The sequence below is a fragment of the Camelus bactrianus genome, chromosome 12 (assembly GCF_048773025.1).
Source record: "Camelus bactrianus isolate YW-2024 breed Bactrian camel chromosome 12, ASM4877302v1, whole genome shotgun sequence".
NCBI classification, from domain to species: domain Eukaryota; kingdom Metazoa; phylum Chordata; class Mammalia; order Artiodactyla; family Camelidae; genus Camelus; species Camelus bactrianus.
Genome location: NC_133550.1, coordinates 1 through 288,358, shown reverse-complemented (window position 1 = coordinate 288,358; position 288,358 = coordinate 1). Strand labels below are relative to the sequence as shown.

The 288,358-nt window shown below is 43.1% G+C and overlaps 2 protein-coding genes across 48 annotated transcripts; one reads left to right on the top strand and one right to left on the bottom strand.

The window, feature by feature from the left end:
• Window positions 1-134,225: 134,225 nt before the first annotated feature.
• On the bottom strand, window positions 134,226-281,433 carry LOC141579332 (uncharacterized). 34 transcript variants are annotated; one of them, XR_012510483.1, is made up of 27 exons: window positions 281,195-281,432; window positions 279,390-279,768; window positions 276,080-276,166; window positions 275,573-275,733; window positions 272,559-272,687; window positions 272,082-272,215; window positions 271,627-271,678; window positions 271,147-271,340; window positions 269,678-270,343; window positions 269,258-269,370; window positions 267,313-267,858; window positions 261,629-261,746; window positions 259,834-259,993; window positions 256,062-256,782; window positions 250,443-251,964; window positions 249,793-249,972; window positions 226,599-226,823; window positions 219,789-219,912; window positions 195,711-201,150; window positions 195,108-195,244; window positions 190,207-190,779; window positions 188,656-188,823; window positions 168,236-168,421; window positions 165,533-165,757; window positions 159,219-159,418; window positions 158,793-158,916; window positions 134,226-135,269 (listed from the first exon to the last, which is right to left on the bottom strand). XR_012510483.1 is itself a non-coding variant. In XM_074374491.1 (27 exons), the coding sequence occupies exons 4-9, from the start codon at window positions 275,670-275,672 to the stop codon at window positions 270,218-270,220; spliced, it is 735 nt and encodes a 244-aa protein (XP_074230592.1). In that variant the 5' UTR covers window positions 275,673-275,733; window positions 276,080-276,166; window positions 279,390-279,768; window positions 281,195-281,417; the 3' UTR covers window positions 134,226-135,269; window positions 158,793-158,916; window positions 159,219-159,418; window positions 165,533-165,757; window positions 168,236-168,421; window positions 188,656-188,823; window positions 190,207-190,779; window positions 195,108-195,244; window positions 195,711-201,150; window positions 219,789-219,912; window positions 226,599-226,823; window positions 249,793-249,972; window positions 250,443-251,964; window positions 256,062-256,782; window positions 259,834-259,993; window positions 267,313-267,858; window positions 269,258-269,370; window positions 269,678-269,842; window positions 270,145-270,217. The 34 variants fall into 34 exon arrangements, 7 of the variants coding, with proteins under 7 accessions (XP_074230592.1, XP_074230588.1, XP_074230589.1 ...); XR_012510470.1 differs by lacking the exon at window positions 261,629-261,746 and adding an exon at window positions 229,300-229,485 and having other exon boundaries at window positions 281,195-281,431; XR_012510472.1 differs by lacking the exon at window positions 261,629-261,746 and adding an exon at window positions 156,821-156,981 and having other exon boundaries at window positions 281,195-281,431.
• A 111-nt stretch (window positions 281,434-281,544) lies between these two features.
• Window positions 281,545-288,358, top strand: LOC141579333 (GDP-fucose protein O-fucosyltransferase 2-like). Of its 14 annotated transcripts, none has more exons than XR_012510503.1 (6): window positions 281,545-281,771; window positions 282,100-282,161; window positions 283,161-283,393; window positions 285,535-285,636; window positions 286,529-286,658; window positions 288,254-288,358. XR_012510503.1 is itself a non-coding variant. In XM_074374496.1 (5 exons), the coding sequence occupies exons 1-4, from the start codon at window positions 281,682-281,684 to the stop codon at window positions 286,615-286,617; spliced, it is 402 nt and encodes a 133-aa protein (XP_074230597.1). In that variant the 5' UTR covers window positions 281,545-281,681; the 3' UTR covers window positions 286,618-286,658; window positions 288,254-288,358. The 14 variants fall into 14 exon arrangements, 5 of the variants coding, with proteins under 5 accessions (XP_074230597.1, XP_074230598.1, XP_074230595.1 ...); XR_012510500.1 differs by having other exon boundaries at window positions 285,535-285,701; XR_012510497.1 differs by lacking the exon at window positions 285,535-285,636.

The window sequence follows — 288,358 nt, the reverse complement described above, 5'->3', positions numbered from 1 at the left end:
TAGCTTGTTGAGAACACAAAGTTTCTTTTCAGTTGAAAGCTCAACTCCATACATATATATGGGGAGGTACTAGCTCCAACACGGTTTTACAGTGAAAACTGCAGGAATTTCAAACCGGCACTAGGAAACAGACTGAGAAACCAGAGTAAAACTTTCTCCTGCAATCCGTTCCATTTGTGCTAGATGAACGAACGTCTCTCCACATGCTCAGTTCTGAGAGATAACTGTGTGTGAAAGCCGTTCTCCACATAGCTTGTTGGGAACCAAAGTTTCTTTTCACATGCAAACTCCACTCCATAGATATATATGGGGAGGTAGTAGCTCCAACTCGGTTTACCGTAAAAACTGCAGGAACTTCAAACCTGCACTAGGAAACAGACTGAGGAACCAGAGTAAAAGTTTCTTCTGCAACCCGTTCCCTTTGTGCTAGATGAACGAACGTCTCTACACATGCTCAGTTCTGAGAGATAAGTGTGTGTGAAAGCCGTCCTTCAACTAGCTTGCTGGGAACACAAAGATTCTTTTCACTTTAAAACTCCACTCCATTCATATATATGGGGATGTACTAGCTCCAACACGGTTTTACAGTGAAAACTGAAGGAACTTCAAACCGGCACTAGGAGACAGACTGAGAAACCAGAGTAAAAGTTACACCTGCAACCCGTTCCCTTTGTGCTAGATGAACGAAAGTCTCTCCACATGCTCAGTTCTGAGAGATAAGTGTGTGTGAAACCCGTACTCCACATAGCTTGTTGGGAACACAAAGTTTATTTTCCCTTGCAAACTCCACTCCATACATATATATGGGGAGGTACTAGCTCCAACTCGGTTTTACAGTAAAAACTGCAGGAACTTCAAAACGGCATTAGGAAACAGACTGAGAAACCAGAGAAAAGTTTCTCCTCCAACCCGTTCCCTTTGTGCTAGATGAAAGAACGACTCTCCACATGCTCAGCTCTGAGAGATAAGTTTGTGTGAAAGCCGTCCTTCGCCTAACTTTTTGGGAACAAAAAGTTTCTTTTCAGTTGAAAGCTCAACTCCAAACATATCTATGGGGTGGTACTAGCTCCAACACGGTTTTACAGTGAAAACTGCAGGAACTTCAAACTTGCAGTATGAAATAGACTGAGAAACCAGAGTAAAAGTTTCTACTGCACTCGTTCCCTTTGTGCTAGATGAACGAACGTCTCTCCACATGCTCAGTTCTGAGAGATAAGTGTGTGTGAAAGCCGTCCTTCACCTAGCTTGTTGAGAACACAAAGTTTCTTTTCAGTTGCAAACTCCACTCCATACATAGATATGGGGAGGTACTAGTCCAACTCGGTTTTACAGTGAAAACTGCAGGAACTTCAAACCGACACTAGGAAACAGATTGAGAAGCCAGAGTAAAAGTTTCTCCTGCAACCCGTTCCCTTTGTGCTAGATGAACGAACGTCTCTCCACATGCTCAGTTCTTAGAGATAAGTGTGTGTGAAAGCCGTACTCCACATAGCTTGTTGGGAACACAAAGTTTCTTTTCAGTTGCAAAATCCACTCCATACATATATATGGGGAGGTACTAGCTCCAACTCGGTTTTACACTGAAAACTGCGGGAACTTCAAACCGGCAACAGGAAACAAACTGAGAAACCAGAGTAAAAGTTTATACTACAAACCGTTCCTTTGTGCTAGATGAACAAAAGTCTCTCCACATGCTCAGTTCTGAGAGATAAGTGTGTGTGAAACCCGTCCTTCACCTAGCTTGTTGGGAACACGAAGTTTCTTTTCACTTGCAAAATCAATCCATACATATATATGGGGAGGTAATAGCTCCAACTCGGTTTTACAGTAAAAACTGCAGGAACTTCAAACCGGCACTCAGAAACTGACTGAGGAACCAGAGTAAAAGTTTCTCCTGCAACCCGTTCCCTTTGTGCTAGATGAACGAACGTCTCTCCACATGCTCAGTTCTGAGAGATAAATGTGTGTGAAAGCCGTTTTTCAACTAGCTTTTTGGAAACACAAAGATTCTTTTCAGTTGCAAACTCCACACCATACATATATATGGGGAGGTACTAGCTCCAACTCGGTTTTACAGTCAAATCTGCGAGAACTTCAAAACGGCAACAGGAAACAGACTGACAAACCAGAGTAAATGTTTCTACTGCAAACCGTTTCCTTTGTGCTAGATGAACGAACGTCTCTCCACATGCTCAGTTCTGAGAGATAATTGTGTGTGAAACCCGTCCTTCAGCTAGCTTGTTGGGAACACAAAGTTTCTTTTCACTTGCCAACACACACCATACATATATATGTGGAGGTACAAGCTCCAACTCGGTTTTACAGTAAAAACTGCAGGAACTTCAACCCGGCACTAGGAAACTGACTGAGAATCCAGAGAAAAAGTTTCTCCTGCAACCCGTTCCCTTTGTGCTAGATGAACGAAAGTCTCTCCACATGCTAATTTCTGAGAGATAAGTGTGTGTGAAAGCCGTCCTTCACCTAGCTTGTTGGGAACACAAAGTTTCTTTTCAGTTGAAAGCTCAACTCCATACATATATATGTTGAGGTACAAGCTCCAACTCGGTTTTACAATGAAAACTGCAGGAACTTCAAACCAGCAGTATGAAATAGACTGAGAAACCAGAGTAAAAGTTTCTACTGCACTCGTTCCCTTTGTGCTAGATGAACGAACGTCTCTCCACATGCTCAGTTCTGAGAGATAAGTGTGTGTGAAAGCCGTCCTTCACCTAGCTTGTTGGGAACACAAAGTTTCTTTTCACTTGAATCTCCACTCCATTCATATATATGGGGAGGTACTAGCTCCAACTCGGTTTTACAGTGAAAACTGCAGGAACTTCAAACCGACATTAGGAAACAGACTGAGAATCCAGAGTAAAAGTTTCTCCTGCAACCCGTTCCATTTGTGCTAGATGAACGAACGTCTCTCCACATGCTCAGTTCTAAGAGATACGTGTGTGAGAAAGCCGTAATTCGCATAACTTTTTGGGAACACAAAGTTTCTTTTCACTTGCAAACTCCACTCCATACATATATATGGGGAGGTACTATCTCCAACTCGGTTTTACAGTGAAAACGGCAGGAACTTCAAACCGGCAACAGGAAACAGACTGAGAAACCAGAGTAAAAGTTTATCCTGCAACCCGTTCCCGTTGTGCTAGATGAAAGATCGTCTCTCAACATGCTCAGTTCTGAGAGATAAGTGTGTGTGAAAGCCGTCCTTCACCTATCGTGTTGGGAACACAAAGTTTCTTTTCACTTGCAAACTCCACTCCATACACATATATGGGGAGGTAATAGCTCAAACTCGGTTTAACAGTGAAAATTGCAGGAACTTCAAACCGGCACTAGGAAACAGACTGAGAAACCAGAGTAAAAGTTTCTCCTGCAAACCGTTAACTTTTTGCTAGATGAACGAACGTCTCTCCACATGCTCAGTTCTGAGAGATAAGTGTGTGTGAAAGCCGTCCTTCACATAGCTTTTTGGGAGCACAAAGTTTATTTTCAGTTGCATACTCCACTCCATACATATATATAGGGAGGTACTAGCACCAACTCGGTTTTACAGTCAAAACTGCGAGAAATTCAAACCGGCAACAGGAAACAGACTGAGAAACCAGAGTAAAAGTTTCTACTGCAAACTGTTCCCTTTGTGCTAGATGAACGAACTTCTCTCCACATGCTCAGTTCTGAGAGATAAATGTGTGTGAAACCCGTCCTTCAACTATCTTGTTGGGAACACAAAGTTTCTTTTCACTTGCCAACACACTCAATATATATATATGGGGAGGTACTAGCTCCAACTCGGTTTTACAGTAAAAACTGCAGGAACTTCAAACCGGAACTAGGAAACTGACTGAGAAACCAGAGTAACAGTTTCTCCTGCAACCCGTTCCCTTTGTGCTAGATGAACGAACGTCTCTCCACATGCTCAGTTCTGAGAGATAAGTGTGTGTGAAAGCCGTCCTTCACCTAGCATGTTGGGAACACAAAGTTTCTTTTCAGTTGAAAGCTCAACTCCATACATGTATATGGGGAGGTACTAGCTCCAACACGGTTTTACAGTGAAAACTGCAGGAACTTCAAACCGGCAGTAGGAAACAGTCTGAGAAACCAGAGCAAAAGTTTCTCTTGCAACCCGTTCCCTTTGGCCAGATGAACGAACGTCTCTCCACATACTCAGTTCTGAGAAATAAGTGTGTGTGAAAGCCGTCCTTCACCTAGCTTGTTGAGAACACAAAGTTACTTTTCACTTGCAAACTGCACTCCATACATATATATGGGGAGGTACTAGCTCCAACACGGTTTTACAGTGAAAACTGCAGGAACTGCAAACCGACACTAGGAAACAGACTGAGAATCCAGAGTAAAAGTTTCTCCTGCAAACCTTTCCCTTTGTGCTAGATGAACGAACGTCTCTCCACATGCTCAGTTCTGAGAGATAAGTGTGTGTGAATGCCGTACTTCACCTTGATTTTTGGGAACACAAAGTTTCTTTTCAGTTGAAAGCTCAACTCCATACATATATATGGGGAGGTACTAGCTCCAACACTGTTTTACAGTGAAAACTGCAGGAACTTCAAACCGGCAGTAGGAAACACTCTGAGAAACCAGAGTAAAAGTTTCTCCTGCAACCCGTTCCCTTTGTGCTAGATGAACGAACGTCTCTCCACATGCTCAGTTCTGAGAGATAAGTGTGTGTGAAAGCCGTCCTTCACCTAGCTTGTTGGGAACACAAAGTTTCTTTTCAGTTGCAAACTCCACTCCATAATTATATACGGGGAGGTACTAACTCCAAATCGGTTTTACAGTGAAAACTGCAGGAACTTGAAACCGACACTAGGAAACAGACTGAGAAACCAGAGTAAAAGTTTCTCCTACAACCCGTTCCCTTTGTGCTAGATGAACGAACGTCTCTCTATATGCTCAGTTCTGAGAGAAAAGTGTGTGTGAAAGCCGTACTCCACAAAGCTTTTTGGGAACACAAAGTTTCTTTTCACTTGCAAACTCCACTCCATAGATATATATGGGGAGGTAGTAGCTCCAACTCGGTTTTACAGTAAAAACTGCAGGATCTTCAAAATGGCACTAGGAAACAGACTGAGAAATCAGAGTAAATTTTCTCCTGTAACCCGTTCCCTTTGTTCTAGATGAACGAACGTCTCTCCACATGCTCAGTTCTGAGAGATAAGTGTGTGTGAAAGCCGTCCTTCACCTAGCTTGTTGGGAACACAAAGTTTCTTTTCAGTTGCAAATTCCACTCCATATATATATACGGGTAGGTACTAACTCCAACTCGGTTTTACAGTGAAAACTGCAGGAACTTGAAACCGACACTAGGAAACAGACTGAGAAACCAGAGAAAATTTTCTCCTGCAACCAGTTTCCTTTGTGCTAGATGAACGAACGTCTCTCCACATGCTCAGTTCTGAGAGATAAGTGTGTGTGAAAGCCGTACTCCACAAAGCTTTTTGGGAACAAAAAGTTTCTTTTCACTTGCAAACTCCACTCCATAGACATATATGGGGAGGTAGTAGCTCCAACTCGGTTTTACAGTAAAAACTGCAGGAACTTCAAATCTGCACTAGGAAACAGACTGAGAAACCAGACTAAAAGTTTCTCCTGCAACCCTTTCCTTTTGTGCTAGATGAACGAACGTCTCTCCACATGCTCATTTCTGAGAGATAAGTGTGTGTGAAAGCCGTCCTTCGCCTAACATTTTGGGAACACAAAGTTTCTTTTCAGTTGCAAACTCCACTCCATAAATATATATATGGATAGGTACTAGCTCCAACTCGGTTTTACAGTGAAAACGGCAGGAAATTCAAACCGGCACTAGGAGACAGACTGAGAAACCAGAGTAAAAGTTTATCCTGCAACCCGTTCCCATTGTGCTAGATGAACGAACATCTCTCCACATGCTCAGTTCTGAGAGATAAGTGTGTGTGAAAGCCGTACTCCACATAGCTTGTTGGGAACACAAAGTTTATTTTCACTTGCAAACTCCACTCCATACATATATATGGGGAGGTACTAGCTCCAACACGGTTTTACAGTAAAAACTGCAGGAACTTCAAACCGGCACTAGGAAACAGACTGAGAAACCAGAGTAAAAGTTTCTCCTCCAACCCGTTCCCTTTGTGCTAGATGAAAGAACGACTCTCCACATGCTCAGTTCTGAGAGATAAGTTTGTGTGAAAGCCGTCCTTCGCCTAACTTTTGGGAACACAAAGTTTCTTTTCAGTTGAAAGCTCAACTCCATACATATATATGGGGAGGTACTAGCTCCAACACGGTTTTACAGTGAAAACTGCAGGAACTTCAAACCGGCAGTAGGAAATAGACTGAGAAACCAGAGTAAAAGTTTCAACTGCAAACCGTTCCCTTTGTGCTAGATTAACGAAAGTCTCTCCACATGCTCAGTTCTCAGAGATAAGTGTGTGTGAAAGCCTTCCTTCAACTAGCTTGTTGAGAACACAAAGTTTCTTTTCAGTTGCAAACTCCACTCCATACATATATATGGGGAGATACTAGCTCCAACTCGGTTTTACAGTAAAAACTGCAGGAACTTCAAACCGGCAACAGGAAACAGACTGAGAAACCAGAGTAAAAGTTTATACTACAAACCGTTCCTTTGTGCTAGATGAACAAACGTCTCTCCACATGCTCAGTTCTGAGAGATAAGTGTGTGTGAAACCCGTCCTTCACCTAGCTTGTTGGGAACACAAAGTTTCTTCTCACTTGCAAACTCACTCCATACATATATATGCGGAGGTACTAGCTCCAACTCAGTTTTACAGTAAAAACTGCAGGAAATTCAAACCGGCACTAGAAAACTGACTGAGAAACCAGAGTAAAAGTTTCTCCTGCAACCCGTTCCCTTTTTGCTGGATGAACGAACGACTCTCCACATGCTCAGTTCTGAGAGATAAGTGTGTGTGAAAGCCGTCCTTCACCTAGCTTGTTGGGAACACAAAGTTTCTTTTCACTTGCAATCTCCAATCAATTCATATATATGAGGAGGTAGTAGCTCCAACTCGGTTTTACAGTGAAAACTGCAGGAACTTCAAACCGGCACTAGGAAACATACTGAGAATCCAGAGTAAAAGTTACTCCTGCAACCCGTTCCCTTTGTGCTAGATGAACGAACGTCTCTCCACATGCTGAGTTCTTAGAGATAAGTGTGTGTGAAAGCCATTCTTCACCTAGCTTGTTGGGAACACAAAGTTTCTTTTCAGTTGCAAACTCCACTCCATATATATATATGGGGAGTTACAAGTTCCAACTCGGTTTTACAGTGAAAACTGCAGGAATTTCAAACCGGCACTAGGAAACAGACTGAGAAACCAGAGTAAAACTTTCTCCTGCAATCCGTTCCATTTGTGCTAGATGAACGAAAGTCTCTCCACATGCTCAGTTCTGAGAGATAACTGTGTGTGAAAGCCGTTCTCCACATAGCTTGTTGGGAACCAAAGTTTCTTTTCACATGCAAACTCCACTCCATAGATATATATGGGGAGTTAGTAGCTCCAACTCGGTTTACCGTAAAAACTGCAGGAACTTCAAACCTGCACTAGGAAACAGACTGAGGAACCAGAGTAAAAGTTTCTTCTGCAACCCGTTCCCTTTGTGCTAGATGAACGAACGTCTCTACACATGCTCAGTTCTGAGAGATAAGTGTGTGTGAAAGCCGTCCTTCAACTAGCTTGCTGGGAACACAAAGATTCTTTTCACTTTAAAACTCCACTCCATTCATATATATGGGGATGTACTAGCTCCAACACGGTTTTACAGTGAAAACTGAAGGAACTTCAAACCGGCACTAGGAGACAGACTGAGAAACCAGAGTAAAAGTTACACCTGCAACCCGTTCCCTTTGTGCTAGATGAACGAAAGTCTCTCCACATGCTCAGTTCTGAGAGATAAGTGTGTGTGAAACCCGTACTCCACATAGCTTGTTGGGAACACAAAGTTTATTTTCCCTTGCATACTCCACTCCATACATATATATGGGGAGGTACTAGCTCCAACTCGGTTTTACAGTGAAAACTGCAGGAACTTCAAACCGACACTAGGAAACAGATTGAGTAACCAGAGAAAAGTTTCTCCTCCAACCCGTTCCCTTTGTGCTAGATGAAAGAACGACTCTCCACATGCTCAGCTCTGAGAGATAAGTTTGTGTGAAAGCCGTCCTTCGCCTAACTTTTTGGGAACAAAAAGTTTCTTTTCAGTTGAAAGCTCAACTCCAAACATATCTATGGGGTGGTACTAGCTCCAACACGGTTTTACAGTGAAAACTGCAGGAACTTCAAACTTGCAGTATGAAATAGACTGAGAAACCAGAGTAAAAGTTTCTACTGCACTCGTTCCCTTTGTGCTAGATGAACGAACGTCTCTCCACATGCTCAGTTCTGAGAGATAAGTGTGTGTGAAAGCCGTCCTTCACCTAGCTTGTTGAGAACACAAAGTTTCTTTTCAGTTGCAAACTCCACTCCATACATATATATGGGGAGGTACTAGTCCAACTCGGTTTTACAGTGAAAACTGCAGGAACTTCAAACCGACACTAGGAAACAGATTGAGAAGCCAGAGTAAAAGTTTCTCCTGCAACCCGTTCCCTTTGTGCTAGATGAACGAACGTCTCTCCACATGCTCATTTCTTAGAGATAAGTGTGTGTGAAAGCCGTACTCCACATAGCTTGTTGGGAACACAAAGTTTCTTTTCAGTTGCAAAATCCACTCCATACATATATATGGGGAGGTACTAGCTCCAACTCGGTTTTACACTGAAAACTGCGGGAACTTCAAACCGGCAACAGGAAACAAACTGAGAAACCAGAGTAAAAGTTTATACTACAAACCGTTCCTTTGTGCTAGATGAACAAAAGTCTCTCCACATGCTCAGTTCTGAGAGATAAGTGTGTGTGAAACCCGTCCTTCACCTAGCTTGTTGGGAACACGAAGTTTCTTTTCACTTGCAAAATCAATCCATACATATATATGGGGAGGTAATAGCTCCAACTCGGTTTTACAGTAAAAACTGCAGGAACTTCAAACCGGCACTCAGAAACTGACTGAGGAACCAGAGTAAAAGTTTCTCCTGCAACCCGTTCCTTTTGTGCTAGATGAACGAACGTCTCTCCACATGCTCAGTTCTGAGAGATAAATGTGTGTGAAAGCCGTTTTTCAACTAGCTTTTTGGAAACACAAAGATTCTTTTCAGTTGCAAACTCCACACCATACATATATATGGGGAGGTACTAGCTCCAACTCGGTTTTACAGTCAAATCTGCGAGAACTTCAAAACGGCAACAGGAAACAGACTGACAAACCAGAGTAAATGTTTCTACTGCAAACCGTTTCCTTTGTGCTAGATGAACGAACGTCTCTCCACATGCTCAGTTCTGAGAGATAATTGTGTGTGAAACCCGTCCTTCAGCTAGCTTGTTGGGAACACAAAGTTTCTTTTCACTTGCCAACACACACCATACATATATATGTGGAGGTACAAGCTCCTACTCGGTTTTACAGTAAAAACTGCAGGAACTTCAAACCGGCACTAGGAAACTGACTGAGAATCCAGAGAAAAAGTTTCTCCTGCAACCCGTTCCCTTTGTGCTAGATGAACGAAAGTCTCTCCACATGCTAATTTCTGAGAGATAAGTGTGTGTGAAAGCCGTCCTTCACCTAGCTTGTTGGGAACACAAAGTTTCTTTTCAGTTGAAAGCTCAACTCCATACATATATATGTTGAGGTACAAGCTCCAACTCGGTTTTACAATGAAAACTGCAGGAACTTCAAACCAGCAGTATGAAATAGACTGAGAAACCAGAGTAAAAGTTTCTACTGCACTCGTTCCCTTTGTGCTAGATGAACGAACGTCTCTCCACATGCTCAGTTCTGAGAGATAAGTGTGTGTGAAAGCCGTCCTTCACCTAGCTTGTTGAGAACACAAAGTTACTTTTCAGTTGCAAACTCCACTCCATACATATATATGGGGAGGTACTAGCTCCAACTCGGTTTTACAGTGAAAACTGCAGGAACTTCAAACCGACACTAGGAAACAGATTGAGAAGCCAGAGTAAAAGTTTCTCCTGCAACCCGTTCCCTTTGTGCTAGATGAACGAACGTCTCTCCACTTGCTCAGTTCTTAGAGATATGTGTGTGTGAAAGCCGTAATCCACATAGCTTATTGGGAACACAAAGTTTCTTTTCAGTTGCAAAATCCACTCCATACATATATAGGGGAGGTACTAGCTCCAACTCGGGTTTACAGTGAAAACTGCGGGAACTTCAAACCGGCAACAGGAAACAGACTGAGAAACCAGAGTAATAGTTTATACTACAAACCGTTCCTTTGTGCTAGATGAACAAAAGTCTCTCCACATGCTCAGTTCTGAGAGATAAGTGTGTGTGAAAGCCGTCCTTCACCTAGCTTGTTGGGAACACAAAGTTTCTTTTCAGTTGAAAGCTCAACTCCATACATATATATGTGGAGGTACAAGCTCCAACTCGGTTTTACAATGAAAAATGCAGGAACTTCAAACCGGCAGTATGAAATAGACTGAGAAACCAGAGTAAAAGTTTCTACTGCACTCGTTCCCTTTGTGCTAGATGAACGAACGTCTCTCCACATGCTCAGTTCTGAGAGATAAGTGTGTGTGAAAGCCGTCCTTCACCTAGCTTTTTGGAAACACAAAGATTCTTTTCAGTTGCAAACACCACTCCATACATATATATGGGGAGATACTAGCCCCAACTCGGTTTTACTGTCAAAACTGCGAGAACTTCAAACCGGCAACAGGAAACAGACTGACGAACCAGTGTAAAAGTTTCTACTGCAAACCGTTTCCTTTGTGCTAGATGAACGAACGTCTCTCCACATGCTCAGTTCTGAGAGATAAGTGTGTGTGAAACCCGTCCTTCAACTAGCTTGTTGGGAACACAAAGTTTCTTTTCACTTGCCAACACACACCATACATATATATGTGGAGGTACAAGCTCCAACTCGGTTTTACAGTAAAAACTGCAGGAACTTCAAACCGGCACTAGGAAACAGATTGAGAAGCCAGAGTAAAAGTTTCTCCTGCAACCCGTTCCCTTTGTGCTAGATGAACGAACGTCTCTCCACTTGCTCAGTTCTTAGAGATAAGTGTGTGTGAAAGCCGTAATCCACATAGCTTGTTGGGAACACAAAGTTTCTTTTCAGTTGCAAAATCCACTCCATACATATATAGGGGATGTACTAGCTCCAACTCGCTTTTACAGTGAAAACTGCGGGAACTTCAAACCGGCAACAGGAAACAGACTGAGAAACCAGAGTAAAAGTTTATACTACAAACCGTTCCTTTGTGCTAGATGAACAAAAGTCTCTCCACATGCTCAGTTCTGAGAGATAAGTGTGTGTGAAACCCGTCCTTCACCTAGCTTGTTGGGAACACGAAGTTTCTTTTCACTTGCAAACTCCACTCCATACATATATATTGGGAGGTACTAGCACCAACTCGGTTTTACAGTCAAAACTGCAAGAACTTCAAACCGGCACTATGAAACAGACTGAAAAACCAGAGTAAAAGTTTCTTCTGAAACCCGTTCCCTTTGTGCTAGATGAACGAACGTCTCTCCACATGCTCAGTTCTGAGAGATAAGTGTGTGTGAAAGCCGTCCTTCACCTAGCTTGTTGGGAACACAAAGTATCTTTTCAGTTGCAAACTCCAATCCATACATATATACGGGGAGGTACTAACTGCAATTCGGTTTTACAGTGAAAACTGCAGGAAATTGAAACCGGCACTAGGAAACAGACTGAGAAACCAGAGTAAAAGTTTCCCTGCAACCCGTTCCCTTTGTGCTAGATGAACGAACGACTCTCCACATGCTCAGTTCTGAGAGATAAGTGTGTGTGAAAGCCGTCCTTCACCTAGCTTGTTGGGAACACATAGTTTCTTTTCAGTTGAAAGCTCAACTCTATACATATATATGGGGAGGTACTAGCTCCAACACGGTTTTGGAGTGAAAACTGCAGGAACTTCAAACCTGCAGTAGGAAACAGTCTGAGAAACCAGAGTAAAAGTTTCTCCTGCAACCCGTTCCATTTGTGCTAGATAAACGAACGTCTCTCCACATGCTCAGTTCTGAGAGATAAGTGTGTGTGAAAGCCGTCCTTCATCTAGATTGTTGAGAACACAAAGTTTCTTTTCAGTTGCTAACTCCACTCCATACATATATATGGGGAGGTACTAGCTCCAACTCGGTTTTACAGTGAAAACTGCTGGAACTTCAAACCGACACTAGGAAACAGACTGAGAATCCAGAGTAAAAGTTTCTCCTGCAAACATTTCCCTTTGTGCTAGATGAACGAACGTCTCCCCACATGCTCAGTTCTGAGAGATAAGTGTGTGTGAAAGCCGTACTCCACATAGCTTTTTGGGAATACAAAGTTTCTTTTCATTTGCAAACTCCATTGCATACATATATATGGATAGGTACTAGCACCAACTCGGTTTTACAGTGAAAACGGCAGGAACTTCAAACCAGCAACAGGAAACAAACTGAGAAACCAGAGTAAAACTTTCCCCTGCAACCCGTTCCATTTGTGCTAGATGAACGAAGGTCTCTCCACATGCTCAGTTCTGAGAGATAAGTGTGTGTGAAAGCCGTTCTTAACCTAGCTTGTTGGGAACACAGTTTCTTTTCAGTTGCAAACTCTACTCCATACATATATATGGGGAAGTACTAGCTCCAACTCGGTTTTACAGTGAAAACTGCAGGAACTTCAAACCGGCAGTAGGAAACAGACTGAGAAACCAGAGTAAAAGTTTCTACTGCACTCGTTCCCTTTGTGCTAGATGAACGAACGTCTCTCCACATGCTCAGTTCTGAGAGATAAGTGTGTGTGAAAGCCGTCCTTCACCTAGCTTTTTGGAAACACAAAGATTCTTTTCAGTTGCAAACACCACTCCATACATATATATGGGGAGATACTAGCCCCAACTCGGTTTTACTGTCAAAACTGCGAGAACTTCAAACCGGCAACAGGAAACAGACTGACGAACCAGTGTAAAAGTTTCTACTGCAAACCGTTTCCTTTGTGCTAGATGAACGAACGTCTCTCCACATGCTCAGTTCTGAGAGATAAGTGTGTGTGAAACCCGTCCTTCAACTAGCTTGTTGGGAACACAAAGTTTCTTTTCACTTGCCAACACACACCATACATATATATGTGGAGGTACAAGCTCCAACTCGGTTTTACAGTAAAAACTGCAGGAACTTCAAACCGGCACTAGGAAACAGATTGAGAAGCCAGAGTAAAAGTTTCTCCTGCAACCCGTTCCCTTTGTGCTAGATGAACGAACGTCTCTCCACTTGCTCAGTTCTTAGAGATAAGTGTGTGTGAAAGCCGTAATCCACATAGCTTGTTGGGAACACAAAGTTTCTTTTCAGTTGCAAAATCCACTCCATACATATATAGGGGATGTACTAGCTCCAACTCGCTTTTACAGTGAAAACTGCGGGAACTTCAAACCGGCAACAGGAAACAGACTGAGAAACCAGAGTAAAAGTTTATACTACAAACCGTTCCTTTGTGCTAGATGAACAAAAGTCTCTCCACATGCTCAGTTCTGAGAGATAAGTGTGTGTGAAACCCGTCCTTCACCTAGCTTGTTGGGAACACGAAGTTTCTTTTCACTTGCAAACTCCACTCCATACATATATATTGGGAGGTACTAGCACCAACTCGGTTTTACAGTCAAAACTGCAAGAACTTCAAACCGGCACTATGAAACAGACTGAAAAACCAGAGTAAAAGTTTCTTCTGAAACCCGTTCCCTTTGTGCTAGATGAACGAACGTCTCTCCACATGCTCAGTTCTGAGAGATAAGTGTGTGTGAAAGCCGTCCTTCACCTAGCTTGTTGGGAACACAAAGTATCTTTTCAGTTGCAAACTCCAATCCATACATATATACGGGGAGGTACTAACTGCAATTCGGTTTTACAGTGAAAACTGCAGGAAATTGAAACCGGCACTAGGAAACAGACTGAGAAACCAGAGTAAAAGTTTCCCTGCAACCCGTTCCCTTTGTGCTAGATGAACGAACGACTCTCCACATGCTCAGTTCTGAGAGATAAGTGTGTGTGAAAGCCGTCCTTCACCTAGCTTGTTGGGAACACATAGTTTCTTTTCAGTTGAAAGCTCAACTCTATACATATATATGGGGAGGTACTAGCTCCAACACGGTTTTGGAGTGAAAACTGCAGGAACTTCAAACCTGCAGTAGGAAACAGTCTGAGAAACCAGAGTAAAAGTTTCTCCTGCAACCCGTTCCATTTGTGCTAGATAAACGAACGTCTCTCCACATGCTCAGTTCTGAGAGATAAGTGTGTGTGAAAGCCGTCCTTCATCTAGATTGTTGAGAACACAAAGTTTCTTTTCAGTTGCTAACTCCACTCCATACATATATATGGGGAGGTACTAGCTCCAACTCGGTTTTACAGTGAAAACTGCTGGAACTTCAAACCGACACTAGGAAACAGACTGAGAATCCAGAGTAAAAGTTTCTCCTGCAAACATTTCCCTTTGTGCTAGATGAACGAACGTCTCCCCACATGCTCAGTTCTGAGAGATAAGTGTGTGTGAAAGCCGTACTCCACATAGCTTTTTGGGAATACAAAGTTTCTTTTCATTTGCAAACTCCATTGCATACATATATATGGATAGGTACTAGCACCAACTCGGTTTTACAGTGAAAACGGCAGGAACTTCAAACCAGCAACAGGAAACAAACTGAGAAACCAGAGTAAAACTTTCCCCTGCAACCCGTTCCATTTGTGCTAGATGAACGAAGGTCTCTCCACATGCTCAGTTCTGAGAGATAAGTGTGTGTGAAAGCCGTTCTTAACCTAGCTTGTTGGGAACACAGTTTCTTTTCAGTTGCAAACTCTACTCCATACATATATATGGGGAAGTACTAGCTCCAACTCGGTTTTACAGTGAAAACTGCAGGAACTTCAAACCGGCAGTAGGAAACAGACTGAGAAACCAGAGTAAAAGTTTTTCCTGCAAACCGTTCCCTTTGTCCTAGATGAACGAACGTCTCTCCACATGCTCAGTTCTGAGAGATTAGTATGTGTGAAAGCCGTTCTTCACCTAGCTTGTTGGGAACACAAAGTTTGTTTTCACTTGCAAACTCCACTCCATACATATATATGGGGAGGTAGTAGCTCCAACTCGGTTTTACAGTGAAAACTGCAGGAACTTCAAACCGGCAGTAGGAAACAGACTGAGAAACCAGAGTAAAAGTTTCCCCGGCAACCCTTTCCCTTTGTGCTAGATGAACGAACGTCTCTCCACATGCTCAGTTCTGAGAGATAAGTGTGTGTGAAAGCCGTCCTTCACCTAGCTTTTTGGGAACACAAAGTTTATTTTCAGTTGAAAATTCCACTCCATATATATATACGGGGAGGTACTAACTCCAACCCGGTTTTACAGTGAAAACTGCAGGATCTTGAAACCGGCTCTAGGAAACAGACGGAGAATCCAGAGTAAAAGTTTCTCCTGCAACCCGTTCCCTTTGTGCTAGATGAACGAACGTCTCTCCACATGCTCAGTTTTGAGAGAAATGTGTGTGTGAAAGCCGTACTCCACAAAGCATTTTGGGAACACTAAGTTTCTTTTCACTTGCAAACTTTACTCCATAGATATATATGGGGAGGTAGTAGCTCCAACTCGGTTTTACCGTAAAAACTGCAGGAACTTGAAACCTGCACTAGGAAACAGACTGAGAATCCAGAGTAATAGTTTCTCCTGCAACCCGTTCCCTTTGTGCTAGATGAACGATCGTCTCCTCACATGCTCAGTTCTGAGAGATAAGTGTGTGTGAAAGCCGTCCTTCACCTAGCTTTTTGGAAACACAAAGATTCTTTTCTGTTGCAAACTCCACTCCGTACATATATATGGGGAGGTACTAGCTCCAACTCGGTTTTACAGTCAAAACTGCGAGAACTTCAAACCGGCAACAGGAAACAGACTGACAAACCAGAGTAAAAGTTTCTACTGCAAACCGTTTCCTTTGTGCTAGATGAACGAACGTCTCTCCACATGCTGAGTTCTTAGAGATAAGTGTGTGTGAAAGCCGTCCTTCACCTAGCTTGTTGGGAACACAAAGTTTCTTTCACTTGCCAACACACACCAAACATATATATGTGGAGGTACTAGCTCCAACTCGGTTTTACAGTAAAAATTGCAGGAACTTCAAACCGGCAGTATGAAATAGACTGAGAAACCAGAGTAAAAGTTTCTACTGCAAACCGTTTCCTTTGTGCTAGATGAACGAACGTCTCTACACATGCTCAGTTCTGAGAGATAAGTGTGTGTGAAAGCCGTCCTTCACCTAGCTTGTTGGGAGCACAAAGTTTCTTTTCAGTTGCAAACTCCAATCCATACATATATATGGGGAGGTACTAGCTCCAACTCGGTTTTACAGTAAAAATTGCAGGAACTTCAAACCGGCAGTATGAAATAGACTGAGAAACCAGAGTAAAAGTTTCTACTGCAAACCGTTTCCTTTGTGCTAGATGAACGAACGTCTCTCCACATGCTCAGTTCTGAGAGATAAGTGTGTGTGAAAGCCGTCCTTCACCTAGCTTGTTGGGAGCACAAAGTTTCTTTTCAGTTGCAAACTCCAATCCATACATATATATGGGGAGGTACTAGCTCCAACTCGGTATTACAGTGAAAACTGCAGGAACTTCAAACCGACACTAGGAAACAGATTGAGAAGCCAGAGTAAAAGTTTCTCCTGCAACCCGTTCCCTTTGTGCTAGATGAACGAACGTCTCTCCACTTGCTCAGTTCTTAGAGATAAGTGTGTGTGAAAGCCGTACTCCATATAGCTTGTTGGGAACACAAAGTTTCTTTTCAGTTGCAAAATCCACTCCATACATATATATGGGGTGGTACTAGTTCCAACTCGGTTTTACAGTGAAAACTGCGGGAACTTCAAACCGGCAACAGGAAACAGACTGAGAAACCAGAGTAAAAGTTTAAACTACAAACCGTTCCTTTGTGCTAGATGAACAAAAGTCTCTCCACATGCTCAGTTCTGAGAGATAAATGTGTGTGAAACCCGTCCTTCACCTAGCTTGTTGGGAACACAAAGTTTCTTTTCACTTGCAAACTCACTCCATACATATATATGGAGAGGTACAAGCTCCAACTCGGTTTTACAGTAAAAACTGCAGGAACTTCAAACCGGCACTCAGAAACTGACTGAGAAACCAGAGTAAAAGTTTCTCCTGCAACCCGTTCCCTTTGTGCTAGATGAACGAACGTCTCTCCACATGCTCAGTTCTGAGAGATAAATGTGTGTGAAAGCCGTCTTTCACCTAGCTTTTTGGGAACAAAAACTTTCTTTTCATTTGCAAACTCCACTCCATACATATATATGGGGAAGTACTAGCTCCAACTCGGCTTTACAGTGAAAACTGCAGGAACTTCAAACCGGCACTAGGAAACAGACTGAGAAACCAGAGTAAAAGTTTCTCCTGCAACCCGTTCCCGTTGTGCTAGATGAAAGATCGTCTCTCAACATGCTCAGTTCTGAGAGATAAGTGAGTGTGAAAGCCTTCGTTCACCTAGCTTTTTGGAAACACAAAGATTCTTTTCAGTTGCAAACTCCACTCCATACATATATATGTGGAGGTACAAGCTCCAACTCGATTTTACAGTAAAAACTGCAGGAACTTCAAACCGGCACTAGGAAACTGACTGAGAAACCAGAGAAAAAGTTACTCCTGCAACCCGTTCCCTTGTGCTAGATAACGAAAGTCTCTCCACATGCTAATTTCTGAGAGATAAGTGTGTGTGAAAGCCGTCCTTCACCTAGCTTGTTGGGAACACAAAGTTTCCTTTCAGTTGAAAGCTCAACTCCATACATATAAATGGGGAGGTACTAGCTCCAACACGGTTTTACAGTGAAAACTGCAGGAACTTCAAACAGGCAGTAGGAAACAGTCTGAGAAACCAGAGTAAAAGTTTCTCCTGCTACCCGTTCCCTTTGGCTAGATGAACGAACGTCTCTCCACATGCTCAGTTCTGAGAGATAAATGTGTGTGAAAGCCGTCCTTCACATAGCTTGTTGGGAACACAAAGTTTCTTTTCAGTTGCAAACTCCACTCCATACATATATATTGGGTGGTACTAGCTCCAACTCGGTTTTACAGTCAAATCTGCAAGAACTTCAAACCGGCACTATGAAACAGACTGAGAAACCAGAGTAAAAGTTTCTTCTCAAACCCGTTCCCTTTGTGCTAGATGAACGAAAGTCTCTCCACATGCTCAGTTCTGAGAGATAAATGTGTGTGAAAGCCGTCCTTCACCTAGCTTGTTGGGAACACAAAGTATCTTTTCAGTTGCAAATTCCAATCCATACCTATATACGGGGAGGTACTAACTGCAACTCGGTTTTACAGTGAAAACTGCAGGAAATTGAAACCGGCACTAGGAAACAGACTGAGAAACCAGAGAAAAAGTTTCCCCTGCAACCCGTTCCCTTTGTGTTAGATGAACGAACGACTCTCCACATGCTCAGTTCTGAGAGATAAGTGTGTGTGAATGCCGTCCTTCACCTATCTTGTTGGGAACACATAGTTTCTTTTCAGTTGAAAGCTCAACTCCATACATATATATGGGGAGGTACTAGCTCCAACACAGTTTTAGAGTGAAAACTGCAGGAACTTCAATCCGGCAGTAGGAAACAGTCTGAGAAACCAGAGTAAAACTTTCTCCTGCAACCCGTTCCATTTGTGCTAGATAAACGAACGTCTCTACACATGCTCAGTTCTGAGAGATAAGTGTGTGTGAAAGCCGTCATTCATCTAGCTTGTTGAGAACACAAAGTTTCTTTTCAGTTGCTAACTCCACTCCATACATATATATGGGGAGGTACTAGCTCCAACTCGGTTTTACAGTGAAAACTGCAGGAACTTCAAACCGACACTAGGAAACAGACTGAGAATCCAGAGTAAAAGTTTCTCCTGCAACCCTTTTCCTTTGTGCTAGATGAACGAACGTCTCCCCACATGCTCAGTTCTGAGAGATAAGTGTGTGTGAAAGCCGTACTCCACATAGCTTTTTGGGAACACAAAGTTTCTTTTCACTTGCAAACTCCACTGCATACATATATATGGGGAGGTAGTAGCTCCAAATCGGTTTTACAGTAAAAACTGCAGGAACTTCAAACCGGCACTATGAAACAGACTGAGAAACCAGAGTAAATGTTTCTTCTGAAACCCGTTCCCTTTGTGTTAGATGAACGAACGTCTCTCCACATGCTCAGTTCTGAGAGGTTAGTGTGTGTGAAAGCCGTCCTTCACCTAGCTTGTTGGGAACACAAGGAATCTTTTCAGTTGCAAACTCCAATCCATACATATATACGGGGAGGTACTAACTGCAACTCGGTTTTACAGTGAAATCTGCAGGAAATTGAAACCGGCACTAGGAAACAGACTGAGAAACCAGAGTAAAAGTTTCCCCTGCAACCCGTTCCCTTTGTGCTAGATGAACGAACGACTCTCCACATGCTCAGTTCTGAGAGATAATTGTGTGTGAAAGCCGTCCTTCAGCTAGCTTGTTGGGAACACATAGTTTCTTTTCAGTTGAAAGCTCAACTCCATACATATATATGGGGAGGTACTAGCTCCAACACGGTTTTAGAGTGAAAACTGCAGGAACTTCAAACCGGCAGTAGGAAACAGTCTGAGAAACCAGAGTAAAAGTTTCTCCTGTAACCCGTTCCATTTGTGCTAGATAAACGAAGGTCTCTCCACATGCTCAGTTCTGAGAGATAAGTGTGTGTGAAAGCCGTCCTTCATCTAGCTTGTTGAGAACACAAAGTTTCTTTTCAGTTGCTAACTCCACTCCATACATATATATGGGGAGGTATTAGCTCCAACACGGTTTTACAGTGAAAACTGCAGGAACTTCAAACAGGCAGTAGGAAAAAGATTGAGAAACCAGAGTAAAAGTTTCTCCTGCAACCCTTTCCATTTGTGCTAGATGAACGAACGTCTCCCCACATGCTCAGTTCTGAGAGATAAGTGTGTGTGAAAGCCGTACTCCACATAGCTTTTTGGGAAAACAAAGTTTCTTTTCAATTGCAAACTCCACTGCATACATATATATGGGGAGGTAGTAGCTCCAAATCGGTTTTACAGTAAAAACTGCAGTAACTTCATACCGGCACTATGAAACAGACTGAGAAACCAGAGTAAAAGTTTCTTCTGAAACCCGTTCCCTTTGTGCTAGATGAACGAACGTCTCTCCACATGCTCAGATCTGAGAGATAAGTGTGTGTGAAAGCCGTCCTTCACCTAGCTTGTTGGGAACACAAAGTATCTTTTCAGTTGCAAACTACAATCCATACATATATACGGGGAGGTACTAACTGCAACTCGGTTTTACAGTAAAAACTGCAGGAAATTCAAACCGGCACTAGGAAACAGACTGAGAAACCAGAGTAAAAGTTTCCCCTGCAACCGGTTCCCTTTGTGCTAGATGAACGAACGACTCTCCACTTGCTCAGTTCTGAGAGATAAGTGTGTGTGAAAGCCGTCCTTCATCTAGCTTGTTGAGAACACAAAGTTTCTTTTCAGTTGCTAACTCCACTCCATACATATATATGGGGAGGTACTAGCTCCAACTCGGTTTTACAGTGAAAACTGCAGGAACTTCAAACCGACACTAGGAAACAGACTGAGAATCCAGAGTAAAAGTTTCTCCTGCAACCCTTTCCATTTGTGCTAGATGAACGAACGTCTCCCCACATGCTCAGTTCTGAGAGATAAGTGTGTGTGAAAGCCGTACTCCACATAGCTTTTTGGGAACACAAAGTTTCTTTTCACTTGCAAGATCCACTCAATACATATATATGTGGAGGCACTAGCTTCAACTTGGTTTTACTGTGAAAACTGCAGGAACTTCAAACCGGCACTAGGAAACATACTGAAAAACCAGAGTAAAAGTTATTCCTGCAACCCGTTCCCTTTCTGCTAGATGAACGAACGTCTCTCCATATGCTCAGTTCTGAGAGAAAAGTGTGTGTGAAAGCCGTACTCCACATAGCTTGTTGGGAAGACAAATTTATTTTCACTTGCAAACTCCACTCCATACATATATATGGGGAGGTACTAGCTCCAACTCGGTTTTACAGTAAAAACTGCAGGAACTTCAAACCGGCACTAGGAAACAGACTGAGAAACCAGAGTAAAAGTTTCTCCTCCAACCCGTTCCCTTTGTGCTAGATGAACGAACTACTCTCCACATGCTCAGTTCTGAAGAGATAGGTTAGTGTGAAAGCCGTCCTTCGCCTAACTTTTTGGGAACAAAAAGTTTCTTTTCAGTTGAAAGCTCAACTCCATACATATATATGGGGAGGTACTAGCTCCAACACGGTTTTACAGTGAAAACTGCAGGAACTTCAAACCGGCAGTAGGAAATAGACTGAGAAACCAGAGTAAAAGTTTCTACTGCACTCATTCCCTTGTTCTAGATGAACGAACGTCTCTACACATGCTCAGTTCTGAGAGATAAGTGTGTGTGAAAGCCGTCCTTCACCTAGCTTGTTGAAAACACAAAGTATCTTTTCAGTTGCAAACTCCACTCCATTCATATATATGGGGAGGTACTAGCTCCAAATCGGTTTTACAGTGAAAACTGCAGGAACTTCTAACCGACACTAGGAAACAGATTGAGAAACCAGAGTAAAAGTTTCTCCTGCAACCCGTTCCCTTTGTGCTAGATGAACGAACGTCTCTCCACATGCTCAGTTCTGAGAGATAAGTGTGTGTGAAAGCCGTACTCCACATAGCTTGTTGGGAACAGAAAGTTTCTGTTCAGTTGCAAAATCTACTCCATACATATATATGGGGAGGTACTAGCTCCAACTCGGTTTTACAGTGAAAATTGCGGGAACTTCAAACCGGCAACAGGAAACAGACTGAGAAACCAGAGTAAAATTTATACTACAAATCGTTCCTTTGTACTAGATGAACAAAAGTCTTTCCAAATGCTCAGTTCTGAGAGATAAGTGTGTGTGAAAGCCGTACTCCACATAGCTTGTTGGGATCACAAAGTTTCTTTTCACTTGCAAACTCCACTCCATATATATATATGGGGAGGTAGTAGCTCCAACTCTGTTTTACAGTAAAAACTGCAGGAACTTCAAAACGGCACTAGGAAACACACTGAGAAACCAGAGAAAAAGTTTCTCCTGCAACCCGTTCACTTTGTGCTAGATGAAAGAACGTCTCTCCACATGCTCTGTTCTGAGAGATAAGTGTGTGTGAAAGCCGTGCTTCGCCTAAAATTTTGGAAACACAAAGTTTCTTTTCAGTTGCAAACTCCACTCCATAAATATATATATGGATAGGTACTAGCTCCAACTCGGTTTTACAGTGAAAACGGCAGGAACTTCAAACCGGCAACAGGAAACAAACTGAGAAACCAGAGTAAAACTTTCCCCTGCAAACCGTTCCCTTTGTGCTAGATGAACGAAGGTCTCTCCACATGCTCAGTTCTGAGAGATAAGTGTGTGTGAAAGCCGTTCTTCACCTAGCTTATTGGGAACACAAAGTTTCTTTTCAGTTGCAAACTCCACTCCATACATATATATGGGGAGGTACTAGCTCCAATTCGGTTTTACAGTGAAAACTGCAGGAACTTCAAACCGGCAGTAGGAAACAGACTGAGAGACCAGAATAAAAGTTTCCCCTGCAACCCGTTCCATTTGTGCTAGATGAACGAACGTCTCTCCACATGCTCAGTTCTGAGAGATATGTGTGTGTGAAAGCCGTCCTTCAACTAGCTTGTTGGGAACACAAAGGTTCTTTTCAGTTGCAAACTCCATTCCATACATATATATGGGGAGGTACTAACTCCAACTCGGTTTTACAGTTAAAACTTCAGGAAGTTCAAAACGTCACTAGGAATTATACTGAGAAACCAGAGTAAAAGTTACTCCTGCAAACCGTTCCCTTTGTGCTGGATGAACGAACGTCTCTCCACATGCTCAGTTCTGAGAGATAAGTGTGTGTGAAAGCCGTCCTTCGCCTAACATTTTGGCAACACAAAGTTTCTTTTCAGTTGCAAACTTCACTCCATACATATATATGGGGAGGTACTATCTCCAACTCGGTTTTACAGTGAAAACTGCAGGAACTTCAAACCGGCAATGCGAAACAGACTGAGAAAACAGGGTAAAAGTTTCCCCTGCAACCCGTTCCCTTTGTGCTAGATGAACGAACGTCTCTCCACATGCTCAGATCTGAGAGATAAGTGTGTGTGAAAGCCGTCCTTCAACTAGCTTGTTGGGAACACAAAGGTTCTTTTAAGTTGCAAACTCCACTCCATACATATATATGGGGAGATACTAACTCCAACACGGTTTTACAGTTAAATCTTCAGGAACTTCAAACCGGCACTAGGAAATATACTGAGAAACCAGGGTAAAAATTACTCCTGCAAACCGTTCCCTTTGTGCTGGATGAATGAACGTCTCTCCACATGCTCAGTTCTGAGAGATAAGTGTGTGTGAAAGCTGTCCTTCACCTATCTTGTTGGGAACACAAAGTTTCTTTTCACTTGCAAGATCCACTCAATACATATATATGTGGAGGTACTTGCTCCAACTCGGTTTTACAGTGAAAACTGCAGGAACTTGAAACCGGCACTAGGAAAAAGACTGAGAAACCAGAGTAAAAGTTTCTCCTGCATCCCGTTCCATTTGTGCTAGATGAACGAACGTCTCTCCACATGCTCAGTTCTGAGAGATAAGTGTGTGTGAAAGCCGTACTCCACAAAGCTTTTTGGGAACACAAAGATTCTTTTCACTTGCAAACTCCATTCCATAGATATATATCGGGAGGTAGTAGCTCCAACTCGGTTTTACAGTAAAAACTGCAGGAACTTCAAACCGGCACTAGGAAACAGACTGAGAAACCAGATTAAAAGTTTCTCCTGCAACCCGTTCCCTTTGTGCTAGATGAACGAACGTCTCTCCACATGCTCAGTTCTGAGAGATAAGTGTGTGTGAAACCCGTCCTTCACCTAGCGTGTTGGGAAAACAAAGTTTCTTTTCACTTGCAAACTCACTCCATACATATATATGGGGAGGTACTAGCTCCAACTCGGTTTTACAGTAAAAACTGCAGGAACTTCAAACCAGCACTAGGAAACTGACTGAGAAACCAGAGTAAAAGTTTCTCCTGCAACCCGTTCCCTTTTTGCTAGATGAACGAACGTCTCTCCACATGCTCAGTTCTGAGAGGTAAGTGTGTGTGAAAGCCGTCCTTCACCTAGCTTGTTGGGAACACAAAGTTTCTTTTCAGTTGCTAACTCCACTCCATACATATATATGGGGAAGTACTAGCTCCAAATTTGTTTTACAGTGAAAACTGCAGAAACTTCAAACCGGCAGTAGGAAACAGACAGTGAAACCAGAGTAAAATTTTCCCCTGCAACCCTTTCCCTTTGTGCTAGATGAACGAACGTCTCTCCACATGCTCAGTTCTGAGAGATAAGTGTGTGTGAAAGCCGTCCTTCACCTAGCTTGTTGGGAACACAAAGTTTCTTTTCACTTGAATCTCCACTCCATTCATATATATGGGGATGTACTAGCTCCAACTCGGTTTTACAGTGAAAACTTCAGGAAGTTCAAACCGGCACTAGGAAACAGACTGAGAAACCAGAGAGATAGTTTCTCCTGCAACCCGTTCCCTTTGTGCTAGGTGAACGAACGTCTCTCCACATGCTCAGTTCTGAGAGATAACTCTGTGTGAAAGCCGTCCTTCACCTAGCTTGTTGGGAACACAAAGTTTCTTTTCACTTGAATCTCCACTCCTTTCATATATATGGGGAGGTTCTAGCTCCAACTCGGTTTTACAGTGAAAACTGCAGGAACTTCAAACCGACACTAGGAAACACACTGAGAAACCAGAGTAAAAGTTTTTCCTGCAACCCGTTTCTTTGTGCTAGATGAACGAACGTCTCTCCACATGCTTAATTCTGAGAGATAAGTGTGTGTGAAAGCCGTCCTTCACCTAGCTTGTTGGGAACACAAAGTTTCTTTTCAGTTGCAAACTCCACTCCTTACATATATATGGGGAGGTACTAGCTCCAACTCGGTTTTACAGTGAAAACTGCAGGAACTTCAAACCGGCAGTAGGAAACAGACTGAGAAACTACAGTAAAAGTTTCTCCTGCATCCCGTTCCCTTTGTGCTAGATGAACGAACGTCTCTCCACATGCTCAGTTCTGAGAGATAAGTGTGTGTGAAAGCCGTCCTTCGCCTAACATTTTGGGAACACAAAGTTTCTTTTCAGTTGCAAACTCCACTCCATAAATTTATATATGGATATTTACTAGCTCCAACTCGGTTTTAAAGTGAAAACTGCGGGGACTTCAAACCGGCAACGGGAAACAGACTGAGGAAACAGAGTAAATGTTTCTACTACAAACCGTTCTTTGTGCTAGATGAACAAACGTCTATCCACATGCTCAGTTCTGAGAGATAAGTGTGTGTGAAACCCGTCCTTCACCTAGCATGTTGGGAACATAAAGTTTCTTTTCACTTGCAAACTCACTCCATACATATATATGGGGAGGTACTAGCTCCAACTCGGTTTTACAGTAAAAACTGCAGGAACTTCAAACCGGCACTAGGAAACATACTGAAAAACCAGAGTAAATGTTACTCCTGCAACCCGTTCCCTTTCTGCTAGATGAACGAACGTCTCTCCATATGCTCAGTTCTGAGAGATAAGTGTGTGTGAAAGCCGTACTCCACATAGCTTGTTGGGATCACAAAGTTACTTTTCACTTGCAAACTCCACTCCATAGATATATATGGGGAGGTAGTAGCTCCAACTCGGTTTTACAGTAAAAACTGCAGGAACTTCAAACCGGCACTAGGAAACAGACTGAGAAACCAGAGAAAAAGTTTCTCCTGCAACCCGTTTCTTTTGTGCTGAATGAAAGAACGTCTCTCCACATGCTCAGTTCTGAGAGATAAGTGTGTGTGAAAGCCGTCCTTCGCCTAACATTTTGGGAACACAAAGTTCCTTTTCAGTTGCAAACTCCAATCCATAAATATATATATGGATAGGTAATAGCACCAACACGGTTTTACAGTGATAACGGCAGGAACTTCAAACCAGCAACAGGAAACAAACTGAGAAACCAGAGTAAAACTTTCCCCTGCAACCCGTTCCATTTGTGCTAGATGAACGAAGGTCTCTCCACATGCTCAGTTCTGAGAGATAACTGTGTGTGAAAGCCGTTCTTAACCTAGCTTGTTGGGAACACAGTTTCTTTTCAGTTGCAAACTCTACTCCATACATATATATGGGGAAGTACTAGCTCCAACTCGGTTTTACAGAGAAAACTGCAGGAACTTCAAACCGGCAGTAGGAAACAGACTGAGAAACCAGAGTAAAAGTTTCCCCGGCAACCCTTTCCCTTTGTGCTAGATGAACGAACGTCTCTCCACATGTTCAGTTCTGAGAGATAAGTGTGTGTGAAAGCCGTCCTTCACCTAGCTTTTTGGGAACACAAAGTTTATTTTCAGTTGAAAATTCCACTCCATATATATATACGGGGAGGTACTAACTCCAACCCGGTTTTACAGTGAAAACTGCAGGATCTTGAAACCGGCTCTAGGAAACAGACTGAGAATCCAGAGTAAAAGTTTCTCCTGCAACCCGTTCCCTTTGTGCTAGATGAATGAACGTCTCTCCACATGCTCAGTTTTGAGAGAAATGTGTGTGTGAAAGCCGTACTCCACAAAGCTTTTTGGGAACACTAAGTTTCTTTTCACTTGCAAACATTACTCCATAGATATATATGGGGAGGTAGTAGCTCCAACTCGGTTTTACCGTAAAAACTGCAGGAACTTGAAACCTGCACTAGGAAACAGACTGAGAAACCAGAGTAATAGTTTCTCCTGCAACCCGTTCCCTTTGTGCTAGATGAACGATCGTCTCCTCACATGCTCAGTTCTGAGAGATAAGTGTGTGTGAAAGCCGTTCTTCACCTAGCTTTTTGGAAACACAAAGATTCTTTTCTGTTGCAAACTCCACTCCGTACATATATATGGGGAGGTACTAGCTCCAACTCGGTTTTACAGTCAAAACTGCGAGAACTTCAAACCGGCAACAGGATACAGACTGACAAACCAGAGTAAAAGTTTCTACTGCAAACCGTTTCCTTTGTGCTAGATGAACGAACGTCTCTCCACATGCTCAGTTCTGAGAGATAAGTGTGTGTGAAAGCCGTCCTTCACCTAGCTTGTTGGGAACACAAAGTTTCTTTCACTTGCCAACACACACCAAACATATATATGTGGAGGTACTAGCTCCAACTCGGTTTTACAGTAAAAATTGCAGGAACTTCAAACCGGCAGTATGAAATAGACTGAGAAACCAGAGTAAAAGTTTCTACGGCAAACCGTTTCCTTTGTGCTAGATGAACGAACGTCTCTCCACATGCTCAGTTCTGAGAGATAAGTGTGTGTGAAAGCCGTCCTTCACCTAGCTTGTTGGGAGCACAAAGTTTCTTTTCAGTTGCAAACTCCAATCCATACATATATATGGGGAGGTACTAGCTCCAACTCGGTTTTACAGTAAAAATTGCAGGAACTTCAAACCGGCAGTATGAAATAGACTGAGAAACCAGAGTAAAAGTTTCTACTGCAAACCGTTTCCTTTGTGCTAGATGAACGAACGACTCTCCACATGCTCAGTTCTGAGAGATAAGTGTGTGTGAAAGCCGTCCTTCACCTAGCTTGTTGGGAGCACAAAGTTTCTTTTCAGTTGCAAACTCCAATCCATACATATATATGGGGAGGTACTAGCTCCAACTCGGTATTACAGTGAAAACTGCAGGAACTTCAAACCGACACTAGGAAACAGATTGAGAAGCCAGAGTAAAAGTTTCTCCTGCAACCCGTTCCTTTGTGCTAGATGAACGAACGTCTCTCCACATGCTCAGTTCTGAGAGATAAGTGTGTGTGAAAGCCGTACTCCACATAGCTTTTTGGGAACACAAAGTTTCTTTTCACTTGCAAACTCCACTGCATACATATATATGGGGACGTAGTAGCTCCAAATCGGTTTTACAGTAAAAACTGCAGGAACTTCAAACCGGCACTATGAAACAGACTGAGAAACCAGAGTAAAAGTTTCTTCTGAAACCCGTTCCCATTGTGTTAGATGAACGAACGTCTCTCCACATGCTCAGTTCTGAGAGGTTAGTGTGTGTGAAAGCCGTCCTTCACCTAGCTTGTTGGGAACACAAAGAATCTTTTCAGTTGCAAACTCCAATCCATACATATATACGGGGAGGTACTAACTGCAACTCGGTTTTACAGTGAAATCTGCAGGAAATTGAAACCGGCACTAGGAAACAGACTGAGAAACCAGAGTAAAAGTTTCCCCTGCAACCCGTTCCCTTTGTGCTAGATGAACGAACGACTCTCCACATGCTCAGTTCTGAGAGATAATTGTGTGTGAAAGCCGTCCTTCAGCTAGCTTGTTGGGAACACATAGTTTCTTTTCAGTTGAAAGCTCAACTCCATACATATATATGGGGAGGTACTAGCTCCAACACGGTTTTAGAGTGAAAACTGCAGGAACTTCAAACCGGCAGTAGGAAACAGTCTGAGAAACCAGAGTAAAAGTTTCTCCTGTAACCCGTTCCATTTGTGCTAGATAAACGAACGTCTCTCCACATGCTCAGTTCTGAGAGATAAGTGTGTGTGAAAGCCGTCCTTCATCTAGCTTGTTGAGAACACAAAGTTTCTTTTCAGTTGCTAACTCCACTCCATACATATATATGGGGAGGTATTAGCTCCAACACGGTTTTACAGTGAAAACTGCAGGAACTTCAAACAGGCAGTAGGAAAAAGATTGAGAAACCAGAGTAAAATTTTCTCCTGCAACCCTTTCCATTTGTGCTAGATGAACGAACGTCTCCCCACATGCTCAGTTCTGAGAGATAAGTGTGTGTGAAAGCCGTACTCCACATAGCTTTTTGGGAACACAAAGTTTCTTTTCAATTGCAAACTCCACTGCATACATATATATGGGGAGGTAGTAGCTCCAAATCGGTTTTACAGTAAAAACTGCAGTAACTTCATACCGGCACTATGAAACAGACTGAGAAACCAGAGTAAAAGTTTCTTCTGAAACCCGTTCCCTTTGTGCTAGATGAACGAACGTCTCTCCACATGCTCAGATCTGAGAGATAAGTGTGTGTGAAAGCCGTCCTTCACCTAGCTTGTTGGGAATACAAAGTATCTTTTCAGTTGCAAACTACAATCCATACATATATACGGGGAGGTACTAACTGCAACTCGGTTTTACAGTAAAAACTGCAGGAAATTCAAACCGGCACTAGGAAACAGACTGAGAAACCAGAGTAAAAGTTTCCCCTGCAACCGGTTCCCTTTTTGCTAGATGAACGAACGACTCTCCACTTGCTCAGTTCTGAGAGATAAGTGTGTGTGAAAGCCGTCCTTCATCTAGCTTGTTGAGAACACAAAGTTTCTTTTCAGTTGCTAACTCCACTCCATACATATATATGGGGAGGTACTAGCTCCAACTCGGTTTTACAGTGAAAACTGCAGGAACTTCAAACCGACACTAGGAAACAGACTGAGAATCCAGAGTAAAAGTTTCTCCTGCAACCCTTTCCATTTGTGCTAGATGAACGAACGTCTCCCCACATGCTCAGTTCTGAGAGATATGTGTGTGTGAAAGCCGTACTCCACATAGCTTTTTGGGAACACAAAGTTTCTTTTCACTTGCAAGATCCACTCAATACATATATATGTGGAGGCACTAGCTTCAACTCGGTTTTACTGTGAAAACTGCAGGAACTTCAAACCGGCACTAGGAAACATACTGAAAAACCAGAGTAAAAGTTATTCCTGCAACCCGTTCCCTTTCTGCTAGATGAACGAACGTCTCTCCATATGCTCAGTTCTGAGAGAAAAGTGTGTGTGAAAGCCGTACTCCACATAGCTTGTTGGGAAGACAAATTTATTTTCACTTGCAAACTCCACTCCATACATATATATGGGGAGGTACTAGCTCCAACTCGGTTTTACAGTAAAAACTGCAGGAACTTCAAACCGGCACTAGGAAACAGACTGAGAAACCAGAGTAAAAGTTTCTCCTCCAACCCGTTCCCTTTGTGCTAGATGAACGAACGACTCTCCACATGCTCAGTTCTGAAGAGATAGGTTAGTGTGAAAGCCGTCCTTCGCCTAACTTTTTGGGAACAAAAAGTTTCTTTTCAGTTGAAAGCTCAACTCCATACATATATATGGGGAGGTACTAGCTCCAACACGGTTTTACAGTGAAAACTGCAGGAACTTCAAACCGGCAGTAGGAAATAGACTGAGAAACCAGAGTAAAAGTTTCTACTGCACTCATTCCCTTTGTTCTAGATGAACGAACGTCTCTACACATGCTCAGTTCTGAGAGGTAAGTGTGTGTGAAAGCCGTCCTTCACCTAGCTTGTTGAAAACACAAAGTATCTTTTCAGTTGCAAACTCCACTCCATACATATATATGGGGAGGTACTAGCTCCAAATCGGTTTTACAGTGAAAACTGCAGGAACTTCTAACCGACACTAGGAAACAGATTGAGAAGCCAGAGTAAAAGTTTCTCCTGCAACCCGTTCCCTTTGTGCTAGATGAACGAACGTCTCTCCACATGCTCAGTTCTGAGAGATAAGTGTGTGTGAAAGCCGTACTCCACATAGCTTGTTGGGAACAGAAAGTTTCTGTTCAGTTGCAAAATCTACTCCATACATATATATGGGGAGGTACTAGCTCCAACTCGGTTTTACAGTGAAAATTGCGGGAACTTCAAACCGGCAACAGGAAACAGACTGAGAAACCAGAGTAAAATTTATACTACAAATCGTTCCTTTGTACTAGATGAACAAAAGTCTTTCCACATGCTCAGTTCTGAGAGATAAGTGTGTGTGAAAGCCGTACTCCACATAGCTTGTTGGGATCACAAAGTTTCTTTTCACTTGCAAACTCCACTCCATATATATATATGGGGAGGTAGTAGCTCCAACTCTGTTTTACAGTAAAAACTGCAGGAACTTCAAAACGGCACTAGGAAACACACTTAGAAACCAGAGAAAATGTTTCTCCTGCAACCCGTTCACTTTGTGCTAGATGAAAGAACGTCTCTCCACATGCTCTGTTCTGAGAGATAAGTGTGTGTGAAAGCCGTGCTTCGCCTAACATTTTGGAAACACAAAGTTTCTTTTCAGTTGCAAACTCCACTCCATAAATATATATATGGATAGGTACTAGCTCCAACTCGGTTTTACAGTGAAAACGGCAGGAACTTCAAACCGGCAACAGGAAACAAATTGAGAATCCAGAGTAAAACTTTCCCCTGCAACCCGTTCCCTTTGTGCTAGATGAACGAAGGTCTCTCCACATGCTCAGTTCTGAGAGATAAGTGTGTGTGAAAGCCGTTCTTCACCTAGCTTATTAGGAACACAATGTTTCTTTTCAGTTGCAAACTCCACTCCATACATATATATGGGGAGGTACTAGCTCCAATTCGGTTTTACAGTGAAAACTGCAGGAACTTCAAACCGGCAGTAGGAAACAGACTGAGAAACCAGAATAAAAGTTTCCCCTGCAACCCGTTCCATTTGTGCTAGATGAACGAACGTCTCTCCACATGCTCAGTTCTGAGAGATATGTGTGTGTGAAAGCCGTCCTTCAACTAGCTTGTTGGGAACACAAAGGTTCTTTTCAGTTGCAAACTCCATTCCATACATATATATGGGGAGGTACTAACTCCAACTCGGTTTTACAGTTAAAACTTCAGGAAGTTCAAAACGTCACTAGGAAATATACTGAGAAACCAGAGTAAAAGTTACTCCTGCAAACCGTTCCCTTTGTGCTGGATGAACGAACGTCTCTCCACATGCTCAGTTCTGAGAGATAAGTGTGTGTGAAAGCCGTCCTTCGCCTAACATTTTGGCAACACAAATTTTCTTTTCAGTTGCAAACTTCACTCCATACATATATATGGGGAGGTACTATCTCCAACTCGGTTTTACAGTGAAAACTGCAGGAACTTCAAACCGGCAATGCGAAACAGACTGAGAAAACAGGGTAAAAGTTTCCCCTGCAACCCGTTCCCTTTGTGCTAGATGAACGAACGTCTCTCCACATGCTCAGATCTGAGAGATAAGTGTGTGTGAAAGCCGTCCTTCAACTAGCTTGTTGGGAACACAAAGGTTCTTTTAAGTTGCAAACTCCACTCCATACATATATATGGGGAGATACTAACTCCAACACGGTTTTACAGTTAAAACTTCAGGAACTTCAAACCGGCACTAGGAAATATACTGAGAAACCAGGGTAAAAATTACTCCTGCAAACCGTTCCCTTTGTGCTGGATGAATGAACGTCTCTCCACATGCTCAGTTCTGAGAGATAAGTGTGTGTGAAAGCCGTCCTTCACCTATCTTGTTGGGAACACAAAGTTTCTTTTCACTTGCAAGATCCACTCAATACATATATATGTGGAGGTACTTGCTCCAACTCGGTTTTACAGTGAAAACTGCAGGAACTTGAAACCGGCACTAGGAAAAAGACTGAGAAACCAGAGTAAAAGTTTCTCCTGCATCCCGTTCCATTTGTGCTAGATGAACGAACGTCTCTCCACATGCTCAGTTCTGAGAGATAAGTGTGTGTGAAAGCCGTACTCCACAAAGCTTTTTGGGAACACAAAGATTCTTTTCACTTGCAAACTCCATTCCATAGATATATATCGGTAGGTAGTAGCTCCAACTCGGTTTTACAGTAAAAACTGCAGGAACTTCAAACCGGCACTAGGAAACAGACTGAGAAACCAGAGTAAAAGTTTCTCCTGCAACCCGTTCCCTTTGTGCTAGATGAACGAACGTCTCTCCACATGCTCAGTTCTGAGAGATAAGTGTGTGTGAAAGACGTCCTTCGCCTAAAATTTTGGGAAAACAAAGTTACTTTTCAGTTGCAAACTCCACTCCATAAATATATATATGGATAGTTACTAGCTCCAACTCGGTTTTACAGTGAAAACTGCAGGAACTTCAAAACGGCAGTAGGAAACAGACTGAGAAACCAGAGTAAAAGTTTCTCCTGCATCCCGTTCCCTTTGTGCTAGATGAACGAACGTCTCTCCACATGCTCAGTTCTGAGAGATAAGTGTGTGTGAAAGCCGTCCTTCGCCTAACATTTTGGGAACACAAAGTTTCTTTTCAGTTGCAAACTCCACTCCATAAATTTATATATGGATAGTTACTAGCTCCAACTCGGTTTTAAAGTGAAAACTGCGGGGACTTCAAACCGGCAACAGGAAACAGACTGAGGAACCAGAGTAAATGTTTCTACTACAAACCGTTCCTTTGTGCTAGATGAACAAACGTCTATCCACATGCTCAGTTCTGAGAGATAAGTGTGTGTGAAACCCGTCCTTCACCTAGCTTGTTGGGAACACAAAGTTTCTTTTCACTTGCAAACTCACTCCATACATATATATGGGGAGGTACTAGCTCCAACTCGGTTTTACAGTAAAAACTGCAGGAACTTCAAACCAGCACTAGGAAACTGACTGAGAAACCAGAGTAAAAGTTTCTCCTGCAACGCGTTCCCTTTTTGCTAGATGAACGAACGTCTCTCCACATGCTCAGTTCTGAGAGGTAAGTGTGTGTGAAAGCCTTCCTTCACCTAGCTTGTTGGGAACACAAAGTTTCTTTTCAGTTGCTAACTCCACTTCATACATATATATGGGGACGTACTAGCTCCAAATTTGTTTTACAGTGAAAACTGCAGAAACTTCAAACCGGCAGTAGGAAACAGACTGAGAAACCAGAGTAAAATTTTCCCCTGCAACCCTTTCCCTTTGTGCTAGATGAACGAACGTCTCTCCACATGCTCAGTTCTGAGAGATAAGTGTGTGTGAAAGTCGTCCTTCACCTAGCTTGTTGGGAACACAAAGTTTCTTTACACTTGAATCTCCACTCCATTCATATATATGGGGACGTACTAGCTCCAACTCGGTTTTACAGTGAAAATTGCAGGAACTTCAAACCGGCACTAGGAAACAGACTGAGAAACCAGAGTAAAAGTTTCCCCTGCAACCCGTTCCCTTTGTGCTAGGTGAACGAACGTCTCTCCACATGCTCAGTTCTGAGAGATAACTGTGTGTGAAAGCCGTTCTTCACCTAGCTTTTTGGGAACACAAAGTTTCTTTTCACTTGAATCTCCACTCCATTCATATATATGGGGAGGTACTAGCTCCAACTCGGTTTTACAGTGAAAACTGCAGGAACTTCAAACCAGCACTAGGAAACATACTGAGAAACCAGAGTAAAAGTTACTCCTGCAAACAGTTCCCTTTGTGCTGGAAGAACGAACGTCTCTCCACATGCTCAGTTCTAAGAGATAAGTGTGTTTGAAAGCCGTCCTTCACCTATCTTGTTGGGAACAAAAAGTTTCTTTTCACTTGCAAACACCACTCCATACATATATATGGGAGGTACAAGCTCCAACTCGGTTTTACAGTGAAAACTGCAGGAACTTCGAACCGGCTCTAGGAAACATACTGAGAAACCAGAATAAAAGTTACTCCTGCAACCCGTTCCCTTTGTGCTCGATGAACGAAAGTCTCTCCACATGCTCAGTTCTGAGAGATATGTGTGTGTGAAAGCCGTCCTCCACAAATCTTGTTGGGAACACAAAGTTTCTTTTCAGTTGAAAGCTCAACTCCATACATATATATGGGGAGGTCCTAGCTCCAAAACGGTTTTACAGTGAAAACTGCAGGAACTTCAAACCGGCAGTAGGAAACAGTCTGAGAACCTAGAGTAAAATTTTCTCCTGCAACCCGTTCCCTTTGGCTAGATTAACGAACGTCTCTCCACATACTCAGTTCTGAGAAATAAGTGTGTGTGAAAGCCGTCCTTCACCTAGCTTGTTGAGAACACAAAGTTACTTTTCAGTTGCAAACTCCACTCCATACATATATATGGGGAGGTACTAGCTCCAAATCGGTTTTACAGTGAAAACTGCAGGAAGTTCAAATCGACAGTAGGAAACAGACTGAGAATCCAGAGTAAAAGTTTCTCCTGCAACCCTTTCCCTTTGTGCTAGATGAACGAACGTCTCTCCACATGCTCAGTTCTGAGAGATAAGTGTGTATGAAAGCCGCCCTTCACCTAGATTTTTGGGAACACAAAGTTACTTTTCAGTTGCAATCTCCACTCCATACAGATATATGGGAAGTACTAACTCCAACTCGGTTTTACAGTGAAAACTGCAGGAACTTCCAACAGGCAGTAGGAAACAGACTGAGAAAACAGAGTAAAAGTTTCACCTGCAACCCGTTCCCTTTGTGCTAGATGAACGAACGTCTCTCCACATGCTCAGTTCTGAGAGATAAATGTGTGTGAAAGCCGTCCTTCACCTAGCTTGTTGGGAACACAGTTTCTTTTCACTTGCAAACTCCACTCCATACCTATATACGGGGAGGTACTTACTCCAACACGGTTTTACAGTGAAAACTGCAGGAACTTGTAACCGGAACTAGGAAACAGACTGAGAAAGCAGAGTAAAAGTTTCTCCTGCAAACCGTTCCCTTTGTGCTAGATGAACGAACGTCTCTCCACATGCTCAGTTCTGAGAGAAAAGTGTGTCTGAAAGCCGTCCTTCACCTAGCTTGTTGGGAACACAAAGTTTCTTTTCAGTTGCAAATTCCACTCCATACATATATATGGGGAGGTTCTAGCTCCAACTCGATTTTACAGTGAAAACTGCAGGAACTTCAAACCGGCACTATGAAACAGACTGAGAAACCAGAGTAAAAGTTTCTCCTGAAACCCGTTCCATTTGTGCTAGATGAACGAACGCCTCTCCACATGCTCAGTTCTGAGAGATAAGTGTGTGTGAAAGCTGTCCTTCACCTAGCTTGTTGGGAACACAAAGTTTCTTTTCAGTTGCAATCTCCAATCCATTCATATATATGGGGAGGTAGTAGCTCTAACTCCGTTTTACAGTGAAAACTGCAGGAACTTCAAACCGGCAACAGGAAACAGACTGAGAAACCAGGGGAAAAGTTTCTCCTGCAACCCGTTCCCTTTGTGCTAGATGAACGAAGGTCTCCGCACATGCTCAGTTCTGAGAGATAAGTGTGTGTGAAAGCCGTTCTTCACATAGCTTGTTGGGAACACCAAGTTTCTTTTCAGTTGCAAACTCCACTCCATACATATATATGGGGAGGTACTAGCTCCAACTCGGTTTTACAGTGAAAACTGCAGGAACTTCAAACCGGCAGTAGGAAACAGACTAAGAATCCAGAGTAATAGTTTCCCCTGCTACGCGTTCCATTTGTGCTACATGAACGAACGTCTCTCCACATGCTCAGTTCTGAGAGAAAAGTGTGTTTGAAAGCCGTACTTCACCTATCTTGTTGGAACACAAAGTTTCTTTTCACTTGCAAGCTCCACTCAATACATATATAAGTGGAGGTACTAACTCCAACTCGGTTTTACAGTGAAAACTGCAGGAACTTCAAACCGGCACTAGGAGACAGACTGAGAAACCAGAGTAAAGTTTAACCTGCAAACCGTTCCCTTTGTGCTAGATGAACGAACGTCTCTCCACATGCTCAGTTCTGAGAGATAAGTGTGTGTGAAAGCCGTCATTCACCTAGCTTGTTGGGAACACAAAGTTTCTTTTCAGTTGCAAATTCCACTCCATATATATATACGGGGAGGTACTAACTCCAACTCTGTTTTACAGTGAAAACTGCAGGAACTTCTAACCGACACTAGGAAACAGACTGAGAAACCAGAGTAAAGTTTCTACTGCAAACCTTTCCATTTGTGCTAGATGAACGAACGTCTCTCCACATGCTCAGTTCTGAGATATAAGTGTGTGTGAAAGCCGTCCTTCAACTAGCTTGTTGGGAACACAAAGGTTCTTTTCAGTTGCAAACTCCACTCCATACATATATATGGGGAGGTACTAACTCCAACACGGTTTTACAGTTAAAACTTCAGGAACTTCAAACCGGCACTAGGAAATATACTGAGAAACCAGAGTAAAAGTTACTCCTGCAAACCGTTCCCTTTGTGCTGGATGAACGAACATTTCTCCACATGCTCAGTTCTGAGAGATAAGTGTGTGTGAAAGCCATCATTCACCTATCTTGTTGGGAACACAAAGTTCCTTTTCAGTTGCAAATTCCACTCCATATATATATACGGGGAGGTACTAACTCCAACTCGGTTTTACAGTGAAAACTGCAGGAACTTCAAACCAGCACTAGGAAACAGAGTGAGAATCCAGAGTAAAAATTTCTCCTACAACCCGTTCCCTTTGTGCTAGATGAACGAAAGTCTCTCCACATGCTCAGTTCTGAGAGATAAGTGTGTGTGAAAGCCGTCCTTCAACTAGCTTGTTGGGAACACAAAGGTTCTTTTAAGTTGCAAACTCCACTCCATACATATATATGGGGAGATACTAACTCCAACTCGGTTTTACAGTTAAAACTCCAGGAACTTCAAACCGGCACTAGGAAATATACTGAGAAACCAGAGTAAAAGTTACTCCTGCCAACCGTTCCCTTTGTGCTGGATGAACGAACGTCTCTCCACATGCTCAGTTCTGAGAGATAAGTGTGTGTGAAAGCCGTCCTTCACCTATCTTGTTGGGAACACAAAGTTTCTTTCACTTGCAAGATCCACTCAATACATATATTTGTGGAGGTACTAGCTCCAACTCGGTTTTACAGTGAAAACTGCAGGAACTTGAAACCGGCACTAGGAAACAGACTGAGAAACCAGAGTAAAAGTTTCTCCTGCATCCCGTTCCATTTGTGCTAGATGAACGAACGTCTCTCCACATGCTCAGTTCTGAGAGATAAGTGTGTGTGAAAGCTGTACTCCACAAAGCTTTTTGGGAACACAAAGATTCTTTTCACTTGCAAACTCCACTCCATAAATTTATATATGGATAGTTACTAGCTCCAACTCGGTTTTAAAGTGAAAACTGCGGGGACTTCAAACCGGCAACAGGAAACAGACTGAGGAACCAGAGTAAATATTTCTACTACAAACCGTTCCTTTGTGCTACATGAACAAACGTCTATCCACATGCTAAGTTCTGAGAGATAAGTGTGTGTGAAACCCGTCCTTCACCTAGCGTGTTGGGAAAACAAAGTTTCTTTTCACTTGCAAACTCACTCCATACATATATATGGGGAGGTACTAGCTCCAACTCGGTTTTACAGTAAAAACTGCAGGAACTTCAAACCAGCACTAGGAACCTGGCTGAGAAACCAGAGTAAAAGTTTCTCCTGCAACCCGTTCCCTTTTTGCTAGATGAACGAACGTCTCTCCACATGCTCAGTTCTGAGAGGTAAGTGTGTGTGAAAGCCGTCCTTCACCTATCTTGTTGGGAACACAAAGTTTCTTTTCAGTAGCTAACTCCACTCCATACATATATATGGGGAAGTACTAGCTCCAAATTTGTTTTACAGTGAAAACTGCAGAAACTTCAAACCGGCAGTAGGAAACAGTCTGAGAAACCAGAGTAAAATTTTCCCCTGCAACCCTTTCCCTTTGTGCTAGATGAACGAAAATCTCTCCACATGCTCAGTTCTGAGAGATAGGTGTGTGTGAAAGCCGTCCTTCAACTAGCTTGTTGGGAACACAAAGTTTCTTTTCACTTGAATCTCCACTCCATTCATATATATGGGGAGGTACTAGCTCCAACTCGGTTTTACAGTTAAAACTCCAGGAACTTCAAACCGGCACTAGGAAATATACTGAGAAACCAGAGTAAAAGTTACTCCTGCAAACCGTTCCCTTTGTGCTGGATGAACGAACATTTCTCCACATGCTCAGTTCTGAGAGATAAGTGTGTGTGAAAGCCGTCCTTCACCTATCTTGTTGGGAACACAAATTTTCTTTTCACTTGCAAGCTCCACTCAATACATATATATGTGGATGTACAAGCTCCAAATCGGTTTTACTGTGAAAACTTCAGGAACTTCAAACCGGCACTAGGAAACATACTGAAAAACCAGAGTAAAAGTTACTCCTGCAACCCGTTCCCTTTCTGCCAGATGAACGAACGTCTCTCCACATGCTAAGTTCTGAGAGATAATTGTGTGTGAAAGCCATCCTTCGCCTAACATTTTGGGAACACAAAGTTTCTTTTCAGTTGCAAACTCCAATCCATAAATATATATATGTATAGGTACTAGCTCCAACTCAGTTTTACAATGAAAACTGCAGGAACTTCAAACCGGCAACAGGAAACAAACTGAGAAACCAGAGTAAAACTTTCTCCTTCAAACCGTTCCCTTTGTGCTAGATGAACGAACGTCTCTCCACATGCTCAGTTCTGAGAGATAAGTGTGTGTGAAAGCCGTCATTCACCTAGCTTGTTGGGAACACAAAGTTTCTTTTCAGTTGCAAACTCCACTCCATAAATTTATATATGGATAGTTACTAGCTCCAACTCGGTTTTACAGTGAAAACGGCAGGAAATTCAAACCGGCAGTAGGAAACAGACTGAAGAACCAGAGTAAAAGTTTCTTCTGCAACCCGTTCCCTTTGTGCTAGATGAACGAACGTCTCTCCTCATGCTCAGTTCTGAGAGATAATGTGTGTGAAAGCCGTCGTTCGCCTAATATTTTGGCAACACAAAGTTTCTTTTCAGTTGCAAACTCCTCTCCATACATATATATGGGGAGGTACTAGCTCCAACTCGGTTTTACAGTGAAAACTGCAGGAACTTCAAACCGGCAGTAGGAAACAGACTGAGAAAACAGGGTAAAAGTTTCCCCTGCAACCCGTTCCCTTTGTGCTAGATGAACGAACGTCTCTCCACATGCTCAGTTCTGAGAGATAAGTGTGTGTGAAAGCCATCATTCACCTAGCTTGTTGGGAACCCAAAGTTCCTTTTCAGTTGCAAATTCCACTCCATATATATATACGGGGAGGTACTAACTCCAACTCGGTTTTACAGTGAAAACTGCAGGAACTTCAAACCGGCACTAGGAAACAGAGTGAGAATCCAGAGTAAAAATTTCTCCTACAACCCGTTCCCTTTGTGCTAGATGAACGAAAGTCTCTCCACATGCTCAGTTCTGAGAGATAAGTGTGTGTGAAAGCCGTCCTTCAACTAGCTTGTTGGGAACACAAAGGTTCTTTTAAGTTGCAAACTCCACTCCATACATATATATGGGGAGATACTAACTCCAACTCGGTTTTACAGTTAAAACTCCAGGAACTTCAAACCGGCACTAGGAAATATACTGAGAAACCAGAGTAAAAGTTACTCCTGCCAACCGTTCCCTTTGTGCTGGATGAATGAACGTCTCTCCACATGCTCAGTTCTGAGAGATAAGTGTGTGTGAAAGCCGTCCTTCACCTATCTTCTTGGGAACACAAAGTTTCTTTCACTTGCAAGATCCACTCAATACATATATTTGTGGAGGTACTAGCTCCAACTCGATTTTACAGTGAAAACTGCAGGAACTTGAAACCGGCACTAGGAAACAGACTGAGAAACCAGAGTAAAAGTTTTTCCTGCATCCCGTTCCATTTGTGCTAGATGAACGAACGTCTCTCCACATGCTCAGTTCTGAGAGATAAGTGTGTGTGAAAGCTGTACTCCACAAAGCATTTTGGGAACACAAAGATTCTTTTCACTTGCAAACTCCACTCCATAAATTTATATATGGATAGTTACTAGCTCCAACTCGGTTTTAAAGTGAAAACTGCGGGGACTTCAAACCGGCAACAGGAAACAGACTGAGGAACCAGAGTAAATATTTCTACTACAAACCGTTCCTTTGTGCTACATGAACAAAAGTCTATCCACATGCTCAGTTCTGAGAGATAAGTGTGTGTGAAACCCGTCCTTCACCTAGCGTGTTGGGAAAACAAAGTTTCTTTTCACTTGCAAACTCACTCCATACATATATATGGGGAGGTACTAGCTCCAACTCGGTTTTACAGTAAAAACTGCAGGAACTTCAAACCAGCACTAGGAAACTGACTGAGAAACCAGAGTAAAAGTTTCTCCTGCAACCCGTTCCCTTTTTGCTAGATGAACGAACGTCTCTCCACATGCTCAGTTCTGAGAGGTAAGTGTGTGTGAAAGCCGTCCTTCACCTAGCTTGTTGGGAACACAAAGTTTCTTTTCAGTTGCTAACTCCACTCCATACATATATATGGGGAAGTACTAGCTCCAAATTTGTTTTACAGTGAAAACTGCAGAAACTTCAAACCGGCAGTAGGAAACAGACAGAGAAACCAGAGTAAAATTTTCCCCTGCAACCCTTTCCCTTTGTGCTAGATGAACGAACGTCTCTCCACATGCTCAGTTCTGAGAGATAAGTGTGTGTGAAAGCCGTCCTTCACCTAGCTTGTTGGGAACACAAAGTTTCTTTTCACTTGAATCTCCACTCCATTCATATATATGGGGAGGTACTAGCTCCAACTCGGTTTTACAGTGAAAACTTCAGGAAGTTCAAACCGGCACTAGGAAACAGACTGAGAAACCAGAGAGATAGTTTCTCCTGCAACCCGTTCCCTTTGTGCTAGGTGAACGAACGTCTCTCCACATGTTCAGTTCTGAGAGATAACTGTGTGTGAAAGCCGTCCTTCACCTAGCTTGTTGGGAACACAAAGTTTCTTTTCACTTGAATCTCCAGTCCTTTCATATATATGGGGAGGTTCTAGCTCCAACTCGGTTTTACAGTGAAAACTGCAGGAACTTCAAACCGACACTAGGAAACACACTGAGAAACCAGAGTAAAAGTTTCTCCTGCAACCCGTTTCTTTGTGCTAGATGAACGAACGTCTCTCCACATGCTTAATTCTGAGAGATAAGTGTGTGTGAAAGCCGTCCTTCACCTAGCTTGTTGGGAACACAAAGTTTCTTTTCAGTTGCAAACTCCACTCCTTACATATATATGGGGAGGTACTAGCTCCAACTCGGTTTTACAGTGAAAACTGCAGGAACTTCAAACCCGCAGTAGGAAACAGACTGAGAAACTACAGTAAAAGTTTCTCCTGCATCCCGTTCCCTTTGTGCTAGGTGAACGAACGTCTCTCCACATGCTCAGTTCTGAGAGATAAGTGTGTGTGAAAGCCGTCCTTCGCCTAACATTTTGGGAACACAAAGTTTCTTTTCAGTTGCAAACTCCACTCCATAAATTTATATATGGATAGTTACTAGCTCCAACTCGGTTTTAAAGTGAAAACTGCGGGGACTTCAAACCGGCAACGGGAAACAGACTGAGGAAACAGATTAAATGTTTCTACTACAAACCGTTCTTTGTGCTAGATGAACAAACGTCTATCCACATGCTCAGTTCTGAGAGATAAGTGTGTGTGAAACCCGTCCTTCACCTAGCTTGTTGGGAACATAAAGTTTCTTTTCACTTGCAAACTCACTCCATACATATATATGGGGAGGTACTAGCTCCAACTCGGTTTTACAGTAAAAACTGCAGGAACTTCAAACCAGCACTAGGAAACTGACTGAGAAACCAGAGTAAAAGTTTCTCCTGCAAACCGTTCCCTTTTTGCTAGATGAACGAACGTCTCTCCACATGCTCAGTTCTGAGAGGTAAGTGTGTGTGAAAGCCGTCCTTCACCTAGCTTGTTGGGAACACAAAGTTTCTTTTCAATTGCTAACTCCACTCCATATATATATATGGGGAAGTACTAGCTCCAAATTTGATTTACAGTGAAAACTGCAGGAACTTCAAACCGGCACTAGGAAACAGACTGGGAAACCAGAGTAAAAGTTTCTCCTTCAACCCGTTCCCTTTGTGCTAGGTGAACGAACGTCTCTCCACATGCTCAGTTCTGAGAGATAACTGTGTGTGAAAGCCGTCCTTCACCTAGCTTGTTGGGAACACAAAGTTTCTTTTCACTTGAATCTCCACTCCATTCATATATATGGGGAGGTACTAGCTCCAACACGGTTTTACAGTGAAAACTGCAGGAACTTCAAACCGACACTAGGAAACACACTGAGAACCAGAGTAAAAGTTTCTCCTGCAACCCGTTCCATTTGTGCTAGGTGAACGAACGTCTCTCCACATGCTCAGTTCTGAGATATATGTGTGTGTGAAAGCCGTCCTTCACCTAGCTTTTTGGGAACACAAAGTTTCTTTTCAGTTGCAAACTCCACTCCATACATATATATGGGGGGATACTAACTCCAAATCGGTTTTACAGTGAAAACTGCAGGAACTTCAAACCAGCACTAGGAAACATACTGAGAATCCAGAGTAAAAGTTACTCCTGCCAACCGTTCCCTTTGTGCTGGAAGAACGAACGTCTCTCCACATGCTCAGTTCTAAGAGATAAGTGTGTGTGAAAGCCGTCATTCACCTATCTTGTAGGGAACACAAAGTTTCTTTTCACTTGCAAACACCACTCCATACATATATATGGGGAGGTACAAGCTCCAACTCGGTTTTACAGTGAAAACTGCAGGAAATTCGAACCGGCACTAGGAAACATACTGAGAAACCAGAGTAAAAGTTACTCCTGCAACCCGTTCCTTTGTGCTGGATGAACGAAAGCCTCTCCACATGCTCAGTTCTGAGAGATATGTGTGTGTGAAAGCCGTCCATCACCAATCTTGTTGGGAACACAAAGTTTCTTTTCAGTTGAAAGCTCAAATCCATACATATATATGGGGAGGTATTAGCTCCAACACGGTTTTACAGTGAAAACTGCAGGAACTTCAAACCGGCAGTAGGAAACAGACTGAGAAACTACAGTAAAAGTTTCTCCTGCATCCCGTACCCTTTGTGCTAGATGAACGAACGTCTCTCCACATGCTCAGTTCTGAGAGATAAGTGTGTGTGAAAGCCGTCCTTCGCCTAACATTTTGGGAACACAAAGTTTCTTTTCAGTTGCAAACTCCACTCCATAAATTTATATATGGATAGTTACTAGCTCCAACTCGGTTTTAAAGTGAAAACTGCGGGGACTTCAAACCGGCAACGGGAAACAGACTGAGGAAACAGAGTAAATGTTTCTACTACAAACCGTTCTTTGTGCTAGATGAACAAACGTCTATCCACATGCTCAGTTCTGAGAGATGAGTGTGTGTGAAACCCGTCCTTCACCTAGCTTGTTGGGAACATAAAGTTTCTTTTCACTTGCAAACTCACTCCATACATATATATGGGTAGGTACTAGCTCCAACTCGGTTTTACAGTATAAACTGCAGGAACTTCAAACCAGCACTAGGAAACTGACTGAGAAACCAGAGTAAAAGTTTCTCCTGCAACCCGTTCCCTTTTTGCTAGATGAACGAACTTCTCTCCACATGCTCAGTTCTGAGAGGTAAGTGTGTGTGAAAGCCGTCCTTCACCTAGCTTGTTGGGAACACAAAGTTTCTTTTCAGTTGCTAACTCCACTCCATATATATATATGGGGAAGTACTAGCTCCAAATTTGATTTACAGTGAAAACTGCAGGAACTTCAAACCGGCACTAGGAAACAGACTGGGAAACCAGAGTAAAAGTTTCTCCTGCAACCCGTTCCCTTTGTGCTAGGTGAACGAACGTCTCTCCACATGCTCAGTTCTGAGAGATAACTGTGTGTGAAAGCCGTCCTTCACCTAGCTTGTTGGGAACACAAAGTTTCTTTTCACTTGAATCTCCACTCCATTCATATATATGGGGAGGTACTAGCTCCAACACGGTTTTACAGTGAAAACTGCAAGAACTTCAAACCGACGCTAGGAAACACACTGAGAACCAGAGTAAAAGTTTCTCCTGCAACCCGTTCCATTTGTGCTAGGTGAAAGAACTTCTCTCCACATGCTCAGTTCTGAGATATATGTGTGTGTGAAAGCCGCCCTTCACCTAGATTTTTGGGAACACAAAGTTTCTTTTCAGTTGCAAACTCCACTCCATACATATATATGGGGGGATACTAACTCCAAATCGGTTTTACAGTGAAAACTGCAGGAACTTCAAACCAGCACTAGGAAACATACTGAGAAACCAGAGTAAAAGTTACCCCTGCCAACCGTTCCCTTTGTGCTGGAAGAACGAACGTCTCTCCACATGCTCAGTTCTAAGAGATAAGTGTGTGTGAAAGCCTTCATTCACCAATCTTGTTGGGAACACAAAGTTTCTTTTCACTTGCAAACACCACTCCATACATATATATGGGGAGGTACAAGCTCCAACTCGGTTTTACAGTGAAAACTGCAGGAAATTCGAACCGGCACTAGGAAACATACTGAGAAACCAGAGTAAAAGTTACTCCTGCAACCCGTTCCTTTGTGCTGGATGAACGAAAGTCTCTCCACATGCTCAGTTCTGAGAGATATGTGTGTGTGAAAGCCGTCCATCACCAAGCTTGTTGGGAACACAAAGTTTCTTTTCAGTTGAAAGCTCAACTCCATACATATATATGGGGAGGTACTAGCTCTAACTCGGTTTTACAGTGAAAACTGCAGGAACTTCAAACCGGCAACAGGAAACAGACTGAGAAACCAGAGTAAAAGTTTCTCCTGCAACCCGTTCCCTTTGTGCTAGATGAACGAACGTCTCCGCACATGCTCAGTTCTGAGAGATAAGTGTGTGTGATAGCCGTCCTTCACCTAACTATTTGGGAACCAAAAGTTTCATTTTAGTTGCAAACTCCACTCCATACATACATATGGAGAGGTACTAGCTCCAACACGGTTTTACAGTGAAAACTGCAGGATCTTCAAACCGGCACTAGGAAACAGACTGAGAAACCAGAGTAAAAGTTTCTCCTACAACCCGTTCCCTTTGTGCTAGATGAACGAACGTCTCTCCACATGCTCAGTTCTGAGAGATAAGTGTGTGTGAAAGCCGTACTTCATCTAGCTTGTTGGGAACACAAAGGTTCTTTTCAGTTGCAAACTCCACTCCATACATATATATGGGGAGGTACTAACTCCAACTCGGTTTTACAGTTAAAACTTCAGGAAATTCAAACCGGCACTCGGAAATATACTGAGAAACCAGAGTAACAGTTACTCCTGCAAACCGCTCCCTTTGTGCTGGATGAACGAACGTCTCTCCACATGCTCAGTTCTGAGAGATAAGTGTGTGTGAAATCCGTCCTTCACCTATCTTGTTGGGAACACAAAGTTTCTTTTCACTTGCAAGCTCCACTCAATAAATATATATGTGGAGGTACTAGCTCCAACTCGGTTTTACTGTGAAAACTGCAGGAACTTCAAACCGGCACTAGGAAACATACTGAAAAACCAGAGTAAAAGTTACTCCTGCAACCCGTTCCCTTTCTGCTAGATGAACGAACGTCTCTCCATATGCTCAGTTCTGAGAGATAAGTGTGTGTGAAAGCCGTCCTTCACCTAGCTTTTTGGGAACACAAAGTTTCTTTTCAGTAGCAAACTCCACTCCATACATATATATGGGGAGATACAAACTCCAAATCGGTTTTACAGTGAAAACTGCAGGAACTTCAAACCAGCACTAGGAAACATACTGAGAAACAAGAGTAAAAGTTACTCCTGCCAAACGTTCCCTTTGTGCTGGAAGAACGAAAGTCTCTCCACATGCTCAGTTCTAAGAGATAAGTGTGTGTGAAAGCCGTCCTTCACCTATCTTGTTGGGAACACAAAGTTTCTTTTCACTTGCAAATTCCACTCCATACATATATATGGGGAGGTACAAGCTCCAACTCGGTTTTACAGTGAAAACTGCAGGAAATTCGAACCGGCACTAGGAAACATACTGAGAAACCAGAGTAAAAGTTACCCCTGCAACCCGTTCCCTTTGTGCTGGATGAACGAAAGTCTCTCCACATGCTCAGTTCTGAGAGATATGTGTGTGTGAAAGCCGTCCTTCACCAAGCTTGTTGGGAACACAAAGTTTCTTTTCAGTTGCTAACTCCACTCCATATATATATATGGGGAAGTACTAGCTCCAAATTTGATTTACAGTGAAAACTGCAGGAACTTCAAACCGGCACTAGGAAACAGACTGGGAAACCAGAGTAAAAGTTTCTCCTGCAACTCGTTCCCTTTGTGCTAGGTGAACGAACGTCTCTCCACATGCTCAGTTCTGAGAGATAACTGTGTGTGAAAGCCGTCCTTCACCTAGCTTGTTGGGAACACAAAGTTTCTTTTCACTTGAATCTCCACTCCATTCATATATATGGGGAGGTACTAGCTCCAACACGGTTTTACAGTGAAAACTGCAGGAACTTTAAACCGACACTAGGAAACACACTGAGAAACCATAGTAAAAGTTTCTCCTGCAACCCGTTCCATTTGTGCTAGGTGAACGAACGTCTCTCCACATGCTCAGTTCTGAGATATATGTGTGTGTGAAAGCCGTCCTTCACCTAGCTTTTTGGGAACACAAAGTTTCTTTTCAGTTGCAAACTCCACTCCATACATATATATGGGGGGATACTAACTCCAAATCGGTTTTACAGTGAAAACTGCAGGAACTTCAAACCAGCACTAGGAAACATACTGAGAAACCAGAGTAAAAGTTACCCCTGCCAACCGTTCCCTTTGTGCTGGAAGAACGAACGTCTCTCCACATGCTCAGTTCTGAGAGATAAATGTGTGTGAAAGCCGTCCTTCACCTAGCTTGTTGGGAACACAGTTTCTTTTCACTTGCAAACTCCACTCCATACCTATATACGGGGAGGTACTAACTCCAACACGGTTTTACAGTGAAAACTGCAGGAACTTGAAACCGGAACTAGGAAACAGACTGAGAAACCAGAGTAAAAGTTTCTCCTGCAACCCGTTCCCTTTGTGCTAGATGAACGAACGTCTCTCCACATGCTCAGTTCTTAGAGATAAATGTGTGTGAAAGCCGTCCTTCACCTAGCTTGTTGGGAACACAAAGTTTCTTTTCAGTTGCAAATTCCACTCCATACATATATATGGGGAGGTTCTAGCTCCAACTCGGTTTTAAAGTGAAAACTGCAGGAACTTCAAACCGGCACTATGAAACAGACTGAGAAACCAGAGTAAAAGTTTCTCCTGAAACCCGTTCCATTTGTGCTAGATGAACGAACGCCTCTCCACATGCTCAGTTCTGAGAGATAAGTGTGTGTGAAAGCCGTACTTCACCTAGCTTGTTGGGAACACAAAGTTTCTTTTCAGTTGAAAGCTCAACTCCATACATATATATGGGGAGGTACTAGCTCCAACACGGTTTTACAGTGAAAACTGCAGGAACTTCAAACCGGCAGTAGGAAAAAGTCTGAGAAACCAGAGTAAAATTTCCCCTGCAAACCGTTCCCTTTGTGCTAGATGAACGAACGTCTCTCCACATGCTCAGTTCTGAGAGATAAGTGTGTGTGAAAGCTGTCCTTCACCTAGCTTGTTTGGAACACAAAGTTTCTTTTCAGTTGCAATCTCCAATCCATTCATATATATGGGGAGGTAGTAGCTCTAACTCGGTTTTACAGTGAAAACTGCAGGAACTTCAAACCGGCAACAGGAAACAGACTGAGAAACCAGAGTAAAAGTTTCTCCTGCAACCCGTTCCCTTTGTGCTAGATGAACGAACGTCTCCGCACATGCTCAGTTCTGAGAGTTAATTGTGTGTGATAGCCGTCTTTCACCTAACTATTTGGGAACCAAAAGTTTCATTTTAGTTGCAAACTCCACTCCATACATATATATGGGGAGGTACTATCTCCAACCCGGTTTTACAGTGAAAACTGCAGGAACTTCAAACCGGCAGTAGGAAACAGACTGAGAATCCAGAGTAAAAGTTTCTCCTGCAAACCGTTCCCTTTGTGCTAGATTAACGAACGTCTCTCCATATGCTCAGTTCTGAGAGATAAATGTGTGTGAAAGCCGTACTCCACATAGCTTTTTGGGAACACAAAATTTCTTTTCACGTGCAAACTCCACTGCATAGATATATATGGGGAGGTAGTAGCTCCAACTCGGTTTTACAGTAAAAACTGCAGGAACTTCAAACCGGCACTAGGAAACAGACTGAGAAACCAGAGTAAAAGTTTCTCCTGCAACCCGATCCCTTTGTGCTAGATGAACGAAAGTCTCTCCACATGCTCAGTTGTGAGAGAAATGTGTGTGTGAAAGCCGTCCTTCACCTAGCTTGTTGGGAACACAAAGTTTCTTTTCAGTTGCAAACTCCACTCCATACATATATATGGGGAGGTACTAGCTCCAACTCGGTTTTACAGTGAAAACTGCAGGAACTTCCAACCGGCAGTAGGAAACAGACTGAGAAACCAGAGTAACAGTTTCTCCTGCAACCCGTTCCCTTTGTGCTAGATGAACGAACGTCTCTCCACATGCTCAGTTCTGAGAGATAAGTGTGTGTGAAAGCCGGCCTTCACCTATCTTGTTGGGAACACAAAGTTTCTTTTCAATTGCCAACTACACTCCATACATATATATGGGTAGGTACTAGCTCCAACTCCGTTTTACAGTGAAAACTGCAGGAACTTCAAACCGGCACAAGGAAACAGAGTGAGAATCCAGAGTAAAAGTTTCTCCTGCAACCCGTTCCCTTTGTGCTAGATGAACGAACGTCTCCCCACATGCTCAGTTCTGAGAGATAAGTGTGTGTGAAAGCCGTCCTTCACCTAGATTGTTGGGAACACAAAGTTTCTTTTCACTTGCAAACTCCAATCCATACATACATATGGAGAGGTACTAGCTCCAACACGGTTTTACAGTGAAAACTGCAGGATCTTCAAACCGGCACTAGGAAACAGACTGAGAAACCAGAGTAAAAGTTTCTCCTACAAACCGTTCCCTTTGTGCTAGATGAACGAACGTCTCTCCACATGCTCAGTTCTGAGAGATATATGTGTGTGAAAGCCGTACTTCACCTAGCTTGTTGGGAACACAAAGGTACTTTTCAGTTGCAAACTCCACTCCATACATATATATGGGGAGGTACTAACTCCAACTCGGTTTTACAGTTAAAACTTCAGGAACTTCAAACCGGCACTCGGAAATATACTGAGAAACCAGAGTAACAGTTACTCCTGCAAACCGCTCCCTTTGTGCTGGAAGAACGAACGTCTCTCCACATGCTCAGTTCTAAGAGATAAGTGTGTGTGAAAGCCGTCCTTCACTTATCTTGTTGGGAACACAAAGTTTCTTTTCACTTGCAAACACCACTCCATAAGTATATATGGGGAGGTACAAGCTCCAACTAGGTTTTACAGTGAAAACTGCAGGAACTTCGAACCGGCACTAGGAAACATACTGAGAAACCAGAGTAAAAGTTACCCCTGCAACCCGTTCCCTTTGGGCTGGATGAACGAAAGTCTCTCCACATGCTAAGTTCTGAGAGATATGTGTGTGTGAAAGCCGTCATTCACCAAGCTTGAGGGAACACAAAGTTTCTTTTCAGTTGAAAGCTCAACTCCATACATATATATGGAGAGGTACTAGCTCCAACACGGTTTTACAGTGAAAACTGCAGAAACTTCAAACCGGCAGTAGGAAACAGTCTGAGAAACCAGAGTAAAAGTTTCTCCTGCAACCCGTTCCCTTTGGCTAGATTAACGAACGTCTCTCCACATACTCAGTTCTGAGAAATAAGTGTGTGTGAAAGCCGTCCTTCAACTAGTTTGTTGAGAACACAAAGTTACTTTTCAGTTGCAAACTCCACTCCATACATATATATGGGGAGGTACTAGCTCCAACTCGGTTTTACAGTGAAAACTGCAGGAAGTTCAAATCGACACTAGGAAACAGACTGAGAATCCAGAGTAAAAGTTTCTCCTGCAACCCTTTCCCTTTGTGCTAGATGAACGAACGTCTCTCCACATGCTCAGTTCTGAGAAATAAGTGTGTGTGAAAGCCGTCCTTCAACTAGCTTGTTGAGAACACAAAGTTTCTTTTCAGTTGCAATCTCCACTCCATATGTATATATGGGAAGTACTAACTCCAACTCGGTTTTACAGTGAAAACTGCAGGAACTTCCAACCGGCTGTAGGAAACAGACTGAGAAACCAGAGTAAAAGTTTCCCCTGCAAACCGTTCCCTTTGTGCTTGATGAACGAACGTCTCTCCACATGCTCAGTTCTGAGAGATAAATGTGTGTGAAATCCGTCCTTCACCTAGCTTGTTGGGAACACAGTTTCTTTTCACTTGCAAACTCCACTCCATACCTATATACGGGGAGGTACTAACTCCAACTCGGTTTTACAGTGAAAACTGCAGGAACTTGAAACCGGAACTAGGAAACAGACTGAGAAACCAGAGTAAAAGTTTCTCCTGCAACCCGTTCCCTTTGTGCTAGATGAACGAACGTCTCCGCACATGCTCAGTTCTGAGAGATAAGTGTGTGTGATAGCCGTCCTTCACCTAACTATTTGGGAACCAAAAGTTTCATTTTAGTTGCAAACTCCACTCCATACATATATATGGGGAGGTACTAGCTCCAACCCGGTTTTACAGTGAAAACTGCAGGAACTTCAAACCGGCACTAGGAAACAGACTGAGATTCCAGAGTAAAAGTTTCTCCTGCAACCCGTTCCCTTTGTGCTAGATGAACGAACGTCTCTCCATATGCTCAGTTCTGAGAGATAAGTGTGTGTGAAAGCCGTACTCCACATAGCTTTTTGGGAACACAAAGTTTCTTTTCACGTGCAAACTCCACTGCATAGATATATATGGGGAGGTAGTAGCTCCAACTCGGTTTTACAGTAAAAACTGCAGGAACTTCAAACCGGCACTAGGAAACAGTGTGAGAATCCAGAGTAAAAGTTTCTCCTGCAACCCGTTCCATTTGTGCTAGATGAACGAACGTCTCTCCACATGCTCAGTTGTGAGAGCTATGTGTGTGTGAAAGCCGTCCTACACCTAGCTTGTTGGGAACACAAAGTTTCTTTTCAGTTGCAAACTCCACTCCATACGTATATATGGGGAGGTACAAGCTCCAACTCGGTTTTACAGTGAAAACTGCAGGAACTTCCAACCGACAGTAGGAAACAGACTGAGAAACCAGAGTAACAGTTTCCCCTGCAACCCGTTCCGTTTGTGCTAGATGAACGAACGTCTCTCCACATGCTCAGTTCTGAGAGATAAGTGTGTGTGAAAGCCGGCCTTCAACTATCTTGTTGGGAACACAAAGTTTCTTTTCACTTGCAAACTACACTCCATACATATATATGGGTTGGTACTAGCTCCAACTCCGTTTTACAGTGAAAACTGCAGGAACTTCAAACCGGCACTAGGAAACAGAGTGAGAATCCAGAGTAAAAGTTTCTACTGCAACCCGTTCCCCTTGTGCTAGATGAACGAACGTCTCCCCACATGCTCAGTTCTGAGAGATAAGTGTGTGTGAAAGCCGTCCTTCACCTAGCTTGTTGGGAACACAAAGTTTCTTTTCACTTGCAAACTCCACTCCATACATACATATGGAGAGGTACTAGCTCCAACACGGTTTTACAGTGAAAACTGCAGGATCTTCAAACCGGCACTAGGAAACAGACTGAGAAACCAGAGTAAAAGTTTCTCCTACAACCCGTTCCCTTTGTGCTAGATGAACGAAAGTCTCTCCACATGCTCAGTTCAGAGAGATAAGTGTGTGTGAAAGCCGTACTTCACCTAGCTTGTTGGGAACACAAAGGTTCTTTTCAGTTGCAAACTCCACTCCATACATATATATTGGGAGGTACTAACTCCAACTCGGTTTTACAGTTAAAACTTCAGGAACTTCAAACCGGCACTCGGAAATATACTGAGAAACCAGAGTAACAGTTACCCCTGCAAACCGCTCCCTTTGTGCTGGATGAACGAACGTCTCTCCACATGCTCAGTTCTGAGAGATAACTGTGTATGAAAGCCGTCCTTCACCTATCTTGTTGGGAACACAAAGTTTCTTTTCACTTGCAAGCTCCACTCAATAAATATATATGTGGAGGTACTAGCTCCAACTCGGTTTTACTGTGAAAACTGCAGGAACTTCAAACCGGCACTAGGAAACATACTGAAAAACCAGAGTAAAAGTTACTCCTGCAACCCGTTCCCTTTCTGCTAGATGAACGAACGTCTCTCCATATGCTCAGTTCTGAGAGATAAGTGTGTGTGAAAGCCGTACTCCACATAGCTTGTTGGGAACACAAAGTTTCTTTTCAGTTGCAAACTCCACTCCATAGTTATATATGGGGAGGTAGAAGCTCCAACTCGGTTTTACAGTAAAAACTGCAGTAACTTCAAACCGGCACTAGGAAACAGATTGAGAAACCAGAGTAAAAGTTTCTCCTGCAACCCGTTCCTTTGTGCTAGATGAACGAACGTCTCTCCACATGCTCAGTTCTGAGAGATAAGTGTGTGTGAAAGCCGTACTTCGCCTAACATTTTGAGAACACAAAGTTACTTTTCAGTTGCAAACTGCACTCCATAAATATATATATGGATAGGTACTAGCTCCAACTCGGTTTTACAGTGAAAACGGCAGGAACTTCAAACCGGCACTAGGAAACAGACTGAGAAACCAGAGTAAAAGTTTCTCCTGCAAACCGTTCCCTTTGTGCTAGATGAACGAACGTCTCCGCACATGCTCAGTTCTGAGAGATAAGTGTGTGTGATAGCCGTCCTTCACCTAACTATTTGGGAACCAAAAGTTTCATTTTAGTTGCAAACTCCACTCCATACATATATATGGGGAGGTACTAGCTCCAACCCGGTTTTACAGTGAAAACTGCAGGAACTTCAATCCGGCACTAGGAAACAGACTGAGATTCCAGAGTAAAAGTTTCTCCTGCAACCCGTTCCCTTTGTGCTAGATGAACGAACGTCTCTCCATATGCTCAGTTCTGAGAGATAAGTGTGTGTGAAAGCCGTACTCCACATAGCTTTTTGGGAACACAAAGTTTCTTTTCACGTGCAAACTCCACTGCATAGATATATATGGGGAGGTAGTAGCTCCAACTCGGTTTTACAGTAAAAACTGCAGGAACTTCAAACCGGCACTAGGAAACAGTGTGAGAATCCAGAGTAAAAGTTTCTCCTGCAACCCGTTCCATTTGTGCTAGATGAACGAACGTCTCTCCACATGCTCAGTTGTGAGAGCTATGTGTGTGTGAAAGCCGTCCTACACCTAGCTTGTTGGGAACACAAAGTTTCTTTTCAGTTGCAAACTCCACTCCATACGTATATATGGGGAGGTACAAGCTCCAACTCGGTTTTACAGTGAAAACTGCAGGAACTTCCAACCGGCAGTAGGAAACAGACTGAGAAACCAGAGTAACAGTTTCCCCTGCAACCCGTTCCGTTTGTGCTAGATGAACGAACGTCTCTCCACATGCTCAGTTCTGAGAGATAAGTGTGTGTGAAAGCCGGCCTTCAACTATCTTGTTGGGAACACAAAGTTTCTTTTCACTTGCAAACTACACTCCATACATATATATGGGTTGGTACTAGCTCCAACTCCGTTTTACAGTGAAAACTGCAGGAACTTCAAACCGGCACTAGGAAACAGAGTGAGAATCCAGAGTAAAAGTTTCTACTGCAACCCGTTCCCCTTGTGCTAGATGAACGAACGTCTCCCCACATGCTCAGTTCTGAGAGATAAGTGTGTGTGAAAGCCGTCCTTCACCTAGCTTGTTGGGAACACAAAGTTTCTTTTCACTTGCAAACTCCACTCCATACATACATATGGAGAGGTACTAGCTCCAACACGGTTTTACAGTGAAAACTGCAGGATCTTCAAACCGGCACTAGGAAACAGACTGAGAAACCAGAGTAAAAGTTTCTCCTACAACCCGTTCCCTTTGTGCTAGATGAACGAAAGTCTCTCCACATGCTCAGTTCAGAGAGATAAGTGTGTGTGAAAGCCGTACTTCACCTAGCTTGTTGGGAACACAAAGGTTCTTTTCAGTTGCAAACTCCACTCCATACATATATATTGGGAGGTACTAACTCCAACTCGGTTTTACAGTTAAAACTTCAGGAACTTCAAACCGGCACTCGGAAATATACTGAGAAACCAGAGTAACAGTTACCCCTGCAAACCGCTCCCTATGTGCTGGATGAACGAACGTCTCTCCACATGCTCAGTTCTGAGAGATAAGTGTGTATGAAAGCCGTCCTTCACCTATCTTGTTGGGAACACAAAGTTTCTTTTCACTTGCAAGCTCCACTCAATAAATATATATGTGGAGGTACTAGCTCCAACTCGGTTTTACTGTGAAAACTGCAGGAACTTCAAACAGGCACTAGGAAACATACTGAAAAACCAGAGTAAAAGTTACTCCTGCAACCCGTTCCCTTTCTGCTAGATGAACGAACGTCTCTCCATATGCTCAGTTCTGAGAGATAAGTGTGTGTGAAAGCCGTACTCCACATAGCTTGTTGGGAACACAAAGTTTCTTTTCAGTTGCAAACTCCACTCCATAGTTATATATGGGGAGGTAGAAGCTCCAACTCGGTTTTACAGTAAAAACTGCAGGAACTTCAAACCGGCACTAGGAAACAGATTGAGAAACCAGAGTAAAAGTTTCTCCTGCAACCCGTTCCTTTGTGCTAGATGAACGAACGTCTCTCCACATGCTCAGTTCTGAGAGATAAGTGTGTGTGATAGCCGTCCTTCACCTAACTATTTGGGAACCAAAAGTTTCATTTTAGTTGCAAACTCCACTCCATACATATATATGGGGAGGTACTAGCTCCAACCCGGTTTTACAGTGAAAACTGCAGGAACTTCAATCCGGCACTAGGAAACAGACTGAGATTCCAGAGTAAAAGTTTCTCCTGCAACCCGTTCCCTTTGTGCTAGATGAACGAACGTCTCTCCATATGCTCAGTTCTGAGAGATAAGTGTGTGTGAAAGCCGTACTCCACATAGCTTTTTGGGAACACAAAGTTTCTTTTCACGTGCAAACTCCACTGCATAGATATATATGGGGAGGTAGTAGCTCAAACTCGGTTTTACAGTAAAAACTGCAGGAACTTCAAACCGGCACTAGGAAACAGAGTGAGAATCCAGAGTAAAAGTTTCTCCTGCAACCCGTTCCATTTGTGCTAGATGAACGAACGTCTCTCCACATGCTCAGTTGTGAGAGATATGTGTGTGTGAAAGCCGTCCTTCACCTAGCTTGTTGGGAACACAAAGTTTCTTTTCAGTTGCAAACTCCACTCCATACATATATATGGGGAGGTACTAGCTCCAACTCGGTTTTACAGTGAAAACTGCAGGAACTTCCAACCGGCAGTAGGAAACAGACTGAGAAACCAGAGTAACAGTTTCCCCTGCAACCCGTTCCCTTTGTGCTAGATGAACGAACGTCTCTCCACATGCTCAGTTCTGAGAGATAAGTGTGTGTGAAAGCCTGCCTTCAACTATCTTGTTGGGAACACAAAGTTTCTTTTCACTTGCAAACTACACTCCATACATATATATGGGTAGGTACTAGCTCCAACTCCGTTTTACAGTGAAAACTGCAGGAACTTCAAACCGGCACTAGGAAACAGAGTGAGAATCCAGAGTAAAAGTTTCTCCTGCAACCCGTTCCCCTTGTGCTAGATGAACGAACGTCTCCCCACATGCTCAGTTCTGAGAGATAAGTGTGTGTGAAAGCCGTCCTTCACCTAGCTTGTTGGGAACACAAAGTTTCTTTTCACTTGCAAACTCCACTCCATACATACATAAGGAGAGGTACTAGCTCCAACACGGTTTTACAGTGAAAACTGCAGGATCTTCAAACCGGCACTAGGAAACAGACTGAGAAACCAGAGTAAAAGTTTTTCCTACAACCCGTTCCCTTTGTGCTAGATGAACGAACGTCTCTCCACATGCTCAGTTCAGAGAGATAAGTGGGTGTGAAAGCCGTACTTCACCTAGCTTGTTGGGAACACAAAGGTTCTTTTCAGTTGCAAACTCCACTCCATACATATATATGGGGAGGTACTAACTCCAACTCGGTTTTACAGTTAAAACTTCAGGAACTTCAAACCGGCACTCGGAAATATACTGAGAAACCAGAGTAACAGTTACCCCTGCAAACCGCTCCCTTTGTGCTGGATGAACGAACGTCTCTCCACATGCTCAGTTCTGAGAGTTAAGTGTGTATGAAAGCCGTCCTTCACCTATCTTGTTGGGAACACAAAGTTTCTTTTCACTTGCAAGCTCCACTCAATAAATATATATGTGGAGGTACTAGCTCCAACTCGGTTTTACTGTGAAAACTGCAGGAACTTCAAACCGGCACTAGGAAACATACTGAAAAACCAGAGTAAAAGTTACTCCTGCAACCCGTTCCCTTTCTGCTAGATGAACGAACGTCTCTCCATATGCTCAGTTCTGAGAGATAAGTGTGTGTGAAAGCCGTACTCCACATAGCTTGTTGGGAACACAAAGTTTCTTTTCAGTTGCAAACTCCACTCCATAGTTATATATGGGGAGGTAGTAGCTCCAACTCGGTTTTACAGTAAAAACTGCAGGAACTTCAAACCGGCACTAGGAAACAGATTGAGAAACCAGAATAAAAGTTTCTCCTGCAACCCTTTCCTTTTGTGCTAGATGAACGAACGTCTCTCCACATGCTCAGTTCTGAGAGATAAGTGTGTGTGAAAGCCGTACTTCGCCTAACATTTTGAGAACACAAAGTTTCTTTTCAGTTGCACACTGCACTCCATAAATATATATATGGATAGGTACTAGCTCCAACTCGGTTTTACAGTGAAAACGGCAGGAACTTCAAACCGGCAACAGGAAACAGACTGAGAAACCAGAGTAATACTTTCTCCTGCAACCCGTTCCATTTGTGCTAGATGAACGAAAGTCTCTCCACATGCTCATTTCTGAGAGATAAGTGTGTGTGAAAGCCGTCCTTCAACTAGCTTGTTGGGAACACAAAGTTTCTTTTCAGTTGCAAACTCCACTCCATACATATATATGGGGAGGTACAAGCTCCAACTCGGTTTTACAGTGAAAACTGCAGGAACTTCAAACCGGCACTAGGAAACAGACTGAGAAACCAGAGCAAAAGTTTCTCCTGCAACCCGTTTCCTTTTTGCTAGATGAACGAACGTCTCTCCACATGCTCAGTTCTGAGAGATAAGTGTGTGTGAAAGCCGTCCTTCACCTAGCTTGTTTGGAACACAAAGTTTCTTTTCAGTTGCATACTCCACTCCATACATATATATGGGGAGGTACAAGCTCCAACTCGGTTTTACAGTGAAAACTGCAGGAACTTCAAACCGGCAGTAGGAAACAGTCTGAGAAACCAGAGTAAAAGTTTCCCCTGCAACCCGTTCCCTTTGTACTAGATGAACGAACGTCTCTCCACATGCTCCATTCTGAGAGATAAGTGTGTGTGAAAGCCGTACTTCAAATTGCTTGTTGGGAACACAAAGTTTCTTTTCACTTGCAAGCTCCATTCTATACATATATATGGGGAGGTACTAGCTCCAACTCTGTTTTACAGTGAAAACTGCAGGAACTTCAAACCGGCACTAGGAAACAGAGTGAGAATCCAGAGTAAAAGTTTCTCCTGCATCCCGTTCCCTTTGTGCTAGATGAACGAACGTCTCCCCACATGCTCAGTTCTGAAAGATATGTGTGTGTGAAAGCCGTCCTTCACCTAGCTTGTTGGGAACACAAAGTTTCTTTTCACTTGAAACTCCACTTCATACATATATATGGGGAGGTACTAGCTCCAACACGGTTTTACAGTGAAAACTGCAGGATCTTCAAACCGGCACTAGGAAACAGACTGAGAAACCAGAGTAAAAGTTTCTCCTACAACCCGTTCCCTTTGTGCTAGATGAACGAAAGTCTCTCCACATGCTCAGTTCTGAGACATAAGTGTGTGTGAAAGCCGTCCTTCACCTAGCTTGTTGGGAACACAAAGTTTCTTTTCAGTTGCAAACTCCACTCCATACATATATATGGGGAGGTACTAGCTCCAACTCGGTTTTACACTGAAAACTGCACGAACTTCAAAACGGCACTAGGAAACATACTGAGAAACCAGAGTAAAAGTTATTCCTGCAAACCGTTCCCTTTGTGCTGGATGAACGAACGTCTCTCCACATGCTCAGTTCTGAGAGATAAGTGTGTGTGAAACCCGTCCTTCACCAATCTTGTTGGGAACACAAAGTTTCTTTTCACTTGCAAGCTCCACTCAATACATATATATGTGGAGGTACTAGCTTCAACTCGGTTTTACAGTGAAAACTGCAGGAAATTCAAACCGGCACTGGGAAACATACTGAAAAACCAGAGTAAAAGTTACTCCTGCAACACGTTCCCTTTCTGCTAGATGAACGAACGTCTCTCCATATGCTCAGTTCTGAGAGATAAGTGTGTGTGAAAGCCGTACTCCACATAGCTTGTTGGGAACACAAATTTTCTTTTCACCTGCAAACTCCACTACATAGATATTTTTGGGGAGGTACTAGCTCCAACTCGGTTTTACAGTAAAAACTGCAGGAACTTCAAACCGGCACTAGGAAACAGACTGAGAAACCAGAGCAAAAGTTTCTCCTGCAACCCGTTTCCTTTTTGCTAGATGAACGAACGTCTCTCCACATGCTCAGTTCTGAGAGATAAGTGTGTGTGAAAGCCGTCCTTCACCTAGCTTGTTTGGAACACAAAGTTTCTTTTCAGTTGCATACTCCACTCCATACATATATATGGGGAGGTACAAGCTCCAACTCGGTTTTACAGTGAAAACTGCAGGAACTTCAAACCGGCAGTAGGAAACAGTCTGAGAAACCAGAGTAAAAGTTTCCCCTGCAACCCGTTCCCTTTGTACTAGATGAACGAACGTCTCTCCACATGCTCCGTTCTGAGAGATAAGTGTGTGTGAAAGCCGTCTTTCAAATAGCTTGTTGGGAACACAAAGGTTCTTTTCAGTTGCAAACTCCACTCCATACATATATATGGGGAGGTACTAACTCCAACTCGGTTTTAAAGTTAAAACTTCAGGAACTTCAAACCGGCACTAGGAAATATACTGAGAAACCAGAGTAAAAGTTTCTCCTGCAAACCGTTCCCTTTGTGCTAGATGAACGAAAGTCTCTCCACATGCTCAGTTCTGAGAGATAAGTGTGTGTGAAAGCCGTCCTTAACCTAGCTTGTTGGGAACACAAAGTTTCTTTTCACTTGCAAGCTCCATTCTATACATATATATGGGGAGGTACTAGCTCCAACTCTGTTTTACAGTGAAAACTGCAGGAACTTCAAACCGGCACTAGGAAACAGAGTGAGAATCCAGAGTAAAAGTTTCTCCTGCATCCCGTTCCCTTTGTGCTAGATGAACGAACGTCTCCCCACATGCTCAGTTCTGAAAGATATGTGTGTGTGAAAGCCGTCCTTCACCTAGCTTGTTGGGAACACAAAGTTTCTTTTCACTTGAAACTCCACTTCATACATATATATGGGGAGGTACTAGCTCCAACACGGTTTTACAGTGAAAACTGCAGGATCTTCAAACCGGCACTAGGAAACAGACTGAGAAACCAGAGTAAAAGTTTCTCCTACAACCCGTTCCCTTTGTGCTAGATGAACGAAAGTCTCTCCACATGCTCAGTTCTGAGACATAAGTGTGTGTGAAAGCCGTCCTTCACCTAGCTTGTTGGGAACACAAAGTTTCTTTTCAGTTGCAAACTCCACTCCATACATATATATGGGGAGGTACTAGCTCCAACTCGGTTTTACACTGAAAACTGCACGAACTTCAAAACGGCACTAGGAAACATACTGAGAAACCAGAGTAAAAGTTATTCCTGCAAACCGTTCCCTTTGTGCTGGATGAACGAACGTCTCTCCACATGCTCAGTTCTGAGAGATAAGTGTGTGTGAAACCCGTCCTTCACCAATCTTGTTGGGAACACAAAGTTTCTTTTCACTTGCAAGCTCCACTCAATACATATATATGTGGAGGTACTAGCTTCAACTCGGTTTTACAGTGAAAACTGCAGGAAATTCAAACCGGCACTGGGAAACATACTGAAAAACCAGAGTAAAAGTTACTCCTGCAACACGTTCCCTTTCTGCTAGATGAACGAATGTCTCTCCATATGCTCAGTTCTGAGAGATAAGTGTGTGTGAAAGCCGTACTCCACATAGCTTGTTGGGAACACAAATTTTCTTTTCACCTGCAAACTCCACTACATAGATATTTTTGGGGAGGTACTAGCTCCAACTCGGTTTTACAGTAAAAACTGCAGGAACTTCAAACCGGCACTAGGAAACAGACTGAGAAACCAGAGCAAAAGTTTCTCCTGCAACCCGTTTCCTTTTTGCTAGATGAACGAACGTCTCTCCACATGCTCAGTTCTGAGAGATAAGTGTGTGTGAAAGCCGTCCTTCACCTAGCTTGTTTGGAACACAAAGTTTCTTTTCAGTTGCATACTCCACTCCATACATATATATGGGGAGGTACAAGCTCCAACTCGGTTTTACAGTGAAAACTGCAGGAACTTCAAACAGCAGTAGGAAACAGTCTGAGAAACCAGAGTAAAAGTTTCCCCTGCAACCCGTTCCCTTTGTACTAGATGAACGAACGTCTCTCCACATGCTCCGTTCTGAGAGATAAGTGTGTGTGAAAGCCGTCTTTCAAATAGCTTGTTGGGAACACAAAGGTTCTTTTCAGTTGCAAACTCCACTCCATACATATATATGGGGAGGTACTAACTCCAACACGGTTTTAAAGTTAAAACTTCAGGAACTTCAAACCGGCACTAGGAAATATACTGAGAAACCAGAGTAAAAGTTTCTCCTGCAAACCGTTCCCTTTGTGCTAGATGAACGAAAGTCTCTCCACATGCTCAGTTCTGAGAGATAAGTGTGTGTGAAAGCCGTCCTTAACCTAGCTTGTTGGGAACACAAAGTTTCTTTTCACTTGCAAGCTCCACTCTATACATATATATGGGGAGGTACTAGCTCCAACTCGGTTTTACAGTGAAAACTGCAGGAACTTCAAACCGGCACTAGGAAACAGAGTGAGAATCCAGAGTAAAAGTTTCCCCTGCAAACCGTTCCCTTTGTGCTAGATGAACGAACGTCTCCCCACATGCTCAGTTCTGAAAGATATGTGTGTGTGAAAGCCGTCCTTCACCTAGCTTGTTGGGAACACAAAGTTTCTTTTCACTTGAAACTCCACTTCATACATATATATGGGGAGGTACTAGCTCCAACACGGTTTTACAGTGAAAACTGCAGGATCTTCAAACCGGCACTAGGAAACACACTGAGAAACCAGAGTAAAAGTTTCTCCTACAACCCGTTCCCTTTGTGCTAGATGAACGAAAGTCTCTCCACATGCTCAGTTCTGAAACATAAGTGTGTGTGAAAGCCGCCCTTCAACTAGCTTGTTGGGAACCCAAAGGTTCTTTTCAGTTGCAAACTCCACTCCATACATATATATGGGGAGGTACTAGCTCCAACTCGGTTTTACAGTGAAAACTGCAGGAACTTCAAACCGGCACTAGGAAACATACTGAGAAACCAGAGTAAAAGTTACACCTGCAAACCGTTCCCTTTGTGCTGGATGAACGAACGTCTCTCCATATGCTCAGTTCTGAGAGATAAGTGTGTGTGAAAGCCGTACTCCACATAGATTGTTGGGAACACAAATTTTCTTTTCACTTGCAAACTCCACTACATAGATATTTTTGGGGAGGTACTAGCTCCAACTCGGTTTTACATTAAAACCTGCAGGAACTTCAAACCGGCACTAGGAAACAGACTGAGAAACCAGAGTAAAAGTTTCTCCTGCAACCCGTTTACTTTGTGCTAGATGAACGACAGTCTCTCCACATGCTCAGTTCTGAGAGATAAGTGTGTGTGAAAGCCGTCCTTCGCCTAACTTTTTGGGAACCCAAAGTTTGTTTTCAGTTGCAATCTCCAATCCATACATATATATGGGGAGGTACTAGCTCTAACCCGGTTTTACAGTGAAAACTGCAGGAACTTCAAACCGGCAGTAGGAAACAGACTGAGAAACCAGAGTAAAAGTTTCTCCTGCAACCCGTTCCCTTTGTGCTAGATGAACGAACGTCTCCCCACAGGCTCAGTTCTGAGAGATATGTGTGTGTTAAACCCGTCCTTCACATACCTTTTTGGGAACACAAAGTTTCTTTTCACTTGCAAACTCCACTGCATAGATATATATGGGGAGGTAGTAGCTCCAACTCGGTTTTACAGTAAAAACTGCAGTAACTTCAAACCGGCAGTAGGAAACAGACTGAGAAACCAGAGTAAAAGTTTCTCCTGCAACCCGTTCTCGTTGTGCTAGATGAACGAACGTCTCTCCACATGCTCAGTTCTGAGAGATAAGTGTGTGTGGAAGCCGTCCTTCGCATAACATTTTGGGAACACAAAGTTTCTTTTCAGTTGCAAACTCCACTCCGTAAATATATATATGGATAGGTACTAGCTCCAAGTCGGTTACAGTGAAAACGTCAGGAACTTCAAACCGGCAATAGGAAACAAACTGAGAAACCAGAGTAAAACTTTCTCCTGCAACCCGTTCCTTTTGTGCTGGATGAACGAACGTCTATCCACATGCTCAGTTCTGAGAGATAAGTGTGTGTGAAAGCCGTCCTTCACCTAGCTTGTTGGGAACACAAAGTTTCTTTTCAGTTGCAAACTCCACTCCATACATATATATGGGGAGGTACTAGCTCCAACTCTGTTTTTCAGTGAAAACTGCAGGATCTTCAAACCGGCAGTAGGAAACAGACTGAGAAACCAGAGTAAAAGTTTCCCCTGCAACCCGTTCCCTTTGTGCTAGATGAACGAACGTCTCTCCACATGCTCAGTTTTGAAAGATAAGTGTGTGTGAAAGCCGTACTTCACCTAGCTTGTTGGGAACACAAAGGTTCTTTTCAGTTGCAAACTCCACTCCATACATATATATGGGGAGGTAATAACTCCAACTCGGTTTTACAGTTAAAACTTCAGGAACTTCAAACCGGCACTCGGAAATATACTGAGAAACCAGAGTAAAAGTTACTCCTGCAAACCGCTCCCTTTGTGCTGGATGAACGAACGTCTCTCCACATGCTCAGTTCTGAGAGATAAGTGTGTATGAAAGCCGTCCTTCACCTATCTTGTTGTGAACACAAATTTTCTTTTCACTTGCAAGCTCCACTCAATAAATATATATGTGGAGGTACTAGCTCCAACTCGGTTTTACTGTGAAAACTGCAGGAACTTCAAACCGGCACTAGGAAACATACTGAAAAACCAGAGTAAAAGTTACACCTGCAACCCGTTCCCTTTCTGCTAGATGAACGAACGTCTCTCCACATGCTCCGTTCTGAGAGATAAGTGTGTGTGAAAGCCGTCTTTCAAATAGCTTGTTGGGAACACAAATGTTCTTTTCAGTTGCAAACTCCACTCCATACATATATATGGGGAGGTACTAACTCCAACTCGGTTTTAAAGTTAAAACTTCAGGAACTTCAAACCGGCACTAGGAAATATACTGAGAAACCAGAGTAAAAGTTTCTCCTGCAAACCGTTCCCTTTGTGCTAGATGAACGAAATTCTCTCCACATGCTCAGTTCTGAGAGATAAGTGTGTGTGAAAGCCGTCCTTAACCTAGCTTGTTGGGAACACAAAGTTTCTTTTCACTTGCAAGCTCCACTCTATACATATATATGGGGAGGTACTAGCTCCAACTCGGTTTTACAGTGAAAACTGCAGGAACTTCAAACCGACACTAGGAAACAGAGTGAGAATCCAGAGTAAAAGTTTCTCCTGCAACCCGTTCCCTTTGTGCTTGATGAACGAACGTCTCCCCACATGCTCAGTTCTGAGAGATATGTGTGTGTGAAAGCCGTCTTTCACCTAGCTTGTTGGGAACACAAAGTTTCTTTTCACTTGCAAACTCCACTCCATACATATATATGGGGAGGTACTAGTTCCAACACGGTTTTACAGTGAAAACTGAAGGATCATCAAACCGGCACTAGGAAACAGACTGAGAATCCAGAGTAAAAGTTTCTCCTACAACCCGTTCCCTTTGTGCTAGATGAACGAAAGTCTCTCCACATGCTCAGGTCTGAGACTTAACTGTGTGTGAAAGCCGTCCTTCAACTAGCTTGTTGGGAACACAAAGGATCTTTTCAGTTGCAAACTCCACTCCATACATATATATGGGGTGGTACTAACTCCAACTCGGTTTTACAGTTAAAACTTCAGGAACTTCAAACCGGCACTAGGAAATATACTGAGAAACCTGAGTAAAAGTTTCTCCTGCAAACCGTTCCCTTTGTGCTAGATGAACGAACGTCTCTCCACATGCTCAGTTCTGAGAGATAAGTGTGTGTGAAAGCCGTCCTTAACCTAGCTTGTTGGGAACACAAAGTTTCTTTTCACTTGCAAGCTCCATTCTATACATATATATGGGGAGGTACTAGCTCCAACTCTGTTTTACAGTGAAAACTGCAGGAACTTCAAACCGGCACTAGGAAACAGAGTGAGAATCCAGAGTAAAAGTTTCTCCTGCATCCCGTTCCCTTTGTGCTAGATGAACGAACGTCTCCCCACATGCTCAGTTCTGAAAGATATGTGTGTGTGAAAGCCGTCCTTCACCTAGCTTGTTGGGAACACAAAGTTTCTTTTCACTTGAAACTCCACTTCATACATATATATGGGGAGGTACTAGCTCCAACACGGTTTTACAGTGAAAACTGCAGGATCTTCAAACCGGCACTAGGAAACAGACTGAGAAACCAGAGTAAAAGTTTCTCCTACAACCCGTTCCCTTTGTGCTAGATGAACGAAAGTCTCTCCACATGCTCAGTTCTGAGACATAAGTGTGTGTGAAAGCCGTCCTTCACCTAGCTTGTTGGGAACACAAAGTTTCTTTTCAGTTGCAAACTCCACTCCATACATATATATGGGGAGGTACTAGCTCCAACTCGGTTTTACACTGAAAACTGCACGAACTTCAAAACGGCACTAGGAAACATACTGAGAAACCAGAGTAAAAGTTATTCCTGCAAACCGTTCCCTTTGTGCTGGATGAACGAACGTCTCTCCACATGCTCAGTTCTGAGAGATAAGTGTGTGTGAAACCCGTCCTTCACCAATCTTGTTGGGAACACAAAGTTTCTTTTCACTTGCAAGCTCCACTCAATACATATATATGTGGAGGTACTAGCTTCAACTCGGTTTTACAGTGAAAACTGCAGGAAATTCAAACCGGCACTGGGAAACATACTGAAAAACCAGAGTAAAAGTTACTCCTGCAACACGTTCCCTTTCTGCTAGATGAACGAACGTCTCTCCATATGCTCAGTTCTGAGAGATAAGTGTGTGTGAAAGCCGTACTCCACATAGCTTGTTGGGAACACAAATTTTCTTTTCACCTGCAAACTCCACTACATAGATATTTTTGGGGAGGTACTAGCTCCAACTCGGTTTTACAGTAAAAACTGCAGGAACTTCAAACCGGCACTAGGAAACAGACTGAGAAACCAGAGCAAAAGTTTCTCCTGCAACCCGTTTCCTTTTTGCTAGATGAACGAACGTCTCTCCACATGCTCAGTTCTGAGATATAAGTGTGTGTGAAAGCCGTCCTTCACCTAGCTTGTTTGGAACACAAAGTTTCTTTTCAGTTGCATACACCACTCCATACATATATATGGGGAGGTACAAGCTCCAACTCGGTTTTACAGTGAAAACTGCAGGAACTTCAAACCGGCAGTAGGAAACAGTCTGAGAAACCAGAGTAAAAGTTTCCCCTGCAACCCGTTCCCTTTGTACTAGATGAACGAACGTCTCTCCACATGCTCCGTTCTGAGAGATAAGTGTGTGTGAAAGCCGTCTTTCAAATAGCTTGTTGGGAACACAAAGGTTCTTTTCAGTTGCAAACTCCACTCCATACATATATATGGGGAGGTACTAACTCCAACTCGGTTTTAAAGTTAAAACTTCAGGAACTTCAAACCGGCACTAGGAAATATACTGAGAAACCAGAGTAAAAGTTTCTCCTGCAAACCGTTCCCTTTGTGCTAGATGAACGAAAGTCTCTCCACATGCTCAGTTCTGAGAGATAAGTGTGTGTGAAAGCCGTCCTTAACCTAGCTTGTTGGGAACACAAAGTTTCTTTTCACTTGCAAACTCCACTCCATACATATATATGGGGAGGTACTAGCTCCAACACGGTTTTACAGTGAAAACTGAAGGATCATCAAACCGGCACTAGGAAACAGACTGAGAATCCAGAGTAAAAGTTTCTCCTACAACCCGTTCCCTTTGTGCTAGATGAACGAAAGTCTCTCCACATGCTCAGGTCTGAGACTTAACTGTGTGTGAAAGCCGTCCTTCAACTAGCTTGTTGGGAACACAAAGGATCTTTTCAGTTGCAAACTCCACTCCATACATATATATGGGGTGGTACTAACTCCAACTCGGTTTTACAGTTAAAACTTCAGGAACTTCAAACCGGCACTAGGAAATATACTGAGAAACCTGAGTAAAAGTTTCTCCTGCAAACCGTTCCCTTTGTGCTAGATGAACGAACGTCTCTCCACATGCTCAGTTCTGAGAGATAAGTGTGTGTGAAAGCCGTCCTTAACCTAGCTTGTTGGGAACACAAAGTTTCTTTTCACTTGCAAGCTCCATTCTATACATATATATGGGGAGGTACTAGCTCCAACTCTGTTTTACAGTGAAAACTGCAGGAACTTCAAACCGGCACTAGGAAACAGAGTGAGAATCCAGAGTAAAAGTTTCTCCTGCATCCCGTTCCCTTTGTGCTAGATGAACGAACGTCTCCCCACATGCTCAGTTCTGAAAGATATGTGTGTGTGAAAGCCGTCCTTCACCTAGCTTGTTGGGAACACAAAGTTTCTTTTCACTTGAAACTCCACTTCATACATATATATGGGGAGGTACTAGCTCCAACACGGTTTTACAGTGAAAACTGCAGGATCTTCAAACCGGCACTAGGAAACAGACTGAGAAACCAGAGTAAAAGTTTCTCCTACAACCCGTTCCCTTTGTGCTAGATGAACGAAAGTCTCTCCACATGCTCAGTTCTGAGACATAAGTGTGTGTGAAAGCCGTCCTTCACCTAGCTTGTTGGGAACACAAAGTTTCTTTTCAGTTGCAAACTCCACTCCATACATATATATGGGGAGGTACTAGCTCCAACTCGGTTTTACACTGAAAACTGCACGAACTTCAAAACGGCACTAGGAAACATACTGAGAAACCAGAGTAAAAGTTATTCCTGCAAACCGTTCCCTTTGTGCTGGATGAACGAACGTCTCTCCACATGCTCAGTTCTGAGAGATAAGTGTGTGTGAAACCCGTCCTTCACCAATCTTGTTGGGAACACAAAGTTTCTTTTCACTTGCAAGCTCCACTCAATACATATATATGTGGAGGTACTAGCTTCAACTCGGTTTTACAGTGAAAACTGCAGGAAATTCAAACCGGCACTGGGAAACATACTGAAAAACCAGAGTAAAAGTTACTCCTGCAACACGTTCCCTTTCTGCTAGATGAACGAACGTCTCTCCATATGCTCAGTTCTGAGAGATAAGTGTGTGTGAAAGCCGTACTCCACATAGCTTGTTGGGAACACAAATTTTCTTTTCACCTGCAAACTCCACTACATAGATATTTTTGGGGAGGTACTAGCTCCAACTCGGTTTTACAGTAAAAACTGCAGGAACTTCAAACCGGCACTAGGAAACAGACTGAGAAACCAGAGCAAAAGTTTCTCCTGCAACCCGTTTCCTTTTTGCTAGATGAACGAACGTCTCTCCACATGCTCAGTTCTGAGAGATAAGTGTGTGTGAAAGCCGTCCTTCACCTAGCTTGTTTGGAACACAAAGTTTCTTTTCAGTTGCATACTCCACTCCATACATATATATGGGGAGGTACAAGCTCCAACTCGGTTTTACAGTGAAAACTGCAGGAACTTCAAACCGGCAGTAGGAAACAGTCTGAGAAACCAGAGTAAAAGTTTCCCCTGCAACCCGTTCCCTTTGTACTAGATGAACGAACGTCTCTCCACATGCTCCGTTCTGAGAGATAAGTGTGTGTGAAAGCCGTCTTTCAAATAGCTTGTTGGGAACACAAAGGTTCTTTTCAGTTGCAAACTCCACTCCATACATATATATGGGGAGGTACTAACTCCAACTCGGTTTTAAAGTTAAAACTTCAGGAACTTCAAACCGGCACTAGGAAATATACTGAGAAACCAGAGTAAAAGTTTCTCCTGCAAACCGTTCCCTTTGTGCTAGATGAACGAAAGTCTCTCCACATGCTCAGTTCTGAGAGATAAGTGTGTGTGAAAGACGTCCTTAACCTAGCTTGTTGGGAACACAAAGTTTCTTTTCACTTGCAAGCTCCACTCTATACATATATATGGGGAGGTACTAGCTCCAACTCGGTTTTACAGTGAAAACTGCAGGAACTTCAAACCGGCACTAGGAAACAGAGTGAGAATCCAGAGTAAAAGTTTCCCCTGCATACCGTTCCCTTTGTGCTAGATGAACGAACGTCTCCCCACATGCTCAGTTCTGAAAGATATGTGTGTGTGAAAGCCGTCCTTCACCTAGCTTGTTGGGAACACAAAGTTTCTTTTCACTTGAAACTCCACTTCATACATATATATGGGGAGGTACTAGCTCCAACACGGTTTTACAGTGAAAACTGCAGGATCTTCAAACCGGCACTAGGAAACACACTGAGAAACCAGAGTAAAAGTTTCTCCTACAACCCGTTCCCTTTGTGCTAGATGAACGAAAGTCTCTCCACATGCTCAGTTCTGAAACATAAGTGTGTGTGAAAGCCGCCCTTCAACTAGCTTGTTGGGAACACAAAGGTTCTTTTCAGTTGCAAACTCCACTCCATACATATATATGGGGAGGTACTAGCTCCAACTCTGTTTTACAGTGAAAACTGCAGGAACTTCAAACCGGCACTAGGAAACATACTGAGAAACCAGAGTAAAAGTTACACCTGCAAACCGTTCCCTTTGTGCTGGATGAACGAACGTCTCTCCACATGCTCAGTTCTGAGAGATAAGTGTGTGTGAAACCCGTCCTTCACCTATCTTGTTGGGAACACAAAGTTTCTTTTCACTTGGAAGCTCCACTCAATACATATATATGTGGAGGTACTAGCTTCAACTCGGTTTTACAGTGAAAACTGCAGGAACTTCAAACCGGCACTAGGAAACAGACTGAGAAACCAGAGTAAAAGTTTCTCCTGCAACCCGTTTACTTTGTGCTAGATGAACGACAGTCTCTCCACATGCTCAGTTCTGAGAGATAAGTGTGTGTGAAAGCCGTCCTTCGCCTAACTTTTTGGGAACCCAAAGTTTGTTTTCAGTTGCAATCTCCAATCCATACATATATATGGGGAGGTACTAGCTCTAACCCGGTTTTACAGTGAAAACTGCAGGAACTTCAAACCGGCAGTAGGAAACAGACTGAGAAACCACAGTAAAAGTTTCTCCTGCAACCCGTTCCCTTTGTGCTAGATGAACGAACGTCTCCCCACAGGCTCAGTTCTGAGAGATATGTGTGTGTTAAACCCGTCCTTCACATACCTTTTTGGGAACACAAAGTTTCTTTTCACTTGCAAACTCCACTGCATAGATATATATGGGGAGGTAGTAGCTCCAACTCGGTTTTACAGTAAAAACTGCAGTAACTTCAAACCGGCAGTAGGAAACAGACTGAGAAACCAGAGTAAAAGTTTCTCCTGCAACCCGTTCTCGTTGTGCTAGATGAACGAACGTCTCTCCACATGCTCAGTTCTGAGAGATAAGTGTGTGTGGAAGCCGTCCTTCGCATAACATTTTGGGAACACAAAGTTTCTTTTCAGTTGCAAACTCCACTCCGTAAATATATATATGGATAGGTACTAGCTCCAAGTCGGTTACAGTGAAAACGTCAGGAACTTCAAACCGGCAATAGGAAACAAACTGAGAAACCAGAGTAAAACTTTCTCCTGCAACCCGTTCCTTTTGTGCTGGATGAACGAACGTCTATCCACATGCTCAGTTCTGAGAGATAAGTGTGTGTGAAAGCCGTCCTTCACCTAGCTTGTTGGGAACACAAAGTTTCTTTTCAGTTGCAAACTCCACTCCATACATATATATGGGGAGGTACTAGCTCCAACTCGGTTTTACAGTAAAAACTGCAGGAACTTGAAACCGGCACTAGGAAACAGACTGAGAAACCAGAGTAAAAGTTACTCCTGCAACCCGTTCCTTTGTGCTAGATGAACGAACGTCTCTCTACATGCTCAGTTCTGAGAGAAAAGTGTGTGTGAAAGCGGTACTTCGCCTAACATTTTGAGAACACAAAGTTTCTTTTCAGATGCAAACTCCACTCCATAAATATATATATGGATAGGTACAAGTTCCAACTCGGTTTTACAGTGAAAACGGCAGGAACATCAAACCGGCAACAGGAAACAGACTGAGAAACCAGAGTAAAACTTTCTCCTGCAACCCGTTCCATTTGTGCTAGATGAACGAACGTCTCTCCACATGCTCAGTTCTGAGAGATAAGAGTGTGTGAAAGCCGTCCTTCAACTAGCTTGTTGGGAACACAAAGTTTCTTTTCAGTTGCAAACTCCACTCCATACATATATATGGGGAGGTACTAGCTCCAACTCGGTTTTACAGTGAAAACTGCAGGAACTTCCAACCGGCAGTAGGAAATAGACTGAGATAACAGAGTAAAAGTTTCCCCTGCAACCCGTTCCCTTTGTGCTAGATGAACGAACGTCTCTCCACATGCTCAGTTCTGAGAGATAAGTGTGTGTGAAAGCCGGGCTTCACCTATCTTTTTGGGAACACAAAGCTTCTTTTCACTTGCAAACTCCACTCCATACATATATATGGGGAGGTACTATCTCCAACTCGGTTTTACAGTGAAAATTGCAGGAACTTCAAACCGGCACTAGGAAACAGAGTGAGAATCCAGAGAAAAAGTTTCTCCTGCAACCCGTTCCCTTTGTGCTAGATGAACGAACGTCTCCCCACATGCTCAGTTCTGAAAGATATGTGTGTGTGAAAGCCGTCCTTCACGTAGCTTGTTGGGAAAACAAAAATTCTTTTCAGTTGAAAGCTCAACTCCATACATGTATATGGGGAGGTACTAGCTCCAACACGGTTTTACAGTGAAAACTGCAGGATCTTCAAACCGGCACTAGAAAACAGACTGAGAAACCAGAGTAAATGTTTCTCCTACAACCCGTTCCCTTTGTGCTAGATGAACGAAAGTCTCTCCACATGCTCAGTTCTGAGACATAAGTGTGTGTGAAAGCCGTCCTTCAACTAGCTTGTTGGGAACACAAAGGTTCTTTTCATTTGCAAATTCCACTCCATACATATATATGTGGAGGTACTAGCTCCAACTCGGTTTTACAGTGAAAACTGCAGGAACTTCAAACCGGCACTAGGAAACATACTGAGAAACCAGAGTAAAAGTTACACCTGCAAACCGTTCCCTTTGTGCTGGATGAACGAACGTCTCTCCACATGCTCAGTTCTGAGAGATAAGTGTGTGTGAAAGCCGTCCTTCACCTATCTTGTTGGGAACACAAAGTTTCTTTTCACTTGGAAGCTCCACTCAATACATATATATGTGGAGGTACTAGCTTCAACTCGGTTTTACAGTGAAAACTGCAGGAACTTCAAACCGGCACTAGGAAAAATACTGAAAAACCAGAGTTAAAGTTACACCTGCAACCCGTTCCCTTTCTGCTAGATGAACGAACGTCTCTCCATATGCTCAGTTCTGAGAGATAAGTGTGTGTGAAAGCCGTACTCCACATAGCTTGTTGGGAAAACAAATTTTCTTTTCACTTGCAAACTCCACTACATAGATATTTTTGGGGAGGTACTAGCTCCAACCCGGTTTTACAGTAAAAACTGCAGGAACTTCAAACCGGCACTAGGAAACAGACTGAGAAACCAGAGTAAAAGTTTCTCCTGCAACCCGTTTCCTTTTTGCTAGATGAACGAACGTCTCTCCACATGCTCAGTTCTGAGAGATAAGTGTGTGTGAAAGCCGTCCTTCACCTAGCTTGTTGGGAACACAAAATTTCTTTTCAGTTGCATACTCCACTCCATACATATATATGGGGAGGTACTAGCTCCAACTCGGTTTTACAGTGAAAACTGCAGGAACTTCAAACCGGCAGTAGGAAACAGTCTGACAAACCAGAGTAAAAGTTTCCCCTGCAACCCGTTCCCTTTGTACTAGATGAACGAACGTCTCTCCACATGCTCAGTTCTGAGAGATAAGTGTGTGTGAAAGCCGTCTTTCACCTAGCTTGTTGGGAACACAAAGTTTCTTTTCACTTGCAAACTCCACTCCATACATATATATGGGGAGGTACTAGCTCCAACACGGTTTTACAGTGAAAACTGAAGGAACTTCAACCCGGCAACAGGAAACAGACTGAGAAACCAGAGTAAAAGTTTCTCCTACAACCCGTTCCCTTTGTGCTAGATGAACGAACGTCTCTCCACATGCTCAGTTCTGAGACATAAGTGTGTGTGAAAGCCGTCCTTCAACTAGCTTGTTGGGAACCCAAAGGTTCTTTTCAGTTGCAATCTCCACTCCATACATATATATGGGGATGTACTAGCTCCAACTCGGTTTTACAGTGAAAACTGCTGGAACTTCAAACCGGCACTAGGAAACATACTGAGAAACCAGAGTAAAAGTTACTCCTGCAAAAAGTTCCCTTTGTGCTGGATGAACGAACGTCTCTCCACATGCTCAGTTCTGAGAGATAAGTGTGTGTGAAAGCCGTCCTTCAGCTATCTTGTTGGGAACACAAAGTTTCTTTTCACTTGCAAGCTCCACTCAATACATATATATGTGGAGGTACTAGCTTCAACTCGGTTTTACAGTGAAAACTGAAGGAACTTCAAACCGGCACTAGGAAACATACTGAAAAACCAGAGTAAAAGTTACTCCTGCAACCCGTTCCCATTCTGCTAGATGAACGAACGTCTCTCCATATGCTCAGTTCTGAGAGATATGTGTGTGTGAAAGCCGTACTCCACATAGCTTGTTGGGAACACAAATTTTCTTTTCACTTGCAAACTCCACTACATAGATATTTTTGGGGAGGTACTAGCTCCAACTCGGTTTTACAGTAAAACCTGCAGGAACTTCAAACCGGCACTAGGAAACAGACTGAGAAACCAGAGTAAAAGTTTCTCCTGCAACCCGTTTCCTTTGTGCTAGATGAACGACCGTCTCTCCACATGCTCAGTTCTGAGAGATAAGTGTGTGTGAAAGCCGTCCTTCGCCTAACTTTTTGGGAACCCAAAGTTTCTTTTCAGTTGCAATCCCAATCCATACTTATATATGGGGTGGTACTAGCTCCAACCCGGTTTTACAGTGAAAACTGCAGGAAATTCAAACCGGCAGTAATAAACAGACTGAGAAACCAGAGTAAAAGTTTCTCCTGCAACCCGTTCTCTTTGTGCTAGGTGAACGAACGTCTCACCACATGCTCAGTTCTGAGAGAAAAGTGTGTGTGAAAGCCGTCCTTCGCCTAACATTTTGGGAACACAAAGTTTCTTTTCAGTTGCAAACTGCACTCCGTAAATATATATATGGATAAGTACTAGCTCCAAGTCGGTTTTACAGTGAAAACGGCAAGTACTTCAAACCGGCAACAGGAAACAGACTGAGAAACCAGAGTAAAACTTTCTCCTGCAACCCGATCCATTTGTGCTAGATGAACGAACGTCTCTCCACATGCTCAGTTCTGAGAGATAAGTGTGTGGAAGCCGTCCTTCACCTAGCTTGTGGGGAACACAAAGCTTCTTTTCAGTTGCAAACACCACTCCATACATATATATGGGGAGGTAATAGCTCCAACTCGGTTTTACAGTGAAAACTGCAGGAACTTCAAACCGGAAGTAGGAAACAGAGTGAGAAACCAGAGTAAAAGTTTCCCCTGCAAACCGTTCCTTTTGTGCTAGATGAACGAACGTCTCTCCACATGCTCAGTTCTGAGAGATAAGTGTGTGTGAAAGCCGGCATTCACCTATCTTGTTGGGAACACAAAGTTTCTTTTCACTTGCAAACTCCACTCCATACGTATATATGGGTAGGTACTAGCTCCAACTCTGTTTTACAGTGAAAACTGCAGGAACTTCCAACCGGCACTAGGAAACAGAGTGAGAATCCAGAGTAAAAGTTTCTCCTGCAACCCGTTCCCTTTGTGCTAGATGAACGAACGTCTACCCACATGCTCAGTTCTGAGAGATATGTGTGTGTGAAAGCCGTCCTTAACCTAGCTTGTTGGGAACACAAAGTTTCTTTTCACTTGAAACTCCACTTCATACATATATATGGGGAGGTACTAGCTCCAACACGGTTTAAAGTGAAAACTGCAGGATCTTCAAACCGGCACTAGGAAACAGACTGAGAAACCAGAGTAAAATTTTTCCTACAACCCTTTCCCTTTCTGTTAGATGAACGAAAGTCTCTCCACATGCTCAGTTCTGAGAGATAAGTGTGTGTGAAAGCCGTCCTTCGACTAACTTTTTGGGAACACAAAGGTTCTTTTCAGTTGCAAACTCCACTCCATACATATATATAGGGAGGTACAAGCTCCAACTCGGTTTTACAGTGAAAACTGCAGGAACTTCAAACCGGCACTAGGAAACATACTGAGAAACCAGAGTAAAAGTTATTCCTGCAAACCGTTCCCTTTGTGCTAGAAGAACGAACGTCTCTCCACATGCTCAATTCTGAGAGATAAGTGTGTGTGTGAAAGCCGTACTTCATCTAGATTGTTGAGAACACAAAAGTTCTTTTCAGTTGCAAATTCTACTCCATAGACATATATGGGGAGGTAGTAGCTCCAACTCGGTTTTACAGTAAAAACTGCAGGAACATCAAACCGGCACTAGGAAACAGACTGAGAAACCAGAGTATAAGTTTCTCCTGCAATCCGTTCCATTTGTGCTAGATGAACGAACGTCCCTCCACATGCTCAGTTCTGAGAGATATGTGTGTGTGAAAGCCGTCCTTCGCCTAACATTTTGGGAACACAAAGTATCTTTTCAGTTGCAAACTCCACTCCATAAATATATATATGGATAGGTACTAGCTCCAACTCGGTTTTACAGTGAAAACTGCAGGAACTTCCAACCGGCAGTAGGAAACAGACTGAGAAACCAGAGTAAAAGTTTCCCCTGCAACCCCTTTCCCTTTGTGCTAGATGAACGAACGTCTCTCCACATGCTCAGTTCTGAGAGATAAGTGTGTGTGAAAGCCGTCCTTCGCCTAACTTTTTGGGAACCCAAAGTTTCTTTTCAGTTGCAAACTCCACTCCATACATATATATGGGGAGGTACAAGCTCCAACTCGGTTTTACAGTGAAAACTGCAGGAACTTCAAACCGGCAGTAGGAAACAGACTGAGAAACCAGAGTAAAAGTTTCCCCTGCAACCCCTTTCCCTTTGTGCTAGATGAACGACCGTCTCTCCACATGCTCAGTTCTGAGAAATAAGTGTGTGTGAAAGCCGTTCTTCACCTAGCTTGTTGGGAACACAAAGTTTCTTTTCAGTTGCAAACTCCACTCCCTACATATATATGGGGAGGTACTAGATCCAACTCGGTATTACAGTGAAAACTGCAGGAACTTCAAACCGACACTAGGTAACAGACTGAGAAACCAGAGTAAAAGTTTCTCCTGCAAACCATTCCCTTTTTGCTAGCTGAACGAACGTCTCTCCACATGCTCAGTTCTGAGAGATAAATGTGTGTGAAAGCCGTCCTTCACCTAGCTTGTTGGGAACACAAAGTTTCTTTTCAGTTGCAAACTCCACTCCATACATATATATGGGGAGGTACGAGCTCCAACTCGGTTTTACAGTGAAACCTGCAGGAACTTCAAACCGGCACTAGGAAACAGACTGAGAAACCAGAGTAAAAGTTTCTCCTGCAAACCGTTCCCTTTGTGCTAGATGAACGAACGTCTCTCCAGAAGCTCAGTTCTGAGAGATAAGTTTGTGTGTGAAAGCCGTCCTTCACCTAGCTTGTTGAGAACACAAAAGTTCTTTTCAGTTGCAAATTCTACTCCATAGACATATATGGGGAGGTACTTTCACCAACTCGGTTTTACAGTGAAAACTGCAGGAACTTCAAACCGGCACTAGGGAACAGACTGAGAAACCAGAGTAAAAGTTTCTCCTGCAACCCGTTCCCTTTGTGTTAGATGAATGAACGTCTCTCCACATGCTCAGTTCTGAGAGATAAGTGTGTGTGAAAGCCGTCCTCAACTTAGCATGTTGGGAACACAAAGTTTCTTTACACTTGCAAACTCCACTCCATACATATATATGGGGAGGTACTAGCCCCAACTCGGTTTTACAGTGAAAACTGCAGGAACTTCAACCCGGCAACAGGAAACAGACTGAGAAACCAGAGTAAAAGTTTCTCCTGCTACCCGTTCCGTTTGTGCTAGATGAACGAACGTCTCTCCACATGCTCATTTCTGAGAGATAAGTGTGTGTGAAAGCCGTCCTTCGCATAACATTTTAGGAACACAAAGTTTCTTTTCAGTTGCAAACTCCAATCCATATATATATATGTGGATAAGTACTAGCTCCAACTCGGTTTTACAGTGAAAACGGCAGGAACTTCAAACCGGCAACAGGAAACAGACTGAGAAAACAGAGTAAACTTTCTCCTTCAACCCGTTCCATTTGTGCTAGATGAACGAAAGTCTCTCCACATGCTCAGTTCTGAGAGATAAGTGTGTGTGAAATCCGTCCTTCAACTAGCTTGTTGGGAACACATAGGTTCTTTTCAGTTGCAAACTCCACTCCATACATATATATGGGGAGGTACTAACTCCAACTCGGTTTTACAGTGAAAACTGCAGGAACTTCAAACCGGCACTAGGAAACATACTGAGAAAGCAGAGTAAAAGTTACTCCTGCAAACAGCTCCATTTGTGCTGGATGAACGAACGTCTCACCTCATGCTCAGTTCTGAGAGATAAGTGTGTGTGAAAGCCGTCCTTCACCTATCTTGTTGGGAACACAAAGTTTCTTTTCACTTGCAAGCTCCACTCAATACATATATATGTGGAGATACTAGCTCCAACTCGGTTTTACAGTGAAAACTGCAGGAACTTCAAACCGGCACTTAGAAACATACTGAAAAACCAGAGTAAAATTACTCCTGCAACCCGTTCCCTTTCTGCTAGATGAACGAACGTCTCTCCATATGCTCAGTTCTGAGAGATAAGTGTGTGTGAAAGCCGTACTCCACATAGCTTGTTGGGAACACAAATTTTCTTTTCACTTGCAATCTCCACTACATAGATATTTTTGGGGAGGTACTAGCTCCAAATCGGTTTTACAGTAAAAATTGCAGGAACTTCAAACCGGCACTAGGAAACAGACTGAGAAACCAGAGTAATAATTTCTCCTGCAACTCGTTTCCTTTGTGCTAGATGAACGAACGTCTCTCCACATGCTCAGTTCTGAGAGATAAGTGTATGTGAAAGCTGTCCTTCGCCTAACTATTTGGGAACCCAAAGTTTCTTTTCAGTTGCAAACTCCACTCCATACATATATATGGGGAGGTACTAGCTCCAACTCGGTTTTACAGTGAAAACTGCAGGAACTTCAAACCGGCACTAGGAAACAGACTGAGAAACCAGAGTAAAAGTTTCTACTGCAAACCATTCCTTTTGTGCTAGCTGAACGAACGTCTCTCCACATGCTCAGTTCTGAGAGATAAATGTGTGTGAAAGCCGTCCTTCACCTAGCTTGTTGGGAACACAAAGTTTCTTTTCAGTTGCAAACTCCACTCCATACATATATATGGGGAGGTACTAGCTCCAACACGGTTTTACAGTGAAACCTGCAGGAACTTCAAACCGGCACTAGGAAACAGACTGAGAAACCAGAGTAAAAGTTTCTCCTGCAACCCGTTCCCTTTGTGCTAGATGAACGAACGTCTCTCCACATGCTCAGTTCTGAGAGATAAGTGTGTGTGTGAACGCCGTCCTTCACCTAGCTTGTTGAGAACACAAAAGCTCTTTTCAGTTGCAAATTCTACTCCATAGACATATATGGTGAGGTACTAGCTCCAACTCGGTTTTACAGTGAAAACTGCAGGAACTTCAACCCGCACTAGGGAACAGACTGAGAAACCAGAGTAAAAGTTTCTCCTGCAACCCGTTCCCTTTGTGCTAGATGAATGAACGTCTCTCCACATGCTCAGTTCTGAGAGATAAGTGTGTGTGAAAGCCGTCCTCCACTTAGCTTGTTGGGAACACAAAGTTTCTTTACACTTGCAAACTCCACTCCATACATATATATGGGGAGGTACTAGCTCCAACTAGGTTTTACAGTGAAAACTGCAGGAACTTCAACCCGGCAACAGGAAACAGACTGAGAAACCAGAGTAAAAGTTTCTCCTGCTACCCGTTCCGTTTGTGCTAGATGAACGAACGTCTCTCCACATGCTCAGTTCTGAGAGATAAGTGTGTGTGAAAGCCGTCCTTCGCATAACATTTTAGGAACACAAAGTTTCTTTTCAGTTGCAAACTCCAATCCATATATATATATATGGATAAGTACTAGTTCCAACTCTGTTTTACAGTTAAAACGGCAGGAACTTCAAACCGGCAACAGGAAAAAGACTGAGAAAACAGAGTAAACTTTCTACTTCAACCCGTTCCATTTGTGCTAGATGAACGAACGTCTCTTCACATGCTCAGTTCTGAGAGATAAGTGTGTGTGAAAGCCGTCCTTCACCTAGCTTGTTGGAAACACAAAGTTTCTTTTCAGTTGCAAACTCCACTCCATACATATATATGGGGAGGTACTAGCTCCAACTCGGTTTTACAGTGAAAACTGCAAGAATTTCAAACCGGCAGTAGGAAACAGACTGAGAAACCAGAGTAAAAGTTTCCCCTGCAACCCGTTCCCTTTGTGCTAGATGAACGAACGTCTCTCCACATGATCAGTTCTGAGAGATAAGTGTGTTAATGCCGTCCTTCGAATATCTTGTTGGGAACACAAAGTTTCTTTTCACTTGCAAACTCCAATCCATACATATATATGGGGAGGTACTAGCTGCAACTCGGTTTTACAGTGAAAACTGCAGGAACTTCAATCCGGCTCTAGGAAACATACTGAGAAACCAGAGTAAATGTTACTCCTACAAACCGTTCCCTTTGTGCTGGATGAACGAACGTCTCTCCACATGCTCAGTTCTGAGAGATAAGTGTGTGTGAAAGCCGTCCTTCACCTATCTTGTTGGAAACACAAAGTTTCTTTTCACTTGCAAGCTCCACTCAATACATATATGTGATGAGGTACTAGCTCCAAGTCGGTTTTACAGTGAAAACTGCAGGAACTTCAAACCGGCACTACAAAACAAACTGAAAAAGCAAAGTAAAAGTTTCTCCTGCAACCCGTTCCCTTTCTGCTAGATGAACGAACGTCTCTCCATATGCTCAGTTCTGAGAGATAAGTGTGTGTGAAATCCGTACTCCACATAGCTTGTTGGGAACACAAATTTTCTTTTCACTTGCAAAATCCACTACATAGATATTTTTGGGGAGGTACTAACTCCAACTCGGTTTTACAGTGAAAACTGCAGGAACATCAAACCGGCACTAGGAAACATACTGAGAAACCAGAGTAAAAGTTACTCCTGCAAACAGTTCCCTTTGTGCTGGATGAACGAACGTCTCTCCTCATGCTCAGTTCTGAGAGATAAGTGTGTGTGAAAGCCGTCCTTCACCTATCTTGTTGGGAACACAAAGTTTCTTTTCAATTGCATGCTCCACTCAATACATATATATGTGGAGGTACTAGCTCCAACTCGGTTTTACGGTGAAAACTGCAGGAACTTCAAACCGGCACTTGGAAACAGACTGAGAAACCAGAGTAAAATTTCTCCTGAAACCCGTTCCCTTTGTGCTAGATGAACGAACGTCTCTCCACATGCTCAGTTCTGAGAGATAAGAGTGTTTGTGAAAGCCGTCCTTCACCTAGCTTGTTGAGAACACAAAAGTTCTTTTCAGTTGCAAATTCTACTCCATAGACATATATGGTGAGGTACTAGCTCCAACTCGGTTTTACAGTGAAAACTGCAGGAACTTCAACCCGCACTAGGGAACAGACTGAGAAACCAGAGTAAAAGTTTCTCCTGCAACCCGTTCCCTTTGTGCTAGATGAATGAACGTCTCTCCACATGCTCAGTTCTGAGAGATAAGTGTGTGTGAAAGCCGTCCTCCACTTAGCTTGTTGGGAACACAAAGTTTCTTTACACTTGCAAACTCCACTCCATACATATATATGGGGAGGTACTAGCTCCAACTAGGTTTTACAGAGAAAACTGCAGGAACTTCAACCCGGCAACAGGAAACAGACTGAGAAACCAGAGTAAAAGTTTCTCCTGCTACCCGTTCCGTTTGTGCTAGATGAACGAACGTCTCTCCACATGCTCAGTTCTGAGAGATAAGTGTGTGTGAAAGCCGTCCTTCGCATAACATTTTAGGAACACAAAGTTTCTTTTCAGTTGCAAACTCCAATCCATATATATATATATGGATAAGTACTAGCTCCAACTCTGTTTTACAGTTAAAACGGCAGGAACTTCAAACCGGCAACAGGAAAAAGACTGAGAAAACAGAGTAAACTTTCTCCTTCAACCCGTTCCATTTGTGCTAGATGAACGAACGTCTCTCCACATGCTCAGTTCTGAGAGATAAGTGTGTGTGAAAGCCGTCCTTCACCTAGCTTGTTGGAAACACGAAGTTTCTTTTCAGTTGCAAACTCCACTCCATACATATATATGGGGAGGTACTAGCTCCAACACGGTTTTACAGTGAAAACTGAAGGATCATCAAACCGGCACTAGGAAACAGACTGAGAATCCAGAGTAAAAGTTTCTCCTACAACCCGTTCCCTTTGTGCTAGATGAACGAAAGTCTCTCCACATGCTCAGGTCTGAGACTTAACTGTGTGTGAAAGCCGTCCTTCAACTAGCTTGTTGGGAACACAAAGGATCTTTTCAGTTGCAAACTCCACTCCATACATATATATGGGGTGGTACTAACTCCAACTCGGTTTTACAGTTAAAACTTCAGGAACTTCAAACCGGCACTAGGAAATATACTGAGAAACCTGAGTAAAAGTTTCTCCTGCAAACCGTTCCCTTTGTGCTAGATGAACGAACGTCTCTCCACATGCTCAGTTCTGAGAGATAAGTGTGTGTGAAAGCCGTCCTTAACCTAGCTTGTTGGGAACACAAAGTTTCTTTTCACTTGCAAGCTCCATTCTATACATATATATGGGGAGGTACTAGCTCCAACTCTGTTTTACAGTGAAAACTGCAGGAACTTCAAACCGGCACTAGGAAACAGAGTGAGAATCCAGAGTAAAAGTTTCTCCTGCATCCCGTTCCCTTTGTGCTAGATGAACGAACGTCTCCCCACATGCTCAGTTCTGAAAGATATGTGTGTGTGAAAGCCGTCCTTCACCTAGCTTGTTGGGAACACAAAGTTTCTTTTCACTTGAAACTCCACTTCATACATATATATGGGGAGGTACTAGCTCCAACACGGTTTTACAGTGAAAACTGCAGGATCTTCAAACCGGCACTAGGAAACAGACTGAGAAACCAGAGTAAAAGTTTCTCCTACAACCCGTTCCCTTTGTGCTAGATGAACGAAAGTCTCTCCACATGCTCAGTTCTGAGACATAAGTGTGTGTGAAAGCCGTCCTTCACCTAGCTTGTTGGGAACACAAAGTTTCTTTTCAGTTGCAAACTCCACTCCATACATATATATGGGGAGGTACTAGCTCCAACTCGGTTTTACACTGAAAACTGCACGAACTTCAAAACGGCACTAGGAAACATACTGAGAAACCAGAGTAAAAGTTATTCCTGCAAACCGTTCCCTTTGTGCTGGATGAACGAACGTCTCTCCACATGCTCAGTTCTGAGAGATAAGTGTGTGTGAAACCCGTCCTTCACCAATCTTGTTGGGAACACAAAGTTTCTTTTCACTTGCAAGCTCCACTCAATACATATATATGTGGAGGTACTAGCTTCAACTCGGTTTTACAGTGAAAACTGCAGGAAATTCAAACCGGCACTGGGAAACATACTGAAAAACCAGAGTAAAAGTTACTCCTGCAACACGTTCCCTTTCTGCTAGATGAACGAACGTCTCTCCATATGCTCAGTTCTGAGAGATAAGTGTGTGTGAAAGCCGTACTCCACATAGCTTGTTGGGAACACAAATTTTCTTTTCACCTGCAAACTCCACTACATAGATATTTTTGGGGAGGTACTAGCTCCAACTCGGTTTTACAGTAAAAACTGCAGGAACTTCAAACCGGCACTAGGAAACAGACTGAGAAACCAGAGCAAAAGTTTCTCCTGCAACCCGTTTCCTTTTTGCTAGATGAACGAACGTCTCTCCACATGCTCAGTTCTGAGAGATAAGTGTGTGTGAAAGCCGTCCTTCACCTAGCTTGTTTGGAACACAAAGTTTCTTTTCAGTTGCATACTCCACTCCATACATATATATGGGGAGGTACAAGCTCCAACTCGGTTTTACAGTGAAAACTGCAGGAACTTCAAACCGGCAGTAGGAAACAGTCTGAGAAACCAGAGTAAAAGTTTCCCCTGCAACCCGTTCCCTTTGTACTAGATGAACGAACGTCTCTCCACATGCTCCGTTCTGAGAGATAAGTGTGTGTGAAAGCCGTCTTTCAAATAGCTTGTTGGGAACACAAAGGTTCTTTTCAGTTGCAAACTCCACTCCATACATATATATGGGGAGGTACTAACTCCAACTCGGTTTTAAAGTTAAAACTTCAGGAACTTCAAACCGGCACTAGGAAATATACTGAGAAACCAGAGTAAAAGTTTCTCCTGCAAACCGTTCCCTTTGTGCTAGATGAACGAAAGTCTCTCCACATGCTCAGTTCTGAGAGATAAGTGTGTGTGAAAGCCGTCCTTAACCTAGCTTGTTGGGAACACAAAGTTTCTTTTCACTTGCAAGCTCCACTCTATACATATATATGGGGAGGTACTAGCTCCAACTCGGTTTTACAGTGAAAACTGCAGGAACTTCAAACCGGCACTTGGAAACAGAGTGAGAATCCAGAGTAAAAGTTTCCCCTGCAAACCGTTCCCTTTGTGCTAGATGAACGAACGTCTCCCCACATGCTCAGTTCTGAAAGATATGTGTGTGTGAAAGCCGTCCTTCACCTAGCTTGTTGGGAACACAAAGTTTCTTTTCACTTGAAACTCCACTTCATACATATATATGGGGAGGTACTAGCTCCAACACGGTTTTACAGTGAAAACTGCAGGATCTTCAAACCGGCACTAGGAAACACACTGAGAAACCAGAGTAAAAGTTTCTCCTACAACCCGTTCCCTTTGTGCTAGATGAACGAAAGTCTCTCCACATGCTCAGTTCTGAAACATAAGTGTGTGTGAAAGCCGCCCTTCAACTAGCTTGTTGGGAACCCAAAGGTTCTTTTCAGTTGCAAACTCCACTCCATACATATATATGGGGAGGTACTAGCTCCAACTCGGTTTTACAGTGAAAACTGCAGGAACTTCAAACCGGCACTAGGAAACATACTGAGAAACCAGAGTAAAAGTTACACCTGCAAACCGTTCCCTTTGTGCTGGATGAACGAACGTCTCTCCACATGCTCAGTTCTGAGAGATAAGTGTGTGTGAAACCCGTCCTTCACCTATCTTGTTGGGAACACAAAGTTTCTTTTCACTTGGAAGCTCCACTCAATACATATATATGTGGAGGTACTAGCTTCAACTCGGTTTTACAGTGAAAACTGCAGGAACTTCAAACCGGCACTAGGAAACATACTGAAAAACCAGAGTAAAAGTTCCTCCTGCAACCCGTTCCCATTCTGCTAGATGAACGAACGTCTCTCCATATGCTCAGTTCTGAGAGATAAGTGTGTGTGAAAGCCGTACTCCACATAGATTGTTGGGAACACAAATTTTCTTTTCACTTGCAAACTCCACTACATAGATATTTTTGGGGAGGTACTAGCTCCAACTCGGTTTTACATTAAAACCTGCAGGAACTTCAAACCGGCACTAGGAAACAGACTGAGAAACCAGAGTAAAAGTTTCTCCTGCAACCCGTTTACTTTGTGCTAGATGAACGACAGTCTCTCCACATGCTCAGTTCTGAGAGATAAGTGTGTGTGAAAGCCGTCCTTCGCCTAACTTTTTGGGAACCCAAAGTTTGTTTTCAGTTGCAATCTCCAATCCATACATATATATGGGGAGGTACTAGCTCTAACCCGGTTTTACAGTGAAAACTGCAGGAACTTCAAACCGGCAGTAGGAAACAGACTGAGAAACCACAGTAAAAGTTTCTCCTGCAACCCGTTCCCTTTGTGCTAGATGAACGAACGTCTCCCCACAGGCTCAGTTCTGAGAGATATGTGTGTGTTAAACCCGTCCTTCACATACCTTTTTGGGAACACAAAGTTTCTTTTCACTTGCAAACTCCACTGCATAGATATATATGGGGAGGTAGTAGCTCCAACTCGGTTTTACAGTAAAAACTGCAGTAACTTCAAACCGGCAGTAGGAAACAGACTGAGAAACCAGAGTAAAAGTTTCTCCTGCAACCCGTTCTCGTTGTGCTAGATGAACGAACGTCTCTCCACATGCTCAGTTCTGAGAGATAAGTGTGTGTGGAAGCCGTCCTTCGCATAACATTTTGGGAACACAAAGTTTCTTTTCAGTTGCAAACTCCACTCCGTAAATATATATATGGATAGGTACTAGCTCCAAGTCGGTTACAGTGAAAACGTCAGGACTTCAAACCGGCAATAGGAAACAAACTGAGAAACCAGAGTAAAACTTTCTCCTGCAACCCGTTCCTTTTGTGCTGGATGAACGAACGTCTATCCACATGCTCAGTTCTGAGAGATAAGTGTGTGTGAAAGCCGTCCTTCACCTAGCTTGTTGGGAACACAAAGTTTCTTTTCAGTTGCAAACTCCACTCCATACATATATATGGGGAGGTACTAGCTCCAACTCTGTTTTTCAGTGAAAACTGCAGGATCTTCAAACCGGCAGTAGGAAACAGACTGAGAAACAAGAGTAAAAGATTCCCCTGCAACCCGTTCCCTTTGGCTAGATGAACGAACGTCTCTCCACATGCTCAGTTTTGAAAGATAAGTGTGTGTGAAAGCCGTACTTCACCTAGCTTGTTGGGAACACAAAGGTTCTTTTCAGTTGCAAACTCCACTCCATACATATATATGGGGAGGTAATAACTCCAACTCGGTTTTACAGTTAAAACTTCAGGAACTTCAAACCGGCACTCGGAAATATACTGAGAAACCAGAGTAAAAGTTACTCCTGCAAACCGCTCCCTTTGTGCTGGATGAACGAACGTCTCTCCACATGCTCAGTTCTGAGAGATAAGTGTGTATGAAAGCCGTCCTTCACCTATCTTGTTGTGAACACAAATTTTCTTTTCACTTGCAAGCTCCACTCAATAAATATATATGTGGAGGTACTAGCTCCAACTCGGTTTTACTGTGAAAACTGCAGGAACTTCAAACCGGCACTAGGAAACATACTGAAAAACCAGAGTAAAAGTTATACCTGCAACCCGTTCCCTTTCTGCTAGATGAACGAACGTCTCTCCACATGCTCCGTTCTGAGAGATAAGTGTCTGTGAAAGCCGTCTTTAAAATAGCTTGTTGGGAACACAAAGGTTCTTTTCAGTTGCAAACTCCACTCCATACATATATATGGGGAGGTACTAACTCCAACTCGGTTTTAAAGTTAAAACTTCAGGAACTTCAAACCGGCACTAGGAAATATACTGAGAAACCAGAGTAAAAGTTTCTCCTGCAAACCGTTCCCTTTGTGCTAGATGAACGAAATTCTCTCCACATGCTCAGTTCTGAGAGATAAGTGTGTGTGAAAGCCGTCCTTAACCTAGCTTGTTGGGAACACAAAGTTTCTTTTCACTTGCAAGCTCCACTCTATACATATATATGGGGAGGTACTAGCTCCAACTCGGTTTTACAGTGAAAACTGCAGGAACTTCAAACCGGCACTAGGAAACATACTGAGAAACCAGAGTAAAAGTTACACCTGCAAACCGTTCCCTTTGTGCTGGATGAACGAACGTCTCTCCACATGCTCAGTTCTGAGAGATAAGTGTGTGTGAAACCCGTCCTTCACCTATCTTGTTGGGAACACAAAGTTTCTTTTCACTTGGAAGCTCCACTCAATACATATATATGTGGAGGTACTAGCTTCAACTCGGTTTTACAGTGAAAACTGCAGGAACTTCAAACCGGCACTAGGAAACATACTGAAAAACCAGAGTAAAAGTTCCTCCTGCAACCCGTTCCCATTCTGCTAGATGAACGAACGTCTCTCCATATGCTCAGTTCTGAGAGATAAGTGTGTGTGAAAGCCGTACTCCACATAGATTGTTGGGAACACAAATTTTCTTTTCACTTGCAAACTCCACTACATAGATATTTTTGGGGAGGTACTAGCTCCAACTCGGTTTTACATTAAAACCTGCAGGAACTTCAAACCGGCACTAGGAAACAGACTGAGAAACCAGAGTAAAAGTTTCTCCTGCAACCCGTTTACTTTGTGCTAGATGAACGACAGTCTCTCCACATGCTCAGTTCTGAGAGATAAGTGTGTGTGAAAGCCGTCCTTCGCCTAACTTTTTGGGAACCCAAAGTTTGTTTTCAGTTGCAATCTCCAATCCATACATATATATGGGGAGGTACTAGCTCTAACCCGGTTTTACAGTGAAAACTGCAGGAACTTCAAACCGGCAGTAGGAAACAGACTGAGAAACCACAGTAAAAGTTTCTCCTGCAACCCGTTCCCTTTGTGCTAGATGAACGAACGTCTCCCCACAGGCTCAGTTCTGAGAGATATGTGTGTGTTAAACCCGTCCTTCACATACCTTTTTGGGAACACAAAGTTTCTTTTCACTTGCAAACTCCACTGCATAGATATATATGGGGAGGTAGTAGCTCCAACTCGGTTTTACAGTAAAAACTGCAGTAACTTCAAACCGGCAGTAGGAAACAGACTGAGAAACCAGAGTAAAAGTTTCTCCTGCAACCCGTTCTCGTTGTGCTAGATGAACGAACGTCTCTCCACATGCTCAGTTCTGAGAGATAAGTGTGTGTGGAAGCCGTCCTTCGCATAACATTTTGGGAACACAAAGTTTCTTTTCAGTTGCAAACTCCACTCCGTAAATATATATATGGATAGGTACTAGCTCCAAGTCGGTTACAGTGAAAACGTCAGGAACTTCAAACCGGCAATAGGAAACAAACTGAGAAACCAGAGTAAAACTTTCTCCTGCAACCCGTTCCTTTTGTGCTGGATGAACGAACGTCTATCCACATGCTCAGTTCTGAGAGATAAGTGTGTGTGAAAGCCGTCCTTCACCTAGCTTGTTGGGAACACAAAGTTTCTTTTCAGTTGCAAACTCCACTCCATACATATATATGGGGAGGTACTAGCTCCAACTCGGTTTTACAGTAAAAACTGCAGGAACTTGAAACCGGCACTAGGAAACAGACTGAGAAACCAGAGTAAAAGTTACTCCTGCAACCCGTTCCTTTGTGCTAGATGAACGAACGTCTCTCTACATGCTCAGTTCTGAGAGATAAGTGTGTGTGAAAGCGGTACTTCGCCTAACATTTTGAGAACACAAAGTTTCTTTTCAGATGCAAACTCCACTCCATAAATATATATATGGATAGGTACAAGTTCCAACTCGGTTTTACAGTGAAAACGGCAGGAACATCAAACCGGCAACAGGAAACAGACTGAGAAACCAGAGTAAAACTTTCTCCTGCAACCCGTTCCATTTGTGCTAGATGAACGAACGTCTCTCCACATGCTCAGTTCTGAGAGATAAGAGTGTGTGAAAGCCGTCCTTCAACTAGCTTGTTGGGAACACAAAGTTTCTTTTCAGTTGCAAACTCCACTCCATACATATATATGGGGAGGTACTAGCTCCAACTCGGTTTTACAGTGAAAACTGCAGGAACTTCCAACCGGCAGTAGGAAATAGACTGAGATAACAGAGTAAAAGTTTCCCCTGCAACCCGTTCCCTTTGTGCTAGATGAACGAACGTCTCTCCACATGCTCAGTTCTGAGAGATAAGTGTGTGTGAAAGCCGGGCTTCACCTATCTTTTTGGGAACACAAAGCTTCTTTTCACTTGCAAACTCCACTCCATACATATATATGGGGAGGTACTATCTCCAACTCGGTTTTACAGTGAAAATTGCAGGAACTTCAAACCGGCACTAGGAAACAGAGTGAGAATCCAGAGAAAAAGTTTCTCCTGCAACCCGTTCCCTTTGTGCTAGATGAACGAACGTCTCCCCACATGCTCAGTTCTGAAAGATATGTGTGTGTGAAAGCCGTCCTTCACGTAGCTTGTTGGGAAAACTAAAATTCTTTTCAGTTGAAAGCTCAACTCCATACATGTATATGGGGAGGTACTAGCTCCAACACGGTTTTACAGTGAAAACTGCAGGATCTTCAAACCGGCACTAGAAAACAGACTGAGAAACCAGAGTAAATGTTTCTCCTACAACCCGTTCCCTTTGTGCTAGATGAACGAAAGTCTCTCCACATGCTCAGTTCTGAGACATAAGTGTGTGTGAAAGCCGTCCTTCAACTAGCTTGTTGGGAACACAAAGGTTCTTTTCATTTGCAAATTCCACTCCATACATATATATGTGGAGGTACTAGCTCCAACTCGGTTTTACAGTGAAAACTGCAGGAACTTCAAACCGGCACTAGGAAACATACTGAGAAACCAGAGTAAAAGTTACACCTGCAAACCGTTCCCTTTGTGCTGGATGAACGAACGTCTCTCCACATGCTCAGTTCTGAGAGATAAGTGTGTGTGAAACCCGTCCTTCACCTATCTTGTTGGGAACACAAAGTTTCTTTTCACTTGGAAGCTCCACTCAATACATATATATGTGGAGGTACTAGCTTCAACTCGGTTTTACAGTGAAAACTGCAGGAACTTCAAACCGGCACTAGGAAACATACTGAAAAACCAGAGTAAAAGTTCCTCCTGCAACCCGTTCCCATTCTGCTAGATGAACGAACGTCTCTCCATATGCTCAGTTCTGAGAGATAAGTGTGTGTGAAAGCCGTACTCCACATAGATTGTTGGGAACACAAATTTTCTTTTCACTTGCAAACTCCACTACATAGATATTTTTGGGGAGGTACTAGCTCCAACTCGGTTTTACATTAAAACCTGCAGGAACTTCAAACCGGCACTAGGAAACAGACTGAGAAACCAGAGTAAAAGTTTCTCCTGCAACCCGTTTACTTTGTGCTAGATGAACGACAGTCTCTCCACATGCTCAGTTCTGAGAGATAAGTGTGTGTGAAAGCCGTCCTTCGCCTAACTTTTTGGGAACCCAAAGTTTGTTTTCAGTTGCAATCTCCAATCCATACATATATATGGGGAGGTACTAGCTCTAACCCGGTTTTACAGTGAAAACTGCAGGAACTTCAAACCGGCAGTAGGAAACAGACTGAGAAACCACAGTAAAAGTTTCTCCTGCAACCCGTTCCCTTTGTGCTAGATGAACGAACGTCTCCCCACAGGCTCAGTTCTGAGAGATATGTGTGTGTTAAACCCGTCCTTCACATACCTTTTTGGGAACACAAAGTTTCTTTTCACTTGCAAACTCCACTGCATAGATATATATGGGGAGGTAGTAGCTCCAACTCGGTTTTACAGTAAAAACTGCAGTAACTTCAAACCGGCAGTAGGAAACAGACTGAGAAACCAGAGTAAAAGTTTCTCCTGCAACCCGTTCTCGTTGTGCTAGATGAACGAACGTCTCTCCACATGCTCAGTTCTGAGAGATAAGTGTGTGTGGAAGCCGTCCTTCGCATAACATTTTGGGAACACAAAGTTTCTTTTCAGTTGCAAACTCCACTCCGTAAATATATATATGGATAGGTACTAGCTCCAAGTCGGTTACAGTGAAAACGTCAGGAACTTCAAACCGGCAATAGGAAACAAACTGAGAAACCAGAGTAAAACTTTCTCCTGCAACCCGTTCCTTTTGTGCTGGATGAACGAACGTCTATCCACATGCTCAGTTCTGAGAGATAAGTGTGTGTGAAAGCCGTCCTTCACCTAGCTTGTTGGGAACACAAAGTTTCTTTTCAGTTGCAAACTCCACTCCATACATATATATGGGGAGGTACTAGCTCCAACTCGGTTTTACAGTAAAAACTGCAGGAACTTGAAACCGGCACTAGGAAACAGACTGAGAAACCAGAGTAAAAGTTACTCCTGCAACCCGTTCCTTTGTGCTAGATGAACGAACGTCTCTCTACATGCTCAGTTCTGAGAGATAAGTGTGTGTGAAAGCGGTACTTCGCCTAACATTTTGAGAACACAAAGTTTCTTTTCAGATGCAAACTCCACTCCATAAATATATATATGGATAGGTACAAGTTCCAACTCGGTTTTACAGTGAAAACGACAGGAACATCAAACCGGCAACAGGAAACAGACTGAGAAACCAGAGTAAAACTTTCTCCTGCAACCCGTTCCATTTGTGCTAGATGAACGAACGTCTCTCCACATGCTCAGTTCTGAGAGATAAGAGTGTGTGAAAGCCGTCCTTCAACTAGCTTGTTGGGAACACAAAGTTTCTTTTCAGTTGCAAACTCCACTCCATACATATATATGGGGAGGTACTAGCTCCAACTCGGTTTTACAGTGAAAACTGCAGGAACTTCCAACCGGCAGTAGGAAATAGACTGAGATAACAGAGTAAAAGTTTCCCCTGCAACCCGTTCCCTTTGTGCTAGATGAACGAACGTCTCTCCACATGCTCAGTTCTGAGAGATAAGTGTGTGTGAAAGCCGGGCTTCACCTATCTTTTTGGGAACACAAAGCTTCTTTTCACTTGCAAACTCCACTCCATACATATATATGGGGAGGTACTATCTCCAACTCGGTTTTACAGTGAAAATTGCAGGAACTTCAAACCGGCACTAGGAAACAGAGTGAGAATCCAGAGAAAAAGTTTCTCCTGCAACCCGTTCCCTTTGTGCTAGATGAACGAACGTCTCCCCACATGCTCAGTTCTGAAAGATATGTGTGTGTGAAAGCCGTCCTTCACGTAGCTTGTTGGGAAAACAAAAATTCTTTTCAGTTGAAAGCTCAACTCCATACATGTATATGGGGAGGTACTAGCTCCAACACGGTTTTACAGTGAAAACTGCAGGATCTTCAAACCGGCACTAGAAAACAGACTGAGAAACCAGAGTAAATGTTTCTCCTACAACCCGTTCCCTTTGTGCTAGATGAACGAAAGTCTCTCCACATGCTCAGTTCTGAGACATAAGTGTGTGTGAAAGCCGTCCTTCAACTAGCTTGTTGGGAACACAAAGGTTCTTTTCATTTGCAAATTCCACTCCATACATATATATGTGGAGGTACTAGCTCCAACTCGGTTTTACAGTGAAAACTGCAGGAACTTCAAACCGGCACTAGGAAACATACTGAGAAACCAGAGTAAAATTTACTCCTGCAAACCGTTCCCTTTGTGCTGGATGAACGAACGTCTCTCCACATGCTCAGTTCTGAGAGATAAGTGTGTGTGAAAGCCGTCCTTCACCTATCTTGTTGGGAACACAAAGTTTCTTTTCACTTGCAAGCTCCACTCAATACATATATATGTGGAGGTACTAGCTTCAACTCGGTTTTACAGTGAAAACTGCAGGAACTTCAAACCGGCACTAGGAAAAATACTGAAAAACCAGAGTTAAAGTTACACCTGCAACCCGTTCCCTTTCTGCTAGATGAACGAACGTCTCTCCATATGCTCAGTTCTGAGAGATAAGTGTGTGTGAAAGCCGTACTCCACATAGCTTGTTGGGAAAACAAATTTTCTTTTCACTTGCAAACTCCACTACATAGATATTTTTGGGTAGGTACTAGCTCCAACCCGGTTTTACAGTAAAAACTGCAGGAACTTCAAACCGGCACTAGGAAACAGACTGAGAAACCAGAGTAAAAGTTTCTCCTGCAACCCGTTTCCTTTTTGCTAGATGAACGAACGTCTCTCCACATGCTCAGTTCTGAGAGATAAGTGTGTGTGAAAGCCGTCCTTCACCTAGCTTGTTGGGAACACAAAATTTCTTTTCAGTTGCATACTCCACTCCATACATATATATGGGGAGGTACTAGCTCCAACTCGGTTTTACAGTGAAAACTGCAGGAACTTCAAACCGGCAGTAGGAAACAGTCTTACAAACCAGAGTAAAAGTTTCCCCTGCAACCCGTTCCCTTTGTACTAGATGAACGAACGTCTCTCCACATGCTCAGTTCTGAGAGATAAGTGTGTGTGAAAGCCGTCTTTCACCTAGCTTGTTGGGAACACAAAGTTTCTTTTCACTTGCAAACTCCACTCCATACATATATATGGGGAGGTACTAGCTCCAACACGGTTTTACAGTGAAAACTGAAGGAACTTCAACCCGGCAACAGGAAACAGACTGAGAAACCAGAGTAAAAGTTTCTCCTACAACCCGTTCCCTTTGTGCTAGATGAACGAACGTCTCTCCACATGCTCAGTTCTGAGACATAAGTGTGTGTGAAAGCCGTCCTTCAACTAGCTTGTTGGGAACCCAAAGGTTCTTTTCAGTTGCAATCTCCACTCCATACATATATATGGGGATGTACTAGCTCCAACTCGGTTTTACAGTGAAAACTGCTGGAACTTCAAACCGGCACTAGGAAACATACTGAGAAACCAGAGTAAAAGTTTCTCCTGCAAACAGTTCCCTTTGTGCTGGATGAACGAACGTCTCTCCACATGCTCAGTTCTGAGAGATAAGTGTGTGTGAAAGCCGTCCTTCAGCTATCTTGTTGGGAACACAAAGTTTCTTTTCACTTGCTAGCTCCACTCAATACATATATATGTGGAGGTACTAGCTTCAACTCGGTTTTACAGTGAAAACTGAAGGAACTTCAAACCGGCACTAGGAAACATACTGAAAAACCAGAGTAAAAGTTACTCCTGCAACCCGTTCCCATTCTGCTAGATGAACGAACGTCTCTCCATATGCTCAGTTTTGAGAGATATGTGTGTGTGAAAGCCGTACTCCACATAGCTTGTTGGGAACACAAATTTTCTTTTCTCTTGCAAACTCCACTACATAGATATTTTTGGGGAGGTACTAGCTCCAACTCGGTTTTACAGTAAAACCTGCAGGAACTTCAAACCGGCACTAGGAAACAGACTGAGAAACCAGAGTAAAAGTTTCTCCTGCAACCCGTTTCCTTTGTGCTAGATGAACGACCGTCTCTCCACATGCTCAGTTCTGAGAGATAAGTGTGTGTGAAAGCCGTCCTTCGCCTAACTTTTTGGGAACCCAAAGTTTCTTTTCAGTTGCAATCCCAATCCATACTTATATATGGGGTGGTACTAGCTCCAACCCGGTTTTACAGTGAAAACTGCAGGAAATTCAAACCGGCAGTAATAAACAGACTGAGAAACCAGAGTAAAAGTTTCTCCTGCAACCCGTTCTCTTTGTGCTAGTTGAACGAACGTCTCACCACATGCTCAGTTCTGAGAGAAAAGTGTGTGTGAAAGCCGTCCTTCGCCTAACATTTTGGGAACACAAAGTTTCTTTTCAGTTGCAAACTGCACTCCGTAAATATATATATGGATAAGTACTAGCTCCAAGTCGGTTTTACAGTGAAAACGGCAAGTAATTCAAACCGGCAACAGGAAACAGACTGAGAAACCAGAGTAAAACTTTCTCCTGCAACCCGATCCATTTGTGCTAGATGAACGAACGTCTCTCCACATGCTCAGTTCTGAGAGATAAGTGTGTGGAAGCCGTCCTTCACCTAGCTTGTGGGGAACACAAAGCTTCTTTTCAGTTGCAAACACCACTCCATACATATATATGGGGAGGTAATAGCTCCAACTCGGTTTTACAGTGAAAACTGCAGGAACTTCAAACCGGAAGTAGGAAACAGAGTGAGAAACCAGAGTAAAAGTTTCCCCTGCAAACCGTTCCTTTTGTGCTAGATGAACGAACGTCTCTCCACATGCTCAGTTCTGAGAGATAAGTGTGTGTGAAAGCCGTCCTTCGACTAACTTTTTGGGAACACAAAGGTTCTTTTCAGTTGCAAACTCCACTCCATACATATATATAGGGAGGTACTAGCTCCAACTCGGTTTTACAGTGAAAACTGCAGGAACTTCAAACCGGCACTAGGAAACATACTGAGAAACCAGAGTAAAAGTTATTCCTGCAAACCGTTCCCTTTGTGCTAGATGAACGAACGTCTCTCCACATGCTCAATTCTGAGAGATAAGTGTGTGTGTGAAAGCCGTACTTCATCTAGATTGTTGAGAACACAAAAGTTCTTTTCAGTTGCAAATTCTACTCCATAGACATATATGGGGAGGTAGTAGCTCCAACTCGGTTTTACAGTAAAAACTGCAGGAACATCAAACCGGCACTAGGAAACATACTGAGAAACCAGAGTAAAAGTTATTCCTGCAAACCGTTCCCTTTGTGCTAGATGAAAGAACGTCTCTCCACATGCTCAGTTCTGAGAGAAAAGTGTGTGTGAAAGCCGTCCTTCACCTAGCTTGTTGGGAACACAAAATTTCTTTTCAGTTGCATACTCCACTCCATACATATATATGGGGAGGTACTAGCTCCAACTCGGTTTTACAGTGAAAACTGCAGGAACTTCAAACCGGCAGTAGGAAACAGTCTGACAAACCAGAGTAAAAGTTTCCCCTGCAACCCGTTCCCTTTGTACTAGATGAACGAACGTCTCTCCACATGCTCAGTTCTGAGAGATAAGTGTGTGTGAAAGCCGTCTTTCACCTAGCTTGTTGGGAACACAAAGTTTCTTTTCACTTGCAAACTCCACTCCATACATATATATGGGGAGGTACTAGCTCCAACACGGTTTTACAGTGAAAACTGAAGGAACTTCAACCCGGCAACAGGAAACAGACTGAGAAACCAGAGTAAAAGTTTCTCCTACAACCCGTTCCCTTTGTGCTAGATGAACGAACGTCTCTCCACATGCTCAGTTCTGAGACATAAGTGTGTGTGAAAGCCGTCCTTCAACTAGCTTGTTGGGAACCCAAAGGTTCTTTTCAGTTGCAATCTCCACTCCATACATATATATGGGGATGTACTAGCTCCAACTCGGTTTTACAGTGAAAACTGCTGGAACTTCAAACCGGCACTAGGAAACATACTGAGAAACCAGAGTAAAAGTTACTCCTGCAAACAGTTCCCTTTGTGCTGGATGAACGAACGTCTCTCCACATGCTCAGTTCTGAGAGATAAGTGTGTGTGAAAGCCGTCCTTCAGCTATCTTGTTGGGAACACAAAGTTTCTTTTCACTTGCAAGCTCCACTCAATACATATATATGTGGAGGTACTAGCTTCAACTCGGTTTTACAGTGAAAACTGAAGGAACTTCAAACCGGCACTAGGAAACATACTGAAAAACCAGAGTAAAAGTTACTCCTGCAACCCGTTCCCATTCTGCTAGATGAACGAACGTCTCTCCATATGCTCAGTTCTGAGAGATATGTGTGTGTGAAAGCCGTACTCCACATAGCTTGTTGGGAACACAAATTTTCTTTTCACTTGCAAACTCCACTACATAGATATTTTTGGGGAGGTACTAGCTCCAACTCGGTTTTACAGTAAAACCTGCAGGAACTTCAAACCGGCACTAGGAAACAGACTGAGAAACCAGAGTAAAAGTTTCTCCTGCAACCCGTTTCCTTTGTGCTAGATGAACGACCGTCTCTCCACATGCTCAGTTCTGAGAGATAAGTGTGTGTGAAAGCCGTCCTTCGCCTAACTTTTTGGGAACCCAAAGTTTCTTTTCAGTTGCAATCCCAATCCATACTTATATATGGGGTGGTACTAGCTCCAACCCGGTTTTACAGTGAAAACTGCAGGAAATTCAAACCGGCAGTAATAAACAGACTGAGAAACCAGAGTAAAAGTTTCTCCTGCAACCCGTTCTCTTTGTGCTAGGTGAACGGACGTCTCACCACATGCTCAGTTCTGAGAGAAAAGTGTGTGTGAAAGCCGTCCTTCGCCTAACATTTTGGGAACACAAAGTTTCTTTTCAGTTGCAAACTGCACTCCGTAAATATATATATGGATAGGTACTAGCTCCAAGTCGGTTTTACAGTGAAAACGGCAAGTACTTCAAACCGGCAACAGGAAACAGACTGAGAAACCAGAGTAAAACTTTCTCCTGCAACCCGATCCATTTGTGCTAGATGAACGAACGTCTCTCCACATGCTCAGTTCTGAGAGATAAGTGTGTGGAAGCCGTCCTTCACCTAGCTTGTGGGGAACACAAAGCTTCTTTTCAGTTGCAAACACCACTCCATACATATATATGGGGAGGTAATAGCTCCAACTCGGTTTTACAGTGAAAACTGCAGGAACTTCAAACCGGAAGTAGGAAACAGAGTGAGAAACCAGAGTAAAAGTTTCCCCTGCAAACCGTTCCTTTTGTGCTAGATGAACGAACGTCTCTCCACATGCTCAGTTCTGAGAGATAAGTGTGTGTGAAAGCCGGCATTCACCTATCTTGTTGGGAACACAAAGTTTCTTTTCACTTGCAAACTCCACTCCATACATATATATAGGGAGGTACTAGCTCCAACTCTGTTTTACAGTGAAAACTGCAGGAACTTCCAACCGGCACTAGGAAACAGAGTGAGAATCCAGAGTAAAAGTTTCTCCTGCAACCCGTTCCCTTTGTGCTAGATGAACGAACGTCTACCCACATGCTCAGTTCTGAGAGATATGTGTGTGTGAAAGCCGTCCTTAACCTAGCTTGTTGGGAACACAAAGTTTCTTTTCACTTGAAACTCCACTTCATACATATATATGGGGAGGTACTAGCTCCAACACGGTTTAAAGTGAAAACTGCAGGATCTTCAAACCGGCACTAGGAAACAGACTGAGAAACCAGAGTAAAATTTTTCCTACAACCCTTTCCCTTTCTGTTAGATGAACGAAAGTCTCTCCACATGCTCAGTTCTGAGAGATAAGTGTGTGTGAAAGCCGTCCTTCGCCTAACTTTTTGGGAACACAAAGGTTCTTTTCAGTTGCAAACTCCACTCCATACATATATATAGGGAGGTACTAGCTCCAACTCGGTTTTACAGTGAAAACTGCAGGAACTTCAAACCGGCACTAGGAAACATACTGAGAAACCAGAGTAAAAGTTATTCCTGCAAACCGTTCCCTTTGTGCTAGATGAACGAACGTCTCTCCACATGCTCAATTCTGAGAGATAAGTGTGTGTGTGAAAGCCGTACTTCATCTAGATTGTTGAGAACACAAAAGTTCTTTTCAGTTGCAAATTCTACTCCATAGACATATATGGGGAGGTAGTAGCTCCAACTCGGTTTTACAGTAAAAACTGCAGGAACATCAAACCGGCACTAGGAAACAGACTGAGAAACCAGAGTATAAGTTTCTCCTGCAATCCGTTCCATTTGTGCTAGATGAACGAACGTCCCTCCACATGCTCAGTTCTGAGAGATATGTGTGTGTGAAAGCCGTCCTTCGCCTAACATTTTGGGAACACAAAGTATCTTTTCAGTTGCAAACTCCACTCCATAAATATATATATGGATAGGTACTAGCTCCAACTCGGTTTTACAGTGAAAACTGCAGGAACTTCCAACCGGCAGTAGGAAACAGACTGAGAAACCAGAGTAAAAGTTTCCCCTGCAACCCCTTTCCCTTTGTGCTAGATGAACGAACGTCTCTCCACATGCTCAGTTCTGAGAGATAAGTGTGTGTGAAAGCCGTCCTTCGCCTAACTTTTTGGGAACCCAAAGTTTCTTTTCAGTTGCAAACTCCACTCCATACATATATATGGGGAGGTACAAGCTCCAACTCGGTTTTACAGTGAAAACTGCAGGAACTTCAAACCGGCAGTAGGAAACAGACTGAGAAACCAGAGTAAAAGTTTCCCCTGCAACCCCTTTCCCTTTGTGCTAGATGAACGACCGTCTCTCCACATGCTCAGTTCTGAGAAATAAGTGTGTGTGAAAGCCGTTCTTCACCTAGCTTGTTGGGAACACAAAGTTTCTTTTCAGTTGCAAACTCCACTCCCTACATATATATGGGGAGGTACTAGATCCAACTCGGTATTACAGTGAAAACTGCAGGAACTTCAAACCGGCACTAGGTAACAGACTGAGAAACCAGAGTAAAAGTTTCTCCTGCAAACCATTCCCTTTTTGCTAGCTGAACGAACGTCTCTCCACATGCTCAGTTCTGAGAGATAAATGTGTGTGAAAGCCGTCCTTCACCTAGCTTGTTGGGAACACAAAGTTTCTTTTCAGTTGCAAACTCCACTCCATACATATATATGGGGAGGTACGAGCTCCAACTCGGTTTTACAGTGAAACCTGCAGGAACTTCAAACCGGCACTAGGAAACAGACTGAGAAACCAGAGTAAAAGTTTCTCCTGCAACCCGTTCCCTTTGTGCTAGATGAACGAACGTCTCTCCAGAAGCTCAGTTCTGACAGATAAGTTTGTGTGTGAAAGCCGTCCTTCACCTAGCTTGTTGAGAACACAAAAGTTCTTTTCAGTTGCAAATTCTACTCCATAGACATATATGGGGAGGTACTTTCACCAACTCGGTTTTACAGTGAAAACTGCAGGAACTTCAAACCGGCACTAGGGAACAGACTGAGAAACCAGAGTAAAAGTTTCTCCTGCAACCCGTTCCCTTTGTGTTAGATGAATGAACGTCTCTCCACATGCTCAGTTCTGAGAGATAAGTGTGTGTGAAAGCCGTCCTCAACTTAGCATGTTGGGAACACAAAGTTTCTTTACACTTGCAAACTCCACTCCATACATATATATGGGGAGGTACTAGCCCCAACTCGGTTTTACAGTGAAAACTGCAGGAACTTCAACCCGGCAACAGGAAACAGACTGAGAAACCAGAGTAAAAGTTTCTCCTGCTACCCGTTCCGTTTGTGCTAGATGAACGAACGTCTCTCCACATGCTCATTTCTGAGAGATAAGTGTGTGTGAAAGCCGTCCTTCGCATAACATTTTAGGAACACAAAGTTTCTTTTCAGTTGCAAACTCCAATCCATATATATATATGTGGATAAGTACTAGCTCCAACTCGGTTTTACAGTGAAAACGGCAGGAACTTCAAACCGGCAACAGGAAACAGACTGAGAAAACAGAGTAAACTTTCTCCTTCAACCCGTTCCATTTGTGCTAGATGAACGAAAGTCTCTCCACATGCTCAGTTCTGAGAGATAAGTGTGTGTGAAATCCGTCCTTCAACTAGCTTGTTGGGAACACATAGGTTCTTTTCAGTTGCAAACTCCACTCCATACATATATATGGGGAGGTACTAACTCCAACTCGGTTTTACAGTGAAAACTGCAGGAACTTCAAACCGGCACTAGGAAACATACTGAGAAAGCAGAGTAAAAGTTACTCCTGCAAACAGCTCCCTTTGTGCTGGATGAACGAACGTCTCACCTCATGCTCAGTTCTGAGAGATAAGTGTGTGTGAAAGCCGTCCTTCACCTATCTTGTTGGGAACACAAAGTTTCTTTTCACTTGCAAGCTCCACTCAATACATATATATGTGGAGATACTAGCTCCAACTCGGTTTTACAGTGAAAACTGCAGGAACTTCAAACCGGCACTTAGAAACATACTGAAAAACCAGAGTAAAATTACTCCTGCAACCCGTTCCCTTTCTGCTAGATGAACGAACGTCTCTCCATATGCTCAGTTCTGAGAGATAAGTGTGTGTGAAAGCCGTACTCCACATAGCTTGTTGGGAACACAAATTTTCTTTTCACTTGCAATCTCCACTACATAGATATTTTTGGGGAGGTACTAGCTCCAAATCGGTTTTACAGTAAAAATTGCAGGAACTTCAAACCGGCACTAGGAAACAGACTGAGAAACCAGAGTAATAATTTCTCCTGCAACTCGTTTCCTTTGTGCTAGATGAACGAACTTCTCTCCACATGCTCAGTTCTGAGAGATAAGTGTATGTGAAAGCTGTCCTTCGCCTAACTATTTGGGAACCCAAAGTTTCTTTTCAGTTGCAAACTCCACTCCATACATATATATGGGGAGGTACTAGCTCCAACTCGGTTTTACAGTGAAAACTGCAGGAACTTCAAACCGGCACTAGGAAACAGACTGAGAAACCAGAGTAAAAGTTTCTCCTGCAAACCATTCCTTTTGTGCTAGCTGAACGAACGTCTCTCCACATGCTCAGTTCTGAGAGATAAATGTGTGTGAAAGCCGTCCTTCACCTAGCTTGTTGGGAACACAAAGTTTCTTTTCAGTTGCAAACTCCACTCCATACATATATATGGGGAGGTACTAGCTCCAACACGGTTTTACAGTGAAACCTGCAGGAACTTCAAACCGGCACTAGGAAACAGACTGAGAAACCAGAGTAAAAGTTTCTCCTGCAACCCGTTCCCTTTGTGCTAGATGAACGAACGTCTCTCCACATGCTCAGTTCTGAGAGATAAGTGTGTGTGTGAACGCCGTCCTTCACCTAGCTTGTTGAGAACACAAAAGCTCTTTTCAGTTGCAAATTCTACTCCATAGACATATATGGTGAGGTACTAGCTCCAACTCGGTTTTACAGTGAAAACTGCAGGAACTTCAACCCGCACTAGGGAACAGACTGAGAAACCATAGTAAAAGTTTCTCCTGCAACCCGTTCCCTTTGTGCTAGATGAATGAACGTCTCTCCACATGCTCAGTTCTGAGAGATAAGTGTGTGTGAAAGCCGTCCTCCACTTAGCTTGTTGGGAACACAAAGTTTCTTTACACTTGCAAACTCCACTCCATACATATATATGGGGAGGTACTAGCTCCAACTAGGTTTTACAGTGAAAACTGCAGGAACTTCAACCCGGCAACAGGAAACAGACTGAGAAACCAGAGTAAAAGTTTCTCCTGCTACCCGTTCCGTTTGTGCTAGATGAACGAACGTCTCTCCACATGCTCAGTTCTGAGAGATAAGTGTGTGTGAAAGCCGTCCTTCGCATAACATTTTAGGAACACAAAGTTTCTTTTCAGTTGCAAACTCCAATCCATATATATATATATGGATAAGTACTAGTTCCAACTCTGTTTTACAGTTAAAACGGCAGGAACTTCAAACCGGCAACAGGAAAAAGACTGAGAAAACAGAGTAAACTTTCTACTTCAACCCGTTCCATTTGTGCTAGATGAACGAACGTCTCTTCACATGCTCAGTTCTGAGAGATAAGTGTGTGTTAAAGCCGTCCTTCACCTAGCTTGTTGGAAACACAAAGTTTCTTTTCAGTTGCAAACTCCACTCCATACATATATATGGGGAGGTACTAGCTCCAACTCGGTTTTACAGTGAAAACTGCAAGAATTTCAAACCGGCAGTAGGAAACAGACTGAGAAACCAGAGTAAAAGTTTCCCCTGCAACCCGTTCCCTTTGTGCTAGATGAACGAACGTCTCTCCACATGATCAGTTCTGAGAGATAAGTGTGTTAATGCCGTCCTTCGAATATCTTGTTGGGAACACAAAGTTTCTTTTCACTTGCAAACTCCAATCCATACATATATATGGGGAGGTACTAGCTGCAACTCGGTTTTACAGTGAAAACTGCAGGAACTTCAATCCGGCTCTAGGAAACATACTGAGAAACCAGAGTAAAAGTTACTCCTACAAACCGTTCCCTTTGTGCTGGATGAACGAACGTCTCTCCACATGCTCAGTTCTGAGAGATAAGTGTGTGTGAAAGCCGTCCTTCACCTATCTTGTTGGAAACACAAAGTTTCTTTTCACTTGCAAGCTCCACTCAATACATATATATGATGAGGTACTAGCTCCAAGTCGGTTTTACAGTGAAAACTGCAGGAACTTCAAACCGGCACTACAAAACAAACTGAAAAAGCAAAGTAAAAGTTTCTCCTGCAACCCGTTCCCTTTCTGCTAGATGAACGAACGTCTCTCCATATGCTCAGTTCTGAGAGATAAGTGTGTGTGAAATCCGTACTCCACATAGCTTGTTGGGAACACAAATTTTCTTTTCACTTGCAAAATCCACTACATAGATATTTTTGGGGAGGTACTAACTCCAACTCGGTTTTACAGTGAAAACTGCAGGAACATCAAACCGGCACTAGGAAACATACTGAGAAACCAGAGTAAAAGTTACTCCTGCAAACAGTTCCATTTGTGCTGGATGAACGAACGTCTCTCCTCATGCTCAGTTCTGAGAGATAAGTGTGTGTGAAAGCCGTCCTTCACCTATCTTGTTGGGAACACAAAGTTTCTTTTCAATTGCATGCTCCACTCAATACATATATATGTGGAGGTACTAGCTCCAACTCGGTTTTACAGTGAAAACTGCAGGAACTTCAAACCGGCACTTGGAAACAGACTGAGAAACCAGAGTAAAATTTCTCCTGAAACCCGTTCCCTTTGTGCTAGATGAACGAACGTCTCTCCACATGCTCAGTTCTGAGAGATAAGTGTGTTTGTGAAAGCCGTCCTTCACCTAGCTTGTTGAGAACACAAAAGTTCTTTTCAGTTGCAAATTCTACTCCATAGACATATATGGTGAGGTACTAGCTCCAACTCGGTTTTACAGTGAAAACTGCAGGAACTTCAACCCGCACTAGGGAACAGACTGAGAAACCAGAGTAAAAGTTTCTCCTGCAACCCGTTCCCTTTGTGCTAGATGAATGAACGTCTCTCCACATGCTCAGTTCTGAGAGATAAGTGTGTGTGAAAGCCGTCCTCCACTTAGCTTGTTGGGAACACAAAGTTTCTTTACACTTGCAAACTCCACTCCATACATATATATGGGGAGGTACTAGCTCCAACTAGGTTTTACAGAGAAAACTGCAGGAACTTCAACCCGGCAACAGGAAACAGACTGAGAAACCAGAGTAAAAGTTTCTCCTGCTACCCGTTCCGTTTGTGCTAGATGAACGAACGTCTCTCCACATGCTCAGTTCTGAGAGATAAGTGTGTGTGAAAGCCGTCCTTCGCATAACATTTTAGGAACACAAAGTTTCTTTTCAGTTGCAAACTCCAATCCATATATATATATATGGATAAGTACTAGCTCCAACTCTGTTTTACAGTTAAAACGGCAGGAACTTCAAACCGGCAACAGGAAAAAGACTGAGAAAACAGAGTAAACTTTCTCCTTCAACCCGTTCCATTTGTGCTAGATGAACGAACGTCTCTCCACATGCTCAGTTCTGAGAGATAAGTGTGTGTGAAAGCCGTCCTTCACCTAGCATGTTGGAAACACGAAGTTTCTTTTCAGTTGCAAACTCCACTCCATACATATATATGGGGAGGTACTAGCTCCAACTCGGTTTTACAGTGAAAACTGCAAGAATTTCAAACCGGCAGTAGGAAACAGACTTAGAAACCAGAGAAAAGTTTCCCCTGCAACCCGTTCCCTTTGTGCTAGATGAACGAACGTCTCTCCACATGATCAGTTCTGAGAGATAAGTGTGTTAAAGCCGTCCTTCACCTATCTTGTTGGGAACACAAAGTTTCTTTTCACTTGCACACTCCAATCCATACATATATATGGGGAGGTACTAGCTCCAACTCGGTTTTACCGTGAAAACTGCAGGAACTTCAAACCGGCTCTAGGAAACATACTGAGAAACCAGAGTAAAAGTTACTCCTGCAAACCGTTCCCTTTGTGCTGGATGAACGAACGTCTCTCCACATGCTCAGTTCTGAGAGATAAGTGTGTGTGAAAGCCGTCCTTCACCTATCTTGTTGGAAACACAAAGTTTCTTTTCACTTGCAAGCTCCACTCAATACATATATATGAGGAGGTACTAGCTCCAAGTCGGTTTTACAGTGAAAACTGCAGGAACTTCAAACCGGCACTACGAAACAAACTGAAAAAGCAAAGTAAAAGTTACTCCTGCAACCCGTTCCCTTTCTGCTAGATGAACGAACGTCTCTCCATATGCTCAGTTCTGAGAGATAAGTGTGTGTGAAAGCCGTACTCCACATAGCTTGTTGGGAACACAAATTTTTTTTTCACTTGCAAATTCCACTACATAGATATTTTTGGGGAGGTACTAACTCCAACTCGGTTTTACAGTGAAAACTGCAGGAACTTCAAACCGGCACTAGGAAACATACTGAGAAACCAGAGTAAAAGTTACTCCTGCAAACAGTTCCCTTTGTGCTGGATGAACGAACGTCTCTCCTCATGCTCAGTTCTGAGAGATAAGTGTGTGTGAAAGCCGTTCTTCACCTATCTTGTTGGGAACACAAAGTTTCTTTTCACTTGCATGCTCCACTCAATACATATATATGTGGAGGTACAGGCTCCAACACGGTTTTACAGTGAAAACTGCAGGAACTTCAAACCGGCACTTGGAAACATACTGAAAAACCAGAGTAAAATTACTCCTGCAAACCGTTCCCTTTCTGCTAGATGAACGAACGTCTCTCCATATGCTCAGTTCTGAGAGATAAGTGTGTGTGAAAGCCGTACTCCACATAGCTTGTTGGGAACACAAATTTTCTTTTCACTTGCAAACTCCACTACATAGATATTTTTGGGGAGGTACTGGCTCCAAATCGGTTTTACAGTAAAAATTGCAGGAACTTCAAACCGGCACTAGGAAACAGACTGTGAAACCAGAGTAATAATTTCTCCTGCAACTCGTTTCCTTTGTGCTAGATGAACGAACTTCTCTCCACATGCTCAGTTCTGAGAGATAAGTGTGTGTGAAAGCCGTCCTTCGCCTAACTTTTTGGGAACCCAAAGTTTCTTTTCAGTTGCAAACTCCACTCCATACATATATATGGTTAGGTACTAGCTCCAACTCGGTTTTACAGTGAAAACTGCAGGAACTTCAACCCGCACTAGGGAACAGACTGAGAAACCAGAGTAAAAGTTTCTCCTGCAACCCGTTCCCTTTGTGCTAGATGAATGAACGTCTCTCCACATGCTCAGTTCTGAGAGATAAGTGTGTGTGAAAGCCGTCCTCCACTTAGCTTGTTGGGAACACAAAGTTTCTTTACACTTGCAAACTCCACTCCATACATATATAAGGGGAGGTACTAGCTCCAACTAGGTTTTACAGTGAAAACTGCAGGAACTTCAACCCGGCAACAGGAAACAGACTGAGAAACCAGAGTAAAAGTTTCTCCTGCTACCCGTTCCGTTTGTGCTAGATGAACGAACGTCTCTCCACATGCTCAGTTCTGAGAGATAAGTGTGTATGTAAGCCGTCCTTCGCATAACATTTTAGGAACACAAAGTTTCTTTTCAGTTGCAAACTCCAATCCATATATATATATATGGATAAGTACTAGTTCCAACTCTGTTTTACAGTTAAAACGGCAGGAACTTCAAACCGGCAACAGGAAAAAGACTGAGAAAACAGAGTAAACTTTCTCCTTCAACCCGTTCCATTTGTGCTAGATGAACGAACGTCTCTCCACATGCTCAGTTCTGAGAGATAAGTGTGTGTGAAATCCGTCCTTCACCTAGCTTGTTGGAAACACGAAGTTTCTTTTCAGTTGCAAACTCCACTCCATACATATATATGGGGAGGTACTAGCTCCAACTCGGTTTTACCGTGAAAACTGCAGGAACTTCAAACCGGCAGTAGGAAACAGACTTAGAAACCAGAGAAAAGTTTCCCCTGCAACCCGTTCCCTTTGTGCTAGATGAACGAACGTCTCTCCACATGCTCAGTTCTGAGAGATAAGTGTGTGTGAAAGCCGTCCTTCACCTATCTTGTTGGAAACACAAAGTTTCTTTTCACTTGCAAGCTCCACTCAATACATATATATGAGGAAGTACTAGCTCCAAGTCGGTTTTACAGAGAAAACTGCAGGAACTTCAACCCGGCAACAGGAAACAGACTGAGAAACCAGAGTAAAAGTTTCTCCTGCTACCCGTTCCGTTTGTGCTAGATGAACGAACGTCTCTCCACATGCTCAGTTCTGAGAGATAAGTGTGTGTGAAAGCCGTCCTTCGCATAACATTTTAGGAACACAAAGTTTCTTTTCAGTTGCAAACTCCAATCCATATATATATATATGGATAAGTACTAGCTCCAACTCTGTTTTACAGTTAAAACGGCAGGAACTTCAAACCGGCAACAGGAAAAAGACTGAGAAAACAGAGTAAACTTTCTCCTTCAACCCGTTCCATTTGTGCTAGATGAACGAACGTCTCTCCACATGCTCAGTTCTGAGAGATAAGTGTGTGTGAAAGCCGTCCTTCACCTAGCTTGTTGGAAACACGAAGTTTCTTTTCAGTTGCAAACTCCACTCCATACATATATATGGGGAGGTACTAGCTCCAACTCGGTTTTACAGTGAAAACTGCAAGAATTTCAAACCGGCAGTAGGAAACAGACTTAGAAACCAGAGAAAAGTTTCCCCTGCAACCCGTTCCCTTTGTGCTAGATGAACGAACGTCTCTCCACATGATCAGTTCTGAGAGATAAGTGTGTTAAAGCCGTCCTTCACCTATCTTGTTGGGAACACAAAGTTTCTTTTCACTTGCACACTCCAATCCATACATATATATGGGGAGGTACTAGCTCCAACTCGGTTTTACCGTGAAAACTGCAGGAACTTCAAACCGGCTCTAGGAAACATACTGAGAAACCAGAGTAAAAGTTACTCCTGCAAACCGTTCCCTTTGTGCTGGATGAACGAACGTCTCTCCACATGCTCAGTTCTGAGAGATAAGTGTGTGTGAAAGCCGTCCTTCACCTATCTTGTTGGAAACACAAAGTTTCTTTTCACTTGCAAGCTCCACTCAATACATATATATGAGGAGGTACTAGCTCCAAGTCGGTTTTACAGTGAAAACTGCAGGAACTTCAAACCGGCACTACGAAACAAACTGAAAAAGCAAAGTAAAAGTTACTCCTGCAACCCGTTCCCTTTCTGCTAGATGAACGAACGTCTCTCCATATGCTCAGTTCTGAGAGATAAGTGTGTGTGAAAGCCGTACTCCACATAGCTTGTTGGGAACACAAATTTTTTTTTCACTTGCAAATTCCACTACATAGATATTTTTGGGGAGGTACTAACTCCAACTCGGTTTTACAGTGAAAACTGCAGGAACTTCAAACCGGCACTAGGAAACATACTGAGAAACCAGAGTAAAAGTTACTCCTGCAAACAGTTCCCTTTGTGCTGGATGAACGAACGTCTCTCCTCATGCTCAGTTCTGAGAGATAAGTGTGTGTGAAAGCCGTTCTTCACCTATCTTGTTGGGAACACAAAGTTTCTTTTCACTTGCATGCTCCACTCAATACATATATATGTGGAGGTACAGGCTCCAACACGGTTTTACAGTGAAAACTGCAGGAACTTCAAACCGGCACTTGGAAACATACTGAAAAACCAGAGTAAAATTACTCCTGCAAACCGTTCCCTTTCTGCTAGATGAACGAACGTCTCTCCATATGCTCAGTTCTGAGAGATAAGTGTGTGTGAAAGCCGTACTCCACATAGCTTGTTGGGAACACAAATTTTCTTTTCACTTGCAAACTCCACTACATAGATATTTTTGGGGAGGTACTGGCTCCAAATCGGTTTTACAGTAAAAATTGCAGGAACTTCAAACCGGCACTAGGAAACAGACTGTGAAACCAGAGTAATAATTTCTCCTGCAACTCGTTTCCTTTGTGCTAGATGAACGAACTTCTCTCCACATGCTCAGTTCTGAGAGATAAGTGTGTGTGAAAGCCGTCCTTCGCCTAACTTTTTGGGAACCCAAAGTTTCTTTTCAGTTGCAAACTCCACTCCATACATATATATGGTTAGGTACTAGCTCCAACTCGGTTTTACAGTGAAAACTGCAGGAACTTCAACCCGCACTAGGGAACAGACTGAGAAACCAGAGTAAAAGTTTCTCCTGCAACCCGTTCCCTTTGTGCTAGATGAATGAACGTCTCTCCACATGCTCAGTTCTGAGAGATAAGTGTGTGTGAAAGCCGTCCTCCACTTAGCTTGTTGGGAACACAAAGTTTCTTTACACTTGCAAACTCCACTCCATACATATATAAGGGGAGGTACTAGCTCCAACTAGGTTTTACAGTGAAAACTGCAGGAACTTCAACCCGGCAACAGGAAACAGACTGAGAAACCAGAGTAAAAGTTTCTCCTGCTACCCGTTCCGTTTGTGCTAGATGAACGAACGTCTCTCCACATGCTCAGTTCTGAGAGATAAGTGTGTATGTAAGCCGTCCTTCGCATAACATTTTAGGAACACAAAGTTTCTTTTCAGTTGCAAACTCCAATCCATATATATATATATGGATAAGTACTAGTTCCAACTCTGTTTTACAGTTAAAACGGCAGGAACTTCAAACCGGCAACAGGAAAAAGACTGAGAAAACAGAGTAAACTTTCTCCTTCAACCCGTTCCATTTGTGCTAGATGAACGAACGTCTCTCCACATGCTCAGTTCTGAGAGATAAGTGTGTGTGAAATCCGTCCTTCACCTAGCTTGTTGGAAACACGAAGTTTCTTTTCAGTTGCAAACTCCACTCCATACATATATATGGGGAGGTACTAGCTCCAACTCGGTTTTACCGTGAAAACTGCAGGAACTTCAAACCGGCAGTAGGAAACAGACTTAGAAACCAGAGAAAAGTTTCCCCTGCAACCCGTTCCCTTTGTGCTAGATGAACGAACGTCTCTCCACATGCTCAGTTCTGAGAGATAAGTGTGTGTGAAAGCCGTCCTTCACCTATCTTGTTGGAAACACAAAGTTTCTTTTCACTTGCAAGCTCCACTCAATACATATATATGAGGAAGTACTAGCTCCAAGTCGGTTTTACAGTGAAAACTGCAGGAACTTCAAACCGGCACTACGAAACAAACTGAAAAAGCAAAGTAAAAGTTCCTCCTGCAACCCGTTCCCTTTCTGCTAGATGAACGAACGTCTCTCCATATGCTCAGTTCTGAGAGATATGTGTGTGTGAAAGCCGTACTCCACATAGCTTGTTGGGAACACAAATTTTTTTTTTCACTTGCAAAGTCCACTACATAGATATTTTTGGGGAGGTACTAACTCCAACTCGGTTTTACAGTGAAAACTGCAGGAACTTCAAACCGGCACTAGGAAACATACTGAGAAACCAGAGTAAAAGTTACTCCTGCAAACAGTTCCCTTTGTGCTGGATGAACGAACGTCTCTCCTCATGCTCAGTTCTGAGAGATAAGTGTGTGTGAAAGCCTTTCTTCACCTATCTTGTTGGGAACACAAAGTTTCTTTTCACTTGCATGCTCCACTCAATACATATATATGTGGAGGTACTAGCTCCAACTCGGTTTTACAGTGAAAACTGCAGGAACTTCAAACCGGCACTTGGAAACATACTGAAAAACCAGAGTAAAATTACTCCTGCAAACCGTTCCCTTTCTGCTAGATGAACGAACGTCTCTCCATATGCTCAGTTCTGAGAGATAAGTGTGTGTGAAAGCCGTACTCCACATAGCTTGTTGGGAACACAAATTTTCTTTTCACTTGCAAACTCCACTACATAGATATTTTTGGGGAGGTACTGGCTCCAAATCGGTTTTACAGTAAAAATTGCAGGAACTTCAAACCGGCACTAGGAAACAGACTGAGAAACCAGAGTAATAATTTCTCCTGCAACTCGTTTCCTTTGTGCTAGATGAACGAACTTCTCTCCACATGCTCAGTTCTGAGAGATAAGTGTGTGTGAAAGCCGTCCTTCGCCTAACTTTTTGGGAACCCAAAGTTTCTTTTCAGTTGCAAACTCCACTCCATACATATATATGGGGAGGTACTAGCTCCAACTCGGTTTTACAGTGAAAACTGCAGGAACTTCAAACCGGCAGTAGGAAACAGACTGAGAAACCAGAGTAAAAGTTTGCCCTGCAACACCTTTCCCTTTGTGCTAGATGAACGAACGTCTCTCCACATGCTCAGTTCTGAGAGATAAGTGTGTGTGAAAGCCGTTCTTCACCTAGCTTGTTGGGAACACATAGTTTCTTTTCAGTTGCAAACTCCACTCCATACATATATATGGGGAGGTACTAGCTCCAACTCGGTTTTACAGTGAAAACTGCAGGAACTTTAAACCGACACTAGGTAACAGACTGAGAAACCAGAGTAAAAGTTTCTCCTGCAAACCTTTCCCTTTGTGCTAGCTGAACGAACGTCTCTCCACATGCTCAGTTCTGAGAGATAAGTGTGTGTGAAAGCCGTCCTTCGCATAACATTTTAGGAACACAAAGTTTCTTTTCAGTTGCAAACTCCAATCCATATATATATATATGGATAAGTACTAGCTCCAACTCTGTTTTACAGTGAAAACGGCAGGAACTTCAAACCGGCAACAGGAAACAGACTGAGAAAACAGAGTAAACTTTCTCCTTCAACCCGTTCCATTTGTGCTAGATGAACGAACGTCTCTCCACATGCTCAGTTCTGAGAGATAAGTGTGTGTGAAATCCGTCCTTCACCTAGCTTGTTGGAAACACAAAGATTCTTTTCAGTTGCAAACTCCACTCCATACATATATATGGGGAGGTACTAGCTCCAACTCGGTTTTACAGTGAAAACTGCAAGAATTTCAAACCGGCAGTAGGAAACAGACTGAGAAACCAGAGTAAAAGTTTCCCCTGCAAACCGTTCCCTTTGTGCTAGATGAACGAACGTCTCTCCACATGATCAGTTCTGAGTGATAAGTGTGTTAAAGCCGTCCTTCACCTATCTTGTTGGGAACACAAAGTTTCTTTTCACTTGCAAACTCCAATCCATACATATATATGGGGAGGTACTAGCTCCAACTCGGTTTTACAGTGAAAACTGCAGGAACTTCAAACCGGCTCTAGGAAACATACTGAGAATCCAGAGTAAATGTTACTCCTAGAAACCGTTCCCTTTGTGCTGGATGAACGAACGTCTCTCCACATGCTCAGTTCTGAGAGATAAGTGTGTGTGAAAGCCGTCCTTCACCTATCTTGTTGGGAACACAAAGTTTCTTTTCACTTGCAAGCTCCACTCAATACATATATATGAGGAGGTACTAGCTCCAAGTCGGTTTTACAGTGAAAATTGCAGGAACTTCAAACCGGCACTACGAAACAAACTGAAAAAGCAAAGTAAAAGTTACTCCTGCAACCCGTTCCCTTTCTGCTAGATGAACGAACGTCTCTCCATATGCTCAGTTCTGAGAGATAAGTGTGTGTGAAAGCCGTACTCCACATAGCTTGTTGGGAACACAAATTTTCTTTTCACTTGCAAACTCCACTACATACATATATATGGGGAGGTTCTAGCTCCAACTCGGTTTTACAGTGAAAACTGCAGGATCTTCAAACCGGCACTAGGAAACAGAGAAACCAGAGTAAATGTTTCTCCTACAACCCGTTCCCTTTGTGCTAGATGAACGAAAGTCTCTCCACAAGCTCAGTTCTGAGAGATAAGTGTGTGTGAAAGCCGTCCTTCACGTAGCTTGTTGGGAACACCAAGATTCTTTTCAGATGCAAACTCCACTCCATACATATATATGGGGAGGTACGAGCTCCAACACTGTTTTACTGTGAAAACTGCAGGAAATTCAAACCGGCACTAGGAAAATTCTTAGAAAGCAGAGTAAAAGTTTCTCCTGCAACCCGTTCCCTTTGTGCTAGATGAACGAACGTCTCTCCACACGCTCAGTACTGAGAGATAACTGTGAGTGAAATCCGTCATTCACCTTGCTTGTTGGGAACACAAAGTTTCTGTTCAGTTAGTAAATCCTCTCCATACATATCTATGGGTAGGGACTAGGTCCAAATCGGTTTTACAGTGATTACTCAGGAACTTCAATCCGGCACTAGGAAACACACTGTGAAACCAGAGTAGAAGTTTCTCATGCAACCCGTTCCCTTTTTGCTAGGTGAACGAACGTCTCTCCACATGCACAGTTCTGAAAGAGAATTGTGTTTGAAAGCCGTCCTTCAGCTAGCTTGTTTGGAACACAAAGTTTCTTTTCAGTTGCAAACTCTATCCATACATATATATGGGGAAGTACTAGCTCCCACTCGGTTTTACAGTGAAACTGCAAGAACTTCAAACCGGCACTAGGAAACAGACTTTGAAAGCAGAGTAAAAGTTTCTCCTGCAACCCGTTCCCTTTGTGCTAGATGAATGAACGTCTCTCCACATGCTCAGTTCTGAGAGATAATTGTGTGTGAAAGCCGTCCTTCACCTAGCTTGTTTGGAACACAAAGTTTCTTTTCATTTGCAAGTCTACTCCATACATATATGTGGGGATGTACTTGCTCCAACCCTGTTTTACAGTGAATACTGCAAGAACTTCAAACCAGCACTAAGAAACCAACTAAAAATCCATTATAAGTCTTTCTACTGGACCCACTCCCTTTTGTTAGTTGAACAAACGTCTCTCTATATGTTGAATATTGAGTGTTAAATTTTTGGGAAATCTTCAGTCTTCTTTATTGTTAAGAACACTTTTTTTTTCTGTTGGAATCTGCCCTTCATACATATATATTGTGATTACTATCTCCAACTCAGCTTTACAGATATAGTTCATGATATTTGCCCGGATCTAGGATAAGATACTGAGAAACCAGAATAATTTTTTCTACTACAGTCCATTCCATTTATACTGGATGATAAATCTTCTCTTCTCATTCTCAATTCTGACAGATAAATATTTGTGCATGTCATCAGAAAGCTTAATTTTTAGAAAAACCGTTTCTTTTCAGTGGGTAAGTACACTACATGCATATATATGGGGAGGTACTAGCTCCAACTCGGTTTTACAGTGAAAACTGCGTGAACTTCAAAGCGTCACTCTGAATCATACTGTGAGTCCAGGGTATGTGATTTTATTTCAACCCTTTTCCTTTTTATGGATGAACGAACTTCTCTCCACTTGCACAATTCTGAGTGTTAAGTGTGTGTGAAAGTCTTCAATTAAATTTCCTGTTGGGAACACACAGTTTCTTATGAGTGGTTTAATTCACTACATTTGTATAAATGTGGAGATACTAGTTACAACTCGTATTTACAATGAAAACTGCATGAACTTCAAACCAGCACTAGGAAGCATAGTGAGAATCCAGTGTAGGTGTTTCTCTTGCACACCATTCCCTTTATGCTAGACAAATGAATATCTCTCCACATTCTCAATATTCAGAACTGAATGAGTGTTGAAGCTATCCTTCATCTACCTTGTTGATAACCCAGAGTTTCAGTCCAATGGAAATTACTTTTCTTTCATATGTATGGGAACTTTCTAGCACGGACTCGGTTTTATACTGCAAACTTCTTTTATTTGAAACCGGCTTTGAGAAACATGCTGACAACTCATAGAATCTGTTTCTGTATATCACTTAACCTTCAATGCTGGATGAAAAAACTCCTTTCCACAGGCTTATTTCTGACATCTGAATTTGTTTTGGAGACGACCTTCACTTAACTTGTTTGAAAACCAGAGGTTCTGTTGTAGGGGAACTGAGCTACTTACGTATCTAAGGGCAGGCGCTCACTCCAACGTGGTTTTCCACACTAAATCGCTTTTACATTGAAAACGGCGTTAGGAAACATGCTGAAATTTTAGAGAATGTGTGTCTGTAATACCTCTGCATTTTATTCTGCATGAAGGAACTCCTCTCAACATGCTCAATTTTCATAACTCTATCAGTTTGTAAGCTGTAATTCACCTAGCTTGTTGGAAACCCAGAGTTTCAGTCCAAGGCAAACTAAGCTGCTTCCATATATATCGGGATGTAATAGTACTAACTCAATTTTAAACTGCAAATCGCCTTTACTTGAAATCGTCTTTGAGAAACATGCTGAGAAATCAGAGTAATTATTTCTGTATGTCACTTAACCTTCAATGCTGGATGAAAGAACGTCTCTCCACAAGCTCAATTCTGATATCTGAGTTTGCGTTGGAGCCGTCCTTCAGCTAACTTGTTGGAAATCCATAGTTTCTGGTACAGGGGAACTACGCTACTTACATATCTAAGGGGAGACACTCGCTCCAACGTGGTTTTCCACACTAAATCGCTTTTACATTGAAAAAGGCGTTAGGAAACATGCTTACAAATCAGAGAATTTGTGTCTAGAATACCTCTGCCTTTTATGCTGCATGAAGGAACGCCTCTCAACATGCTCAATTATCAGATCTGTACGAGTGTGAAAGCCGTTCTTCACCTAAGTTTTTGGAAACCCAGTGTTTCATTTCAAGGTAAACTACGCTGCTTTCCAATATATGGGGAAGTACTAGCATGAACTCGATTTTTCACTGCAATCGGCTTTTACTTGAAACCAGCTTTGAGAAACATGCTGAGAAATCAGAGTACTTGTTTCTGTATGTAACTTAACCTTCAAGGCTGGATGAAAGAAGCCTCTCCACAAGCTCACTTTTGACATCTGAATTTCTCTTGGAGCTGTCCTTCACCTAACTTGTTGGAACCCCAGAGTTTCTTGTATAGGGTAACTACGCTACTTACATTTGTAAGGGGGGGCTTTCACTCCAACTTCGTTTTCCAGATCAAACCGCTTTTACATTGAAACCGGCATAAGAAACACGGTCAGAAATCAGAGAATGTGTGTCTAGAAGTCCCTCTGCCTTTTATGCTGGATAAAGGAACGCCTCTCCACATGCTCAATTTTCAGGAATATAGGAGTGTGGAAGCCACCTTTCACCTAGCTTGTTGGAAACCCAGATTTTCAGTCCAAGGTAAACTTCGCTGCTTTCATATATATGGGGACGTACTAGCACGAACTCAGTTTTTCACTGCAAACCGCTTTTACTTGAAACCGGGTTTAAGAAACATACTGAGAAATCAGAGAACGTGTTTGTACATTTCACTCTGCCTTTTATGTTTACTGTGAAACGCTGGTTTGAAAGAAAAATCACTTTGCTTTGGTAAACTGCTTTGAATCGAGTTCCTCCTCTTTGATATGTAAATTGGGTAGTTCCCGTTTTCCAGAAGCTCTGGTTTTCCAACAGGTTAGGAGAAGGACGTCTCCAACACAAATTCAAGTGTCAGAAGTGATCTTGTGGAAAGGCGTTCTTTCATCCAGCATTGAAGGTTAAGTGACATACAGAAATACTTACTCTGAATTCTCAGCATGTTTCCTAATGCCAGTTTCTAAGGAAGAGTAGTTTGCTGTGGAAAACCACTTTGGACCGAGAGCCTCTGCTTAGATATGTAAGCAGCGTAGTTCCCCTAGACCAGAAACCCTTGTTTTCGAAGAAGTTATGTGAATGGCTCCAACTCACATTTAGATGTCAGAAGTGAGCATGTTGGGAGGCGTTCCTTCTTCCACCATTGAAGGTTAAGTGACATACTGAAACACTCACTCTGATTTCTTAGCATGTTTCTGAAATCCGTTTCAAGTAAAAACGTCTTGCAGTGGAAATGAGAGTTGGTGCTAGTTCATTCGCATATATATGAAAGCAGCGTTGTTTCCCTAGTCCAGAAACTGTTGGTTCCCAACGAGCTAGGTGAAGGACGGCTTCCATACATATACAGATTTGAAAATAGAGCATGTGTAGAGGCCTTATTTCACCCAGCATAAAAGGCAGAGTGACATGTAGAAACACATTCTCTGATTTCTCAGCATGTTTACTAATGCCGATTTCAAAGTAAAAGTAGTTAGCTGTGGAAATCCACGTTGAAGCGAGTGCCTCCCCTTAGACATGTAAGTAGCGTAGTTTCCCTAGACCAGAAACAATGGGTTTACTGCAAGTTAGGTGAAGGACAGTTCCAACACACATTCAGCTGTCAGACGTGAGCATGTGGAGATGCGTTCTTTCATCCAGCATTGAAGGTAAAGTGACATACAGAAACATTTACTCTGATTTCTCAGAATGTTTCGCAAATCCGGTTTCAAGTAAAAGCGGTTTGCATAGGAAAACCGAGTTGGTGTTAGTACATTGCCATATATATGAAAGCAGCGTAGTTTCCCTAGTCCAGAAATTCTGGGTTCCCAACAAGCTTGGTGAAGGACGGCCTCCACACTTATACAGATCTGAAAATAGAGCATGTGGAGTGATGTTCTTTCATCCAGCATAAAAGGCAGAGTGACATGTAGAAACACATTCTCTGATTTCTCAGCATGTTTACTAACGCCGATTTAAAAGTAAAAGCTGTTTGTGTGGAAAACTGCATTGGAGCGAGTGCCTCCTCTTAGATATGTAAGCAGCGTAGTACCCTTAGACCAGAAAATCTTGTTTTCCAACATTTTAAGTGAAGGACGTCCCCAACACTCATCCAGCTGTCATAAGTGAGCATGTGGAGAGGCGTTCTTTCATCCTGCATTGAAGGTTAAGTGACATACTGAAACACTATCTCTGATTTCTCAGCATGTTTCTCAAAGCCGGTTTCAAGTAAAGCGGTGTGCAGTGGAAATGAGAGTTGGTGCTAGGACGTCCCCAAATATAAGAAAGCAGCGTAGTTCCCCTAGTCCTGAAACTATGGTTCCCAACAAATAGGTGAAAGAAGGCTTCCATACATATACAGATTTGAAAATAGAGCATTTGGAGTGGCCTTCTTTCATCCATCATAAAAGGCAGAGTGACATGTAGAAACACATTCTCTGATTTCTCAGCATGTTTACTAACGCTGGTTTCAAAGTAAAAGTGGTTTGCTTAGGAAAACCGCGTTGGAGCGACTGCCTCCGGTTACATATGTAAGTAGCTTAGTTCCCCTAGACCAGAAACTCTGGGTTTCCAACAAGTAAGGTGAAGGACACCTCCAACACACATTCAAATGTCAGAAGTTATCATGTGGAGAGGCGTTCTTTCGTCCAGCATTGACGGTTAAGTGACATACAGAAACACTTACTCTGATTTCTCAGTGTGTTTTTCAGAGCCGGTTGCAAGTAAACACGGTTTGCAGTGAAAAACCGTTTTGGTACTAATGCATCCCCATAGATATGTATGTCGCGTAGTTTCCCTACCCCAGAAACTGTGGGTTCCCAATTAGCTAGTTGAAGGACAGCTTCCAAACTCATACATTATCTAAAAATTGAGCATGTGGTGTGGAGTTCTTTCATACAGCATAAAAGGTGGAGTGACATATAGAAACACTAACTCTGATTTCTCAGCATGATTCTGAAAGCTGGTTTCAAGTAAAAGCTCTTTGGAATGCAAAAGCCAACTGGAGCTTGTGCCTCACCTTATATAAGTAAGTACCGTAATTCCCCGAGACCAGAAACTGGGTTCTCAAAAACCTAGGTGAAAGTTGGCTTCCACTCACATATGTTTCCAAAATGGAACAAGTGTAGAAGAATTCCTTTGTCTCACCTAAACAGCAAGGCTAAATCTCAAGCACTTACCATGATTTCTCTGCATGTTTACTTGAGTAGATTTAAAGCTAAAAGCATTTTTCACTCAGATACCTAGTTAGAGCTTATTCCTGCTGTTATATATATCGGTCGGGCAGTGCCCCAACACCACAATTCTGTTTTTCCAGCAGTGTTGGTGAAGGGTGGCTTCCACACATATTCGGTTTTCTCTCATCCTCACTCTTCTGCTTAGACATCAATGCAGGTTGTGTATTGTGGAAGCCAAGGAAATTTTTTTTCATTTAGGATCAGCCTCGGAGAAAACTGAGACCTGCTTCTGCTTCTTTTCCCTGCTAGATTTCCTCTTGGTGCATTACCAATCCTCAAGAGTGAGTTCCTTTAACCAAGTATTTCAAAAAAATGAGCAGGTTTCCATAGGGCCATTACTTCTTTTATATTCTTGCTTTTTAACACCTCTCTTCCATCTCTTTATCTCCAGGTGTCTTATTTCTATGTCCTTTGGTTTGGGCTGATGGCTAATCAGCATTAGTGTAGAAATTGTTGCTTGATATTACTGATCTATATTCTTTCCATGGATATTTGATTTATCATTGGATTTTAGGGAAGATAGTTTCTTTAAAAAATCTCTGGTAAGTAACTTGTGGAGGACCCTGATTCTGTTGGTCTAGATCTATAATGCTTAATTTCTGAATAAGTGATACTTTCACAGAGCTCAAAATTCCAAAGGTTTGAGTGCCACCACTGTCCCGAAGACTTTCAAACTTTTCTTTGGGGGCACTCAGAACTGAGTGTGTGTGTGTGTGTGTGTGTGTGTGTGTGTGTGTGTGTCCTTCTGGGCTTAGTTTAGCCTGAAATGAGCAAAGGCAAGTACCCCCCATTTTACACAATCAATAGACGACTTTCACAATTTGATACCTTTTAAAAATATATGAACTGTAATGTTGTAGAATTTTACAAGAGGCAGTGACCTTCAGGACTGTCAGCAATGGAGGCAGAACAGTTGGAGGGACAGCAGGTGCTCGTGCTCAGTGGCTGAAGTCACACAACATCCACGGCCACCTCTGGTTAATCTTATAGAGTGGGTGCTGTCTGCAGGCTTTCAGGGCTGTGCCCCCTCCCCACCAAACATATATATTAGGAAAAGTGGTGAGCCTCAGTATGAGAAACAATAAAGAATTAGTAGGGGAAATTGAGTTTATTGTTTTTAAAAGAAAAATTAACATCCAGGTAGTTTAATTTCAGCTCCTAATAGACTGATGTGTTGACATTCACAAGGATGCGTAAACACCTGCAAGATCATGGGGCAGGACCGGAGACTCTGAAGTAGCAATCACCACACACAACTTCCACTGCTGTCCTTGACAGCCTTATAGAATTACTTGATTAAGAATAGGCCATAGATGTTAAATATCATCATTTTGAGAAACCAGTTCTTTTGAAATCTTATATACTAATGTAACTGAATTGGATAAAGAAATGTTAAATGTGTATTAAAGTATCCAAAGAGGTAATGATTACTGAAAACACCACAAGTTGAAGAGGACCACAGCATAATGTGCATATATATTTTAATGATCTGGAAGAATCAGCTCAGCAGTGTATTCGAGACATCTAGAGATGATGTCAAAAGTGGGTGTTCTTGGATAGCTTTTTGTGAATGTTAGAGTGAAGTCAGGGTCAGGTACACAAATTTAGTTTAAAAACAAAAGGTGAACCAGATTTCTTTTCAAAAATCTATTGTGTCTTGTTAGAAATCATCAAATCCAGTGTCAAGGGAAGGAAAAAAAAAACCTAGTGACCACGTGAGTGTTTCAGGAGCTGGTAGTAAAATGACAGTTGACAATTGTGTAAATTAGATATGATCTTGATGTCCAACTGACCCAAAGATTTTTAGTCCATGTGCCAATAATATATCAAGGAATAAATAGTGATATATGTTTTATCAGCTCTGTTATCCCCCCTTCAAGCCTGCATTTTGATTGGGAAACTAAGAACTTCTACTGCAGGGAGGGGGATTTTCAAAAATGGAGTGTCCCCCAACCGAGAAAATTAAGAAAATGTAGCCATACACTGTAGAGACACAGGGAGATCTGTTGAGCCAGATGACACTTGCTTTACTGTCAACTAGAGGAGGTGCAGCTTTTTGAAGACTTGGGTACCACGTTGCTGCCTTTCTCAAGGTATTGCCCACGGCTCTTGAGAAGCGTTGAAGTGAGGCCAAGGAATTAGCCTCCGAATGCCCTTTGCCATGGATGTTGTCTCTATTCGCCACTTTTAAGATTTAGCTTAGACAAGTTGCCGTGTCTTGCCAAGTGAGCTAAATACAGTAAGTACATCTTGAAGCACACGACTCTTTCCTCCTCACTGTAGCAGAGGACCTCTGCATTGGAGCATCCTGAGATGTCATCAATTGTCATTTTTCATGTTCGGAATCAGTAAGGATGCTATGTCCACATGGATGAGGAGGGTAAGATTTCAGTCTCTAAAGTAGCAATGATGGGTTGACCTTTTCACTTAAAGGGTCTCACATCAACAAATGCGTGTCTGTTCTGGACCAAGAAGAAACAAGTGTTTGCAAAAGAATAGCTTGAAAGGTCAGTGGGACATGTCAGGCATCTCCTTCATGTCCTCAAGTTCGGGTATCCAACATGGTTTTCCTATCCTGAGTGATACTGACAATTTGCCGTGCTCTGTGCCACATGTATACCAAAGGCTTTCCTAAATAAAATATCTAGAAATGGTAACATTCTTGATATGTGTTAAACCGGGGGATGTGAAGGATTTAAAATTAGTCCCTAATGTGCATTGATTTTTTTAAAGACATCAATTTTATAGAAACTTTTGAAGAATTAAAGTGACAGAAAATTACAAAGCACCTTTTCCTTCTGGTAAGAAAGGGTTCTGTATTCCTTTATTGATGAATCTAACATAGAATCAGTACTAATATTGTTTGTATTGTACTTAGTGTTTACAGAGTGATTCACAGATATTCTCCTATTTCATCTGTGCAATGACCTCTGGAAGATAAGATTTCCTAGTTATGCTTTTTAATGTCTATTTTTAACTCTGTCTAAAAGCAGATTGATTGAGCCCCATTTGCTCAATTTAGAAGGCTGGACTGATATTGTGTCAGAACATTCCAGGAGGCAGAGGAAAGGAAGAGACTGGGGTTCTACACGATGGAAGCTGCTCCTGAAATGATTTGACCAGCAGTCTTATCCATTTTTCCCAAGGCTGGAAACAAAACATAACCCAAGACAAGGAAAACAGGGAGCCCATGTGACTCCATTCTTGGCACGTAGAGTCACTGCTGTCCTTCTGTGCCTTGGAGAGGAGGATGCTTTGGGTCTCTGTTCTACAAACTCTGTTTTGTTTATCTCCACAGTGTCTTGTTTTACTGGCATATGCTGTAACTTGATTTACATTTCATAGCATTAAAACAAAAATCAAGATCTCTTTATCATTTATTAACTATTTGGTAAAGAGTTTTTGGTGAATATTGAACTTTATTATTAGGTCTTACCATGGCAATGCACAACACCTAGTTCCCCAGATAACAGCAGTGGCTTAAACATGCTAAAATTGTATTTCCCTCTTACATAAAGAAGTCAAGCAATCGGTAGCCCAGAGCTGGTTTGCATGATGGCCCCTGGGTCAGAGAACAAGATGCCTGTTATCTTCAGCCCATCAACCTGATGGCCCAAAGTGGCTGCCTGAGGGTCAACCATCAGGTCCACATTCCAGGCAGCAGAAAGGAGGGAAGAAAGGTGCTTCAGTTCCCTTTTGGGATGGTTCTGTAAAGTCCCTTGTAGCTTTCCTGCTTTTATCTTGCTTTAGACAGAGGGCTGAGAGACAGCTTACTATGAGGTAAGCTCAACTCAGGACCAGCCTTCTCCCTCGAGGGGAGGGGAGGGAGTGCGCGGGGAGGAACCGATCATCCTGCACATGGTGTAAGACACCACGATGAGCCGCCGGGGGCCTCTTCAGTCCGCCCATTGCTTTGGGCTGCACTGAGCGGTTGGTAACGGTTGAGATTTTCACGTAGAGGTGCGTGTATGCTTGAACAATTGCTCGGTTCATTTAAACTAGTGGCTACCAGAGCACGCTGGAGAACACATTTGTTCTCACCTTCTAGCCAGTGACCCTCCCGCCAGGTTGCTGTCCTGCTGTTCATTTCCACGTTATTTTCCAAGACTTCCAGAGGAAATGTAAGCAGCCTGATGCTCAAATGCTTTTCTGTGTGATTCCCCCCTTGTTCTTTGAAGGAACAACAAATTGCCTAGAGAAGAGTGGACAAAATTCCAACCCTCCATTTCTTTAAAGCTCTGAGATTTGGTGTTAGGAAATAGAAGAAAATTCCAGAAACACCGTTAAGAAACATTATTTCTTTCAAATGTGATTTTTAACAGCAAAGGACAATATAATTTATAGAACAACTTTTAAGACAATTGAATTGGCAGTAAGTTCACATAATGAAACTTCCAACAAGTCTTTATATTTCTCCTGGAAATTCCTTGGCTATTGGTGTAAATTATTAATAATTAATATCAGCTTTCTATTCTTTCTCTTCCTGTAGTTGTAGAGTTAACGTGAAAATAGCTTGTTGTGTCACTGAGAAAGCCTCCTGGTCAGCCTTCTAGTTAAACAGCTTGTGTGCGTTTCGGTGGCAGGTGTGCTAAATAGTAGTTTTCAGGCACTTGGGGGATGCCCATCACACCAGCACTGTGGGAGCCTTTCTCACCCACGACCAGGTGAGACCCTCCTTTCCTCCACTGCCTCGCCCAGCCCCCAGCATTCTGGTTATTTCTCACCACCCAATTTCATCAGATTCAGCCCTGCACAAGCAGAGCAAGTCTTGGTTTCTCAAAGACCAGGATCTTAGTTCTAGGCTTTCTGTTAAAGGACAGTGTATAAAATCAGGCAAATTTATGTGTCTATTGAGGCCTCGGGATCTCTGCAATTAAAACAAGAAGTTGAGTTACAATACTATTCTTTTCCACTTCTGAATTTCTATAACTCCACACAATAGCTTTTTTATTAAGTAGCTAAAAATTTTTCCAGAATATATTTTCCTAAGATTCACAAATATCTGTTACTTTATATTTAAAGATGCTATATTTAAAAAATGGAATAATTATTTACTTTTAAAAAGTAATTTAAGTCAAGAAATGTTTGATACTGAAAGTTTACTATGAGTCCAAGTATGTAAGCTTAATTTTTGTGGTACTGTCGTTAAAACACACAACGTGAGAGTTGTGGGTTAAGTTTTATCTGGGGCAAAATGAGGACCAGAGCCCAGGTGTCAGCATCTCAGAGAGCTCGGAGGAACTGCTCTGAATTTGAGGGGGAGTTCAGCATTATATGAGATTTCATTGAATGCTGACGTGCAGTCAAGTATACGTTAAGTCAGAGGCTGCTGCTATTCGAGGAACAGGTGTCTCTGTTAATGATTTTAGTGCTTTTCTAGATAGGAGGAGATGCAAGAATTTGGGCTCATAAAATTTCCTGAAAATGTCCAGCTATCTGAAAGATTTTCTGCCCATTTTCCCAGAGCACAGAGTGCCCCATTCCTGATCTCCACCCTGAACTACTTTCAGAGGGTGTTCAAGGTCAGCAGCTGCAGCGGCTCATGAGTTAATCAAATCAGAGGCAGATGACAAGTGCCAATTTTTAGTTGACAATATGTATATATTGTAGGAAAAATGTTACTTTCCAACCCTACCCCTGTTTTACTTTTAGTTAGAGGTCAACTGATAACTGTTAGATGACTTAAGTCAGATGAGGGGTGAAGGAGTCGTCTCGTGAGCCGGCCAGTGCTCTATGTCAGCCTCCTTGATCACATTCAATTTTCTTTCTGTTCAAACAGCATGCATCTGATTTTATGAAGTTTGGAGACTGTCCTGAGCACATGGGGTCTGGAAGTGGCCCTGTTCCTGTGGTCTTTGTTTATTCTGTGAATTATGGTGTGAATCTTTATGTGCCCAAGCTTCATCATAATTTCAAACTTTAAGGATTTAAATATGGGAGATGGATGCCAAGTTCTGGGAATAGATTTTCAGGATAACAGCCAGGATTGGTAAAAAGTAGGGAGAATGGATACAGCCTTTAAAAAAGAAAAGTTATTTTACAATTTCTGGCAGATAAATTAAAGTCCTTGTTGGGATTCTATCAGGAATGTTTAATTGGGAGACCTACCTCCCATTTTCATGAAATAAAATAATTTTATTATTTTGTTTAGTGCCTACTGTCTAACAAATAAGTATCCCCTTTGCATATATTTTTATCATTTAATCTCTACAAAGATTCCCTGGAGAACACACGTGTCACAGGTGAGGGAACCAAGATCATCCAGGGTAAGTGGCTGGAAGGCAGATGGGTTGGAGGGCTTACCCTCCTTCAGGCTGAGACAGAGACACCAAGGTTTATTGACAAGCGTGTAGCTGAAGTGGTTTATTTAATACTTTGCTTCCTTGATGAATTGGATCTCTTGAAATTGTTTATGTCTGTCTTATCTTCCCCTCTCTCATCTGCCTCAGGACTTCTCCTCGTAAGTAGTATGAATTCAGCCTGAGCTGATTCAGGAAAATCAGAAAATAAAAAATTAGCCCACACAAATGACTTCTTAATCCTTGTAATTCAGTACTTCCTAAAATTCTCAGAAACGCAAGGAAGGTGTGTTACCTCGGGGACTGAGTGCATTTGAAGAGTGAGAAATGTTAAGTGTGATCTGGTAAAGGCGCAGGCTCTATAGACAAAGATCCGGGTTTGGATCCTGGTTCCATCAAGTACTGGAAACATGACCACCTACAGCCTCAGTTTCTTCATGTGTTAAATGGGCTGATGGAGCTCACCTCCAAGTGGTCAGGTCAAAATGAGATGGTACGAGTGACTCTCAGGCAGAATGCTTGGCAAAGTGCTAGTTGCTCTTGCTGGTTTATAATGTCCTCTTAGGTAATTCCGTTGTCCATTGGCTTGAGAATACCTCCTCATTTGATTTAAGAAAAATAGCATGCCTTAAGAATTTTAAAAATAAGGAATGAAGATTTACTGATTAATGCTGGGTGTATTTTTATAGGTCATTTATTTAAAAAAAAAGTAGGAGTTCTCTAAAGAGAATTTATTCAGTGTGCCTAGAATATGATTCAGTTAAAAATGGTTTTCCTTTAAATATTTTTCAGAAATTTTCTGTGATATTTTTCTTGAAAACTACTTGAAGATTTCTGAGGAGGTTTTACATTTAGAAAAGTTTATTCTTGTAACAATTGACACATTAAATAAATGATTCATATCCCTGGACAGCATAAAGCCCTGGCTTTTTTTTTTTTAATATATATAATTTTGGTGGTTAGTTCTATGACATTTTATTGGGTAGAACTATCTCCCATTTCCATTTTACAGGCAGAGAAGATGAGTCATACGATACTCACTATACAAGAGAAGCAGAGGCTGATTAATTTGGGCAGAAGTGTAAAAGGGTATGGAGAAAAAAATCGTTGACTCGCAAACTGGACGCATTCTGTGGTGCTGTGCAGCTGAAACGGATTTGATTTTGCTTCTGGGTTGTCCTAGGTTTTGGCACATGTGCCTGGAAATGTCTCTCGGGCAAAGATGCTTATTTAAGAAGGTTGTCATTGTAAATGTTCTTAAGAGTATTAAACAAATTCCACAGCAAATAAATGAACATGTTTGGAAGGTTTTCCACCCTAATGTAATTTCCAGAAAACAGACATGATTCACTTGCTAAACCAAACACACAGGTACAATAATGAGCCTGGCTCACATGACTGGACAGCACGGAGGGAGCCTCATCTATTGGCCTGGGTTATGCTGCAGTAACTGCACCTGAAATTTTAATTAGAATTTATTTACAGCGAGTGCTGCTTCCGCGTTTTTCTCCCCAAAGTAAGGAAGCGCCTTCAATGCCTGGCCATTAGTCTGCAGAGCCCCGCGGCTCACACACTCCCCTGCTCATCAGGAGGCTGATGGAGCCAGTTTGCTTAGACACACTTAGCTACACTCGCAGCGGGGATCATCAGTCTCTTCTGTGTGTTGATCTCCACGTGCAGGGGAGAAAATCGACTTTTGCTGCCGACAAACGCTAATTGACTACCAGTTGTTTCAGAGGGACTGTGATGTTGAAAACTGGTGTCCCATTCATTTTTATATGTTGGATGCTGACAAATTTCACGGCAACACCTTCACGGTAAGTACACCCACCAGGGAGGGTGTCGGAGTTTGAATCTGTGTGTTTTAGTATTCAGATCCTGGCACTGATCAGTTTACAGTGTTCTCGCTGGGTTTGGGAGACTGTTTCTGGAGCGATTTCTTTGGCTTCCAATAAATTTGCAAAGCCGTCTCCTTCAGTCGATTTCTGATGAGTTGAGTTGGGAGGGGCATGTGAAATTGGGGCGGGCAGAGAGGTGCAATGAAAACTAGCCACCATCTGGTTACCTTTCATTTTTTGTGGGCCAAAAATGCTTGTCTTCTTTTCTTTTCTCCTCCATTCATCCCTTCAGGTCAGGGAATCGTCTTCAAGAATTTCTTCCTAAAATGTAAAGTAATGATGAAGGCAGTGTGTTTCTGTGGTTGATTTCATTTGATTTGCTTTCATTGTTAAAGATTTTCTGGTGAGGTTCTTATGAGCTCTTAAAAGCTGGAAGAGCAGCAATACCAAGGAGAGAAAGTTAGAGAAATGAGTCAGCGGCCCCTGTGAGGTCTGGGGGATGAGGGCAGGAGGTGGGGCGGAGGCAGCACCGTGGCCTCACCTGCAGCCCTGAGGGCAACGTGCGCATGTAAAGCCAGCGTCTCTTGTCACCATGTGTTCTAACAGGACTCCCACTAAAGGAATGCGAGGAGATTTGGGGAGGCCTTAACATTTACCCTCTTGCCAAACATCTTTAATGCTGACTGTATTTATTCAAGATGACACAGAGATCACCTGCAGAGTGTGAGGAAGCGGTGCTTGCTTCCTGTCTTGCCCGCCCCAGGCTCACTCATCAGACACCTGATTCTTGCAGGCACTGCAGTGCCCGTGGGGGGAGCTCTGCTCCTCGGGGAGCTGGGCACGGCAGTGCGCACATTGAAGCCGGCCGCACCATCGCTGATCCCACTCCAAATGGTGAGATGAGCCCTTTGTGTAAGTAGTAGAGGTGGGATCCAGAGTCTTCCTGTGTTTCAGTTTTGCAGTAAAGCCAACTTGGAGGAAAGAAAGAAAATGCCTACTGTTCCATGACTGTGTCCTAAGGGTTTAAAGCTCACTGTGGAGCACACGTAGATCTCATTCAGTAAATACTCTGGGGTCTTGATTCTGACTTGTCTTGAATTTGGCATTCTCATGTTATTTCTCTTAAAATATGTCTAAGCAATCATTTTTGTTTGATGGTTATGTGTGCATAAGGGTCCTGAAGAAACTGTTGTGGATGGAAGTGTGGGTACCAGAAGGGCTGGTGGCCCTGGGGGCTGCCCGAGCTCCACACCATTTGTTACCAGCAGTCTTTCAGATTGCATCTTATTCCAGAGCTCATCGGGGCTTCCATCTCTCACTACGTGTCTTGAGAGAATATTTGTTCAGAGGGGAGGGGACGGGGTGCTTCCAAGTTTGGGTTCTGGGGTTCCCTGTCTAAAGGTGGCACTGGAACAAATCATTTATTCATGGAGTAATGAAGCCCCCCAGTCTCGTGGCTAATTGGGACTCCCTGTCCTTCTTCATTTTAGGAGCTGGAGGGCTTGTGTTAGGCCCCCAAACCTGTTTTTTGGTGAGCTTTCAGTCCTATAACTCCACCTGGGTTGTCCCGTTTCAGTCACATGACTTTGATTTTTGCAGGTAGGTGTGAATCCTGGATAGTGCCTGGGACTTCCTGGTTTCCCCTACAGTACGGACACTGAAGAAAGTTTACCCCATAAGGTGTGTTCGGGGGCCTCGAGGACAAGTAGGGACCCACAGACAGATGTCTGGATGGGTGGCGATCAGGCCCAAGTCTTGGAAGAACAGAGATTCCATTACTGTTTTAACAGTGAAATTGAAGGAGTAATTCTGGAAGGTCTGATGCAACTGAGATTAAAATTATTATATCGTTTTTATTGTTAGCAGGAGTGGTTTTTAATCCTTAGACCCAGTCCCCCCTATTGACAATAAATATTTTGTAACCTTTCTTTTCTGGTGCCCGGAAGTGAACGTCATAGAAAATGTAACCTAACTATAAATATGATAAACAAATAGACAGGTAGATGGAAAGATGTTTTGCCTAAATTCTTATATTATGGGGTATTTTATATTCTATGCTAATTAGTGACCACTCAGGACAAAAGGCACATACAAAGGGAGTCACTTCTAATAAACTATTTTTCCAACCCTTACCTAACTGGGAAACAAGTGGCTTCAGAATGTTAGAGCACCTCCCAAGTCCCTGGGGAAATCTCTTTTTCAGAGTTACACTTGCTTATGGTGTCCTGTGCCAAGTGCAAGCAGATGCGGTTCGGAAGCTGCCCGGAGGCTGACTCCGGGGATTCCTTCTCCGTCGCAGCTGTGAGGGAGCCTTGTCTTTCCTGACCACAACCAAAGAGGCGATTTTGAATCTCTTAAAACTGCCATACCAGTGTATATCACAACCCTCACAAGATACGTTGAATAAAGTAGAAAACTTTAAGTGTCTCCTTTAGGATAGAAATAGGGTATAAAAGAAATAAATTAAAAAATTCTAGTGCCCGAATAAGTGCTACATTACACTGGCTGCATTATAAGGTTAGAAAACTTCATTACCGCTTTACATACCACATCTTGTATTTAGATTTTATTTATCTTTTTTTCCCTAAAGAAAAAACAATAATTTGATGAGTTCTTGTGTCAGAGGTGATGAGCAGAGAGCAAGTGTAAAACCGGGAATCGTGGTGCTGGTTAGTCTAAGACCATCTCCGTCACTGCGCAGATCATCTTTACCCATTTTACTGCACTTTTTGGAATTACCTTCTCACTTGGAAAAACTCCCGTGTCAGTTGGATTTGCTAGTAAAAGAATTATTTTTCTTACCTAGAACATCAGTGATGTTTTCAAGATGATAAAAAAAATTTGCCCATGGCATTTAAACAGTTGCTTGTTCTCGTAACTCATGGCTCACGGTCTCGTATTTGTCACAATTGGAACTGTGTTTTCTTTGTGCAAATTCTCATTGCTTTGGTGACGCAGGGACACTTGTCCTTACTGGATGGAGTATGATAGTAGTTTTTTGCATTCTCTCCCTAAATCTGGAGTCCTGTGTTATGTTTCCTGTTAACTTAAAAAATAGGAATATTGTTATTTACCTAAATATCTAACCTCACACCAGTGGTGCATATCAAATTGGTCCAAATAAGAATTCCAATATTAAATGAAACAGTAATTTCACAACCCACTTTTCCAAAAATTTGGATTGATGGTTCAATTATACCAGGGACATTAGCTGTTTTAATTGAATCAATCATTGCTTTCTTCAATAAAATTTTCCATTCCATCTGCTCTTTTGGTTTATTGTTCTTCAGTGTTTCATTTGCTTTCTTTCCCAAAAAATATATGATTTTGGCTTTTGTCATTGAAAACCCTTGCTGGTTTTGCTACCTCATGCTGGAGAGGAAGGCTTGTGACTGTTTTATAGTCACTGGTTTCATGGTTGTATGAGTGCTTAATGCCACGTTGCAGGGGTGTGGAGACCTAATGAATTGTGTACATAAAAGGCTTAGTCTACACTGAGTGCAGAGTTAGTGTTCACAGCCCATGTCATCAGTATCATAATTAATCCATTACAATCATCCTCTATTAATCAGTGTTTTCCTTCTAACGTCTCCAGGAGAGGAAATGTAGTAGTCTAAATGCAAATCTTTGCCAAACTTTCAGTCAATTCAAAACCTTTAAAGCTTTGCTGTCAATAGGACTGTGTGCCTTCTATCCCTAATTCTGCTCCTCCTGACCCAGGACTCGGTCTCCACAGCTGATGATCCATGAGACACTGGATTCTTGGTCCCATGGCTCTGTGTGTTCTGGGACTTCTGGGGACTTCAGCACTGTTTTAGGGGCTTTGGGTCCCACCTCTTCATAGCATTGCTGAGATGAGATCTGTGGGTTCACCCTCATTCTTGACTGTATGGTGCATTTTTTCTAGAACCAACACACGCCACCGTGGCAGCACTACTTTGAACACGTGTTGGGACAGCGTGTGCTTGTCAGTTCTTGGGTTTAAATTTTCTGTTCTAATTTCTATAATGGGGTATATTGACGGATACACTCCATGTAAACAGAAGCTCTGTGGGGTTTTCAGCAACTTCTAAGAACATAAATATTCCTGAAGCAGCTAATCTTCCTCCCAACAAGTGAGGAGCAAGCCGGCAAGTCCTGGGGGCCTGTGGCGGCCAAGCTGTGCAGCCCAGGCTGCTCACCGAGGAACAAGGAGAAAATCTTAAAAACCTACTTCCATGCTGTCTTTCACAGAATCTCAGAAATGAACGTTTTAATATCTAAAGAGGGGTGTTTTTTTAAAATAAATTTTTTATTTTTTTCCTTTTTCAGTTTTATCAGGTAGAATTTTTACAGTTCAACTTCACATACACATATTGCATGTAAATATATGTATAGAGCATACTGCATTTTTTAGTTTACATATATGTACTAATTATTGTTTCATAAGAACAGATTAGAGCTTTAGATTTTTAAAATTAGTTACCAGAGGAATAAGGACATCTACAAAAGAATAAACAGAATATGGTAATCCAATCACAAAGGATGGTCAGATGTGCTTGCATATATTCAAGAAATCAAAACAATATTTAGTTCATTTGTGGTCTTATTATTATTGCTATTAATTTTAGATTCCCCATAAATTAAGTCATATGGCATTTTTCTTTCTCTTTCCACCCCACTTCACTTAGAATGACAGTCTTCAGGTCCATCCATGTTGCTGCAAATGGCATCTTTTATGGCTGAGTAGTATTCCATTGTATATATGTATCACCTAGTCTTTATCCAGTCATGTGCTGATGGACATTTGTGTTGTTTACATGTTCCTTGTTCTATGTCCCTTCTGGCAACAATTACGGATTTTAAATATTTTCCACCTTAAAATCCTTCCTGAAGGAGATGTGGTAACTGGAATCAAAAACAGTTACAGCACAGGGTTGTTTGTGATGGCCTTGGGGGCTTGGTAGAAAGGTTGGCAGAAAGGATTTCAGATTCTGATCAAATGAGTCCTCCTCTTGTAGCCCTGCTGACGGCCTCTCTCACGGCCTGCCCTACAAGTCTGACCAGTCACTTCTGTGAATCCTACTGTATTGTGCACAAATTTTGTCCAATTGGTGTCATCCAGTAGGGACCTTAAGTGAGGCACCCAAGCTCCTGTGTTGATTTCTTCCATCAGCCCTTACTTCCTTGGGAGCCAGGACTGTCTCATTGCCCCAAGGATCCCTAATGCCTAGTGAGATGCATGATAAAGCTGGTACTTAATGAGCACATGGGTCAAATGGAAAAACCTGATCAAAAAAAGGCCCTCATTTTTCAGACATGCCTACTTGAGCACATAGGGTAAAATGACATGTCTTCTTGGATTTGCTGTCAAATACTTCAACAAAGGACAAATAAAAGAACAAAGGTCTGAATAAAGGAAATATGGAAAAGTTTGTGAATTCCTTAATCTGGGTGATTGGCTTATTGTACTTTACTTACTCATGTATACTTAAGTTAGTTTATAATTTTACTGTCATTAGCTGAATAGCAAGTATTAATGCGTATTAATTGAAATCCTTAGAACTGAACAAACTTACCCCACACAAAATCCTTAATATCCTAGTAGTTTGTCTTTCAGAAATCTTTTCCCACAAAGACAGGAAAAAAGGGAAAGGCAGATCCGTGCAGTATTTCCACGTTGTCAAAAGACCAATGGCCGATACAAAAGAAGAGATTGTAAAAAAGATAAAGAGGCTGAAATCAATGTCCGGAAAACCTAGCTAAAAATCCTAAATGGCCCAACTTAACTAACCTCAGCACTGCTGCATCAAGAATGGGGCAAATAGCACCTAGTGGATTTTTTTTTTAATAAATAAATAATAATCCAGTTCCTACCACAGGCAATTATGATAAGACTGAGTATAATTTCTAACACCAACTAGTGTACAAATCATAATTTCTACTTGATTCAAACTGCTTCTTCTATAAAATTTGAATCTTTTTATTCTTAAGACAGATTTGTGGCCTATGACCTAGTGATAAAATGTTCAACTGGCTTGTATTAAAAAAGGTTCACCATAGTGAGAGTTTATTACATCAAGTATTCCTTTTTGGGAAACCCATGTGCCTTGTCACTCTCTTTCATAAGATTTCCTGAGGAAAATTCAATCCTTCATTCAGGAAAAGGCTGAGCAATATATCTCATGGGAAAACCTTCATAAACTGCAACACAAGAAAATGAAAATGACAGTGAGCAGCCCGTGAAGCCGGCAGACACACAGCGCACGGCTGTGTTCCCGCCTCGAATTTCTTTAACCAGCAGGGAAAATGTGCATTTCAAGAAATAGACATAAACAATTTTCAGGACTTGAGCACACAATTTCCCTTTCAGGGTTTAGTGGGCTTCCATTTAATTCTATGAGAAATGTTTAAAACAACAGAACAACAGCTGAGATAGGGTTTAAAGTAACTTTTATGTCTTAGTGAAAATAAAGCCAACTGATAGTTATCATTTTTACTTTATTTGATCTCACTCTCTTACTTTACCTCCCCAACCTCCTCCAGAAAATGATTGTGAACATCCCCTCCTGTGTCAGAAGGCTAAGTAGAAAGTACCTATCAAATGGAGGTGGGATTTGTTGTTTTATTTTTCAAAACAAACAAGTTTAATTCATGTGATTTAACAATTTACATCAGAAACAAAGTCTACTCAATAAATGGTAGCCAACACATGTCATCATAGCTGCACATCAGGTTTGGCCCCACGTTACACACTTTTACATGGACATGTGCCATGTGCTGTCATGGGAAATGGTGAGTGGGGACAGGGCCTCTGCTCTCACAGGGCACACAGCCTGGTGGGGGAGGTGGTGTTCAATCATTGCCCTTTTTTTTTTAATATACTTACAAATTATGGGAAATGCTATTTAAAAAGAACAAAATTAGTCAATGAAAGTGAAAAATACAAGGACAGTATTTAGGCTGAGGGAAGACAGGGAACCTCTTTGAAGAGCTGACACTCCACTGAGACCCAAAGGACAACTCCGGTGCTGCAGGTGAAGGGCAGGGACACATTGATAAAGGGCTGATATCCAGAATATACCAAAATCTCTTTAAACTCAACAAGAAGAATGAACAACCTGATTAAAAAATGAGCAAAATGCCTGAACACACACCTCATCAAAGAAGAAATCTAGATGCCAAAGAAGTCTATGGAAAGATGCTCCACAGCATCTGTCATCAAGGGGATGCAGACTGAAACAGCGAGGTACCACTGCACACCTGTCAGAACTGCCAAAAAGCAGAACACTGACAGCACCGAATGCTGGTGAGGATGTGGAGCGTCAGGAATTCTCATGCATTGCTGGTGGGAATGTAAAATGGCCCAGATATTTTGGAAGACGGTCTGGCAATTTTTTACAAAACTAAACGTACTCCTAACACATGATCCGGCAACTGTGCTCCTTGGTGTTTACTCGACGAAATGGAAACTTATGTCCACACACAAAACTGCATACAGATGTTAATAGCAGCTTTATTCATAATCACCAGAACTCAGAAGCAACTAAGCTGTTCTTCAGTAGGTGAATGGATTAACTGTGGTCCAGCCAGAAAATGGACTATTATTTGGTGCTAAAATGAAATGAGTTATCAAGGCATGGAAAGACATGGAGGAACCTTAAATGCATATTACTAAGGGAAAGAAGCCAATCTGGGAAGGTTCCGCAACTGTCTGATTCCAACTGTATGGTGTTCTGGGAAAGGGAAAACCACAGAGACTAAAAGATCAGTGGCTGTCAGAGGCTAGAGGGGAAGGAGCAATGAATGAGGTGCAGCACGGAACATTTTAAGGTCACTAAGACAGACTACTCTGTATGATGCTGTGACGGTGGATACATGTCATTGCACATCTGTCCAAACCCACAGAGTGCACACCACCAAGTGTAAATCCTAGTGTTAAGTCTGGGCTCTGGGTGATGATGACGTGTCAGTGCAGGTTCACCCATTGTCGCAAATGCATGCTCTGGTGCAGGCGTCAATAGTGAGGAGGCTGTGGGGACAAACTGCAGTTCATACACTGAATCCAGCCCCAGACACCGCTGTTAATAAAGCTCTGTGGGTGTGTGGAATGTCCGGATGCTCTGGCGTCTGAACAGCAGAGCTGAGCAGCTGCACCAGAGATCAGGAGGTTTGCAGACCCTGAAATATTTACTCCCAAGCCCTTGACAGAAAAAGTCTGCTGAGCCCTATTCTAAACGAATCAGAATTCACCCTGATGAGACAGGACAGCAGGGCCCAAACCAGGCATGGTTAATGGGACTGAAGCAATGTTTTAGTTCCAACACCTTTGCTGAAGTCCTGCAGATCCAGCGACAGACTGTAGCCAGGAAGCGTCTGCAGAAGGAGTCGGTAGCAGGCCTTCCCGCCAGGCTCCGTAATGCCGGGGGCCGCGCGCTGCACGGGGGCCACCCGCTTGAGAAGTCGGACTTGCGGTGGAAGCCGATCAACTCATAGAGCTCGGAGAGGATGCTGCACTGCTGAATTCTCTCCTAGGAATGCTGAAGCACAGGGAGAAAAGCAACAAGCATCTGAACGAAACATGTAATGGAAAAAAGACCCGTAAAAAATTTTCCCTTAAAACAGAGACCGAACGACACAGGAAGGAAGAGGAAGGCTGACTTCATGCACTGATGGGACCGGATGCAGAAATGCAGGGAAGCAGCGCTGTGCGGATGTTCCAGACCCCCTCTGGGCCCCACCTTTCCGCGTTCCGCCTCTCCTTTTACTAGAAAGGTCCGTATTCCCTGAAACAGAGGAATCTGCTACCTAAACATGGGACACAGAGAAGGGAAAGAGGAAAAGGACGGGAAAGTAAAGGAACAACAGTTCATCTACACCCTAGGGATTGGGCGGGACTTTCACCAAACACACAACCTCTCAAAGCACAGAGCACTCAGTGAGAGGCTGACAGAGTGACTGCGACTTCTGCTCCTTAAACACCAGCTACCTGCCAGCACACGCTGTGCCCGTTACTGAATCATTACAATCATTTCAGAAACTATTACTACCCCAGCTCACAGGCAAGGAAATCTGAATCTCGGGGAGGATTTATTATCATCCTGGACAAATTCCCATGGCCCAGAAGTGTCAGAGCCTCCGGCAGACCCTGGACTAAAATGCTCCTCATCACCACGGGCCCTGAGCCTCAGGCTGAGGCCACGTTAGGTCTGCACCGGCCCAGAGCACGAGTCTGTGGGACAGGGAGTGGTCCCATTTGAAGTGCCAGGCCAAGGCCCTCAGGAACATATGTAATGAAACCAAATACCCAAACTCATTTCCAACGCACTTCCCTGTCCGGTAGGACTGCTCAGCACATCTGGCTTATCACCTGTGCACAGGCTGTGCAAGGGGCCCAGACAGTGACGTGACGTCCCAGTGGAAGTGGCTCAGAGACCGCTTCATCACAGGACAGACTCTCCCGGCTTCCAACGTTAACTCTCCATTCCATTTCCAACTGGAAAGTAAGTTTAGACTTGTTTTCCTCTCCAGAATCAAAGACAGTGGTAACATCAGCGGGAAACTCAAGACTGAGGAAGAGTCTCCTGGACATTTGGAAGGATAGGCTGGGGAGGGAACAGAGATAGGGATCAGAAAGACCCGTGTTCCAGTCCAAAGTCTGCACATCACTCGCTTTGACAGTTTCCTTATTAATACAGGTGATAAAATCTAATTATGATTGTTTTGAAAACCAAAAGAAATAACGTATGCCACTAGCATAGGTGTAAAATCCTCCATGAGTGTTCCAGAAATGGACGTGACCATGGTTAGATACTGTCTGCCAAGTCTTGTGTGCTAAGCTCACATCAGCCAGCCAGAGATGTGCCAGAGAATGCCTCAACAGCCAGCAGCCTTCTCCAACTTGGAAACTCACAGTGTCCGAAGAACAGGCAGTGGTGGATGCTTTGGGACACTGTGGAGGTAGCACTCCAGTGATGACTTTAAAAAGCTGGGGAGAATTTAGGGGACCATACAGTTCAAATACAGTAAACTCATTCCATGTCTACAAATATTCATCTGTAGCCATGATGATTCAGAGAGGAAATACATATTCAAACGTACATCATTTTCCCACATAAGTGCATCAAAACAATTTGGAAAGAATGTAACTTTCTTCTCTAGATCACACAGTGGGGATTACAAGGTTTGTATTGACAGCACTACGTGTAAATCATCTGCAAACGTAACTGGGTCCATTATGAGTCATCATCATTTGAAGGGAAGTATGGAAAAGAACAAAGCCAAGCTAATACTCTCCGGTAATTTGTTGGGTTACGATGTCACAGAGGAGACGGACAGCTCAACAAGGAACCACTCTGCCGTGATCACGGAGCCGGGGAACGGGATGGGCGGCAAGATGTATGGCGCAGCCTTAGCTGTGCCCGCCCTTCTAGGCAGGTACTCAGTCACTTTGACAAGGTGTCAAAAGTGTATGCCCACGACCTCATCACCTGTCATGCATTAAAGAGAAATGGAAACCTATTAACGGCCAATAACCTCGGTGGGTACACCGTCCAAAGAGCAACGTCACAGTTTGACAACTGGCCATCCCGGTTCCCTGGGCTTCATTCTTGGAGAACCTTAAAAACCACTCCTCTGTCCTCAAGAAGTGCTGCCTACTTGTCCTATATTTGGCTCAGGGATACAGCACGTTCACGTGGACTTTAATGTCTGCACAGATTTGACTGTCTTTCTCCAGGTTCACTTGTCCATTCTGAAGAGGCCTGAGTTAAGTCCAAACTCCATAAGATCAATTCCCTCCAGTGACAACTCAACGAGCCTGCAATTACAAACCAACTGAACAGGACTGTCCTCAGCTAAAAATGTCACCCGCCCTTCACTGCTTTCTTAATCTCCTGTCCTGGCTAATTGCAACAGTCTAACACCACCCTCCACCAAGTTCCCCAACTATGTCAAATAGAAAGTAAGGTCCATAAAAGAGGTGACAACTCCATAGTCACCTCTGAATTCCTAGCATATATTAATGTCAATAAATAGAACTATGATTATGGCTTCTTTCCTTTAAAACCTTTCTGGTTATTTAAATGAGACCATGGAAGGGAGGTGTTTGGGTCCAGTATCTTGATCCAGAAGACTCTGGAGACCTTTTTCGGAATGGCTGCCCACTGATTCATTCAAAACACAACTTCTCTTTCCTGGAGGAGCTGTGATTTTCTGCCAGGAGTTTGTTGTCAGTCTCATGCCAGAACAGATTTAAACTAAATACTTACATTGGATATGTTATTTTTCCCCGCTTCCAAAAAAATTGACTTTCCTTACTTCCTTGCCTTGAGGAATGCTTTTTTACTTTTCTTTCTTATTCACCCTTTTATAAAGCAGGATTCTCAGGATGTGCTTGGCCTTACATAAGAACAGCCATCCAACTCCCAGTGTGAGAGGCCTGGGGCTCACCTCCTGCCCTCCTGTCAAGGCAACTGAAACTCAGTTCAGGAGCCAACTGGCCCCCAGGGCTTCTAAGGTTCGTGTATCTCCCAGAATCCCTGCTTTCTGGTTGACTTGGCTTCTGAGGATTTCCCCTCACTTTCTTGACAATTAGCTGTGCAGCTTGAAAGATGAGGAAGGAAGGTCTTATTTCTTAATCAGCATTTTAAGGAACTTATGTAATGAAGGTTTTCAAGACTTTCTAGAACCCTCCATTGCCAAGGCAGAAAACACAATAGATATTTTCTAAATCTAGCTATCATGTGCATTTTTTATTTGCTTTTGTTTTCTTAACTGCTAACAGACATTTTTGAATTAAAAAATAAAATAAGGCCCCAAATAGGATAGAACATTGAAGAGGAAACAAAATTAAAGGGGAAAGACAGAAAAATGATAAGTACTCTACAAAGTTAATAGAAAAAATACACTATGGATCAGATCAGCAGTTCTCAGTAACAGCTAATTGAAACCTGACCATGAGGTAAAATGTCTCTCCTGTCAGGAGACAGCCAACAGAAAACAGAATTAAATCAACAAACTAAAATTCTAAGTCTGGCGAAGTAGAGAAGTCTACCAGCTAAATGTGTTTTCTTCTGGAAAAGAGGGAGACTCACAAGATCTTTTCTGTGGAGCCTGAGCCCAGGTGAGGATGGTGAATTGAGCTCTGTAAGTACCCAATTAGCAAAGTGAGTGATGAATAAAGAGACGTGAGCTTTGATGACAGAGATGATACTACTATTCACTTGTCCTGTAAGTATGTCTTCACGTTCAATGATCTATACCTTGGCGTCCTCAGGGATTGAGATTATAGGAAAATGCACAGCCCGGGCCTAGACCTCCTCTGTGATTGTGGCACTGCACTTAGATGTTTCAAGGGCACCACCAACTCCACCCTCTGCCTCTCCCAGCTCAGTCCCATCACTCACAGATGTGACTGGACCCCTCCTTCAGGGCCCAATTTCCTCAGTCAACGAGTCACACCACCCACACCTCACCTACAAAGTTCTTACTGGCACTCCCTCAGCACTGACTGTGTGCTGGGGACCACGCTGCACATTGTGCACACGTTATCTCACTGGATCTCCACAGAAGTCCTGGGAAGTCGGTATATCACTGCTTCAAGTAATAAGATAAATTGTTTCACTTCCTTGAGTGCGTCATCCAAAGTGACACGGCTACTGAGCCACAAATCTGGGACTGAAAACCATTTGAAAATTGAACACTGCTACACCTCATAGCCACCCTACTCTGACTTATCACATCACCTCCTGCCGAGCCTTCTAAATGTTTCTAAGCATTCTACAAGACAAAAGTGATCTACAAGAGCACCCATCTCCCCTACTTAAATTCTGACAATGACGTTCCACTTCCCTTAGGAGAAAGCCCCACCGGGCCTGAGCACAGCCCAACGGCCCGGCATCCGCGTTCCCTGCGCGGCCGCGCCGCCTCACCCACCATGCAGTGCTACACGTGCCGTGTCCAGGACAGGGATGCTGACTCCGTACAACCCGGGGCTCGTCTTACTCAAACAATGATCAACCTCTTCAGTGCTGACTCTCAGAAAAATGTTTTCTCTGGATGAATCAGTATCTTTTTCCTTACAACTTCCCATCATTGATAATGAGTTCCCCCCAAAAGAGAGAAAACCTAATACTCAGACTCCTTATCTGTAAAGTGTGAATAACAAGGAAATATGAGAGGTTTTAAGTGGAATAATATTCATGTGAGGCTGAGGGACAATTCCCAACATACAGTAAGCACTCAATATGTGCTTACTTAATATTAATAAAATAGATTCCATTCCAGCAACCTTAAATCAATGCTTTATGGCTTTGTCCAAAAGACTACCGACAAACTATTGGACGAACCCCTTTGAGCAGATCCACCCAAGCGTACTGGGATAGGTAAGACTTGACTCCAGTTACAGCTGCAGCCAACCAGCACTACGGGGCGGGGGCAGTTTGCTCAAACTCTTACATGTTGTTTGAGCATTTAGTTGTAGTTATTGAATAAAGACAGGTATTATATAGTCAAAGCTCCTGAAACATAAATCTTCAAAGATTGATGCAAATTAGTTTCAAGTACAACACTCTCACTAGAAATTATTTGAAAATTATAGTCTTAGCTCCTCCACACATCGAAAGGGCACTTTCTTAATGTATCTGACTCTATACACTGAAAGGATTGTTTAAAAGAAATTAAGATGAAGCCATAATGAATAAACTTTCAGTATAATCTGCACAAAGCCCCACCCAAGGGTCTCACTTCTCACTTCCACATAAGTGTTCAGGTAGCTTAACCTGGGTCTTGGTTTCTTATGACACGGGGGTGGGAAGAATTGTGGATAGATTTATGTAGCAAATATAAATCTAGGGTATTTGCTGTGTAGGAATTCTATAAATAAAAAATTGATATATAGTCCCACCCTTAGGAAGCTCAGCCTTTCCAACTACAACAGCATTAAAAATAAAATGGGAGATACATTTAAGAAAATTTTACAAGATTTGCACATTGAACATTTTGAAGTATCACCAAAAAAAAATTAAAACATCTACATATATGGAAGGCATCCCATGTTCATGGAATGGTAGACAATATTGTTAAAAATGTTAAGACTCCCGAAAGTGATCTACAAATTTAATGGAATCCCTATCAAAATTCCAGCTGACTTCTTTGCAAAAATTGAAGAACTGATGCCAAAATTCCTATGGAAGTGCAAGGGACCCAGGTCAGCCAAAACAATCTTGAAAAAAAAGAGCAAAGTTGGAGGACTCACTCAATGGTTACTACAAATCTATAGTACTCAAGTCATTATGGTACTGGCATAAGTTTGGATGCATAAATCTATGAGAAACAATAAAAAATCCAGGGGGGAAACTTACATTTACAGTCATTTTTCCAGAAATGTGCCAACAAAACTCCATTGAAAGAATAGTCTATTCAACAAATGGTGCAGAGACACCTGGGTATCTGAAGGCAAAAGAATGAATCTGGAATCTGGACCCCTGTATTTTATATAACAAATAAAATATTAATTCAAAATGGATCACAGATGGAAACGTAAAAACTAAATGTATAAACATTCTAAAAGAAGACATAGTTTAAATCTTTGTGGTTCAAGGATATGCTATGGCTTCCTAGATACAATACCAAGAGCACAAGTGAAAAAAAAGAAAGATAAAATTGACTTCATCAAAATTAAAACCATTTGTTACAAAGGACATCATCAAGAAAGTGAAATGAAGGGGAAGGGTGTAGCTCAAGTGATAGAGTGCGTGCTTAGCAAGAAAAATAAAATGAATAAATCTAATTACCTCCCCTAGAAAGAAATTGTTTTAATGTTTAAAAAAACTAAAGTGAAACGACAATCTGCAGAATAGGAGAAAAATTTTGCAAAGCATATATCTAATAAGAGACTAGTATCCAGGATATAAAACAAATGCTTACAACTGACCAATACAAAGAAATTCGACCCAATTTTTAAATATGCCAAGTATTTAAATAGATACACAATTGGCCAATAAGCATATGAAAAGATGCTCAGCATCACTAGCGAAATCAACATCAAAATGATATCTGATTTTACACTCACTAGAATGGTTATAATCAAAACATGGACATTAACAAGTGTCGGTCAGGAGGCAGAGAAATGGGAACCCTCAATACGCAGCCATTGGAAAGGGGCAATGGTGCAGCTTCTTTGGAAAAGCCTGGTGTTTCCTCAAAAGGTTAGAATTATATGGCACAGCAATTCCACTCCTACATATAGAGTCATCCCTCAGTATCCTCGGGGGGTTTGTTTCAGGAACCCCCCACCCTGGATACCATAATCCAAGGATGTTCGAGTCCCTTTACAATCAGCCATCTGGATCCATGAAGTGGAAACTACAGAAATGGTGGGCCAACTGTACAGCCAACAGAATGAAAATATATTCTCACAAAAACTTGCACATCAATATTCATGGCAGTATCATTCAGAGTAGCCAAAGGTTACAAACAATATCCATCCATCAATGAACGGATAAACAAAATTACCAAGAATAGTCCCACAAACTTTTGGTCATTAAATCTTTGACAAAGGAGGTGAGAACATACAATGGAGTAGACAGCCTCTTCAGAAAATGGTGTAGGGAAAAGTGGACAGCTGAATGTAAATCAATGAAGTTAGGCCACTCCCTCACAGCATACACAAAAATAAATTAAAATGGCTTAAAGACTTAAACATGTAGACAAGACACTATAAACCTCTTAGAAGAAAACATAGGCAAAACATCTGACATGCATCTCAACAGTGTTTTCCTAGAGCAGTCTACTCAAGCAATAGAAATTCAAGCAAAATAATACAAGTAGGAACTAATTAAACTTACAAGTTTTGCACAGAAAAGGAAACAAAAAGCAAAACAAAAAGACAATCTATGGAATGAGAGAAAATATTTGCAATAAATGAGACTGACAAGGGCTTAATTCCCAGAATATGTAAACAGCTTTTACACTTAATAAGAAAGAAAAACAAACAATTCAATTCAAAAATGGGCAGAAGTCCTAAAGAAACTTTTCTCCAATGAAGACATACAAATGGCCAATAGGCACATGAAAAAAATGCTCAATATCATTATCAGAGAAATGCAAATCAAAACTGCAATCAAGACTCAACTCTCACCAGTCCGAATAGCCATCATTCAGAAGTTCACAGACAGTAAATGCTGGAGAGGCTACGGAGAATTGGGAACCCTCCTGCATTGTGGTGGGAATGCAGTTTGGTGGAGCCATTGTGGAAAACTGTATTGAGGATTCCTCAAAAGACAAAAAATTGACCTCCCATATGACCCAGCAATCCCACTCCTGGACATATATCCAGAAGGAACCCTAACTCAAAAAGACACATTTACCCCAATGTTCACAGCAGCACTATTTACAATAGCAAGACATGGAAACAACCTAAATGTCCACTGAAAGATGACTGGATAAAGAGACTGTAGTATATTTCTCCAATAGACTACTATTCAGCCATAAAATAATAATAAAATAATGCCATTTGCAGCAACATGAATGGACCTGGAGAATGTCATTCAAAGAAAAGTAAGCCAGAAAGAGAAAGAAAAATACCATATGAGATCGCTCACATGTGGAATCTTAAAAAAAAAAAAATCAAAAATCAAAGACACAAAAAGATAAACTTATCTACAAAACAGAAACAGACACAGAGACATAGAAACCAAACTATGGTTACCAGAGGGGAGAGGGTGTGGGAAGGAATATATTGATAGTTCAAGATTTGCAGATACTGAGTATGTATAGAATAAACCGCAAGTTTATACTGTATAGCACAGGAGAATATATTTAATATCTTATAGTAACTTATGTTTAAAAGTATATGAAAATGAATACAGGTATGTTCCTATTTAACTGAATTGTTGTGCTGTACACAAGAAACTGACACAACATTATAAACTGACTAGACTTCAATGAAAGTATTTTTAAATAGACCAAAAACGAAAAAAAAGAAAAAGGATATTATGAAACCAAAAGAATAAAGTACTGACTCAGGCTACATTATGGATGAACCTTGAAACTTTATGCTAAAATAAGCCAGACACAAAAGGACAAATAGTGCCCTTTAAGGTGAACTGTATCTAAGCGTTTACTGTACTACTTCTGTAAATTTTCCGGAGGTTTGAAGTCTATCAATATCAAAATAAAATGTATTATTCATTAAAATCATAAAACGCTTCCTCACAGGAGGGCTTTAATTATTAAATGCAGAAATGCATGTAAAGCTCCTGGAAAAACACTATGCACATCCACACACAGACACTGCTGTCACTGCCGCTCAGAGGGTGGTGCCAGCGCTGATGAGGGCTGCCTCCACTCGCTACCCTGCAGACAGGAGTGAGGGCCTGGGCTCTGACAGGCAGGGTGAGCGTGACCCTGGGTCAGACACAGCCATGCCCCAGACTCTGCGTTACCCAACTTTCTTATACAAACTGCAACATGTAATGTAAGGCTACAGGGATGTATCTTACAACACAGGGATTACAGCCAATGTTTACTGTAACTATAAATGGAGCATCTATTGTACACCTGAAACATATCATATTTCAAATCATCTATATCTTTGTAAAAAATTAAAAAATAATTTAAAAATGTTATCACTTTAATATTCAATTCGGTATTTAAGTAACTACTAAACAGCTTAGAATGTATAAAAGCATTTAAGTGTGCTGTTTGTTTACATATTTATTTACTTTCAGCCTCCTGCTAAAAGAGAAATTAAACAATTTTTTTAAACACACCTTAACAACCATAACAACAAAAAGGCAAAACTGAAAGTGAAGAGAAATTGGAGATTCAATACTTAAATGAAACCTGGGGGAGGTAAATTCATAAAAAATGGTTTCCCTGGAGTCAGGGCAAGTGTTAAAGGCCGACTAGAAATTCAGCTGTAAGATTCTTGGCAGCTAAAGCAAAAAGAAAAGATCATGGGGGGGTGGTAGAGGGTGTGCTTAGCGTGCACGGGGTCCTGGGTTCAAGCCCCAGGGCCTCCACTAACAGATAAATACACCTAATTACCTACCCCCCCAAAAGAGTCCCAAAGAAAAGAAAAAGAGAAATTTCTTTCCAAAAAAACCTGATATTAAATTTGGATTAAATACTTAAAAAAAAAAAAAAAAGAAATATAGAAAAGATGAATGACACTGTGAAGGAAAAGCCCAGCTGGGCTAACGAGCTAAGTCACAAATCTAAGTGTGATAAGTGTCGGTTTACTGATCTAAGTATTGCTGGGCTAACTCGTAAATCTGAAGTTTAGTGTCAGTTGAATGGGCTAATAAGCTAACTCGTAAATCCAAGGTCAGCAATTGTCAGTAAAGTGATCTGTTCCAAATTCATAAGCTTCAGTGTACTGATTCCTTGCTTTTTGTTGTTTGAGCCTTATTGGCTAATAGCCCCTTACTTGTAATTAACCCTATAGAACCTCATGTGCAGGTCTTGGAGGTGCTCAGAGCTTCGGAACAGAAGCCCCTCTGAGCCCGCCGGCGTAATAAATCTCAGTGCATGTTTCTTGGCTGGCCTGTTGTTTCTGTAACAACACAAGCGATAATGTCCTTGAGATAAATCTGTGATGGCTGCTGGCAGGTCCCCATGTCTCACTTGGCAAAATCTGAAACATCTTTCTCACCACTCAGAGTCATCATAAGCCCACTCCACACTTCCTGCTGTTAAATGCAGGAGCACAGGCAGGGCCCGGCCTTTGCTCTCTCTGTGTCATCACAGTGAGACAGGATGGAAGGGGCAGAGCACAGCCATTCAAGGAAGGCCACAGCAATTAACAACAAAATGGTGAAGGATTCAACCCCCAGTAGGCCTTGAGGCTCAGGATGAAGAGATTTAACTTCTAGCAGAGCTTGAGCTTCATTATACACCCATTGTAATAGTAACATGGTGAATAACATGCCCCAAGGCACCATGGCAGTCCCAAGGCTAGCCACAAAATGTCAAAGGGTGGGAAATGGCCAACTCCCTGGGAATCCCAGCCCCTTGCCCTTAGGCTGGTCCTTCTATATATTAGCAAATGAAACCACCAAGCCCAAGAAAACGAGCAACACAGCGCCACCTCGCGGTCACCCCTCTCTCTCCCTCTTCGGAGAAAGCCCACACTCTGTGGAGTGTGTACCTACTTTTAATCTGAGCACCCAAACCCCACACCTCGTGGCCTTTCTCTTGCCTTTCAATGTGTCTCTGTGAATAAATCTACCTTTCCTCAACACTGGCTTGCTCTTGAATACTTTACTGCACAAAGCCAAGGAACAAAATCTGGTGGGACACATCCCAGGGGCTCAACCAAAGCCTGGGACACAGCCCTTCTCATGCCTCACATTTTATTCCTTGTATCAACAGGACTGGGTTGTGAAGAGAGCTCTGAGGCCCCAGCTAAGGGACAGAAGCTGCCCCCAGGGCTCGAATTGGCGGGCAGCCTCTTCCCCAGCAGGGGCCTTGAGGTCTGCACGGTTCTGTGTTTCTCTGTTGTGCTGACTCCACAGCCACTGAGCGTTCTCCCTAGGCCTGTCCCCACAAAATCCTTCTCTCCAAAATACAAGCACATCATGTCACAGTCCTCTTGTTCAACCAGGAAATGCTTAACCCACTTTTTCCCTCCACAGTAAAGTACCTAACTGTCCTCCCTCCCATCCCAAGACTTCTTTCTTTGTGAGAACTCTGCACTCCCCACACACCATCCTGAACGCCGGTGCCTTGCTGGCTGGGACCGAGATGTTTCAGTCTCACACAGCCTGCATCCTTTCACTTTCCCCTTGTTACCATAAAAAAGCCTTTCCTGAGTCACCCACAAATCTGATTCTGAACTTCATAAAGTGCTGAGGTTGCAGTCACTGTGTGCATACCTCCCAGGTTTTGACTAAGTTTCCTTCACGAGGTCTTCATTAAGGAGCTGCATCAAGAAGTTGAAAGAGAATATTCTTACATCTGAGCGGAGAAGCCTGCAAAAAATTTAAATGGCTTTGAAGAGAGAGTTAACCAGGGACAGAGAGGTCGCAGGTCCTAGTCAACAGTGTCATGAGGCAAAATGTTCTTCAAAGGCTCAGAGTGGCTTCTGAATGCGGAGACGGCAGGGAGGAGGTGACACGCAGTGAGTGGGGTGAGTGACACAGGGTACGCTCCCCCAGCTGGGGAAGAATTGGATTTTGTTCTAGTTTTCCAAATTCTTACTACCTTTTTCTCCTATTGTCACATACCATTTCCTACGAATTAAGAATATCAATGTCAGTCATTTGGGACACTTGGGAGAAGCAACACGATGCCATTCACAGGGCTGGGACATGACAGCCACACCAGTCTAGGTTGAAAGACCAGTGGGGGTATTTCCATGGTGATCACGGGCATGCAGCAAACTGCTCAGCTTCAATGACCTCATCTCAAAGGTGGGGCAATAAAACTACCAAGAAAAGTGCATGATGATTATGGAAGACATCTGTTTACTAGGTAAGTGCCCGTGACAGCTGCAGCTTAATGGGGAATGAGTATGATTAACAAGGCCCTGTCTACCTGGCCACACGCTCCCTGCCTTCCTGCCTTGGTGCAGCAGCAGAGTTTGTTTAGCTGAGATGAACGCCCCCAGAGAAGCCCCGATGGGAAAGCTCGCAGCTCTGCATTGCGAGGCGTGTTCCTTTCCTTCTCAGTGCTGGTCACAGTTTGCTGTCATCTGTTTTTATGATTATCCCTTTTGTAACTTCCTCTCCTCCGGAGTTTTTGCTCAAGCAGTGCAGAGCCAGGTGTGTCTTGCGGCCTGCCCGATATTCTGGGCTGGGAAACAGCCGACCCCACATCTGGTTCTGGTGCTGAATGGAGAGGGCAGAAGGCCCTGGGGCCCATGCTGAACAGAGGCCCCTGCACCCAAAATTATGGTCTGACTTTGGGCAAATTACACAGTCTTCTTTACCCTGAGATTCCTCATCTGTCCATGAAAATAACTTCCCATGGCACACAGAGTTACCAAGATTAAAGGGAATCACCATATTCACAACCTATTCAAGGGGCTACCAGTGCATCCTCAACAGACACATGCTGCCTTTACGGCTCTGACACATGCCAAGCGGGACGTCCACACACAGTGAACACTGCTAAGTGCCAGTGTGTTAAGTGCTTCATGTGTGCTACAATACTCTTTAGAACTTAAAACAATCCCAGGAAGAAACGAATATTATCATGCCCATTTCACAGATTCACCAACAGGTTAAGAGAGGTTGCATTCTAGTCCAAGGCCGTATGGTGAGGAAATGCCGATTTAAACCGGAATCTGGGCCCAGGCCTAGGCTCCGTCTCTCTCCCATCCACCTGACCATTTGCCTATGAATTCCACCTGTCCAATACACAAGTTTGCAGCCGGCCAGCTCTTAAATGCAATGTGTGCCACCATTTGTCAATGTTGGTTAATTACCATAAACTGTTCTCAGAAACCACTACAGAAAAGAAAGGTGGACTTAAGGAATTCTGCATTGCCTTCTCCTGTATTGTGCAGAAACCCTTCCCTACACCACCAAATCCAAATGTATGCTTCCTCCATGTTTATGTTTGCACACGGCTTATTAAAGAAGAAGGTACCTGCAGTAATTCCATCTCGGTTGCTTTCCAAGTTTGCAGATTATCCATAATCAGTCCGTGAATGAAAATACTACAATGTGAATGAAAATACTGCAACCATGTCAGTAAACATAGAGTGCTGAAACCAAGTCATTAGCGGCTGCCGCCAACTCCCAGTGAGGACAGGCCTGCAGCCCAGCAGCTGCAGCAACTCACAATGGTGCCCTCTGAGCAGACACAGAATAAGAAAGGACAGGATACTGGCCCTAGGTAGCTAGGTGCTTGTTTAAAGAATGAATTCAGGGAGTCCAAAATATTTGCTTCCTCCCATACATAGAAAAGCACTAAATTCTTGAACTTGAGATACCTGGCTTTCTTTAGATAACAAGCAATCTTTTACTGTTCCAACAACCTGGTCTTTGTTGTAAAGCTCCTATATATCCTAGCTCCTCCTCAACCTCTTGGGAGCAGTCCCTCAGAGAGATCTGAGAGGCTGTCATCATGGCTAGAGTCGTCCCGCCAAGTAAAACATATCTCTTAACCTTTAGGCTGCACATGTATTTCAGTCAACAGTTTTGGACACCATGAAGGGACCCAGAGCAGACTTTCTCCACCTGAACTCTCCGAGTATCTGGAGCCTTGGTACCATAAGTGGCCCTTTGTGCCCATCTGCCTCCTCGGGGAGTCCAGATGAATTTGGGTGAGTCTCTCTTGTTTCTCGGAAATCACATATTGTTTGATGATCCTGAGTTTTATTTGGCGGTGTTTCCAGGTAACTGGCCCTCCAGTTGAAAGATACTGTGGTGAATTACCCACCCAGTGGAGACATACTGGGTGGGGCCTGGTTGAAAGATAACGGGAAATACCCACCTTGCGGAGACGTCCATGTGGGGCTGGTGGAAACATACCAGGAAAATACTCACCCAGTGGAGACGTCCCGAGTGTGTCCAAGTTGAAGGACACTGGGTTCAGGGCTGAGTGGTTAGGTAAGAGGTTGGTCTAATGTTTTCCTCAATTTGGTTACCTCCTTTGAATTTTTCAGGATAAAAGTAAAACTCTTATGAGTAATCTTTCAACTCCAAAAATGGGACCCTCTTCCTGGCTGGTAACAGCTTTCTCTGGTGACAGAGAATCTTGCAGGAGTGGTAGAGGCAAAGACTTCATGCCATAGAGTTGTCCCTGAGGGAAATCTTTCTAGCAAATTTATTGTGAGAACCCGACCTTACAATGTGGAATAGAACTTTCAAAAAAAATAAAAAACAGAAAAGAAAAGAAAAAATGACAGATTGCCAGCCTCCAACTATTACCCCAGCCAGGTTTATGTACGTACAAAACTTACAGCTTTAATTGGGAATTAGAAAAAAAAAAAACCTCACTATGAAAGTAACTAACCAGGCCTGATAAAAACATTTTTTGGAATTCTGAACTTATACAAACAAAATTCCCGTTAGGGGGAACTTGGATTTCTCTTCCTGTGTCCTTGAAATGTAAACGTTTTATCTTTCTCTGGGTGTTTTAAGTGTGTGTATGTATGTATATATAAGTTTACTTTTTTTTTAAAGGAAACCTTGGACTCTGCCATAAAAAAGGTTCAAGTATTGTGTACATATGGTGGCCACGCAAATAAATTGGGATTCTAAGCAATTCTTTGTACCAATTGTCAGATATTTTGCCATCTTAAACTTTGTTTCATCAGCCTGGACCACAAAGGCCTTTAGCTTTTGAAGAGTAAACCTTTGAATTTTATTTAGGCAACACCCCCACTCTCATGTGGAAGAGCCTCTTCATCTTAGTGGTTTAAAATCACTATATATATATTATATATATATTATATAATAATAATATATATATTATTATATATATATATATAAAATGATGGCCATATGATGGATCCTTTAATTTGGAAAAACTTTTAAATTGGTGAGAGTTGAAAGAGATCTCATTATAAACAGCTGTTTTATTGGTATCTATTAAAATCAATTTTAAAGGTAGAAAAATATATCTAATGTTTAAGCTAAGAACTTAGTGAAAAAAATAAAACTGGTTTGAAAAGTTACATTTTTGTTTTTCCTTTCCGATAAATGGTTCTAGGGATGCTAATAAAAACTTAGAATAATTAATGTTAATTATGTTGAATAACTGGAAAAAGGATTGTTAAAATGTCGAAAAAAAAAAGATAAGGGGCTTAACCCAAGTGGATAAATATTTTTATATGGTTATTTTGAATGAGATAAATAAAATGGACATTTTTGGATTTAGGTACAAGGTTTTGATACTACACTACATAAAGTAAAAATAAAGGGCCAAAGAGATCACCTACTGCCCCCCAACATTAAAGTTCAAACAAGTCCGTTTTATTTGCCGCAGTTTAAAATATATGTATATATAGACTGAAATACTTGATCAATGATTGGGACAACAGACCAATTAATCAAATTAAAAATTGAGAAGGGTCTAAGCTCTTTGGCTGAAACTTGGGCATCCTAGAGACTTTTCTATAAAATTAGATACAATGCACACACAAAAAATAATGGCTTCTGGCACTCCTTCTATAAATAAGAATTATTGATTTAAACATAAATATAAAAATTAAAGGTATAAGATTTAATAAAATTGAGATAAAAGTTTGTAAAATCGGTATATTTAAATGGTCTTTATATAAAAGTTTTGCTTAATTATGTTGTGGGATAGATCTGTTTCAATGGAAAAACGCTTCCCCTTCTTGGTTTTATAAGTCTGGGCACAAATCTGTCCCTCAGAAAATATTAATTGAACAAAGTAAAAGAAACCAACAGAGTTACATGAGCCGTCCAGTATAACGTAAAACTAAAAACTAATATTCAGTGGCTAATAAAAAATTATAATAAGAGGTTTACCCTGGGTTTAACTTATAACTCAAGGAAAAGAGACCTTACTAAATGCCTTATGCAAGCTTTGGAAAACATGATAAATTAAACCTTAAGGTTTTAAAAGATGGAATTCTTTGTTTACAGCTCTTCTCACTGATAAAAAAAATGCCAATTAAGGAGAGAAAATTGGGTCTGGGTGACAGAGCAGTTCTCTGGGGAATTGGAAGATTGTGTCTTTGTCTTGCAGATCAGAAATGGAAATACAGCAAACAGTGACCTAGGACTGAGCCTAATTGGCTCAACGAAATAAAACTTAAGGCCAAGAAATTTTTGGCATTTTAGAACTCAGAACTCTGACGTGTCCTTCAGACTTTGTCAAGAAATCTTAAATGTCTGTTTCACAAATAGCAAGCCTTAGTGATTTGAGCAAGCAAATTCACTTTACTCCAACTATTATTATACCTATCTTATAAGTAAGTTTTAAAGTGAAGCTATGAGATCTCTAGCTTTTGTCTGTTTATAAGACTGTGTACACATTATAGATGTGAGATATTTCTACAGCTAAAAAAAATCAAAGTCAAAGAGATCTGCTTAATTGACGTAAAAAATAAGAGCTTGAAAATTAAGTATTTTTAAAATAAAAACTGAACAAATTGATTTTCAGTGTCACGTGAACTGGAAAATATTCAATATTAAGATAATATTTGATATTGTTTAGTTTAAGAATGTTCTAATTAATATAGACATCTTTAAAGACATCAATATTAAGTATAATGCTTTTACTGTACCTAGGTTTAATGAAAGTCAAATAAGATCCTGTTATATCTGTTGCAGATTTGTCAAGAAAAAAAACCAGTAATGTGGTGTGGTAAAATTTTAAGTAAATTAAATGCAAATGAGATGAGAGCTTTGGGTAAATTTTTAAAATATATTTTTAAAATGTATGCTTAAGATAATCTCTAAATGTTTGGTATCTTTAAATTTTAGAGTTGTGCTAAATTAAGTCAAATGATAGGATTTTATTAAATAGCTATGCCATTTTCAGATAAAATAAGATTGAAATATGAATTACTTAACATGTAACTTCCTCTTACAGAGAAAATAAAGGTGTTTAGAAATACTAATAAATGGATGATGCCACCCTGAAATAGTCTCTATTATTAAGGGAATGATCTCAGTATCCTAGGAAAGTAAGATAAATGTGCAAAGGAAGATATAAGAATGGAATTATATTTTGTTAATGAAAAATAGTGAATTTCTCCTGAAGCTGGTTATTTCTGAATGGAAGAGAAAATAAGGGACACACTAATATGAGTAGAGAAAGCTATGGAAAGCTTGTAGAAGAGGAACCCTGAGGAAAGTTTCATACGTGGTCGGAATTGGCTAAGTTTAGAATCAACTTGGGCAAAGTAAATGAATCTTAGAAGTAAGCAGGTACAAGACTAGATTTGGTTTTCTCGCTGTTAAGAGGAAAAATTTTTCTTAAAATGTTAATCCACCTTCAGTAACAGATTGTAAAGCTTCTTATACCACTTAAATGATCTGTTCTGCCATTACCTTTGACGCATTTTCTTGTTAATGAATTAGTACTACGTTACAGTGATCTATATGTTTATCTGACCAAGTGTTCTGAAAACCTTTAACAAGCTCCCCAAATATCAATTTCTAATTAAAGTTCTTTTAATCTCCAGTTAAGTTTGGGATGCTACAGAGGGCCCCTGAAACATCCCAAAGAGAGATTTTAATCTATCATTTGGCATGTTAAATAACACGGTATTGTCAAATGAATAATAAATCTTCTAAGGTTATATTGTATGAGAAAATATTATTAATATAGATATTGTAGAAATTATATGGACTCCCTAAAATTCTGGTATATCTGAAATGTTACCAGTGATAATTCTGGGTATACTGACCAGGTTTCTTTATCGATTATAGTGTAACGGTGTTTAACCATGATTTTAAATCTTTTGTCATTTATAGACAGTTAATGGTTGTCTTCTGATGGTTTTGCAAAATGCTTGCTCTTCAAGATTTATTGATTTCTAATAAATTTCAAACTATAGCAGTGAACTCAACTGGGTAAGAAATTTTAAATTTCCAATGAAAACTGTGATTAAAAGAATTAGTTACATGGGACTGAGTAAACTGGTGAATATGTTTATAAATTTTGATTTTGTTTAAAATACTACTGGCTTTTAACCTGTTTCCCAGACATAAAGAATCTCTTCTCTTTAAGCTAGCTATATTCAAAGCAATTTGATAAATTATACCTATGTAATCAGACTTGGAACAGTTATCTTTTCTCTCTATCTGATCCCTCAATAGACTAAAAACTCTTAGGTCCCCAGTGGCTCTATCAGACAAATGAGGAAGATCATCTCCTAACAGATATAGGAATCTCAAGGTATTTTAAGGATTTTAAAGAGAAAAGAATTTACCTAAATTTGTAAGGCAGAAATCCATGACAAGCCGTTGACGGGTCTTTCCTGGCCTTAGCAAACATTATTAACATTCTACCTTGAGACTCCTAATTAAAAGTTCCAACACAGCCAATTTAAAAAAGCCTATATGATCAAATAATCAGACAACATGTAAATAAATTAATCTTGACATGGCTTTATTTGAGAAAAATAGGGTAACTTTAGAGAGAAAAAAGATTATATTTTAGTGGATATTAAAATCTAGTTTTGTTAATTGACGTCCGTATTTACTAACACACTTCCCAATCATTCCTTGCTGTTATGTCACATTGCTGTACAGTTTAACTGAATTATTAATAGGATACTCTAGCTTTGTTTCTGAAGCTTACTAATCTATCCTTGGGTAAAGTTCCAATGCCCCATGACCTGCAGCCAGGGGATTATACAAACTGGAACAGGCATGACTTAAAGAACTGTCTCCAACCTGAATGGAAGGACCCTTTATCAGGTACTCTTAAATAGACCATACACACCAAAGCTGAAGGAAACGGACTTTCGGGTTCATTTCCTATCAGAAATAGCCCCTGCAATGCACTGGCCTATAGAGCACTTCTCACCTTAAAACAATGCCCAAATGGAGAAAAAGCTACCAGGCCAGAATGAGAAGAAGACGATATCTGAGGTAGACAGCTGACCCAATACACCATACCAGGGCTGCATAAAAATTACTGTGATAATTTCTCCTACCTTTGATTATGAACTACTCCTATTGTTAAGTTTATGGTAAATTACCTATGTCTAGTACTTCTGTGTTACCTTGGTGGGTTTCCCTACTCCAAGGCTCTAACTAGATAGCCCTCAGAAACGTTATTCTAAAAAGAAATTATAGTTCTGTTTAGGCCTCTGTTGATCTTACAAGGTGGGAGACCTCACCTGACCAATTAATACCTGCTCTGAGACTGACCATAAATATGAACTTTCTCATAAGATCACTCAAACTCAATCAGAAACACAAGCAAAATTTTAACCCCAAAATACAACTTCCCGACTATTAAATTCTTAATTGTGACTTTATTAACGTTACTAGCTGTATTACTTATATCCTGTCTATTTTATAAAATTGTCTGTTACATTTCCCAAAGTGTAACTAGGCCTACAAAATTGATGATGGCTAAACATCTTGAAGAAATAGATAAAATTTATAACCCTGAATAAAGTAATTGTAATAGTGTGATTCTAGGTATGGCAATGAGCAATGAAGGGAAAACACTTCCTGGATCATAACAAACAAGTAAGACAGGTGATCCAGAGAATTTTTAGTATCAACAGGGCCTGATAAAAAACTAACACCTTGAATGGCAACTCAGAAGATTCTTCACCTGAACTAGGATTGAGCCATCCTAGCACCATGGGACAAAATTGGTCATGAAATGTCTCTCAAAATATTGGCAGAATTTAGGACCAAGGGGGAGCACTGTGAATGAAAATACTGCAACCATGTCAGTAAACAAAGAATGCTGAAACCAAGTCATCAGCTGCTGCTGCCACCCCCAGCGAGTGCATGCCTGCAGCCCAGCCTCTCAGCCACTCACAGTGGTGCCCTCTGAGCGGAATCAGAGTAAGAAAGGACAGGATACTGGCCTTAGATAGCTAGGTACTTGCCAAAGGGATGAATTCAATGACACAAATGTTTGCTTACTCCCATACATAGAAAAGCACTAAATACTTGATCTTGAGATATCTGGTTTTCTTTAGATAACAAGCAATATTTTATTGTTCCAACTACCTGTTCTTTATTGTAAAACTTCTATATATCCTAGCTCCTCCCCTACCTCTTGGGAGCAGTCCCTCAGAGTGATCTGAGAGGTTGCCATCCCGGCTCGAGTCCTCCAGCCAAATAAAACATAACTCTTAACATTTAGGCTGAACGTTTATTTCAATGAAGTCCCAGAATAGACACAACTCATCAATTCTGTAATGGAACACACTGGATCAGGAAACAAAAGCGTGTTTTAGTCTGGAAAAACTACGGTTTCCTCTTTTTTCCTGTCATTATACAATCCCACCAGAACTCATTAATTTGCTGTCTGCTCATCTGGCAACCAAACTCAGAGAAGAGTCAACTCAGCAGAGTGCTTTACTCGGGAGAACACCCCGCAGCAGCACTGCAGGCTACCTGCCTTCCCACACGCTCTGCTGACCCTTTGTGTCCTCCGTGAAAACCAGGACAACAGAGCTGTTCCCAAAAGCTGCGAAGTCCCACAAGTTAAATAAATCATTTTATTTTATACGATATTTTACGTATATACCAATCTCTGAAAACAGCTTTACTAGAAGCCCAAATCTTCAGCATCAATCTGGAAAGGCAAATCCGGTCCGCAAGGGAAAATAAGACTTAAGACGAAGCTAAGGCTTCCAAAGTACTCTCCACGACCTAAGGCCTCCAAAGTCCCCTGCAGGACCTTCAACCAAACTGCCTGCAGGCCTGCAGCTGCAGGCGGCAACATGTCTGCTTTTAAAGCAACCCCTTCCTGCCCTCGGGCACTACAATGTCCCTCTATGCCCTCCCTTCTCAGGGTAAGAGCAGCCGCTGCAGAACCTCACAGGGCAGCACTGACAGGACTGGACAAAGAGGATCAGAGCAAAACTAAGCCTTCTGATGACACGAGCTTGTCACTCTGTCACTTTACAGATGAAGATATATATATAGAGAGGCGGGGTGATCTTGCTCAAAGTCACACAGCTAATAAGTGGCAAAGTCTATAACTCTGTTCTTCCCTCCGGCGTGACGCCCCAGCTGGGACGCCCACAGGGTTCTCTCGTGCCTGCCTGACCAGTCCTTTACTGGCATTCATAAAACACCACAGCGTCTGACCCTAGCCTAATTTTTCAGCATCTTTTCCCTGCAGTCTGGCAGGAACAAGCGGTTCGGGCCATTGTATGACTTCTGGCTCCCAGAAGCCTCCGTGCTCAGGCTGGTCTTGCCTGTGCATCCAGCACCCTGCTCAGAGGCTCTTCCTCCCCTGCAGGAGGACGTTTCCCCTCTCCGCATGACATCCCCTCAGGGAAGCCCTCTTCTCTCCCTCAGCTCAGCAGGTGTCCCAGGCCACATCCCGAGCTGCCCCATTAGGACTGCGCGTGCCCAGGTTTGCTAGTCAGACCAGCAGCCTCAGAGCCAGGGATTATGCCCGGGTCACCCTGCAAACCTACTGCCCGCCTCACAGCCCCCAGCCAGCAGGTCACCTTGAAGTAGCAGCAAGTGCCCCACCCAATCCCGAAGTCTCTTCATTTGCCAGCACCGCTGATGACTGGTCTCCAAACTTTGGTCAGTTTTGCACAAAACAGCAGCTTCCACTGTGAAGCAGGGGGTTTTCTCTTCTGCTCCCCATCCTTACTGGAAACGTCTAGGGAAATGAAAAGGCCTTTTCTTAACCCTTTTCTGATGACACCCTCCCACCCACAATACTCACATGCTCAAGAGATTTGGGTCTACCTGATTTTGTTTCCCTTACGCTAAGGGGCTCAAAACACTGCGGGAATCTTTCTCTTTTGAGGGTATTTTTACTCAGTTTATCGGCTTTAATCTGTTTTTGTCTCTCTCTTCAATATCCCTAGAAGTTGCCACTTCTTATTCCCTTCAGCAGCCTCCCTCCCAACATCTAGTCTAGGAAATCAGCTGTGATGAGGGGCCGGGGGGAAGTCACAGAAGATGCAACTAAGGCACAGAGAGGTGACTTAATTTGCCCGAGAAGATCAGCTTCAAGCCCCAACAATGTGTGTCACGTCCCTCTGTTTAACTCTTATGCTAAGCAAGCGATCTATTTGTAGATTATGGTTATAAACAGATGAGGTATGAAATACATACAAGGACACACATCAACTCTAAGATGTTCATTATCTCCACTATTTTGTTTCTATTTATTTTATTTCTATTAAAAAAACATTAAGAACCTCTGCAGTCAATATAGCAAAATGTTACTGGGCTTTAAATACAGAATATAGAGGTTTTAAGTGTGTCATTACTCATCCTTATTTGTATGTTCACAAGACAAAGTGATTTGAAAGTCTCTCTCCCCTCCCCCTACTCACTACTGGCTCTCACCTGAGCTTCCAAACCACACATATAACAGCCTTTCACTTTACCCACAGCTGTACTCATCAGTTATCCCCCAGAAATCCCTCTACAGCTTTCCCTCCTCAGGGCACAACAGGACCATCATTTACCTCATTAATCCACCCAGAAACCTGTTCCTTCCTCCATCCTACCTTCACAGACAGCATTCATCCTTTCCTTTTTACCATCTAAACATGCCTTCAATCTGTTCGCTTTTACACACTGACCGTCCAACCGGTCAAGGGGAAGCCACCAACACTGCCCATATGGACTCACGAGTCTCCCAAGTGGCCCCAAAGCCACTCTCCCCTACTTCAGACAAATGGGATTCTGTCACTCCCACGCTTTTAGGACTGATTTCAAACCCACTGTTCTTAGAAGAAAGTCAAGTTCTTCACCTGATGAAGGTCTTTGCCATCAAATTGTCAGCTCAGGGAGGGGAGGACACGCCCTCTCCCCTAGGACCCGCCCTCTGGCAGAGCATCAGCATGGGAGGACCTGCTGAGCTACACCAGCCTGTATTCTAAACCTGGTCTTGAGTTCTTAGCAAACTGCTTCACTTATCCATACAAATCCAAGGTAGATTAGAAAGATTTTAGATGTTGAGCTAGACTATTGATTTGGGGATTTTGCACTAGCAACCTGCAAGTACATGTTCTAATGATTCTGTCTTCTTAAAACCACACCCAGATTTAAGTAGTATTTGTGGAATGTCTTCGGAGTAAAAGGGACTGTACTTTTACAGACTTTATGTTTTATACCATGAACAACGCTGACAGGGTCACAAAAGGAACCGCCTCACAAGTGACAGAAGACAGATGAGAGGCATATAGCAACAGGTCACAAAGATGGTAAGAGCAAAGTTGTTTCTCCAACCCCCCAAAAAATTTTTGAAAGAACCGAAAACTCTGAATTTTGAAAGTAAAATACTATCATATAAAGAAATAAAATAATCCTCTTCATCAGGGATTCAAGATCTGACTCCAGAATTTTTAGCATGCCATATTGAATCCAAGCACAGAAAAATCACATGGACTAGTGGTGAGTAAGTTCCAGGAAAACTGCAGTAATTCCTCCACTTGTAAAAGGACATAAACTCACCTGTCGAATATGAAAGTAAACCGCATTCTGGAGAAATTCGGAAGCTCCCAGGCTCCGCTTCTGGATGGCAAGGACATGGACAGCTTCGAAGCATGCTTCTAACTCAGTCACCAGCATTCTTACACTGCAGGGGGAAACGGAGGCCCTCAGTCAAGAGCAGAGGTGTTCCTGTCGTGTCTCGCAGGCCGTGCCTCGGGGACTCATTGCCCTGCAGCAGCCCGGCCCCAGGCGAGGACCCGCAGCATGGCCCACCCAACCAGGAGGTGCACTGTGCTTGAGAAAGCCCATCCCCGATGGGGGCAAGAGTGGCTGGTGGGTTTGAGTGAACATATAAATGCCCATAGAAATATGCCTGCATTCATTCAAGTGATACAAACAACAGTAGCAGGCTATTTAACAAAATTTCAACTGTCAGTGGAAATTTACCATTCCTTTCCACTTGTCCCCTGCACTCTGAGACAGGCTTAGGCTCTCTCACACAGGCAGCTCTGATGCAATAGTTGTGAAGTCGTTTTACTTTGCTGCAAGTGTCATCGCTCCCCGTGTGGCTGTGACTGTCGTCTCTTAACACAGTCAGATGTCTTCCTGAATCTCTCCCTGCGTTCCTTGCTCCTGCTCCTCAGATCCTAAGATAAAGGGCAAGTGAAGACACATGACCAGAAAAGGCACCGTGGACTTGAACGAAGTCCTCAGTGATCCCCTAGGTGAGTGCTGCCCACCCCTTAACTTCGATTCTCAAGATTCTGCCCAGGGTGACATCCAGACAGGAGAGCGTCCTGGGCCAATTAAAATCTGTGTGACTTGGGCCCTGGGACAGGTGCAGGAGCTGGTTCCAGAGCCGTGCCCTTCCCCACCTCTGCTCCCCTCTCTCCCAAGTACCCACTGCCAAGCACCCAGGTTCCCTGATATTCTGTCCTTCTCTTCTAATCTAATCTAAGCCCTTTTCCTCTTCCTTTATTCCCTAATTATCACCAGCTGTAGTGGTTTTTCAGTCACAGTATCTGAAAAAATTTCCGGCAGCTGAAAAAGAGGTCTCCAGATGTCAATGCCCATATGCTGGTTCCTGAAGAGAGCCCCTGGTTATGGGGTCCCTCACCAACACCCACGGGGCATCAGACATGTTGCAGAGTCGACCACACCAACAAGAGTTTGCTGTGACCCCAATGCCCGCGCAGCATCCCTGCTCTCATAAATGTATTTGGCCCACTTATCCGTTACTAAGAAGCAAAAGTAAAAAAATTGCTCATGTTTCTTACTAAAATTATTTATGTGGTGGAAAAAGAAATTATAATAGAAAAGAATAAATTTGACTGCATGTTAGATCTGTTCCTTTGGCTTTAAACCTTTGCTGTTTTCTAGGCTCAGACTTTGTAAGAGAAAGTTGCCTTTAGCCTGAAATATCCAGGAAAGCCTATTCTCCGGGCTCTGAGCTTTCACGATGTTAACTCTTCTGCACTTATGTTGAGATGGCAAGTTGCAAAATAGAAAATCAACTTTGGTTTTTTTTGGAGGTTTTTGAGTGGCACCATGATTTGACCCACGTGGACAGCTGCAAGAACAAAGAATTCCAAGGAGAAACAATTCGTACCGCAAGAAGTTTGCAACAACCAACCACATCCCCGCCCCTTTTTAGTATAAAAGCGGACTGATTTCTGACTTGGGGGAGACGGTTCTCCAGTATGTCATTCAGCCATTTTCTGGGTCTGACAGCTTTTCAAATAAAGTCACTATTCCTTGCTCCAACACCTCAATCTCCCGATTTATTAGCCTGTCATACAGCAAGCAGTACGAGTTTCGACTTGGTAACAAGATGACTGCATTGGAGGTAGTATGTCTCCACTCTTTCCTCGTTTCCAATATGTAACATGCACATCATTTATGATCTAGTGCAAATAATTCATCAAAGACAACCACAAAAAGAAACTACACTCACCTAGCTATCAACACTGAAGTCAAAACCTATCAATTTTATATGCTGTTTAACAACACAACTAAAAAACCTAACATAGGGAATTGATTCCACAGAAATAAAATTATTTCTACTCCTTCAAAACCTTTTTATCTTTTCTATTTTATTTTGTTTTGCATGTTGAAAAGAAAATAAATGACAAATCATTTTATTTCACGTATTTTGTTATAGCTACATAATTTAAATACTACAAAGATATTTAAATTGCAATAAAAAATTGTTCATATATTGTACAAAGATATATACACAATCAATGTGGATAAGGAAAAGAATGTAGTTTTACTAAAAATCCGCTGCACATCCAATCTTTTACAAGCATATCCTGGAATATAAGCTCTATGATCCAGGGGTCCCCCACCTGCATTCTCACTGCTGAGTCCCTCAGTAATCTTCTACCAAGGCACCAGCATAGAACCACGCAATCAGTATTTTAGGTATAAATGAGGGAATTAGCTCATTCAATTCTAAAACAAAAACCCTAAAATAAATACTGAACTTATTTACAGATAAAGAAAATTGGACACAAACAAGTACAGTTTTTTCCCCAAGTTCACAAAGCTAATAACTGGTAAAGGCAAGATTTGAACTCATCTGTCTGATTCTAAAAACTAAGGTGGAAAACCCTTTCGACTGGGGAGGGTCCAGCAGCACAGCCTATCACCCTATCTTTGTTCAGATCTAGCCTTAGACAGCCTGAGACAGCACCCCATTCCTATGGAACTTGAGGGCAAATGATAACAATAAGGATTTTATATCCAGTAGTTTCTTAGGTATCATTTATATAAACTGTCAGCAAGACAGCAGAAAAACTCTGGGAAATATGAGTGGGTCCAGGGCTTTTTGCTGATTAGAAACTCAGTCTTTCAGGACAGAGTGACCTTCCCATGAGAGGCCACATGGACCTAAACTAAAGGCAGCTGAGCAGTGAAAACTAGCAAGACCCTGGAAATCAAGCAAGAAGGATCCCTGCCATCTCCCGCCCTGTTGCCACTTCATCCACTTGGACACGAAGACAGAAGACCCGGGTTCTTGTCCAAGTTACACCATCATGGATTCTCACCCATAAAAAGTTACGACTCTATGCTGTCCTAAGTCCTTTCCAACTCAAATATGTTGACACCAATATCTCAGCAGAATGTCTATGTCTCCACAGCCTCTCTTCTATAAGAATAGTTCTATGGCCACAAAGCAGAAATCCAATTAAAAACCCCATGCACTAAGCAAGGTGAAAGTCTGCGTAAGAGACTTTGCTCTCACGCTCAGTGAATGAAAACTCAGAAAAATTGGTCCTTCTCCCTCAGCAAGTTGTAGGTAGGCTGATTGTGTGTGTGGGTGGGTGTGCGTGTGTGTGTGTAAATCAAATACAATGACGTCTGGGATCTCTACAGATTTTTTTAAGTTACTTTCATTTCATGAGGATGAGACACCCTTTAAAGTAATTTTAATCTAGTGTTCTGAGAGGGTCTCAGGATCTTTTGGTGGAGGAGGGGAAAGGAAAGGAGGAAAGAAGTAAATGAAGCAAAGGAGTAAGATTACTGCAAGTGAAAGGCAAGGCATTAATTTTGTTCCTAATTGCATCACAAATTACGGACTGGCTTTGCCCCGATGTCCTGTCGAGCACTGAGTTGCAGATGAAGAGGTGACAGCCCATTTCTCACTGAGCTTGTGACTGTACGTGGCATCTTATAGAAACAAATCATTTATCCTGATCAAACACTCTAGCAGCAGGCCGTAATTCTTCTATTTTGAGAGATAAGAAAATAGGAGTTCAAAGAGGGTAGATAACTTGTCAAAAGTCAGAGGACCAGTAAATAAGAGAGGATGAATTCAAACTCAGATCTGAATGCAGAGTCTGATCTTCCCACTCCCAGGACTGGAAAATCCTTAACACACAGACTCCCCAGCTCCCCTGCAGTTTTCCTGGCACCAAGCATTTCCCATGGCGATGGACTCCAGTTCTCACAGACACAGCGCTCTGTGCAGCCAATGAGCTTGATCAGACCTTGATCATCTACCTGCCACGCCTACCAGGCTTCACCATACAGGTAGGAAAGCTGGCTTTCAAGTGCATACAAAGCCACCCCTGGTCTAACCTGGGCACTTCTGGGGCTTCTCCAGCCTAAAGGCAGCCATGAAAGTGCTCACAGTTTGTACATGAGCCACACTACCTCTCTCCATCTGTCTCCACACCTATACTTCTTAGCTATGACCATTTTGATAATATTGGAAACAAATTTTTAAAAACACAAAAGAAAGGATCCTGGAACAATTAGTACTTACAATTTTAAATGATTTGTTACAAAGTGAGTATTTACAAACCGAATCTGCCTTCCTAGGTGTCAGTTTAAACAGTTAAAAAATATAATAGCAAAAAATTCTCACTTACAAAATTAACAAAAACATCAACAATAATCTGGAAAAAACTCAAAATTAATGCCCATGTTGTACATGGAGAAAACTACAGGACTGTACTGAGGGGTAAATAAGAGGTGTGAATGTAGAGACATCAACAAATTACATAGAGGAAAACAGTTTTGTAAATATGGAAGTTCTCCTAAAAATAATTCAAAACTTAATAAAATTCCCATGAATACTCTTATCTGACTTTTTTTTAACTTGAACAAAATATTTTAGAATTCTTCAGGAATAATAAAATCATAATAATAGCCAAGAAATTTTGGGATGGAAGAAAAGAACAAAAAAAAAATTCACACTGTCAGATAATAATTAATTTTTACAATATGTAAAATATAGCGTTGGAGTAAGGAAGTAAGATTGACAGAAATAAAGCATGAGCTCAAAAAGAGACTCTAGTCTACATAAGTATTTTATACATGTGGGATTTCAAATCAAAGAGCAATGTATGAATTCGATAATTGTCCTGGGACAATCAGAGAATCACCTGGAAAGAACAAATTCTATTCCTGTCATAATGACCACAAAAAAAATTACAGATAGTGATGTAAATATTAAAATACTAATAACAGCAAATACAACTCTTTGCTCAAATTAATTCAACTTCCCCTCACTATAACAAGTACTATTATCATCTCCATCTTAGACATTAAATAAACCTACATAAGAGATTTATACCATTATAAGAAAGTATTTCTAAGAATAATAACAAAGATAAAACCCAAAAGGAAGACATTTACTATCTTAAGAATATTTTGAGCCACAACAAAAATAAACCTACTGGACAAAATGAAACGAAAGAAATGACAAGGAAAAACTCTGTGATAGATGTTGATGAAGACAATGGATTAATGTTCATAACATACAAAGAGCTGTCACAAAGCAAAAAGAAGCTTCCTCACTTAAATTTGTGCAAAGGACAAAATGGATCATTCACTTTTCAAAAGTCAGATGGCTAATCAGTGAAAAATGCTCAATACCTCACTGGTCATCAAATGCAAACTAAAACAATGAAAAAGCACTTTTGCTCATCTTATTGGTAAATATTTTTAAAAGATATTGTAGCTAGTGTCCATCTGTGGGAGAAAAAACTGTGAGCGACCTTTTTGGAGGATGACATGTCAATGGATATGTAAACTCTGAAAAACGTGTGTACACACTGATTCAACCCCACTTCTAGGAATCGTTTCATTTAGAAAAAAACTCAGTTCAAATAGATGTACTGTTTACACTGGTGGGAAGAAAAGCTGAAGTGAAATCATATCCAGCAATAGAGAATTGGTTACATAAGTAATTCTACATTTTTCATTCCACATTGGAGAAGGAATTTCTAGTCACTTGAAAGTAGCCTGTGATGAACGTAAATGTCACATCCAGGGACTAAATTTCCAGAAGAATTAACTAAAGGCATGCTCATACAAGATCACAGGAATGTCTGTTAAAGAAAGATGCCAGTAAAACATCCTTTCTGACAGTGGAAAATGGAGAAAACTTAAGTGTCCACCATCAAGACAATGATGCGGTAAATCACGGCGAGTTGTGTGCACTGAGGGGGCCGGCGTTTCCCCGTGGCCCAGGGCCTTGTCCACAGCACTCTCCCACCAAAGGTGTCCTTGCACAAGAGACCACACCTGCATATCAGGAGACCCCTCCAGTCTATCTGAAAGGACCGGGTGAGTCTGGAGTGGGAGGACGTCTATGATATACCCCTGAGTGAATAAAGCGAGCTGCAGAAAACATATAGTATGGCCTTATTTTTCAAAAAAGCATATATACACACATATACATAGATTTCTCATATGTATGTATGTATGTATGGGTATATATATATATGTCATAGGCATAAAGGTCATGAAATATATACACCACATTGGCAACAGCTTTTACACTCAGGAAATAAGGGGAAGGGAGGTAGGGCTCTTTCGGTACCACCACAGGTCTCTTTTCAGTATTTCAGTTAAGTACACTTGGAATTTAAAAGTTTATTTAAGCCCGAAGTAAAATGGACGATGCCTCCACAAGACATAATGCTATACTGGTCATTAAAAATCATACCAGGGGAGATAGAATATTGTAGAAAAACATGTAATAAGCCGAATGGAAAATGGAGGTCTCCACACAGTAAACAAGCACAGAGTGCTCACTGGTTTTTATGACATAGCTGATACACACTGATGAAAAGAACAGAAAGAAGATGTTAAAGTTTTAATTATTATTTCTGAGTAGTGGGAACTGGATAGCCTTTTTTGTCCCTTTTTTCAGACTTATTATATTAAATATACATTATTTTTCATCTGAAAAATGCATTTTTAGATGTGTAGTACCACACATTGGAGAATAATACACGAGTACTTACAGAAACAAATAACTAGGAAACACCGCAGCAGCGCCACACAATGTAGAACGGGCGATCCTGATTAACACCGTGCAGTTACATAAGGACCCAAAAAGTGAGAGCACCTGATGTAACAGGGCGGGGACCCCTTCTATTTGTCACTTGTGTCTTCAGGGCTGAGGCAGTTCTGAGCATGGCCAGTGTCAGTGTTGGTGTCTGGATGGATGCCACTGGATGTGAGGGCACCTGCAAGCCGAGAGGAAGAACAGAAATCATCCTCTGCCTTTTCTGTCTTGTTTCTTTGTTACTTTAAAAGAGAGGCATAAATAAGATAAACTGTGTATCTTCCCTACTGAAATTTCAGTAATGAAACCGTTTTCAAAGTGTTCACAACTTATACTCCGCCTATAACCGTCTTTTCATCAAAGCTTCATATTTATTAAATGTTAATTAACCCAGTGAATTAAGTCCCTGTTGAAACCTTCTACTAAAGAACATGAAATGCACTATGTGAAAGGACCAAGCCTGCAGTGACTAGCTTGGCTGTCTTGAAGGCAGTGCAGTCAGCCCCCAACATCCCGTGGCTCTGAGCTCCTGATGCTGCTAAGAGAGCACGCTGCCGCCTCAGATGGAAAGAAAGTGTGAAAGCATTTCCTGAAATCTACAGCACTGCCAAAACATAACTGACAAATCCCAGGCTCCTTTGAAGCTGTCATTTTCGGTTTCTGGCCAACCCCCGTCAATGAGCAGAACCACCCCATTCCCGAGCAATGGCACTCACTTGGTAAGGAGTTTTGGAGAAATTTCCAGGTATAGAATGTAACCAACTATACATAGAACTCTGACATAAGAAACAATGCAATACCCTGATTTTGGAAGACATTCAAAATATTCCCCTAAGCCTTTGTAGCTGGAAAGGTTGGGCTTCTCATGAGCCACTTATTTATTTCACAGCCAGTGAGCATCTCCCACAAACCCTGTTAGCCTGTGTCTGCTGGGAGCATCATGTACACTCTTGCTGTCGATCTTATAAGTCACAGGGCAGAGGCGTGTGTCTCACGGTTGCAACCCTCACACAGGCTCGCCTCCTAGCCTCACACTTTGAACTTGGCCCCATTTTCTTACCTGTTTATTTGGTATCTGTTCTTCTGTAAGCTGCCTATAATGCTTTTTGGAACAAGTCAGAAGAATGAGTGGGTAGATAAATGGACAGATGGACAGATGAGAGATGGGCAGACCGAAAGAGAGACTCCAAGAAAAGGGGAACAAATAAAAGTTCCTGTGCAAAACCCTCTTCTAGTCAGGGAAGGAAACCACCACGGAGAAGAGTGAAGAGGCAGGTAGCTTAGGACTGTTTCCTGGATTCCATGAAAAGTCACACCAAGAGATGAGAGGGTAGAACTATAAATAATAAAAGAAAAAATCACACATGCTTGAAAAATATATCTACAATATGTACTTTCTAAAGAATAGATTCAAATCAGCAGGGCTCAATACCGCAATCCTTGGGTATTTACAGAAATGAGAATCTCATCTCCAAACCACAAGGCATCCCTTCGGAGCACTGAGAGTCTACACGGGGCTGTTATAAAGCCGTCACTGCAAAAGCTATGCTCTCCTGCACTTAGGAGGAACGAGCAGTTGTGCACGCGTGACAGTTACACCCCACAGCACCTCTACGGGGGAAGGAAGCCTAGCGAGCCCCATCACTGCAGGACAGAAAACCAGTCCTGGAGAGCCTAAGCCGTCCTACCAGTTCTCCATCTCACAGTACTGGTCACTCCAGAGCAGGACTCGAACTCGGACACACGTCTGTAAGCACGATATTATCATGCTTTGTGTGATTTTTGTGTGTGTAATACATTTGTTTCTGGCATGAAAGAATATTTAATAAATGATCGGATGTCTTGTCTATCTCATTAGCTCACAATCAATCTTTATACTGTTGAATTGTACTATTTTCCTCTGGAGAACGGAACGGAAAGAGCGGGGGTCAGAATGAGGTGGAGCTCCATTCTTTATCTGGTATCTCATCTCATCCAAGTCCCCAACCAGGGAGAAGGAGACAATGTTCTCTTCATCTTTTAAAGAGAGGGCTCCACTGATGATGACTTACTCAACCCAAAAACCAAGGCTGTGGGAATGGCACATGTAGCAACCAGAGCAGTATCAGATGTAGGAAAGTGAAAAGAGCTCACGGGAGGGCTCAGGGGGTCAGCCTGATTTAATTTCAATCGATAAAAATACGACACTGTAAAAATACTACCATGCAATGGATTTGCTCTTTCTTGACATCTAGCAAGTTTCCACAGCCCACATGAAACATTATCTTGAACCAGTGAAAGGAAGAGTCTACAGACAGGGAAAATCAATGCCACAGGCAGGCTGAAACCCAGGCTGGAGTTTAGAAAGAGAAAGGGCATAGTTAAGAATTGGGGAAAGGCTGGAGGAAAAAATCATCACAAGGACTCTCAAGCATCATCCTACAATCATATAATCATTCATTCAAGAGAGAGTTACTGAGGTCCTATTTTGTGCAAGATTGTACACAAGGCAAAGCAAGAGTTCAGCGACCATTTTGGCAGCAAGGGGCAGGGCTAAAATACACTTCTGATCCCGGTACCTTGCAAACATGTTCTCAGTATAAAGGCAAAGAAAAAAAGTAAAATAATATTCTGTAAACTCAAAGCATTGCTGAAAAAAAATTAAAGAAGACCTAAATACCTGGACAGACACGCCACGTACATTACTGGATCAGAAGACAGTGCTCTTGGAATGGCAGTGCTCCCCAGAGTGATCCGTATATTCTACGTGGTCTCGATCACAATCCCAGCTGGCTCCTCTGCAAAAACTGATTAGCTGCTGTTATAATTCATATGGGAATTCGAGGGTCTCAGTAACCAAAACGATCTTGAAAAAGAAGAACAACATGAGAGGACTTGTAATTCTCAATTTGAAACTTTACAACTTATCTCTAGGTGAGATTAGAGGCCATTTTTAAGTTATTACTGTGTTTATCCTTATTTTCTAAATTCTCTAGAATGAATATAATTGTTATGATAAGGAAAATAAAAAGTAAGGTATCTTTTAAAACATGCACACCGATTCATTCATTGGAAAAAATGTATTTAAACTATAAAGAGGTAAACAAATATCTAGTGAAAAAGGACTACTTAAAAACAAGAGTGCATTTACATTTTTAAGAAATTGAAAACTGAAAAGCACAAACACATCAAGTTTCTAGGGAGACAAATACAACATATTAACACTTATTTTCAAAAATTCTAATTGAGCAATGAAAATTCAAGAAAGGGAAATTCCCGATTGACAGCCAAATGCAAACACAAGGAGAGCAAAGGCCTAGAAATCACAGTTCCTTTAACTCTGCTACTACCTCAGTAGGGGAGGAAATTCCTCACAGAGGAGACAGTGGAATCCCATGCATAAGACAGGATACACAGTACAAACTGCGCTAGAATCGGGGGTGATTTTATTAGAAGAATTCTAAAGTTAGAACATTGCTGAAAAACTATAAATAAACTGACAGACAGATTAAAACACACAATCATATATATTATATAGAAACATATGAAGTCTGCTCCCATGTTGCATAGAAATACAAACATATTTGTTCATTTATGGGCACTGATTACTTTTTCCCAGGTAGAATATTTCAACTAATACAGATAATCAATAATACACCCCTCTTGTCAAATCTACTTGATAAGTTACTCTGCTATGTATTCATAATGTGCCTAAGATAGATCTAAAAGAAGTGAAAAAGATTTTTGTATGATTTCTTGAACAATTCTCAACATTCCAAATTTAATTTTAAAATAGATCTGAGCAGTATTTCTATATTATCTTTTCCCTCGTGAAATGACAAATACAGTCTTTTGTCAAAATTCTGTCCTTACAATGATTCACGAGCACCGTATCCTCACAAAACTGCTGGACAGCAAGTCACTATCCAGACACTGTGACCAAGCAAACGAAACACAAGGAAGACAGTGACCCTATTCTGGAGGGCTTACCGTCTGTGTCAACACAGGGATTTTTATTTGATTGGTTTGATTAGGTAGCAAAATAAAATCAATCAATTATTTTCTTCTTTGAGCATTCTGTAAGTCATGACTCTGCTGCTAGTGTCATGAGCAGGAAAGACTTAAGCAAGACTTGATTAGGTCAAATAGCAACAATCATCACCGGAGAGTGAGTAATAAAGAAGTTAACTGATAGCAATGCTTCTGCCTACATGAGACCTAAAATAAACCAACACTGATCTCTGCAAGGAAAATGAGGAGATGAGGTTCCCAATGAGAAAACAAACAAACAAGAAACCAAAAAAGGAAAGACTTTATCATTAACGATTCCAGGCAGTAGTGGAGCATGGTGGTGAAGAGCACAGATGCTGGGGACAATCATGAGGCTCTGAACTCCCACAGCACTGGGTAGCTTTGACACTGATAAGTCAGTGAAATTTTCTGCATCTCAGCCTCCTATCCATAGACTGGGGACAACAACAGCACCCGTCTCCTAGGACGGTCCTAAGAATTAAATTATTTTATATGTAAATTTTAAACAAAATACCTCAGATTTTAAATATTGCCCCAAAAGCACAAGGAAAAAAGAAAACAGAGATAAATTTGAGTTCATCAAATTTAAAACTTTGCTTCAAAAGACACCATCCAGAAAGTGAAAAAACAACACTCAGGAGAAAATATTTTCAAATAATTTATCTGATTAGGAATTTGTATCTCCAAATAAAAAAGAGCTCCTACAATTCAACAAAAAAGACAACTAAATTAAAAAATGAATAAAGGATCCGAAACGGTATTTTTCAAGGAAAATATACAAATGGCCAATAAGCACAATGAAACGATGTTCAAAATCATTAGCTGTAAGGGAAATCATGTCAAAACCACTAGGAGAAACTGCTTCACACTCACTACATTAGGTTATATTTAAAAAAAGAATAACAAGAACAAATGAGGACACACAGGAATCAGAGATAGCAGCTCTTGCTGGTGAGATGTAACGCTGCGTGGCTACTTTGGAAAACAGCCTGGCAGGACCTCAGAGAGTTGAACAGTTGGTTTCTGAATGACCCAGCAATTCTGCTCTGTGGGCACACACGTAAGAGAACTGAAAACTAATATCCACATAAAAACTCCTAAAGGAATGTTCACGGAGCCATTATTCATCACAGCCAAAAAGAAGAAACAACCAAAATGCCTATCACCTGATGAATGGGTTAAAAGAAGGGCCCATCCATACAGTGGAATATTATTCAGCAATAGCAAAGCATGGAGTACTGACCCAGGCAACAACGTGGACAAACATTGAAAACGTTACTCAGTGTGAAAAGAAGTCAGTCACAATAGATGGTTCCATTTACAAGAATTGACTCGATTTACATGAAATGTTCAGCACAGGCAAATCCACAGAGAGAGAAGAGTGGCTCCCTGGGGCTGGGGGAGGATGGGGAAGATGGGAATGAGTGCTTATGCATACGGGGTTTCCTGTTAGGAGGATGAAAATATTCTAAGATTGACTGGGATGCACAATTCTTGGCATAGAGTAAAAACCGGTGTAAATTTTAATGGGTGAATTGTATTAAAACTGTTAAGAACAAAAGTACCTCGGGCCAGTACCTTCCCATAGAAGATGCAAATTGCTAACTTTTATTACAGGAAGAAGAAACTGCCCTCAGCATGAAAGCAGGAGATCAGCAAATATGAGTTAACCGAAATTGCACAAGAGCAGTTTAGTTGAAACAGTTGCTGAGTGTATACGAAATATTCAGAATGAAGAAAATCAGTTTGACATCAAGATGAAGCATTCTGCTTCAAATGCAGATCAAGGATTCGGCAAGCCCACCTGCTAGAAATAACCAGAGAAAAACCTGGTTCTTAAAACAAGCACCACATCCAACAAGGAAATGGTGGTGAGGAAAGCAGTCAGCCAAAAAACTGGAACAGTTTGCTACAAATAATTTCTCCACTGAAATTCCAAAAATAAAATGAAAGTGATGCAATGCTGCGCTGCCCTCGCGTGAATGGGCTTCCTCCAGTTCTCGACAGTTCTGTAACCCCGAATGAGAGACTCAGGAGAATCAGCATGGCTCCTGGGAGTCCCCAGGTGACTGCCCACCAGCACGCTGACCACCATCACATCTGCCATGGTTGAATTGCAGAGAAGAGACCAACTTCTGAAAGGCAGAGGAAATGTTGGCAAGGGAAAAAATGGCTGCAGTCAGTCCTGGGACAGAGGCCCTGACAGCAGAGGCCAGAAGGCTGCAGGTGAACTGGAGTGGCCCTGGGGAATGAAGGGACCACAAGGGAGCAGATCTCAATTCTCTTCTCTCTCTCCCTTGGGTAGGAGAGATAATGCCTGCATCATTCTCACCTGGAACTGTGGGTTATGGCTGGCAGAAGTCGTACCGACACGGAATGATTATTCAAAACTCTGTGGGAAAAGTCCAGAAAAAGAGAAAGAGTAGGGTGCCAACTCCACGAGCCTCTAAAATGCTCCTATATTTACTGTGTATAACGAAAGTAAAAAGTCATTAACAGTTGTGTGATAGTAAGTAGGAACTTGAGGAAAGACGGGAGGAGACAGAGATTGTAGAATCCACAATGAGTACAAAGGCTTAGTGTATCTTTACGGAAGTCATGGGGTGAGGGGAATAAGATACTTTCTTTAGATATGTGAATTACAAAGCAGACCACGAGACCAGCCAGGTCCTTGTTTTGGGGATAATAGACTATCTAAAAGCACACAAGCCCAGCTTTTATACCTGAGGGCCTGGGTCCTTGCTTTGAAATGAGCAGAGTGCTATCTAAAGCATCAACTATGCAAGCAAAGCATTGTCTCTGCTTTTTAAGGCAAGGAGACAAGAGTGAGGATGCACATGCTCCTGCTTGCAAAGCAGTTACTAAGCACACATTTTTCTTCTGGACATTGACATGCTGCTGGGGTCTGTTACAATTTCTTAACCTAATCTTGGGCTCCCACATGTAACCAATATGGAACCATTATGGAGGACACCCTAGGATAACAAATCCTAGCTCTGTGTCTTTTCCTGCCAGCTTCAGACACTCTAGCAGAATCTAGACACATCCCTGAATAACGATCCCACAGAACCACCCAGACTCTTAACTCCTGGCGCTTGAAACTTAATTTTAGCTCTACACAACTTAACAAAGAAAAGTTTCACAAGTAGAAGATATTACATTCTTTTATATCTCATCCTATGAACTAATTATTCTGATTGCTCTAAGCTGCTTCTAATTGGCAAAGCACCTAATTCTGCAGGTGAATTCAGTACTTTCCACTGGGCATAACTTGCCAGTTTGGGCTCACTGAATTCTATTGTTCAAATACTGATACACTTAATTGATTTCATAGTTCATCAGTTTCAGCCAGGAGGAGAGGGAGTGTCATTCTTTTCCTCAGCCCACCCTCAACTCTTTTCTCATCAGCAACTCAGGCCTCCTGAAATTAAAACAAAGAATTTGTTTCCCTTCTACGCTTTCCACAAACCCAACAGGAAACATCAGCCTGGAGAAAGAATTCAACAAAAATGTTAAAACAAAAATCTGTAAAACCTGAAGCAACTCCATCTCTGAATCATTATACACAATGATATGAAAGTAAGTGTGTCAAGCACAAAACATGCGTGAGCCTGACCACCTGATTTCTATTCTTCAAAGGAAGGAAGGTTTTCATATTTTTTATTATCACTCTTTCTCATTGCTTCTGATTAAGCCAAAAATTAGTTTATGAAATAATTAAGCACTGCAATAACAGATTTTCGCTGTATCAATTACAGAAGGCATTCAGAGGGGATAGGAAAACCCACCTTTGTAAAAAATGTAAAATTTCTTCCCCTTTTAAGAACACATATACAAAATGCAACAGAGAATTCAAATTCTTGTGGAGAGGAGCAAAAGCCACAGAATCAAAGCAAAGTCAATACTATGAGTCAATTCAAAATTCACTAGACAAGCATGCTCAAAGCATTCAAAGAATTTTAAAGGCACACTGCAAACCATTCACTTAATGATCTGCAGGCTAGAGGAAGAATTTCCCTCTTTAACAGACAACAGAAATCAAAAGGGTGCCCCTCCAAACAAAGACGAAAGATCAATCAGGTTTTTAACAGTTCTGATAAATCAGCATGTTCTAAAGAACAAAATTCAGAAATTTTAAACATTCATTCAAACCACAATGAAACAAGCACTTAAGAAAAAAGAAAAAAACCCCAAAGAAACTAAGCACATTGATCATGCACTTGGATCAATGAGAACGTCTTTTACCCTTCGAAGAAAGAACAGGCTATAGCCTTTTACTTGAAAATTAACACTACTTTAAAGATAACTCCTAAAACGGATTTCATCATTCATATTGCCTTGAAAACTCTGAGGCACTTGTATCTGATCAGAAAAGCAATTCTGAGTAATAGTATGTTACAATTCAGCGCCAGTTTGCTTTAGAAGAAAAAAGAAAAGCTACTGTTTCTCAAATCCTGCACAAAGTGTGAAGGGCCTCCCTGCCTCTTTCCCCTCCTGTTTTCAAACCTGATGCTCCCCAACACTTCTGAAACAAGTGTGAGGACCTCGTATTCCCACCAATATGTCAAATGACTAAAGAATATCAATTTACTTGTGTAAATATATGCCTACATCTTGAACTGGAGGAAGAAGGTATCAGAGGGCTACATGGAATTTATTTCTACCTTCCTGAAATCACACACAAACACGTTCACACAGACACAAACACATACACACTGAATTACTGAGCACTTCACAAGCTTAGGAATTCCAACTTCTAGAAGATAACTTTGCAGTTAGTTTAAAATACAAAACTGTCAAGTTTTGAAAGAATTGATCATCTGCTAAATCATCCAAATATCAACGAGACCCAATTTGCCTTCTCTGTAGAATGTAATTTCCAATGATGTCAAAGCAGACCCTAAGAAGTACTGGATCAAAGAATCGTGTTTATCACTAGATATGATCGTTTTTAAACAAGTAAACAGATTCAGAAAGGTATGTCCCAACATTTATTCTTATTGAAATAGCATATGTATTCAATTGTCTATACAGAAAATAGGTCCCATGATGGTGTTTAAGAGCTATTTTGTGTATTGCAATATTTATTTTTAAGTGCAGACAAGGAGGGTGGGTATTACTCAGTTGTAGAGCACCTGCTTAGCATGCACAAATTGTGCTGGCTTCAATCCCCATTAATCCCCCCCCCAAATAGTGCTTATTTAAAAATAAGAAAAAAGTTATAAAAAAAATGCAGACTAAAAACCACTGCAATGTAGAAGCCAGAACTATAATAAAAAACATGTGTTTCTATCGAATACTGACTATATGTCAAACACAGGGACAATGACAAATCACCCCTGACAACCATCACGTGTGGTTCTCAGCAACCCTTCTAAGTAGACACGGATGAGAAGCCCAGCACAGCGGATGAGGAGACGGAGCTCGGAGGAGCCAGGGACACTGACCATCCTGCTCCACGTGACACCACGTCAGCCCAGGACAGGTGCTGACAGAGCTGCATTGAGGGGACATGCAGCTGCGTGGAAACTTTGGGAGCTGGGAGTCCCAGAAAACACGAAAAATTGTTCAGTGAAAAACCAGCTCAAATATATTACACTGTGCCACATCCTTTAAACAGGGAACATGACTGAGATCTTTTTGATGCCTCCGTGTCCTTTATGCCATCATCAGTTATTTGCCCTCTCAGCATGACCAGTGATGATCTGGACACCTTATGAAGTGCACTCAGATGGAAGAGCTTTTAAAGCTGTTTTATGAAGGTTGTAAGACTCTGTCTATGCCTCACACAGGCGGTCATCCATCACTTCTCACCGGTGTGGACGTACCACCTGAAATCACTCCTGTCTGCTTTAAAAATCCCTTCATCTAATCCAGACTTTTCAACAGCAAAGAATCAGCTCAACCACAGACAGTGAACAGCTTTTCACCAAATGGACTCGAACAGCCCATCGGACTACCTGGAAGCCCTTTTCTTCTCTTAAACCCACTTCCGGGTACTTCATCATTTTCTGATTGGTGGACTTGTCCGCTGACTGGCCTACTCAGAGAGCTTACAGCCTCACATACTGGGGTGGGAGAGGAAACTGCTCTTGGGAGAAATCAGTGAGGAAGGCGGACATCCTCGTCAGGACTGCAAGTGTAGAAGTGCCACAACGTGCTCAGAAATTATACCGTCAGCACCCCTGGGCTCCCATGGACTGGTTTCACATTAACCAAACTCACGAGACACTGATGCAAGAAAACCAGAAACTTAACTTATTAATGTAACAGAATATGTGAAACTATCAACAAGACTGAAATATCAGAGTTCAACCATGAGTACAGTTTCTCATCCACGGCCTAATCACGGGCAGGCAGTGACATGGCAACCATGGACAAAGCAGAACAGGAATGGTTTCTAGATTAATTCAATGGACTAAATTTCTGTTATCCCAACAGATCTACTGCCTGGAAAACAATTAACGCTAATCACGGTGCACTCTTCGTGGACAGTGGCTGAGACACGACAGTGAGCACCTGTGTAAATCTCCTTTCCCTGTCCTTATTGGGCAAACTGATGCACAGAGGTACAGAGATCCAGGGATGCAGATACCTCTAAACACCCAAAGCCCATCCCTGGGAGCCTCAAAACCAGACAGCCAGGGTTTAAATACCAGCTCTGCCACTTACTAGCTCTATGACCTTGGCCAACTTACTTACCCTCTGTGTGCCTCAATTTCCACACTGTAAAACTAGGATGAAAATCAAACATTCCTTACTCGATTGTTGAGAAGATTGAAGGATTCATTTCTGTAAAACTCTCAGAAAAGAATGTAGCAAATTATTGGTGCTCTACAAATGTCAATTTAATATTAAAGTGATTTACAAGTCTCCTTTCTAATCATCTTCTATATTTCCTGGCTAGACTAAGTCCCAAAGTAAATCATTATTTCTCCTTTTATAAACACTTGGGGAGCAACCTTCTGTTCCATACCACAGCCTGTTTAAACTGAGGGAGGGGATGCCTTCTCCCCACTCCTCTTGGCCACGGAGAGTGCTTCTCCACACCACAGACCCATGGCCCACAGCTAGCCTTTATCACACTAACAGAGTGAGGTGTGAGTCCAGAGAGACAAGCAGGGTATGTGAAACCGTTCCTTTCCTTCCAGTGCTGGCCACACTTGGGAAGCACACGGGATGCTCAGCTCCATGGCAGGACAGCACTGTGCATGATGGGGCAGATCCTCTCAAGGGAAGGCTCGCTGTGGCCCAAAGCTACCTGGGACAGAGTGAGTCTCTAATTCTGGGACACAGCATCATGACACGCATTTTCCCACAGCCCTGAAGTTCATGGAGAACGTGGCTTCATCAGTAACAAAGAAGACATTTGTTGCCTGCCTACTCTTTTCTGTCATCTCTCAGTTGGCTGCTGGAGACAACATGCATATAAGTATTGGATCCCCTTAGGCCCCAACATATATGAAGTAACAAAAAATTCTTTGGCTTAACGTTCGTTCAGGGCGACTGTGTAACAGTTCTGACTCTTCTGATGCTTAATTATGTTTATAGGAACTATGGAAACTCCTCAAATAACTTTCAGCATAAAACCAGCTTTCCTTATTTTCCTGTTTCTTAGTAATTGCCAAAGACTATAAAATGATGGCTTCACACCAAACAGCAGCTAAAGTTTATGAGCCCTCTTGACATACCCACTGTGGTAAACACTTTACATAATTTCTAATTCTCACAATTCTACAAAGCAGATACCAACGTCCCAATCTCACAGACGAGGGAAAAACTCAGAACGAACTGACTCAGGCTCACGTGGCTCAGTGGCAGCGCGTGCACGCAAACCCAATTCAAAACACTACACCCCTACGTATATGTACCAAATCTCCTACCACCAATTAACACACAGCGGCGGGGTCAATACTCAGGGAACTCAGTACACTTTTCAGCTTTAATGTGCTCCAGAGACCGCTACTAGCTGTTTTATAAATTCCCGGCTCACTGTTTTCTAACACTGGAAGAAAAGTCCGATTTTGCCATTGTTTACACAGCAAGTCTGAGATGTTCACAGCGAGATGACAGAATAAAACTAAGATATAAGCAGAACAATTTTTCCATGTAGACAGACATAATGGACATTGTGCTATTCTGAAGCATCAAGCAAAGATATTAAAACAAAATAACGTTGTTTAAGCCTTCTTTAACAAACAGGAAAATTAAGACGGTAAGAAGGTGCAACAAGCGCCACCTATGGGTAAAAAGACCTTCCAGGTCGCCAAGAAGCATGCAACACAAAAATTGCCTATAGGATCAGAAACGAGAATCAGATAACTAAAAGCTTCTTTAGCACATACTGCACTTTGCTTCGGGGGAAGGGAGGGTAACTCAGTATTTAATCTGATATTGCTAATACTCCTGAATATAAACAAAAGACACAGGCTCATGGAAACTCATATTTGAAGAGGAAAGAATCCAGTCCTGCCACTTCATTTTACAGGAGGGGAGACTGAGACATGGGATCTGTCCTCCTTGCAATCGGTAGCAAATCTCTCCTAGGCCACATGTCTTGCACTATAGCAAAAACGAACAGATCTGTACTAGGCCTATATTCATAAAAGTCGCGCCTGTATTTTTCCGAAAGTAGGTTATCTAAGTATCTTGCAACATACTTCTCAAAAAGCCAGGAAATCATATGTTTGTTGAAGTACAAAAACATTTATTTACATAATAAAACAGCATGAGCTTTATTCTCTCTATTAAAAAAGTTACATGTCAAATCAGTGTTTTGATATTTTAAACCTGTTAAGAGTGCAGGAAAAAAGATCAAAATTTTCTTTAATCACAAAAGAGAGAAGCTTATTCCCTGAAAATTATCAATGTGGATTTTTCTAAACTTAATGCATCTGGTCAGAATCCAACGAATTTAAATGTCTGAGTGGATGGTTACACGGCAACATGACATCTGAGTTCTAACAATACACATTCTGTGTAAATAATCTTCAAGGTCGTCTGCTTAAGGCAATTTAACTACTCCCTGTCTCACTAAAATGATACAGAGTTCATTAAAACTTCATAGTGCACTAAAAAAAATACATGAATCCTTGTTACTTTAAGCCATATTCATATATATCATATACATACATATTAAATATGCATCAGTAATAAGTCACCCTCTTTAGTATTCAGAGTTGATCCTTCTAAAATATCTGCCTTTGTGACAGCACATTTTTACTAAGCACCTCTTGGGTTCTTTGTATACAAGGCTACTAACTCTCACAGTCAGACAAGTTAAACGATATTACTCAAATTTCACAAATGAGGAAATGTACTTAAGCCATGAATACAACTTATATATACATCATCAGGAAAGAAAAGAATAAAGATTTTCTTAAAATATTCACTGACAATCTTTTCTTCCATATTTAGACTACATAAAACAAATTCAGCCTTTGTAAGTATTTCTGTCAATAAGGGCCACTAGAGAAAAGCAAGTAACATCACTAGCAATGGTTGGACTTTCAAAGCCCCCTTCTCTTTTGCACTATAATTATTATTGTTTTGTTTTTAGTGCTTACAGAGCCCTAAAATACATAAAAAATAACTTTTTATGCAACTACCTGAGAATTAAACATCTGTGAAAATGTACAATTTTAATTTATGCCACTCTGTCTCACATTCTCACTGGTGTCTCCCCTTTGAAGCCCTCATCAGGCTGAGATCGCTAAAATCGGCCATTTATGGAGTCACAGGCGTTCCGGTAACCACTCAATGGGAGGCTGATTAGAGCAGCAATTAAGAATGCATCCTGTGCAGCCTGGGTTCCAGCACCGAGCTAGCCACCGCCAGCTGCGTGTGATTTGGGACAAGCTGTTCCATCTATCAATCCCTCAGCTGCAAAAAAGGAGACACTGATACCTACCGTCAAACACCTGCTATGAAGTAAAACATGAGGAAAGCATTTTAGCCTTAGGTAGGTGTCCACTCAGAGCGAGTTTGGTCATTATGATGATGAGGATGTCTATTAATAAATTGAGCTAGACCAAAAAGGAGAAATCACCTTAAAGGAGAAACATTTTAAGCCAATGAGCATTTCCTTTTTGATGGATTGCAGAATATTCTATTCATTTTTTTAAAAAAACCAAGTTTTGTCCATTAATTATAGATTTACAGGTTCATGGACAAGTCTCCAGAAAAAGAATTAGAGGCCTCTAAACTCTGAATACTAAGAAAGAAAAGTTTAAAAAAAATCAGGAGTGAGATTATACCTCATTTGGGAGAGTATGTGCTTAGCATGCATGAGGCCCTCAGTTCAGTCCCCACTAAATCAATTTAAAAACTTTTTTTTTAAGAAATGGAGAATTAAAGCAAAAAGATGGAGGAATACAGAATTTTTTAGAGACTCATCTCAGATTTAAGATGGGGAAAAAACCATCCATTTCTCAGAGGAAATCTTGAAAACTATGTAAACTGAATCTGAGATGTCTAGTCTTCGATTATTATTCATGAATTCATATTACCAAGTCTTAAATCTACCTGATAACCCACAGTTGTGATACTGATCATAACAGCTGCCAACACGGATCTAGCTCTGCATAGGAATGCTCTGTTCTGACATCTCTGCCCCTGAGGCCTCACCAGGCTCAGAGCACTAATTTCGGTCATTCATGAGCATCTCGTGTAAGTCCTCCCTTTGTGCTCCTCACTCTCCCTTCACCAGCCCCTCTGAGGGAAACACTGTTATCATCTTCCCCACCCGCAGATAAGGCCACTGAGGCAGAGAGACTAAACCCTTTCCAGGTCATATTGGCATTAAAGGACGTCTGTATTACTGCTGTTTTGCTTTTGACAAAGGAATCTGAGATATCATTTCAAGGGAGACTGTTAAATAATAAACTCTGTCAGGTCTTCACCTCAAGAGCAGATACTATAAATTCCTGATGTAGGATGAGGCTGCCGCCACAAACTGACTCAGCTTGAAATTAATATCCAAGATGAAGCAGCGGATACACGTAAATATTCACGATTGTCAACTCCGCTCACGGGTCTGGGCCCTTCACTGCCTGAACTGGTGTGAATACTCCACCCGTGTCAGGGAGGGAAGCGCGGATTTCCAGGTCTCCCCAAGGCTTCACGGGCTATTTCCCCCCACAGACTGTCCTCAACAATTAAAAATCTCTCAAGATTTTTACACCATGCAAAACTGAAAGATATTTCTGCAGATGGAGCACTTTCTCAGGCTTAAACTTATTTTGCCTACACTCAGCAGGGGGGGAAAAAGAAACAAGACTCTGCAAAGTCTCTGAGTCTCACCACTCACACTAGTAGAAAGGACACTGAACAAGATGACTATTCAGAGTGCAGGGTGAGAAGAAAATAAAGCTGCCCCCAACCACAGGCACTTCCAGAGACAGAGCTCAGCCGTCTTCTGCACACTCACGGTTGTGCAGCCCTCACCACCATCTATTTCCAGAACACTTCATCACCCCAAAACAATACCCCTGTCACTAGCAGTCACTCCCTAACCCCCCTCCACCTAGCCCTTTGCAACCTTCACCTGCTCTCCGCCTCTGCATGTGCCTATTCTGGGCATTTCAGATCACTGAAGTCAACAATATCTGGCCGTTTGTGTCTGCTTCCTTTCATTTAACATGCTGTTGTCAAGGATCGTCCATGTTGAAATGGTATCAGCATCTCTCCCTTTTTTTTTGAAAACGTTAAAGTTTATTAGAGGGTTGTAAGTAATATCAAAAATAGTAGAGTGGAGCATAAGTGATTGAGTTTCAAAGGGAAAATGGCGGGTTGAGCAGTCAGAGTGGACTTCCCAGAAGAGGTGGTCTTTTTCATTTTCCTCTTTTTCTTTTTTATTCACTCTTACGTCTGAATAATGTTTCACTAAATGGAGATTCTACATTCTGTTCATCCATTCAGCAACTATGTATGGACGTGGTCCAGAAGGTTGAGTGTAAGAGGCGACTTGCAGGGATGACATTTAAGCAAAGGGCAAGATGTGCTTTTAAAAAAAATGCCAACAAACAGAGGCGCAAGGAAATTCAGTGCGTTTCTGAGCAAAGTGCATGCTTGCTTCGGCAGGACAGCCGTGCAGGGCTGGGGCGGATTTTGGCAGGAATCACGGCGTGGGAGTCACCTGAGAAGACTCCCCACTGCACGCAGCTCAGCCAATTCTCCTCCCTCATCCTGTATTGTTAGAGCCATGTTTCTAGGTTTCTCTTATTTCAAGTAATAGCCCTTTAAGTATATATCTGATCATCTGCATCAGACCACTTCACCTCCAAGGCACAGAAAATTATTCACTAACCAGAGCAGCTCCAGGACATAACGGTGATGGATTAGGGAGTCCTGCAGCATCCCAGCCTGCATGCACAAACCCCACATGTACCCTGGTGATGTCCGGAAAATTAAACGCATGGAAATATCTCACTGCTGGTACACGACATCTGCCCTCAAATTCCCCCAAAATCATGCTGGCAAAGCACTACTCAGCCCTCTCACTACAAAAAAAACCAACAACAACAACAACAAAAAACGCTAAGAAGGCAAATTTAGGCTCTTCCATTGAAAACCAGCAACCATCAATGCCAGTATCTGAGCTGGAATGCTCCTGACTTCTAAAAACACTGCGCCGTTACTTTTCAAATGTGGAAGTCATATATGTATTCCACGTAGATGATATTACAGTAGGATTTTTCTTTTCAAAATTACCAGTTGCAACATTAGCACAAGAAAGTTTATGTTTCAGCTTTAAAAAAATCAATTATCTTCCAATTTCTTAATTTTGAACCTATTATTATTTTATAAATGGTGCTATGCTGCATAATATCAACAAACTGTTTGAATTCTGCAAACAAGACCTTTATGACATCACTATTTCAGAGCAAACATTAATGATGTTTTGAGAGTTGGGGCCTGGGGTGCTCACTAACAGCTCTTTAAATACTGACAAGGATGTGCTATTAAGTAATGCAAAGGCTCTAACTCCACATTAGCTCAGAAACCAAAGAAACTACACCAAAGCCTTACTTTATCATTTTTAAATTTTGCTATTCTTTGGAATATTAAATTTCTTAATAATATATGATTTTTTTTTGAGAAAGACAACAGCTGTATTAAATTTCCTCTCACCAAGAAAGCAATCTTTATCAAGAATAAATACCCCATGGAAATCGAAATGATTGGAGGTTTCTAGCTAAGTGAACATGCCGATCTGAACAGAAATCTAAATCCTATCAGATCTCATTCGAACGAGCTCAACAAAGTCCTGGGCTACCCTGGAACTTAGCTCTTCTGTTCCAAAAGTTGGCTGAGCTAAGATCATCACACAAGGCAGGGAAGGAGAGAAGAGGAAAGTCCACCTGGCAGCCTCCATCTCTTTACTTCCAGCCAAAAGTCGCCTCTCGGGCGACCCCGATAACAAGCCCTCCCCATAAGGGAATCCAGCATCCACACTGCCCCTACAGTCCCCAAGCAGCCCTGACGCCCCTCTCCCAGCCTGTGAATGGTCTTCTGGTTGCCCCCCAAGTTGGTGGCACCCTCCCCCTATTCCCCGCTACACACACACACACAGAGCAACGGCAGGCTTCCCAAAGCACAAACTTGATTACATTACCCACACTTCAAACCCTTCAGAGGCTCCCTGGTGTAATTCTTCCCCCGCCACCGACACTGCTCACCCAGCCTCACCCCAGTTCCCAGGTCCCCCCTGTCCTGCTCCTACTTCCCACTTGCCTCCAGGATCATTTTGACTGATTTTCAAGGAAGACTTCCCTCCCTCCAACCTCCGCAACTTGTTCCTCTATTCCTAGAACATTCTAGGCTAAGTCAACTTCTGACACTGCTAAGCTCACAAGAAGCAAATACATTTTGCTTACTAATGTGGGTCCACCCTCTCTCCCCTAGACACACAGAAGTGCACGTGTTATGAATAAATGAATGAGGGGGTGGGTCTCAAAGGGACAGACAGACCTGCTCTCGCCCGTCCCAACCCTTCTGTCTGTAGAATATCAGAAGCAAAACCAGAAGTACCTTTCCTGAGGGTCTCTTCCTGCTGACACCCTTCACTGCCCCCAGTGTCTGTTCAAATAAAACCCAACGTCTTCCAAAGCCCTTCACCCCAGGCACTCTCCAGGGTCCTCCCCAGGAGGGGAACACTCCACCCTGGACCACACAGGGCACTCTCCCCAGGTCCCCACCCCACAAGCCTCCAGGCCTCTGCCCGGGCTGCACCTGCAACCTGAGCCACACTCTTGACTCCTTCTCCTGGCTGACCCTTACTCTGTCCCCACGATTGAATGTAGAGCCCATTTCATCCAGGAAGTCCTCTCTGATAATGTCCTTTAGGTCTTGGCAGGGCTCCAACTATAGCAACAGTACATGGTGACCAACTGCGTGTTTGCCCACTCCTTTGAAACCACGAACACTTGGGGGCCTCGTGGGAAGGAGTGAGAGATTACAAGAGGGGTGGGGGAAGCAAAAAGCAAAAATCACAGCCCAAGTCCCAAATTCAAGGATTCTTTCTCAGAGAAAATTATGAACTATTTCACACGTGTGCAATTTGGCTACTATTTTTGTGGCTTGTGGACAGCAAGAGCTTGGTGTTCTAGTCCAAAACCCAGATTACATGCAAAGAAATGTATATATTCATATCCAAAGGAAACCAGAGCTGTTCAACAACAGTTTGCAGTTAGAATAGAAAGGAACTTTGATAAAGGCAATCTCTCTCTCCCTCCACTTTCTTTTCTGGCATCATATAATTTTAGAAGTATTTGCGTGACTAAGAGATGGCTACAGACCGTGATTCTGCACTGGAGTGTTTGGGGCTGAGGAAGCCCAGATTACATTCACTGCGTAAATGCAATCACACCAAAACACTGATAGGTGCCGTGGTGGTGGAGCTGATGTTCCAAAGCAGGCAACCTTACTCTGTAAGAGAACTCTAAATAGAAAGAAAGAAATACAATGATCTGTACTCAATTTCATTCGATATATGGGTCATTAACTGATAGAATATCTTCACTAATGTAACCCAAAAATAAATTGTCAACGTCGATTTTCTTCATCTGACCGTTTTATGCTAACTATGGTTATCAAAACCTCACTCCATATGGAAAGCTCAGACCTATGCTGCAGCAGTTACATCCCGTGGAAGAAAGCCGATCAAGGGAGAACTGGAGAGTTTCCCTTCAGAAGCTGCTAAGTCTGGTTTTGCACCTGTACGTCATTTGCAACCACGTCATCGTCAAGGAGTAAGACCTTACCCCTGTGGGGCGAAAATCACTGCGGTGCTTCTGAACCATCAAAGATCACTGAGCTTTGTGAAACTGTCCTGAGGCACTTAAATCGTACTCTTTGTGAAAGGCTCCAAAACTGACCCAATTCACCAATCCAGGTACAACAGGGAGGTACCGGGGTTATTAGAGAGAACATGCCCTTGAAGTCTGACAAGGCCCTGCTTGAATCCTGCTACAGCATTGACTAGTCGCTAAACGGACCAATTCCTTAAACCCTCTGAGAAGGCTTCCCAATCCGCAAAAGGGGGCTGCCACCGCCCACCTGGGAGGCATGGATGAGAACGCAACACGCAAGTAGGGCTGACGACTGGTTCCTGACACGGGGCCTGACTAGCTTCCCTCCGCTGCCCTTCTCCCCCTTTAAACTTGCACTGTTCCCCCTGGTAAGGATCAAACCAGTGGAAAAGACTGCCCGAATCTTCTGTGTATCCCTGGATACATGCATTAAAATTAGGAGGCCAGAAAAACAACTGCTTCCTCCCCAGTCACTATCAATGTTCTTACTAGTCTGGGTATTTTTAACTCAAATTTCAGGGAGACTATTCCAGAACTTTGCAAGCACCATTCTCCAGGTTGCCTCCCCTCCCAGCGCCCATCTCTTCTCACCTCAGATCCTCTGTCTGATTGACTTCTGTTCATTGGAAAGCGAGTCCAGTAGGGTGGCGGCTCCCAAGGACTCCCTCCCTCCCTCACAGGTGAGTGTGACTACTTTCTCCCCACTCCAACTCCAGCTTCTTAGAAGTCTACCCTCCCGGACCCTGCAGACTCTGCATCTTCCCAAGACACACGTGGCCACGACCCTTCTTACAGATTTCTTCCTGGCTAGCCCTGCCCAACCCCCGGCCCCTTAAGGATAAATGGCATTAGTCTGAAAATCGCAAACGCCGCAGACTGACACACCAAAGCTGCATGGTCTGGACTTTCCTCCAACCAAGGCACAGCCCTGCCCCGCCTCAGCCTCAGTCTGCAGCTCTCAAGATGATCTAATTCACATGCGTGGCTGTGAACACCAGCTAAGAATGACGACTCCCAACGTGTATCTCTAGTCCGGCTCCTTCACCTGAGCCCCAGGGCCATAGACCCGAGTGCCTCTTTGAAGTCCTAACTAGGATGACAAATGGCATCTTAAAAATGCCTCATGTCCGCCATTTACTCTGGAATTCGATTCCTGGCAGGTACCTCCCAGACACCCCATTTTCGTAACAGCCCCAGCACCCACCTATGTGTTTGAGCTCACATTCAATTTCCACTGTTCCCTCCCCCAAGCCCTGACCTGGAATCAGTTCTGTTATATCCGTCACTAAGCGTATCTCAAGTCTGGTTCTGCAGGGACCACGGCCGGAACCCCACAAGCTCAGAGCATGGTGCACTGAGTCACAGTCCTCCAAAGGGTGCTCCCTGGAGGGGGAGGCATCTCCTGCCACTGGTCACCTCAGAAGGCACTGTATTCTCACAAAGGAGGCCCAGGAGAAGAGACTCAAGGTTCTCCCGTGGTCTGAGTTTTGAAAGGCCCGAGGTGTGTGGGAGCTCCTAATTAGCAGACACACTTGCCAGTAAGCAGGCGAAGATGGAGGAACCCAGGCAAGGCTGTTCTCACTCCGACCCCTGGGCCCTCGGGAGCCACGGGAAAGGCCTGTGTCCACAGCATAGCCCGGCCATCACAGATCCCAGCCTGCATTTGCCAACCCGGACAGACTAGACTCCTTCTACTTGCGACATTTACTTCTGATCTGTTCCCCACACACAATGTGATGGACTCATTCAGATATTCTCTCCTGTCTCAAGCGAGACAAATTCAGTGAAAAATGAAGTGTCTACATTTGGACCAGAGCATGAAAAGAGAAACAAGGCCTCATGTTCAGCATGATGGTGGTGGCCAAACACTTCCACCGGGTGAGATGAACCATGTTGGGGGTGAGAATCCAAGGTCCTAGGTCGGCCAAAGCATTTTCCTTCACAGTTGACTGGGGTGTTGGAGACTCACTACCGCAAACTAACGACAAGGCCGACAGTGGTGGACGTCAGCTGCAACAGACACGGAGTCAGCTATTTACTGCCAACATGGGTTAAAAGTAAAGGCCGGTGCAGGGAGGCCTGCACGGCTGCTGAGGCAAACCACAGACCCGGCTCTGAATGCCCACTGGCTGGAGCAGTGTGGAAGCTACGGTCCCCTTTAGCAGTCCCTATGTCCACCAGATCCAGGTGAGCCAGCTACTTAGGAGAAGGGCATGTTGTCCTGATACTCAGAAAAACTAGCCTCGTAAAGGGAACAAAAGAGTGGCATGGAATTTAGACCAACTTCTGCCCCTTTATGAAGGCAAAGTAAAGTAAATGGCACGGGAAGTAAAATGCAAAAAAAAAAAAAAATTAAATAACAAAACGGTGACTGCTTCCTCCAACAGCTGCTCACCCCCGAGCCTGCCTCTCCCTCACCAGTGACCGCCGGCCAGGCAGCGCTGTCACGCGCGTCACACAGCGACAGCCAGTAACCGAGTGCCAAGCACGTTTGTGTAAAAGAAGTAATGTAGCAAGATGCTGCAGAATATGACTTTACAAGTTTAAATACTCCATGAAAAACATCCCTCAGCAGCCGCCTAAATGAATTCGCATCTCACTTCTTCAAAACAATCAAACAAATTTAATAAGGGCGCATTTGTCACCAAATATAAGGAGGACCAAACTGGTTTCTTAAAGCAAGGATTTTAAGAGGTATCAAACACCAGTGGGTGATGTGCTAAAAAAAATTAGAAAATAAAAAGATGACAAGGATAATACATGGATTAAGGCAGCTGTTAAGTTTTTGGTTTTTAAAGCGATGGAGACAGCACGGAGGGCGATCTAGCTATTTCCAATGCAGGGTGTGCACAGCCACATTTTCAGACGCAACAACATGCTCACAGGGCAGTACAAGAGAAAAAGGAATAAAGAAAAATGAAAAGAGAAACAAGAGAAAATTAGAAACACACAAGAACAAAAATGACTTTGACAGCACGTACAAGAATTTACGTGAGTGTGTGAGGCCAGGGACGTGGGGATGGTGAGACCCACCCTCACCTCCTGCTCCAGGGAGAGCAGGGGCCTGAGGGGGCGGCGCTGCCGGGGGACCCCAACGTGGTCAGCGCCCCTAACCAAAACTCCACATACATTGGTCTAGGCAGGTCTTAAGCTACAAATTGTGGTCACATTTCAGGCTGGACAGTTTTACGCACTTCCACCAAGAGTAGCAGGAGAGAATTAGGCTCTGTTCCTGTACCAAAGCATTGTTTAAAAAATTAATGTCTGCAGAATAGTAAAAGCAACATTGGAGTAAAAGTGACTGGAGGAGAACGTGCTTGATCCTAGCTCACTGGCCGCGTTATCTCACTGACGTTAAGATGCTGGCTGAGACCTTACGGTACCAAAACAGACAGACGCACCAGGAGGGAGGTTTAATGCGCTGCTATATTTTGATGCCGGGAGCCATGCCTGGTACACGAGGTTCTGGGTAAACAATGGTGACAGTGTCAACCACTATGGGCTAAGCACATATCCAGCTACTCCTCCAAATCCCACGGGCAGACTTCAAAAGGCAAAAACAAGCAGGAATCCTCTGGTGGGTCCGCAGACCCAGAGCCAAGCAGTTGCTGAGCAAAAATGTCACCAGTGCCTCCTGTGACAAAAGAGGAGGCACTGGCCTGGGGGCTGGGGCAGGGCTCCAGTCTTCCACTGCTCACCCACCAGTCTGTCCAGGGGGAGAAGGTGGTCCCTGCTTACGTTGCACCGATGCACCTACCTTGACTGATGCCTGGGGGATCAGCAGGTGGTGACATGTGAGGTGAACGGAGCCAGCCTCGGTGTAGCACGGTGGGTAGCTGTGCCCTCAGCAGTCCCCAGGCTCCTAAACCTGACACCTCATCTCCAAGGAGCAGATGAGGAGCGCGGGCATGTAGATCACAGGGCCCTGTGAGGACAAGAACAGATCATGGCCACGACATGCCTTGCCCCTTACTTAAGCATGTCCGGGAGGAACAGGAAATACATCCAGAGCCCGGTAGGCACCTCACGCAGGTGGGACTCGGGTCCTCTTGCCTATCACTCACAGGGCTGATCTGGATATTCTTTTTATCAATTCTCTGGCATCTTCTCCTCCAACTTACCAACAACCAGAAAGTAGAATCTGATCTTAGTTAAGTTCAAGAATCACAGAGCACCGCCTCCACAGCGGGCCCGGCAGCACGTGCCAGGTCGTCCGACCATCACCTGTGGGACCGCCATGAGCCCTCTCCAGACAAAAGGACCGAGGCCGTAGGCCGGGGGTACACAGATTCCCTCACTCTCCCCAGCAAAGGGGGACCACCTCCCGGCAAAGGCATCTCACCCTCTTCTGCCCGAGGGACAGCACAATAGATACACGGGGAAACGGAGCAGAAGTTGGGGGGTTAGGCAGCCCAGAAGAGCTCGTCTGTAATTCCGAGGCAAAGTGGGGCCGTTGACTTAATCACAGGGACAAAGTGAGGATGAACATTTCTCTGCTCTTTCCCATACTCCGTGATACGCCTTTCCCTGCATAAGGAGTTCATTCGGAGGTCCCTGGCGGTGTTTCTGATGTCCTAACATGGCATGCTGCCTGTCGGGCAGGAAGAGAGGGCCTGAGCAGAACAGGTGCTGAGCCTGGGAGGCAGGAGACTCTGGCTCCAAGCCAGCTCAACCAGTGCCTCTTTCTGCCTCTCGGGATTCAGCATCTCATCTATAAGCAAAGGGATGAGACTGTCCCAGGAAAGGCTGCCCAAAAGAAATGAAATGAGAGCCATGTAAAGAAAGTTTCCCAGTTGCCACATTTAAAAATGTAAACAAAGAAACAAACCAACAAACAAAAAACAAGTACTAGAAACTGATTTTAAGAACATATCTTACATAATCTACTGTATGTAAAATACTATCATTTTGACATGTAATCCATAGAGGAAGTAACAAGATAGTTTATATGCTTTTAGTAGACAAGCCTCAGCGTCTCATGTGCATTTGAACTACAGCACATCTCAGCTCAGACCAGCCTTCTCCCCAGTGCTCCTAGCATCATTGGCTGTGGCTACTCTATTGAACAGCAACTCCAGGGGTCCCACCAGGGTCCTGGCTGAAAAGCAGGAGTAAGTGCTCTAACACTATCACTGAAAGGATCTCTCTGAAACAAGGGCAGATTCACTTTTAAATGTCTCTAAACCGGTGGGCTGCACTTCCCTCCACCCTTGGCTACTAGACAGCCCTCTTCCTTGCTGACCCCTTTCTGGATGTAGGGAAGCAACCTGGCACAGAACCAGGGCGGACGGGCTGCCAGGTAAATTACCTGCTGTCTGTGTCCAGTCCCATGAAGTCCTCCTTCTCAAACAGGATGCAGAGGAGTGGGATCTTGTCCCCAGAATTGTCGGGGGCCCCATCCAGCCACTTAGACTTGAGCAAGATGAAGAGTGACTCAGTGAAGTCCTCAATCCTCTTCTCCACCACCCTGCAGTCCTCGTAGATTGAAGGCCACGTTGGTGCGCGGCTGCTCAGCTACCTCCCCATGCAGCACAAAGACAAAGAGTTGAGAGTCATTAAGCATGGTGCCATACAGCTCCTCTGCACGTGGAGCTTCTCAAAGGCCTTGGCCGAGAGGCAGTCGGTAATGGTGACAAGGCCCACAACCTTGAGATGGGTCTGGAAGCAGCTCCATCCATTCTTGGGCGCATAGTGATGCCTGTAGTGCATACAGAGTGTGCCCTGGGAGCTGCACGGGCTGATCTGGCTCACCAAAGAGATTCGCTTATAGATGCAAAAGAAATTCTCCTCTGAGATGATCCCCACTGGTTTGACCACCACAGGAAAAGTCTCATAGTCCTCAGCACACTGCACGTAGTCAGGGATGCTCATGTTGCAGGCCCTGCCGAGAGGGGAGAGGATATCGAGGTAAATATTGTGCTGTGGGCTGCGGGCGCCTCTGGGTTGCGGTGACCTGGTTTGTACCAGCCAGAAGGCAGGGGAAGCCCAAGCAAATCCAGGGGTACAGTTTGTCCTTCAGAGCCTGCACATAGCTACCGTAGCACGGATCACTTTACCCAGCTTTTGGTCTAGGCTTCCTGCCCCTGCAGAGAAGGGTCATTTCTTGTTTTCTGTTTCAAAGCACCTAGCAAGGCCCTGATGCAAAGTCACTGCTCAAAAATGCGTAATAAAGAAATGAAAAAAGGAACTGCTTTCTGCAACCCCCTTCAGCAGAATATAAAGAAAAGGACAACAGTAGGAGCAAAAGATCTGGATTTCAATTCCAATTTATTTGAACCCCTAAGCTGCAGAATAATGGATAAGAAAACTTGCCTTGTGGAGGAGGGTACAGTTCAGTGGTAGAGCACATGCTTATCATGTACGAGGTCCCAGTACCTCATTTTAATAAACGAAACAAATAAAGAAACCTAATTACCCTTCTCAAAAAATACTTTTTAATTCAAAATTCAAAAACCACCTTGCAATTTACACAACATTGTAAACTTGACTATACTTCAATTAAAAAAAAAATAATCCTTGCCTTACAAGAATATATCTGGATTATGGAAGTTTGCAAATATAAAATGCCTAGGGTACCACCTGCATAAAAAGGGGTGACTACAAATTTACTATCCCTACTTTATGAGCTATATTTCCTTCTGGGGGTTATAACCTCTCAGAGCTAATTTTCTCAGATTTAAAAAAAAGTAAATATTACATGATTCTCAGTACTGCTGAAGAATCAGATAACCCTATGAAAGCATCTGACCCAAAGAGGTTACTCAATAAACGTTTGTTGAATGAATGAATAAACAAGCAAAGTGAATGCTGCTCCCTGCCACAGACCATCATAATGGTACTGCTTGGAAATCCCAAGCCCACGTTCCACCCGTCTCTACACTAATCATGTGGGTGACCTGGGCAGGCGTGTGTGCTTCTTTAAGCCCCAGTTTAATCGTGAATAGAAATGATGGCAATAACACAAACCTCAAATTTTTAGTGAGTCAGTAATGAATCGTACCCCAGCTTTGAAAGATGGAACCATTAAGGAAAACTGGGAAAATTTTCTTAGCAGCCTCTGGGGGCGGCGTTGGTGGGGGGTGTCAGAGGCAGTTGTAGGCAAACAGCTGAATCAGATAAAACTTTGAGCACTGACTTTCTGCTAGTCCCAACTATGGGTCACAGAGATAAACTAGGCACTGTTTCTTCCTCTGAAGAGCTGCTCACAGTCCAAGCTATAAATTCACTGAGTGGGAATGCTGTGTCTTCTGGCATCTTTGGTGCATAGTTGGGGACACATAGCAGGTCCTTACCTCCATAGGCCCTCTCCATATTATCTCTTACAACTACATGGGAATCTAAATTATAACTCAAAATAAAATTTCTACTTTTTTAAAGAAGCTATTGAGGTTAAATTTGCTCACTGTCTCAAAAAAGGAACACACAGAAAAAATAGGACAATGCCCAGCACATGAGATACACTCAGTTAACATTCCCACTCAACCCAGTGGTCCCTCCAACTTCAGAGCAAGAGGATGGGTCCTCGTGGCAAGAGGCCACTGCATCTGAAGCTAACAAAGCTAATGGTGCTCAATTCCAAGAGCCCCTGTCACCACCCTTGTTCTAATTTTCTATTTGTAATTTTTTTCTTTTTATTAAATAGAAACTCCCAATTGCATAGCCTTCACCTGACTAGACATCATGATGGCAGCCCTTCAAAACCTGACCACAGAAATCATGATGGCAGCCCTTCTTGGTGAAACAATAAAATGAAAAGACATTTCCAAAAGACCTCTGTGTAAATCTACTAGGGAACTTCATCCTGGACTGAGGAAGAGGACTGGGGAGGAGGGGGCAATCTGGGGCATAGAGAACTATGGGCCACCTGTCCCACGATGGACTTTAGACTCAACCATCACCCTCCAGGAGATTTAAAATGCACAGCGACATAGTGCTATGGGCAAGATTTTTTTTTTTTTTAAATCCCTGAATCCCTTGCAGGTCTTGATTCTACTGAGACACAAATAGATTATGTGTATAATGTTTCACAAAAGCCTTAAAATATTATCACCCCAACTTGACACATCAAGAAACTGAGGTAGAGAGGTTTGTCACATTGTGCAAGATTAAAGAGAGACCACGACAGACACCATATTTAAATCCAAGGCCCTGCTTCAGTGCTCACACTAGAAAGTGTGACATACTGCCCCTTTTCTGCCCTCTCCCTGCAATAAATCTCTGAAGAGTCTTTTCTGTGCCACCTGGAATCACAATCACATCAATTTTCCACAAAGAGCTATGTCCCTCCTTGCAGGAAGTAACAAAATCTAAAGTGTTGGGATGGGAGGAGAGATTTGCATTTTCTGTTTCTCAAAGGAAACATGGCTTAAAAGAAACTGAAAAGCACTTATCTAGTCTAAGCCCTCATTGTGCAGATAAAGAAACGGAGGGTCAGAAGAGATGAGGAAAGGGCCTTATTAACAAATATTGCCTCAGCGCAGCACCAAGCCAGCCCTGGGCACTGCTGGGGGAGAATGTGGAAGGCCCAGGAGAATGAGCCTTAGAAAACGGAAAGAGAAGAAGCATACAAGGCCCCGTCTCTACACCACCATACAATGAATTTCCACCAAATTACCCAGTATGGGGGCAGCCAATAATTAGGTGGGGTAAACTGGTTACAGAAACCTGGAAGTCTCAACCATAGTGGAAATTCCAACATTTACTGTTTTTTTCCCAGTTCAATAAACAACTCAGTGGGCACTCTGTACCAGGGACTACACTAAGCCTGGAGTTCTCCCAAATACAGATCTCTATTACCACGTGTGCAAACCACATAAAGGCCACCAGAAGAAAAGCGCTCACAGATAACATGGAATTACTGTAACTGAAAGCAGCCAAAGAGCATATATTACTAGGAAAAATGGTGCTGCTAGAAATGGACTCATGGACATAGAAAGCAAACTGTGCTTAGCAGGCAGGAAAGGGCGGATTAACAGATACACGTTAACAAATATAAAATAAATGACAAGGACCTACTATATAGCACAGGGAACTATATTCAATTTCTTGTAATGAGTTCTACTAAAAACAATCTAATACATATGTATATACATATGCATATGTTGATAACTGAATCTCTGCTGTACACCTGAAACTAACATTGTAACTTGACTACATTTCAATAAAAAATAAATTAAAAAAAAAGTAAAAATAAAAGCAACGCCATTAAGAAAAAAAAAAGAATACTGTAATCCTCTTAGCTGTAGGTCCTGGAGAATCCTGGTTGCAAGCACCAAGTCCACTGGATCTCTCCAGCACTGGATGTCACTCTTTCTGACCATCAGACAGTCATTTGGCTTCACTGAGGTTACTTTTCTCTTCTGTGAAAGGCTACAGGAGCAACTAACGATGTATAGAATCTCATCATTCACAAGCCCAACATTTAGTGAGGACTTCCCATGGGCCAGGCTCTGGAGAGATGAAAAGATACGGTCCCAGTTATAGTCATGTGTAGAAGAAATTTATGCCATAAAGACATTAATTCTTCCTGTTTTGATACACAGATTCATTGCAATTCTGATTAGAATTCCTACCAGATATTTCATGGAATGTAACAAGTTAATTTATGGTCAGGAATAGTCATGAAACTTATTTAGAAACACCACTGGGGAGGGGTGGGTATGTCACTCATTTCCACTGGTCTTTCTGATGTGATGAAAACGTTCTGGAATAATAATTGTTGCACAACTGTGAGTATGCTAAAAGTTGCTGAATTGTACCATTTAAATGGATGGACTTCATGGTGTGTGAACAATATCACAATGAAGCTGTTATATGAAAAAATATTTCCTGAAAATTATTTTTCCCTCTATACTAGTAGTCTGCCCCACGATTTAATAAAAACAAAAAACCAAAACAAACCAAACTGTGCCAGGAGCTCTTTAGGACTTCAATGTCCCTGGGTCTCCAACGCCTCTGGTGGTGCTGTTCCTGTTAACGCACCCTAGCTGGGCTGGGCTAGTTAGGGACTGTAACTATCTTTTTAAAATCGACGATTACACGTTTCACCCTGGGAGTAGGAAGGAAGGAGCATGTCACAGCTTCATGACTTCAGCTCATTTTTAACTGAACCTAGCCCTGATTTCAACACTGTAATCCCTGGCACTATAAAAACACGTGACATCAACAAGCACCGCCATCATAACACCTGAAAGTGTTCAAGGTACTTACCTGGGGCAGAAACACTGAGGGAGGAGACAGAAGCTCGCTCAGCACTGAGGATCCAATTTCCCCACTCCACCAGAAGCTGGGCTTTACAGCCGGAGGCTCTCAGCCCAGGGAGCATCTCCCACGCCACTGAGCTTGTCCTCAGGGAGCAGGAAAGGAAGAGAAGGGAAGCCCCGGTGTCGCGGGGCAGGGAAAGCGGTGGGGGGTTGGTGGAAACGCGGGCTGCAGCCCCGCTCGGCGGCCAACCCCAGCCCCAGCCGCCCGCCCCCATTTGGGTCCGCAGACCCCGCCCACCCGGGACACAGCCCGCCCAGTGGCGGGGACCGGCCGGCGGCCGAGGAGAGGCAGCCCGGGAGGAGAGGTTTCGCGGGCGGGAGAGGGGAAGGGGACGCCAGCAACGGACTGAGGGAATCCCGGCTGGGTGAGAGGAGGCAGGTGCACCCCTGGCCATGGACAGGTGTGGCCGGGGCGCCGGGGCATGTGGAGCGGGCAGAGGGATCTGGCCCTAGCTATTCAGCTGAACACAGGCTGACTGGCGCCCTGGGGTGCTGTGACATGCCGACCGCCATCCCGCAGCCGCCTGACCCCTTTCCCGGGAACCCCCACCTTGCATTACCACAGCCAGATGCCCCGGCCCCGGGCAGGAGCTAAAAGCCTACAGGTCGACAGAGCTGAGAAGCCTTTGGGGCCGATCCCCGGCTCGGAGCTGGAGCTTCCAACCCGTGGTCCAGCTGGCACCGACTGCCCATGCGCAGGAGGGCCAGCGATCCACTCTGGGTTCTGCGAGAGAAGGTGGGGCAACGAAGGAGGGAGAAGATGGGAGGGGGAGGAGAGGAGGGGAAAAGTGGAGAGAGACAGATGGACAGGAAGAGCAGAGAAAAGGGATGGATCTGGAGAGGGGAGGGTCTTAGCGGAGATGGAGAGAAAAAGCTTTACCTCTGGGGGCACCCCGAAGGAGGCGGCAGTCCTGCCTCTGTACCATTCTGTTACCCTTCAAGGCCCGCAGCTCATGTTTTACCTCTCTGATCCAGCCCTCCATCCGATGCTTCAGCAGAACCCCTATGGGTATCACACCCGTTGCCCCCACGCGGAGCTGGGTTTTCTGTTGCTCTGGGAACCAAGCACCCGCAGGTGTTGTCGCTCAGAACTACCTTGGAAAGAGTACCTATTCCCCTTTTACACGCTGGGAAACAGTCAGGCATGATCTCTGCCTTAGTTCCACTCTCCCAGGTGTTGGGCTGGCGGGGAGCGGGGTGGTACAAGATCAGAACCCCAGACAGAGCAGACTGCCTGAGTGTTGGTGCACAGTCCCCATCCCTCCTGGGTAAACCACACCGCAGCCTAGTGGAACCATCAAGGGCTCACAGTAATTTCCTGGGTTTGGGAGAGCTATCATCATGTAAAGGAAAAGCCCAGCTGGGCTAACAAGCTAAGTCACAAATCTAAGTGGGATAAGTGTCGGTTTATTGATCTAAATTCTGCTGGGCTAACTCGTAAATCTGAAGTTTAGTGTCAGTTTAGTGGGCTAACAAGCTAACTCATAAATCCAACCTCAACAGGTGTCAGTAACGTGATCTATTACAAGTTGATAAGCTCCAGTGTACTGATTTCTTGCTTTTTGTTGTTTGAGCCTTATTGGCTAATACCCCTAACTTGTAATTAACCCTTTAAAACCTCATGTGCATGTCTTGGAGTTGCTCAGAACTTCGGAGCAGAATCCCCTCTGAGCCCGCCGGCATAATAATTCTGAGTACGCCAACCCTCCCAGTGGTGCTTGTTTCTTGGCTGGCCTGTTGTTTCCCTAACACTCAGTTCCAGTGCCCAGCTTGCTAGGTAGATAGGAGTGTTACCGATTCCAAATTCATTCTCCTCAGTGCAGGACAGGCCAATAAGTTGGGAGACCAAGTGTTGGGGCAAGGAATAGCAAGTCTCTTTAGACCTAGATGGCAAAATAATGTCTTGGAAAACAATCTCCCCAAGTCAGAATTCAGGCTCCTTTCCTACGTGCTTGGTTGTTGCAATCTTCCTGGTGTAGGAATTCCTTCTTGTTAGAATCTTCTGTTCTTCCAGCTATCTGCCTGGGTCAAATCTCTGTAAACCTCCAACAAAACAAACGTTATTTTCTATTCTGTAATTTGTTATCTTTTTATGAATGTAAAAGTGTTAAATATCCTTAAAGGTCAGAGCCTTTAGAATAGGCTCTCCTGTATATTTCAGGCTCTAAGCAACATTGTTTTACATGCAAGATGAAGCCTAGGAGACAGAGCATAGGGTTAAACTCAAATGAAAAGATCTAATATGCAGTCAGATTTGTTCTGTTCTATTACACGGGCAGAAGCCACTTGAGGATTTAAATCCCTTTAAGTTAAAAATAACTAAAACTTTAAAGGAATTTACATACATATTTGGGAGTGTGTATACCATATCTGGAAAAGCATCCAAAGGTTAGTAAACAGTGGCATCTCCAGGGAGGGCTGGAAGAACAGAGGATGAGGGTAAACTTCTTTCACTTGTGTATTTTTGTGCTCTGTTTGAATTTGTTTAACCATTTGCATGTATTTCTTTTTCAGTTAAAAAAAATGTGTAATGGAGCAAAGGAGTTATTAGCTCAGCAAATACAGCAGCCATGGAATTACTGAGTCATCACTTTTGACTTAAGCCAGGAAGCATTTATTGACTCTCTCCTATGGGCCCAGTGCTGTTTTAAGACTTCTTTTATTATAATTATTTATTATTATTATTACTATTATTATTGTTATTGTTATTATTATTTTATGAAATAATAACAAGGTATACCCCACCCCTGCCCATGGCTGGTGGAAAACCAACTGAGTTTTTATTGAGTTGTTTTCCAAGGAGTATAGATGAGTTATAAACTGAACACATCTTCAGGGCAAAACAGGTGGAGTGGTTTTACAGCACGCTAGACAGCTATGAAGGGTTTTCAATAAAGGTGCCCAGAGGCTGAGAGAGAAATCCTCCAGGGCCCTACAATAAGCTGCCAAAACTGCCTTCTTCATGGCACTACTGAAATAGGAAAGAACAAATCTGACTCCATATTTGATCTGATCCTTTGACTTTAAGAAAACCACGTTAATACGCTCCGGTCTTTTCGTCGGTTATGATGTCACAGAGGAGACGGACAGGGGAACAAGGGACCACTCTGCCATGATCACTGAGCCGAGGAACGGGATGGGCGGCAAGATGTATGACGCAGCCATAGATGTGCCAGTGCTTCTAGGCAGGTAACCAAATTCGCCTCGACAAGGTGTCAAATACTTGTGCCCACGTCCTCATCACCTGACATGTATTATAGAGAAATGGAAACCTATACCAATACCCTTGGTGGGTACACCGTCCAAAGAGCAAAGTCACAGTTTGACAACTGGCCATCCCGGTTCCCTGGGATTCATTCTTGGAGAACCTTAGAAACCACTCCTCTGTCCTTAAGAAGTGCTGCATATTTGTCCTATCTTTGGCTCAGTGATGGAGCATGTTCAAGTGAACTTTAATGTCTGCACAGATTTGATTGTCTTTCTCCAGTTTCACGTGTCCATTCTAAAGAGGCCTGGGCTAAGCCCATCCTCCGTGAGATCTATTCCCTACAGTGACAGCTCATTGAGCCTGCAATTAAAAGCTAACTGAACAAGACTGTCTGTCCTCAGCTAAAACGTTCACCCACCCTTCACAGCTTTCTTAATCTCCTCTCCTGGCTAATTGCAAGAGACTAACACCTCCCTCTACCAAGCTTCCCAACTATGTCAGTTTTTCTCCCCAAAGAGAAAGTAAGGTCCATAAATGAGGAGTCAACTCCATAGATACCTCTGAATTCCTAGCATATAGTAATGTCAATAAACAGAAATATGATTGTGGCTTCTTTCCTTTAAAACATTTCCGGTTATTTGAATGAGACCTTGGAAGAGAGGTGTTTGCATTCAAGTATCTTGATCCACAATACTCTGGAGGCCTTTTTCGGAATGGCTGTTCACTAATCCATTCAAAACACAGCTTCTCATTCCAGGAGTAGCTCTGCTTCTCTGCCAGGAGTTTGTGGTCACTCTCATGCAAGAAGAGCTTTAAACTATATCCTTACTTTGGATTTGTTATTTTTCCCCTCTTCCAACAAAATTGACTTTCCCTACTGTCTTGCTTTGAGGAAATTTTTTTCCCTAGTTCACCCTTTAGTAAACCATGCTTCTCGGGATGGGCTTGGCTTTACATATGATCAGTCATCCAACTCCCAGTGTGAGAGGCTACGGGCTCACCTCCTACCCTCCTGTCAAGGCAACTGAAATTCAGTACAGGAGCCAACAGGCACCCCAGGGCTTCTAAGGCTCATGTATTACCCAGAATCCCTGCTTTCTGGTTTGTCTTGGCTTCTGAGGATTTCCCCTCACTTTCTTGACAATTAGCTGTGCAGCTTGAAAGATGAGGAAGGAAGGTTTTATTTCTTAATCCGCATTTTAAGAAATTTATGTAATGAAGGTTTTCACAAGTTTCTACAACCCTCCATTGCCGAGACAGAAAACACACTAGTTATTTTCTAAGTTTAGCTATCATGTGTATTTTTTCTTTTGTTTTCTTAACTGCAAACAGACATCTTTTAATTAAAAAAAATTAAGGCCCCAAAAAGGATAGAGAAAGGGCATACAAAATTAAAGGGCAAAGACAGAAAAATGATAAATACTCTACAAGGTTAATATAATAATTACTCTATGGATCAGATCAGCAATTCTCAGTAACAGCTAATTGAAATATGACCATGAGGTAAAACGTCTCTCTTGTCAGGAGATGGCTAACAGAATATAGAATTAATTCAACAAACTAAAATTCTAAGTCTGGCGAGGTACAGAAAGATACCAGCATAATGTGTCATCTTCTGGAAAGGAGGGAGGCTCACCAGCTCTTTACTGTGGAGCCTGAGCCCAGGGGAGGTCGGTGAATTGAGCTCTGTAAGTATCCAATTAGCAAAGTGGGTGATGAATAAAGAGGCATGAGCTTTGATGACAGAGATGATACTACTATTCACTTGTCCTGTAAAATATGCCTTCACGTTCAGTGATCAATACCTCAGCGTCCTCAGGGATTAAGATTATAGGAAAATTCACAGCCTGGGCCCAGACCTCCTCTTTGAGCACGTGACATTGCACTTAGATTTCTCAAGGGCAACTACAACTCCACCTGCAAAGAGCTGACTTCACGGTTCTCCTCCCATAGCCGTCCTGCCCAGGGCCCCTGGTCGGGGGGCAAGGTCTCTCTGCCTCTCCGAGCTCAGGCCCATCACTCACAGATGTGAATGGACCCCTCCTTCAGGGCCCAGATTTCCTCAGTCACCGAGTCCCACCACCCATACCTGTCCTACCAGATACTCACTGGCACTAACTCAGCACTGACTCTGTGCTGGGTACCATGCTGCACACTGTGCACACATTATCTCACTGGATCTCCACAGCAGTCCTGGGAGGTCGGTACATCACTGCATTTATTGATTAGATAAATTGTTTCACTTCCTTGAGTCCATTATCCAAAGTGACACGGCTACTGAGCCACAAAACTGGGACTGAAAACCACTTGAAAATTCTACACTCCTACACCTGGCAGCCACCCTAATCTGACTCATCACATCACCTCCTGCTGAGCCTTCTAAATGTTTCTAAGCATTCTACAAGACAAAAGTGATCTAGGAGAGCACCCCTTTCCCCTACTTAAAATCTGTCAATGACTGTCCACTGCCCTTAGGATAAAGCCCCACCGGTCCTGAGCACAGCCCAATGGCCGGGCATCCGCGTTTCGTGCGCGGCCTCGCCGCCTCACCCACCACGCAGCTATACACTGGCTGTGTCCAGGATAGGGATGCTGACTCCGTACAACCCGGTTCTCTTCTCAATCAAACAATGATCACCTTCTTCACTGTCCACCCTCTTCACTGCTGACTCTCAGAAAAATGATTTCTCAGGATGAATCAATATCTTTTTCCTTACAACTTCTCGTCATTGATAATGAGCTCCACCCAAAAGAGAGAAGACTTAATTCTCAGTCTCCTTATCTGTAAAGTGAGAATAACAAGGAAATATGTGAGGTTTTAAGAGAAATAATATTCATGTGAGGCTGAGGGACAATTCCCAACATACAGTAAGCACTCAATATGTGCTTACTTATTATTAATAAGAATATAATGCATTCCAGCTACCTTAACTCAATGTTTTATGGCTATGTCCAACAGACTACAGACACACTGTTGGAGGAACCCCTTTGAGCAGATCAGCACAAGCATACTGGGAAAGGTAAGCCCTGACTCCGGTTACAGCTGCAGCCACCCAGCACTACGGGGCGGGGCAGTTTCTCAGACTATTACAAGTTGCTTGAGCATTTGTCACTAATGAATAAAGACAGGTGTTCTTTATTCAAAACTCCTGAAACATAAATCTTCAAAGATTGATGCAAATTAGATTTCAAGTACAACACTCTCTCTAGAAATTATTTGATAATAGTCTTAGCTCCTCTGCACATCAAAAGGGCATGTTCTTAATGTATCTGACTACACCGAAAGTGTTGTTTAAAAGAAATTAAGATGAAGCCATCTTAAATAAGCTCTCAGTATCATCTGCACAAAGCCCCACCCAAGGGTCTCATTTCTCAATTCCACATAGTTGTTCAGGTAGCTTAACCTGGGTCTTGGTTTCTTATAACACGGGGGTGGGAAGAGTTGTGGATAGATTTATGTAACAAATATAAACTTACGGTATTTGCTGCATAGAAATCCTAGAAATAAACAAATAGATATATAGTCCTACCCTCAAGAAGCTCAGCCTTTCCATTTACAACAGCATTAAAAATAAAGTGAGATACATTTAACAAAAATTTACAAGATTTGTACATTGAATATTTTGAAGTATCACCAAAAAATTTTAAAAGATCTACATATATGGAAGACATCCCATGTTGATGGAATGGTAGACAATATTTTTAAAAATGTTAGACTCCCCAAAGTGATTTACAAATTCAGTAGAAACACTATCAAAATTCCAGCTGACTTCTTTGCAAAAATTGAAAAATTTAACCCAAATTTCATATGGAAGTGCAAGGGGCCCAGGACAGCCAAAACAATCTTGAAGAAGCAGAGCAAAGTGGGAGGACTCACTTTAAAGGGTACTAAAAAGATATAGTACTAAGTCAGTATGGTACTGGCATAAGTTTGTGTAAATAAATCTATGAGACACAATAAAATCCCAGGGCGAAAAAACTTACATTTACAGTCAGTTTTCCACAAGGGTGCCAACAACACTCTATGGAAAGAATAGTCTATTCAACAAATGGTGCAGGGAAACCTGGGTGTCTGCAGGCAAAGAATGAATCTGGAATCTGGACCCCCATATTTTATATTACAAATAAAATTAATTCAAAATGGATCACAGACAGAAATGTAAAAACTAAAAGTACAAACTTTTTAAAAGAAGATACAGTATAAATCTTTGTGGTCCTAGGATAGGCTTTGGTTTCCTAGATACAATACCAGGAGCACCAGTGATAGAAGAAAAAAGCAGATAAACTGGACTTCATCTAAATTAAACCTTTTTTTACAAAGGACATCATCAAGAAAGTGAAATGACACTGGTAGGGGTTATCTCAAGTGATAGAGTGCGTGCTTACCAAAAAAATTAAATTAATCAATACATCTAATTACCTCCACTATAAAGAATTTTTTTTTAATATTTAAAAATCTAAAGTGAAACGATAATCTGCAGAATAGGAGAAAAATTTTGCAAAGCATGTATCTAATAAGAGAGTTGTATACAGGATATATAACAAATGCTTACACCTGAACAATACATAGAAAATCGACCCAATTTTTAAATTTTCCAAGGATTTAAAAAATACACAAATGGCCAAAAAGCATATGAAAAGAAGCTCAGCATCAGTAGCCAAATCAAAATGAAAATGAGATCTTATTTTATACCCACCAGGATGGTTATAATCAAAACATGGACAATAACAAGTGTTGTTCAGGAGGCAGAGATACCTCATATGCGGCCAGTGGAAAGGGACAATGGTGCAGCTTCTTTGGAGAAGTCTGCTGTTTCCTCAAAAGGTTAGAAATATATGGCTCAGCAATTTCACTCCTACATGAAGAGTCATCCCTTAGTATTCTCGGGGGGTTGGTTTCAGGAACCCCCCATCCTGGATTCCATAATCCAAGGATGTTCGAGTCCCTTTACAATCAGCCATCTGGATCCATGAAGTGGAAACTACAGATATGGCCGGCCAACTGTACAGCCAACAGAATGAAAACATTTTCTCACAAAAACTTGCACATCAATATTCATGGCAGTATCATTCAGAGTAGCCAAAGGTTACAAACAATATCCATCCATCAATGAACGGATAAACAAAATTACCAACAATAGGCCCACAAATTTTTGGTCATTGAATCTTTGACAAAGGAGGTGAGAACATACAATGGATTAAAGACAGCCTCTTCAGAAAATGGTGTAGGGAACACTGGACAGCTGCATGTAAATCAATGAAGTTAGACTACTCCCTCACAGCATACACAAAAATAAATTCAAAATGGCTTAAAGACTTAAACATGTATACAAGACATTATAAACCTCTTAGAAGAAAACATAGGGAAAACATCTGACATACATCTCAGCAATGTTCTCCTAGAGCAGTCTACTCAAGCAATAGAAATACAAGCAAAAATATACAAATGGGATGTAATTAAACTTACAAGCTTTTTCACAGCAAAGTTAACAGTAAGCAAAACAAAAAGACAAACTATGGAATGGGAGAAAATATTTGCAATAAATGAGACTGACAAGGGCTTAATTCCCAGAATATATAAACAGCTTTTACACTTCATAAGAAAGAAAAACAAACAACTCAATCCGAAAATGGGCAGAAGACCTAAAGAAACTTGTCTTCAATGAAGACATACAAATGGCCGATAGGCACGTGAAAAAATGCTCAATATCGTTATCAGAGAAATGCAAATCAAAACTGCAATCAAATATCACATCTCGCCAGTCCCAATAGCCATCATTCAGAAGTTCACAAACAGTAAATGCTGGAGAGGCTGTGGAGAATAGGGAACCCTCCTACACTGTGGTGGGAATGCAGTTTGGTGGAGCCATTGTGGAAAACAGTATAGAGGTTCCTCAAAAGACAAAAAATTGACCTCCCATATGACCCAGCAATCCCACTCCTAGGCACATATCCAGAAGGAACCCTAATTCAAAAAGACACCTACATCCCAATGTTCACAGCAGCACTATTTACAATAGCAAGACATGGAAACAACCTAAATATCCAGTGACAGATGACTGGATAAAGAGGTTGTAGTATATTTGTACAACAGACTACTATTCACCCATAAAAAAATAATAAAATAATGCCATTTGTAGCAACATGAATGGACCTGGAGAATGTCATTCTAAGTGAAGTAACCCAGAATGAGAGAGAAAAATACCATATGAGATCGCTCACATATGGAATCTAAAAAAAAAAAAAAACAAACAAACAAAAAGATAAACTTATTTACAGAACAGAAACAGACACAGAGACATAGAAACCAAACTATGGTTACCTGAGTGGAGAGGGTGTGGGAAGGAATAATTTGGGAGTTCAAGATTTGCAGATAGTATGTATAGAGTAAACAGCAAGTTTATACTGTATAGCACAGGAGAATATATTTCGTATCTTATAGTAACTTATATTGAAAAAGAATATGAAAATGAATGCAGGAATTTTCTTATGTAAATGAAGTGTTGTGCTGTACACAAGAAACTGATGCAACATTATAAACTGACTAGAATTCAATGAAAATATTTTTAAGTAGACAAAAAACAAAAAAAAGAAAAAAGATATTATCAAATCAAAAGAATAAATTACTGATTGAAGGTACAAAATGGATGGACCTTGAAAGTTTATACTAAAGTAAGCCAGACACAAAAGGGCAAAGAGTGCCCTTTTAGGTGAAATGCTCTGAGCGTTTATTGTACTATTCCAGTAAAATTTCTGGAGGTTTGAAGTCTATCAAAATCAAAATAAATTGTATTATTCATTAAAAACATAAAATGATTCCTCAAAGGAGGGCTTTAATTATTAAATGCAGAAATGCATGTAAAGCTCCTGGAACAACAATTTGCATGTCCACAGACAGTCACTGTTGTCACTGCCACTGAGAGGGTGGTGCCAGCGCTGATGAGGGCTGCCTCCACTCACTCCCCTGCAGAGAGGAGTGAGGGCCTGGGCTCTGACAGGAAGGGTGCCCATGCACATGGGTTAGACTGAGCCACTCCCCAGACTCTGCGTTACCCAGCTTTCTTATACAAACTGCTCCATCTAACATAAACACGCTACAGGGATGGATCTTACAACACAGGGAATATAGCCAATGTTTTACAATAACTATAAATGGAACATAAAAATAAAAATTGTGCAACTATTGTACACCTGAAACTTATATCACATTGTAAATCAGCTATAACTTTATAAAAAAATTAAAAAATAATTTAAAAATTTTATCACTTTAGTATTCAATTCGGTTTTTAAGTAACTACTAAACAGCTTAGAAAGTATAAAATATTTAAGTGTGATAAGTTTGTTTACATATTTATTTACTTTCAGCCTCCTGCTAAAAGAGAAATTAAACAATTTTTTTAAACACAGCTTAACAACCATAACAACAAAAAGACAAAAGTGAGAGTGAAGACAAAATGGAAATTGAATACTTAAATGAAAACAGGGGAAGGTAAAGTCATAAAAATGAATGCCATGAAGTTAGGGTAAGTGTTAAAGGCCGACTAGAAATTCAACTGTAAGATTCTTGGCAGCTAAAGCAAAAAGTAAAAGATGATGGGGCGGGTGGTAGAGCTCAGTGGTAGAGCGTGTCCTTAGAGTGCCCGGGGTCCAGGGTTCAAGTGCCAGGGCCTCCACGAACAGATAAATACACCTAATTACCTAAACCCTAAAGAGCCCCAAAGAAAAGAAAAAGAGAAATTTGTTTCCTAAAAAAACCTGATATTAAATTTAGATTAAATATTAAAAAAAAAAAAAAAGAAAAATAGAAACAAATGAGTGACACAAGCGATAATACCTGTGAGATAAATCTGCAGTGGCTGCTGGCAGGTCCCCATGTCCCACGTGGGAAAATCTGAAACATCCTTCTCACCACTCAGAGTCATCCTCAGCCCACACCACCCATCCCCCTGTTAAATGCAGGAGCATGAGTAGGGCCCGGGCTTTGCACTCTCTGTGTCATCACAGTGAGACAGGATGGAAGGGGGCAGAGCACAGCCATTCAAGGAAGGCCACAACAATTAACATCAAAATGGTGAAGGATTCAATCCCCAATAGGCCTTGAGGCTCAAGATGAAGAGATATAACTTCTTCTAGCAGAGCTTGAGCTTCATTCTACACCCATTGTAATAGTAACATGGTGAATAACATGCCCCAAGGCACCATGGCCATCCCAAGGCTAGCCACAAAAGGTCACAGGGTAGGAAATGGCCAACTCCCTGGGAATCCCAGCCCCTTGCCCTTAGGCTGCTCAGTCTACTTATTAGCATATGAAACAACCAAGCCGAAGCAAACGAGCAACACAGCGCCACCTCGCGGTCACCACTCTCTCTCCCTCTTCTGAGAAGGCCCACACTCTGTCTGTGAAGTGTGTACATACTTTTAATCTGAGCATCCGAACCCCACAACTCGTGGCTTTTCTCTTGCCTTTCAATGTGTCTCTGTGAATAAATCTACCATTACTCAACAGTGGCTTGTTCTTGAAATCTTTCCTGCATGAAGCCAAGGACCCACGTCTGGTGGGGCACATTCAAGGGGCTCAACCAAAGCCTGGGACACAGCCCTTCTCATGCCCCACATCTGTTTTCTTGTATCAACAGGACTGGGATATGAAAGGAGTTCTGAGGCCCCAGCTAAGGGACAGAAGCAGCCCCCAGGGCTCAAAATGGCGGGCAGCCCCTCCCCCAGCAGGGGCCCTGAGGTCAGCCATGTTCTCTGTGGTTCCCTGTTGTGCTGACCCCCTAGCCAGACAGCGTTCTCCTAGGCCTATCCCCACAAAACCTTTCTCTCCAAAATTCAAGCACATCATGTCACAGTCCTCTTATTCAACCAGGAAGTTTTCAGCGCACTTTTTCATTCCCTAGTAAAGAATCTATCTGTGCTCCCTCCCATCCCACCACTTCTTTATTTGTGAGAACTCTGTACTCCTCACATACCATCCTGAACGCAGCTGCCTTGCTAGCTGGGAACGAGATGCTTCAGTCTCACACTGCCTGAGTCCTTTCACTTTCCCCTTTCTACCTTAAATAGCCTTTCCTGAGTCTCCCACCCCTCTGATTCTGAACTTCACAAAGTGCTGAGGTTGCAGTCACTGTGTGCATAACTCCCAGGTTTTGGCTAGTTTTCCTTCACAAGATCTTCACTAAGGAGCTGCATCAAGAAGTTTAAAGAGGCTATTCTTACATCTGAGCTGAGGAGCCTGCATAAAATTTAAATGGCTTTGAAGAGAGAGTTAACCAGGGACAGAGAGGCTGCAAGTCCTTGTCAACAGTGTCATGAGGCAAAATGTTCTTCAAAGGCTCAGAGTGGCTTCTGAACACGGAGTTGGCAGGGAGGAGATGCCAGGCAGTGAGTGGGGTGAGTGACACTGGGTACGCTTCCCCAGCTGGGGAAGAACTGGATTTTGTTCTAGTTTTCCAAACAATTTCTGACTACCATTTTCTCTTATTGTCACATACCATTTCCGGCGAATTAAGAAAAATCAGTGTCAGTCATTTGCGCCACTTGGTAGAAGCTACACGATGCCATTCACAGGGCTGGGATATAACAGCCACACCAGTCTAGGTTGAAAGACCAGTGGGGGTATTTCCAAGGTAATCACGCGCATGCAACAAACTCCCCAGCTTCAATTACCTCATCTCAAATGTGAGGCCAATAAAACTACCAAGCAAAGTGCGTTATGATAATGGCCAAAATCTATTTACTAGGTAAGTGCCCGTAAGAGCTGCCACTGAAAGGGGAATGAGTATGATCAACGAGGCCAAGTCAACCTGGTCACACGCGCCCTGCCTTCCTGCGTTGGTGCAGGACCGGAGTTTGTTTAGCTGAGATGAACGCCCCCAGAGCAGCCCCGAAGGGAAAGCTACCAGCTCTGCGTGGCGAGGCGTGCTCCTTTCCTTCTCAGAGCTGATCACAGTTTGCAGTCTTCTGTTTTTACATTTATCCCCTTAGTACCTGCCTCCCCTCCGGAGTTTTGCTTAAGCAGCACAGGTCCAGGTTTGTGTTGCTGCCTACTGGATATTCTGGGCTGGAAGAAAGGCGACCCCACGTCTGGCTCTGGGGCTGAACGGAGAGGGCAGAAGGCCCAGGGGCCCATGCTGAAACGAGGCCCCAGCACCCAAAATTATGGTCTGACTTTGGGCAAATTACACAGTCTTCTTTACCCTGAGATTCCTCATCTGTCAATGAAAATAACTGCCCATGGCGTATAGAGTTTCCAGGATTAAAGGAAATCACCAAATTCACAACCTATTCAAGGGGCTACCAGTACATCCTCAACATGCACATGCTACCTTTACGGCTGTGACACACGCTAAGCGGGGCGGACAGACACAGTGAACAATGCTAAGTGCCTGTTAAGTGTTTCATGAGTGTTATAATACTGTTCACATCTTACAACAATCCCAGGAACAAACGAATATTATAATGCACATTTCACTGTTTCACCAACAGATTAAGGGAGGTTACACTCTAGTTCAAGGCCCTTTGGTGAGGAAATGGCGATTTAAACCTGTATCTGAGCCCAGGCCTGGGCTACATCTCTCTCCAATCCACCTGTCCAATACACAAGTTTGCACAGGCCAGCTCTTAAATGCAATGTGTGCCACCGTTTGTCAATGTTTGTTAATTACCATAAACTACTCTCAGAAACCGCTACAGAAAAGACAGGTGGACCCACATCCCTGCCAACAAAGTAGAGGAATTCTGCCTTGCCTTCTCCTGTAATGTGCAGAAACCATTCCCTACACCACCAAATTCAAATGTATGCTTCATCCGTGTTTATGTTTGCACACGGAATATTAAAGTAGAAGGTACCTGCAGTAATTCTATCTCGGTTCCTTTCCAAGTTTCCAGACTATCCACAATCAGTCTGTGAATGAAAATACTACAATGTGAATGAAAATACTGCAACCATATCTGTAAACAAATAATGCTGAAACCAAATCATCAGTGGCTGCCGCCATCCCCCAGCGAGGACAGTCCTGAAGTCCAGCCTCTACAGCCATTCACAACAGTGCCCTCTGAACAGAATGAGAATAAGAAAAGACAGGATACTTGCCCTAGATAGCTAGGTGCTTGTCTAAAGCATGAATCCAATGAGCCCACGTGATACATAGAAAATCACTAAACTCTTTAACTTGACATACCTGGCTTTCTTTAGATAACAAACAATGTTTTATTGTTCCAACTACCTGGTCTTTGTTGTAAAGCTTCTATATATCCTAACTCCTCCCCAACCTCTTCGGAGCAGTCCCTCAGAGCGATCTGAGAGGCTGTCATCCCGGCTCGATTCCTTCCGCCATATAAACATAACTCTTAACTTTTAGGCTGCACATGTATTTCAGTCAACAGTTTTGGACACCATGAAGGGACCCAGAGCAGACTTTCTCCAACTGAATTCTCCGAGTATCCGGAGCCTTGGTACCAGCAGTGGCCCTTTGTGCCCATCCACCTCCTCGGGGAGTCCAGATGAATTTGGGTGAGTCTATCTTGGTTTTTCGGATCTCCCATATTGGGTGATAATCCTGAGTTTTATTTGGCGGTGTATCCAGGTACCTGGCCCTCCAGTTGAAAGATACTGTGGGGGAATAACCCACCCAGTGGAGACATACTGTGTGGGGCCTGGTTGAAAGATAACGGGAAACACCCATCTTTAGGAGACGTCCAAGGTGGGGCTGGTTGAAAGATACCAGGAAAATACCCAGTGGGGACCTCCAGAGTGGGTCCATGTTGAAAGATACTGGGGTCAGGACTGAGTGGTTAGGTAAGAGGCTGGTCTAATGTTTTCCTCAATTTGGTTACCTCCATTGAATTTTTCAGAATAAAAGTAAAACTCTTATGAGGAACCTTTCAACTCCAAAAATGGGACCCCCTTCCTGGCTGGTAACAGTTTTCTCGGATGACTGAGAAACTTGCAGGAGTGGTATAGGCAAAGACTTCATGCCATCGAGTTGTCCCTGCGGGAAAACCTACTAGTAATTTTATTCTGACAACCCTTCCTTAGAATGGGGAATAGAACTTTCAAAAAAAAGAAAAATAAAGGAAGGAAGAAAGAAAAGGAAAAAAAAGATAAAGAAATGACAGATTGCCAGCCTCCAACTAATACCCCAGCCAGGTTTATATACATACAATACTTACAAATTTAATTGGGAATTAAAAAAAAAATCTCCCTCTTAAAGTAACTAACCAGGCCTGATAAAAACATTTTTTGGAATTCTGGACTTATAAAAACCAAAACCCTTTTAGGGGGAACTTGGATTTCTCTTCCTGTGTCTTTGAAATATAAACATTTTATCTTTCGCTGGGTGTATTATGTGTGTGTATGTATGTATATATATGTTTCCTTTTTGTTTTTAATGGAAAATTTGGACTCTGCCTTGCAAAAGGTACAAGTATTGTGTACATATGGTGACCACACAAATAAATTGGGATTCTCAACAATCCTTTGTACCAATTTTCAGGCATTTTGCCATCTTAACCTTTGTTGCATCAGTCTGGACCATGAACTGCTTTACCTTTTGGAGAGTAAACTTTTGAATTTTATTTAGGCATCACCCCTACTCTCATTTGGAAAAGCCTCTTCATCTTATTCGTTTAAAATCAATATATATATATAAATTGATGGCCATATGATGGATCCCTTAATTTGGAAAACTTTTAAATTGGTGAAAGTTGAAAGAGCTCTCATTATAAACAGCCGTTTTATTGGTACCTATTAAAATCAAGTTTAAAGGTAGAAAATATATCTAATGGTTAATCTAAGAACTTATTTTACAAAAACTGGTTTAAAAAGCTACATTTATGTTTTTCCTTTCCCATTAATGCTTTTAGAGATGTTAATAAAATCTTAGAATAATTAATGTTAATTAGGTTGAGTAACTGGAAAAAAGAATGTAAAAATGTCGAAAGATTTTTTTTTTCTTAGCAGAAAAAAAAAATGATAAGTGGATTATCCTAAGTGGGTAAATTTTTTTTGATGGTTATTTTGAATGACATAAATAAAATGGACATTGTTGGATTTTGAGACAAGGTTTTGATTCTACACTACGTAAAGTTAAAAAAAAAAAATGGCCAAAATGGTCACCTACTGCCCCCCAAAATTAAAGTTCAAAGAAGTCCGTTTTATTTGCCCCAGTTTAAAATGTATGTATTTATAGGGATAGATACATATAATATATGTAGACTGTGATATTTGATCAATGATTGGGGCAACAGACCCATTAATCAAATTAAAAGTTGAGAAGGGCCTAAGTTCTTTGGCTAAAACTTGGGTATCCCAGAGACTTTTCTATAAAATTAGATACAGTGAAAAAAAAAAAAAAAAGAAAGAAAGAAAAGAAAAGAAGAAAAGGGCTTCTGGCATTCCTTCTAGAAATAAAAATTATTGATTAAACCTAATAAATATTAAAATTAAAGGTATAAGAGTTAATAAAATTGAGATAAAAGTTTGTAAAATTGGTATGTTTAAATGGGCTTTATATAAACTTTTTGCTTAATTATGTTGTGGGACAGATCTGTTTCAATGGAAAAACGCTTCCCCTTCTTGGTATTACAAGGCTGGGCACATTTCTGTCCCTCAGAAAATATTAATTGAACAAAATAAAGGAAACCAATAGAGTTACATGAGCCGTCCAATATAATGTAAAACTAAAACTAATATTCAGTGGCTAATAGAAAAATATAATAAGAGGTTTACCCTGGGTTTAACTTATAATTCAAGGAAAAGAGACCTTACTAAATGCCTTATGTAAGCTTTGGAAGACAAGATAAATTGAACCTTAAAGTTTTAAAACATGGAATTCTTTGTTTAAAGCTCTTCTCACTGATACAAAAAAGCCAAATAAGGAGGTACAATTGGGCCTGCGTGACAGAGCAGTTCTCTGGGGAACTGGAAGTGTCTGTCATTGTCTTGCAGGTCAGAAATCTATATACAGCAAACAGTGACATAGGACTGAGCCTAATTAGCTTAATGAGAGAAAACTTAAGGCCAAAGAAATTTTTGGCATTTTAGAACTCAGAACTCTGATGGGTCCGTCAGACTTTGTCAAGAAATCTTAAATGTCTTTTTCATAAATAGTAAGCCTTAGTGATTTGAGAAAGCAAATTAAGCTTACTCCAACTATTATTATACCTATCTTATAAGTAAGTTTTAAAGTGAAGCTATGAGATCTCTAGCTTTGGTCTGTTTATAAGCCTGAGTACACATTATAGATGTGAGATATTTCTACAGCTAAAAAAAAGAAAAAAAACAAAGTCAAAGAGCTCTGCTTAATTGACGTAAAAAGTAATAGCTTACAAATTAAGTATTTTTAAAATAAAAACTAACTAATTTGACCTTCAGGTTCACGTGAACTGGAAAATATTCAATATTAAGATAACACTTGGTATTGTTTAGTTTAAGTGTGTTCTAATTAATATAGACATCTTTAAACTCATCAATATTAAGTATAATGCCTTTACTGTACCTAGGTTTAATGAAAGTCAAATAAGATCCTGTTATATATGTTACAGATATGTCAAAAAAAATAATAGTAATGTGGTGTGATAAAATTTGAAGTAAATTAAATGCAAATGAGATGAGAGTTTTGGGTAAATTTTTTAAAATATATATTTAAAATGTATGCTTAAGATAATCTCTAAATGTTTGGTATCTAAATTCTAGAGTTGTGCTAAATTAAGTCAAATGATAGGATTTTATTAAATAGCTATGCCATTTTCAGATAAAATAAGATTGAAATATGAATTACTTAACATATTACTTCCTCTTACAGAGAAACTAAAGGTGTTTAGAAATATTAATAAATGCTTGGTGCCACTCTGAAATAGTCTCTATTATTAAGGGAAAGATCTCAGTATCCTAGGAAGGTAAGATAAATGTGTAAAGGAAGATATAAGGAATGGAATTATATTTTGTTAATGAAAAATAGTGACTTTGTCCTGAATCTGGTTACTTGTGAATGGAAGAAAAAATAAGGGACACACTAATACGAGTATAGAAAGCTGGGGAAGGCTTGTGGAAGAGGAACCCTGAGGAAAGAGTTTTGTACGTGGTCAGAATTGGCTAAGTTTAGAATCAATTTGGGCAAAGTAAATGAATCTTAGAAGTAAGCTGGTACAAGACTAGATTTGGTTTTCTCTCTGTTAAGGGGACAAAATTTTCTTAAAATATTAATCCACCTTCAGTAACAAATTGTAAAACTTCTTATGCGACTTAAGTGATCTGTTGTGCCTTTACCTTTGAAATATTTTCTTGTTAATGAGTAAGTACTACTTTACAGTGATCTATACGCTTATGAGACCAAGTGTTTTGAAAACTTTTAACAAGCTCCCCAAATATCAATTTCTCATTAAAATTCTTTTAGTCTCCAGTTAACTATGGGATGCTACAAAGGGTCCCTGAAACATCTCAAAGAGAGATTTTAAAGTAGTAAGTTTCATTTGGCATGTTAACTAACATGGGAAGTATTGTCAAATGAATAATAAATCTTCCTAGGTTATATTGTATGAGAAAATATTATTAATATAGATATTCTAGAAATTATATGGACTCCCTAACATTCTGGTATATCTGAAATGTTACCAGTCATAATTCTGGTTATTGTGACCAGGTTTCTTTATAGATTACAGTGTAATGTTGTTTAACCATGCTGTTAATTCTGTTGTCATTTATAGGCAGGTAATTGTTTTCTTCTGATGATTTTGCAAAATACTCTCTCTTCAAGGAGATTTACTGATTTCTAATAAATTTCAAACTATAGCACTGAAATAAACTGGGTAAGAAATTTTAAAGGTCTAATGAAAACTCTGATTAAAAGAATTAGTTACGTGGGACTGAGTAAACTGATGAATATGGTTACAATTTTTGATTTTGTCTGAAATACTACTGGCTTTTAACCTGTTTACCAGACATAAAGAAACTCTTCTCCTTAAACTACTTATGATTCACGTCAATTTGATAAATTATACCTATGTAAGCAGACTTAGAACAGTTATCTTTTCTCTCTATCTGATCCCTCAAGAGACTAAAATCTTTAAGGTCCCCAGTGGCTCTATGAGATAAATTAGGAAGATCGTCTCCTAACAGGTATAGGAACCTCAAGGTATTTTAAGGACTTCAAAAAGAAAAGAATTTACCTAAATCTGTTAGGCAGAAATCTATGACAAGCCCTTGATGGGGCTTTCCTGGCCTTAACAAAACTTATTAACATTCTAGCTTAAAAGTCCTTATTAAAAGTTCCAACAAAGCCAATTTAAAAGAGCCTATATGATCAAATAATCAGACAACTTGTAAACAAATTCACCTTGATTTGACTATATTTGATAAAAATGAGGGAACTTTAGAGAGAAAAAGATTATATTTTAGTGGATATTAAATTCTCGTTTTGTTAATTGAGGTCTATATTTAGTAAGACACTTCCCAGATCATTCCTTGCTGTCATGTTACATTGCTGCAAAGTTTAATTGAATTATTAAAAGGACACTGTATGTTTCTTTCTGAAGCTTAGTAATATATCCTTGGGTAAAGATCCAATGCCCCATGACCTGCGGCCAGGGGATTATACATACTGGAACAGGCATGACTTAAAAAATTTTCTCCAACATGAATGGAAGGAATCTATCAGGTACTTTTAACTAGACCATACACAGCAAAGCTGAAGGAAACTGACTTTCAGATTCATTTCCAATCAGAAAGAGCCCCTGCAGTGCACTGGCCTATAGAGCACTGCTCACCTTAAACAAGGCCCAAATGGAGAAAAAGCTACCAGGCCAGGATGAGAAGACGACGACATATGAGGTAGACAGCTGACCCAAGACACCAGACCAGGCCTGTATACCAGTTACTTTGATAATTTCTCCTACCTTTGATTATGAACTACTCCAATTGTTAAGTTTATGGTAAATTACCTATGTCTAGTACTTCTGTGTTACCTTGGTGGGTTTCCCTACTCCAAGGCTCTAACTAGATAGCCCTCAGAAACGTTATTCTAAAAAGGAAATTATAGTTCTGTTTAGGCCACTGTTGATCTTACAAGGTGGGAGACCTCACCTGGCCAATTAATACCTGCTCGAAGCCTGACCATAAATACGAACTTTCTCGTAAGATCACTCAAACTCAGTCAGAAACACAAGAAAAATTTTAACCCAAAAATATAACTTCTTGACTATTAATTTCTTAATCGTAACTTTATTAACGTTAATAACTGTATTACTTATATCCTGTCTATTTTATAAGATTGTTTTCTCTTACATTTCCCAAAGTGTAGCTAGGCCTACAACAAGATTGATGATGGCAAATCATATGGAAGAAATACATAAAATTTATAACCCTGCATAAAATAATTATAACAGTGTGATTCTAGGTATGGGAATGAGCAACGAAGGGTAAACATTTCCTGGATCATAACAGACTAGTAAGACAGGCCATCCAGAGAACTTTTAGTATCAACAGGGCCTGATAAAAACACCTAAAACCTTGAATGGCAGGTCAGAAATTTCTTCAACCTGAACTAGGAATGAGCCTTCATAGCACCCTGGGACAAAATTGGTCATGAAATGTCTCTCAAATTATTGGTCGAATTTAGGACCAAGGGGGAGCACTGTAAATGAAAATACTACAATGTGAATGAAAATACGGCAACCATGTCAGTAAACAAAGAGTGCTGAAACCAAGTCATCAGCAGCTGCCACCATCTCCCAGGGAGGACAGGCTTATAGCTCAACCTAGGCAGCCACACAGAATGGTGCCCTCTGAGGGGACTCAGAATATGAAAGGACAGAATACTGGCCCTAGATAACTAGGTGCTTGTAAAAGAAATGAATTCAATGAGCCAAAATATTTACTTCCTCCCATACAAAGAAAATCACTAAATTCTTGAACTTGAGATGCCTGGATTTCTTTAGATAACAAGCAATCTTTTATTCTTCCAACTCCCTGGTCTTTGTTGTAAAGTTTCTATATAATCCTAGCTCCTCCCCTACTTCTTGGGAGCAGTCCCTCAGACAGATTTGAAGGCTTTAATTCCGCCTCGACTCCTCCCGCCAAATAAAGCATAACTCTAAACTTTCAGGCTACACATTTCTTTCAGTCGACAAGTCCCAGAATACACACAACTCATCAATTCTGTAATGGAACACACTGGATCAGGAACCAAAAGAATGTTCTAGTCCAGAAAATCTACGGGACCCTCTTTCTTCCTGTCATTATACAATCCGACCAGAACTCATTAATTTGCTGTCTGCTCATCTGGCAACCAAACTCAGAGAAGAGTCAACTCAGCACAGTGCTGTGCTGGGGAGAACACCCCGAAGCAGCATGGCGGGCTACCTGCTCTCCCGCACGCTCTGCTGACCCCTAGTGTCCTCCGTGGAGACCAGGCCAACAGAGCTGTTCCCAACAGCTGCAAAGTCCCACACATTAAATAAAAGCGTTTTATTTTATACGATATGTTACGTATATAACCATCTCTGAAGACAGCTTTGCAAGAAGCCCAAACCTTCAAAATTAATCTGCAAAAGCAAATGCTGCCCCCAAGGGAAAACAAGTCTTAAAACGATGCTAAGGCTTCCAAAGTCCTCTCCAGGACCATCAATCAAACTGCCTGCAGGCCTGCAGCTGCAGGCGGCTACATGTCTGTTTTTAAAACAACCCCTTCCTGCCGTCAGGTGCTACAATATCCCTCTACGCCCTCCCATCTGAGGGTAAGAGCAGCCAATGCAGAACCTTGGAGGGAAGCACTGACAAGACTGGACACAGAGGATCAGAGCTAAACTAAGCCTTCTGATGACACGAGCTTGTCACTGTGTCATTTTACAGATGAAGATATATAGAGAGAGGTGGGGTGATCTTGCTCAAAGTCACACAGCTAATAAGTGGCAAAGTCTGTAACCCAGCTACACCCTCCGGTGTGACGCCCCCACTGGGACACCCACAGGGTTCTCTCGTGCCTGCCGGACCAGTCCTTTACTGTCACTCATAACCAACCACAGGGTCTGACCGTAGTCTGCTTTTCAGCCTCTTCTCCCTCTATTTTCTCAGGAACAAGGCTGCTCGGGCCACTATGTGACTTACGGCTCCCCAAACCCTCCGTGCTCAGGGTGGTCTTGCCTGTGCATCCAGCACCCTGCTCAGAGGCTCTTCCTCCCCTGCAGGAGGACGTTTCCACTCTCCGCAGGGACACCCCCTCAGGGAAGCCCTCTTTTTGCCCTCAGAATGGCAGGTGTCCCAGGCCACATCCCGAGCTGCCCCATTAAGACTGCGGTTGCCCAGGTTTGCTAGTCAGACCAGCAGCCTCAGAGCCAGGGTTTATGCCCGGGTCAACCTGCCAACCTACTGCCCGCCTCACAGCCCCCAGCCAGCAGGTCACCTGGAAGTCGCAGCAAGTGCCCCACCCAATCCCGAAGTCTCTTCATTTGCCAGCACCGCTGATGAATGTTCTCCAACCTTTGGTCATTTTTGCACAAAAGAGCAGCTTCCACTGTGAAGCAGGGTGTTTTCTCTTCTGCTCCCCATCCTTACTGGAATCGTCAAGGGAAACCAAAAGGCCTTTTCTCAACCCTTTTCTGATGACACCCTCCCACCCACAATATTCACATGCTCAAGAGCTTTGGGTCCACGTGGTTTTGTTTCCCATACGCTAAGTGGCTCAAAACACTGCGGGATTCTTTCTCTTTGAGAGTATTTGTTTGTACTGAGGTTATCGGCTTTAATCACTTTTTGTGTCTCTCTTCAGTGTCCCTAGCAGTTGCCACTTCTTACTCCATTCAGCAGCCTCCCTCCCAACATCTAGTCTAGGAAATGAGCTGTGATGAGGGGCCCGGGGGCAGTCACAGAAGATGGAACTAAGGCACAAAGAGGTGACATATTTTGCCTGAGAAGATCAGCTTCAAGCCCCAACACTGTGTGTCACGTCCCTCTGTTTAACACTTATGTTAAACTAGTTAACTTTGTATAGATTATGGTTATAAACAGATGAGGTATCAAAATACATACAAGGACACACATCAGCTCTATGATGTTCATTAACTCCACTATTTTGTTTCTATTTATTTTATTTCTGTTAAAAAAATTAGGAAACTCTGCAGTCAATATAGCAAAATGTTAATGGGTTTTAAATCCAGAATGTAGATGCGTAAGTGTATCATTAATCATAATTATTTGTATGCGCACAACATGATTTGACAGTCTCTCTCCCCTATCGCTACTCACTACTGGCTCTCACCTGAGCTCCCAGACCACACATTTAACAGCCTTTCACTTTACTCACAGCTGAACTCATCAGTTTTCCCCCAGAGCTCCCTCTGAAGCTTTCCCTCCTCAGAGCACAACAGGACCATCACTTACCTCATTAATCCACCCAGAAACCTGGGCCTAACTCCATCCTACCTTCACAGACATCATTCATCCTTTCCTTTTTACCATCTAAACATGCCTAAAGTCTGTTCGTTTTTTCCCATTGCCTGTCCCACTGACTGTCCCACCGTTTAGGTGGAAGCCACCAACACTTCACACCTGGACTCAAGAGTCTCCCAAGTGACCCCACAGCCGCTCTCCCATATTAGACACAAATGGGATATTGTCACTCCCGTGCTTTTAGGACTCTTTTCAAACCTACTGTTCTTAGAAGAAACTCCAAGTTTTTCACCTGGTGAAGGTGTTTGCCATGAAACATTGAGCTCAGGAACGGCAGGACCCCCCTCCTTCTTGGCCCTCCCCTTTCCCCAAGGCCCAGACCTCTCCCCCTCTGCCCCGCCCTCTGGCACAGCGCTGGCCCAGGAGAACCTGCTGAGCTACACCAGCCTGTATTCTAACCCTGGTCTTGAGTTCTTAGCAAACTGCTTCACTTATCCATACAAATCCAAGGTAGATTAGAAAGATTATAGATGTTGAGCTAGACTATTGATTTGGGGATTTTGCACTAGCAACCTGCAAGCATATGTTCTAATGATTCTGTCTTCTTAAAACCACACCCAGATTTAAGGAGTATTTGTGGAATGCCTTCGGAGTAAAAGGGACTGTACTTTAACAGACTATATGTTTTATAACATGAACAACCCGGACAGGGTCACAAATGGAATCGCCTCACAAGTGACAGAAGACAGGTGAGAGGCACAAAGCAACAGGTCTCAAAGATGGTAAGAGCAAAGTTGTTTCGCCAACCCCCAAAAATTCCTGAAAGAACCAAAAATTCTGAATTTTGAAAGTAAAAGGCTATCATATATAGAAATAAAATAAATGATCCTCTTCATCAGTGTTTCAAGATCTGACTCCACATATTTCAGCAGGCCATACTGAATACTAGCACAGAAATATCAGATGGACTAGTGGTGAGTAAGTTCCAGGAAAACGGCAGAAATTCCTCCACTTGTGTAAAGACATACACTCACCTGCCGAAGGTGAATGTAGAACGCATTCTGGAGAAATTTGGAAGCTTCCAGTGTCCGCTTCTGAATGGCAAGTACACGGAAAGCTTGGGAGCATACTTCTAACTCAGTCACCGGCATTCTTACACTGCAGGGGGAAAAGGAGGCCCTCAGTCGAGAGCAGAGATATTCCTGTAGTGTTTCCCAGGCAGAGCCTCGGGGACTCAGTGCCCTGCAGCAGCCCGGCCCCAGGCGAGGACACGCAGCGTGGCCCACCCAAGCAGGAGGGGCACTGTGCTTGAGAAATCCCATCCCCGATGGGGGCAAGAGGGGCTGGTGGGGTTGAGTGAACCTATAAATGCCCACAGAAATATGCCTGCATTCATTCAAGTGATACAAGCAACAGTAGCAGGCTATTTAACAAAATTTCAATTTTCAGTGGAAATTTTGCCATTCCTTTCCACTTGTCCCCTGCACTCTGAGACAGGCTTAGGCTCTCTCACACCTGCAACTCTGAAGCAATAGTTGTGAAGTAATTTTACTTTGCTGCAAGTGTCCTCGCTCCCCGTGTCACTGTGTCTGTCCTCTCTTAACACAGTCGGATATCTTCCTGGATCTCTACCTGAGTTCCTTTCTCCTCCTCCTCAGATCCTGAGATAAAGGACAAGTGAAGACACATGACCAGAAAAGGCACTGTGGACTTGACCGAAATCCACAGTGAACCCCCAGGTGAGTGCTGCCCACCCCTTACATTCGATTCTCAAAGTTCTGCCCAGGGTGACATCCAGCCCAGAGAGGTGGCCCAATTAAAAGCTATGTGGCTTGGGCACGGGGACAGGTGCAGGAGCTGGTTCCGGGGCCAGGCCCCTCACCACGTCTGCTCCCCTCTCCCCCGAAGCCCCGCTGCCAAGCACTCAGGCTCGGTGATCTGATGTCCTTCTCTTCTACTCTACTCCAAACCCTTTTCCTTTTCCTTTTTTTCCCTAATTATCCCCAGCTGGAGTGATTTTTCAATCGCAGTATCTAAAAAATTTCCTGCAGCCGAAAATGAGGTCTCCAGATATCAATGCCCATATGCTGGCTCCTGAAGAGAGACGCTGGCTAGGGGGACCGTCACCAACACTCACGGGGCATCAGACATGTTCCAGGGTCGGCCATCCCCAACAAGAGTTTGCTGTGACCCCTATGCCAGCACAGCATCCCTGCTCACAAAAATATAGTTGGCCCACTTATCGGTTATTAAGAAGCAAAAATACAAAATTGCTCATGTTTCTTACTAAAATTATCTATGAAGCGGAAAAGGGAATTGTAATACAAAAGAACAATTTTGACCCCATGTTAAGTCTGTTCCTTTGGCTTTAACCCTGTGCCCTGTTTTCTAGGCTCAGACTTGCTATCTCTGCACCATTTGTAAAAGAAAGTTGCCTTTAGACTGAAATATCCAGGACAGCCTCTTCTCCTGCCTGTGATCTTGAAGGATGCTAACTAATCTGCACTTATGTAGAGATGGCAAGTAGCAAAATAGAGAATAACTTTGTTTTATTTTTGGAGGTTTTACAGGGGCAACATGATTTGATCCACATGGACAGCTGCAAGAACAGCGGATTCAAAGGACAAGCAATTCATACAACAAGAAGTTTCCAACAACCAACTGCAGCCCCGCCCCTTTTTAGTATAAAAGGAGACTCAATTCTGACTTGGGGAAGATGGTTCTCCAGGACATCAGTCTGTCATCTTCTGGGTCTGCCAGCTTTGCAAATAAAGTCACTATTCCTCGCTCCAACACCTCATCTCCCAGTTTATTAGCCTGTCATTTGGTGAGCAGAATGAGTTTGGACTCGGTAACAAAATGACTGCATTGGAGGTAGTATGTCTCCACTGTTTCTTCGTTTCCAATATGTAACATGCATACTATTTATGATCTAGTGCAAATAATTCATCACAGACAACCACAAAAAGAATCTATACTCACCCAGCTATCAACACTGAAGTCAAAACCTGTCAATTTTATATGCTGTTTAAGAACACAACCGAAAAACATAACATAGGGAATCGATTCCACGGAAATAAAATTATTTCTACTCCTTCAAAACTTTTTCTTTTCTTTTCTATTTTATTTTGTTTTGCTTATTGAAAAGAAAATAAAAGTCAAATCATTTTATTTCACGTATTTTTGTTATAGCTACATACTTTAAATACTACAAAAAGACTTAAATTGCAATAAAAAATTGTTCATATATTAGTATAAAGATATATACACAATCAATGGGGATTAGGAAAGGTATGGACATTTACTAAAAATCCACTGCAATCCAGTCTTTTACAAGCATATCCTGGAATATAAGCTCTATTATCTTGGGAGCCTCACCCACATTCTCACTACTGAGTCCCTTAGTAATCAACCACTAAGTCACCAGCATAGAACCATGTGATCAGTATTTTAGGAATAAATGAGGGAATTAGCTCATTCAATTCTAAAACAAATTCCCTAAAATAAATACTGGACTTATTTACAGATAAAGAAAATTTGTCCCCAAAAAAGTAAAGTTTCTTCCTCAAGGTCACAAAGCTAATAACTGGTAAAGGTAAGATTTGAACTAATCTGCCTGATTCTAAAAACTAATTTGGAAATCCCATTCGACTGGGGAGTGTCCAGCTGCAAGCCTAGAACCCTATCTTTGTTCAGAGCTGGCCTTAGACAGCCTGAGACAGCACCCCATTCCTGTGGAACTCGAGGGCAAATGATAACAATAAGGATTTTATATCCAGCAGTTTCTTAGGTCTCATATATATAAAGTGTCAGCAGGTCAGCAGAAAATCTCTGGGAACCATGAGTGTGTCCAGACCGTTTTGCTGATTAGAAACTCAATCTATCAGGATAGAGTGACCTTCCCATGAGAGGCCACATGGACATAAACTAAAGGCAGCTGAACAAAGGAAACTAGCAAGACCCCGGAACTCAAGCAAGGATCCCTTCCATCCCCCACCCAGTTTCCTATTCATCCGTGTGGACATGAAGACAGAAGACCCGGGTTCTTGTCCAAGTTACACTATCATGGATTCTCACCCATAAAAAGTTACGAATCTATGCTGTCATAAGTCCTTTCCAACTCAAATATTATGACACCAATATCTCAGCAGAATATCTATGTCTCCACTTCCCCTCTTCTAATAGGAGACTATTTCTGTGGACACAAAGCAGAAATCCAATTTAAAAAAACCATGCAAAAAGCCAGGCGAATTTCTGCTTAAGAGACTTTGCTCTCACGCTCAGTGAATGAAAACTCAGAAAAAGTGGTCCTTCTATCTCAGCAAATGGGAGGTAGCCTGATTGTGTGTGTGTGTGTGTGTGTGTGTGTGTGTGTGTGTGTGTGTGTGTGTGTGTGTGTAAATCAAATATAATCATGTCTGGGACGTGTACAGATTATTTTTAATTTCACTGTAATTTCATGGGGATGAGCCAACATTTAAAGTAATTTGAATGTAGTGTTCTGAGACAGACTCAGTCTCTTTTGGTGGAGGAGGTGAAAGGGGAGAGTAAAGGAGGAAAGAGGTAAAGGAAGCAAAGAAGTAAGAATACTGCTAGGGAAAGGCAAGACGCTAATTTTGTTCCTCATTGCATCACATACAAATTAGGGACTGGATTTCCCCCGTTGTCTTATGGAGCACTGAGTTGCAGAAGAAGAGGTGACAGCCCATTTCTCACTGAGATTGTGACTGTACGTGGCATCTTATAGACACAAATCATTTACCCTGATCAAACACTCTAGCAGCAGGCTGCAATTCTCCTGTTTTGAGAGACAAGAAAACAGGAGTTCAAAGCGGGTAGATAACTTGACAAAATTCAGAGGACCAGTAAACCAGAGAGGATGAAATCAAACTCAGATCTGAATGCAGAGTCTGATTTTCCCACTCCCAGGGCTGGAAATTCCTTAACACACATGCTCCCCAGATCCCCTGCAGTGTTCCTGGCGCCAAGTATTTCCCATGGTAATGGTCTCCAGTTCTCACAGACACAGCGCTATGTGTAGCCAATGACCTTGATCAGACCTTGATCATCTACCTGCCAAGCCCAACATGCTTCACCATACAGGCAGGAAAGCTGGCTTTCAAGTGCATACAAAGCCACCCTTAGTCTAACCTGGGATCTTCTGCAGCTTCTCCAGCCTAAAGGCAGCCATGAAAGTGCTCACAGTTTGTACGTGAGCCACACTACCTCTCTCCATCTGTCTCCCCACCTATACTACTTAGCTATGAACATTTTGAGAATCTTGGAAACAAATTTTTAAAAACAGAAAAGAAAGGATTCTGGAACAAGTACTTAATACTTACAATTTTAAATGACAATTTACAAAGTGAGTATTGACAAAACGAATCTTCTTTTCTAAATGTCAGTTTTAAGCATTTAAAAATATAATAGCAAAAAATTCTCACTTACAAAATTAACAAAAATATAAAAAATAATCTGGAATAAATTCAAAAATAATGCCCATATTCTAAATGGACAAACTTCAGGACTGTACTGAGGGTTAAAGTAAGAGGTATGAATGTAGAGACATAAACATATTGCATGGAGAAAAGCAGTTTTGTAAAGATGTAAGTTCTCCTAAGAATAATTCAAAACTTACTAAAATATCCCATGAAAATTCCAATCTGATTTTTTTTAACTTGAACAAAATATTTTGGAATTCTTCAGGAATAATAAAGTCATAATACTTGACAAGAAAATTTGGGATGGAAGAAAAGAATCAAAAAAAATCAGACTGCCAGTGATGAAATAAATTTTTACAATATGTAAGCTATGGTGCTGGAGTAAGGAAAGGAGATTGACAGAAGGGAACCATGAGCTCAAAAAAAGACTCTAGTGTATGTAAGTGTTTTGTAGAGTTGGGATTTCAAATCAAAGAGAAAATTATGAATTCGATAATTGTCCTGGGACAGAGAATCACCTGGAAAGAATAAATTCCATTCCTGTCATAATGACCACAAGATAAATTGCAGATAGTGATGTAAATATTAAAAAGTACTAGTAACAGCAAATACAACTCTTTGCTCTTATTAACTCAACTTCTCCTCACTATAACATTTACTATTATAATCTCCATCTTAGAGATTAAAAAAACCTACAGAAGAGATATATTCCATTATAAGAGAGTATTTCTAAGAATAATGTCAAAGATAAAACCCATAAGGAAGACATTTACTATCCTAAGAATAGTTTGAGCCACAACAAAAATCAAAAAACTTCCTGAACAAAATGAAAGGAAAGAAATGACAAGAAAAAGCTCTGTGATACATGTTGATGAATTCACGAAGTTAATTTTCATAACATACAAAAAGCTGTCACAAAGCAAAAAGAAGCTCCCTCACTTAAATGTGGGCAAAGGACAAGAGGAATCATTCATTTTAAAAAAGTCAAATGGCTAATGAGTGAAAAATGCTCAAAACTTCACTGGTTATCAAATGCAAACAAAAACAATGAAAAAGCACTTTTGCTTATCATATTGGCAAATATTTTTAAGATATTCTAGCTAGTGTCCATCTGTGGGAGAACAAATCATGAGCGACTTTTTCAGAGGATGACATATCAATGGATTTGTAAGCTCTGAAAAACGTACATACACACTGACTCAACTCCACTTCTAGGAATCGTTTCCTTTAGGAAAAAAAAATCAGTCCAAAAAGATGTACCCATCAGGGCATTTACACAGCACTGTTTACAAAGGTGGGAAGAAAAACTGAAGTGAAATCATATCCAGCGATAGAGAATTGGTTACATAAGTAATTGTGCATTTTTTCATTCCCCAATGGAGAAGGAATTTCTAGTCACTTGAAAGGAGTCTGTGATGAATGTAAACGTCACATCCAGGGACTAAATTTCCAGAAGCCTTAACTAAAGGAATACACATACAAGATCACAGGAATGTCTGTACAAGAAGGATGCAACTCAAACATTCTTTCTGACAGTGGAAAATGGAGAAAAATTAACTGTCCACCATCAAGACAATGATGCGGTAAATCAAGGCGAGCTGCGGGCCCTGAGGGAGCCGGCGTTTCGCCGTGGTCCAGGGCCTTGTTCACAGCACTCTCCCACCAAATGTGTCCGTGGACAAGAGACGACACCCGCACATCAGGAGACCCCTCCAATCTATCTGAAAGGGCCGGGTGAGTCTGGAGTGGGAGGACGTCCATGATATACCCCTGAGTGAATAAAGCGTGCTGCAGAAAAACATATAGTATGGCCTCATTTTTAAATAAAGCATATATACACACACCTATACATTGATTTCTCATATGTGTATATATATGTATCTCATAGGCATAAAGGTCATGAAATATATATACCAAATTTTCAACAGCTTTTACTCCCAGGAAATAATGGGAAGGGAGTTAGGGGCCTTCCTGTACCACCACAGTTCTCTTTTCAGTATTTCAGTTAAGTATACTTGGAATTTAAAAGTTTATTTAAGTCCGAAGTAAAATGGACGATGCCTCCATAAGACAGAATTCTACACTGGTCTTTAAAATTCATGCCAGGGGAGATAGAATATTGTAGAAAAACATGTAATAAGCCAAATGGAAAATGGAGGTCTCCGAACAGTAAACAGGGACAGAGTGCTCACTGGTTTTTATGACAGAGATGATACACACTGACGAAAAAACAGAAAATAAATGTTAAATTGTTAATTATTATCTCTGAGTAGCGGGACCAGGATAGACTCTTTTGTCCCTTTTTTTAAACATATTATATTAAATGCACATTATTTTTCATCTGAAAAAAGCATTTTTAGACGTGTAGTACCACGCAGTGGGGAATAATACATGAATACTTACAGAAACAAGTAACTAGGAGACACCGCAGCAGCGCCACACAATGTAGAACGGGCAATCCTGATTAACACCGTTCAGTTACATAAGGATCCACAAAGTGAGAGCACCTGCTGTAACAGGGCGTGGCCCCCTTCTATTTGTCAATTGTATCTTCAGGGCTGAGGCAGTTCAGAGCACGGCCAGTGTCAGTTCATGTGTCTGGATGGATGCTACTGGAGGTGAGGGCACCTGCAAGCAGAAAGGAAGAACAGAAACCATCCTCTGCCTTTTCTGTTTTGTTTCTTTGTTACTTTAAAAGAGAGGCATAAATAAGATAAACTGTGTATCTCCCCTACTGAAATTTCAGTAATGAAACCGTTTTTAAAGGCTTCAGAGCTTATATTCTGTCTATAACTGTCTTTTCAACAAAGCATCATATTTATTAAATGTTAATTGACTCAGTTAATTAACTCCCTGTTGAAACATTCAAGTAAAGACCATGAAAGGCCTTACGTAATAGAAAAACACCTGCAGTGACTAGCTCAGCTGTCTTGACGGCAATGCAGTCAGCCCCCACCATCCAGAGGCCCTAAGCTCCTGATGCTGGTAAGAGAGCACGCTGCCGCCTCAGATGGAGAGATACTGTGAAAGCATTTTTTGAACTCTACCGTACTGACAAAACATAACTGACAAATCCCAGGCTCCTTTGAAGCTGTCATTTTCGGTTTCTGGCCAACCCCAGTCAATGAGCAGAACCAACCCATACCCGAGTCATGGGACTCACGTGGGAAGAAATTTTGTAGAAGTTTCCAGGTACAGAATGTAACCAACTATATGTAGAACTCTGATAAAAGAAAATATGAAATACTCTGATGTTGAAGACACTCAAAATATTCTCCTAAGCCTTAGTAGCTGGAAAGGCTGGGCTTCTCCTCAGCCACTTATTTATTTCACAGCCAGTGAGCATCTCCCACAAGCCCTGTTTCCCTGTGTCTGCTGGGAGCCTCAAGCACACTCTTGATGTCGATCTTATAAGTCACAGGGCAGACGCGTGTCTCTCATGCCTGCCACCCTCACACAGGCTCGCCTCCTAGCCTCACTGTCTGAACTTGGCCCCATTTCCTCACCTGTTTATTTGGTATCTGTTCTTCTGTAAGCTGCCTGAAATGGTTTTTGGAACAAGTCAGAAGAATGAGTGGGTAGAGAAATGGACAGTTGGACAGGTGAGAGGTGGGCAGACAGACAGAGAGACTCCAAGAAAAGGGGAACAAAGAAAATTCCCTATGCAGAACCCTCTTCTAGTCAGGGAAGAAAACCGCCACGGAGACGTGTGAAGAGCTAGGTGGCTTAGGGCTTTTTCCTGGATTCCATGAAAAGTCCCACCAAGAGAGAGGGTAGAACTATAAATAATAAAAGAAAAAAGCATGCATGCTTGAAAAATATATCTACAATATGTACTTTCTAAAGAATACATTCAAATCAGCAGGGCCCAATTACACAATTCTTGGGTATTTACAGAAATGAGAATCCCATCTCCAAAGCACAAGGCATCCCTTCATAGCACTGAGAGTCTACAAGGGGCTGTTATAAAGCCTTCACCACAAAAGCTATGCTCTCCTGCACTTATGAGGAAGGAGCAGCTGTGCCCGGGCTGCCCACGCGCATCATTTGCACCCTATAGCACCTCTACGGGGGAGGGACGCCTAGCGAGCCCCATCTCTGCAGGACAGAAAACAAGCCCGGGAGAGGCTAAGCCGACCTACCAGTTCTCCATCTCACAGGACTGGTCACTCCAGGACTCGAACTCGGACCCACGTTTGTAATCACGGTACTACCGTGCTTTGTGTGCTTTTTGTGTGTATAATACATTTGTTTCTGGCATGAAAGTATATTTAATAAATGATCGGTTGTCCTGTCTATCTCATTTGCTCACAATCAGTCTTTATAGTGTTGAATTGTACTCTTTTTCCGTGGAGAAAGAACGGAACGAGCGGGTGTTAGAATGAGGTGGGGCTCCATTCTTTATCTGTTACCTCATCTCATCCAAGTCCCCAACCAGGGAGAAGGAGCAAATGTTTACTTCATCTTTTAAAGAGAGGGCTCCACTGATGGTGACTTAACTCCAAAACCAAGTATGGGGAATGGGCACATTCAGCAACCAGAGCATTATCACCAGTAGGAAGGCAAAAACAGTTCACGGGAGGGCTCAGGGGGTCACCCTGATTTAATTTCAATCGATAAAACAATAATGCACTCTAAAAATACTAGCATGCAATGGATTGGCTCTTTCTTGACATCTAGCAAGTTTCCACAGCCCACATGTAAAATTATCGTGAACCAGTGAAAGGAAGTGTCTACAGACAAGAAAAATCAATGCCACAGGTAAACTGAAACCCAGGCTGGAGGAAAGGAAGAGAAAGGGCATAGTAAAGAAGTGGGGAAAGGCTGGGGAAAAAAAATCATCACACGGACTCTCAAGCATCATCCAACAAGCATATAATCATTCGAGAGAGAGAGTTACTGAGGTCCTATTCTGTGCAAGATTGTACAGCGGGTGAAGCAAGAGCGCAGCGACCATTGTGGCAGCAAGTGGCGGGGCTCAAATACACTTCTGATCCCGGTACCTGGCACACTTGTCCTCAGTATAAAGGGAAAAAAAAAAAAGTAAAATAACTCTGTAAACTCAAAGCATTGTTAAAAAAAAAATTAAACAAAACCTAAATACCTGGAGAGACAAACCACGCACATTGCTGGATCACAAGACAGCGCTCTTGGAATGGCAGTGCTCCCCAGAACGATCCGTATATTCAACCTGGACTCGATCACAATCCCTGCGGGCTCCTCTGCAGAAACTGACTAGCTGCTGCTACAATTCATATGGGAATTCGAGGGTCTCAGTAACCAAAACATACTTGAAAAAGAAGAACAATATGAGAGGACTTGTAATTCTCAATTTCAAACCTTACAACTGTATGCCTAGGTGAGATTAGAGGCCATTGTGAAGTTATGACTGTGTTTATCCGTATTTTCTAAATTCTCTACAATGAATTTAACTGTTACAATAAGAAAAATAAAAAGTAAGGTATCTTTTAAAACATGCACACCGATTCATTCATTGGGAAAAAAACATTTTAACTATAAAAAGGTAACCAAATATCTAGTGAAAAAGGACTACTTAAAATCAAGTGTGTATTTACATTTTTCATAAATTGAAAACTGAAAACCACAAACACATCAAGTTTCTAGGGAGACCGATGCAACATATTAATAGTTATTTTCAAAAATACTAATTGAACAATGAAAACTCAAGAAAGGGAAAATCGCTATTGACAGCCAAATGCAAACACATGGAGAGCAAAGGCCTAGAAATCACAGTTCCTTTAACTCTGATACTAACTCAATAGAAGAGGAAATTCCTCCCTGTGGGGACAGTGGAATCCCATGCATAAGACAGGATACACAGTACAAACTGCACTAGAATCTGGGGTGAATTTCTTAGAAGAATTCTAAAGTTACAACATTGCTGAAAAACTATAAAACACTGAAAGACATTAAAACACACAGTCATATATATTATATAGAAACATATGAAGTCTGCTCCCATGTTGCATAGAAATACAAACATATTTGTTCATTTATGGGCACTGATTACTTTTTCCCAGGTAGAATATTTCAACTAAAACAAATAATCAATAATACACACCTCTTGTCAAATTTACTTGATAAGGTACTCTTCTATGTAACCATAATTTGTCTAAGATAGATCTAAAATTAGTGAAAAAGATCTTTGTATGGTTTCTTGAACTCTTCTCAAAATTCCAAGCTTAATTTTAAAATAGATCTGAACAGTTTTTTCTATATTAACTTTTCCCTCGTGAAATGAACAGCACAGTCTATTGTCAAAATTCTGTCCTTACAATGATTCACGAGCACTGTATCCTAACAAAACTGCTGGACAGCAAGGCACTATCCAGACACTGTGACCAAACAAATGAAACACAAGGAAGACAGTGAGCCTATTCTGGAGGGCTTACCGTCTGTGTCAACTCTGGGGTTTTTATTTGATTGGTTTGATTGGGTAGCAAAATAAAAACAATCAAGTACTTTCTTCTTTAAGCATCCTGTAAGTCATGACTCTGTTGTTAGTGTCATGAGAAGGAAAGACTAAAGCAAGACTTCATTAGGTCAATTAGCAATAGCCATCAATGGAGAGTGAGTAAAAAAGAAGTTAACTGATAGCAATGCTTCTGCCTACATGAGACCTAAAATAAACCTACACTGATCTCTTTAAGGAAAATGAGGAGATGAGGCCCCAATGAGAAAAACAAAACTAACAAGAAATCAAAAAAGTAAAGACTTTTTCATTAACGATTCCAGGAAGGAGTGGAGCATGGTGGTGAAGAGCACAGATGCTGGGGACAAACATGAGGGTCTGAACTCCCACAGCACTTGGTAGCTTTGACACTGATAAGTCAGTGAAATTTTCTGCATCCCAGTCTCATTTCCATAGACTTGGGACAACAACAGCACCCGTCTCCTAGAACGGTCCTAATAATTAAGTTATTTTATATATAAAAGGTTAAATAAAATACCTCAGATATTAAATATTACCCCAAAAGAACAAGGGAAAAGAAAAGAGAGATAAATTGGAGTTCATCAAATTTTAAAACTTTGCTTCAAAGGACACCATCCAGAAAGTGAAAAAACAACATACAGCAGAAATTTTTTCAAATCATTTATCTGATAAGGAATTTGTATCTACCAAAAAAAAACAAAAACAAAAACAAAAACAAAAACAAAAAGAACCTCCTACAACTCAACAATAAAAACGCAACTGAATTAAAAAATGAATAGAGGATCTGAAAAATATTTTTCAAGAAAAATATACAAATGACTAATAAGCACAACGAAACGATGTTCAATATCATTAGCTGTAAGGGAAATCAAGTCAAAACCACTAGGAGAAACCGCTTCACACTCACTACAATAGATTATAATCAAAAAAGGAGTAACATGCACTAATGAGGACACAGAAGATGCAGAGGTCACAGCCGTTGCTGGTGAGGATGTAACACAGCATGGCCACTTTGGAAAAACTCCTGGCAGGTCCTTAGAGAGTTGAACATTTGGTTTCTGAATAACCAGGCAATTTTGCTTCCTGGGCACACACATAAGAGAACTGAAAACAAATGTTCACATAAAAACTCCTACAGGAATATTCACGGTGCTATTACTCATCACAGCCAAACATCAGAAACAACACAAATGCCTATCACGTGATGAATGGGTAAACAGAGGGGCCCAGCCATACAGAGGAATATTATTCAGCAATAGTAAAGCATAGAGTACTGACCCAGGCCACAACGTGGACAAATATTGAAAACGTTACTCAGTGTGAAGGAAGTCAGTCACAATAGATGCTTCCACTTACATGAAGTAACTAGATTTACATGAAATTTCCAGCAGAGGCAAACCCACAGAGAGAGAAAAGTGGCTCCCTGGGTCTGTGGGAGGATGGGGAAGATGGGGATGTCTGCTTATGGGTAAGGAGCTTCCTGTTGGGGGGATGAAAATGTTCTAAGATTGAATGGGATGCACAATTCTGGGCATAGAGTAAAAACCACTGTACATTTTAACGGGTGAATTGTTATTAAAACTGTTAAGAACGAAAGCACCTCGGGCCAGTACCTTCCCATAGTAAATGCAAATTGCTAAATTTTATTACAGGAAGAAGAAACTGCCCTCAGCATGAAAGCAGGAGTTCAGCAAATGTGAGTTAACCGAAATTGGACAAGAGCATTTCACTTCAAACAGTTGCTGAGTGTACACAAAATATTAAGACATGACAAGGAAAATCAGTTTGACATCACGAAGAAGCATTCTGCTTCAAATGCAGATCAAGGATTCGGCAAGTCCAGCTGCTACAAGTGACCAGAGAAGAAACCTGGTTCTTTAAACAAGCACCAGAGCCAACAAGGAAATAGTGGTGATGAAAGCAGGCTGCCGAAAATCTGTAACAGTTTGCTACAAATAATTTCTCCACTGAAAATTCAAAAATAAAATGAAAGTGATGTAATACTGTGTTGACCTCAGGTGAATGGGCTTCCTCCGGTGCTCGACAGTTTTGTAACCCCGAATGAGAGACTCAGGAGAATCAGAATGGCTCCTGGGAGTCCCCAAATGACTGCCCACCAGCACGCTGACCACCATCACATCTGCCAGGGTGGAATTGCAGAGAAGAGACCAACTTCTGAAAGGCACAGGAAATATTGACAAGGGAAAAAAAGGCTGATATCAGTCTTGGGACAGAGGCCCTGAGAGCAGAAGCCATAAGGCTGCAGGTGAACTGGAGTGGCCCTGGGGCATGAAGGGACCACGGGGGAGCAGATTTCAATTTTCTTCTCTCTCTCCCTCGGGTAGGAGAGATAAATTCTGCATCCTTCTCACCTGGAACTGTGGGATCTGGCTGGCAGAAGTCTTACCGACATGGAATGAATGACTCAAGACTGTGGAAAAAGGAAAAAAAACAAGAGGGAGTAGGGAGCCAACTCCAAGAGCCTCTCAAATGCTCCCATATTTATTGGGTATAATCAAAGGAAATAGTCTTTAACAGTTGTGTGATAGTAAACAGGAACTTGGGGAAAGACAGGATGAGACAGAGATTGTAGAATCCACAATGAGTAAAAAGGCTTAGTTTACCTTTAGGGGAGTCATGGGGAGAGGGGAACAAGATAAATCCTTTAGATATTCATTACAAAGCAGACCACCAGTCCAGCCAGGTCCGTGTTTTGGGGATAATAGACTATCTAACAGCATGCACGCCCAGCATTTATAGCTGAGGGCCTGGCTTATTGCTGTGCAATGAACAGAGTGCTATCTAAAACCTCAAATATGCAAGCAAGGCATTGTCTCTGCTTTTTATGGCAAGGAGACAGGAGTGAGGATGCACAGGTGCTTGCTTGAAAGCAGTTACTAAGCACACTTTTTCTTCTTAAAGTTGACATGCGTCTGGTGTCTGTTAAATTTGCTAACCCAATCATGGGCTATCACATGGAACCCTTATGGAGGACAACCTAGGATGACAAATCCTGGCTCTGGGTCTTTTCCTGACAGCTTCGGCCATTCCAGCATGGTCTAGACACATCCCTGAATAACGATCCCACAGAACCACCCAGACTCTTAAATCCTGGTGCTTGGAACTTAATTTTAGCTCTACACATCTTAACATAGAAAAGTTTCAGAAATAATAGATATTATATTCTTTTTATATCTCATCATAGAACTGATTTTTCTGATTGCTCTAAGCTGCTTCTACTTGGTAAATCACCTAATTCTGCAGGTGAATTCAGTACTTTCCATTGCGCATAACTAGACAGTCTGGGCCCTCTGACTTCTATTGGTCAAATAAATACCGATACACCTAATTGATTTCATTGTTCATCAATTTCAGCCTGGAGGTGAGGGAGTGTCACTCTGTTCCTCAGCCAACCCTCTACTCTATTCTCTTCAGCAACTCAGGCCTCCTGAATACAAAACGTAGCATCTGTATCCCTTCACCTACACTTTCCACAAACGCAACAGGAAACATCAGCCTAGAGAATGAATTCAACACAAATGTTAAAACAAAAATCTACAAACCTGAAGCAACTCCATCTCCGAATCATGATACACAATGACATGAAATTAAGGGTGTCAGTTACAAAGCACGCGTGAGCCTGACCACCTCATTTCTATTCTTCAAAGGAAGGAAGGTTTTCATGTTTTTTATTATCATTCTTTTTCATTGTTTCTGATTAAGCCAAAAAATAGTTTATGAAATAATTAAGCACTGCAATAACAGATTTTCGCTGTATCAATTACAGAAGGCATTCAGAGGGGATAGGAAAACCCACCTATGTAAAAAATGCAAAATTTCTTCCGCTGTTAAGGACACGTATACAAAATGCAACAGAGAATTCAAATTCATGTGGAGAGGAGCAAAAGCCACAGAATCAAACAAAGTCATTACTATGAGTCAATTCAAAATTCACTGGACAAACATGCTCTATGCATTCAAAGAATTTTAAAGGCACACTGCAAACGATTCACTTAATGATCTACAGGCTAGAGGAAGAATTTCCCTCTTTAACAGACAACAGATATCAATAGGTTACCCCAACAAACGAGGACCAAACAACAATCAGGATTTTAACAGTTCTGATAAATCAGCATGTTCTAAACATCAAAATCCAAAAATTTTAAACATTCATTCACACCACAATGAAACAAGCACTTAAAAAAAAAAAAAAAAAAAACAATAACCCGAAGAAACTAAGCACAATTATCATGTACCTGGATCAATGGGAACTTCTTGTAACGCTGGAAGAAAAACAGGCCATAGCCTTTTACTTAAAAAATAAAACTACATTTAAAGATAACTGCTAAAACACCTTTCATCATTCATGTTGCCTTGAAAAATCTGAGGCACTCGTATCTGATTAGAAATGCAATTCTGAGTAACAGTATTTTACAATTCAGTGCCAGTTTGCTTTAGTAGAAAAAAGTAAAGCTACTGTTTCTCATCCTGCACAAAGAGTAAAAAACCTTCCTGCCTCTATCTCCTCCTATTTTCTAAGCTCATTCTCCCCAACCCTTCTGAAACAAGTATGAGAACCATTTATTCCCACCAATATGCCAAATGACAAAAGAGTATCAATTTATTTGTATAAATATATGCCTACACCTTGAACTGGAAAAGAAAGGTATCAGAAGGCTATATGGAACTTATTTCTACCTTCCTGTAATCACACACACACACACACACACACACACACACACACTTTCACAGAGACACAGACATGTACACACTGAATTACTGGGCAATTCACAAGCTGAGGATTCCAATTTGTAGAAGATAACTTTGTAGTTAGTTTAAAAAACAAAACTGTCAGGTTTTGAAAGCCTTCATCATCTGCTAAATCATCCAAATATCAACGAGACCCAATTAGCCTTCTCTGTAGAATATAATTTCCCATGATGTCAAAACAGACCCTAAGTAGTGGATCCAAGACTCGTGTTTATCACTACCTATGATCGTTTTTAAACACGTAAACAGATTCAGAAAGTATATCCCAACAACATTTATTCTTATTGAAATAGCATATGTATTCAATTGTCTATACAGAAAATAGGTCCCATGATGGTGTTTAAGACTAATTTTGTGTATTGAAATATTTATTTTTAAGTTCAGACAAGGAGGGTCTGTATTACTCAGTTGTAGAACACCTGCTTAGCATGCACAATGTGCTGGCTTCAGTCCCCAGTACCTTCATAAAAATAAATAAAAATAAGTGCTTATTTAAAAATAAGAATAAAGTTATAAAAAGAGTAAATGCAGACTAAAAACCACTGCAATCTAGGAGCCATAATTTTAATAAAAAACGAGTTTCTATCAAATATTCACTATATGACAATTACAGAGACAACCACAAATCGCCCCTGACAACATCAGGTGTGATTCTCAGCAACCCTACTAAGTAGACACCGAAGAGAAACCCAGCATTGTGGATGAAGAAACGGAGCTCGGAGGAGCCGGGTACGCTGACCGTCCTGCTCCCCGTGACACCACGTCAGCCCAGGATGAGCACTGACAGAGCTGCACTGAGGGGACACCCAGCTTCACGGAAACTTTGTGCACTGGGGAGTCCCAGAAAACACTCAAAACTGTTCAGTGAAGAACCAGCTCAAATATATTACTTTGTGCCACATCATTTAAACAGGGAACATGACTGAGACCTTTTTGATGCCTCCGTGTCCTTTATGCCATTATCAATTATTTGCCCTCTCAGCATGCCCAGTCATGAATTGGACCCCATATTAAGTGCACTCAGATGTCAGAGCTTTTAAAGCTGTTTTATGAAGTTTGTAAGACTCTGTCTATGCCTCACACAGGCGGTCATCCATCACTTCTCACCGGTGTGGATGTACCACATGAAATCACACTATTCTGCTTTTTAAAATCCCTCCATGTAATCCAGACTTTTCAACAGCAAAGAAGCAGCTCAACCAGAAACAGTGGATAGCTTTTCACCAAATGGACTCGAACAGCCCATCGGACTACCTGGAAGCCCTTTTTTTCTATTAAACCCACTTCCAAGGACTTCATCATTTTCTGATTGGTGGACTTGGCCTCTGACTGGCCTACTCTGAGAGCTCCCAGCCTCACATCCGGGGGTGAGAGAGGACCCTGCTCTTCAGGGAAATCAGTGCGGAAGGCGGAAATCTTCCACCCAGGTCCGCACGGGTAGAAGTGCCACAACGTGCTCAGAAAATATACCGTCAGCAACCCTGGGCTCCCATGGACTGATGTCACATTAACCAAACTCATGAGAGACTGATGCAAGAAAACTAGAAATTGAATTTATTAATGTAACAGGAGATGTGAAACCACGAACCAGACTGAAATATCAGAGTTCAACTATGAGTACAGATTCTCCTCAACGGCCCAATCACAGGCAGGCAGCCACATGGCAACCATGGATAGAAGCAGAGCAGGAAGGTTTTCTAGATTAACTCAATGGAATAAATTTCTGTTATACGAACAGATCTGCAGCCCAGAAGACATTTAACGCCAATCACGGTGCACTGTCCGTGGACAGTGGCTGAGACACGACTGTGAGCACCTGTGTAACTCTCCTTTACTTGTCCTTTCTGGGCTAAGTTATGCACAGAGGTATAGAGATCCAGGGATGCAGATACATCTAAACACCCAAAGCCCATCCCTGGGAGCCTGGAAAACAGACAGCCAGGGTTTAAATACCAGCTCTGTCACTTACTAGCTCTGTGACATTGGCCAACTTACTTACTCTCTCCGTGCCTCAATTTGCACATTGTAAACCTGGGATAACTATCAAATCTCCCTTACTCACTTGTTGTGAAGATTGAAGGATTCATTTCTGTAAAACGCTCAGAAAAGAATGTAGAACATTTTTGGTGCTCAACAAATGTGAATTTAATAAGAAAGTGATTTACAAGTCTCCCTACTAATCATCTTCTGTGTTTCATGGCTAGTCTGAGTCCCAAAGGAAATCCTTATTTCCCCTCTTATAAAAACTTTGGGAGCACCCTTCTCTTGCATCCCAACACCTGTTTCAACTGAGGGAAGCGATGCCTCCTCCACACTCCTCTGGTCCATGGAGAGGGCTTCCCCCTTCACACCCCTTACCCCTGGCCAACGGCTAGCACTCTTCACAATAACAGATTGAGGTGTGAGTCTGGAGAGACAAGCAGGGCATATGAAACCTTTCCTTTCCCTCCAGTGTTGGCCACCCTTGGGAAGCACCCGGGATGCTCAGCTCCATGGCAGTTCAGCCCTGTGCAGGATGGGGCAGATCATCTTAAGGGAAGGCTCACTGTGGCCCAGAGCTAACTGGGACTGTGTGAGTCTCTAATTCTGGGACACAGTATCATGACACGCATTTTCCCACAGCCCTGAATTTCATGGAGAACGTGGCTTCATCAGTAATAAAGGAGACATTTATCGCCTGTCTGTTCTTCTGTGTCATCTCTCAGTTGGCTGCTGGAGAAAACATGTGTATAAGTATTGGGTCCACTTAAGCCCCAATATATATGAAGTACCAAAAAATTCTGTGGCTTAACATTGGTTCAGGGCGACTGTGTAACCGTCCTGACTTTGCTGATGCTAAATTATGGGTATAGGAACTATGGAACCTCCTCAAATATCTTTCATCATAAAACCAGCTTTTCTTATTTTCCTGTTTCTTAGTAATAGCCAAAGACTGTAAAATGATGGCTTCATACAAAACAGGAGCTAAACTTTATGAGCCCTTTGACATTCCCACTGTGCTAAACAATTTACATAATTTCTAATTCTCAGAATTCTGCAAAGTATATAAGAGCATCCCCATCTCACAGACGAGGGAGAAACTCAGAACAAACTGACTCAGGCTCATGTGGCTCAGTGGCAGCGCGTGCAAGCAAACCCAAGCCAAATCACTACACCCCTTCTTGTATGTACAAAATCACCTCCCACCAAATGACACACAGCTGCTGGGTCAATACTCAGGGAACTCAGTACACTTTTCAGCTATAAGGTGCTCAAGAGGCCACTTCTAGCTGCTTTATAAAATCCCGGCTCACTGGTTGCTAACACTGGAATAAAAGACCGATTTTGCCATTTTTTGCATAGCAAGTCTGAAATGTTCACAGCGAGATGAGAGAATAAAACAAAGATATAAGCAGAATAATTTTTCCATGTAGACAGACATAATGGACATTGTGCTATTCTGAAGCACTAAGCAAAGGAATCAAAGCAAAAAAATATTTGTTAAGCCTTCTTTTACAAACAGGAAAATTAAGACTGTATGAAAGTGCAACAGCGCCTCCTATGGATAAAAAGACCTTCCAGGTTGCCGGGAAAGATGCAACACAGAAATTGCCTGTTGAATCAGAAACAAGAATCAGATAACTAAAAGCTTATGTAGCACATACTGCAGTTTGCTTCGGGGATGGGAGGGGTATTCAGTATATTATCTGACATTGCTAATACTCTTGAATATAAACAAAAGACACAGGCTCATGGAAACTCATCTTAGAAGAGGAAAGAATCCAGTCCAGCCACTTCATTTTACAGGAGGGGAGACTGAGATCTGGGATCTGTCCTTCCGGCAATCAGCAGCAAATCTCTCTGTCCTAGGCCTCATGTCATGCACTGTAGCAAAAACCAACAGATCTGTACTAGGCCTCTATTCATAAAAGTCACGTCTGTATTTTTCCAACAGTAGGTCATCTAAGTATCTTGCAAAATACTTCTCAAACAGCCAGGAAATCATACAAGTGTATTGAAATACAAAAACTTTTATTTGCACATTAAAACAGCATGAGCTTTATTCTATTAAAAAAAGTGACATGTCAAATCAAAGTTTTGATATTTTAAAACCTATTAAGCATGCAGAAAAATAAATCAAAATTTCTTTAATCACAAAAGAAAGAAGCTTATTCCCTTAAAATGATCAATGTGGATTTTTTTAAACTTAATAGTTCTGGTCAGATTTCTACGAATTTAAATGTCTGAGTGGATGGTTACACGGCAACATGAATTCTGAGTTGTAACAACACACTTTCTGTGTAAATAATCTTCAAGGCCGTCTGCTTAAGGTGATTTAACTAGTCCCTGTCTCACTAGAATGATACAGATTTCATTAAACCTTCATACTGCACACACACACATAACCCTGAATCCTTGTTACTTTAAGCCATATTCATATATTCATATATATGCATATTGAATATGCATCAGAAACAAGCCACACTCTTTAGTATTCAGAGTTGCTCCTTCTAAACTATCTGTCCTTGTGACAGCATATTTTTACTAAGCAGCTCTTGGGTGCTTCGTATAAAAGGCGTCTACATCTCACAGTCAAACAATGTAAACGGCATCACTCAAATTTCACAAATGAGGAAATGTACTTAAGCCATGAAAACAACTTACATATTCATCATCAGGAAAGAAAAGAGTAAAGATTTTACTTAGAATATTCACTGACAAAACTTTCCTCCATACTAAGACTACATAGAACCAATTCAGTCTTTGTAAATTTTTCTGTCAATAAGCACCACTAGAGAAAAACAAGCAACATCATTAGCAATGGTTGGACTTTCAAAGCCCACTCCTATTTTGCACTATAATTATTTTTAATGTTTTGTTTTTAGTGTTTACATAGCACTAAAATAAAAAAATATAAACCTTTTAAGTCATTGCCTGAGAATGCAACATTTGTGAAAACGTACAATTTCAATTTATGCCACTCTGTCTCACATTCTCACTGGTGTCTCTCCTTTGAAGGCTTCATCAAACTGAGATCGCTAAAATCGTTCATTTATGGACTCACAGGATTTCGGGAAACCACTCAACACAGGGCTGATCAGAGGAGCCATTGAGAAAGCATCCTGTGCAGCCTGAGTTCCAGCCCTGAGTCTGCCAGCGACAGCTGTGTGAGATTTTGGACAAGCTGCCCCATCTCTCAATCCCTCAGCTGCAAAAAAGGAGACACTGATACCTACCCTTAAACTCCTGCTATGAGGTAAAACATGAGGAAAGCATTTTAGCCTTAGGGAGGTGTCCACTCAGAGCAAGCTTGGTCATTATGATGATGAGGATTACTTTTAATAAGTTAAGGCAGACAAAAAATTAGAAATCACCATAAAGGAGAAACATTTTATGTCAATGAGCATTTCCTTTTGAATGGATTGCAGAATGTTTTATAGAATTTTTTAATAAACCAAATTTTGTCCACTAATTATAGATTTACAGGTTCATGGACATGTCTCCATAAAAAGAATTAGAGGCCTCTAACCTCTGAATACTAAGAAAGAAAAGTTTAAAAAAAATCACGGTGGAGATTATACCTCACTTGAGAGAGTATGTGCTCAGCATGCATGAGACCCTCAGTTCAGACACCAGTAACTCCATTTAAAGACTTTTTTTCAAGAAATGGAGAATTAAATCAAAAAGATGGAGGAATACAGAATATTTTTAGAGACTCAACTCAGATTTAAGATGGGGAAAATATCCATTTCTCATAGGAAATCTTGAGAACTATGTAAACCGGATCTGAGTTGTCTAATCTTTTAACATTATTCATGAATTCCTATTACCAAGTCTTAAAACTGCCTGATAACCCACAGTGGTGATACTGATCATAACAGCTGCCAACACGGATCGAGCTCCGGCTAGGACCTCTCTGTTCGGCCATCTCTGCCCCTGAGGCCTCACCAGGCTGATAGTACTAAATTTTGTCATTCATGAGCATATCCTGTAAGTCCTCCCTTTGTGCTCCTCACTATCCCCTCACCAGCCCCTCTGAGGGAAGCACTGTTATCATCTTCCCCACCCCGAAGATAAGGCCACTGAGGCACAGAGACTAAACCTGCTCCAGGTCACATCGGCATTAAAGGACGTCTATATTTCTGCTGTTTTACTATTGACAAAGGAATCTGACATATCAATTCAAGGGAGACTTTTAAATAATCAAGTCTGTCAGGTCTTCACCTCAAAGAGCAGATACTATAGATTCCTGATGTAGGATGAGGCTGCCGCCACAAACTGACTCAGCTTGAAATTAATATCCAAGATGAAGCAGCGGATACACGTAAATATTCACGATTGTCAACTCCGCTCACGGGTCTGGGCCCTTCACTGCCTGAACGGGGGTGAAATCCCCACCCATGTCAGGGATGGAATCGCGGCTCTTCCCAGTGTCACCCAGGCTTCACGGGCTGTTTCCCCCCACAGGCTGTCCTCAACGATTAAAAATCTCTCAAGATTTTTACACCATGCAAAACTGAAAGACATTTCTGCAGATGGAGCACTTTCTCAGGCTTAAACCTTTTTTGCTTACACTCAGCAAGGGGGAAAATAACACATGACTCTGCAAAGTCTCTGAGCCTCACCACTCCAGGAGTAGAATGGCCTCAGCAGAAGATGACTCTTCACGGATGAGAACAAAATAAATCCGCCCCCAACCACAGGCACTCCCAGAGACAGCGCTCAGCAGTCTTCTGCACACCCACGGTTGTACAGCCCTCACCACCATCTATTTCCAGAACACTTCATCACCCCATAAGAACACCCCTGTCACTAGCCGTCACACCCCAACCCCCCTCCACCCAGCCCATTGAAACCATTACCTGCTCTCTGCATCTGCATGTGCCTATTCTGAGCATTTCAGATCACTGAAGTCAACAATATGTGGCCGTTTGTGTCTGCTTCCTTTCACTTAACGTGCTGTTATCAAGGCTCGTCCATGTTGAAGTGGTATGAGCATCTCTCTTTTTTTTTTTTTTTGAAAGTTTTAAAGTTTATTAGAAGGTGGTAAGTACTATCAAAAAGAGTAGAGAGGAGCATAAGTGATTGGGTTTCAAAGGGAAAAGGGCGGGTTGAGCAGTCAGGGTGGACTTCCAAGAGCAGGTGGCATTTTTCATATCCCCCTTTATTTATTTTTTCTTTTTTATTCACTCTTACGTCTGAATAATGTACAACTACATGGAGATACTACATTCTGTTCATCCATTCAGCAGCTATGTATGGACGAGGTCCAGACGAATGAGTGTAAGAGGTGACTAGGCAGGGATGGCATTTAAGCAAAGGGCAAGATGTGCTTTCAAAAAAAAAAGCCAACAAACAGAGGCACAAGGAAATTCAGCGCGTTTCTGGGAAAGTGCATGCTTGCTTCACGATGACTGCCGTGCAGGGCTGGGGGGGGAGTGACAGGAGACACAATGAGGGAGTCACCTGAGAATATTCCCCATGCAAGCAGCTCAGCCAATTCTCCTCCTTCATCCTGTATTTTAGACCCATTTTTGATAGGTTTTCTATTTCAAATAACAGCACTTAGTTACACATCTGATCATCTGCATCAGATCACCTTACCTCCAAGCCACAGAAAGTCATTCACTGACTGGAGCAGCTCCAAGACATAACGGTGATGGATCAGGGAGTCCTGCAGCATCCCGGCCTGCAGGCACAAACCCCCACATGTTCCATGGTGATGTCCGGAAAGTAAAATGCATGGAAATATCTCACTGCTTGTGCACGATATCTGCCCCCAAATTGCCCCATAATCATGCTGGCAAAGCACTACTGAGAATTCTCACTACAAAAAAAAAAAAAAAATAGAGAGAGAGAGAACAGAAAAGAAAAGGATAAAGCTAAGAACGCAAATTTAGGGTCTTCCATTGAAAACCAGCAACCATCACTGCCAGTATCTCAGCTGGAATGGTCCTGACTTAAAAAACCACTGCGCAGTTACATTGCAAACGTGATAGACATATATGTATTCCACATAGATGATATTACAGTAGGATTTTTCTTTTCGAAATTTCCAGTTGCATCATTAACACAAGAAAGATTATGTTTCCACTTTAAAAAATCAATTATCTTCCACTTTCTTAATTTTGAACCTATTATTATTTTATAAAGGGTGCTATGCTGCAAATTATAAACCAACTGTTTGGCTTCTGCCAACAAGACCTTTATGACTTCACTATTTCAGAGCAAGATTTAATGATGCTTTGAGAAGTGGGGCCTGGGGCGCTCACTAACAGCTCTTTAAATACTGACAAGGATGTGCTATTTAAGTAATGCAAAGGCTCTAACTGTACATTAATTCAGAAACCAAAGAAACTACACCAAAGCCTTACTTTATCATTTTAAATTTTGCTATTCTTTTGAATATTAAATTTCTTAATAGATAAGATTTTTTTTGAGAAACACAGCAGGTGTATTAAATTTCCTCTCACCAAGAAAGCAATCTTTATCAAGAATAAATACCCCTATGGAAATCCAAAAGACGGGACGTTTCTAGCTATGTGAACATGCAGCTCTCACTCGAACGAGCTCAACAAATCCTGGGCTACCCTGAAACTTAGCTCTTCTGTTCCAAATGTTGGCTGAGATAAGATCATCACACAAGGCAGGGAAGAAGAGAAAAGTCGACCTGGCTGCATCCGTTTTCTTCCAGACACAAGGTGCCGCTAGGGGGTCCCCGTTAATAAGCCCTCCCCATGAGGAAATCCGGCATCCACACTGCCCCTGCCGTCCCCAAGCAGCCCCGACGCCCCTCTCACACTGGTGGCACCCCAGCCTGTCAATGGTCTTCTAATGACCCTCCCAGTTGGTGGCATTCTCCCCCTCTTCCCCGCTTCACACACAAACACACACACACACTCAGAGCCAGAACAGCCTTCCCAAAGCGCATATTTGATTACATCACCCCCACTTCAAACCCTTCAGAGGCTCCCTGGTAGAGTTCTAGCCCCACCTCCGACCCTGCTCGCCCAGCCTCACTTCAGTACCCAGGTCCCCAATGACCTCAGGTGCCCCCTGACTTGCTGCTACTTCCCACTTGCCTCCAGGCTCATTTTGACGGTTTGTCAAGGAAGTCTTCCTTCCCTCGAACCTCTGCACTTTGGGTTAGGTGCCCCTGCTGTGTTCCTAGAACATTCTACGCTAAGACAACTTCTGACACTGCTAAGCTCTCAAGAAGCAATACATTTTGCTTACTACTGTGAGTCCACACTCTCTCCCCTGGACACTCAGAATTGCATGTGTTATGAATAAATGAATGAAGGGGTGGGTCTCAAAGGGACTGGCAGAGCTGCTCTCGCCCACCCCGACCCCTTCTTTCTGTAGAACATCAGAAGCAAAACCATGAGTACCTCTCATGGGGGTCAATTTCTGCTGACACCCTTCACTGCCTCTTCTGTGTCAGTTGTAGTAAAAAACCAAGCTCCTCCAAAGCCCTCCAACCCTAGGCCCACTCCAGGGTCCTCCCAAGCAGGGGGACCCTCCACCCTGGACCAAACTGTGCACTCTCACCGAGTCCCCACCCCAAAAGCCTACAGGCCTCTACCCGGGCTGCTCCTGCCACCTGAGTCACCCTCTTGATTCCTTCTCCTGGCTAACTCTTACTCTGTCCTCATAACTGAATGTAGAGCCAATTTCTTCAAGAAAGCCCTCTCTGATGATGTTCTTTAGCTCTTGGCTGGGCTCCCTCTACAGCAGGACTGCTTGGCGACCAACTGTTTGTCCACTTGCTCCTCGGAGACCATGAACTCTTGGAGGCCACGTGGGAAAAAGGAGTGAGACAAGAGGTGTGGGAAGAGCAAAAAGCAAAATCACAGCCCAAGTCCCAGATTCAAGGATTCTGTCTCAGAAGAAAATAATAAAATGTTTAATACGTATGTCATTTGGCTATGATTTTTCTGGATCTTGGAAAGCAAGAGGTTGGTGTTCTAGTCTAAAATCCAAGTTACATGCAAAGAAATGTACATATTCATATCCAAAGGAAACCAGAGCTGCTCAACAACAGTTTGCAGTTAAAATCAAAGGAACTTTGATAAAGGCAATCTCTCTCTCTCTCTCTCTCTTTTTTTTTTTTTGTATCATATAGTTGTAGAAGTATTTGTATAACTAAGTGATGGCTACAGCCTATGATTCTGCACTGGAGTGTTTGGGGCTGAGGAAGCCCAGATTACATGCACTGTGTAAATACAATCACACCAAAACACTGACAGGGGCCCTACTGCCTGAGCTGAAGTTCCAAAGCAGACAACCTTAAGTTGCAAGACAGCTCTCATTAGAAAGTAAGTAATGCAATGTTCTGTACTCAATTACATACGTTATATGGGCCATTAAGCGATAGTGCATCTTGTCTAATGAAACCCCAAAATAAATTGTTAACATCGATTTTCTCCTTCTGAACCTTCTTTGCTAAATTTGGATATCAAACCCTCACTCCATACGGAAAGCTCAGATCTACGCTGCAGCAGGTTACATCCCGTGGAAGAAAGCCTATCAAGGGAGAACTGGAGAGTTTCCCTTCAGAAGCTGCTAAGTCTGGTTTTGCACCAGTACGTCATTTGCAACCACGTCAGCGTCAAAGGAGTAAGACCTTACCTCTGTGGGGCGAAAATCACTGCGGTGCTTCTGAACCATTAAAGAACACTGAGCTTTGTGAAACAGTCCTGAGGCACTTAAATCGTACTTTTTGTGAACGGCTCCAAAACTTACCCAATTCACCAATCCAGGTACAACAGGGAGGTACCGGAATTAGTAGATAGAACATGCCCTTGAAGTCTGACAAGGCCCTGCTTGAATCCTGCTACAGCATTGACTAGCCGCTAAACGGACTAAATCCTTAACCCCTCTGAGAAGGCTTCCCAATCTGCAAAAGGGGGCTGCCACCGCCCACCTGGGAGACATGGATGTGAATGTAAAACGCAAGTAGTGCGGCCGACTGGTACCTGACACGAGGCCTGGCTAGTTTCCCTCCGCTGACCTTCTTCCCCTTTAAACTTGCATTGTTCCCCTTGGTAAGGGTCAAGCCCCCGGACCAGACTGCCCGATTCTTCTGTGTATTCCTGGATACATGCCTAAACTTTAGGAGGCCAGAAAAAGAACTATCTCCTCCAACGTCACTATCAATATTCTTAAGAGTCTGAGTTTTTTTAACTCTATTTTGCAGGGAGACTATTCCAGAAATGTCCAACCACCATTCTCCACTTTGGCTCCTCTCCCAGCGCCCGTCCCTTCTCACTTCAAATCTTCTGTCTACTGGCCTTTTGTTGTTGGGAAAGAGAGTCCACTAGGGTGGAGACTCCCTAGGCCTCTGTCCCTCCCTCACAGGTGAGTGTGACTACATTCTCCCCACTCCCCACTCCGACTCCAGCTTCCGAGGAGGTTCCCCTCCAGGACAATGCAGCCCCTGCATCATCCCAAGACGCGCACGTGTGGCCACAACCCTCCCTTCAGATTTCTTCCTGGGTGGCCCTGCCCACCCCCAGGACCCTTAAGGATAAATGCCATTGCTCTGAAAATCCCAAATGCCACTGACTGACACAGCAAAGCTGCATGGTCTGGGCTTTCCTCCAACCCAGGCACAGCCCTGCCCCGTCTCAGCCTCAGTCTGCACCTCTCGAGATGAGCTCATCCACCTGCACGGCTGTGAACACCAGCTAAGAATGACGACTCCCAACGTGTATCTGTGGTCCGGCTCCTTCACCTGAGCCCCAGGGCCATAGAACCGAGTACATTTTTGAGGTCCTAACTTGGATGACAATTGGAATCTTAAAAATGCCTCATGTCCACCATTTACTCTAGAGTTCGATTCCTGGCAGGTACCTCCCAGGCTCCCAATTTTAGTAACAGACCCAGAACCCACCTAGGTGTTTGAGGTCACATTCAATTTCCCCTGTTCCTCCCCCCGGCCCTGCCCTGGAATCAGTCCTGTCATTTCTATCGCTAAGCGAGTCTCAAGTCTGGTTCTTCAAGGACCACGGATGGAACCCCACAAGCTGAAAGGAAGGTGCAGTGCGTCACAGTCCTCCGAAGAGAGCTCCCTGGAGGGGGAGGCATCTCCTGCCGCTGGTCACCTCAGAAGGCACTGGATTCTCACAAAGGAGGCCCAGGAGAAGGGACTCAAGGTTCTCCTGTGGTCTGAACTTTGAAGGGCCCGAGGTTTTGGGCAGTTCCTTGTTAGCAGACACATCTGCAAGTGAGCAGATGAGGATGGGGGAACCCAGGCTAGGCTGTTCTCACTCCGACCCCTGGGCTATCGGGAGCCACGGGAAAGGCCTGTGTTCAGGGCACAGCCCAGCCTTCACAGATCCCAGCCTGCATTTGCCAACCCAGATAGCCTAGACTCCTACTTGCGACACTTACTTCTGTTCTGTTCCCCCCCAGAATGTGATGGACTCTTTCAGAATGTCTGGCCTGTCTCAAGCGAGACCAAGTCAGTGAATGATGAAGTGTCCACAATTGGACCAGGGCATGAAAGGAGAAACAAGGTCTCATGACCAGCATGACGGTGGTGGCCAAACCCTTTCCCCGGGTGAGATGAACCAGGGTGTGAGTGAGAATGCAAAGTCACTTCACGGCTGACTGGGGTGTTGGAGAGTCACTACCGCAAACTAACGACAAGGCCGTCAGTGGTGGACGTCAGCTGCAACAGACATGGAGTCAGCTATTTACTGCCAACATGGGTTAATAGTAAAGGCTGGTACAGGGAGGCCTGCATGGCTGCTGAGGCAAACCACAGACCCGGATCTGAATTCCCACTGGCTGGAGCAGAGAGGAAGCTACGGTCCCCTTTAGCGGTCCCTGTGTCCACCAGATCCAAGTGAGCCAGCTACTTAGGAGAAGGCCATGTTGTTCTGATACTCAGAAAAACCAGCCTCGTAAAGGGAAAATAAGAGTGGCATGGAGTTTAGACCCGCTCCTGCCTCTCTATGAAGGCAAAGTAAAGTAAATGGCACGGGGAAGGTGAATGCAAAAACAAAAAACAAAAAACCAAAAAACGGTGACTGCTTCCTCCAACAGCATCCCCTGCAGCTGCTCATCTCCGAGCCTGCCACTTTCTCACCAGTGACCACCGTCCAGGAAGCTCCATCACTCACGTCACACAGCGACAGCCCGGAACCGCGTGCCAAGCACGTTTGTGTGAAAGCCAGAATCAAGGAAGATGCTGCAGATTTTGACTTTCCAAGTTTAATACTCCATGAAAAAAATCCCTCAGCAGCCGCCTAAATCAATTCGCATCTCGCTTCTTCAAAACAATCAAACAAATTTAATAAGGGCGCATTTGTCACCAAACATAAGAAGGACCAAACTGGTTCCTCAAAGCAAGGATTTTAACAGGTATCAAACACCAGTGGGTGATGTGCTAACAAAGCAAAAATTCCAAAAAAATAGAAAATAAAAAGATGACTAGGATAATATATGGATCAAGGCAACTGTTAAGGTTTTTGCTTTTTAAAGCGATGGGGACATCACGGAGGACAATCTGGCTATTTCCAATGCAGGGTGTGCACAGTCCACTTTTCAGACGCAACAACATGCTCACAGGGCGGTACAAGATAGAAAGGGAAATAGAAAAAGGAAAAGAGGAACAGCGAAAATTAGAAACACATGAGAACAAAAATAACTGAGAGCAATTACAAGAATTTAGGTGAGTTTGGTGAGGACATGGATGAGGGGACGGTGAGACCCACCCTCACCTATTGTTCCAGGGAAGGCAGGGGCCTGAGGCGAGCGGCGCTGCCGGGGGACCCCAACGTGGTCAGCGCCCCAAACCTAAACTTCACCTAGATGCATGTAGACAGCTTTTGAGCTACAAAATGTGGTCGCATTTCAAGCTGGACAATTTTACTCACTCCCACCAAGAGTAACAGGAGAGAATTAGGCTCTGTTCCTGCACCAAAGCATTGTTTAAAAAAGTAATGACTGTGGAATAGTAAAAGCAACAATGGAGTAAAAGTGACTGGAGGAGACCTTACTTGACCCGAGCTCACAGGCCGCGTTATCTCACTGACGTTCAGATGCTGGCTGAGCCTTTACGGTACCAAAACAGACAGACCCACCAGGAGGGAGGTTTAATGCGCTGCTGTATTTTGATGCCGGGAGCCATGCCTTGTACACAAGGTTCTGGGTAAACAATGGTGACAGTATCAACCACTATGGGCTAAGCACACAACCAGCTACTCCGCCAAATCCCAAGGACAGACTTCAAAAGGCAAAAACAAGCTGGCATTCTATGGTTGGTCTGCAGACTCAGAGCCAAGCAGTTGCTGAGCAAACATGTCACCAGTGCCTCCTGTGACAAAAGAGGAGGCACTGGTCAGGGGGCTGGGGCAGGGCTCCAGGCTTCCACTGCTCACCCACCATTTTGTCCAGGGGGAGATGTTGGTCCCTCCTTACGTTGCACCGATGTACCGACATTAACTGACGCCTGGGGACTCAGCAGGAGGTGACAGGTGACGGGAATGGAGCCAGCCTGGGAGTGGCACGGTGCTGGCATCTGTGTCCTCAGCTTTGTCCAGGCCACAACATCTGCCAGTTCATCTACAAGAAACAGAAGGGGAGAAAGCCGTGTAGTTCACGGGGCCCTGTGAGGACAATTACAGGTCATGGCCACGACATGCCTCGCCCCTTCCTTAAGATATAGATGTATGTCCGGGGAGGAAGAGAAAATTCATCCAGAGCCCGCCAGGCAACACAAGCAGGTGGGACTCGGGTCCCCTGTGCCTGTCACTCACAGGACTGGTCTGGACTTTCTTTTTATCAATTCTCTGGCATCTTCTCCTCCAACTTACCAACAACCAGAAAGTAGAATCTGATTTTAGACTCACAGAGAATCGCAGAAAACCTTCTCCACATCAGGCCCGGCAGCACGTGCCAGGCCCTCAGACCGTACCTGTGGGACCGCCATGAGCCCTCTCCAGACTCAAGGCCCGAGGCCGTAGGTCGGGGGGGCACAGATTCCCACACTCTCCCCAGCAAAGGGGGACCACCTCTCGGCAAAGGCATCTCACCTTCTTCGGCCCGAGGGATATCTCGATGGATACACAGGGAAACAGAGCAGAATGTGGGGGGGTAGGCAGCCCAGAAGAGCTTGTCTGCACTTCCAAGGCAAAGTGGGTCCGTTGACCTAATCACAGGGACAAAGTGAGGACGAATCTTTCCCTGCTGTGTCCCATGCTCCGTGACACGCTTTTCCCTGCGTAAGGAGCTCATTTGGAAGCCCCTGGCAGTGTTTCTGTTGTCCTAAATTGGCATGGTGGTTGTCAGGCAGGGAGAGAGGGCCTGAGCCGTGCAGGTGCTGGACCTGGGAGGCAGGAGACACTGGCTCCACCCCCAGCTCAACCAGCACCTCATTCTGCGTCTCAGGATTCAGCATGACATCTATAAGCAAAGGGATGAGATTGTCCCAGGACATGCTGCCAACAGGAATGAAATGACAGCCATGTAAAGAAAGTTTCCAAGTTGCCACATTTAAAAATGTAAGCCCCCCAAAAAAAACCCTAGAAACTGATTTTAAGAACATATCTTACTTATTCTACAGTATGTAAAATACTATCATTTTGACATGTAATCAATAAAGAAAGAAACAAATAGTTTACATTCTTTTTACTAGACAAGTCTCAGCGTCTGATGTGCATTTGACCTACAGCACATCTCAGCTCAGAGCAGCCTCCTCCCCAGCTCTCCTAGCATCAGTGTCTTTGGCTACACTATTGGACATCAACTCCAGGGGTCACACCAGGGGAATTGGCTGAAAAGCGGGAGTAAGTGTCCATAATAACCCTAAAAGAATCTCTCTGAAACAAAGGCGGATTCACTTTTAAACGTCTGAAAACCGGCGGGTTTCACCTCCCTCACGCCTTGGCTACAAGACAGACCTCCTCCTTGCTGATCCCTTTCTGGATGTAGGGAAGCAACCCTTCACACAGCCAGGGTGTCCGGGCATCCAGGTAGACTTTCCTGTTCTCTGTGTCCAATCCCACAAAGTCCTCCTTCTCAAACAGGTTTTAGAGCAGGAGGATCTTGTCCCCAGACTTGTCGGATGCACAGTCCAGACACTTGGACTTGAGCATGATGAAGAGAAACTCAGTGAAGTCCTCGAACCTCTTCTCCACCACCCTGCAGTCCTCGTAAATTGAAGGCCACGTCGGTGCGCGGCTGCTCGGCCACCTCCCCATGCAGCACAAAGACAAAGAGCAGAGAGTCATAGAGCGTGGTGCCATACAGCTCCTCTGCACGTGGAGCTTCTCGAAGGTCTTGGCCAAGAGGCAGTCGGTAATGGTGACAAGGCCCACGACCTTGCGTTGGGTCTGGAAGTCGCTCCACCCATTCTTGGGCGCATAGTGGTGACTGTAGTGGATACAGAGTGCCCACTGCGAGCCGCAAGGTATGATCTGCCTCACCAAGGAGATTCGCTTATAGATGCAAAAGAAATTCTCCTCTGAGATGATCCCCACGGGTTGGACCACCACGGGGGGAGTCTGGTGGTCTTCAGCACACTGCACGTAGTCAGGGATGTTCATGTTGCAGGCCCTGATGAGAGGGAAGAGGAGACAGAGGTACATACTGTGCTGAGGGCTGCGGGCCTCAATGGGTTGAGGTGACCTGGTGTGTACCAGTCAGATGGCAGGGGAAGCCCAAGCAAAGCCGTGGGTACAGTTTGTCCTCAGCGTCTGCACATGGCTACCGCAGCTCGTATCACAATACGCAGCTTTTGGTCTAGGCCTCCGCCCTCTGCAGAAAAGGGTCATTTCTTGTTTTCTGTTTCCAAGCACCTAGCAAGGCCCTGATGCAAAGTCAATGCTCAAAACTGCTGAATAAAGTAATGAATAAAGGAACTGCTTCCAAACCCCTCAGCAGGATATAATGCAAAGAAACACAGTAGGATCAAAAGACCTGGATTTCATCTCCAATTTATTTGAACTCCTAAGCTGCAGAATACCTGATAAGAAAACTTGCTTTGGGGAGGAGAGTACAGTTCAGTGGTAGAGCACATGCTTAGCATGTATGAGGTCCTGGGTTGAATCCTCAGTACCTCATTTAAAAAAAATGAAACAAATAAATTAACCTATTTACCCCCCTCAAAAAATATTTTTTGAATTCCAAATTCAAGAAAAAATAAACACCTTGCAATTGACACAACTTTGTAAACATGAGTATACTTCAATTAAAAAAAAAATCCTTGCCTTACAAGAATATATCTGGATTATGGAACTTTACAAATGTAAAATGCCTAGGGTATCACCTGCATAAAAAGAAGGAAATGTACAAGTTTACTATCCCTCATTTATGAGCTATATTTCCTTTGGGGGGTTTATAACCTCTCAGAGCTAATTTTCTCAGATTAAAAAAGAAGGAAAAATTACCGGATTCTCCGTACTGCTGAAGAATCAGATAAACCTATGATAGCATCTGACTCACAGAGTTTTCTCAATAAATGCTTGTTGAATGAATGAATAAACAAGCAAAATGAATGCTGCTCCCTGCCACAGAGCATCATGTTGGTACTGCCTGGAAATTCCAAGCCCACGTTTCACCCGACTCTACACTAACCATGGGTGACCTGGGCAGGCCTGTGTGCTCCTCTTAACCCCAGTTTAATCATGAATAGAAATGAGGGCAATAACACAAACCTCATAGGGTTAGTGAGCCATTACTGAATTGTATCCCAACTTTGCAAGATGGAACCTTTAAAGAAACTTGGGCAAAAAGTCCGTAGGCCCTCTCCATATTATCTCTTACAACTACATGGGAATCTACATTATATCTCAAAATAAAAAGTCTAATTTATTAAAGAGGCTATTGAGGTTAAACGAGCTCACTGTCTCAAATAAGGAACACACAGTAGAAATAGGTCAATGCCCAGCCCATGAGATACACTCAGTAAACATTCCCACTGAGCCCACTGGTCCCTCCAACTTCAGAGCACGATGATGTGTCCTCATGGCCAGAGGCCCCTGCACCTGAAACTAACAAAGCTAATGGTCCCCACTTTCAAGATCCCCTGCCACCACCATAGGACTAATTTTGTACTTGTAATTTTTTCTTTATATTAAATAGAAAAACGTAATTGCATAGCCTTCAAGCCACCAAAACCTGACTACAGAGATCATGATGGCAGCCCTTCTTCGTGAAACAATAAAATGAAAAGCCATTTCCACAAGATTTCTGTGTAAATCTACTAGGGAACTTCATCCTGGACTGAGAGGAAGAGGACTGGGGAGGAGGGGGCAATCTGCGGCACACAGACCCATGGGCCACCTGTCCCACGATGGACTTTAGACCCAACACTCACCCTCAAGGAACTTCAAAATAGAAACTGACAGAGTGCTGTGGACAAGATTTTTTTTTTTTTAAAGAAATCCCTTATTCCCTCGCAGGTTTTGTTTCTACCGAGAAACAAATGTCTTATGTGTATAATGTTTCACAAAACACTTAAATTATTATCACCCCAACTTGACACATTAAGAAACTGAGGGAGAGAGGTTTATCACATTGTGCAAGATTAGAGAGAGGCAAAAAAAAAAAAAAAGATTTGAGAGAGGCCACGTCGGACACCGTATTTAACCCAAGCCCCTGTTCCAGTGCTCACACTAGAAAGTGGGATATACTGCCCCTTTACTGCCCTCTCCCTGCAATAAATCTCTGAAGACACATTCTCTGCCACCTGGAATCACAATCACTTCAATTTTCCACAAAGAGCTATGTCACATTTTGGATGTGTCAAAATCTATATGTTGAATGGGAGGAGAGATTTGTATTTTCTGTTTCTCAAAGGAAACATGGCTTAAAAGAAACTGAAAAGCACTTTTCTAGTCTATGTCTTCATTGTGCAGAGAAGGAAACGGAGGCTCAGAAGAGATGAGGAAAGGGCCTTATTAACAAATATTGCCTCAGCGCAGCACCAAGCCAGCCTTGGGCACTTCTGGGGGACGATCTGGAAGGCCCAGGAGAATGAGTCTTAGAAAACGGAAAGAGAAGCATACAAGGCCCCGTCTCTACACCACCATACCATGAAGTTCCACCAAATTACCCAGTATGGGTGCAGCCAACATTAAGGTGGGATAAACAGGTTATAGAAACCTGGAAGTCTCAACCATAGTGGAAATTCCAACATTTACTTTGTTTTTTTTCCCAGTTCAAGCATCAGCTCAGTGGGCACTCTGTACCAGGCACTACAAGAGGCCTGGGGTTCTCCCAAATATACAACTCTTATATCACGTGAGCAAACCACACACAGGCCCACCAGAAGGAAAATGCCCACAGATAAGGTGGAATTAATGAAACTGAAAGCAGCCAACCAGCATATATTACTAGCAAAAACGGTGATGCTAGAAATAGACTCATGGACATAGAAAGCAAACTGTGGTTAGCAGGCAGGAAAAGGGGGATTAACAGATACACGTTAATAAATATAAAATAAATGACAAGGACCTACTATATAGCACAGGGAACTATATTCAATTTCTTGTAATGAGTTGTACTAAAAACAATCTAAAAGATATATAGATACATATGCATATGTTTATAACTGAATCTCTGCTGTACATCTGAAACTAACATTCTAAATTGACTACACTTCAATAAAAAATAATTTTAAAAAATATGTAAAAATAAAAGCAACGCCATTTAGAAAAAATAAAAGAATACTCTGATCCCATTAGCTGTAGGTGCTGGAGAATTCTGGTTACAAACACCAAGTCCACTGGATCACTCCAGCACTGGCTGTCACTCTTTCTGACCATCAGAGAGTCACTTGGCTTCATTGAGTTTCTTTTCTCTTCTGTGAAAGGCTTCAGTTTGCAACTAACGATGTATAGAATCTCATCATTCACAAACCCAACAATTAATGAGGACTTCCCATGGGCCAGGCTCTGGAAATATGAAAATATAGGGTCCGAGATATTTTCATGGGTAGAAGAAATTTATGCCATAAAGACATTAATTCTTCTTGCTTTGATAGACTGATTCAATACAATTCTGTTTAGATTTCCTACCAGATTTTTTATGGGTAACAAGATAATTTATGGTCAGGAACAACCAAGAATCTTCTTTAGAACCAGCACTGGGAAGGTGTGTATAGGTCAATCATTTCCACTGGTCTTTCTGAAGTGATGAAAACGTTCTGGAATATTAATGGTTGCACCACTGTGAATATGCTAAAGCTGCTGAATTGTAGCATTTATGTGGGTGGACTTCATGGTGTGTGAACAATATCACAATAAAGACATTAAATGAAAAAATATTTCTTGACAATTATTTTTCCCTCTATACAACTAGTCTGCCCCACAATTTAAGAAGAACCAAAAAACCAAAACAAACCAAATTTTGCCAGGAGCTCTTTAGGACTGCAATGTCCCTGAGTCTCCAACGCCTCTGGTGGTGCTGTTCCTGTTAACAGACCCTAGCTGGGCTGGGCTAGTTAGGGACTGTAACTATCTTTTTAAGATCGACGGTCACACGTTTCACCCTGGGAGAGGGAAAGATGGAGGATGTCACAGCCTCATGCCTTCAGCTCATTTTTAACTGAATCAAGCCTTGCTTTCAACACTGTAATCCCTATCACTATAAAAACAGTGACATCATCAAGCACCGCCATCATAACACGTGAAAGTGTTCAAGGTACTTACCTGGGGCAGAAACACTGAGGGAGGAGACGGAAGCTCGCTCAGCACTGACGCTCCCTTTTCCCGACTCCACCAGGAGAAGCTGGGGTTCACAGCCGGAGGCTCTCAGCCCGGGGAGCAGCGCCCACACCACTGAGCTGGCCCCCAGGGAGAGGGGAAGGGAGACGAGGGCAGCCCAGGGGTCGCGGGGCAGGGAAAGCCGGGGGGGGAGGACGCGGGCTGTAGCCCCTCTCGGAGGCCAGCCCCAGCCCCAGGCGCCCGCCCCCGTCCGGGTCCGCAGACCCCGCCCGCCCTGGACACAGCCCGCCTAGAGGCGGGGACGGGCCGGCCCCCGATGAGAGGCAGCTCGGGAGGAGAGTACTCGCGGGCGGGAGAGGGGAAGGGGACGCCAGCCGCGGACTGAGGGGAGCCCGGCTGGGGCGAGAGGCGGCAGGTGCACACTTGGCCCTGGACAGCTGTGGCCGGGGCGCCAGGGCAGGAGCCAAAGTCCTACCGGGCGAAAGAGCTGAGAAGCCTTTGGGGCTGATGACCGGTTCGGAGTTGCAGCTTCCAACCCTCGGTCCAGCTGGCACAGACTGCGCATGCGCAGGAGGGCCAGCGATCCTCTCTGGGTTCTGCAAGAGAAGGTGGGGAAGCGAGGGACGGAGAAGATGGGAGGAGGATGGGAGAAGGGGAAAAGTGGAGGGAGAGACATGGACAGGAGGAGCAGAGAGAAGGCAGGGATCTGGAGGGTGGAGGAGAGTAGCAGTGATGGAGAGAAATAGTTTTAACTCTGGGGGCATCCTGAAGGAGGCAGCAGTCCTGCCTCTGCACACTTCTCTAACCCTTCAAGGCCCGCAGCTCATATTTTACCTCCCTGGCCCAGCCCTCCACCCAAGGCCTCTGCAGGACCCCTACGGGTATCACACCCGTTGCCCCAAAGTGGAGCTGGGTTTCCTTTTGCTCTGGGAACCAAGCACCCGCAGGTATTGTCGCTCAGAACTACCTTGGAAAGAGTACATATTCCCCTTTTACACGCTGGGACACAGGCAGGCAAGATCTCTGCCTTACCTCCACTGTCCCAGGTGTTGTGCTGGCGGGGAGCGGGAGGTACAAGGTCAGATCCCAAAAGGAGCATACTGCCTGAGTTTTGGTGCATAGTCCCCATCCTTCCTGGGTAAACCACTCCCCACCCTCGGGGAACCATCAAGGGCACACAGTATGTCCCTGGGTGTGGGATAGCTGCCCTCAATTCCAGTGCCCAGCTTGCTAGGAAGATAGGAGTGTTACTGAGTCCAAATTCATTCTCCTTAATGCAGGACAGGCCAGTAAGTTGGGAGACCAGGTGTTGGGGCATGGAATAGCAACTTTCTGTAGACCTAGATGGCAAATTAATGTCCTGGAAAACCATCTCCCCAAGTCAGATTTCAGTCTTCTTTCCTACGAGCTTGGTTTTTGCAATCTTCTTGATGTAGTAATTCTTTGTTGTTAGAATCCTTTGTTCTTGCAGCTATCTGCCTGGGTCAGATCCCTGTAAACCTCCAACAAAACAAACGTTATTTTCTATTATGTAACTTGTTATCTTTATATGAATGGAAAAGTGTTAAAAATCCTTAAAGGACAGAGCATTCAAAATAGGCTCTCCTGTATATTTTAGGCTCTAGGCAACATTGTTTTACAAGCAAGATGAAGCCTAGGAGACAGAGCACAGGGTTAAGTCAAAGGAACAGATCTAATATGGAGTCAGATTTGTTCTTTTCTATTACCAGGGCAGAAGACACTTGAGGATTTAAATCCCTTTAAGTTAAAAATAAGTAATACTTTAAAGGAATTTACATACATAGGTCGGAATGTGCATAGCATATCTGGAAAACACACAAAGGATTGTAAACAGTGGCATCTCCAGGGAGGGCTGAAAGAAGAGAGGATGAGGGAAAACTTCTTTCACTTGTGTATTTTTGTGCTCTGTTTGAAATTTTTTAACCACATGCATGTATTTCTTTTTCAGTTAAAAAAAATGTGTAATTGAGCAAAGGAGTAGCAAGCTCAGCAAATACAGCAGCCATGGAATCACTGAGCCATCACTTTTGATTTCAGCCAGGAAGCATTCATTGACTCTCTCCTATGTGCCCAGTGCTGTTTTAAGACTTCTTTTATTATTTTTCATAAAATAATTTAGTGCTATTCCTCACCCCTGCCCATGGCTGGTGGAAAACCAACTGAGTTTTTATTGAGTTGTTTTCCAAGAAGTAGAGATCAGTTATAAACAGAACACATCTTCAGGGCAAAACAGGCGGAGTGGTTTTCCAGCAGGCCAGATAGCTATGAAGGATTTTCAACAGAGGCACACAGAGCCTGAGAGAGAAAGCCTCCAGGACCCTAAAAAAGCTGCCCAAACTGCCTTCTCCATGGCACTACTGAAATAGGAAAGAAAAAATCTGACTCCATATTAGATCTGTTCCTATGACTTTAACCCTGTGCCCTGTTTCCTAGGCTTAGTCTTTTTGGTTCTGCACCTTTTGTAAAACAATGTTGCCTAGAGCCTGAAATATACAGGAGACCCTATTCTCAAGGCTCTGACTTTGAAGGATATTAACACTTTTCTATTCACATAAAGATAACAAGTTACAGAATAAAAAACAACATTTGTTTGTTGGAGGTTTACACGGATGTGACCCAGGTGAAGAGCTGCAAGAACAAAGGATTCTAACAACAAAGAATTCATACACCAAGTTTGCAACAACCAAGCATTCCCACTTCCCATTTTTAATATAAGAAGAGCCTGAAATCTGACTTGGGGTGATGGTTCCCCAGGACATTATTCTACCATTTCTCAGCTGGCTTTCCAAATTAAAGTCGCTATTTCTTGCCCCCAAAACCTGGTCTCCTGATTTATTGGCCTGTAATGCACGAGCAGAACAAGCCTGGACTCGGAAACACAGACATTGAAAGTACCCATTTGGTATATTAAATGACCTGCTTCTACTCATCTTCCTGACGTTTTATTCTCTTGACCACTCCTGCTATGTTTATGAAAAACCTGTCATGTGGACACATTTCCACCTCTAGCCACTACCCTTCCAGGTAAGAACTGATGCCAAGAAGGCAATGGAAGTTGCTAGAAGGTATTACCTGGACAAAATAGAGCAGAAGTGGGTTCTGGCTGATGTTCAGGAGCAGGCTGGAACACCTGACAAGATGTTATAAGTACGGATAGACAGCTGGGCACCAAAGGAGAAGCTTCTAAACTTCCATGAGGGACTTATTGGATAGGAAGGAAAAGTCCCAGACTATAGCTCGGATCCCACCACGAGCTTCCTGGGCGAGTCTGGGCAAGTAATTTAAAATTTCTAGGCCCGTGCTGTCCAACATGGAGCCACCAGCAACATGCAGGATTATGAAGTTATTATGTAGCCAGACAGAATTATAAAAAGACATTTTATTGCAAAGGCCCAGCAGGTATAATATTTAAAAACGTTATTGGTTATCTTGATCTAAAGAGTTATTTTTCTATGTGTAGGTTTCTGTGGTTTGTAAGGCCTGTGACTAATGATTCCGTTACAGTGAAGTATTTTGAAATTATAAGTTACTGGACACAGTACCCTCATATCACAGTTGAAAAAAACTGATCCACATAAGCAAGGTGATCTGACTTATTAGTTATGAGCAGGGGCTCTGGGGCCAGCCTGCCTGAGTATAAATTCTCACTCTGCCTCCAGGGGGTTCTGTGTGAATCTTGGACAAATTATTGTTGTTTTTGTTGTCGTTGTTATTATTTGTGCCTCTTTTTCCTTACCTTTTAAGTAGCGAGGAATATGTAGACTCTATCTCCTACTGTGTTGGCAGGATTAAATGAGTAAACGTCTGTGCTGCCCACTTCCCTGGGTTTCAGCATTCTCCAGGCAATCAGTGCCAAACTCAGAGGCATTCTCCACTGTCTTCGTCAGTCTGGGATGCTGTAACAAATTACCGTGGGTCGGGTGGCTTAAACAACCAGCATATTCCTTATGGTTTGGAGGCTGAGACTTTCAAGGTCAATGTATCCTTGAGAGGATTGCCAGCTCGAAGATGGCTGTCTTCCCAATATCTTCATATCCCAGAGAGCAGAGAGAAGCAAGCACTCTGGGGGCTTGTATAAGAATTCTAATCCCATTCATGAGGGCTCTACTCTCATGACCTCATTTTATCCTACTAATCACCTCCCAAAGGCCCCACCTCCCAATACCATCACCCTGGTAGATGGGGTTTCGACATATGGATTTTGAGGGGTTGCAAACATTCAGTCCACACATCGGCTAAGTCTCCCCAACATGCAGTCATCAAACCTGTAGCTAATTTCAAAGTAATATTTATGTCTCTCTGCCCATTTCCATTCCTACATCCACTATCACTGAAGCCCTGTTACATTTTATTCCTTATTTTTCTGGTAGAGATTTAATTGATTCATCTAACTCCAATGCTCCCCTCGCTCCAGTCTGCTTAACAGCCATGCCAGGTAGGTCTTCCTTAAAACACCTTCCCACTTCACCTGGTTGTTTTTTAGTTGTAAATGTCAGAATCCTCTCCACACCCCATCCTATACCTTTAATCCGTTACACTACGGCTCACTATGTTATTTTCCTCCTACCAATGTAAGAAATTTCCATAAGCTTAAGAGCTTAAACCAGCACAGATTTATCAGCTTATGGCTGTGGAGGTCAGAGATCCAACACAGTTCTCATTGGGCTAAATTCAAGGTAGCAGCAGGGTTCCTTCCTTCTAGAGGGTCTAGAAGAGAATGTTTCCTTGTTGTTGCTGTTTTTTTCCAGTTTCCAGAGGTCACCCACCTTCCTTAGCTTGTGCCCCACGACTTCCTCCATTTTCATGGTCAGCAGCCTTTCTGAACATTGCTCTATGGCTACACCTCCCTCTGATTTTAAACTCAGCTGGGAAATGTCCTCCATTTCAAGGACCCCTGTGATTACATTCGGCCCACCTGGACAATCCAGGCTACTCACCCTATTGTCTCATCTCAGGATCCCCTTGTCCCATCCCATTCAGGCATTATGAATGTGGCTGTGACACTCACCTTGTGTAACATTTCCTCTCATGAGCATTTTATGGTTCAAGGCATATATGAATGACTTTTTGGTTTTCTTCCTTAGCCTTTCTACATTCAGTATGTCTGGTGAGATTATATGAATCCTTTTTATTTGTCCCCCTGCACTAATCTTTAATAATGTATCATGGGTTTAAAATGCTAACTGATAGACAATTTAGAAGACAGAAATCCTCTAAGATTTTTGTCCTAAAATATCTGTCATGCATTTTGCCATGTACAGTAACATGTCACAGGTGGCTACCCTGTGGCCGGGGAGGGACATGATTCTGCCATCACACTCCCCTCATTCTCACCAATGTGCTGATCACCTAACCAAGGACCTATGCTCCCCGCTTCGCTCACTTCCTCCTCCTTTCCATTGACTACCCTGTTCCCATCGCTTCCTTCATTCAGCACATCAGGATTTCATGACCACATTCTTCTCTAAATGGAATGGGTATCTTGAATCTAATGTCTGACAACTGTTCTTACTGTATATGCACACACTGACCTGCACATAACCCCGTCCAGCTCTTTATTTTCCTAGAATCTCCCAGAGGAATCAGTTCCATGATGGTGGTGATGATGATGATGATACTGACAATGATGACAGGGACCTCTCAAGGATTCTGATAAAGAGGGAATCAATAAAGGGAGGGAATCATTGCAAAATTGCCCCAGAGACAGGCTTAAAAGTAAATAACTGCTATAGTGTTTAATGAAATTGACTAATATTTAACTATTTTTAAAACTTTATATCACTGAATTTAAAATTTTAACGGGAATTCTCATTCACCAGTAACCAAGATTCAACTCTAGGACCAAAGTCTAAGGATTTCAATCTTCTAACAAATTGTCCACTAGCCTTTTAAACACGTGATCCTTTTAAAAAGCTTAGTGCTGGGCTGAAAATAAGCAGGATTCATATAATCTCACCAGACACAGTGAATGTGGAAAGACTAAGGAAGAAAAACAAAAAGCCATTCATAACGTCTTGAACTTCACGTTGCTCACAGGAGAAAATGTTAGCCAAGGTGAGCGTCACATCAACATGACACTTGAGTGGGATGGGGAAGCTGATCTTCCTCATCAGACATTTATCCTGATTTGTTAGATGCCAACACAGTTTCCTCATTGGATTTGCTTCTAACAAGTATGGAAGAATTTACGTTCTACCAAAAGCAGTCTAAACATTTTCCCCTGCTGTCAGGTCTCTGGACTGAATGTCCCCACAAGAAGGACATGAATATGTTTCATAGGGAATTCTTCCTGAGAAGCAACAGGATTTTCGAGGGAAGAACTGCAGGCCCCCCATGGAGGGCTGGAGGAGGGCTAGAGGGGGCACTGGAAAAACAGCAGGAGTGAGTTCAGATACTACCGCTCAGGTTGCCAAAGACAGCATTGCTATCTCTGAGGATATGACATTCTCCCAAAAGTTCCATGAGTGAAGGTACCTGTGAACACTAAGCAGGTTGTTAAGAAAGAGCAGCACATAATTTGCGTCACAGCTCAATTACAGTATGTTTTGTTATTTGGAAAATAATTAGCCCATTTTCCTTTGAAACTGCAGCAGTAGCAATAGAAATAAAAAAGGCTGAGCCATCTTGGAGAAAACAATCAATAAACAATTCTAAATCTGCAGGATTCCTTGACGATATGCAAGCAGTGAGCTAGATGTGTGCTGCAGATACCTCTTACTGCAGGGCTCACTCCTGCAAAGCATAGAACTAGTTTTCTCAGCAGACAGAGGGAACCAAGTCAAGATTCCAAATCTTGAGAGATTTACTATCTGGCAGGAAAGATCACAAAGTACATCCAGCCAAATATGAATAAATGTAATCAAATATTATCAAATGTGATTGGAGCACAGATGAAACAGAAATTCCTTTCACCTGGGATCTAGAGAGACTTCTTCAGAAAATGTGGCTTTGGAGATGGCCAAAGACATGGGTGGAAATTTGGCAGAACAGGATGTAAGGAATTTTAAAACTGATTCTAAAATTCATATAAAAATTCAAAGGATCCCAAATATCCAAAACAATTTTGAACAAGAAAAACAAAGTTGGAAGACTTGCACTATCTGATTTTCAGCCTTTTTTTTTTTTTTTTTTTTTAACTACAGTAATCAGAAAGTATGGTGTTGGTGTAAAACAGGAAAATAGAATAATGGAGCAGAATAGAATGTTCAGAACTAAACCAACACTTATATAGACAATTGATTCTCAAAAAGGATGCAGTGGAGGAAGGATCTTTTCAACAAGTAGTGCTGGAAGAATTAGATAGTGAAATGCAAAAAAAAAAAAAATGAACTTTGATCCACACCTCACAAAATATACAAAAATTAAGTCACAATGGATCATAGATCTTAATAGGAAATCTAAAACTATAAAACAGCTAGGAGAAAAAGCATAGGCTTAAGCTTTATGACCTTGGGTTTGGCAAAAATTTCTTTGCTATGACACCAAAAGTATAATGTATTTTAAAAAGAAACTGATAGAGTGAACTTTATCAAAATGAAGACTCTTCAAAGCTGTTCTAAACACTGCTAAGCAAATGAAAAGACAAGCCATAGACAGAAGCTATTTGCAGATCATATATCTGATAAAGGTCTCTCTTTGTATCTGATCCAGAATAAAGAGGTGTCAAAACTCAATAATAATGCAAACACCTGAATGAATGAATGAGGCCAGAAAACACACTTCAGTAAAGATATCCAGATGGATAAAAAGCATATGAAAAGATGCTGATTAAAGATGCCATTAATCATCAGAGAAATGCTTTTAAAAACCAAAGTGAGATACTAGTACACATACATACAAGAATGAATACGATTAGAAAGACCGACCTTACAAAGTGCTGGTAAGGAAGTAGAGCAACCAGAGCTGATACACACCACAAGGAATTTACAATAGTACAATCATTTTGGAAAAGTCTTTTACAGTTTCTTTAAAAAAGGTAAATACCTATCTACCATATAACCCAGATATTCCTCATCTGGTGCTTTAGAAAAGAAAAGCATATGTCCATATAAAGACTTGTAACCAAATATTCACTGCAATTTTATTTATAATAGCTCAAGTTGTAAATAACCCATGCATCCATCAAAAAGTAAATGGAGAAACAAATGATGGTCTATCCAAACACTGCTCACAACAAACTCTTCAGTAAAAACTCAGCACTAAACAATACTCTGCTATAAGACAAATAAGCTATTAATACAGCAACACAGATGACTCTCAAAATAATTACACTGAATGAAAGAAGTCAGACAACATAGAGTAGATACTGCATTAATCCATTCATACAAGGATCTTGAAAATGCAGACCAATATGTTGTGATGGAAAGCAGATCAATGGTTTCCAGGGGAAGAGATGGGGAGGGAGGGAGGGACAACAAATGGCAGGAGAGAAGCTTTGTGGGTGATGGGTATGTTCACTCTCTTGAATGTGGTCATGGTTTCTTGGGGATATACTTATGTCAAAACGTATTAGCTGTACACTTTATACGTGTGAAAATTACTTTGCCAAGTATACCTCAAAGCTGTTTTAAGAAAAAAGGCACTTCAGTCCTGATCCACCTCAGCGCCTGATTGGAGCGACATGATCAGTCCCTCACCCTGTTTGCCTAACAGGAAGGTAGAAAACCTCTCACGGAAAATAACATATGGATTTTTCATTTGCAATGTCTGCCATGTAATAAAGAATTTCAAGACATGCAACATGTCAAGACTATATAACGGATAATATGAGAATAAGAAACATTAGACAAAGGATGCAAACCCCCAGGTGATGTAGGCTTCAGAGTTACCAATAAAGGCTATAAAATACTTTTAATATATTCAAGAAAATAAGGAAATTATGGGAGAATAGACAACAGGGTAAAGACTTTCACCAGAGAAATATACTGGAATGTATTTTTAAGAGAAATCAAACAGATACTCTAGAACTGAAGCTTTCAGCTCAGGAAACAGGTAAACAGAGCTAATTAGGATCGCTTTTAAGTAAAACTTTCAGTAATGCCGGGTAAAATACAACAACAAATGTAACACAGAGCTAACTATGGAAAGAGAAGTTCCCAGGTGACAATACAAAGAGGACACTTAAAGCCCAGAGTGGTAATCTTGTGAGCTGATGCCACCACACCCTGGAGGGAAGGGGTTTTAATCTGCACATAAATAGAGATACAATGTCCATTTAGGAAAAAGGGTCCATACCAGATGTAGAAGACTCTTCCTTTATATCTATATAGTCAGAGACAGAGATGTAAAGTGGCAGCAGAGGTCACAGTGACACAGGGCCCTGGGCCAAGGAGTGTGAACACCTCTGCAAGCTGGGAAAGGTAGGAAGACGAATCCCTCCCTAGAGCCTCGGTGTGGAACGTAGCCTTGGCCACACGTTGGTTTTAGCCCACTGACAATGACTTTGCACTTCTGCACAATAGAACAGTGAGATGATGAATGTGTATTGCTTTAAGCCCCTGAGTCTGTGGTCCTTTGTTACAACAGCAAAAGGAAAGAAACTCAGGAACCAACATGAACATGAACCCCAAGCTGCCTGCTGTGCTGGCAAGAAGTTCTTTGTCTCTGAACCTGGGGGAGTCTCCTGTCTTCTGGCAGCATCCACAAACTACCTCATGCTAACTTGACAGCTTGCAGAGGGTTAAATCTTAACCCTGCACAGTTCTTGATATTTAGTTAATAAAAATGATGGTGTCATCATGGGTATTTTTCCATCTTTTAAATACCCTTCAGTCTTCTAATAAAGCTACCTCTATTTGAGAGACAGTGTAAATAGTTTTCAAACTTCATAATAAATAACTGTGGTTTTATTTGGTTACTTAAATTATGAGTAATAATATTCACATTAGTAAAAGTTATTAAAATCAACATTGTTTAATGAAAATATCATTTCTTTTTGCATGAACATGTATTAACTACAATAAATGTTCCATGCTTTGTTCTACGATTTACTGTTAGAGCCTTAAAGCATAATATTTTCCTCAAATGATATTATGGCAAAGGGATTTCTTTTGGTGGAACAGTTCCTGCATCAAATCTGGTGCATGGCTCAGGCCACTGGGAACCTAGAGATGATAGATATTAGGAGGCATTTTAAACACAAAATGATTTTTAAAGGAATTAAACAACTGGATGTGTGAAAACAAAGAATCTGAGAATATTCTAGTGAAATAAATGTATTTTTCAGCTTAAGCAAGACACTGGGTGAATAAATCTAAAATGAAAAAACCACCCAGAGATCAGCAGTGAGTCATGCATGCAGTGTGACTGATCAAAACCAAGTTGTTTCCAAACCAGTGTGCAGGCTTGATGCCTTCATGAATCAAGTCTGTGTGGCACCAGGCCATCTCGAATACATGTTGATGAGGTATTTATAAGCCCTTCACCATCCCAGCACAAAGCCCACACATGAGCCACAAGACCATCACCTACACATCTGCAAAAGACACAGCATGGTGAATAGCACTTTTCTTGTTCAGTAGCCGGTGGCAGGGCACTGTGAGCAGACAGAGATACAGGGACACAGAGACACAGAGGCACTTCCCCTCACTCAGCTGATAACCTTCCGTGCATTCCTGGGGACAGGATTGTCATAAAATGCACCATGGATTGATCCTCCTCCTAGGAAAGGAACGGTAGGTCTGTCCTCAGGTTGGAGCAAGGGTGGCCGGAGGATCTCAGAAGAGCTGTTTCAGCACAACCAATAGAAATGTCTGCCACCGTGACCACGAGAGACAGGTCTCCTGCCATCCCGGTAGGCACCTGGGCTCCTGACAAAAGCTGGGCTCAGTAAAGGCTTGAGTAGAAGGCACAGACCTGAGGGATGCCCCAGCAAGAGACAGGAGGTAGGGCCTGGTTTATACTGCTCTGGGTGTATCCCAGCCTCATCAGAATACGAAATCAGAAATTTGCAAAACAGCAGAGCTGGGATGGATCATCTACTCCAGACTCCTCACCTTACAGTTTAAAGGGTGGCAGCCCTGGGAGGCAAAGCAACGTGCTAAAGGCAGAGCGTGGAACTGGCAGCGCCAGATGAAACGCACCATGGCAACCCCCGTTCAAGGCCGCTGACACTGAGGACGGGGCCAAGGTTTCCAACGAGGAGAATGAGACAGTGTAAATACTTTGTTCCCCCCAAAACCCCAAATGGCACAAAAACTAAGGCACAAAAACTCACCTTAACTAGCTCTCTTCTGAGGGGGCTCTCTTCTGTCTCCGTCTTTCTGTCTGTCTCCATTTCTCTCTCTCAGACACAAACACATACAATTTTGTGAAAGGGGACTTCCTGCCATACAAAGACAGACTTCACATCTTCAGAGAAACACTTGACAAAGCACATTTCCAATTCAAGTCTTTGTGTGAGGTCTGGGCAACTGGCTTATTTTCTAGAACAATATGTGGTTCCAAAATCAGGAGATCATCTTCCCCAAAGGAAGAGCTCTGGTCCGTGTTGATGAAGCTGGGGGTGTCACATTTCATGAGCCCGTTCGGCTCCTCCTCTGGCCACCTGCTGCATCTGATGGCTTCCTGGAGCCGAACATCACTGTCAAGGGCTATGGTTGGGATACCAGCTTTGGCCTTGTCCAAGCGGTCCACTTCATTGACGTAGCAGTGAAAGAGGGACCTAGATTCGTCATTGTGCTGCCAGAGAACCCCTTGGGCACCAGCGGTCTTCCAAAGTCCGACACAAAGCTGTTCAGTCTGAATCTCTTCTCGGGAGACTCTGCATTGCAATAAAGAAAACCAAAATAAAAGATCGCTCACACTCTAGCTCGGTGACCTGAAGACTTATAGTTTTTGCTGAGAGCAAATCCCTGCACAGAGCATGCTGACAAGCACTGGAAGTGAGAGACATCACTTTCGAACACATACAATTACACCCAAGGCAAAAGTCTCGTGAGGGCCCTTGGACCATCCTGAAAAGACATCGCTCCCTGAGAATCCTCAATACTGGTGCATCGCACACCAGTGTTTCTCAGTGGGACACTCAGATCATCTTCATCAGAATTAGTTAAAGTGCTTCTTAAAGTGCAGAATTCTGGGGTGCACACCCTCAGTGTCTCCAGAAGTAGGGACCGGCAGTCTGTATTTTCATAGCCACCAAGATCACTAAACATGCTCAAGTTTAGCACCGCGGTCTACATCGGGTCACCTGAACATCGACAATGCTGTCTCATGGGGTGGGGGGGGTGCCATGTGTGTCAGTGTGCTGTCCTACCCACGTGTATCCCCTGATTCTCAGAACTGACAGTGCAGTCCCATTGGGCAAGAAATACCACCATTTCACAATGCATACTCAGGGCGCCTGACTGACAGATACAATCAGTGCTAGGAAAGGGGACAAAACTCAGGTTCCTCATCGCTTGTTTCACTTACTGTGGGACAAATGATCAATTCAAGGGTAATAAATCAGTGTATGAGTGAATAACATGACTCTCGTTAGTCCCACGAGTGCCTGGAAGAGCGAGCCTGGGCACACTGAGAATCATAACAGCCCATCTACTTAATTGTCATCCTCCCCAGATTTATGTAAAGGTTACTTCCACCCAGGCAGTGACCCCTGAAGGGCAAGAATCATGTCTGAACACACTCTCAAATCCAGAACAGAACGTGACAACAATTAGGCTCTGGGGCCTGTGTTTAGCGAGTGTGGAATCTCAGTGATGCCAGCTCTTAGACCTTGCCTTCCCATCCCACCCCTCACGATATGGCCCTTATGACCAGCTCTCCCGGGGCTGGGGCCATGGAACCCATTTACAGGACTGGAAGAATCTGATCATGTAAACCATCCCCCAGATTATCACCAAGAGTCACCTGCATTTCAGGGATCAGTAATCCCAGAAGCTTTGCAGTTCAGGCAGCTGAGGGATTTTTATATCAGCTCTGTCTTCTACTGTGACTGCCTGGGTGACATCAGACAAGGAATTCTCAAAAGCCTGAGCTTTTCCTTTCAGGAATAATCTAAATAAAAAATCTCGTTGACCACTCAACAAGTGTGATGTGAAGATCAATGATTTACACAGGAGTACAACATTCACTAGGTCATGGATTTAGAATCAGAGAAAAATCATTTGAGAAAGATTGACAGAATGTAGCTTTAATGCAAATTTAAGTATTCTTACCTTTCAGTAAATCATCTTCTTCCCCAACTTATCACTTCACCCAAGTTTAAAAGATGTTTGAGAACAGGGATGAGTGTGCCAGCAATCTGGGACCCAATAACCTAAAATGTCACCTAGGAAAAAGAGGGGAGTAACACGTTTTTAAAAAGCATGGTGAGGATGGCGGGGCCATCCCCCAACTCCAGACTAAGAAGCTCTAAGTAATAGATTTCCTGCCTGCCTGGGGCATCAGCTGATGTGAAAACCCACCCAGAAACCTCACTGTCCAGCAGCTCCTCCGTAACACAGGCTACACTTTCTCAGAATTAAGAATTGGGGCCAGTAACCACTTCGCTGAAGAATAAAGTCAAAGAAGAAGAAGAGAGTTCTGCCCCTCCCCAGGGGAGAGCCCAGACCTTGGGCTGCATGCACTGAGCCCACCTCCCAGGAGAAGGATAAACTGGAGAAGGGCGTCCTGCGAAACTGGGGCAGCAAATGTTCAGATGGGAAAAAATTGACCGGCTGGCCAGGGACAGCCCCCTCCGTCGCTGCCTTGGCGGCTGCCTCCGCCCCCTCAGCACATCCTGCCCATTTCCGGTGGTTAAGCTGTCAGGGAAACAGTGCTTTGCGACCTGGGGCAACAGAGGCTGCCCCCAGGCCAAGCTGCGGGGGAAATGGGATCTAAACCACCAGCTCCCAAGCGGCAAGCTCCATACCCCCGCCAACAACCCGCCGCCCCCGCAGCCTACAGCACCCCCGGGGCAATATGTCCTGGAGAAGGGTGACCCGGGAATGAGGGGCAGCAGAGGCCACCCCCACGTCAGGCCTCCAGAGAGATGGGAGCTTATCCTCCAGCCCGCCAGGGGCAGACCCCCCTCCTCTCCAACCCCTGATGTCACCGCGCCCACCTCCCAGGAGCAACCTGACCGGGTGTGGGGTTTCAGGCTAATCTTGGGCGGGAGAGGCCGTCCCCAGGCCAGGTCAGGGGAGAGGAGAAGAAGTGGCCCCATTAGGCGGGGCAGCCGGCCGTCGCAGCTGCCTCTGCCCCTCGACAGCATCGCGCCCGCCTCCCAGGAGCAAGCTGACCTGAAGACGGGCATCTGGCTTCTTGGGCAGCAGAGTACGCCCCCAGGTTTGGCCGTGGGGAAGAGGAGAGCAAATTGACAGGCTCCGCGCTGCAGGTCCTCTACCCCTGCTGTCGCCTCCCCCACACTTTAAAGGCACTTCCCAGGGCGCCCCTCCCCCAGCAGGCTAAATGGGACAGGTGTGTCTGGTGATCTGAGGCAGGAGAGGCCACTCCCACACCAGGCCATCGGGGAGACGGGAGCCAATCCACCAGCTCCCCAGGCAGCCCCCTACCCCCACAGCAGCCACCGCTCCTGCCCCCTGACCTCACGGTGGCCGCCTCTAGGGAGCAGGCTGACCTGGAAATGGACTTCCGGCGAACTAGGGACAACAGGGACCGCCCCCAGGGCAAACCATGGGGAGAAATGGGAGCAAATGGACCGGCTCCATGGGAAAACCTGCCGCTGCTGTCACCAACCCCAACGTAACACGCCCGCCTCCTGGGGCCAGGCTGACTAGGATACACGTGTCTCTTAACCCAGGGCAAGAGACACCGCCCCCAGGACAAGCCGCGGGGAAGATGGGAGCAAATGTGCCCGCTCCCCCGCTGCAGGCCCCCGACCCCCGCCACCCGTGCACCCTGACTACCCTGCCTCCCGCCCCCAACAGGCAAAGTGGGAAAGGGTTATCCCGGGACCTGGCGCAACAGAGGCTGCCTGCAGGCCACGCGGCACAGACATGGGAGCTAATCCTCAAGCTCCCCCTGGGCAGCCTCCCTATCCCCGCAGCCACCACCTTCCCAGCCCCCTGACTGCACCGCACCCATCTCCCAGGAGCAAGCTCACCTGGAGTCGGACCTCAGGCAAATCTCTGGCGGCAGAGGTCGCCCCCAAGCCAGGCCGCGGGGGAGAGAAGAAATGGAGCAGCTCCCTGGAACGGACCCAAACCCCCAGCCGCCGCCGCCGCCGCCGCCGCCGCCTCCCAGGACCAAGCTCACCTGGAGACCGGCGTCCCGCATCTACGGCAGCAGAAGCCGCCCCTGGCTCCGCCGCGGGGGAGAGCGGAGCGAATTGACCGGCTTCCGTGCGGCAGCCCCCCTATCCCCGTGGGCCCTGCACCTTAACCGCACCGCCTCCACTCCCCACTAAGCAAGCTGAGTGGGACAGGTGTGTGAGGCGACCTGGGGCAGCAGAGGCCGCTCCCAGGCCCGGCAGCCGGGAGAAGGCAACTATTCCATCAGTTCGCCAGGGGCAGCCCCGCTCCGCCCCCTTGCCGCTGCCACCGCCCCCGACCTAACCGCCCCACCACCCAGGAGCAAGCTTAACTGGAGTCCAACATCTGGCGAATCTCCGGCGGCCAACGCCCCCCCAGGCCAGGCTGCAGGGAAGAGAAGACATCGACCGGCTTGCCCGGGCAGCCTCCCACCCACCGCCGTCGCCGCCCCCTCCGACCCCTCCGCCAACCCAGACCATTGCACCAATCTCCCGGGGTCAGGCTGACTGCGAGGATGTGCACTTGCCTTCTGACCCTGGCCACGTGCCTGAGCACCTTCCTGCACCCCTACACTCCCTGTACCTCTGCACCCCTGCCACTCTCTGCACTTCCGCACTGCCTGCACCCCCGCATCCCCTGAACTGCCTGCACCCTCCACAGCCCCTGCACCCCTGCCACCACTTACACCTTTGCACTGCGTACACTCCTGCACCCCTGCTTGTCCCACACACCACCTCTTGGGCCTGTGGCAGAGTCTCTGCTGTTAGACCAATGCACAGGAACTCACATCTTTGTCAGTATATGATGCATCAGTGGACGTCTGGGGTTGGCTGCAGGAAGGTACATGTTCCCGGTCACTAGCCTGGGCCACTAGGGTGATCTCTGTGAGGTCACCCAGGACGGGCTCAGAGATGCTGTTCTCTGGGAAGAGAGGAGTTGAAACCGGTCTTGAGGGCAGAGCTGTGCTCACCAGGTCGTCCACGCTTCATGTTTTACACAGGGTTTCGGAGAAGTGAAATTGATCCGGCCAAGTAAGACCGGCTTGCTGTGCGCCCACCTCAGTCCTGGGCTCTGAGGCAGACCGACAGGCTCCCACCATCAGGACATAGTTTGGGCACCTGAATGGTCCCTTGGAGGCATCCTATCACTTCTCGGGAAGAAGTCCGGCTGCTTCCACCCTATGGCCCTCCCTCCCACTGTGCTGGCCTCAGGAAAGTTCCTTATTTGGGGAAGAATGCAGCCCACACCCTACCCCACCCCTCACCTTTCTCTAACCCAGGCTGGTGCTTTCTCTGCCCTTCAGAGTCTGGAAAGCCATTTCTCTTCAGGTATGTCCCTTCTGAGATGGACTTGCTTCCACTCAGTTCTAGGCGAGGATGCACCATGGAATGCACTGGGTAAGAGAACCAAAATAAATAGTTTCTTCTGTGAGGTTTTCTGTTTATCTACTGGGGCTGGGCTGTGTGTAGTTTGCTACAGCTATTCGTGCGAGAGGCTAAAGCCACCCGTGTGTCCTTGTTTTCATCTCCCCGCTGTCTTTGGGTTTTCCCTAGACACTCCTGAGACATTTACTTCTTTTAATTTTATTCCTGTTATTACACAGGGGCTCTACTGACATGGAGGTAAGGTGTTGGGGGAGCGGGAAAGAGCAGGGCTTCTGTAGTCCTGTGATTAGTTCTCATTGAGCCTGTGCCCTGAGCTGTGACCTCCACAAGTGTGTCTCTTTCCCCCACCCCAATTTGGGTGACACAGAAGGTATTTCCCTTCCCCCAGGTAGGTTAGGCTCTGGTAAAATAAATTCTCATAAAAAAAAAAAACAAAACACAACCCCCCACAATGGAAGAGAATGTTCTGGGTGTATTTCAATAGAGCTATTTTTTCCTTTCCTGGCAGGAACCATGAGGAGTTTTCCTATGATCTTCACTCTGAGAACAGGATACGGTCCTGGATGTAAAATGCATGAAAAAGAGCAGGGGGCCCCTGTGACTGGCCCCCTGGAGTTGTCACACTCGGACTTCCCCACGCTGAGCCTCCAGCTGGCCTCAGGGACCTGTTAAATCTGCCTGCCCCCGGGGTTCTTACAAAAGCGGGTTCTGCCCTGGGAGCTGTGACTCTCCAAGCCTGCCCGGCTGCCTCTCTGTGTTGGGAGCAGCTTTCCCCCTCAGTTTTCTTGTGGATCTAAGAAGAGCAGTGGGTTTGCAGCTCCCTCAGCTCTGGTGTTGTTTTCAGGACAGAAGGAGCAACTTCTGAGCTCCACACGAGCTGGACCAGAGGCTGGAAGCCTCCTCTCCTCTGCCTCCATGCAGACAATCAGTGGCTGTGGTTCTGGCCGAGTTTCTGAAGATGTGGATTTAAACACACACATCCCAGCCCCCACAGGAGCACACAGTCCCATAAATCCCTACAACTTCCACTGGTAACTACGGAACTGATGAGGACACGGGTTTCGGGGCTGCAGAGGCCTGACTGCATGACTTTCTCCGTGGCCTATTAATGTGGTTATTATGGGCCTTGTCTGAAGTGGCTTGCTTACCGCACCTGGTACATGGGAAATACAAAATAAGTACTAGAACCTCCACTTTTTCTCCCTCTTGGGCCTTCCAAACTAAAAATAATACGTGAACTCAGATGGCCTAGTCACCACAATGAGGTCGGACCAGCCCGGCTCTCCTGAGTGATGGGCACTGACTTGTGCATTAACTCGGAACAGTAGGGGAACCGCCTTCCTCTAACTGGGCCTCTCCCCACACCAGGCACGCCCTCAGCTGAGAAGGGGCCAACTCCCCCATTGAGGTGTGTGCTGGTGGCTTCAGTGTGACCTGGCCCTGCCGGGACATGAACCTGCAGTGAGGTGGAGTGTCAGGAGGAGGGGGGTCCCTGCTGGGGGAGCAGGGGGCCCGGTAGCACCCTGCGCAGCCTGGTGCCTGGGGCTCCCCAACATCTCCTACGGCCCCCGGGTCGGCTCTGGTCTGGGACACTCCATGCACCCTCCCAGTATCTTTTCTTTAAGTCCCTTTTTTGCTTTTATCAGCCAGAGGTGGCTTCTGTTGCTTGTTCAGTGAAACAGTGCATCAGGAAACCAGACTATTTCTAAGATCAGTGAAATACGAACTTTGGTCAGCTCGTCGGGCAGACCGTGCAGCACAAATTCCCGCACAGGGCTGTGCAAATGCCTTACGTGAAGGGTCCTCATCATCTGTCTTCAGAGATACAGAAGCTCGTGGTTCAGGTAAAACCTCAGGGAGGGATTGAGGAATCCACAGCTGGTTGGTTTCAAAGACTAACCGGTCGGACCAGACCCCTGAGCTGTGGTCAGAAGCCTGGCTCAATGTCACGCAGACTCAGCACCCTAAGGGTCCGGTGGGGCCGGTGCTGTTTCCTTTACAGGCTCTCGTTGTGGAGTCACTGTAGCCCCTTACACTCAGCAGGGAATCCAGCCCTCTTAGCCCCCACCCTGAGTGTTCCATGACACAAATCTCGGGAGTGTTTAATTTTCATCTTTGTTTAGGAGGATGAAGGTGGGGCAAGAGGAGAGATAAATTCACACTTAGTGACACCAAGTCACAGCCAGTACCTCCTCCTCGGAGAGCTATGTGCTCCCACAATGGTGGCTGGGGGGCTGGGCAGAGCCCCTCCTCTGGTCACAGAGGGACTCACTGCTCTGACTGCAACTGATGGGTTGGACAACCAATCCAGAGGGGACAGAGAATCTTTCCCGGGAATTTGGAACTGACACACAGAAATTAATTTCACTCATCTGGGGATTGGGAGGAGGGTGGGAATCAAATGAAACCAGAGCAGGAGAGAAAGTTACAAGTGAATGAGAGAGAGACAGAGAGACTGAACTTGTGAGAGTAAATAGTGTGAAGGAAGGATAACAATCAGGGCACAGAGGAATTCCAGCTCCTGGCTGTCTAGTGTGTCCCAGCCCATCAACACACCTGCGGGATGGTTAAAATCATTCCAGTTTTGCAGATTAGGAAACAGGCTGAAAGAGACGGGGGTTGGCTTTGGGTGCACAGTTAATTTAATTGCCACTGGACCCCTCACTTCCCACTGCCTGAAGGCACCATGACCCTCACAGGGACCCTGCAGTGCTGACAGCCTAGCACCCTGATCAAAGGGACCCTGCGGGAGTGGGAACCTCTCTGAGTTTGGAGAGTTCCCTGCACCGAGATTCCATGCATCAGCCGGCTCCAGCTCACCCCAGGTTAACGTCTCCCCAGCTGTGTAGTCCCCCGACCCGCTTACCTCCCTGCCAGGCACCCCCGTTCTTACCACCGAGTGTACTGCAGGAATTCAGGCACAGGGATGCCCAAAGCAACACGAGCCCAACGGCTGTACAAACAGCAGACTCCCAGCACCACCTTGGCTCCATGGGGATAGTAGGTGTCCTCACCTTTCATGTACCTAAGGCAATCTGTTTCTTCAGCTGGAGGCTATAGAGAAAAATAAAAGGTCCAAAACATTGTTCAGTGGGGAATTCCTCCAAGGACCTGACTTCAGTGTCTACAACCAGTTGTGCTGGCCGCTCTTACCCCCGGACTTTGGGTGAGGTGGATTATTGATCAGCACAATCGCCGGTGGCCCCGCTCCTGGGCTTGGCTGCCCAGAGGGGCTGGGGGAATGGGTAAGGCCAGGGCAATCAGGAAGAGCACCGAGGACCTGACATCTCGCCTCCGCAGTTGTAAACCCTTCCCCAAATCTCAAGGCATTGGACAGAGTGCAGCCACCACAATAATGAGATGTTCCCATCTCTTCACTCACTCCTGTTGGTTCACTTACGTGCTGAGCATCCACTGGGTCACAGGACATGACACACAGGATGGCCAATGGGACAGGCTTTGTACTTCCCCCTGGATCCTGTTCAATCTGATGGAAGAATGATCACTCATAAACGGTTTCTCAAAAGGATACATAGACAGGAGACAAACTGCAGAGTGAATCAAATTTTAAAATATAAATGAAGATCCCCCAGTCTCCCCGCCTAAGGTTAACAGCATAAAGAAAATAGATCTTGCCTTTGATCACCAAGGTAGTGGTCACCCTCTCTCAGGAGGAAAGGAGAGTTAATCTTTGAGCAGGACACAGAATTGCTCCATCGAATTGGACCAGGACCTCTGCATTCATTCAGCAAATCTGTATAAGCTCCTACTACTTATGGGAATCTAGTAACTATACCCATTCCCAAGGCTCTTGGGCTTTATTAGTCAACAAAATAGACACGACTCCCCATCACTGGGGGCTCAGAGTTTTAGCAGAGAAAACAGGCAACATGATGGGGGTAGCAAGAGCTTGGGGAAAAATAAGAGTGATATGAGCAAAGTCAGGTGATGGTGGTGGGGTGGGAGGCAGGCAGGAGGGAATAAGGCAATCCTGGCAGATCTCAAGGAGTAATGAACTTGAAGCAGAATAGATCCGGAGGAAGAAGGAAGAGCCGGAGCCAGAGGCCCCCAGAGTGATGGGGAGAGTGTGGGCGGAGAGGCAGAGCAAGCCGGGTCCTCGAAGACCTTGGGACGACTTTGGCTCCTAATGGAATGGTGACCATTTTAGTGAGTTTTGATGGGATGGGTGATGTCCAATTTATGCTTTTGTTTTGGGTTTTCTTGGGAGGAGGTTAATTTATTTATTTTAGTGAAGGTGCTGAGGTTTGAACCCAGGATCTCATGCATGCTGAGCATGCACTGTATCACTGAGCTACACCCACCCCCTCAAATGTATGCTTTTATAGGCTCCCTCTGACTCTGTGTGGATGAGATTGTAGAAAAGCAAAGATGGAAGAAGTAGGCTATTTTGTGTCCAACAAGGGGCTGAAGGTGGCTCCTAGGAGGGCGGGGAACAGGGAGTACGTGGTTAATGAATTCAGAGTAGCCAGAATTTTCTAACAAGCTGGATTTGCTGTCTGTGTGTGTGTAAGAGAAAGAGAGAGAAAGAACATGGTTCCAACATCTGGACCTGGAAAATGGCATGGATGTCCTCTCCATCCACAGGAGGTGGGACAAAATGGGGCTGAGCAGGTGGAAAGGGGCTGGAATCAGCTCAGTTCTTCAATATCATGATTAAGGAGTCTATTAGATATTGCCACAGAAATGCCTAATAGGTAGAGGAGTCTGGTTTTTTTTTTCTTTCTTTTTAACATTAAAAAATATAATTTAAATGTATTAATTTTATTATGTGAATGGATTTGGAATTTTATTTCATGCCAAGGTATATGTTATAATAGCCAAATGGAAAATATATCAGAAAAGGGGAGAAATGAGGGCTTTCACAAAAACTGACTGTCCGTAACGTAGGTAAAATTTCAACGAAAGAGTCTTCAGTGCAAAATCCTCATCTTGGTGTTACATAAAATTAAATGAAAAAGGACTATGTTGATGTATCATTATTTCATGTTACATAATAGCCCCAAACAAACACACTGTTTAACTATGAGGCTTGTAGAAATGCTATTCACTTTATTGACATAAATACAGAAATGCAGAAAGGTTCTAAGGTAGAATAAGCATCTTAGTGGAAATAATAGAGATCTGAGCATTTCACATGATATGTATGGACTGATTCAAAATTTGGAAAAGTAATTTACACAGTAGAACATACGTAAGAATGTGAAAGCAAGATGAATGAAAGAAAAAGAATATGAGTATCAGGGAGAGAGTTCCAAATGGAAAAGGCCAGTCAGGGAGTTTTGGACAAATCGAGAAATTGATGGCATGTCAATTTCCAATTCTGGTTGCTTCTACCAAAAGTATAGCAGTGAGATAGAGGAGAGACCCAGGACCCAACTCCGAGGCACATTTGCAGCAAATATTTGGAAAAAAGAGGAGACGTTGGCAAAAGACCAGCCAGTGGATCGAAAGCAGAGCGATGGGCTGGAGGCCAAGTGAAGCAGGAACACGGGGGAGGAGAAATGGAAGAGCCGGGTCAAATGCTGCCAAAGGGCCATGCATGATGAAGACTAAAAACTGACCACTATATTTAGCAACGTGGGGTCACTGATGGCCTTGACAGAGCAGTTTCCATAGAGCGAGGGATCAGGGGAAAAGCCAGAGTGGGTGCAAAAGGGAATGGCTCAAGAGAATATGCAGACAGTGAGTTTAAACGACTCATTAAAGATTTGCTGCAAAGACATGGGGTGGCAATTGGTGGGGGCCAATTAGAGTCAAGGAGTGCTGTTTGTTTCTTTTAAGAGGATGGACTTTTATATACTGATAGGAGCCAACTAGCAGTAGAACAAAATAGATGAGGTAGTGACAGAGAGGATGGATGTGGGAGTGACAGCCCGGAGAAGATTGTATGGATGGGCCCCCTGGTGACTTTTGGATGACCTGGCTTTCGATGTCACCTGTAATAAGAGGTGGGGCAGCGAGAGTGAGGTCACAGACATCAGAAGGCGAGCGGATGTGCTGGGAGTTGCTGGTGAAATTTCTTTTCTCTTGGCTTCAGTTTGCTTGGTCAAAGTAGAAAAGTAAACTTACCAGCTGAGGGACGAGAAGGAATAGTTACTGGAGTCATGAACAGAAGATATGAAAGAGACTTCAGGGACAATGGGACAGTGAAAAGAGCAGAGGGAGACGGGGGGAGTGTGCTCTCAGAAAGTTACGTTTTATCTTTGAGGTCCCCAAGTGTTGGATGTGTGATTGCCCTTCCTGCTGTCCACGAAATAAAAATTGAGTATGGTCCAGGGAAAATGCTATTTCATTCTAAGAGGCTGCCTGTTTCTCAGGAACGGTCATCTTAAACTGCAAACACTACAAAAATGTTGAAAAGAAGAACTTGTGTACCCAATGACCCACTATTTTCTATAAATTTGGTTGCTATTTAGTTCCCCTATCAATACCACAGAACCGATACTGCCTAGGATGGAGATACATCGATGCTTAAATGGAAATGAAATTTGTATCTTTTTCCTAAACTCCATGGCTTCCTTAACATCCCATTCCCCTTGGAATTTACGGGTGTCCGGTATAAGAAATAAGAAACAGTTTGAGAAAATCCCGGCTCAGAATTACACAGCACAACCTCAGCTCAGAAGAATACAGCCATAAAAATGTTTAGAAGCAAAACTCCATAACTACTCTTAAAGAATTTTGCAAACCTGGGCCTGCCCAGATGTTTCCAAACTGGAAAGGTACTCCAATCAGTTGACCGGTACGGGAACCAGAGGCTGGTCAGCCTTTTCTGTAAAAGCCAGAGACTAAATATTTTCAGTTTTGCAGATCATTTTGTTGTAACCATGCAGGTCTGCAATAAGAAAGCGAAGAGCACTGGGAGACACGAAACAAATGGGCATGCCCACACCCTCCCTTCCACTCAGGGCAGCTTCTCTGTGGTGGGGAGCTTTGCCACAATGACTTGTTTCTTTGTTTCCATTGGTTTCTTTGTTTCCACCTTACTGCTCAAACTCAGAACTTCAAGTGAGCCTGGTCCTTCAGCATCCATGCAGAAAGAAGGCTGAGTGGGGGTGGGGATCCCACCTGACAGAGAAGAGAGATGGCTTGTCACCATGACATGAGACAATCACACCTTCCGGGGTGAAAGGGAACAAAGATAAGGGAGGGGCACAGCAGTGGGACCCCTGGGTCACCTGCCAGGCTTGCTCTCCCTCCACGGCCACCCTGGGGGCCTGGGTGGTGTTTGAACTCAGCTACAGTGATTAGGCTGAGGGGACTCAGGATAAAGGACCCTCCGTCTCCACACCGGGTTCCAAACGCAGCCTCTCTAAGTCTACCCTCTGAATTTCTGGAACTCAGCTGGAAGAATACATGATCAGGCCAGACCCAGAGCCCAAGCCAAACACGACAAGGGTCACGTGGGGTTGTAACCCCGTGCTCAGCGGTCGGGGTCTCCTTGCAAATCTGCAGAAATCCCTGTTCTGCCTCATTCCTGGGAGAAACCCCACATCTCTTCCTGCTCTGTCTGTTCTTCTCTTGAGGCTATTGTCCTGGAGGGATGCAGAGTCCTTGAACCTGGCCCTCCAAACGTACATAAGCAGCCTGTTCAATAAAACAAATTATGCACTTTTTCACATTTGCCAGTTTTTTGATTCCAGAAAGGCTGCGGGACTCTTTATCACTGTCTCCTGTGCCCCCACCACTTGGTGGCCCTCTCCTCATGGAAACACGATTTCCCACAACTGCACCCTGCCTCCCTGCTTGTCAGAGGGGAGTGACCCACAAAGACACAGGTGTTTGTGAGGATCCTGTCCCCCAGCAGAAAGCCTACTCCTGGAGCCACGGACAGGGATCTGGCCTCCTGAGCCGCTCAGCTCTAATTGAAAGCCTAAACTGGGGACCCCGAACATTGCTGACTGACTTTCTGAGTCACCTGGGCTGGAAGGGCCTGATTTTTCTTTCCAAGAATGGATGTAGCGCAGCCTCCATTTTCAGGGCTGACATTCATGACGTATCTAGTTCCCCCAAATGCACCCCAGGAAGGAAAGGCCCTTCCATCCCACTGGTTAGAAACCCAGCCCAGGGGAGTTCCGAAGCACTGCATTGCTGTCAGGTCCAGCATCCCTGCAGAGTGGCCCCTGCCCCTGAATGAGCCCCTTCCCTGGGCCTTCCCTGCCTCGACATGACCACACCCCAGGTGGTGCTGGGGAAGGCAGGGAGTGCAGTGAGGGGAGGGGGGAAGCAGAGCCCCTTGCTCTGGAGTGAGGAGACCACAGAGAAAGGCACACATCACCCCGACCCTATACCGCAAACTCTTAGCCCCGCCAACACAGGGGCCGCTCTGCGCCCTCTCACCGTGGCTCTCCTGTGAGACTGCACCCAACCCGACATCTGGCACCCAAGCCCTACCTCCCCTCTTATGACAGATCCCGTCTTCTTGGAAACTGCCTAGCAGCGCGTATTCAAGGCCGGCAGCGGGCCTGGCGGATCTGCACTTCAGGTGCCCTACCTGGCCAGCCGTGCGTGCCTGGGCTCAGTCCTCTTTCTTGCCCACCGGTAGCCTGGGTCCACGTCCGGTGCAAGCGGAGGCCACGGAGCCCAGGCTGATCCCCACACACGGACAGGTGAGGGTGCCCCCGCCTCGCTGCCCCGCTGCCCCGCCCACTGTTGGCAGCAACACCCCAGCCTCCGGCCGGCGCCACATGCAGGTCAGGACTTCCGCGCGGCCCTGCCCTCCCCGGCCCCGCCCAGCTGTCCCATAAGCCTCCCCCCACCCCCGTCCTGGCTGTGCCCTGGCTCCCATTGGCTCCGCAAGTTCTGCCCTCGCACCACTAGACTCGGGAGGACGCACGACGCAAGCGCTAGGGGAGGGCCCCGCGGAGTTGCCATGGTTACAGGCGCCACGCTCTGCGCGGGCCGGCGTGCACTTCTGGGGCGGGTAGCGGGCTCCGGAAGTGTGCAGCTGCCCGGGACCATGGCGGTGCTTGCTGCTGGGGATGGCGGCTTGCTCGGCCGGGCGACTAGTTCTGGCCTGGTCAGTCGGCGGCCGACATCCTCTCTGGGGCGGCGTCCCACAGACGGTAAACGTACGTCCGTGCCGTCGGTGGGGCCGGCGGACATGAACCGGGGTGGGATCGGGGTTGGGGCGGTGGCCGGGGAGGGCTGTGGTGCCGGGGAGCGTGTTGGGGCGGGGCGGGGCAGGGCTTGGGCACAGCCTCAAGCTTTCCTCCCCCTCAGGCCCTGGGGCTGGGGCCGCGAGTCTGGGTCTCCCTTGGTGGCCGCGGCCTCCCAGAACCCCCCGGGAAGGGCAGGCGGAGGACCCATCATAGATGAAGCGGGGCCTTACCCGGGTTTTGAAGAGCCCCAGAATCAGATGTTGGAATGGGGTGGCTTATCAGTCTTGTTCCTCTGCAGGGAAATTTCAGTTCCATCCAGATGTTGGTTCCTTCAGTCAACCTCAGGAATAAGACACAAGGGTCAGTGCCGATAAGCAGTTATCTAAGGCTTGACTCAAAATAAACTATGCGGGGTGTAGGGATGGTAGATGGGACCCTCCCTCTTGAAGTTAGCAGTCTTCTGGAATTAGAGGCCCCAGTTGAGGATTACATCCTCATCTGCAGTAATGGAGTTTGTGAGAAACACACAGAGAAGGGAGGGGTGTGGTGGCGGTAACTCATTACAGAATCCAGGACCCTTGCCTGGCTCTTGTGTAGAAGAGTCTAGCCTTGGATAGGGCAACAGTTATCAAAGTGTATCCAAGGCCCCTGAGGTGCAAGACCATTTTCATAGAAACGCCGGGATGTCACCTGCCTTTTGCACACTCTTGCTCTCCCGAGTTCCTGCGGGGTTTTCCAGGGAAAACCTGGCCTGCGATACCACAAAACAGGGAATGCAGAGGCAGATAGGAGAATTCAGCTCTCACCAGTCCAAAAGAGATTTGCAGAAATTAAAATCACTGCTATTCTTCTCACTAATGATTTTTCTTTTGAAAAATAGAATTATATTTTGTTTAAGAGTATTAATGGTAACTTACAGTAGATTGTTAATATTTTTAAGTGAATTCATACACTTTTTCTAACTTCTTGTTTAACTTCTAACACAGGAAATATTGATAGATTAAACTCACATAAATAGCAGCCTTTTGGAGTTCTCAGTAATTGTTAAGAGTGTATAGGGTTCTGTAGAACAAGAAGTTTGAGAGCCCCTGGAGAACGGGTGCTCAGATGCTAGTCGGGTGCTTAGTGGTGTTAGACGGATGCCAAGATGTCTTCCGCAACTGCTCCCGGACTTGAAGTAATTGGCCACATGGAGATGGGTGGGCAGTGCCTCCACTTTACAAACCAGAAGCTGCTGAATGTGTCTGGAGTCTAGGCCATGGGCTGTGCAGGGATTCCCGTTGTATCTGTTCTATCTAAGCCTGGATTCCTGTGCAGAGGCCTGGCCCTGAAGACCCGCTCTCCTTTGCTCCCTGCCAGGTACCTTCTGTGTGACTTCAACCCTCCAGAGGGCTTCAACCTCCGTAGGAACGTCTGCATCCACATTGCCTTCCTCCTGAAGACCCTGCTGAAGATGGAGGAGCCGGTACTGGTGCAATTCCCTTGGGGCCACCTCTACCACTGGCAGAGCCCCGATCCCTGGTCCGACTCCTTTGACCTCCCAAGTCTCAACAGAAACATCCCTGACATTGAGTACGAGCAGTTCATTGCAGGTGAGGTGGTGGTCATTTAACTGGGGCCAGGTGGTCTTTGTTCTGGTTCCGATCTGAACATCGGGCCATCTTACTTTGGACTTGTCGGTCTGCTTAGGGGCCCTGCTCATGTTTCCTACACTGCAGGTGAATTTGGTTTTTCCATAGTTTTTTCGGGAAGTCAATTTGAAGTGTATGAGCTCTATGTCCCCTCCCCTCTGAAAACCCTGGCCTCCTGGTGAGATGGAGCGGTGACAAGGAGGCCACTGCCACAGAGGCCCTTGTCCCAGAAAGAGTCGCTCGCTGTGCAGTCAGGGCTGTTCTTACCTGTAGGAAAACACGATGTGTGTGTAACATGGGCCACGTGCTGGAGAAGATATGTAACTGCCCATCCAGTATAATTTGGTCCTGCTCAAGCTACCCATTTTAAATTTTGTAAGAGGGAAGAGTTCAAGATTTTCTTTGAATAAAGGTATTTAGAGCTTATCAATTTTTTTAAATTGAAATGTGATTGATTTACAATGTTTTGTTAGTTTCAGTTATACAGCTGTTTTGTTAGTTTCAGGTATGCAGCATAGTGATTCAGTTGTACATATACATAGTCTATTCTTTTTCAGGTTCTTTTCCATTATATGTTGCAAGATACTGAATATTCTTCCCTGTGTTCTACAGTGAATCCTTGTCGTTTGTCTGTTTTACATATAGTAATTTGTATCTGTTAATCTCAAACACCTAAGTTTGTTTTATAAGCCTGTGAGTCTGTTTTTTGTTTTATAGATAAGTCCATTTGTATCATGTTTTTAAAAATTCCACATATAAATGATATCATATGATACTTGTCTTTGTCTAACTTATTTCACCTAGTGAGATAATCTCCAGTTCCATCCATGTTGCTGTAAATGGCCTTAATTCCTTCTTTGTTATGACTGAGTAATATTCTGTTATATCTAAATACCACATCTTTATCCAGTCATTTGTCAGTGAATGTTTAGGTTGCTTCTATGTCTTGGCCATTGTAAACAGTGCTCCTGTGAAAATTGGGGTGCAGGTATCTTTTGGAATGAAGGTTCCCTCTGGATATATGCCCAGGAGTGGGATTGCTGGATTAGGTGATAAGCCTTTTTTTTTTTTTTTTTTTTTTTTTTTTTGTCTTTTGAGGAATCTCCATACTGTTTTCCACAGTGGCTGCACCAAACTACATTCCCACCAACAATGTAGGAGGGTTTCCTTTTCTCCACAGCCTCTCCGGCATTTATGGTTTGTGGACTTTTGAATGATGGCCATTCTGACTGGTGTGAAATGATAACATTGTAGTTGTGAGTTGCATTTCTCTGATAATTGAACGATATTAAGCATTTTTTATATACCTATTGGCCATCTGTGTGTCTTGATTGGAGAATTGCTTGTTTAGTTGTTCTGCCCATTTTTGGATTTGGTTGTTTATTTTTTTCTTATTAAGTTGTATGAACTATTTATATAGCCTAGAAATTAAGCCATGGTCAGTCTCATCTTTTGCAAATATTTTCTCCCATTCCATAGGTTGTCTTTTAGTTTTACTTATGGTTTCTATTGCTGTGCAAAAGTTTATAAGTTTAATTAGGTCTCATTTATTTATTTTGGCTTTTATTTCTGTTGCTTGGGTTGCTTAGATTGCCCTACAAAAACATTGCTGAGATGTATGTCAAATAATGTTTTGCCTATGTTTTCTTGTGAGAAGTTTATAGTGTCGTGTGTAATATTTAAGTCTTTAAGCCATTTTGAATTTGTTTCTTTTTGGTTTTTTTGCGACTCTATTGTATGCTTTTGATTTGTGGTTACCTTATTCTTCAAATATATCAGCCCATTACTATATCTATTTCCTTTAGACTGATAATCACGTAGGCTCCAACACATCCTAAGAATAACGAAGAAAAAAAAAGAAAGAAAAAAATCTACATTTTCTTGCTCCCCTCTCCCATTCCCAACTTTTTTTATTTTGATGTCCTTTTTCATTTTTACATCTTTATGTTTATTCTCTTGCAACTCGTTTTTGCATTTCCAACTATGGTTTTCCTGTTTCTATAGCATCCTGCTTCCTTTCTGTTTAGAATAGAACCTTTTAATGTCTCTGTTAGGTTCAATATTGCTGAGTTATCTCACCTCCCCCTCCCCCCTTCCCCCAGGCCTCTGAATCCTCAGTCCAGGGAAGCTAAACCATTCTAGCCTTCATCGGTTCTGGGAAAGCAATCTTCAGAGTGGGAAAAGACATTGAAAAATAATATTCTGTGAGTTGCACTCTACCCTTGCCCAGAGATGAGAAACATCTGAAGGTGGAGGAAAACAGTTGGAGGTGGGGAACACAAAGTCTTTTCTCCTTTTGCTACTGAAGAAATGATTGCTTTTGTAATTAGTGATGATGCCCTTTAAATTGGTGAGATCGAGATTCCACAGCTTCAGCGCCTGTGAATAACCAGCTGGGAGAAAGCTCTCTAGGGCCCCTGCAGTGGGAAAGGCAGCCCCTCTGAGCACCTGTTGTTCTGTATTCTTCCTGCCTCCACACGGGTTCCCTAGACACCGTGCAGGACGATGCAGTTACCCAAGGTGGAGGACGGGGAGACCCCTGCTGTGTGGCGAGCCACAGAAGCCCACACTTGAAGGACAAAATGTAGAGTAGTGGGGCGGTCATAGGAACAGGGGATGGTTGAGACCCAGGATGGTGTCCTGGAGTCCAGCAGCCAAGGCTGGTGGGGCAGATGGGGCCCAGGGGCATGGGCAGTCCTTGAGGGATCTGAAGCAAAGATAGGAACCAAGAGACTGGATTCGTGTGGGGGTACGGCACCCCTTGGAGGCTGTGGGGCAGCTCAGTGGGCCCAGGGGGAGCGGGCACTTCCCCAAAGCTGGGTTGACAGGTCACAACCAACTCACTGGGGACCGAGAGGCACTGAGTCATTTTTAACTTTTTGTCCCTCTTCCTGGAAAAGAAACTGCTGCCTGTTAAATAGCCTGTGTCGTTAGTGAGAATTAAAGACATGAAGCAAGATTGCCTCAAAAGTCATCCATTGTGTAGTTGTTAATAAGGGTCAAATGAAAACTTGAATAGATGAAATGAAGCATTCATCAGAGGATTTGAAACTCCTTTAAAATAAAAATTCTTGCTGCCTTTGTTCTTCATTTCAGGGTTCACTTGGTGATAATAATCATAACCAAAGCAACAGCAAACCCTTACAGTACTCTGTCCTGCTGTTCCAGGAACGCTGTGTTCATGACAACCCAATGAGTTGGCACCACTATGAGTTCCACTTTAAAGGTAAGGACATTCATTAATCGCACGGCTAATAAATGGCAGAGCTGGGACTTGAACCCGAGCTCTCTGGCCCCAGAGACCCCTCTCAGCCCCTTCACTGCAGCTCATCACTTGGCATGCCCGACACAGGCCAGCATTTACGAGCAGCGTGACCTTGGCCAAGGCTGCTTCACTGCTTGGTCTCTGATTCCTCATCTGTAGAATGGGGGTGTGGGCAGTGAACTCTGTGAGCTCAGTGGTCACTTCCTCCAGCTCTGCAATTCTACTGCTTTGAGTTAGTATAGTAAGTATCCGAGCCCCTACATGGCCCACACATGGGCTGGCGCTTTGCTAGGCCCTGGGTTACGGAGCAAAGTAAGATCCGCCTGCTCCTCCGAGGAGCCTGTGTCCCTCCACGGCAAACAGCTGCGAGGCCCAGGCTCCCTCGCTGGCGGTCGGGGGCTGGGCAGGAAAGTCTGATAAGAGAAGATGGAGGCAGAGCCCCTCCGGGAACAGTGGTGGCCACACAGCTCTCAGGAGCGAGAGCCTCTGTCCAGGCTGCTGACAGGGGGATCCTCATGAGGCCAGTATTCCCCCCAACCTAAGCCCTCAGGACAAAGATCCAGCCATCCCTGCAGTGTCACCATAGAGCCAGTCCATCCTCATCACTGTGCCTCTGTGCTCCTTTGTCCTCGGGCCTCTCTTCCCCCTACACCCAGAAGACTCTTCTCCCTCTCTTCTCTGAGTGCCCCCTCACTTCACCCGTGGTCCCTGCTTCCTGGGCCACCATCACTGGAGTTGACGCTTTGCACCTTCACAACCCCGTTTGATCAGGAGCCTGGGTTGGCCTCCTTGTGCTCACTTTCCACCTTCAGATGATTGCTCCTCCCCTCGTGGGAGCACATGGAAAACCCAGATCCTTTCCTAGCAGTGCCTGCCACCTGGCCTCCCTGCTCATCTGCCTCAGTCAGGAGCACCTGGACCACCAGCTCTGTATTGCCTCGCCTCCTACCATCAAGACGTCAAAGTTCATTCTCCTTCCACCTCCCAGTATGGTCATTGTAGGGTCTTCTTCTCCATCAGCCTGAGCCAGCCACCCCCCATTCACCCTACCCCCGGGCTCATACCCGGGCGTGTCTCCACCCCAGGTCCAGCCTCTCTCCTTTAAGTGCCCACCTCTAGCCGTCCAGCTTCTTCTCCACCAGCCTCCCTGGCCCTCCTTCACCCTCACTGGGGCATCATGCGCTGACTCCTCTGCTTTCCTGCCTGTCCACGTTCCTCTTACTTCCACTTCCCCACCTTCCAGCTCTGCATCCACAGTCAGCACTCTCTTTATGACAGACAAAACGCCCTTGAGCCTTGACCTTTTCAGTTCCTCACCAGGCCGACTTCCATCTCGGTTCACCCAGCTCTACTTGTTCTGAGCCTGCAGGCAGCAGGCTCTCCCAGCACAGATTTCCAAGACTACAAATCAATGCCCACCATGTTGCCGCTGCCAGGCAATCCTCCAGGATTTCTATAGTGAGCACATTTCACCACTTATCACTCAGTGGTGTCAACATTCTCTGCTCTCTGCACACCTCTAACCTTCCCTCTGTCTCTTCCCTGACTCCCAGCAGATGGTCATGCCTCCTGCTTCAGAGAGAATGACATGTCACTGGAAAGGAACTCGCTCACCTGCAGCAAATCTGCTCACCTCACCTTTTATCTGTCCCTTTCCCACC

Bases quoted from the DNA above. Each gene is read 5' to 3' on its own strand.
- LOC141579332 (XM_074374487.1), bottom strand. From the start codon at position 275,672: ATGGAGCCAAGGTGGTGCTGGGAGTCTGCTGTTTGTACAGCCGTTGGG. The intron at 271,341-271,626 runs GTTAAGCTTGCT...CGGCGGAGCCAG, and splicing joins TCGCCAGATGTTGGACTCCA to GGGCGGCTTCTGCTGCCGTA. The intron at 269,843-271,146 runs GTGAGCTTGCTC...TTTCCCTGACAG, and splicing joins TGCCTGAGGTCCGACTCCAG to CTTAACCACCGGAAATGGGC.
- LOC141579333 (XM_074374496.1), top strand. From the start codon at position 281,682: ATGGCGGCTTGCTCGGCCGGGCGACTAGTTCTGGCCTGGTCAGTCGGC. The intron at 281,772-282,099 runs GTACGTCCGTGC...GTTCCTCTGCAG, and splicing joins GCGTCCCACAGACGGTAAAC to GGAAATTTCAGTTCCATCCA. The intron at 282,162-283,160 runs GTCAGTGCCGAT...GCTCCCTGCCAG, and splicing joins CTCAGGAATAAGACACAAGG to GTACCTTCTGTGTGACTTCA.